Source organism: Pipistrellus kuhlii, unplaced genomic scaffold (assembly GCF_014108245.1).
Source record: "Pipistrellus kuhlii isolate mPipKuh1 unplaced genomic scaffold, mPipKuh1.p scaffold_m20_p_9, whole genome shotgun sequence".
Taxonomy (NCBI): Eukaryota; Metazoa; Chordata; class Mammalia; order Chiroptera; family Vespertilionidae; genus Pipistrellus; species Pipistrellus kuhlii.
The window spans coordinates 9,944,854-10,227,547 of NW_023425595.1; the positions used below are offsets into that span (position 1 = coordinate 9,944,854).

General features: G+C 44.1%; 13 protein-coding genes, 2 long non-coding RNA genes, 1 other non-coding gene and 2 pseudogenes across 53 annotated transcripts in view; 7 read left to right on the forward strand and 11 right to left on the reverse strand.

Moving 5' to 3' along the window:
- The first annotated feature begins 1,996 nt into the window (after positions 1-1,996).
- LOC118712856 lies at positions 1,997-14,996 on the forward strand. The gene is made up of 4 exons (XR_004986145.1): positions 1,997-2,007; positions 3,650-3,656; positions 6,180-6,189; positions 14,332-14,996. It is a non-coding gene; the product is annotated as an uncharacterized LOC118712856 (long non-coding RNA).
- On the forward strand, positions 7,375-14,996 carry SLC39A13 (solute carrier family 39 member 13). Of its 3 annotated transcripts, XM_045577640.1 has the most exons (11): positions 9,032-9,147; positions 9,514-9,706; positions 10,825-10,938; positions 11,184-11,308; positions 11,654-11,764; positions 11,877-11,966; positions 12,057-12,161; positions 12,676-12,726; positions 13,287-13,419; positions 13,590-13,689; positions 13,808-14,996. In XM_045577640.1, the coding sequence occupies exons 2-11, from the start codon at positions 9,541-9,543 to the stop codon at positions 13,881-13,883; spliced, it is 1,071 nt and encodes a 356-aa protein (XP_045433596.1). In that variant the 5' UTR covers positions 9,032-9,147; positions 9,514-9,540; the 3' UTR covers positions 13,884-14,996. The 3 variants fall into 3 exon arrangements, with proteins under 3 accessions (XP_036282955.1, XP_036282960.1, XP_045433596.1); XM_036427062.1 differs by lacking the exons at positions 9,514-9,706; positions 12,057-12,161 and adding an exon at positions 7,375-7,463 and having other exon boundaries at positions 8,839-9,147; XM_036427067.2 differs by lacking the exons at positions 9,514-9,706; positions 12,057-12,161 and adding an exon at positions 7,375-7,463 and having other exon boundaries at positions 8,839-9,147; positions 13,287-13,415.
- A 1,668-nt stretch (positions 14,997-16,664) lies between these two features.
- On the reverse strand, positions 16,665-22,861 carry PSMC3 (proteasome 26S subunit, ATPase 3). 2 transcript variants are annotated; one of them, XM_036427427.2, is made up of 13 exons: positions 22,846-22,861; positions 22,675-22,752; positions 22,350-22,433; positions 21,755-21,880; positions 21,003-21,107; positions 20,848-20,910; positions 20,223-20,360; positions 19,649-19,792; positions 19,384-19,532; positions 18,420-18,516; positions 18,061-18,206; positions 17,017-17,098; positions 16,665-16,847 (listed from the first exon to the last, which is right to left on the reverse strand). In XM_036427427.2, the coding sequence occupies exons 2-13, from the start codon at positions 22,699-22,701 to the stop codon at positions 16,737-16,739; spliced, it is 1,272 nt and encodes a 423-aa protein (XP_036283320.1). In that variant the 5' UTR covers positions 22,702-22,752; positions 22,846-22,861; the 3' UTR covers positions 16,665-16,736. The 2 variants fall into 2 exon arrangements, with proteins under 2 accessions (XP_036283320.1, XP_036283319.1); XM_036427426.2 differs by lacking the exon at positions 22,846-22,861 and having other exon boundaries at positions 22,675-22,823.
- A 1,492-nt stretch (positions 22,862-24,353) lies between these two features.
- Positions 24,354-35,259, reverse strand: RAPSN (receptor associated protein of the synapse). The gene is made up of 8 exons (XM_036426115.2): positions 34,658-35,259; positions 33,840-34,178; positions 27,867-28,025; positions 27,266-27,364; positions 27,069-27,191; positions 26,573-26,626; positions 25,207-25,406; positions 24,354-24,635 (listed from the first exon to the last, which is right to left on the reverse strand). The coding sequence occupies exons 1-8, from the start codon at positions 34,847-34,849 to the stop codon at positions 24,563-24,565; spliced, it is 1,239 nt and encodes a 412-aa protein (XP_036282008.1). The 5' UTR covers positions 34,850-35,259; the 3' UTR covers positions 24,354-24,562.
- A 1,027-nt stretch (positions 35,260-36,286) lies between these two features.
- LOC118712438 lies at positions 36,287-44,207 on the forward strand. Its single transcript, XR_004986042.1, has 3 exons — positions 36,287-36,297; positions 38,139-38,146; positions 44,124-44,207. It is a non-coding gene; the product is annotated as an uncharacterized LOC118712438 (long non-coding RNA).
- Positions 44,208-45,362: 1,155 nt separating this feature from the next.
- On the reverse strand, positions 45,363-115,940 carry CELF1 (CUGBP Elav-like family member 1). 16 transcript variants are annotated; one of them, XR_006740908.1, is made up of 16 exons: positions 115,793-115,931; positions 80,750-80,789; positions 75,224-75,375; positions 67,556-67,743; positions 65,785-65,867; positions 65,382-65,430; positions 62,483-62,617; positions 61,484-61,563; positions 60,925-61,086; positions 57,916-57,991; positions 56,351-56,479; positions 55,838-56,015; positions 53,899-54,084; positions 52,137-52,280; positions 51,541-51,705; positions 45,363-48,293 (listed from the first exon to the last, which is right to left on the reverse strand). XR_006740908.1 is itself a non-coding variant. In XM_045578018.1 (14 exons), exons 1-13 carry the CDS (start codon positions 75,292-75,294, stop codon positions 51,578-51,580), a joined length of 1,527 nt encoding a protein of 508 aa, XP_045433974.1. In that variant the 5' UTR covers positions 75,295-75,375; the 3' UTR covers positions 45,363-48,293; positions 51,541-51,577. The 16 variants fall into 16 exon arrangements, 6 of the variants coding, with proteins under 6 accessions (XP_045433974.1, XP_045433972.1, XP_045433973.1 ...); XR_006740909.1 differs by lacking the exon at positions 115,793-115,931 and adding an exon at positions 93,119-93,136; XR_006740911.1 differs by lacking the exon at positions 75,224-75,375 and having other exon boundaries at positions 115,793-115,930.
- Positions 115,941-124,100: 8,160 nt separating this feature from the next.
- PTPMT1 (protein tyrosine phosphatase mitochondrial 1) lies at positions 124,101-129,185 on the forward strand. The gene is made up of 4 exons (XM_036426118.2): positions 124,101-124,710; positions 124,810-124,890; positions 127,180-127,371; positions 128,852-129,185. The coding sequence occupies exons 1-4, from the start codon at positions 124,174-124,176 to the stop codon at positions 128,999-129,001; spliced, it is 960 nt and encodes a 319-aa protein (XP_036282011.1). The 5' UTR covers positions 124,101-124,173; the 3' UTR covers positions 129,002-129,185.
- Positions 129,186-129,539: 354 nt separating this feature from the next.
- KBTBD4 (kelch repeat and BTB domain containing 4) lies at positions 129,540-134,561 on the reverse strand. 2 transcript variants are annotated; one of them, XM_036426104.2, is made up of 4 exons: positions 134,404-134,561; positions 133,013-133,626; positions 131,824-131,930; positions 129,540-131,130 (listed from the first exon to the last, which is right to left on the reverse strand). In XM_036426104.2, the coding sequence occupies exons 2-4, from the start codon at positions 133,599-133,601 to the stop codon at positions 130,270-130,272; spliced, it is 1,557 nt and encodes a 518-aa protein (XP_036281997.1). In that variant the 5' UTR covers positions 133,602-133,626; positions 134,404-134,561; the 3' UTR covers positions 129,540-130,269. The 2 variants fall into 2 exon arrangements, with proteins under 2 accessions (XP_036281997.1, XP_036281996.1); XM_036426103.2 differs by having other exon boundaries at positions 133,013-133,675; positions 134,404-134,559.
- Positions 134,562-134,578: 17 nt separating this feature from the next.
- Positions 134,579-139,706, forward strand: NDUFS3 (NADH:ubiquinone oxidoreductase core subunit S3). Of its 2 annotated transcripts, none has more exons than XM_036426121.2 (7): positions 134,579-134,734; positions 134,843-134,908; positions 135,992-136,089; positions 136,504-136,653; positions 137,793-137,918; positions 138,054-138,173; positions 139,460-139,706. In XM_036426121.2, exons 1-7 carry the CDS (start codon positions 134,674-134,676, stop codon positions 139,625-139,627), a joined length of 789 nt encoding a protein of 262 aa, XP_036282014.1. In that variant the 5' UTR covers positions 134,579-134,673; the 3' UTR covers positions 139,628-139,706. The 2 variants fall into 2 exon arrangements, with proteins under 2 accessions (XP_036282014.1, XP_045433977.1); XM_045578021.1 differs by having other exon boundaries at positions 134,604-134,734; positions 134,831-134,908.
- A 1,351-nt stretch (positions 139,707-141,057) lies between these two features.
- FAM180B (family with sequence similarity 180 member B) lies at positions 141,058-142,938 on the forward strand. Of its 2 annotated transcripts, none has more exons than XM_036426123.2 (3): positions 141,058-141,447; positions 141,876-141,882; positions 142,515-142,938. In XM_036426123.2, the coding sequence occupies exons 1-3, from the start codon at positions 141,294-141,296 to the stop codon at positions 142,936-142,938; spliced, it is 585 nt and encodes a 194-aa protein (XP_036282016.1). In that variant the 5' UTR covers positions 141,058-141,293. The 2 variants fall into 2 exon arrangements, with proteins under 2 accessions (XP_036282016.1, XP_036282015.1); XM_036426122.2 differs by lacking the exon at positions 141,876-141,882 and adding an exon at positions 142,249-142,319 and having other exon boundaries at positions 142,543-142,938.
- Positions 142,939-144,076: 1,138 nt separating this feature from the next.
- C1QTNF4 (C1q and TNF related 4) lies at positions 144,077-148,784 on the reverse strand. 3 transcript variants are annotated; one of them, XM_045578019.1, is made up of 2 exons: positions 148,667-148,784; positions 144,077-145,258 (listed from the first exon to the last, which is right to left on the reverse strand). In XM_045578019.1, the coding sequence occupies exon 2, from the start codon at positions 145,233-145,235 to the stop codon at positions 144,225-144,227; it is 1,011 nt and encodes a 336-aa protein (XP_045433975.1). In that variant the 5' UTR covers positions 145,236-145,258; positions 148,667-148,784; the 3' UTR covers positions 144,077-144,224. The 3 variants fall into 3 exon arrangements, with proteins under 3 accessions (XP_045433975.1, XP_045433976.1, XP_036282010.1); XM_045578020.1 differs by having other exon boundaries at positions 144,077-145,252; positions 148,648-148,748; XM_036426117.2 differs by having other exon boundaries at positions 144,077-145,265; positions 148,669-148,709.
- A 13,728-nt stretch (positions 148,785-162,512) lies between these two features.
- On the reverse strand, positions 162,513-183,166 carry MTCH2 (mitochondrial carrier 2). The gene is made up of 13 exons (XM_036426120.2): positions 182,983-183,166; positions 179,997-180,081; positions 179,737-179,843; positions 175,911-175,937; positions 175,678-175,740; positions 173,746-173,803; positions 173,440-173,491; positions 172,959-173,018; positions 171,764-171,857; positions 170,321-170,368; positions 169,122-169,189; positions 165,881-165,956; positions 162,513-163,201 (listed from the first exon to the last, which is right to left on the reverse strand). The coding sequence occupies exons 1-13, from the start codon at positions 183,067-183,069 to the stop codon at positions 163,115-163,117; spliced, it is 912 nt and encodes a 303-aa protein (XP_036282013.1). The 5' UTR covers positions 183,070-183,166; the 3' UTR covers positions 162,513-163,114.
- Positions 166,529-167,121, forward strand: LOC118712437 (annotated as a pseudogene).
- A 2,449-nt stretch (positions 183,167-185,615) lies between the features above and the next one.
- AGBL2 (AGBL carboxypeptidase 2) lies at positions 185,616-220,798 on the reverse strand. 11 transcript variants are annotated; one of them, XM_045577953.1, is made up of 18 exons: positions 220,659-220,798; positions 220,339-220,474; positions 220,018-220,081; positions 218,653-218,787; positions 217,594-217,647; positions 215,948-216,133; positions 213,195-213,302; positions 208,101-208,254; positions 205,483-206,265; positions 203,818-203,974; positions 200,442-200,541; positions 199,724-199,824; positions 197,420-197,550; positions 194,970-195,036; positions 191,595-191,720; positions 190,973-191,080; positions 188,121-188,206; positions 185,616-186,334 (listed from the first exon to the last, which is right to left on the reverse strand). In XM_045577953.1, exons 2-18 carry the CDS (start codon positions 220,390-220,392, stop codon positions 186,106-186,108), a joined length of 2,643 nt encoding a protein of 880 aa, XP_045433909.1. In that variant the 5' UTR covers positions 220,393-220,474; positions 220,659-220,798; the 3' UTR covers positions 185,616-186,105. The 11 variants fall into 11 exon arrangements, 10 of the variants coding, with proteins under 10 accessions (XP_045433909.1, XP_045433908.1, XP_036281988.1 ...); XM_045577952.1 differs by having other exon boundaries at positions 200,442-200,568; XM_036426095.2 differs by having other exon boundaries at positions 188,117-188,206; positions 200,442-200,568.
- On the reverse strand, positions 211,617-212,398 carry LOC118712524 (annotated as a pseudogene).
- A 1,147-nt stretch (positions 220,799-221,945) lies between the features above and the next one.
- FNBP4 (formin binding protein 4) lies at positions 221,946-253,700 on the reverse strand. 2 transcript variants are annotated; one of them, XM_036426088.2, is made up of 17 exons: positions 253,401-253,699; positions 251,719-251,811; positions 247,647-247,783; positions 246,891-247,077; positions 245,589-245,736; positions 245,328-245,448; positions 242,333-242,668; positions 241,258-241,468; positions 237,802-237,926; positions 235,051-235,155; positions 234,052-234,185; positions 232,868-233,055; positions 227,655-227,992; positions 227,385-227,529; positions 226,654-226,997; positions 225,585-225,742; positions 221,946-223,009 (listed from the first exon to the last, which is right to left on the reverse strand). In XM_036426088.2, the coding sequence occupies exons 1-17, from the start codon at positions 253,621-253,623 to the stop codon at positions 222,919-222,921; spliced, it is 3,084 nt and encodes a 1,027-aa protein (XP_036281981.1). In that variant the 5' UTR covers positions 253,624-253,699; the 3' UTR covers positions 221,946-222,918. The 2 variants fall into 2 exon arrangements, with proteins under 2 accessions (XP_036281981.1, XP_036281982.1); XM_036426089.2 differs by lacking the exon at positions 235,051-235,155 and having other exon boundaries at positions 253,401-253,700.
- A 1,611-nt stretch (positions 253,701-255,311) lies between these two features.
- Positions 255,312-282,694, reverse strand: part of NUP160 (nucleoporin 160) — a 37,933-nt gene continuing 10,550 nt past the window's right edge. For 2 of the 4 annotated variants that reach the window (XM_036427107.2, XM_036427108.1), the window contains 26 exons: positions 281,876-281,944; positions 279,434-279,517; positions 278,935-279,105; positions 277,994-278,093; positions 277,457-277,622; positions 276,759-276,886; positions 276,502-276,662; positions 273,712-273,845; positions 272,553-272,623; positions 271,724-271,883; positions 270,470-270,539; positions 269,838-269,936; positions 269,026-269,145; positions 268,436-268,531; positions 268,235-268,329; positions 268,044-268,140; positions 267,846-267,951; positions 264,985-265,145; positions 263,937-263,997; positions 263,011-263,121; positions 262,729-262,852; positions 261,890-261,991; positions 260,724-260,865; positions 259,469-259,594; positions 257,209-257,313; positions 255,312-256,270 (listed from right to left, as the gene is read on the reverse strand). In XM_036427107.2, the coding sequence (XP_036283000.1) occupies positions 256,181-256,270; positions 257,209-257,313; positions 259,469-259,594; positions 260,724-260,865; positions 261,890-261,991; positions 262,729-262,852; positions 263,011-263,121; positions 263,937-263,997; positions 264,985-265,145; positions 267,846-267,951; positions 268,044-268,140; positions 268,235-268,329; positions 268,436-268,531; positions 269,026-269,145; positions 269,838-269,936; positions 270,470-270,539; positions 271,724-271,883; positions 272,553-272,623; positions 273,712-273,845; positions 276,502-276,662; positions 276,759-276,886; positions 277,457-277,622; positions 277,994-278,093; positions 278,935-279,105; positions 279,434-279,517; positions 281,876-281,944 (2,949 nt within the window). In that variant the 3' untranslated portion in view covers positions 255,312-256,180. Of the gene's footprint in view, positions 256,271-257,208; positions 257,314-259,468; positions 259,595-260,723; positions 260,866-261,843; positions 261,992-262,728; positions 262,853-263,010; positions 263,122-263,936; positions 263,998-264,984; positions 265,146-267,845; positions 267,952-268,043; positions 268,141-268,234; positions 268,330-268,435; positions 268,532-269,025; positions 269,146-269,837; positions 269,937-270,469; positions 270,540-271,723; positions 271,884-272,552; positions 272,624-273,711; positions 273,846-276,501; positions 276,663-276,758; positions 276,887-277,456; positions 277,623-277,993; positions 278,094-278,934; positions 279,106-279,433; positions 279,518-281,875; positions 281,945-282,694 lie in introns of those variants that run through there. The other 2 variants (XM_045577572.1, XM_045577573.1) reach the window with 2 other exon arrangements.
- On the reverse strand, positions 278,327-278,460 carry LOC118713831. Its single transcript, XR_004986394.1, has one exon. It is a non-coding gene; the product is annotated as a small nucleolar RNA SNORA5 (small nucleolar RNA).

The following is a 282,694-nucleotide window of genomic DNA, read 5'->3' on the forward strand; positions in this document are numbered from 1 at the left end:
AGCAGAAATGTGTTTCTAAGGGCTCCGGCCTTCTTGGTGCATGGTCTCCTTTAAGCCTCATCACAGCTCTGACAAGTAGGGACTCTCATTACTCCCGTTTTATAGAAGAAGCCACGGGTAAAGGAGTCTTTCCAAGGCCAGAAACACACAGCCAGTTCCCTGTGCCTCCAAGTCAGATGCACTTACACTGCTGCCCCAGAGAGGTCCCCCTTTCTTTCTCCCAGAGAGTGCTCCCCACCACCTCCGCCCGCAGGGTCAGAGGCCCTGAGTGGCGAGCGGAACCAGAACCGGTTGGAACTGGGGGGCTTGGCCCTGCCTCGCCCTGGTGCAGCCCCCAAATGCCTGACTGCCCTTCCTCTTGGCTCGGCACACAAGGCACCAGGCGTGGGGACCAGCTGCAGCTGGGCCGCTCCCAGCCGCCCCCACTGTGTTGGCCACCCTACCCTGTAGCCCGGTAACCCCGTAACCCTGGTGGTGTCTGCCCTCTCCCCTAAGAGAGCTGTGAGCCCTCCAAGGGGCCTGTGGGCTGGGGCCCGAACACCAAGACGCTGAACTTGAGCTGCTCCCTTGCTTGGATCCCTCCCAAGGTCCTGGGAGAGAGGCCTCGGGAAGTTTGCATTTGTGATTTTGTCACTTTTTCTTAAAGAGGCCCCCAAATTAAATAGCTCAGTCCCCGGACTGGGGGCAGTGCAGAGAGCCACCCTCCTCCGCCCCGCTCTGTGCTGTCTCTGTGATTTCAGGGGGACCCCCGCCCTCCCACCTATGCAATGGGGGTGATCCCCGGAGGGTCAGGGGGTGCAGCAGGGCAATGAGAGGAGCTCAGGGCCCCCATCTTCCACAAAAGGCCCGAATCCCCAGAGGCCCTTCACCAGCCCCGACTGGTTTCACCTGCAACAGCTTATTCACTGTGGGATAAAGGGGGCCCTACCCCCGTTTCCCAGCTGAGATGACAGCTTTGGGACGGAAGGAGCTGGGAGGAGGGCCGGGCGGACTGGGCTGGGGGGAGCGGCCCGGGTGCGGGGCGGCTCGGCGTGGGGAGGGGAGGCGTCCCGCACAGTCTCACCGCAGAGCAGACCTCGGCCCTTATCTGCTCCGGCAGCTTCCGCCGCCCACCCCACGGGCAGCCCGCCCCCGCCCCAGGCCGGGAGCGCCCTCCCCCGCCGGCCCCCAGGGAGCGCGGCCGGAGCCCAGCGGAGCGGAGAGGCCCGCCCCCCAGGAGGGGCCGGAAGTGATAAATAACTCCGGGGGAAGCGGGGCACCTTGGCCGTGAGGCCTCCCTGCCCCAGCCTGGCCACCCCAATCAGAGGGGCTCCCCCGAACAGGCCGCTCCGGCCAAAGCTGGGAGGGAGACTGGGGGGGGGGGCAAGAGAGGCAGGGGGTCGGTCTCCATGGGGGGAGGGCACAAGACCCCCATCCCTCCTGCACACAGACACACACACACACACACACACACACACACACACACATTCACATACACACACACACACACACACACGCTCTCTTTCTCTCTCACACATACACACACACACACACACACTCACATACACACACACACACACGTTCACATACACACACACACACACACACACGCTCTCTCTTTCTCTCTCACTCATACACACACACACATACACACACACACTCACACGGCACAGAGCCATGGGCGGGCCTGGCACAGGTGTGGGAGGGAAGAGACGGGCAGACAGAGAAAGTGAAAAGCCAGCCACAAACGGGAGGAGGCGTCTGCCTCGGAAGACCTAAAGGATACCCATCAAAAATACATCAAGAACGTGCCAATCCACAGAGGGGGGAAAAACAAGTGACCCCATAGAAAAACAGTGACAAGACACGAGTGGGCATTTTGTCAGAGAAGGAGGCACATTTGTCCCACCCGCCTCTGAAGGATGCTCAAGCCCATTGGAGCCGAGGGAGATGCAAATGAAGGCCACAATGAGGTGCTATTTTACACCCGCCCTCCGGAGGGCAAAAATAACGGGCCCTCAGCACCCAGTCTTGGGGCCACGGAATCGCCAGGGCTTGCAACTGGTATAACCACTGGCCGGAGCAGGCTCACACAATCCAGCCTTATCTCACCACGCGGAGGCCCAGCGAACACCCTTCAGGCATAAAATCTAGAGAAACTCCGGCAAGCGCTCCAGAGACAGGGCCGAGAAAGGTCAACGCTGCCCTGTTCTTAGCAGCAGCGGTCCTGACACAACTGGCGTGCCCATAACCAGAGAACGGCTAAATTAATGACATTGGCTTCCTTCACACAGCGGCACATCACTCAACGGTGAGAGCAAATAAACCAGTTCCCGGCGATATCATGAATGAATCTTAGCACAACGAGGCTGAATGAGAACGCCCAGGAGACAGACACTTCCTGTGAGGTCTCCACAGATAGCCACGATGGCTCCTTTCTCCTAACACCTGTGTGTTCAGGGAGGGCAGGATTGCCCACCCAGAGGGCTCCAGGGCAAGGCTGAGAAAGTAGTATAACCAGGGAGAAAATGCTGTTGGCCCCAGTGCCCTACCAACAAGCACTTCAAAATGTAACCGGAAATATCCTATTCAAAATAGCCGCAAAGATGTAAAATACCTAGAAGTGAACTTATTATGAAGAGGTAAACAGTGGTGCAGGACCTATAGGAACACAATTATAAAAATCACTGAATAATAGAAGAAGAAAAAACACCTTAGAAGAGCTTTTTTTCCCTTATTTAAAAAAAAAAAAAAAAAAAAAAAAAGCCAAGTCAATCAGAATACAGTCTAGGCATATATGTTTGGATGCAGGTAGGTAGATGAATGAAAACTCCATTGAAACTCTATTTTGTGATCAACACAAAACTCAGGTTCCCCCCAGGAGGAGACAGGGAGATGGATGGGGGGGGAGGGGAGGGGAGAAATACCGTGTTTCCCCGAAAATAAAGCATTCTCCAAAAATAAGACCTACTTACAGGTTTCCTTCTAAGTGAAATATAAGGCTTCCCCCGGAAAATAAGGCCCCCCCTAGGCTCTGTCTCAGAATGCTATTGCTAAACATGAGAGATTTGGTCCACTGATTCTGAAAGAAATGGAGTCACGAGAAATTCAACAGGAAATTCAGGAATTGGATTGTTATGATGATGTTCCAGAAGATGATGACAGGATTGTCACTGAATAAATGAGTAAATTCTTGATACTGTAGGAGTCACAATTTGTCTGGTTTGTGTTGACAACTACCGTACTACCGTACCGTATACAGGTAATAAGTTTCCTTTATTTTCATTTAACAATAAATGTGTACCGTATTCTTCTTCATGGAAAAAATAAGACATCCCCTGAAAATAAGACCTAGCGCATCTTTGGGAGCAAAAATTAATATAGAAGACACTGTCTTATTTTCGGGGAAACAGGGTAAGTAAGTGAATGGACCAGGAAACACCAGTGAAGTAAAAGCAGCCCCTGCAAAGGCTCGCGTGCACAGGATTTCGCCCCCCTTTGCCCTTCTGAGGTTGGAGAGAGGAAAAGGAAGACATTAGATCCATTGGGACAGACTTTATGCAGGGTCTAGGCAAGCTTATCTATCTTTTCAGAAGCCCAAGGCTTAGGGTCAGGGGTTCCAGACAGGCAGGTCCAGCGTGGAGAGATGGAGCCTCTGTAGGAGCAGCAGGCCCTGGGTGAGCACCCGACTCTGCCCCTTCCCTTCTGAGTCCATGGGCCGGTGCTCACCGCCCCGAGCCGCATGCCTTTCCCCACGAGGTTGCTGCCTGCGGGCCTGCAGCCCCCGGGAAAGCCCTGAGAAGGGAAAGCCACACGCGGGAAGCAGGAGACGTGTGCATCGTCACCCCAGCCCGGAGCCTCCAGCCCTGCACTGCCTGTCTCCCAGCCACTGCTGGTCAGCAGGCCCGGGCAGGCCCGCCTCCTGGAAACAGAAAGCCGAGGCCGAGTTGGTGAGAAAGGCCCCCCTCAGGGTACCAGAGCCATAGCCATGTGTTAAAGGCAGGCGCCGGGCAGGCCAGCGGAGTCAGAGGAAGACCTCTGCAGTCCCTCAGCCCTGCCTGGCCACTCAGACCCAGGCAGCGCCCAGGCCCTCCTGCCCTGCTGAAGTTTGCCTGTCCCTGAGGCCAGTCAAAAACTCATCCGTGCTCACAAGGAGAGAGGATCCCCCCACCCTGTGTCTTTATCTGTTCTTTTTATTGCTGTGATACCTTTTTTATACCCATGTGTCTATCTACAAACATAAACAATAATAGCTGACCCTTAAACAGAACTCCCATATGCCAGATGTAGTGCTAAGTGCTTTAGACATATTCATTCATTCATATTTTGTTTATTTAAAATGGGATCATGTCTCTCTTTATTCACCCATTTTATTTTATTTAAATATATTTTTATTGAATTCAGAGAGGAAAGGAGAGGAAGAGAGAGCTAAAAACATCAATGATGATAGAGAATCTTGATTGGCTGCCTCTTGCCCGCCCCAACACTAGGGATTGAGCCCACAACCAGGATATGTACCCTTGGCCTGAATCGAACCTGGGTTCCTTCAGCCCGCAGGCCAATGCTCTATCCACTGAGCCAAAACAGTTAGGGTGACATATTCATTCATTTAATCCTCACAACAATCCGATATAGTAATTCATTTTATAGATGAGGAAACTAAGGCATACGGAGTTAAGTAATTTGCCTCAGAAAATCTAATACCAGAATCTGGTTGTCTTAACCTTAACCATCAAACTAGGAGACCATTACAGATGTGTATATATATATATATATATACACACACACACACACACACATATATATATATGCACACACATACAATACACATATATACACACATGTATCTGCACACACACATAAATATATATATGCAGTCATGTGCTGCATAACATTTCAGTCAACAAGGGTTTGTATATATAATAGTGGTATACCACATGCGTGTATTATTAAATTTTATTTATAATTTTTTAAAAATATATTTTATTGATTTTTTACAGAGAGGAAGGGAGAGGGATTGAGAGTCACAAACATCGATGAGAGAGAAACATCGATCAGCTGCCTTCTGCACACCCCCAGCTGGGGATGTGCCCGCAACCAAGGTACATGCCCTTGACCGGAATCGAACCTGAGACCTTTCAGTCCGCAGGCCGACGCACTATCCACTGAGCCAAACCGGTTTCAGCTAAATTTTATTTATAATTTTTAATATAAGTACATGATTATATACATGTCTTAACATGTTTTTAAATTTTCCTTTTTTATATATTTTTTAAAATTTTTAATCCTCACCCAAGGATATGTTTTTTATTTTAGAAAGAGAAGAAGGAAGAGAGAGAGAGAAAGAGAGAGAGAGAGAGAGAGAGAGAGAGAAACATCCAAGTGAGAGAAACATCCATCAGTTGCCTCCTGTACATGCTCTGACTGGGGCACAAACCTGAAACCTAGGGATGTGCCCTGACCAGAAATCAAACCCACAACCCTTTGGCGCACAGGACAACATTCCAACCAACTGAGCCACACTGGCCAGGCCCTCTTATGTTTTTCTTTCCCCAACCATAAAATTTATGTTATCACCCTATTGTGTGATCGTATATATTTTTTATTTACAATTATACATGGACTTTTATATACTGATTCTCATGATCATATATAAGGTTCCTTTTGTCGTTATTTTAAAATAGTGGATTATGTTAAATAAATATTTAATGTCCCTTTTCTTACTTGGTTATACCTGGAAGCCCCCTGCAAGATCTAATTCACTGCTTTTAACATCCCACATTAGTTTACCCACCACATCATTCCACCTGGCCCTCCCGCTTATTGTCATCTTCCAGTCCCATCCCCAATGCCCATGTTGCTTTAATCCGTTAGCAAGTCTGATGGTAGACATTCCAGGCCCGGTGAGAGGAAAGGCCAGTGAGAAGGCAGCAAATGGCAGCTTTGCCCCTCCTCTGGCTGGTGGCCAGCAGCCCTCAGCCCCCAGAGGCAGGAATGCTGACTGCACTATTGTGAAATCATTTGTATATTGTGAAGTGCTTTGCATATGATGGAGTGATTTGCATATGAGGGGGGGCATCTTAGAGATCCCAGACCTTCCTCCCCTTGCAAAGAAACCAACCCAGGGTTTCCACTTCAGAACTCAGGGAGGGGCCCAAGAGGGCACCCTGATCTACCTCTGATCTGCCTGGTGGGGTGAGGCAGCCAGGGGTCTTTCAGAGGAAAGCTGATCCCACCTGGAAGGAGCTGAGAGTCTAGACATTGGAGTGTGAGGTGGTACAGGGCATCGTGTGCCCTCAGAGCCCCCAGGAGAGGAGATGGACTCAGGGCAGATGAAGGGAGCTATCATGGGATGCAGATGAGGGTCCGAGGCTTGGAGAACCCCACCCCATCACCATCTCTGCCCAAGTAAGTACCCACATGCCCCCTCCTGTACAGTCCTGGCTGATTCCCAGAGAAGGTTGCAAAGTGGAAACACCAAGACAGACTCCCACACTCTAGAAATGAGAGGTGCCATTGCATGCTCTGGGCTCAGGGACACCCAGAGGTTTGAATCCTGGCTCTGCCAGCTGTTCCATTGTTTCAACCTTGGCTAATGGTACCCGCCTCCGTGGGATAGAATGAAGATTCCTTAAGAATGCGAGTGGATGGCACATAGCAGGTGTTCAGTACATTGCAGTTATAATAATAATGCTATTGTTTGCTGCCCTCGTCTAACAAGTCAGGCCGTTGTCCGCTAGGTGAGGATGAGCACAGAGCCCTCGCTTTCCTCAGGTTTGGAGCTCAGAGCAGCGGTGTCAAGCCACCGTGCACTGGACCCCAAAGGGTTACAATCTCTGGAGACAAAGGCCTGAGGTTCCCAGTGAAAAACCAAAGCACAAAAATAATTCGATGAGTAAGAATAAAATTCCCTCTTCTGAGGTTCCCGGGGCTAGGCCCCTCCCTGTGGCAGGCACTTCCCCTTTCCCCGTGTTCATGGAGGAGCCAGGCCAGTGACTCAGAACCCAGCGCTGCAGCCACCCTCCCACCAGGGAGCCGGGCCTCCGGCCGCAGGCTGCGAGTCCGGCATGCGAGCACGCCCCCGTGCGGCCGCGCGGGACCGACCCGCCAGCCCGGCCGCTCGCGATCCCCGCGAAGCCACAGCCCCGGCCCTGCCCAGCCCGCTGAGCGCCGTACCCGAGCTTCTCCCACTTCCGCCCGGCCCTCCCCGCCGCCCCTAGTCCGGCCCGAGCGGAAGTGCGCTGGCCGCCCGGATCCCCCATGGCCGCGAGGCGGAAGTGCTCCCGGACAGCCACCCCCCCGCACACGGCGGCGCGCGGCGCCGCGGGTTCCGGACGGTTCCCGAGTGACGTGGCCGCGCGCCGGGGGCGGCTCCGGGCCGGGGGCCGGGCTGCGGGGCCGGGCGGGGCCGGCCCGGGCGGGGCGCCGCGCCGCCGCTAGATGGCCGGGCCCGCCCGGAGCGCTGCCGCCGCCGCCGCAGCCCGGTGAGTGACCGCCCGGCCCCCGGGCCCGCGCCGGGGCGGGATGGACCCGGCGATCCCCCAGCCCGGCCCGGGCCCGGACCTGGGCCCCTCGCCCAAGCCTGGAGTCCAACTTCCCGGGCTCCTCTGCACGTCGCTCCGCATCTCCGCCTTGCTCTCCCCTCCTGTCCCATCCGCTATCTCTGATCTCTTCCTCTCCACTCTCTTGCTTTCTTCTCTCCTTCTCCTCTCAGACTCCGCACCCCCTTCCCTTTTCCAGACCCCATCTCTGCGCGATCCCCTCGTCCCTGCGTGACCCGCCTCGGCCTCCAAGCCCGACCTGGCCCGGGCCTGCCTCTGGTCCCCAGTGGCGCCCCGCGGTGTCATCGGGGTCTCCCGTTCCGGCCTGGAGGTCCCGGGCCGCGCGTGGGCATCGTTTCCAGAGCAGCTGCTTCCCCTCCCTCCCACCTCTGGCAGCAGAGGAGGAAACTGAGGCAGGGACTCTGCAGCCAAGGTCACAGCCACCCCTAGGCAGGGCAGACCGCATGGGCACCTCATGCCTGAGTTTCCAGGCTGAGCCTCTCTCCTGGTTGACTCACATTGGAGTCCTGTGACCCCGGCTGGGTGCAGCCCTGCTGCCCGGTGCTGTGCTTCCTCCCTGCCAGGCACCTTTACCTGCATTATCGAGCTCATCTATGTGCGTGACCATGTGAGGGAGGCAACACTTATCTTCGTCCTATAGACAAGGATACTGAGGCTCAGAGAGGGGGCTCCAGGGACTTGCCCACAAGCAGCTATAAGCTGCCGCTGAGCCCAGCACCAAGTTAACGGCGGTGCTCTGAGCATCTGTGAGGCAGCTCCCGCTGCGGGATCCCTCCTCCTCAGCCCCACCTCCTGCCTGTGTCTGTGCCCCGGGGACACTGAGCCCATTTCCTAGGAAGAAGCTCTAAGGGTCCTGTCCTCGCTCGCTCCGTTGCTTGGTTTCACAACCGGCACTTCCGAAGGTCGCCCCCTCGAGCTAGACAGTGCCAGCCTCAGTCCCTGGGGTGCCCTCGCCAGGGCACATCCCGGTAGCCAAACCTCCCCTGGCAGCCAAAGGCACCCGGCTGGGCCGGGCCTGCCCTGCCCTGCCGGTGGCTGAGGGGAGCCAGCCAGCGCCTCACCCTGTCATTAGGAAAAGTTTAGCCTCGGGCAGACCTGCTGACAGAGTCAGAAGCCGGAAGCCGGCTCAGGAGGAAAAAATGCGGTCCTTGGAGCGTGGAGGAGCGGAGCCCTTTGCTCTGTGCACCCACTCTTCGGAGCCACGGAGGCCCTGGGTCAGGCCAGCGGGAGGGTAAGATGCACACGCAGGTGTTCAGCCACGGTGGCAGCTCATGCGAGTGGCCTCTGTGTTCTCCAGCTCCTGGCATGCCTGGATGTCCCTGCTCTGGCTGCGGCATGGCGGGCCCGAGGCTCCTGCTCTTCGCTGCTGTGGCCCTGCAGCTCCTGGGAGGGGCTGGGGGCTCCCAGCAGGCCCTCCGGAGCCGGGGGGCTGCAGCAGCCTGTCGCCTCGATAACAAGGAGAGTGAGTCGTGGGGAGCCCTGCTGAGCGGGGAGCGGCTGGACACCTGGATCTGCTCCCTCCTGGGCTCCCTGCTGGTGGGACTCAGCGGGGTCTTCCCGCTGCTGGTCATCCCCCTGGAGATGGGAGCCACCCTGCGCTCAGAAGGTGGGTGACCCTCCCCTGGCACTCTCTCTTCCCCGGAGAGCTGGGTCTCACGTCCTGGGTCCCAGTGTCTGAGGTGGAGGGCGAGGACAGAATACAGTGTGTCACCTCGGCCCTGTGAGACCGGGGCTCCCCAGGCTCGTCTGTTCATTCCGTTATGCGTCCTTTTATTCCGAAAGAGCAACCACTAGCGAACAGTCACCAAGCAGCAGTAGAGATAGCGATGGGAAATATGGATATCAGCCGGCCTGGGTTCAAATCTTGGCTCTGCCACTTACCAGCTGGGTACCACTGGGCCAGTTTTACTTCGCCTCCCTCTGCCTCAGGCTCCCAGCCTGAGAAAGGGTGACAGTGGTGTCTACCTCACAGGCGCCATTGTGACAGTTGAAGGAGCGCATGTCCGTAAGGCAGCCTGGTGCAGGGAGAAGGCAGTGTGAGGGACCCGTGCTGGGTGGGCCTTGGCCAGCGAAGCACTGCCTCTCCCTTCAGCCTCTGCTCGTCATGCAGAAGAGCCCTCCGACCCGGAGCCCCTGGGCCAGCCTTCCCCCGGAGCAGGAGGGAGGTTGGTTGCAGGCCTGCCTCTGGGGAGGGGGTCTGGGCGGTGGGGGCCCGGCACAGGTGGAGGCTCCCCTTGGCTGCCCTCCCGTGGGGTGTGCGTGGACTGTCTGTCCACAGCGGCACGTTGTAATGGAAAGTCCATGAGATCGGGCGGGGGGGGGGGGGGGGAAGGTGTCTTGTGCCCCCACCCCAGAGAGGGACACAGGAAGTCTGGGCGAGGGCTCCGGGTGCTGTGCTCCCCTGTTCATTCTGTCCCTGGGCCAGAGGCTGCTGCCGCGGCTGTGGGTGGAGCCCTGCTCTCATGCCTGTTCCTCAGCTCAGTCCCTGCGAGGTCAGGGGAGGGCAAGGTGACCAGACGTCCCGCTTTTGGCGGGACAGTCCTGATTTTTAACCATTTGTCCCATGGATTTTTTTAAAACACCGCGGGACACGGGACAAATGGTTAAACATCGGGACGTCTGGTCACCCTTTAGGGTAGGGGGGACTTGGATTACTAGCTCCACTTTACAAATGGGGACGCACGGGCACAGAGAGGAGGTTCTTGGACCAACCTGAGGCCCCACAGCCTAGAAGCAGCAGCTTCCCCCCCGCCCCCCATCATTGCTACCCCACCCCCAAAGCGCCTCCGCCCTCCGGGCCTCAGTGTCTTCCAAACCGAGGGTTTGGACACGGCCCCCCTCAGGCACCTCCAGCTCTGGATGCTGCAAATCAGCAAAAATCCCCACACACACCTCTGTCACTTCTCTGCGAGTAACAGTGGCTGAGAAAAGAAAATCCCCGTGTAGGGAGTCCTCGCTCAGTGTACTGTTACCGGCTTCCCAGAGGACCCCTATCCGATGGGTACACTTGTCCCCCGTTTACAGGAGGGGAAACTGAGTCCCGGGAGCGGTCTGCCCCGGGCACCAGCCGGTGGGTTGGACAGCTGAGGCCTTAACCAGGAGGCAGTAGCTCTGCAGCCCGTCGTCAGGCTGAGGGCGTTCCTGCTGAGCTGTTCCTTTTAGAGGCTGACGTTCTGGTGGGGACCACAGAGAGCGCCTAGTCACCGGGGTGGGCAGAGGCCGGGTGGGCAGGGTCCCCGGAGGGTCAGCCCCCAGGCCCCGCCTCTCTCTCTCTGCCTTGCAGCGGGGGCCCGGCGCCTGAAGCAGCTGCTCAGCTTCGCGCTGGGCGGCCTCTTGGGCAACGTGTTCCTCCACCTGCTGCCCGAGGCCTGGGCCTACACGTGCAGCTCCAGCCTCGGTGAGTGAGGCCACAGCCCGCAGGCCACAAGCAGGCAGGGGTGGCAGGGGGCCGGTACCCATGCCCAGGCCTGGCAGGGGGATTCTGGGTATCAGGCTGGGAACTTGCCCCGGCCTCTGTGGGAGCCCCCGGGGCCCCGCTGCCCCACCAGCCTCTGTCCCTGCCCTGGACGAGGCCCCCCATTCCACATGGCCCCTCTTCTCTGGCCTTGGCTGGGCCTGGTCTGTCAGTGCTGCCCCCTGCAGGTGGTGAGAGGCAGAGCCTGCAGCAGCAGCAACAGCTGGGGCTGTGGGTCATCGCCGGCTTCCTGACCTTCCTGGCTTTGGAAAAGACGTTCCTGGACAGCAAGGAGCAGGAGGGGACCAGCCAGGTGAGCCCCAAACCCCAGGACCTGGGATCCTCAGTCTGTGCTGCCGTGGTCCCAGGGCCTGGAGGCCCAGGTTCGGAGTTAAACCCTGGGTCAAAGAGGGTCTCTTGGCCTTTTCTTGGGGCCTCTGGGGGCCGGGCCAGCTTGTTTGGGGATCTGGGGAGCGACGGCCGTGCAGGAGGCGGACAGTCCATTGAGTTTGAGGGCACCTGGCGGACCAAGCAGCAGAGAAAAGGGGTGTTCCCTGTCTCTGTTTCTCCATCTCTGCTCCTCTTCTGTGTCCACCCTGGCCAAGCGGGGGGCGGGGGGAGGGCACCTAATGTCACCTCTCCCTCCTTCTGGCCCTAGGCCCCCCGCAAAGACCCTGCTGCTGCCGCCGCTGCCGTGCTCGGTGGAGGCCGCTACGTGGCCCAGCCGGCTGCAGAGCCCGGCCTGAGCGCCGTGGTCCAGAGCATCAGAGTGAGTGGCCCCTGAGGGCCCCCTCCTCCTGCAGCCGCCCCCGCCCCCCGAGCGGCCAGCCCGGCTCGGCCCTGCCCGCCCTGTTCAGCTGGCCCTCCCTCCCCTCCCCCAGGTCCGTGGCTATCTCAACCTGCTGGCCAACACCATCGACAACTTCACTCACGGGCTGGCTGTGGCCGCCAGCTTCCTGGTGAGCAAGAAGGTGAGTGGGGCTTGGGGCCGGCCGGGCGCAGGCAATGCCAGTGGGAAGGATGGTGCTTGTGTTGACCAGTTGGCTCTGCCTCCAAAATAGGTCTCCAGCCCATCACTTCTTGCTCCCTGCATCAGCAACACCCTCCTCCGAGCCCCAGTCCTCCCTGTCGCTCTCCTGGACGTGGTCTTTTGTCCCGAGACACTGGTCTGTTCTCCTGGCTGCAGACACTCCTTTTTGGGACCCCATGCCTCTGCCTGCCCGCTTCCAGATGCTCCCCACCTTCCCCCGCCTGTCTGCCAGCTGTGAACACCGCTTTCCCCTCCTTCACGGCCTCGCCTTACACTGCCCCCTCTGCCTGGACGCTCTCCCCCACCCCCCACGCTGGCTCCTTAGGCCTCGGCTAAAGGGGCTTCCTCAGACAGGCCTCTGCTGCCCCCTGTCCACCTAGGCCCCATGACCCCTGCCCATGGCACCCTCCTCGCCCCCAGCAGCTGTCCGGGAGTGGCACGCAGCTCGTGTGTCTACTCAGTCCTGGCCTCCCTCCTCCAGACTGTGAGCTTCCTGAGGGCAGCTCCTTGTCTGTCTGGGTGGCCGCTGTGTTCCTGGTCTCCGAACAGTGGCCGGGCAGGCGCTCAGAGCAGAGCAGACAGGGTAGGCTGAGTGGACAGAGGGTTCCCCCGCCCTCGGCACAGACCCCCACAGACTCCCCTTCCTGCAGATCGGGCTCCTGACCACCATGGCCATCCTCCTGCATGAGATCCCCCATGAGGTGAGTTCCAGAGGGCCTGGGGGCGCAGCGAGGGGGTGCGGGCTGGGACACGGCGAGGGGGTGCGGGCCGGGGGTGCAGTGAGGGGGTGCGGGCCGGGGGCGCGGCGAGGGGGTGCGGGCCGGGGGCGTGGCGAGGGGGTGCGGACTGGGACACCGCGAGGGGGTGCGGGCCGGGGGTGCAGTAAGGGGGTGCGGGCCGGGGGCAGAGTGAGGGGGTGCAGGCCGGGGGTGCGGTGAGGGGGTGCGGGCCGGGGGCGGAGTGAGGGGGTGCAGGCCGGGGGCGCAGCGAGGGGGTGCGGGCTGGGACACGGCAAGGGGGTGCGGGCCGGGGGCGCAGCGAGGGGGTGCGGGCCGGGGGCGCGGCGAGGGGGTGCGGGCCGGGGGCGCGGCGAGGGGGTGCGGGCCGGGGGCGCGGCGAGGGGGTGCGGGCCGGGGGCGCGGCGAGGGGGTGCGGGCCGGGGGCGCGGCGAGGGGGTGCGGGCCGGGGGTGCGGTGAGGGGGTGCGGGCCGGGGGTCTGGTCCTACCAGGGCCCAGAGTGATCCTCCGGACCTCCCCTCAGGTGGGCGACTTCGCCATCCTGCTGCGGGCCGGCTTTGACCGATGGAGCGCAGCCAAGCTCCAGCTGTCCACGGCGCTGGGGGGCCTGCTGGGCGCCTGCTTCGCCATCTGCACACAGTCCCCCAAGGGCGTAGGTACGGGCGGGTGTGGGGTGGGGGCAGGTGGCCCTCGGCAGCGGGGTCCCAGCCAAGGGCACACCCGATATTGAGACGGGGGGGGGGGGGGGGGGGGGCGGTTCGGACCCCGCTGCGGGAGGGGAGAGGGCCCCGTGGGCTCCCAGCCAGTCGGGCCTTCTCCCCCGCAGAGGAGACTGTGGCCTGGATCCTGCCCTTCACCTCGGGCGGCTTCCTCTACATCGCCCTGGTGAACGTGCTGCCCGACATCCTGGAGGAAGATGACCCGTGGTGAGTGCCGCACGGGACTGCCCCTCCCGGCCCTGAGAGGAGGAGGAGGAGGGCTCTCCTGGCCTCCTCCCGCCCCTCCCCCGCGCCAGCCCCTGAGCCCCCGCCCCTCTCCCCACAGGCAGTCCCTGCAGCAGGTGCTCCTGCTCTGCGCGGGGATCGTGGTGATGGTGCTGTTCTCGCTCCTGGTGGAGTAGCCGTCCCGGCGCCCGCCCGCCCGCCTGCCACCGCAATAAGACACTCGATTTACTCTGTGACCGTGTGTGAGGGCAGAGAGGGCGAGTGTCTGAGCCAGTGAGCCTCCAACCAACCAGAGGATGCTGTGGGCACGTGTGTGTGTGTGTGTGTGTGTGTGTGTCAGAGGTGTGTGAGACCGACACTGTGATCCCTCCTGCCCAGGGCCCAGTGCCCACGCCCGCCCCAGCCACACTGTGGTCCCCTCTCCTGGCCACCCTGCCATCCTGCACCTCCCAGAGAGAGCAGTGAGGAAGCCAGCGCTGGTCCCAAGCAGAGGCCTCTCCCCACGACCCCCAGGAGAGCGAAGGGAAGCCCCAGCAGCCCCTGGTGCAGGGAACCCCAGAGCTGCCCCCCTGGGCCTCACAGGTCCCTGGCCGAGAGAGGGAACCCCTCTGCTCACGCACCGAGGCTGAGGCTGGGGTGAACTCCGCTGCATCCATGGTCGTGGCCCTCCCTTCGCCATCTCTACAGCCAAAGAGAGGAGAGGCAGGTGCTCTTGCAGCCCCCAGCCCCACTCAGCACTGACAGTCCCACCCTCCCAGCCTGAAGCCGCGAGATGCTTCCTCAGACCGGGGCCAGCTCCCCCCCCCATCCCCCCCAGTGAACGCTCCGTGGCAGCACCAGCCGCTCTTGCCACCTCCGGCTGCCAAACAGCAGCCGGCAGTGCAGCCAGCAGCCCTGGGCCAGGGAGACCGCCCGGGCCAGCTCAGGGTAGCTTGCGCCAGCACAGGGGCCAGGCAGACGTCCTGGGGGCAGGAAGAGAGAGTGGTTCGCGGCTGCCCTCCCTGCTCAGGCCCCTGTTAGGTGGGGGTGGCGAGGGCTCCGTGTAGTCAGCACACGGGAATGTGCTCTGGGAGAATGCTGAAGTCATAATCCCCAGCTATTTCCCTTGGCTGGCGCCCAGGTACTCAGCTGGCCCGCTCCGCAGCCAGGCCCAGCCCAGCTGCTCGACCTCGGACATTCTCAGAAGCGGCCATAAGAGGGTCGGAATGGTTTCACGGCAGTTTTGCTGATTCCATTTGTATCTGTAAATACTTGTTCTATATATAAAATGCAAATAAATATTATACACACACTGGCCGCCTCTGTCCTGGGCACCATCCAGCCGAACAGGGTTTTCCCGGCTGGCCGCCCCACGGCCCCGCGCCGGCTGGCCGCCTGCCCGTCTCGCCCCCGCCTCCCACCCTCTGCTCTGTGCTGTCTCTGAACTGTTACCCTGGCAGTGCTTCTCAGAACGGGATAGCATTTCACAGTTTCCTGGCTCGTCCTGTTAGTTTTTTGTCCCCATAAAACAAGCCTGCCACTGTGTTATAGCAGCCCCCCCCCCCCCCCCCCCCGCCCAAGGGTGTTAGCCTTGTACAGACCTGGGAACCGGCGGCTCTTTCCCAGCCTGCCCCTGAGTAATCTAACCCAGGAAGGGAGCTCCATCCATAGGCATCTCAGGTTTAGCCTCAATGAATGTGCTGTGTAAGGACAGGACCAGGCACCGGGGGGCGCTGCTTCCCCACAGTGCTCTCTATCTAAGCCAAGCAGCACAGCCTCAGTAGTTAGCAGAGGGCAGCACGTCTGCACAGCATTGCTGAGTGTGAAGCCCGAAGTGCTGTGCCCAGCCTGGCTCTGAATCACTCCTTTCAGCAAAAAGGGACTCGCTGCTCCTGACGACACCCCGGGACCCAGTGGACCGGCGCCTCATCTGTCAGGGGAGGAGCCCAGGCGCTGGGGCTCCCATGCTGAGCCTCGAGTGCGTGCAGGTTTACCAGGGTGTTGCGGCCGGTGAATGCTCCAGCTGTCAGAAGAGGGGACGGAATGCAGGAGTGGGAGCAGCTGAGCCGGGCAGGGGACAGAACCAGTCCTTCAGAGGCCACGCAGGGGCTCAGCCAGGTGTGGGAAGGCAATGATTAGGTGCATCTCGGGGCACGGTAGCAGGAAGGCGGGCCTGGAGGTGGTGGGACCATAGGGGAAGGGTCAGAGCTGGTTAGGAGCCTAACCTCCAGAAAGGCCCCGTCTGTAGCCCAATGAGGCTTGTTCCTCAGGGGAGGGGACCAGGGACCAGGAGGGTGTAGGGCTTTTGTCAGAGGGCAAGTGAGAGCTGCTGAGTTCTCAGGAGCTTTCAAAGCATAAGGGACCAAGATCCTGCTACGGTTCGTTCTCACCAGAGGAAATGGACCGAAATGGGCCCGACCAGGTGTGGCTCAGTGGTTGTGTGTTGACCAGTGAACCAGATCACGGTTCAGTTCTCAGTCAATGTGCTATGGGAGTGCAGATCCGGGAGGCGAGAGAGGGGTGAGGGGGAGGGCAATGCAGGAGAGGCCAATCAGTGATTCTCTCTAATCATTGATGTTCCTATCTTCTCTCTCCCTTCCTCTCTGAAATAAATTAAGATAAAAAATAATAAACAAACAAATAAAAACAGCTAATGGGGACATGTGGAAAAACAAGCTTGGCGGTCAGGAAACAAAGGTGTTTCAGGGGGGAGACCCAGAGCACCAAAATGTGAACAAAAGGGAGGGAAGGCTGGCTCTATTTAGGGCCTGCATTCACCTAGGGCTTCAGCACAACCTTCAGAGGGCGGGCGGGGAATGGGGAGGGAGGGGTCTGGAGGGCCCATAGGACCGCCCGAGGGCCTCGCCATGACAACTGGATTGAGGCCACAGCTGACTTGAGTTCCAGGCAGGAGCAGGTGGGGAAGGGGTATCGTGCGAGCACACCCCTCCCTCCATTAAGAAGCGAGACGACAGGTGTCAGTGACCTGAAACCACCTTTTATTATGAATTCTAACCAGCAGGAGCGCAGGGGATGGTGTGGTGGACGCTCTAGGCATAGTACTGCAGGTTGGCTTTCTTCTTGGCCTGCACCTCCAGGATGCCCTCCATGTAGTCCTCGTGGGTGAGCTCCGTGGCACCCCTGCGGAGTGCGATCATGCCCTGCACCCAGGACACACAGCCTCAGGGTGCCTCCCCGCACCCTGGCCTGGCGCCCGGGGCCAAAGCCTGCCCAGCCTCTTCCCTGCAGCAGCCCACTGGCCACGTAATGCTGCCCCCTGCAGGGAAGGGGGCGGGAAGCACCCACTCACCCACCTCACCCACCACTCACCGCCTCCACACACACGGCCTTGCATTGGGCCCCGTTGAAGTCATCCGTACAGCGGGCCAGCTCCTCGTAGTTCACATCAGGACTGCGGGAGGAGAGATGCCACTGGCCTCAGTTACTCATGGGGGCGGGGCGGGGGGAGCACAGGTCCCCCACGCTGCCCCATCCATCCAGTCAGCTCACACTGTGCCTCGTTCTCTTCAGCAGGTTAGACAAGGTGATTTCTCTGTCTTGAGCTCCAGCCTTCTAGAAATCTATACTAGAGACCCCAGGGACCTCTGAGGCTGAGGCGGGGGAGCAGGAGGGTGTGGAGACAAGGATGGCCATCTGCCTCTCGTGAGTAGCACAGGCCGTGTGCATGTGCTGCTCCCACTTAAAAAGCTCACATGCCGAGCACTGTGCCTGATGTTGCCACAACCCGCCATTACCCGCCCCCCGACACACAAGTCCCAGATAAGAAAGCTGAGGCTTAGAGAGGTTATGTCACCTGCTGAAGGTCACAGAGATCTGAACCTAGTTCCATCTGGCCCCTGGATGGATCCCCCTGGACCATGTGGGGCTGTGCCCATGTGCTGAGGTCAGGGAGGTGGGGAAACTGAGGCCCAATGGCCTGCAGACCTTCCTATTGTGGGGGAGGAGGAGGCAGGTGGAGCCTAAGGAGTAGAGCAGCGACAATGGGGAGTCTTGGCCCCCGGAAGACTACCTCAGGCACGTGGGAGAAGTGGAGGTTAGAAGATGGTATTCAGCCCCAGCTGCTTTGGCTCTGTGGATGGAGTGTCGGCCTACAGACTGAAGGGTCCCAGGTTTGATTCTGGTCAAGGGCACATGCCCAGGTTGCAGGCTCGAGAGGCAGCCAATCAGTGATTCTCTCTCATCATTGATGTTTCTATTGCTCTCTTCCTCTCCCTTCTTCTCTGAAATCAGCAAAAAATACTTTTTAAAAAAAAGAAAATGGTATTGAAAGGTGCTGTGTGAACGGGCTGCGGGAGGAAGGGGATGGGCGGAGGCCTGGGCGGCTCGGCGCCTGCTCCTGGACAGCGGGCTCACCTGACATTCATCTTTCGGGAGTGGATCTGCATGATTCTGGCCCGGGCCTCCTCGTTGGGCATCGGGAACTCAATCTTCCGGTCCAGGCGGCCAGAGCGGAGCAGGGCAGGGTCCAGGATGTCCACCCTGTTGGTGGCCGCGATTACCTGAACAAAGAAAGCAGCAGCAACTTGAACTGAAAGGAAGGGGTTCAGACCAGCAGCAGTCACGGCCACAACAGGCAGAGACAGCCCAGGGTGCAGGTGAAAGGGCAGGGGACGTTCAAGACAGACCCCAATTCCTGCTATGGCTGCCACAGCGAGGTAACGAGAAGGTCCTGGCCTCTAAACCCCATGTTTTTCACCTTCAACAATACTTACCTTGACCTGGGTGTTGGGCTGAAACCCGTCCAGCTGGTTCAGAAGCTCCAGCATCGTCCTCTGCACCTCCCGGTCCCCGGCCTTCTCGCTGTCAAAGCTGAGGCCCGAAGGAGGCCCAAGACACTGGTGAGGCCGCTGCTTGGGCAGAGCCCTCCCTCCTCTCCCCCCACCAGAAGCCTCGCCCAGCCCATCCAGGGCAGGGGAATGTCTCACTCAGCTTGGGGGCGCCGGCCAGGGACTAGCACGGAAAAGGGGTCAGGAGCGGTGGATGGCAGCATTCAGGGACCAGGGAGGCTCTGGGGCCAGGTGTGGAGCTGAGGATAAAACCACCCAGTGCCTGGGCCAGCGCCTGATGAACATCCACTGCAAGCTGCGCTAAGCTTAGAAGCACAGGGATCCAGCCCAGGCCTGGAGTGTAAGGGGAACCTCAGCCGAGAGCTAAAGGCTGAAAACACATCAGTTGGGCAACCAATCACAGAAGAGGGAAGAAGGTAAAGCACACTCCACAGAGGAAACAGCAGACGCGCAGTCTCTCCCGCTGCAGAGCCAGAGTGGGCCTGCAGCCCGGGCGGGGGGCTGCGGAGAGTCCCGAGGGCGGGGGAGGCAGGGGCAGAACCAGCATGAGGCCGGAGGGGAGCAGGGACAGCCACTGAAGGGGCCCTGCAGGTCATGGCAAGCCCAAGCATTTACCCCAAGGAGCAATGGGGAGGCCCAGGAAGGGTTTTAAGTAGAATCCGTATGTGTGAGGGGCTGTGACTGCATGAGTGACATGACAAGGTTTTTGTAGGGAACACGCAGCCCGCTGTGAAAATGGATGGTCAGGGGGAAAGATAAGCAGCAGGGAAGCTTGATAGAAAAGAATTTAGGAAGAACACAAAGTAAAAATGCCATCACCCCAGGAAAGGGGACAGGGTGGGAGTAGGAATTCAGAACCATCTCCTTGGTGGTACCCAGCACCCCTTACCGCTTGGTGCCGATGGCATCCAGCTCATCAATGAAGATGATGGATGGAGCTTTCTCCTTGGCGAGCGCAAAGGCATCCCGGACCAGCTTGGCACCATCCCCGATGAACATCTGCACCAGCTGAGGGCCGGCCAGCTTCAGGAAGGTGGCCTGGGGGCGGCGGGAATGGGGGTTGACGTAATCAGGCCAGAAGCACCATGACAGGTGCCTTCAGGCTCCGAGTGCCCGGTCCTGCCCATTCCTCCTCGTCTTCCCAAAGCACTCACCTTGGTCTGCGCAGCACAGGCCCGAGCCAGCAGAGTCTTCCCCGTACCTGGGGGCCCGTACATCAGCACCCCCTTTGGAGGCTGGATCCCCAAGTTCTCAAACTTCTCCTTGTGGTTCATGGGCAGGACAATGGCCTCCACCAGCTGCCAGGAAGAAGTCCTAGGTGAGGAGAGTGAAGCCCTGAGGGCTCCTACAGCCCAACCTGTAATGGTTTCAACCCCAATCTGTAACCCTCCTATTCCAATTCAGGGACACTGCCCTCTCCTTCCCCCCATCAAGAGAACGCAGAACCTCACTCCCGTCAAGGCTGACTGTGGTCCCTCCAGGCTCAGCAGCACATGGTGGAAACACTGGGCCTGAGTTCCAGGCCTGGCTCTGGCCTTAGCCTTCCATGACCCTAAGCAAATGGTTCACTCTCTCGGGATCTCAGTCCCTCAAACTGTCACGTGCATCCTCCTTGCCTCCCTAGGACGCCATGGGGATAAGAGGCACATTAGGGGAAGCGCCCTGGTCAACGAGGCAGAGAAACACAGAAGGCTGGCAGGCCGCTAGTAGCTGCCACCCCCCCCTCACCTCCTGAATCTGCTTGTCCAGGCCCCCGATGTCACTGTACTGCTCTGTGGGCCGCTCGTCCACCTCCATGGCCTTCACCCGCGAGTCGTACTCTGTGGGCAGAGTCTCCAGGATCAAATAGGAGTCTTTGTTCACACCCTGGAAACACAACACAGAGCCTTCAGATTTGTCCCAGCTCAAGGCCTAATTAAGTGGCCGGGTGACAGGTATCTGAAGAGTGAAAAGAATGATATGGAGCCCTCGCTGGTTTGGCTCAGTGGATAGAGCACTGGCCTGCAGACTGAAGGGCCCCAGGTTCAATTTAAGTCAAGGGCACATGCCCGGGTTGTGGGCTTGATCCCCAGGAGGGGGTGTGCAGAAGACAGCCGATCAGTGATTCTCATCATTGATGTTTCTGTTTCTCTCTCCTCTCCTTTCCTCTCTGAAATCAATAAAATATATCAATATTTTAAAAAAAAAAAAAAAAAAAAAAGATTCACAGAGTAGGGAGACAGGGTCTGACTCTTCAGGCTGCTCTGCTGAGAGACTTAGGGCCAACAGAGACCTGGGTCTGGATCAGAGCCCAGCTGCTCAGGGGGAGAAATTCACTGGCAAAGCTCTGCCTGGGCTCAGGGACACCACTCACCACCAAGTCTCCAGGCTTCAGTTTCTCAGCATCCACCAACCCAATCACAGGCAGGAAGTAGGTCTGTCAGGAAAGTTCCAGAAGCAGCCTCAGTGACTGCTCTCAGGAAGGCTTCCTCACCCTCCTCCGCTCTCCTTCCGCGGAGCCAGCCTCACCTGCCGTGTGGAGGTTTTGATCACGGCACACTTGCCCTTCCTCTGGGAGTCCAGGTCAATGTTGGCGCCGTCCTCCTCTTGGTCATTGGGGTCCACGTCCAAAAGCTGGGAAGGGGGAGAGCACAGATGAAGAGGCCCTCCTCAAAGCCCCTGGACTCCCCAGAGCCGGGTGCTTCCTGGGCTGGGACAGTCCCAGCGCTGGGGGGGCTGACCATCCCTACCTCGCTCCGCACACTGGCCCTGAGCTCAGCACGTGCGGTTGATAAACCATGGGATTGACAAGATCTCTGTTTAGATTAGGGGTGTCGAACTCAATCAGAGAAGGGGCCAAAATCTAAAATCCAGCCTAAATCGCGGGCCGAATGGTTTACTGAACAGTCATAAACTGTCATTGTGATGGAAACGCAGCAGAGTGCAGTGATGACAGCGCGGTGCGGGCCACATTGCAAGGCCTGGCGGGACGGATTTGGCCCGCGGGCCTGGTGTTTGACACATGTGGTTTAGATGATGCTTCTCTGCACAGACAGAGCTCATCTACCCCCAAGGAAAAATAACCGGTAGAAAGTGAGACTGGTGAGGCTTCTGAGGCCTTTTCCAGCCCTATAGATACACTTAGAAATGCACACTAGGAAGGGGACCCTCCGAAGGGGACCCCAACATGCAACTGGGGCCTCAAAACTTCACCCACTCTTTCCCAATGGCCCATCACAGGCCCCGCGAACCCCTCTCTTCCCCTCCACATACACACACACCTCGATGACGTTGGAGACCAGGTAGGGCAGGGTCTTGTTCACTTTGATCTTCTCACTGTTCTCTTTGATCTTGTCCTTCATGGCTTGGAGCTCGTGGGTAACTCGTAACACTTCGCTCTTCATAATCTGGGATGGAGACAAGGGGAAGCAAATGCTGGGCCTTGGAATGAGTGGAGTCATCACAGGGGGCCCTCCCTTAGGCCTCTGAGAGCCGAGCCCCTCGGACAGCGGCCTGGTGAAGGAGTGGGAGTAGAGAGAAAAGAGTAGGACTTAGGGTCCAATACAAATTTTAGGTTCCGCCTTTTATTAAGGGCTGGGTAGTTCAAAATAAAAACCTTCTGAGCCTCAGTTTCCTCTCTGTAAAATGAAGATTTCCTAAAAGAAGGATTTTTGAGAGGAATACTTAAAAGAGCTCGCTGGGAATGGCAGTCTGATTCCCACTTCCAGGCCTGGTGTCCCAACATCCTGTCCCTCTGCTAGTCCCTCTTAAGGCTTAGTTTTCTTTCCTCTTTTTGTGGCCCAAGGAGGAACCAGCGGTCCCCATGCTCCCCCAGGGAGGCAGCTGGGACCACCCGGGCCGGCCCTGGATGCCCACCTTGATTTCACTGTCCAGCAGCCGTGTGCGCTGGATAATCTCTTCTGTGGACATCTTGAGCACCTCTTCCCCGATTCCATCTTGCTGTTTAAAAAAAAAGAAAAATTTAATTAAGGGCACGTGCCCGCTTTCTCCAAGCCCACTCAGCCTCAGTTTCCCCGTCCATAAGACTAGAATGAAGGAATCAGGATGCTTGCCCACATCCCAAGCGGCCCCGACCCTGGGACCGGGCCAGACCTCGACCCCCGGGCATCTGCTCCCCTCCCGCCAGTGTGGTCTCCCCGCGCGTCCGGCTCTAGGACCCCCGCGCTGCCCCGGAGCGGACCTCAGCCTCGTCCCACACGGTCGCCATCTTCTCCTGCCGAGTCACTGAACTCTCGAGTTCCGGCAGCAGATTCACTTCCTAGAGGGAAAGATCGAAGCTCGGACTGGGCGGGAGCCGTGGCAGAAAATTAGTACTGTCTGTCTTAACACCAGCCCTTGACTGGTAGCAGACCTCTTTCTTCCAAGTCCTGACTCCGGCCGATTTATCTCAGGCCGCGAATCTGCTTCTCCGGTTCCAAAGACCACGCGCGGGCCACAGGGCCCACCCCCGTGTCTCCTGAGAAGTTCCCGCCCACGTCCTGTTGATCCTGTGCTACTGGCCGACGCTCGCAGTGGGCGGGGCCTGGATGTATAAACGGAAGGGGCGGGAGAAAGGGCGGGAGCCGCAAAGCCCCTTGGGAAATGTAGTCTTATGTTGGCCCATAACCGAAAGGGCGTTTTGGAAAGGGGTGCTGCAATCTGAAATGGCCCAGTTAGGAATTAGGGGATTTACACAAGAGCTCTGCCTCCCAAACTACGGTATAAACAACATACGACAGCCGTGTGCAAAGGGGAGGATGGGAGGGATAACACCTCAGGCAGCATTTTTATAATTATTATTTATTAAGGTTGGCCACCAAGGGTTACCTGAGAGAATCCTTAACCAATCTTAAAGAATGATCACTGCTGCTACTAACTTCAGGGCAGGGGCCACAGCACTGCCCCTGTGGGAAGAGCTCAGCTGGCAATGAGCCTCTACAATTAAAAATTTTTAAAAAGCAAACATCACGTCTGTAATCGTTTCTTTTCATCTCACTAAGACAGGACTCTTTGGATCAAATGAGACTCATTTGTTGTACCTGTGTCCTCTGATCTGAGTTAGGGTTTCAACATATAAACTTTGGGGAACACAATTCAGTCCATAACATCTTTCTAACAGTATCTCTCTCTCTTTCTCTCTCTCTCTCTCTCTCTCTCTCTCTCTCTCTCTCTCTCTCTCTCTCTCTCTATATATATATATATATATATATATATATATATATATATATATATATATATTTCAGGGAGGAAAGGGGAGAGAGAGAGATTTCCTCTCTGAAATATATATATATATATATATATATATATATATATATATATATATAGAGAGAGAGAGAGAGAGAGAGAGAGATACACTATTAGAAAGATGGACTTAACTATGTTCAGAGAGAGAGAGAGAGAGAGATTTCAGAGAGGAAAGGAGAGAGAGAGAGAAACATCAATGATGAGAGAGAATCATTGATCAGCTGCCTCCTGCACACCTACACTGGGGATCCAGCCCACGTCCTGTTGATCCTGTGCTACTGGGGAGGGGGCGTGGGGAGGGATAACACCTCAGGCAGCATTTTTATAATTATTATTTATTAAGGTTGTGCCCGATTAGGAATTGAACTGTAACCTCCTGGTTCATAATTTGATGCTCAACCACTGAGCCATGCCAGCTAGGCTCTAACAGACTTCCTATGTTGCTTGTTATCATTACTGTCTATTGCATCCGCCCTGCATGCCAGCAGCTCCTCCGCGCAGAGAGCTTTGTCTCGGGCTCACTGGCACCCCAAGAACCCGGAAGGGCAGCTGGAGACACTCACACATTTGTGCGGAGGGACGGACGCTCGTGTCTGAGGAAGCTCACCCGGGCAGGGAAAGTCAGAATCACTGGGACCACGTACAAACAGTTTATTTTTCTATAAAGAACAAAGTACAAAGAGGTGGGCGGTGGCAGTGGGGCCTTGAGGAGCAGCCGTCGGCAGCCTCAGACCCTGGTGGAGACCCCAGGAGGCCTGGCGGTTGCTCCAGGAGTAAACAGGTGTCCAAAACATGGCCAGTCAGGGGTGGAGGAGCGGGGGGAGGTGGCGTGGGTGCCGACGATGTCACACAAAGCCAGGCTTCATGGAGGAGCGGCGGCAGTTGGGGCAGCTCCGGGTCCCGTTGTTCTGCAGGCACCTTGGGAGGCAAAGGGCTCTGTCCACTCACCACGCCCGTCCTTCCGTTCCAGGCCGGGGCCTGTCTCTCCTCTCCTCTGCAGGGGCTTGGAAGGTGCCAAGGGAAGAGGATGGCCCCCAACTCCCTGCCCGCAGCTCTGCTTGCCCATTGCCCTGGCCTGGCAGGAGTCGCTTCCAGGTGTGTGAATGCCATGGCCTTTCAGAGGCCTCTCAGAATTCTCTTTGGAGAGAATGATCGCAAGAATGACCACCTCGGCCGAAACCGGTTTGGCTCAGTGGATAGAGCGTCGTCAGCCTATGGACTCAAAGGTCCCAGGTTCGATTCCGGTCAAGGGCATGTACCTTGGTTGCGGGCACATTCCCAGTATGGGGTGTGCAGGAGGCAGCTGGTCGATGTTTCTCTCTCAACCGACGTTTCTAGCTCTCTATCCCTCTCCCTTCCTCTCTATGGAAAATCAATAAAATATATTAAATAAATAAATAAAGTCTGCCGTGAGGATTCCGTTGTGATTAGATCCTAGCGCACCCCGAAGGGGCCCACGTGCCCCTCCCCCGGCCCGCGGGAGCCTCACCGGAGGTGGAAGATGTGGGAGCAGGGCAGGGCCTGCAGCCGGCTGTTCCTCTCGCCGATGGACTCCCCGCACAGGCCGCAGTAGAGCTCCGTCTCCTCCACGCACTCGTGGAAGCGCACGACGTGGGCGCGCAGCTCCCGCTGCAGCCCCTTGCCGCGGTAGATGGCCTCGCTCAGACAGTGCAGCTTCAGCTGGCTCAGCTGGGCCCGCGGGGGCGGGCGTGCAGGCGGAGGGGAGAGACCCGGTCAGTGCTGGTGAGCCTCCGCCCGCCTCCCCTTGCCCAGCCCAAGGAGCTGTCCCGGAGGGGTCACTGCAGTCAGGCCGCACAGGGCCCCGTCCTGGGCACCTTCCTGCCTGGCTGATGGACCTGGGAAAAAAACGTCCTGCCCTCTCTGGGCCTCGGTTTCCCCTCGTGCAGAATGAGGGGGTGGTGAGGTCAGGAGTCTTCACCCCTAGAACCTGATGGGACCCCGTGTTTTTGAAGGGTTGTATTGACCAAACCTGTTGCATTGACTCCATAATTGTTTTCCTGGTCTCCTTAATTAAATGTACACAACAACTTTGTTCACATTTCTGATCAGACCAAGATACTCGGGTAAACACGAGTAGCTATAACCAAGCATTTTAGGACTATTACCCAGTCTCAGAGAAATGCACATCTTTCAGAAGATTTTGAGAAACACTGAGCATGTTTTCCCTGTTTAGAGGTTTGGATACAATTTCTGAATTTAGAGAGGCCATGTTACCAGGTCATGGGCTCTGAGCACACCCATGGGCCTTGTCTTTCTCATCTGTAAAATGGGGCTCACGGTACTCAGCTTTGCAGAGAGACAGCGAGGACTGGAAGCAACACCCACAAGAGCCCGTCTCTCAGTGAGTGGAGGCCACTGTTAGGAGTTTTGATGACCACCAAGAAAGCTCTGAGGGCCCTAACGGGTTTGGCTCAGTGGATGGAGCATCGGCCTGTGGACTCAAGGGTCCCAGGTTCGATTCTGGTCAAGGGCATGTACCTTGGTTGCAGGCACATCCCCAGTTGGGTGTGTACAGGAGGCAGCTGATTGATGTTTCTCACTCATCGATGTTTCTGACTCTCTATCCCTCCCCCTTCCTCTCTATAAAAAAATCAATAAAACATATATTTTTAAAAAGCTCTGAGGAATTCTGCTGCCCTCTGAACTGTGAGCCCAGCCCTTTGAAGCACTCTCTGGATGGAAGAGAAACAGCCAGGGTCTGGGGATGGCTGGGGAAACTCCTGAAGATTAGGAAGGGTGCGGGGTGTGAGCAGACTCAGGGGGCCCTCTCCACACCCCCACAATCCCACCTGGGGCTCCTGACTCCAGCCCCAGGGGACGGAAGCAGGTCTGACCTTGTTGCCCACCTCCTCGGCCAGGTCCTGGGCTCTCTCGATGGCATCCAGAGCCTGGAAGGAAAACACTGCTCTGAGGACAGCGTTGTCTCAGAGGCAGGAAGGGGTAGGGAGAGGTGGGCGTGGGGAGGGGGACAGGGCTGGGCAGCCGCCCTGGGGGTGAAGGTGGCAGGAAGAGACTGGGGTGCAGCTGTAAGAGCTGTGTGGTGCCGCCTCCTGCTTCAGTTCCCTCGGGTACAGAAGGGAATATTTCTGTCTGGCGGGGTGTTGTGCAAGCACGGGAAGCAGTTTAAGTATTCTGAATTCAAACCCAGCTCTGGGCCTGTACTAGCTTAGCTGGGTGACTGGGCCATGCATGGGCCTTCTCTGAGCCTGGAAAACGGGGGGGAAGCTGGTGTGAGATAACGTGTGTGAAGTCCTCTGAGGCCCAGACGCACAGGTCGTTGGCCGGGAGCCGGGGAGAGCCGGGGGCTGTAGGACCGGGGCGAAACCTCACCTTGTCCGGTGCCTTCCGGGCCACCCAGCATTTGGCCACACCCAGCAGCACCTGCACCTGCCCCAGGCGATTGCCGATCTCGGTCATGATGCTCATGGCAGAGTCGTACCTGGGGAAGGCTGTCTGCACAGCCGAGCGGGGATGGGGTCAGGCTGGGCCAGGCCTGCAGCCCGGGCCCCGCCTCCCGGCGGCCTCACCTCCAGGTCCCCGCGGCTCCGGTGGATGTCCGCAAAGCAGAGCAGGCAGAGGGCCTGCAGCGGCCGGTCCCCGTGCTGCAGGGCGATCTTCATCGACTCCTGTGAGGGCGGCCGGGCGCTCAGGGCTGCTCGTCCGCCCCCACCACCTACCGGGGCACCCAGGGATCACCCACATCCTCAGAGCCCCACACACCGATCCTGGCTCTCAGGCCCCACACACCCAACCAGTGGGGCCTCACAGCACCCAGCAACGCGGAAACCGAGGCTCAGAGAGCAGAAGGGACTCCATCCGGCCACCTGGCTAGTAAAGGGGCAAAACTGGGATTTGAACCCGCGTCGGTGGAACTTCAGAGATGGCTCTCTTCCAACTTAAAGAAGATGGGAGGATGGGGGGGGGCCACAGGGAAGCCCCCTCCCCTGAGAATAGACTGGAAGGAGTGAGGTTGGGGACGGGAGAAACATGCATCCCTCAGGGCTCAGCTAGAGAAAGGCTGGACCAGGAGCAAGGCATTGTGGGCTGATGTGGAAGGAGGAGACCCGCCCGCTCTGGGCCCCAGACCCTGGCCCGCTCCCCCTCCTGCCTGCCTCCCCGCTGCCCCACCTCACAGCACTCCATGGCGCTGCCCAGGTGGCCCAGCAGGCGGTAGGCCACGGCCATGTGGTACTGGCTCATGGCCCGGTACTTGAGGCTCCAGCCTTTGCCGTAGTCGTTGACGAGCTCGGCAGCCTTGCAGGGGAAGAACAGAGCTTTCTCGTAGTCCTGCAGGGACACAGGGAGGGGTGGGGCAGGGGGGCACGCCGAGTGTCAGAAGCTGCCCCCACGCTGAAGGCTGCAGGCCCTGGCTTCCCTGGGGTGTTCCTTCATCCTTTCTGGAACCCAGGGGACGAGTGACCCAGGCAGGGGCAACCGCCAGGGCGAAGGGGTGGGCTCCATGGACACGGGGATGGGCACCCGGTTTGCTGATGCTGGATTATAACCCACTGCTCGGTTCCTGGCGTTTAGTAGATGCACAATAAATGTCTGTTGAATGGCCCTAGCCGGTTTGGCCCAGTGGATAGAGCATCAAACTATGGACTGAAGGGTCCTGGGTTGGATTCTGGTCAAGGGCACATGCCTGGGTTGCAGGCTCAGTCCCCAGTAGGGGGCGTGTGGAAGGCAGCCAATCAATGATTCTCTCTCGTCATTGATGTTTCCATGTCTCTCTCCCTCTCCCTTCCTCTCTGAAATCAATAAAAATATTTTAAAAATATATAGTTGTTGAATGAATGAATGAATGAGAAGGCAAGAACATACAGCTAGCTTCTCTTCTCACCCAGTCCCTAGTGGCCCCTCCGCTGCAGAGACGCACAGAAGGGTGGGGTGGCCTGGCATCCTCCCACCCCCACCCCTGAGGTTGCCCCCTGGACCCAGCAGCAGCTGCTCCCTGAAGGCTCCGTGACCGACTCACTGAAGAAGGAAACGTCGGGACTGAGGCAATGAAATCGTCCTCTCATTCTTCCCTTTCTCCTCAGACCTCCAAATGGCCTTTTTGCCTGCCCAGGAGGAGCTGACAGCCTCGCCTCCCTCAGTTTGGAAAACAAGAAAAATCAGAGAGGCGCTCCGTTCAGCAGCTTATCCATCAACCCCACCGCGCACTGCTTTGTGCTGTGTGGGCTGGAGCCGATGAGCTGGCGGGTAAGACCGGGCTGCAGCTGTGTGGAGGTCTACTGATCCCCAAAGGCCAGGCCGAGGGGCCCCACCCGTGAACAAATCCATGCACCAGGACTCCATCTGGTGGTCAGTGCGCGTCATAGCTGCCGGTCGGATGGCAGGACGGTCGGACGGTCACTTAGGCTTTTATATACAGATGGTTATAATAAATAAAATTAATGTTATACATATATAAAATAGTGCTATATCTATAACATACAGTACCAGGTAATGCTATGTAATACGGTTGCATCATAATACATTATATTGTATTATACTGCATTAGTATAACTGCAGAGAAAAAAAATTTCAAATGAACTTACAACATATACTTGGACAGTTCATCCATAGTGGGATGTATTATAGAGACAAAAAAAAAAAAAAAAAAAAAAAAGCAGCCGAAGCCGGTTTGGCTCAGTGGATAGAACATCGGTCTGCGGACTGAAAGGTCCCAGGTTGGATTCCGGTCAGGGGCATGTACCTTGGTTTGGGGCACATCCCCAGTAGGGGGTGTGCAAGAGGCAGCTGGTCGGTGTTTCTCATCGACGTTTCTAGCTCTCTATCTCTCTCCCTTCCTCTCTATAAAAAAATCAATAAAATGTATTAAAATAAAAAAGCAAAGAAATCTTAAATTTTCTTCAATTTTTTTAAAGCAATATTGGTACTGTCGTTGAAACTATTTTATATATTTTGTAGGATAAAGTAAATATTTAATTGTGTTGTTAGAAACCAAGATTTTTAGTCTAAGAGCAATGAGAATTGAGTTTAAAACAAGTTAAGGAAAATCCGGAAACATTAGCCTTGGACTGGAAGCATCGCTAGAAGGCACCCTGGCAATGAAAAGCTTTAGCAGCGATGAAGCCCAGGAGCCACGAGCTCCCCGAGAGCCCATGTTTTGGCTTTAAATACCGTTTTCTATTAAAAAGAACCCCAAGAAGTTGGCTGATCCCAGATCTGAGGCAAGGAATATAGAAAAGGAGCCTGGGACCGTTTCCTGTGCCAGAAAGCAAAAACGCTTTCCAAGACTAAACCAACCTCATCCGAGGACACAGGCACTTGCTGACAGGAATTTCTCGGACCAGAGTGAAGGTACCATAATAGGGACGTCAGAAAGAACAATGATTGCAACCGACCGGAGAACCCTGACTCTAAAGAAAATCCACGATTTCATAACGCTGCTCCAAACAGAGGAAGCAAAGCAACCCTGTCAGGGTGACCCCTGAAGGCAGCCCTCCCTCCACTCCTGACTCTGGAAAGTGGGAACTAAAGGAGGAAAAAGTACTCATTCTGCCCTTCCTTCAGGAACTGTGTTTCAAAGTAACCACCTGGTCCCAACAGATGCGGGAAAGGTCTTCCACTTAGAAAATCCTCAGCTAATAATCATAGCAGGAGTAAGAGTGCCGGGAAACGGCCGTTTCATTAGAGTAAAAGTGAACGCGTTGATCTGGGCAGCAAACACCAGCGGATGCTAAAGCCATGACAGGGAATGTGCCGGCAGGACTGAATGTTCCCGGGTGCCACGAAAGGAAAAACATAAGCCCTGAAACGGAGGGATCAGACGGTCACTCTCTCAGCCACCCGATGTGATGTAACAGGAAGAACACGGAGTGGCCCTGACCAGGCTGTCTCTGTGGTAGAGCGTCAGCTTGCGGACTGAAGGGTCCCAGGTTCGATTCCGGTCAAGGGCATGTACCTTGGTTGTGAGCACATCCCCAGTGTGGGGTGTGCAGGAGGCAGCTGAGTCGATGTTTCTAACTCTCTATCCCTCTCCTTCTCCATTCCTCTCTGTAAATATATATATATATATATATATATATATATATATATATATATATATATATATATATATATAATATGTTTTAAAAAAAAGAAAGGAAGAAAAAAAGAACACAGTATGGACGCAAAGGAGCCACATCCTAACCCCCACAAGCGCAGGGGAGGCCTGTGTGGCCTCACAAACTGAGACCTAAAACGCCCCCCGAGGATGGCCTGAAATGAAAGCGTTTAAACTAAATTGTTTCGAGGGGGCAGTCACGTCCTAGGCCAGCATCTTCCCGGACAAAGGTCCATCTTGACCTTACCTGAGCCTGTCTACTGTCTTTTTGCATCTACTATAACGACCATGGAATGTCAGAGGAATCTTTCTTTTCCCGGACCCCTCAAAGCACCCGCACCACTCCGCGGAGACCGCAGCCCCCACCTCATCCTGTCCCATCGAGTACAAGTCTGCAATCTTGCTTTTTACCCGCTTCCCCTCTGCTTCCTCCCGCCTCCCTCACCTGCCACCAGTGGATTCCAGGAGGCCTACATATGTCTCCTCTTTTGACTGTAACGTATAAAATCGGGTGCAAAACGGCCATTCTCCAGAGCATTATCTCAATCCCTGGATGGTTTGCTTCCCGGCGATTGTCAACAGTTTGGCTCAAATAAGCTCACAAAAACTCTCTGTGGCTCTGACGTTTCTGACGTGGCCGAGGGCATTGCTCGTGTGACAGCCTCACCTCGGGCCACCGACCTCTCTCCACACCCTGTTCCAGTCGCGGTTCACAGGGAGGAGAGGATAAGGGAACAATTACACGGCTCCTGGAGGAAGCAACGAGACGGAACATTCTACAAGGCAGACAATCTGGCTTCTTCAATAAATGGTGGGAAATAAAAGGAGAGGGGAAGGATTTTCTACCAAAAGAGACTGAAGAGACACACTAACCACCGCCAGGTGTGGCTCTCCTTTCTATTCCGATTCAAAGGAGCCGCGGGCACAGGCGTCTTTTCGGGGGAAAAGCACAGACATTTAAGATAAATGAAGTTGCTCATGATGGTGTGTGTGGCCGTAGTTTTGTGATTATGCATGAAAGTGTCCTTAGATAAGAAAATGTCCGCCCCAGATGCATACTACACTTCTTTGGGGTAAAAATATCATGATGTCTATAATTTTATATCATGACACTGCAGGGATTAAGAAGTACAAATCAGCAGTTATAAAACACAGGAATGTAAATCACTGACCAGGGAATATAGTCAATAATACTGTAATAACTATATATGGTGCCAGGTGGGTACTAGACTTTTCGGGGGGATCCCTTCGTAAGGTATGTAAATACTGTACACCTGAAACTGATATAATATTAAAGGTCAACTATCATTGAAGTTTTTTAGCCAGCCGGCATGGCTACCCTGTGAACTAGGAGGTCGTGGTTTGATTCCCGGTCAGGGTACGTGACTGGGTGGCATGCTCGATCCCAAGTAGGGGGTGTATAGGAAGCAACCAGTGATTCTCATCATTGATGTTTCTATCTCTTTTTCCCTCTCCCTTCCTCTCTGAAGTCAATTAAAAATATTTTTTAAAATAAACATTTCAAATGAAAATACAAAACATATGTCAATCCAATAAGGCCAAATATTAATAATTGTTAAATCTAAGTGGATATATGGAAATTCATTACATCATTCTCTTGACTTCCCTGTGGAGTTAATTTTCTTCATAATAAAGAAAGGTTTGGAAACACCCTTACTCCTCTCCAATCCTATTGCCCCTCATTGGTTGGCTTCCCTGTCCATCCAGTTGCTGAAAACAAAATCCTCAGTGTCATCCTGGACGACTCTCTTCATTTCCTCACAAGCCAGCTCTGAACTATCCGCACACTCACCGACCCTTTGATTTATTGAGCATCGATATGTGCCAGGCATTAGCATCTGCCCTGGGCCAAGCGCAGCCTGGCTGCCCAGAGAAAGGACAGCTGCTCAGGACCAGAAGCCTGCGGTCACTGGTCCCTTCAGTTCATTCACAGTCTGCCTTCCCGCCTCCCCCCACCCTCTGACCCACCTCCTCTCTCCTTCTCCCCTTCCTGGCCTCCGTCCTGCCTAGAACAGGCCAGGTATGCTCCCCCACTTCGAGGCAGAGCTTTGCCTCAGCTGTTCCACCTTTCTCACTCTCTCCCAGGTTTCTGCATAGCTCACACCCTCATCTCCTTCAAGTCATCAACACCACCTCTGTGAGTCTTGCAACATCCAATTGTTTGAAATTGCAGCATCGCTTACCCCTTTCTCTGCTTTCCTTCGTCCTAAGAAGCTTCCTAGCATGCTGTGCGGTTTACTTACTCATTGTTTTTTTTTGTTTTGTTTTTTTATCTTCTTTCTCCCCCCAACTAGAGGTCAACAAGCTTCATGGGGCCAGGGACCTGGCTATGGCTGTCACTGCTGCTCCACAGGCCAACAGTGCCTGGGATACAGTAAATGCCCAATAAATATATGATGATTGAATCCTTGCTCTCCCTCATTATACAGATACTAGAGGCCCAGTGCACAAAATTCATGCACTGGGGGTGGGGTGCCTCAGCCTGGCCTGTGCCCTCTCGCAGTCCGGGAGCCCTTGGGCGTGTCCAGTCGGCAGTTGGGCATCCTTAGCACTGCATTGGGGGAGGGAGAGGCTCCCACCACCACCCCTGCGCTCATCAGCCATGAGCCAGGCTCAGGGCTTCTGGCTGAGCAGCGCTCCCTCTGTGTGTCTGACCCCTGGTGGTCAGTGCATGTCATAGCGATTTGCATATTAGCCTTTTATTATATAGGATTATATAGGATATCTACCAAGGATCAGAAAGGAGAAGGCCACGCCCAGGCTCACACAGCAAGTGCGTGGCAGGGCCGTTTCATGGCCCCTCCTCACCCAGGAGCCTCCCATTCCCCCAGAGAGTCAGACAGACCAAGGGATGATTTCCGGCTCTGCCCTTCCTGACCCCCGTCTTTCCCTTCCTGGGTAAGGGTCACCCCTCACAGACTCCCGTCCACCTTATCCCTACCTAAATGGGAGGACTGAGCGAGGCAATGCCAGGGGAGCCTGAGCCGGCCGCTGCCCTCCCCCCGGCCCCGGCCCCGGCCCCGGCCCACCTTGACCTGGGCGTAGAAGCTGCCCAGGCTGCAGCAGACGCGGCACTCCAGCATGGTGTCGTCGTTGTTGTGGGCGTAGCGCAGGGCCTTCTCGAAGCTCTCCAGGGCCTTCTGGAAGAGGCTGAGGCCCAGGAAGGCGTTGCCCATGCTCAGGCTGACCTGGCCCCCGAGCTGGGCGCCCGCCCTGGTGCCGGGCAGGCCGAGGCAGGTCTTGCAGTAGGAGATGGTCTTGTGGAACTCGCACAGCTTCTCGTTGCTGCGCGCCAGGTTCAGGTAGCTCTCCAGCAGGAAGTCTGCGTCCTCCAGCTCCCGCGCGGTGTCGATCTGCACCACGGCAAACTGCCACGGGGGTGGCGGGCATTGGCCGTCAGCCTGCGCCCGCCAAGCCTCACAGCCCGAAGCCTCGGAGCCAGAGCTGCCACGCCAGCCTCGGGCACTCTCTGCTCCCCGCCACGGGCCACGGGCCACGGGCAGACCCAGAGCCCCGCCTTTCCTGCCCCAGCCTGGATCTTCAGCCCCACCACCCACCTACTCAGCCCCAGCCTCAAACCTGGAGGAGCCAGCCCCCCACAGACTCAGGCTCAAACCCCAACCAGGAAGGCTGGGACCTAGACTCCCGGCTCGAGAGTCCCAACCCCTGCAGCTCAAAGCCACAGGCCCAGACCCCAAGCCAAGACGCAGCATCTAAGACCCAGGCCTCCGATGTGGGTTCAGAGCCTCCCCCCCATTCCTCGGCGGCTAGCCTGTGGGGCACAGGGGGGCCTGAGGCGCCAGCTCTGCCCACCCTCCTCAGCCCCGCCAGGGCAGGGCGCGCCCACCTTCAGCATCTCCTTGTAGCGGCCCATCTCCGAGTGGGCGGTGACCAGGCAGCCCAGCACACGGAAGCGCCCCACCAGGTCCGAGCTCTTCTCCAGCAGCTTCGTCCACACCTGCAGCGCCTTCTCCGTCTGGTTGGACTGGTACAGCTGGAGCCCCTTCTCGATCTGCTGCTTGGTCTGGTCCTGCCCCATCCCCGGAGCCCCGCGCCCCTCCCGGGCGGACCTCGGCTGCTCCCTGCCTCTAGGCACTCATGGCGGGGGACCCAGCCGCCCACCGTGCCCGCCAGCCGCCCTCCGGGCCCGGCAGGAAAGCCGCTCCAGGCCCGCGGGGCAGGGCCCGATGGAGAACGAACGGTGCCGCTCGCTCTGGGAACAAAGCTGGTCTGGCCCCGTCTGCAGCTGTCGCTGCCAGTTGGGGCCACGTGGCCGCTGAGGAATGTCAGCCGCAAGGTCACGCGGGCCTCGGTGGCCCCCGCCCCCAAGCGGGGAGGTGGCTTCCCAGGGATCCGGGCACCTGCCCCGGGGGCAGCCCCGGGGTGTCTCTCCGGCGCCTCGGACACTGGCCCTGACCTCCCGGCCGGCAGGCCCTCCTGCAGCCTCGCCCGGAGCCGCCTCGGGGAGCGGGGAGGACGCAGGAGTGAGCCTGGGCACAGCCTCCCCCAGGGCTTGCCCCTGTGGTCTCTCCCGGGCACCGAGATCTCATACCCACATGAACCTGCCCACACCACGCCCAACATCTAGCCCCAGCCCAGCCGCCAACCTCTCTGGGCCTCCGTACCCTCCTCTGAGACACGGGGGGAGCCAGAGGCGGTACACCCCCCGCGCACAGGGCTTCCCAGGCAGCAGAGGCGTGGGGGACGGCACGGGCCCTGGAGCCGGCTGCCAGGGTGGATTCTGCCGGCCACTGATGAGCTGTGTGGGCAGCGTGACCCTGGCAGGGGAGATGGCGGCCACGCTGCCGGGCTGTGAGGAGTGAGTGGCGGGCAGGCTGACCAGGACTCAGGACAGTGCCTGCCACGCGGGAAGCGCTCCGGTGTCCACAGGCGAGAGGCCATCCCAGCCGTGTCTGCTCTTCGGCAAACTGCCCTCCAGGCACAGAGCTGACCCGGGGAGGTTTATTTTATTCATTTTTAAAAAAACATATACTTTATTGATTTTTTTTTTTTTTTTTTTTTTTTTACAGAGAGGAAGGAAGAGGGACAGAGAGCTAGAAACATCAATGAGAGAGAATCATTGATCGGCTGCCTCCTGCACACCCCCTACTGGGGATGTGCCCGCAACCAAGGTACATGCTCTTGACCGGAATCAAACCTGGGACCTTTCAGTCCGCAGGCCGACGGTCTATTCACTGAGCCAAACCAGTTAGGGCTGGCTCAACTTTTGAAGAACCACCGACCTGCTTGCCCCAGGCCCTTTGCACCTCTTGATCCCTTTCCTCCTCTCACCCCTGGCAGCCCAGTTAGGGTGAACCAAGTTATTACCCTGTCAGAGAACTATATTCCATTCTGATAAAGAGTTTTCTCTCGTCAAAACCGGTTTGGCTCAGTGGATAGAGCATCGGCCTGCGGACTGAAAGGTTCCGGGTTCGATTCCGGTCAAGGGCATGTGCCTTGGTTGCAGGCATATCCCCAGTAGGGAGTGTGCAAGAGGCAGCTGATCGATGATTCTCTCTCATTGATGTTTCTAACTCTCTATCCCTCTCTCTAAAAAATCAATAAAATATATTTTAAAAAAAAGAAAAAGAAAAATTGGAATGGTATTTGAAACCCTTGTTTAAAAAAAAAAAAGTTATCTCTGTAGTTTTATATTCATCAATGAGGTTATCTGCTTAATGTCTGCTTCCCCCACTCAAATGTGTGGGTAGGAACATCGCCTCGTTCATCACCGACTGCATCCTCTGAGCAAGGCCTGACAGTGGTCAGTCACTCAGTTAACACAGCGAAGGAAGGAATGGTAAGAAGGGAGAGGAATGGGATGTAAAGCAGCTGCTGCAGGCTCGCTTTGCTCCATCCCAGGCAGAGATGACCCCACTTACTGCGAGCACAGTGGGTCCAGAGAGGGGCAGTCTGGGAGCGGGGGCATGGCCAGCTCGGGGCTCCAGGCCGCAGGGCCGCGGCTCAGCAGAGGGCTGGAGCGTGGGCGGAGGAGCAGGCCCAGGGACTGGGCAAGGCCACGGGCACTCTCCAACGGGGAACTGCACTTGACCCCGGCCCACAGGAAGTGGGGGCAGCCGGGAGCCTCTGGCGGGGGAGGTGGCTGGGATCTTCCCCTCATCTGGAAGGGGACCCCTGGGTGGAAGTGAACCCCAGAGGAGAAGCTGGGCCCAGAGGGAAGGGGCTGAAGAGGGAGCAGATCCCCCCACCCCCCTGCCATTTGGTGCTCCAGACGCGAGTGCACCCTGAGCCTTTGGCGGGAAGGAAAGGAGGTGGCAGCCACAGCTGCACCCCAAAGCAGTCAGGGACCCCAGCCTTCCGGGCGCCTGGGAACTCCGATGATTTCAAAACTTGAAAAGTTGACCCTCGAAAGACTTCCTCTGCCCCAGGGTCAGCTTTTTGCTGACGGCTGCGCAGGGGTAGGTCAGGGTCAGGGTCACGCTCCTTGAGAGCCAGGGCTGTGGTTTGCCTTTGCAGCACCAGCCCCCGCACAGCCCCTGGTGGAGAGAGAGGCGGCCGGCGGAGGAATAACTGCTCACTCGCCCTCACCTAAGCTTTTCCTCCAGGTTACAGATCGGGACACGAGGCACAGGCGGTAAGATGACCTGCCCAAGCCCACACTGCCACCCAGCGACAGAGGCCAGACCCCAGGAGGCGTGTCTTTGGAGGTCCCCCTGAACCGTGATGCTGACCCAGAGAGGTGAGGGAGAAGGAGAATGTGAAGGGGAGTTGGACACCATTTCTGGGAATCAGAGATCGTTCCCTGACATGTGAGTCCATGCTCTGGCCGGGGTGGGCCGAAAGTGTGCACACAAAGGCGCTACGGCGAGGTGCCTGCCGACCTGGCCCCCCGGGCCCAGCAGGGAAGGTGGCCAAGAGGCTCCGGAAGTCGAGAGGATGAGCCCCAGGATAACCTGGTTTTCCAGGCCAGGGCGGTGGCACAGCCCAGCGTGGGGGTAGCTGCTGTGTCAGGTACCACTGCCATGCCTCACTCACTTTTTTTTTTAATAAATGAACCTTTTACTTTTTTCTTCTTTTTTTTAATATATTTTATTGATTTTTTTACAGAGAGGAAGGGAGAGGGATAGAGAGTTAGAAACATCGATGAGAGACATCGATCAGCTGCCTCCTGCACACCACCCACTGGGGATGTGCCTGCAACCAAGGTACATGGCCTTGACCGAAATCGAACCTGGGACCCTTCAGTCCGCAGGCCAACACTCTGTCCACTGAGCCAAACCGGTTTCGGCCACACTCACATTTATAATCAAAAGTAGAAAATGAAGTTTGGGCCTGAGCAGGGGTCACAATCCGGCCCGCGAGGGCAGGTTTCTGAGTTGGCCACGTGTGTCTGGGAGATTTGAGAGAGAAATCTGCATTCTCTGCGCCTCTTGGAGACGGAGCTCAAGCAACTGGACTTGTGACTGTGTCCATCAGTCACGTGGTCAGTGACCAAGAATGTCTCACCCATAGCCCCCGCCGCTCCCTCTGCTCACCCTGACACTGAGGCCAGGTGCCCCCATTCTCACCCTGACACTGAGGCCAGGGGTCCCCTCTCCTCACCCTGACACTGAGGCCAGGTGCCCCCATTCTCACCCTGACACTGAGGCCAGGGGTCCCCCATTCTCACCCTGACACTGAGGCCAGGGGTCCCCCATTCTCACCCTGACACTGAGGCCAGGGGTGCCCTATGCTCACCCTGACACTGAGGCCAGGGGTCCCCCATTCTCACCCTGACACTGAGGCCAGGGGTGCCCTATGCTCACCCTGACACTGAGGCTGGTGTCACCTGTCATCTTAGATTGTCCGTTCCCACACCTGCGTCTCCTGCCTGGCCCGCACACTCCTGCATCTGCAGCTCTGCTCCAGAAGCACAGCACATGGGCCCCTCCGCCACAATGGGCAGGATCCTTGGGAAGCCTGTCGCTCTCCACAAATGTGCTTCCCAGTCGAAAAGGGGCATCACCTCTCCGGGAAGGCTTCTGGGAAAAGCAGCAGAAGAGATCGAGTAAGAAGTTGCTTTGAAAACCAGGCATTGAGCCGGGACCGGTTTGGCTCAGTGGATAGAGCGTCGGCTTGAGGACTGAAGGGCCACGGGTTCGATTCCGGTCAAGGGTATGTACCTTGGTTGCGGGCACATCCCCAGTAGGGGGTGTGCAAGAGGCAGCTGGTCGGTGTTTCTCTCTCATCGATGTTTCTAACTCTCTGTCCCTCTCAATTCCTCTCTGTGTAAAATCAATAAAAAAATATATTTAAAAATAAATAAATAAATAAAAATAATGCTTTCTGATAATGGTACTTTAAAAAAAAAAAGAAAGAAAACCAGGCATTGAATCAATGCCCCGATGAGCCGCCTGGACCTCCCTTGGATGGGCCCTGACTGTGTGTAGCTGCGAACACACGGGCACTAGCCAGTCCCATAGGAGCTCGGAGAAGCCGGGGTGCTCCAGCCTCTCCCAGTGGGAGCTGCTGGGGCTGGTGCAGAAACCCAGATGGAAGGGTGCCTGGGACGGAGCAACTGAGAAAACTCAAGCTGCAGAACATTCTGTACGTGATGGCATGATCTCCTTTTCATGAACAAAATCACATATGTACATATTTTTGTATATAGAGAGAAAAATTCTGGAAGCATACCTATTCCATCTGTACGTGATGGCATGATCTCCATCTGTTTATCAATGGGCTGTGGAATGGGAAAACACTTTTTCTTAAAAAAATCCTCACCCAAGTATATGTTTCCAATGCTTTTCAGAGAATGGAAGAGAGGTAGGAAAGAGGGGTGGGGGGAGGAGAGAGAGAGAGAGAGAGAGAGAGAGAGAGAGAGAGAGAGAGAGAGAGAGAGAGAGAAACCATTGATGTGAGACACATGGACTGGTTGCCCCCTGTTCATGCCCTGACCGAAGGCAGGGAGCGAACCTGCAACCCAGGGACCTGCCCTTGACTGGGAATGGAACCCGAGACTCCTGGGTAGGCAGGGGGACACTCTAACCACTGGGCACACCAGCCTGGGTAGGGAAACACTTTTAACTTACATGTGCGTAGGGTTGTTAGCAGCGTGGGTGAGCATTTGTCAAGCGTTTGGGACATTCTCTCCTCTTCCCAACCCCTCTGGCGCAAGTATTTTCACTGCCATTGAGTGAACTGGGATTCTGAGCCGGAGAATCAAAGTCACCTGCCCAAGGTCACATAGCTGGTGTTATACCCGAGACTCCCCACAAGCTTTCCCACCACACCCCAAGGCCGCCCACTCAGAGGTCGCCGCTCAACCCCTGAGCCACACCAGCCGGTTTTGTGTTCTTAAAAGCAGTGTATTGGAATGTTTTGCAATAAAAAAAAAAAATCCTAAAATGACTTTTGAAAAAGGCCGTTGTGTAGAATAAGCCTCAGGCTGGGGGTCCACAGCAGGGATGAGCAGGGCGGGGGCACTCAGGCGGGAGGTAGGCTCTCCCTCCTTCCTCCTCTGCTGGCTGGCAGCAGGGCCCCTGCGGAGCGGGTGCCGGCCCGCCCCACATCCTCAGGAACTGACCCGGGAGGCACTGCCTCAGAGGCTGTGCTCCCAGGATCTCTAAGAGGCCAGCTGCCATCTGTCTCCCGGGCACCGAGCGTCTACGAAGACTCTGGGTACCAGCTGGTGGCTCACCTATAAACCTGGATCGAAAGTAAGCTGTGCCCTTTCTCCTGGAGTGAATGGAGATTTCAAATGAAACTCCAGTGTAGGAGTGCGGGGAGGGAGCACCCTTTGGGGGAAACTCTTGGACAAAAGAGCTGTCATCTCTGATATTTGTCCATTTCCTCACTCACTAGATATTCCTGAACACTTCCTGCCAGCCCTGGGTTCCAGGGGACTGAAACCCATGTGGTCCCTGCCTTCATGAAGCTCATGTGAGCAGTGGAATTTCAACCAGGGCACCCGGGGTCCGTCAGACACTCCCCAAGGAGCATGCTCTATGGGGACTTCCGTCAGGCTGACCTGGTTAAAATGCAACGTAGAACTTGGAGCCGCGTGCCAGAGGAGCTGATTCTCTGTGCTCTGTGCTCGTTCCTACCTTCCCACATTGCTGGTGGGCTAGTACAGTGACTACAATTTTTAAGTGGCAGTTATTGTGTATTCTTTTAAATATATTTTTATTTATTTCAGAGAGGAAGGGAGATATAGAAATATCAATGATGAGAATCATGGACCAGCTGCCTCCTGCAACCCAGGCATGTGCCCTGACCAGAAATCGAACCCGTGACCTCCTGGTTCATAGGTCGACACTCAACCACCGAGTCACACCAGCCGGTTTTGTGTTCCTAAAAGCAGAGTGTCTAGAACAGCGCTGACAGTAACTGCCTGGGATCATGGAAATGCTCTTTGCCCAATATGGCGGCCCATGTGGCTTCGCAGTGAACTGAGGAATGAAACCTATGTAGCAGCGCCAGTGGCTAGGCGGTCATCGCGGTGGACAACGCAGGCAGGTCTAGAACAGCGTTTTTCAACCGCTGTTCCGCGGCACACTATATTGCCTGGTGTGCCGTAGGTGCAGACAAGACAAGAATTTTATAATTTTTCACTATTTTGTTTACTTAATATTTCATAATAAAGTAATTATAAAATACTTTCTTTGTGTTTATTTGATTCCTATTCAAGAGAATTACTTTATATATAGTCAATATAGGCACAGAGTTAAATTTTTTAACATTTTCTAATGGTGGTGTGCCTCGTGATTTTTTTCATGAAACAAGTGTGCCTTTGCCCAAAAAAAGGTTGAAAAACACTGGTCTAGAAGATCCTGGACTAGGGCGCACCAGGTGGTGCAGCTTGTACACAGGGGCTAGGAGATGTGGAAGGGACAGGTGGCTGCAGACACATGGCTGCAGGCCGAGGCGACAGGCTCCGAAGAGCTGGGAATGGCAGGAGCAGGTGGAGCCGGCCACTGCTGTGAGCAGCTTCAAGCAGGGGAGGCACGGACATGCCTCGGAGGCGGGCGAAGTGAAAGCCAGACAGAGGAGACACATGTGGTCTGACTGCGCTGCCACGATCCACCCCGAACAGGCACATCTACGGAGCAGAGAGATCAGGGATTGTGGGGGGGAGGGGAGCGGCTGCTAATGAGAATGGGGTTCTTTGGGAGGTGATGAAATTAGGCTGAGGTGACGGTTGCACAACTAATGACTATGCTTCACGTGGACGAACTGTACTAGTGTGGTGCGTGAATCCCCACCAAGCAGCTTCACAACATGGAAACCTCAGGCCTCCATTTCCCACCGCAGGCTCTGACTTTGATTTAAAACACAAGGGCCCTCCCTGTGGCCGGAGCCTTTCCCAGCGGGAGAAAGTCAATGCACGCACAAGAAACTGGACACTGGCCGGTGGGGGTTTGAAGGGACTCCCGAGACAGAGGGAAAATGCTTAAAAAACAGAAAAGGTCCAAGGAAAAGCCATCTATGATCTCCCCTGAAAGGCTGTTATCACATTCTCACAGGTGAGGGGACAAACCTGGTCTCTCCCTTCCTTCCCGATGGCTCTTCTCCATGAGGGACCAGGATGCTCAGTGGGCACAGCATGTGCAGAACCTGTGCGCGAAGGAAGCCAGGAACCAGGAGGGGGAAAATCTCGGTACTGAGGAGTCTATTCAAAAGTAAAAGGTGATTGTCCGTTTTTAAAACCCGGTTATGAAGATGCACAAGTCTAAGTTTTAAAAGCTTAAAAACAGTACTTTTAGCACAGTCCTTTTTGTGAATTTTGAAGAGAAATCACCCCCTTTACAACTATGTTGTTGAATAAATAATAATAGGAAGCCATTCAAGCTGTACTTAACATTCCGTTTTTCTATCAGGAGTCCTAAGGCAGAGACTTAGATCTAGATCACCTTGATCCTGAGTCAGAGAAAGATCGGCGCTGGCTGGGGATGTACTGAGCAGCCTGAGAACAGTCAACGATGCTGTAATAGCTTCGGTGTGGTGACAGGAGGGAACAGGCTTACCGTGATCACCTCACTATGAATTTAGTATCGAGTCACTGTGTTGTACACCTGAAGCTAACGTAATACTGGAAGCAACTGTACTTCCATTTTAAAAGAAACTCCAAGTCCACCCTCTGATGACAGAGGCAGCAGCTCGGGAAGGAAGCCGGGACGCTCCACCCTGGCCTGTCTCCCACAGTGTGGGACGCAGACCTGCCTCGGCACACAGCGAACTCGTTACCTACGGGTGGCCACACAGCCAAATGTGTGTTTTAAAACACAGCAAGAGGAGATTTTACAAATACTGATGGTCAGAACGAGTTAAAGTGGGAAAAGGTGCATTTCAAGTTGCTTTAAAACATCAGTGGTGACACCTGGCTCAGCGGGTGGACATCATCCGGGGCATCCCAAGTCTGCCGGTCCAGCTCCCAGCCGAGGCACATGCCCGGGGCCTGGGCTCAGTCCGCAGCATGGAGCATGCAGGAGGCAGCTAATCAATGTTTCTCTCTCCCACCTCTAAAAATAAATAAAAAATCTAAAAACAAAACACACACACACACACACACACACACACACACACACACAAACACAACAAAAAACCCACACACACATTAGGTGGTTTGTATTACACTGTGAATGCACTGAATTGTCCACTTAAAGATTGTTAAAGGAGAAGAGTTTATATGTTTTTTTTGCCGTAATAAAAAAAATTAAGATAAACATTAGGTAAACACTTAGGACTGACGTTCCAGTCGTCTCAGGAAACGGCCTCACAGGAGCACACTGACCAACTATTTGGGAACAGACCCAGCCAGCTGCTCTCAGGGGGGCGAACTGTCGGGACTTGCCACCTGAGGGAGCCACAGGAGTGGCAGGGCCCCAAGTTCCTTTCGCCAGAGCCTGGAGGACAGCGTGTGACCCCGTGCGGTGAGATGGCACAGGTTAACTGGAGCACACTCCCTGGCTTTGGACTGACTTCTCTTCAGCAGTGGTTACAAGAAAGGACTTGGAGGCAGGCAGACCTGGTTTTTAAATACGTACGGTATGTACACATATTTTTTTATTGATGTCAGAGAGGGAGAAGAGAAACATTGATGATGAGAATCATTGATTGGCTGCCTCCTGCACACCCCCTACTGGGGATGAGCCCATAACCCCTTGGCTCATAGTTGGATGCTCAACCACTGAGCAACACGGACTGGGCAAACCTGGTTTGATTCCCAGGGCACGCCAAACAACAAGCGGGCAGCTCAACTTCTTCTAACCTCAGTTTGCTCATCTGCAATACGGGGATGAGAACAGCAGCTCCTCTCAGAGATGTGAGAAAGATTGGAACACGAGAGGAGTTTTGTTTTTGTTTTTTTTAAGCACTGTGAAGCCTTTACCTAGCTCGGCCATCACCAGTCAACTAAGTTGAAGTGTATTTTGAATCAAGGACTGTAATGGTTTAAACAGATCTCAGTAAAGGATCTTCTTTGGGGGAGGGGGATCCTAAAACACACAACGTGTATCCGGTGTTTCCCACAGTACTTGGACTGTGTCAATGAACATCAGCTAGAACAATTACTGCCTATTAATACAAAGTACAGACTTGCAGTTAAACACATTTTTGATGAATACGATTGAAAAGGCTCTTTTCCCAAGTTCATTATTCAGAATCCTCACTTCCACCCAACATTTCATAGGTTAGTCTTCAGGGCAACCCCCCCTGGGAAACGCTACCCCAGACAAGCCTCTGACAGAGGGCCTGTGAGGAGGTTGAGGAGGTTGAGGCTTGGCCTCTCACAGGCAGCTGTACCGGCTGCACAAGGACCGGCCTCCGGTGAGTGAGGGTGGCAGTGAAGGAGCAGGTAAGGTAGACTTCAGCCGGAGGACCTGAGCCTCCCGGCCCTGTGGCTGAGCCTGCCATTCAAGCACTGAGGAGGCGCAGGTGTGGGGCCTCACTTGGAGAGAGATCTAAGATTTACAGTAGCCACTGCCGGTTTGTCCAGATGCGGACTGAAGGGTCCTGGATGTGTTGCAGGCTCGATCCCCAGTAGGGAGCGTGCAGGAGGCAGCCAATCAATAATTCCCTCTCATCATTGATGTTTCTGTCTCTCTCCTCCCTTCCCCTCTGAAACCAATAAAAATGTATTTTAAAAGTAAACAAATAGAAACGCCTTCTGTGACCTTGCTGAGGTCAGAATGAGGGGAAAGGAGCCAACCCGCTCTGGGCGCAGCAGTGAAGGCCGAGAGGAAGAGCCACATGCTCGGCCCTCCACACTGGCCCGCCGGCTGCTTCCCCGGGCACAGGACTCCACAGCCCAGGGAAGAGACGCACTCACAGGGGGGGCCCGTTCTGAGGTGGCAGCACTACTGGGAATAGAAAAGCATAAAAACTAAGGATGCCCCAAAATTTTTAAGGCACTTCTCTATCAGCAGGGATGATGCAAAAACAGAGAGGGAGACGGGGAAGGTAGCTCCTCTCAGGAGCTTCTGTGGGTTTGGTTGCAGACAGGAACATCAAAAGGAAACCTTATCAAGGCACCCAACCCTCCCCAGGAATGCCAACAACCCCTCCAGCCCAGCGCCCGTCCCAACCACCAATAACTCTGAAGACAACACCAGTTCTTCTCAAACAGTTTAATAGCAAATAAACAAAGGAAGGTACCACACTTGGCAGATACAAAATGACTTTTTGTCCGTGTGTCTGTGCAATTAAAACAGATTTAGGTTCCCCATTGGGACAAAAGGAAAAACACACAAAAAAAGGAGATTCATTTTAAACACATACTCCCTTGCTCCAAACTTTTAACAATGTTTTTTTCTTTTTTAATCCACTACACAAACTGTGATCAGGTCAGAAAAGCGACAAGGGCTCTTCTTGCCTTTTTTTTTTTTTTTTTTTAAACCATTAAAGTAAAATCCATAATTTTCTACATAGTACAACACAAGTTCACACAAAAAAGACATTTTCTTTTGCAAATCAAAACAGGGAAGAAAGGAAAAGCTCAAACAAGGTAAAGGAAAAGCATTTCTACGGCTGAATCACGACTTTGAGTTGATTGAATCCCGTTGTTGCTGCAGAACAGACTGTGCGTTTGGTCATAGTGGCAATTTTTTCTCTTCACATTGTGAAATCACTTTACATTGTTTTCTAGTAGAAAAGGCAAAAAACTGTACAAAACCCCTAGTGTTAAATACAACGTTTGTACCAATAAAAAACTCACACAGGTTTGTCTCCAAAATGTAAAGATTCTTTTTTTTTTCTTTTTAAATTATTCACAAAAAGCAGCTGGAAATCAGAAAGGCAGCTGCCGCTCCAGGGTCTCAAATCCATTAAAACCACCACAGAACAATTAAAACAATCAGTGAGAAAAAGAAAAGGAAACGTCCAACGTTTGGCATTTGGTTTTATCCACAGGTTTTCCCAGAGCTCCTCTTGGAATTAAAAGCAAAATATATTGGCAAACACGGATCTGAATACACAGGAAGGGGAGCCTCAGCGCCTTCTGCCAACAGAGGCGGCTCTGTGCAGTCAGACTGTAGGGGCACGGCAGTGCTCAGGCTGGGTTCCTGGCCTCCTTCCATCCACTCGCCCTTCCAGGAAGTTAAGCAGTCTGCCGTACACTGGCCTCCACGTGGCCGCCCTTTCCTTCTAGTAAGAATGGCCTCAAGCATAATCCTAGGCAACCCGCTGGGTCCCAGACCTGAAACTGCTGGGGTCCCTTCCTTCACCAACTCCAGCGTGGATGGTGCTAACAGTGCTTCTACCTTCCCCACCCCCTCCCCATCCCTCGGCTACCCCACCCTCTCCACCCTTCCCAGCACTCCTGCTGCCCAGCTCTCCCGCCCACCAGCAGCTTAGTTCTTCTCTGGGTGGGATCTAGCACAAACTCCTCTCTCTGCAACCTCTTACCTCCACAGATCATCCTGTGACCCTCATCTCCCCTGGCTCTTCCTCCGCCATTCACATTCTTACACAAACCCCTAAGACCCTGAGGCTGATGGTGCCACAGAGAGGAGGGCAAGGAGCTGGTTTGCCTGGCACCCAGGGACAGTAGCTAGTTGGCTCTTCACCCAATTTAAAAAAAACAGACCCCTGCCCTTACCCCATCTCACTAGCCAATGAGAGCAGAGCTGCGGTGAAGAGCCAGTGTGGGGTGGCTGGTGGCCAGGGCTGTAAACAGTGTGAAGACTGTAGTATTGTGCTTGTCACCTAGGAAAAGCGCCGGCAGGTGTACTGCCGCTTAGTGCACAGATGGCCGCCTCTGAGTGGTCGAGAGCACCCTCCTTCCTCTGGGCTGAGAGATGCTCGCTACCCCTAATGCACTAAGCCTCCTGCCCACCCGCAGCCACCTTCTGGATCCTGCCTCTGTTCCCGTGCCTCTCAGGCGCCCCCTAACCCATCTCTGAGCAGAGCAGCCAGCCTCCTGGAGGCCCTGCTGAGGCCTGGAGGCCACATGAGGTGACAGTCTAAGTGCACAGGCAAACGCTCTAAGGGCAATAGAGGAGAAAGTTGCCACTTCAAAATAAAACAATACAATCTTGAAAAAAAATAATCAACCCCACAACAACTTAAAACAGCTTCTTTGAAACCCTTTTAAATCGGTCAGTTTTTGCACAAACTATAGAAAACAGAGAGGTGAAGGTGATATATAAGAAGGTGTGAAGAAACAGCAGGAAACATGCAAAACTTGTTTTTTCTGGGCATAATCTTAGTAGGAAAGGAAAAAATTCCAAACAAAAGCACAAAAACAATACAAAAACAAAAACCAAAAAAAAAAAAAAAAAAAAAAAAAAAAATCAAAGCATCACATTTTGCTGTGGAGACTGTGGGAACAAGCATAGAAGGGGCAGCGGCCCGGGCAGGGCCGGGGTCTGAAGGCTCCCTGCAGGCGGCTGCAGGCAGAGCCCCAAAGGAGCAGGGCCGCTGGGGCTGCAGCCCGCTGTCAAAAAGGAAAGGGGTTCGGGTGTTTTCTGCAGTGAGAACTTAGAAAACAAAAATAAACACATGCGGTCTCCTCAAGCCCCACAAACTGTATCAGCAAAATGTGCTCAGGAGCCTCAAAGGTTTCAGTGACATCTTTTATTTCATTGTTTACTTCAAAGTTGTCTTTAAAACTAAGCACACAGAAACAAAGCCTAGAAACGGACTGGCTGTGTGTTCACAGAAATACAAACACTACGCGGTATGTGCTAGTAGGGCTGCTCTGAAGACAATTACAAAGAATTGGAATCACAAAATCAAGTGGTTATCTTATGAAGTTCTAGAAAAATAGATTTTTTTTATATTCAAATGCAAGTTTAAATATTTCCCCTTCAGCAGTCGTTCTAGCAAAACCAATTTGGCAGCACAAAAGAAAAAAAGGAAAGAAAAAAGAAAAAACAAAGAAAAGAAACAAACATAATAAAAATACACATCAGCATCAAAGGTCAAACACAAGGTCAAAGGTGAGAGTTCAAGCATCAGAGAAGCTGAAGAGACAGGGATTTGGACGATGTACTTGACGCCACATCGACATGCTTTAGGCACAACGATGAACAAACGGCAGGAATCTAGAAAAAAAAACAAACCAGAAAGAGGGAGACCCACTGAGTTACACAGAGCAATACATCCAAACAAAGAGAGAGAGAACAGGAACACTCACTGTGTACAGCCCTGAAATGAGGAGGCGGGCGGGGCGGGGGCTGGGCGATGACAGGGAACTTTTGCACATGCTAACAATGGACACAGGGAAAAGTCAAAAGGACATGGAGGACACCAAGAAAACATCCAATTGCCAGAGACAGAAGGGAAACTAAGGCTTGGATTTCCCCCGAAGCATCCAAACACGTCAGATCTCCGGTGGAGCGGAGCCCGGCCTCTCCAGCTCCCTGGGAAAGACCCAGGGAGAAAGAAGCCTGGAGTGGGAGAATTCTTTAGGGGAGCGGGCCAGGATTTCTCCTCAATCCTACAGGGTGGCCTTTGTTCCCAGAAATCCAAGCTCTTAGCTTCCACGCAGGCCCTGGTCACTCCTGAGGGACCCAGGGAACAGTGTCTGGATGTATTCAAGGCAAATCAATTTCATGATGAAACCCAAGTAGGAAACAAAACTACATGATTAGACACATTTATGTAAGTGAATCCCCCACACAACAGCAAAAGACTGCTTAAGACTTGACTGCGAGTCTCCTCTCTGAGCTGAACCCTTTCACCCCGGGAGACTTTAGGGGAGCAGCTTCTTCACAAAACCATCTCTGGCCCGGGGAGAAAACTGTGCTCGGGGGCAGTGCTGCTGCGCTCACTCACTGGCAGGAGAAGAGAACGGACAGAAGTGCCCAGTCTCACCCGCTGGCCCTGAGGCAGCCCAGGACCCTGCTGGGGCAAGCGGTCCTTTTAGAAAAGAACACCCACAGCAGGTCGGAAACCTCAGGGTGTGGTGTCAACGGCAGGCTGATCACACCTTTGCCTTTCATTTGGAAAGGGGTTTCCAACTGTCTCAAGAGCCCAGGACAAATCTGTGGACAATAATGGTGAAATGGGGGGGGAGAGAGGGGAGAAAAAGTGGGGACGGAGTGGACTTCTGGGATTTGGAAAACCCCACGATGGCCAAGGAGGAAGACAGAACAGAAGGTTAGTGATCACAGCACCACAGCACCCCGGAGAGCACAGCTCTCTCCTCCGCCAATTCACAGCATTAACTCCTTCCCCCTCTGGCAGATTAGCTGGGCTGCAAACAGGCTACAGAAAGTCAGTAGTTTCAATCATACACAGCACCCTGTGTGTATAACAATCACATTCTGGATTCTACAAAATCCTGGCCTTTTCCAGAGATATATAATTTAGGTAATAAATATTCTCCACCCCGGAGCTGTATAAAACTTCTATAAAAATAGAAACAACATTCTTAATTCCGGCCGGTTGGGATTCAGAACAGCGCCTCCCCAACCTAGCATTTTTTTTTTTCTTTTTTATTTTATTTTTTGCATTTATTTAAAAAATCCCATCACGACCCTGGAAGCCTTTGGAACAGTTTTATCCTTGAAACACAGGACACATTTCACCCAGTGCGCAGAATTCAAGTTTACGTGGTTCAGCTTAAGAAGTTTTCACGTTTCTTAGAGGACAACAGACCCAATTATCACTATGAGAAGGGAACAGCTGTCCCAGCTTCAGTGGGATAACCCAGACATCTGTACAACAGCAAGATGGCCAATCCCTGTCTGTGACCCAAATGGACAGCATGACAAGGAGAGAGTCCCCACTCAACTTATTAGCAAACCAACCCCTTTGATCTCATCTCTGCTGCTGGGGGTCAGGACTGATGTCTGTGAATTTAAGATCGCAGGGACCCAGTCACTGGCCTGGATTACAAGTCAGGACTACCTGGGTCCAAGTGCATTTCCCAACAGCATGTCCTTCCTGGCTCTCCACTCCCAAGTATTTCTTGGAGCAGAGGCAGAGCCCAGAGGCTGGGGAGATCACAGGCAAGAGCTGGAATAAGACCTGTGGGAGGCAGCAGGGAGCTAACGGTAAGCACATGGACAAAAACGAACATGGTAATACTGAGGTAAATAAATACTAAATCCATATGGAGGCTGTAAACGTCCTGTTGTCCCCTCTGTCCCCAAGAGAAGAAGACAGGGCTGGAGTGCTTAGGAGAGGGGACTGCCTTGATGAAAACACTACATCTGGGACACCTCAACCAAGGAGACAAGCATGGATTTCTCAGTCCTTTTAAGTACCAAGCGTTGGCTGGCCTCTGGCAAATGAAGTACTCTAGCTTGAAGGGACCTTCTGATGCAGATGCACCAAGAAGCAGGCTCCTCTCCCCCCACTAGATGGCTTTTGATCACTCTGCTCAGGAGAAGTGCCCCCTCAGCCAGGTACTGTCAGCCCTTCTTGGTTCTGCCTTCGTGATAAAACAGTAGCTTGGGATGAAATGACACTCCTTGCTGTGGTCAACTACAAAGAAGGAAACCAGTGTGTCTCCCTAGACACTCCATAAGAAAGGGGCCATGGTCTAATGATCTGTTATAATAAACTAAAACTGACCTCTGACCGGCTGCTTCTTTTTAACAGCCACCAGCCTGGCAGGGCCCACCCTACACCAACGGCTGGCTGGAACAGCTGGCAATGGGTGATGTCTCTCTGCTTTTCGCATATGTCAGGTTAACTTAACGGGTATTTTATTTCCAGAGAATTGTTAGCCCCTTCTTGGGAAAGAGGGGCGGAGATCTTGGACAAAACCTGTGCTTCCACAGCAGCAGCTATAGGAGAGTTCCGCCGACACCTCGCAGGGCCGTGGACAGCAAGTCCCTCTCTCTCCTCAAAGCCACCCCCACCAGCTCCACCCTCCCACCCCCAGCTCTTGGACGGCAGCTCTCATTTCATCCACTCTCAAACTCAGGGACATTCTGGGGGTCAGTTTTGGTTTCACTCAGTCCTGTCTCAGGGTAGTTTTGGACAAGTTCTGATCTTCTGTAACGTTTCTCCATTCCCTCTCCTCCCCCAGGGTGGTTTGATGTTGGTCCTTCTCAACATACACTGGTTACAAACACAGCAAACTTTAAATAAAGGGGGGGGGGAAAAAAAAAAAGGAAAAAAAAAAAACACTCAGGATATGGCACCTAAACTCCAAAGTAAAACACTGGAAACCAAAGCACAAACTTGTCCTCTGTACGAAGCGAAACTCCCACAGAAGGCAGTAGCCGAGTCTTCAGGGCAAGCTGTGCCTGCGAGAGTGGCAGGGATCAGGGTCCAGGGCTGTCAACACACAGCCTTAGGGCTTCGAATCATTAAGGGTGCTCCTCCCCAACTTACCAGAAGACCCTCACTCCAGTCTCAGAGGGGAGCACGCTCAGTAGGGCTTGCTGTCATTCTTCGAACGTTTGAGCTGCACTTTAAGCCGCTTCATGCCAATCTGAAAGCCGTTCATGGACTGGATGGCAGCTTGAGCCGAAACAGGATTGTCGTAACTTACAAAACCTGTGTGTCCAAGCAGAAACCTCGGTGAGGGACATAACCAGGCAAGGACATTCCCAGTCCTCCTTATACACTTAGCCTCAAATCCCAATTTTCCTCAGCAGAAAAAAGAATTCTGGAAATTATATCACATAAATTTAAATTAGGTTCCTAAACACTACCACTTTGACAACGACATGATACATTTAAGTATTTTGCTTTATTTTATTCTCTGGAGAGACAATGTGGGCAGAAATCATTGAGCCCATTACAGAAGTGGGGGGGAAACACACACACGCTCAAAAAGAGGTCACGTACTGAAGGCTGAGTTAAACAATAACCCAAACTCCATCCCAGGTTTCTGCTGTCAGCCCCTTCCCTTTCTTTTTCAGTGGTAAAAATTCTTATCACCCCGCAACACACACACACACACACCAAAAGAGAAACCCACATACCAAAACACTTGCTCAGGTTTGTCTGCTTGTCTATAAAAACCTTGGCAGATACAACATTCCCAAAGGGCATGAACATCTGCAGCAGGTCCTGATCGCCAAATTCCTGGGGCAGGTGGTAGATGAACAGGTTGGCTCCCTCTGGACCTTCAAGACATCCATTGATTGAAAGATACCAGTGTGCAGAAAGCTTATCCTCCCTCACCCCGTGAAACCATCCGAACCCCAACAAATAGAGATTCATGAATTCATTTGGAGAACTACACAGACTCTCCAAATACCGAGCATTCACTGAAACAGATCCCTTCTCTCATGTTTAGCTATACTCTGTGTCTTACTGAGGGATGTGAGAATTTGACCTCTCAGGAGGAAGGTGTGCTGAGACAATAAAATAGGCAGACTTGCGTGTGGAGCATAAAACAAGAGACTAGGTGCTGGTAGAAAAATACAGAAAGGGAGGAAGAAAGAGATTATAAACACAACAGGTTTCAAAATTGTGCCTAGAAACTGCAGGGATGGCAAATACATTGAGACAGAAAGCAGGGGCAGGAAGTGACTACAAAGGGACCTGAGGAAATTTCTGGGGGTGACAGCATGTTCTACATCTGTGATGGTGGTTATATGACTGTATGCATTCATCAAAGCTCAGAGAGCTACATAACAAAAAAGGTGAATTTTACCTTATGTCACTTGTGCCTCAGTAAAAAGAATTTTAAACTGATTAGCACTGAGCTCAAAAATAGAATGCTTTCCTCTTCCAACCATGCAACGATTTTCTAACCAAAAGAGTTTCATTACAACCACAGTGCAGCCAATTCCCCACCCTGACCTCCCCTGTGTTGTCAAACACACTAAAGAACCTTGCTGCCTCAGGGCCTTTGCACTTGCGGTTCCTCTGTCCCTATCACTCTGGACAGAAATCACTGAGCTTAAATGGCAACAGAGAACTTCTCTGAACATTCCATATAAAATGCTGTGTTCCCGGCACTCCCCATCCCCTTTTCCATCCATAATTCTACAGAGCATCATTTGGAATACCCTGTGTTTATTGTCTGCCTGCATAGATCCAACAGTTACCCTATTATAACATTCTAGGGCACATAAGCGCCTGATTCAGAGCAGGGGAGGATGCTGTTATGGCAAGAGAGAATACTTGTTTTTCTCCCACATAAGTGCTTCAACCTTGCCAGCTCGTACTTATAATACAAATACAAGCAGAAAGGTGTCAGCAGAGCTTTCTAGTTATATGAACCACCTTAGACCCCTTACTGCCTAGAAAGCCTCTCCTGAACTTAATACCATCAGAACACACACTTCCCACAGCATCAACACGTGGGCCTTAACACTTTGTCCCATCAGTGTTCAGTCTGTCCTCAATTAGGAAAAGCACAGATCAGAAAGTAAGGAAAACACCAAATGCTAAAGCTACAAGGAACACCTACCCAGAAGATATCCTTTGACAGATTTATAACCCAGAGGGAAGGCTTCCTAACTGCCAGTGTGTCAGACACAGGAAGGTGGGTATATATCTTCCATCTAAAAATGGCAGCCCCACCACTGAAGGGTGCACAGAGGCTCTGATCTGAGCCATACCCAGAAAGCATCCCAAAAGCAGGTCACACTTACGAGTTTCAGTCTGTCTTTGACACCATTAAAGGAAAGTGTGGTCTGACCACCTGCAGGACTCAGCCTTCGCCTGCCAGTCAGTTCTGGTGCAGATGGGAGAAACCAACCCCGCCAGACCCCAGCCTCCCTTTGCACTCACCTTCCTTCTGGCTTCCAGCAGCACCAATACTCTGCTGTGTCAACAGATTCTGGTTGTACAGCGTGGGGAGCGCCGCGGCGGCATACTGCTGGATCCCCGAGTAGGCCTGCGTGAGGGCCTCCATGGTGCTCCCAGTGCCATTGGAAAGGCCACTGCTGCCCAGGCCACCATTTAAAGCGGCCATCCCTTGGTTGGGGGAGAGAACAGAATTAGCAGTATTGGAAAGACTCAAATGATGCCAAGGAAAACGTCCCAAGTCCTCCCTTTCATCTTGTTCCTAGTTTCACCCTGAGGAGGAATATCCATGAGTGGTCAGGCTTCAGGACACTCACCAGACCTTGTTGCTAATGGGGGCATTAAAAAACACCACACTTCAGAAGTGGCTCTCCCATTACCTTCTAATCTGTGCAAGAAGTGCCACATTTTATACCTGACTTGCCCCCTTTTCTCTAGCTTTCCTGCCACTTTCTCACACAGAGCTGGAATCTGGTAAATAGGAGTTCCAGGATTGGGAACAAAAGGGGGCACATGTGATCTGTGACAAGATGTAGGTAAACTCTATCATTAATAATAGCAGTAACATTCTGGAACACTAGAGGCCTGGTGCACAGGATTCATGCACTGGTGAGGGTGTGGCCTGAAGAAATCGGCACGCTGTGGGAGCCCGGCTCATCCTGGTCAGCTGAGCGGCTGTGGACCAGCCCTCTGAGCAGCTGCTCCCTAGTCTGGCACCTTCCGTGGAGCTGGAGCATTTGCCTCTCCACAGACTCAGTCGGGGTTAGGCCCCAGGGACAACAGCACTGAGGCAGAATAGGCTTCAGTCCCTCAGCGGCCATGAACCCACCTCCCAGCCTCTGGGGTCAGCTCTGTGCAATCAGTGGCAGCATTGCACAGCCTGCAGGCATCCAGAGGAGGTAGGAGGACCCTGGGGCAAGGAGGCCATGATCACAGCTCAGGTTCCTGCCTGTCAGCCCAGGTTTCGCAGCAGGAGCACCAGCTCATTCCAGTCAGCCGAGCGGCACTCCCACTGTGATAGCGCACTGACCACCAGGGAGCAGCTCCTGCATTGAGCACCTGCCCCCTGTTGGTCAGTGTGCATCATAGCGACTGGTCGACCAGCTGTTCTGTTGTTTGGTTGCTGGGCTTTTATTATATAGGATATTCTATGTGCCACTCTGTACTGAACAATGTGCTTACACTTGTGTTCTCATCTAACTTCTTAATAACCCTCAAAGTGTCCTATTTCCATGTCATAGATAAGAAAATGACCTTGGAGCCTGGCTAGTATGGTTCAGTAGTTGAGTATCAACCCATGCACCAAGAGGTCACCAGTTCAATTCCTGGTCAGGGCACATGCCCAGGTTGTGAGCTCAATCCCCAGTATGGGGCATCCAGGAGGCAGCCAATCAATGTCTCTCTCTCTCTCTCTCTCTCTCTCTCTCTCTCTCTCTCCCCCCCCCCCCCCTCTGAAATCAATAAACATATTAAAAAAAAAAAAGAGAGAAAAGAAAAGAAAAGAAAAGAAAAGAAAAGAAAATGGTCTTGGAAAGGTGGTTGAAAGTTATAGGTGGTTAGTGCTAGAGGAGGGATTTAACTAATGATCATTATTGTCTTTTGAAAGATTTTGAGGAGAGAGTTGCCCTAGCTGGTTTGGCTCAGTGGATAGAGCGTTGGCCTGTGGACTCAAGGGTCCTGGGTTTGATTCTGGTCAGGCATACATGCCTGGGTTGTGGGCTCGGTCCTCACATAGATGTGAGCAATACACTGATCAGCTGCCTCCTACATGCCCATTACAAGGTATTAAACCCACAATCCTGACAGAAGATCAAACCGGCAACTTTTTGGTGCACAGGATGATGCCTGAGCCACACCAGCCAGGGCAATTCATAATTAATTTTTTGGTTCACTGGGCTACTCAATCATACAACAGTACCCTTACCAGGGTTGTTTATAATGTGCTACCTGCACAAAGAAAGGCCTGATGACATCCATGGACTGCCTCTCACCTGCCAATGAGCTGACATTGAGGCCTGCCGTTGCTCCAGCTAATGTCTGCAAGGCTCCAAGGGAGGCGATGGGGTTGACAGAGTTGCTACTGCTGGAGCTCGGTGAAGACCCTGCAACCAGAAATCCATGAGTTAAACTCAAGCCAACATTTGCCTTCTCAGCAGGAATCAAAGCCCAAGAATTATACTACTTAAGTATTCTCTTAGAAAAAAGTTTTCAGTTACTAATTTTAATAACTGCCCCTGTTGGACATAAAAACAAATGATAATTACAATAAATTAAAAATTATGAACTATGTCTAAAGTTAGAAGATGGCATTTGAAAATTTGTTGTTCATAATCTGTCCCCTTTGGAAATGGGTATGAACTGCTCTCAGAATGACATACCCCTCTTGGGATTCTGCCCAAGGCTCACAAGGGCCCACTGGCCCCCGCTACATGCTTACCTGAACTGGTGAGTACGCTGAGGGGACTGCTGGATGTAGTGAGAGCGTTGGTACCACTAGGTGTGCTCTGAGCAGCACTAGCGGCAGCAGCTAGGGCAGCCAAATTCTGTAACTGCATTGCATTTAACCCTGCAACATCCAAAGCAAGAGATCAGCAGGCAGATCAGAGTGCCTCCTTATCCGCTCCGGGAACAACAGCTCACACCAGTGGAAGGCTAATTCCAAAGAGGAAATATTCTAGAGAAGCCTTACAAGCAACTTTTCAGGGCTCCAAAAAGATTCAGATACTCCTCAACTCATTATGAAGTTTGGTATCATTTCCTCAGAGAAGAGGTATCTGATTCAATAGCATACCCCCAACGTGAGCTACTACTAAAAGGATGGGCAATCAGGAAACCAGCAAAGGGGGTCATGGTCTGCCATGGGCTCAGGTGTCCAAGAGGACAACAATGCCCATACCTGTGGCATAGAATGGGACTGCATCCGAGCCCCTCACTCAGACTTCACAGGGGATGTGCTCTTTGAAATGGAGGTGAACAAGCAGAAAATGTAGCAGAGACCCAGAAAGGAAGGAACGATAGGGGAGAATACATGGGAGAATAGCAAGAGGACAAAGAATAAAAAAACAAACAAAAAAACACACCACTTGAATAGCAGATTAGTTATAAGAGAGAAAAACACACCGAGGGAAAAACTTCCAAGTAGAACCTAGGCAACAATAAAAGGAGAAGAAACTTGACAATGTGTTTCAAACCATTTAGTAGATGACAGAAAGGCAGAAGGGTGGAGGGAAGAATTAATGAGAATAAAAACTACAACACAGATTCACAATCTATCAACTTTCTCAGTCCTTGGGGAAAAGTGAATCACTATCAAAATTTTTCATATGATAAATGCAGTTCACCTAAGACCACCCCAATTTCAAATGCACTTGTCTGGCCTTGTCCCACTGCCAAAGGGGCAGGGGGAGCTCCTGTCCCCCACCTCCCCCCCCAAGTATTCTGATGGACCTTGCCTCAGGTTTGTCTGTGGAGCTCCATTTTGTTATAAACTCAGGTATTTGTCAATTAAGTTTTCTATGCACGATAACGGCAACAAAAGATAATTCACCTATGAAATAACATGTATAAAACACAGAGGTAAACTAACTAACTGCCTGGATTCTAGCAACTTCAAGGTAAGCCATTTGTATGAAAGTATTTCTCAGGCTTTTCTTCAGTCACTGAAAAAGTCACGTTTTGGTGGAAATAAAGCATTCCTGCAACTTTTTCCTGATCAAAACAGCATCAGATAGTCTGCAGATGTTAACAACTCTTTTCTATCTTCTTCCTCAACAGACACTTAAAGGAGTGGGGAGCAGTAGACAACTCCAGGACAATCTGGCATAAATGACTAATGACCTTCTAGAGAAAAGGCAGTTGAATCCTGTGATGTTCATTTTATGCCAGGTTTACATGAGTGGAAAATAACTTTTTTCTGCACAAACGGAGCAAACTCTCAGACTGCTGTTAGCTGTGTCTGATGGCCTGGCTGCTGCTGCTCCTCCACAGCAGTGAGACACTTACCTCCCATTGGGTGGAGGCTGCTCAGGGTGTTGAGGTTCCCAGAGGAGGCAGTCTGCTGAAGGAGCTGCAAATAAAGCTAGACATTACACCAAAAAACAGAACAAGAGTGAGAAGTGAGGGCTGGTTCTGCATCTGGGATAACTCTACAGCACAGCAAAGCGAGAGTGCAGAGGCCCCGAGAGAGAAGAATGTTGAAGACAAGAACCCAAGCCAACACAACAGAAACATAAGGCTTATGACAGCACAATGTAATACAACACAGCTAAAGCCCTGGCCCAGAAGACAGTAATGCTCATTGAGTTCCGAGCCAAGCTCAAGTGCTTAGGCAACAGAATGCAGCACAGCAGAGGACAGAAGTAGAGCAGGGAACTAAGCTCAACTCAAGCAGCTCTGTAAACAACCACGGTGAGTGTCTGTGGGTGGATGCCTGCCATTTCTATTTCCTCTATCCCAAGTTCTCCTTAGTTACGTCCACACATCTTATTTTGTAGATTGTTTCCACCTGGATACCCAATTTATATTTAAACAACTATTTTAAATATAACATCTCCCTATTTCGTGGTATTTCTTAGCATCACACTTTACCAGCCACAACAGACCCATGACTAAATCAACCTCTCCCATGCTAAACGTCCATCGAGCCCAGTTATCTACTCCCCTCCAAATTGATCTTCACTGCTGCAGATGGCCGAATGACTGATGAAGTAGTCCTTATCAGTTCAGTGTATGTATTCTTTCAATGGATGTCCATAATAAATGTAAAAAGAGGACCTGTCCATGAGCTTATGGATCCCCATGACCTTGATCTTCTTTTGTATCTTACTAAACCATAATCTTCATCTAACCAACCTGCTGAAAACCTTTGCTCCATTCAAATGCAATATTGTTCATTATGAATAATTGGTAGTCTTGTTTCTAGATCCTTTATTCAACCTGTTGTCCATTCCTACAAGCATCTGACTTGGTTTCTCTATCATAGATCCCTTTAATCCATAGGTCTCAGGAGATCTTCAAACCTCCAGAAACAGGATGAGGAAAAAAAAAAAAAAAAGCACATGTACACGATTTTTATCAGGTTCTAAAAGGGGTCCACAAGACCCAAAAAATTTTAAAGCCACCACTCTGGTCCAATAGAGATCAGGTTCAATCCACATATTCCAGAGGAAAAAAAAAAAAAAAAAACTCATAATGAATGATGATGCACTATCACTTACACAGCCCATTAGCACCCATGCCTTCACTTTTGTCTTCTTAAATCCTTGGGCAACGTGTTCAGTCCCAGCTGGTGGACTGTGCATACTGTATTTGTCCCCTTCATTTCTTCCCTAAATGAGAATAGCTCTTAGGGAGGGGGTCACACCTAAATTAAAGAGACCATAGTTCTCAACATACTTGCTGGATGTGGCAATGAGAACAAGATGGGGACTATCCCCTGAAAAAAGTCTCTATAATGCTCTAAGAAGTAAATGTGTATCATGGAGATAATTTTCAAAGAATTATCATTTTGGCAGAAGACTAAAATCTCTGAATTTTTTAAACTTTTAAGCAATGTACTGGCACTAAGAAACAATCTGAACTATTGAAATAGAACAACCATCTTCACTTTTGGACTTCAGAGAAACTTGGATTTCCTCTAACATATTAGAAGTATGGAGACAGGAGGCATCAAATTAGTTAAAATTTAGTACTGGGAGGGCAGAAATCATTGTCTTTGTTGTTTCCACAGAGAATAATCTTTGAATGGATGACTATTATTATCCTATGTGTATTGACTATTCATATACATCTAGTGGTCTCACTATTTATTTTCCTTCATTGGTAGCTTTACAGATGACCTTTTCGTTCTGATTTACAGATAGCACAGTTTTAATTATGCTGTCCTTTCTAAATCTCTTTAAAGTGTGTTTAAAAAAAATAATATAGCCGAGACCAGTTTGGCTCAGTGGTGGAGCGTCAGTCTGCGGACTGAAAGGTCCCAGGTTCGATTCTGGTCAGGGGCATGTATGTTGCGGGCACATCCCCGGTGGGGGGTGTGCAGGAGGCAGCTGGTCAGTGTTTCTCTCTCATTGACGTTTCTAGCTCTCTATCTCTCTCCCTTCCTCTCTGTAAAAAATCAATAAAATATATTAAAAAATAATAATAATAATAATAATATATATATATATATATATATATATATATATATATATATATTTTATATAAATAAAATTGATTGTTTACAGAGAGGAAGGAAGGGTGAGGGCTAGTGTGAGAAACATTGATCAGCTGCCTCTTGCACACCCCCTACTGGGGATGTGCCCACAACCAAGGTAAAGCCCTTGACTAGAATCAAACCTGAGACCTCTCAGTCCGTAGGCAGACACTATATCCACTAAGCCAAATCGGTTTTGGCTCTTTAAAGTTTTAAGCAATGCAATTCTCCTGTAATACTGTAAACCTAGTAAATCTTAATAATAAAATGAAGCCTGCCCCTCTTTTGGACTATATAACTTAAACTCAACAAGAGATCAAATTAAGAAATCTACTTACAGCATAGCAAACTCAAATATAAAGCTGTAATACTCATTTCATAATGCCCATGCCTCATCTCTCAATCAGCAGAAAGAAACACTTATTGTACTCTTCTGGGAGAATCAACAAAATATTTAATGATGCCTTCTACATTGGGTAGAAAGGTATAGAAATAGGTATTTTGTAGTTAAGATTCCCTCAAGAATTTTTTTTTCCTTGAGGGTAGGATCATAAGATGTTCCTAAAACACTTTTTATCAGAAAATTATGGTTTCACTTTAACTCAAGATATAACCAAAACCTCAAGATATAACCAAAGATGTGTGACCAGATAGAGAAAATAACATGACTTAAAGAACACTTCATTGCCTGAATTTTTGCATAAAATTTCAATGTGCTAAAAGTTGTGAATGCCACTATGTCTGTGTGCTGGGGATAGCAGAAGAAGAAACAGCTGGGAGCTTGCACAGTCTGCAGAAAGCAAACCACAAAGACTCACTGCTAAATACTGGGGTCCAAGAGTATTGAGACCAGCAAGGTTTCCCCACACAGATGCTGCGCTGATTTGCTGCATCTGCTGCTGGAGCTGCTGGGCCATTCTCTTCTGTTCTTTGTCCTTCTGTGTATCAGCAAATTTTACCACCATGGGGGATGAGCAACCCTATGAAAACACCAAAACCAAAGGGTCAAATCCCTCCTTCTAGGTGAAGGAAAAATCCTTGCTAGTGACACACAGGTTGCATTCTAATTTCATTCACTGCCAAATGACTCTCTTCCTAATACATGTAAGTGGCAAAAGACAATTTAAAAGGGCAACTCGTTCCAATATGTTAATTTTAACTTTCATTTAATAACATCCAATATATTAAAGAAACCTTCAGTTTTTAACTTTTTAAAAAAAGTTTTAAGACTTTTTTTGTTTGTTTGTTTTAACTTTTAAGACATTTGGCCTGCTTAACTTTTAGAACCACCAGATGCCGTACATGATGCTGGGCTTGGAAGACCAAAACTCCTAGCACTCTCAGGCTAAGGAATCCCCCTTGCATTCATCTTCCTACCTCCATGGTCTGTGCTTGGTGCATTGCCTTGATAGCTGTCTGTGCCATTGCTCTTGTTGTAAAAGTCACAAATGCACAACCTGGTAAAAGAGGGGTCAATAACTCATTCATTCGCTTACTTATAGACATTAACTGAGCACTTAACTATGAGCAAGTACCATGCTAGCATTAAGTATAGATGATTCCTGCCTTCAGGGTTTCATGATCTATTGGAAGAGAGAGCTATGTTACACCAGAGTGATAAGTGCTCTAATGAAAATGCAGGGAAGCAGAAATAAGAAACAAAGTGCTCAAAAAACAAAGGAAGATTCATAGCCTCAAGTTTCTCCTGTGAAGAAAGTGTTTCCATTTTAACATCAAGAACCTCTCTAAACATAAAAGAGAGAATTTTGATACATGACACCTAAGAACAGAATATAAACTCTTTAAGGATGTTGGGAGAACACAAAAGGGATCAAATTAAGGAAGAGTTGTGACAGGACCTACACATACAACTTCAAGCCCAACTTCTCCATCATGACAGAGCCATATTGGCTAGGGATTACTGGTTTCCACTGGTCAGGTTAAAAACAACTCCAAATTCAAAATAAGCATATAAATTTTATATAGAGAGGGAAACATGGATTTATTGTTCCACTTATTTATGCATTAGTTGGCTGATTCTTGTATGTACCCCAACTGGGGATGAAACCTGCAATCTTAAAAAAAAAAAAGAAACCTGCAATCTTGGCATATTGGGACAATACTCATACCAACTGAGCTACCCAGACCAGGGCAAAATGAGTATCCTTAAAAAAAAAAAAAAAAAAAAAAAAAAATATTGATTTCAGAGAAAGAGAGGCAGAAACATCAATGATGAGAGAGAATCATTGATTGGCTGCCTCCCACACCGACCCCAATTGAACTTGGGAGCCTCCATTTCGTAGGCCAACTTTCTATCCACTGAGCTAACCCACCCAGGACAAGATGAGCATCTTTAAAGTTTAAAAATGTACCCACCTCGGCTCAGTCCATCAGGTCCCCGCAATATCCGACATTCTTCAATCTGTCCAAATGAAGAGAACATGACTCGGATGTCATTTTCAGTGCACTTCTTGGAAATCATACCAATAAACAGCTTCCTGTCTTCCACTGCTAAGAGAGTAAAACACAGAAGGCTTGAACATTATTACTACAAGAGATAGTAGAGCACACACTCTGGGTTTGAGACCTGGCTCTGGTGCTTTTATACCATATTTCACAGATTATATGATGTACCTTTCCCCCCATAAGTGAGTACCTCCTCTTATAAACAATGGTATCTTAACATTATCACTGAAAGCACTTAGAGGAGCCAAAGCCGGTTTGGCTCAGTGGTAGAGTGTCAGTCTGCGGACTGAAAGGTCCCAGGTTCGATTCCGGTCAAGGGCATGTACATTGGTTGCGGGCACATCCCCGGTAGGGGGTGTGCAAGAGGCAGCTGGTCGATGTTTCTCTCTCATCGACGTTTCTAGCTTTCTATCTCTCTCCCTTCCTCTCTGTAAAAATCAATAAAATATATATATTTTTAAAAAGCACTTAAGAGGAAATGAAGTAGTTTTATTAGCTTGTGAAAGTTACTTAACCATTCTGTGCCTGTTTCCTCACCTGACTAGTAGGTAAATATGGTTGACTGCACAGTTCTTAGGCTCTTGCCTACCACTCAGTAATATACTATGACATAAAATGAGTTTGCACATTTAATTAATATGATGAGAGAAACAGGACACACCTTACAGAGAGTTTAACTATATCCTTTCCTTTTCAGACTGTCCTTTTTTAAAAAAATATTCTTTTTTTATTGATTTTTTTACAGAGAGGAAGGGATGAGGATAGAGAGTTAGAAACATCGATCAGCTGCCTCTTGCACACCCCTTACTGGGGATGTGCCTGCAACCAAGGTACATGCCCTTGACAGGAATCGAACCTGGGACCCTTCAGTCTGCAGGCCGACGTTCTATCCACTGAGCCAATCCAGTTAGGGCCTGACTGTTCTTTTGAGGACTAAGTTCTCCTTCCTAACTTGCTCGTTTACTTCTACTCATAAGAAATTATACTGACCAAAGACATTCCAGTTCACTATAAAAAATTCTTGTAATCTTTCCCTATCAACTCTATTTATCTCAGTTATTTGCCATACTTAAAAGAAAAAAATAGACAATTTATTAGATGACATTAGAGCAATGAACCACTATCTTATACAATACACCAAAAATTAACTAAAATTTGGCTCAGCGGATAAAGCATTAGTCTGCATATTGAAGGGTTCTGGGTTCAACTCCAGTCAAGGGCACATGCCTGGATTGCAACCTGAATCACCAGTGTGGAGTGTGCAGGAGCCAGCCAATCACAGATTCTCTCTTATCACTGACATTTCTAGCTTTCTCTCCCTCTCCCTTCTTCTCTGAAATCAATAAAAATATATTTTTAAAAAATTAAATAAATGGATTAAACTTGAATATAAAACCCGAAAACATAAAACTCCTAGAAGAAAACCATACTTGGTAAGTTCCTTAACATCAGTTTTGGCAATGCCTTTTTTGGATCTGACTCCAAAGTAAAGGCAACAAAAGCAAAAATAAACAAGCGGGACTACAAACCAAAAATCTTCTGCACAGCAAAGGAAATCATCAACTAAATGAAAAAGCAACCTATAAAATGAGAGAAAATACTAGTCATCAGAAAAATGCAAATAAAAACCACAGTGAGGTATCACTTCACATCCCTTAGAATGGCTATTATCACAAACTAAGAAAGGGCACTGTCTGGCACAGCTAAGTGGTTGGAGTGTTGTTCTGCAAACCGGAGGGCCGCGGATTCAAGAGCATGTACCTGGATTGCAGGTTTTATCCCCGGCTCCGGTAGGAATGTGTGTGAGGCAACTACTAGATGTGTCTCTCTCACATTGATGTTCGCCCCCCCGCCCTCCCTTGCACTCTAAAGAATTATCAATGGGAATAACATCTTGCGAAAGAATTAACAAAAACAAAGCAAGCCAAAAAAGGAACAAATTTTGGTCAAGATTGGAGAAAAAAGAACCCTGTGCACCGTTAGTGGGAATGTAAATTAGTGAAACCATTATAGAAAACAGTATGGCGGCTACTCAAAAAATTAAAAACAGAACTACCATATGATCCAGCAATTCAACTTACGGGTATTTATCTGACAAAAATGAAATCAATAATTCAAAAAGACACATGCATACTTATTTCCATTACAGCACTATTTACAGCAGCCAAGATACAGAAACAACTAACGTTACAGTGATAAATGAAGAAAATGTGTGTGCGTGGCACATGCACACACACAGAGAAATATTATTCAGTCATAAAAAGGAATAACATTTTGCCATTTGTGACAATGTGGATGAACTTGGGGCATTATGCTAAGTGAAATAAGTCAAACAGGAGAAGACAAATACAGTATGATCTCTCTTCTATGAGGAATCTTAAAAAATAAAATAAAGAAAGAAAAGAAAACCCCAAACTCCTACAGAAAACAGACTGATGGTTGCCAGTGAAGGGGCCCAAAGGGTACAAACTTCCAGTTATGAAGTAAATAAGTCATGAGGATGTAGGGTGTAGCATGGAGACTACAGTTGATGCTATACTACATATTTGAAAGGTGCTGAGAGAGTAGATCTTAAAAGTTCTCATCATAAGAAAAAATTTTTGTGACCATGTATGGTGAAAGATTTTAACTAGCCTGATCATTTCACAATATTTATCAAAACATTATTCTGTACACCTGAAATTAATATAATGCTCTATGTCACTTCTACCTCAAAAAGAAATTACTCAGAGTACAATGCAATCAGATGCCAAGAGAACTACAAACTAGAAAAAAACCTGATAAAGGGAGGGCCTACATGCTTGCTTACCATTGCTCTTCTCACTATCGGCAGGTTTCATCTGTATAGGATGATGCATCTGAAAAGGAGAAGATGTGAATATTACCACTGTACACACTGAAGCAGAAATATAAATGAGGATTCTAAAGGAATACCAAAACTAGAGCCCATGAGAGTTCTATTGAACTCACACTTGCTTCATGACCTTTGTCCCACAAAGTATCAGAATGGATAGAACTCTGAATCAAGAAGTAAAAATTCTCTTGGCTGAGAAAGAACTACTTTCAGCCGATAATCTTTAAAAGTTCCCTTTATATCCATTCTTGTGAAAGTCACCCTTTTCCCAAAATGGTTTTCAATGTGTATCTAATACATGTAAGTATGTTCCATGTGTCAATACCACCACAGTTGCACTTAGTAGGATCTTTCTTACCCCTGGGAGGACCTTCATATTGTGAAGAGCATTCTGTGCTTCTAATGCAGCTTTGCGGGTGTAAAACGTAACAAAACAGCACCCTGCAATAAAGACGATTTCACAAATCAAACCAGTCCTTTGAAAGTAGAGAATTCCTAGAGCACTCAGTACTTCCTGGGCATACAGGGTTTGGGCAAAAGTTTATTCTTGCATCATTAGTATTTATTGCATTATTCCCCAAACTGTAAATCTACTTTAGCTCCACCATATATTAGAACTTAAGAAGAAAAGATAATGTTTATTAAAATTAGAGAGAATACCTAGCAGGGGGGGAAAAAAAACTTTTTTTTCCTATGCATTCTCTTTACTGTTATAGTCTCTCGTTTATATTGATATTAAAATTCTTCTCTAGCTGCTCCTATAACATCTCTGGGAGAGATGACTTCCCTTACAAAGATCACAGTACCAAGTCATTCAACCTACCCTTATCAGGCAGTGTGCGGGGCTAGAACTCAATACAAACAAGACAAAGAGGGGCCTTGAACACTTGCGGCTCTTCGTCTTTCAGAAGCTCTTCATCTTTCAGAAACTTTCTCTTTTAGAATAAACCACTCCTTACATTGTAGCCAATTTCTATCATATGCCTCAAACATAATTATCATTTTAAACTATAAAATTTCTTAGTATCTTTTCTGGGGGACTCTTAGTTCCCATCAAATATTAAGTTTCTAGCATCACATGGTGCTGACTGAGATCTGTAAGTTTTGTGCTTATCTTTGCTGGGGATAGGAGGGAGGAGGTATATTTTGTAAATCTTGGGTCCATAGTCCAAGAGACACAATATAGATGTCTTTAAAAATTACTCTGCAATTAAGATTTAAATTACTGCACATTATATTGCCAGTCATTTTCAGAAAATACAAGACTTTAGAGAAAGAGGGTAAGCAGGTGGGGGGGGGGGGGGAGAAGACCACATCAATTTATTGTTCCACTTATTTATGCATTCATTGGTTGATTCCTGTATGAGCCCTGAACGAGGATCAAACCTGCAACCTTGGCATATTGGGATGACACTCTAACCAACTGAGCTACCCAGCCAGAGCTGAAACTACAATAATTTGTATTTTCGTTAACTATGCCAAAAATAAAAATTAATCCCTCTGCTTCTAGATCCTGTTATTAAACCGGTTTACAAACATGGCAATCATACTTGTTGATATTTGCACTGTAGAACAGCTTTCACTGAAAATTACTCTGAGTCAGTCACTTGGAAAAATAAGAGTATGTCTCTGTGAAGGGGCAAAGATTATGCCTTATCACCATCAGTCCTGTGAAACTTCCACTCTGTGGGATATATCTGGAAGCAGTTCAACCTTTCTTCTCCTGTTCATTTTATAAGCTATAGCAAACAAGTTATCTACAAAAGAGGCTCTCCTAGATGCTAAGCCATCCTGTAAGGCCTTTACACACATTAACAGAAACCCATGAGTTCAGGGACGGTCTTTTCTTTCCATGGCCTTCCCCTCCCGTTAGCATTGCTTGCCAAAGCCAAAACACTAAAGAAAACCCTATGTGATCAGTAGCTTACTAAATGGACTATCCAAATTACAAATCAACCTCATGAAGTCACTTTCATGTTTCCTTTTTAAGTCATTAAATGAGTTTGGCCTGGAATATATAGGGACTGTAAAAGAACATATTCCCCCCTCCCAATATGACCATAGGATCATTCTGACAATGAGACAGTATGTACATGACAAAAAATTGCACATAAAACCCAAATCTTCACCTTTGCTCTGAGGAGGGTTTTGGCTCCTATCTCTTAGAACGTTGATTTCATAGACAGCACCATACTGTTCAAAGAGTTCCCTCAAGTCCTTCTCAGACCAGGTCCTCGGAACCTGGCCCACAAACATCTTGATAGCATCAAGATCCGGTTGGTCTGGGTGGTCCAGGGTGCCGTTCATTTTCTTTGAGCTGCATTAGATAAAATAAAACTACTATTATGCATTCATGTTGCTCTCTAGAGGGAGTTTTGTTTCCTTTAAAGATCTCAACTAGTTCCTGGGAAAATGGGGGAGGGGGGGTCCTACTTCCTTTCATGACTTCTATTCAATTTACCAGGGTTCCCAGGTCCTCCCTCACAACGGTCACCCCTCGCATTAGATTTAGATCCCAAACTAAAGCTGCCACTCTGAGGATATCCTAGGTTGTAATTAAGAAACTGAGTGTCACTTACTCTTTATCTAGCATGAGAATTCTCAGAAGAACTTAATAGGCAGAGTTTCTAAAGCAAATTTTAATGCTTTTAACAAAGGGTTTTTTAAATGTCCATAAAATAAACAAAGAACTATTAATTTTAAGATTTAGGACTCCAATAGTACAATGATACTTTAAAAGTTTTCTTTCAGTAGACATCAGAACAGAAGCACTTGATTTCCAAGGCCTAAGCTATGGACTGATAAAAATGTGGGTCTTTGAATATGTCTCATGTGCTCAATTCTGGTGCCCTGACCAAAACAGTTTTGCGTCTTAAACTCTAACAAGTGATTGTTATATATAATAAAGGTCTAATATGCAAATTGCCCCTGGAACAGTTCAACCAGGGGATGGGGCAGCCAGCCAACCGCCCGAGGCCCCTCCCCCTGGCCAGCCCTGTCCCCAGTTGGGGAGGAGGGTAGCAGCAGGGCCAGCCGGCCAAACACCTGTGCACCCAAACACCTGTGCACCCAAACACCTGTGCACCCAAACACCTGTGTACCCAAACACCCTTGCCCCGGGCTTTTAGTTACATAAACAATGATGTCATCATTCTAGATTTTCATTATTTCTAAGTTATCCAATTTAATGCTACTTTTCCAAGACTTTACCAGTTAGTTCCCTTACCAACTGCAACCATTACAACAAACTCCTCCAATCCTCTCATACCAAACTTGTAATGCTCATACTTTCATTGCTATCCCTGCAATTGCCAAGAACCTCAGGGAATTCTTACACTACAAATATTTCTACCATTCAAAATAAATCAGACCTTCCCTACCATTGTTTTAAGACCAGTAACAACTTAAATTTCAAAAACTTATCACCATATTCAAATTTGCCATGTTTTAATATCTAACCCTAAATAAAGTAATAGTTTTCATTAAAGGAAATGTAAGTTTTTATACCAGTTTTCTTAAATATTATTTGTTTAAAGTATTACATATGTCTTTTTCCCCCATTGTCCTCTCCCCAGCCCTTCCCATCCACCAGCACATGCCCACCCCCTACTGTCTTACGTCCATGGGTTATGCTTTTATGCATGCATACAAGTCCTTTGGTTGTTCTCTTAGCCCGCTCCCCCTTTGCCCTCCAACCCTGCCTTTCCTCTGAGGTTGGACAGTCTGTTCAACACTTCTATGTCTCTGAATCTATTTTTGTTCATGAGTTTATATTGTTCATTATATTCCACAAATGAGATCATGTGATATTCATCTTTCTCAAACTTGCTTATTTCATTTAGCATAATGCTCTCCAGGTCCATCTTATGCTGTTGCAAATAGTAAGAATTCCTTCTTTTTCACAGCAGGGTAGTATTCCATTGTCTAGATGTACCATAGTTTTTTAATCGATTTATCTGCTGATAGGCACTTAGGCTTTTTCCAAATCTTAGCTATTATAAATTGTGCTGCTATGAACACCGCGGTGCATATATCCTTTCTGAATGGTGTTTCTGATTTCTTGGGATATATTCCACTGCTACCTTTGAATAGTATTTGAAGAACATTGAGAATGATGAATCTATGAAAGCAGCTCAACCACGGTCTTTTAATTCTGAAATCTCTTGTAAGTGATCACTCACCAGGGCTATTCTCACATCACCTTTACTGAACCTAGCATTAACATATATATTTATTGATTTCAAAGAGGAAGGGAGAGGGAGAAAGAGATAGAAACATCAATGATGAGAGAGAAGCACAGATAATAATTTAATTTAAAAAAAAATAAGGGGGGAAAAATCCAGTTCCTCAGTCACATTAGCCTCATGTGACTAGAGGCCACTGCATAGGACAGCAGAGATACAGAACATTTTTATTATCACAGAAAGCTCTATCGCACAGCACTGCTCAAAAGAGCCTGGAACTGGTTAACAGAAACAGGCCATTAGTGGTGAAGTCAGAAATGGGAAAGATACAACTAGAGATAGTATGAGTTAAGTTGACAAAAGGGCAGTGGCTAGAGATGACAGGGTCATGCTACAATGTAGATGAAGTTCAGAACATGCTAAATGAAAGAAAACAATCACAAAGGCTACATATTGTATGTCCATTTACATGAAATATCTAGAATAGGCAAATCTATAAAGACAGAAAGTAGACAAGTGGTTCCCTAGGAATGGGAGAAAAGGGTGGGGGGAGAGAGGGAGGGTATGGTTGCTAATAGGTATAGGGTTTGGGTTTAGGGTTAGGTATAGGATAATAAAAATGTTCTGGAATTAGATAGTAGTGATAGTTGCACAACTTTATGGATATTGTAAAAACCAATGACCATATGATTTAAAGAGGTAAATTGTATATTATGTGAATTATATAAAAGTATGTTATATGAATTACATAAAATACAGAGACAGAGAAAAGGAGTGAGGAATCAGAAGACAGGCTGGAAGGGCAGGGACAAGGCAAAGAAAGCCTTGCTGTAACTGAAGTTATAGAGTAGATGAAGAGTAATGGCAGTAGCACATACAGAGAGAGCGCAGAACATTTAGAGAGCATTAATGAGGCATAAAAGATAGTTAACAGGTCTTCCAGCTGCGGAGTTTCCGATTACATTATAGCCCAGCCCACATGTGTTCTTACAAGAAAACCCTCAAATACTACCTTCACATCTGTTTAAAAACTACTTCCAAACACGTTCATTACTCTTTTTATTCACTCTCTCCTTTTTCATTACCTGTTAACCCCATTTATATAAATACTTGTTGCATCCCAGACTCTAGCCACCACCCACTTCTACCAGGTCCCTCTGGCTCACATACTGTACGATGAAAAAACTGGCATAGAAGAACATCATAATAAAAAGGATCCAGAAACAGCAGCTGGTTCTCTAGTGAGAACAAGACAGAACGTGTCTTTGCTGGAAAAAAGTAATTTTCATTTGGATAAAGAGAGCTCTTCCTATGTTAGTTGGGGTAGTAGGTACTAGAAAAGGCTATCAATAAAGGTTTTTTTAAGACATCACTCAACAATAGAACAACTAACAATCTGCTTGTAAAGGTTTTCAATCTTTTCCCTGAGGTATGGAGATTATGTCTGGAGTGCCTATCTCTGAAATCATCTCTAATTATAAAAAAAAACTCACAGGACTTATCGTTCATTCAACCGTGCTCTCAAAGTTCCTACATGTGCCAGATACTACACACTATAAGTACCTATTAAAGTGGACGGAACAATTCCTGTCCTAGAGGAAGGACGCAACTATAATACTCAACAAATGCTTTAGCAAATGAATAAAAGTTCTGTGGGGGGGGGAAGTGGCTAATAACCTGGCCAATGTGGATCAGTGGTTGAGTAGCAATCCATAAACCAGGAGGTCATGGTTAGGGCACATGCCTGGGTTGTGGGCTTGATCCTCAGTAGGAAGTGTGCACAAGGCAGCCAATCCATGAATCCTTCTCATCATTGATGCTTCTATCTCCCTTCCTCTCTCAGAAATCAATAAAAAATATATATATATTTTCTTAAAAAGTGGCTAATAGTTTTATTTTATTTGGAGTGGGAAGTATGTGCAGAAATTAAAGGTGAATGCCCTAAGCAGCTGGAGAAAGTGCTATATAGCACAGAGATATGAAAGCTTAAGGGGTGGTGAAGAAATGGTAAGGACTCAGAAGGAAGAGGAGAGAAGATTGAGATAACATTAGAAAGTTAGAAAAAAGGACTTGAGAAAGTTAGGAGAGAGTATAAAATAATCTAAAATATTAGGGGTTTGGCTCAGTGGATAGTGTGTCAGCCTGCGGACTGAAGGGTCCTGGGTTCGATTCCAGTCAAGGGCATGTACCTTGGTTGCGGGCACATCCCAGTAGGGGGTGTGCAGGAGGCAGCTGATCGATGATTCTCTTTCATCAATGTTCCTAACTATATCCCTCTCTCTTCCTCTCTATAAAAAAATAAAATATTAGGGGGGAAAAGAAAATATTATAAATTAAAATCAGTAAGAATAAAGAAATAGGTTAGAGAGACCAGTGAGGGGCTTTCCTCACTGAAAGAACCGAACTTTAATCCAAGATTTTTAAACAAGGATCACATTTGTCTTTTAAAAGACATCTGGCAATAATCTAGAGTAGTGTTTCCCAAAGTGTGGTACGCGTACCCCCAGGGGTACGGGAAGAGTTTGGTGGGGGTACGCGTTCACCGGAGTTTGGTGGGGATATGCACTGCACCATGCTTAGCTGAGCCTAATTCTATATTCTCATGAGTACGAGGGGTACTCAGTGTTACAAAAATTATAGAAGGGGTACACATATGTCAAAAGTTTGGGAAACACTGATCTAGGGGATGATATAAAGTGAGGAAATATGGAAATCAGAAAGCTCTTGAAAAACCAACTCCTAAAATTAGGAACCAGTCCTAGGCAATGCTGAGAAATTGGGGGGGGGGGGGGGGGGGCCGCGGGAGATACACTAGAACTTGGAGATCACTCCATCAAGGAGACGAGGAAGAGGAAGAAGTTACCAATCACTCTTGGATTCTAGTGCAGACAATATGAGGGATTGTTTTTGCGTGGGGAAGCCTTCAGGTGGAGATATTCGAAGTCACAGAGCTCAGGGGACACTTATGGAATACATATAGAAATCTGAGAATCAGAAAAGCACATTAGTACTCCCTTAAGCAATGGGAGAGCTAAGAGAAAAGACCTAAGATACAACCCTTGAAGAACAACCACATCTTACAGTGCACGCAAAGTAAGAGGAACCAATGGAAGCTGGAGAGCGGTCAAAGCGGAATCAAGGACATTGTTACAAGTGAGAACAGGCACTAGGGGTCAGGTACCAAGGCCCAAAATTTTTATTTTTTATTTTTAAATATATTTTATTGATTTTTTACAGAGAGGAAGGGAGAGAGATAGAGAGCTAGAAATGTCGATGAGAGAGAAACATCAACCAGCTGCCTCCTGTACATCCCCTACCGGGGATGTGCCTGCAACCAATGTACATGCCCTTGACTGGAATCGAACCTGGGACCTTTCAGTCCGCAGACCAACGCTCTACCACTGAGCCAAACCAGCTTCGGCAAGGCCCAAAATTTTTAAAGTAAGATACCGTTACATCGCTAGATCACATTCTCAGGCAATATCTTTTCAGAGGTCAAGCCTCCTGATGAAGAAGTATGAGTGGAAAGGACTTACAATCCAAGAAAGGGGTGGCAAGCACACACCTTTCTCGAGAACTTTCTTCTTCCTGACACTATGGTGTGTGTTTTGGTATATGGTGTCCACTGAGGCCCAAGGACTTGCCAACATGAGAATTGATGGGTAACTTTGCTCAATGACAGCTGAGGCCTGGTCTAAGGGGTAAAAATAAGGATGCATCATTAAAATTGCACTTTAGGCCCAAGCTTAACACCAAGTCTCCTCAGGGAAGCCAGTTTTAGCCCCTCTCAACTGAGTTTCTCATCTGTAAAATATGGGCACTAGTCTATGCCCAATTTACCTCAAAAAGCTTTTGTGAACATACATACAGGACTAAAGCAGATGTGAATGCACTAGGGGAAAAATGATGTAGCAGTCTACTCCCTGATTACCTCTATTCAGAATGGCCTATATTCAGTCCATTACTTCTAAAACTCTGGTGTACATGAAAACTACATGGGACACTGTTAAAATACAGATTCTTAGACCCTACTCCAGCATAAGAATATCTGGGCATGGGTCCAAAAATCTGCAATTTTATGTTCCAGGTAACTTTCATGCAATGTTCCATGGTCCAGCCTTCTTGGGATGCTGAATCAATCCAACCTTTTAAAAGATGAGAAAACAGACTGAGGAAAAATGCTGTTATCTAAGGATTGAATACGAGTAGCAACAAAGCAGAGAGAGACAGTGTTACAATGGAAGATAATTTGAGCCATAAAGTCCTATTACTAGAGGTCATGTATCTGGTATATGGGAATATTTTTATTATATAGTAAGTCTTTATTATGATGCCATTCACTGTGATTTCACCTGTTATCTATTCTCATATAAAGTCCTAAATAACTATTATTTTTGGAGACTACAGGGAAGGCATAGGATCTATTTCAAACAAGCAAGTCAACTAACTTTGAGAATCACTAAACTATCCCATGAAGAGCTATTCTGAATCTATTATCCACATCAGTTACACCCAATCCCAGGGTAGCCCGATTTGCACATTGAGGCCTAAACTTAAAGACTTGCAACTATCCCATTATCTAGAAGATAGACATTTAACATTCTTGGCTTTGAATAACTTAAGACTCATTTATTTGAGGTCCCAGGATACTCTGAAGCCTGGTTAAAGTAGCTGAAATCAGGAGTTAGAAATGTGTCACTTACAAGCCCAGAATTCAGATCCCCTGTAGCTACAACTCAGGGCCAGGTTATCGTGTACAGTGGCAGTGTCACTTCTTGAACAAGTACGGCAAACTAATGAGCTTCTCATTCCCAAATTTTATTTGGGCAAATTGCCAATCAAAATTGATCTAATTGGGAGGGTGGGTGCACCTGATACCTCCCAATTATGTTGTATTTTCGATTAAATTGGGGGGAGGGGGGAGAAATAAAAATCCAAAATTACAGTTTACATGGCAAGACAGCATGCTGCATACACTACTAAATACACCCTTTGTAATGAGTCTAAGAATTTCATCATTAAAAATACCTTCCCAAAAGATTCTTTGAAATTATATACCCAACCTAAAGCAATAAAACTACAGTTTAAAAAACAAACCTCAGAACTTATCATATGGGAAAACATTATAGCTTGGAGGGACAGGAGCCAGCACACTCGCTGGTCATATTCCAAATGTACCCTCTTCTGTATAGAACTTCCTTATAGCTTTGAAGAAATCAGCAGTAATTAGATAGAATCAGACTGTAATAGATAATAATAGTCATAGCTGGTTTGGCTCAGTGGGTAGAGCATCTGGGACTAAAGGGTCCCTGGTTCAACTTCCAGCGAGGGCACATAATCAGGTTGTGGGCTCCGTCCCCAGAAGGGGTTGTGCAGAAGACAGCCGATTAATGATTCTCTTATCATTGATGTTTCTCTCTCTCCCTCTCCCTTCCTCTCTGAAATCAATAAAAATATATTTTTTTAGAAAAAATAAAATAACAATAGCGTGGACTTTAGCTTCCTCATCCAATTGTCTCTACTTTTAAGGAAAAGAACCAGTTACATTAATAACAAAGAAAACAACCCAGTACCTCTGCTTATGATAAAAAATTAGACAACAAAAATACTTACACGGGACTGGAATTCAAAGAGCAATGATCCACCATCATTTCTGGAAGGAAATCCAACTTAAACGCAGCCATCACCTCACTCTCCCCTTCAGAAGCCAATGATATTAACTTGCTGCGCTTGTCTGATCCACAAATACACACAGCTTTAGCTTCCTGGGCCCCACAAAAAACACAAAGTGGAAACAGGAGCTCAGGGAAACCAGCAGTAAGTGCCACAGAAACAGGCAGGACTGGGGAAGGGGAAGGGAGCATTGGATTAAAAGGGGGATGTGACCATGTGAAGGGAGGCTCAGCCCTGCACACAATGAAAGTGCTGATGCACCAGGCTTGTTTTGTGTGATTTTCCCTGGCAAAGCAGTACTAAGTGCACTGTCAGATAAATGGAGTGTCAGATCCATGAAGATAGCAGTGGCTAACAGAGCAGAAGAAACACAAACTTGTTTAATATCTTCCCAACTTCTCTCCCTGCAAATTAGTTTCTGAGGACCCCCAAAACCTGAAACTATCTGGGAGAAAAAAAACACCTCACCTTACATGGTCTGAAAATGTTTTTGGAAACTGGGTTGTTAGCCTTGGGCGAAACTTAGCTTCCATGTGCCAAACAAAGACAGCAGTGAGCACAGTGCTTGGGACCAAGTTTCCTCAGAATGGTCACATACAGAGGACCACTGGTTCAGACCATCAAAAGCACTGAGGAGCAAGCTGGTTGAAGAACTGGACACCAGGAACTTACTGCTCACACAATGGACCTTGCTTACTTGATGGTGTTGACAGCAAAGTGAGCTTCCTCATCAGAGTGAAGGACTTTAAAAATTGCTGCTTCAGTGACGTTCATTAGGTGACACAAGGCAGAACTGCTTTCCTAACTCTGAATCTTAATTTGCCAGAAATTTTAAAAGGCAAAAATGAAAATGGTATTGTAATATTCTGCCTCTTGATAGAGTACTAGAAAATAGTATCTTCTCAGTTGTTTGACTTTCTAAATAATGAAAAAGAAATGGGGCCTGCTAGGAACAAGCACTCAAACATATAAGGAAAGCCTCTTGGTTCTCTGTCATCTTTTAAACCTGCTAAGCCATGATTAATGAATGCAACATAAAAATCCTAATGGGGAGCAGTAGAGGTGGATGTACTTAGCAATAAGGCAGATGTGGTGCTCCCGTTCTCAATTTAGCTCCACATCCCTCCAAACAACAAACGGTGGCATTTCAATATTTAGGCAATGGCTCTAAAACTGTATCTGTGAAGGTTCCCAAATTTCACAGGCCTTCTTTCCATTTTTATCTTTAGAGTTGCCTTACCTCAAAGATTTCACTTCACTCAAGCTCAGTTAACAACACAGAGAACTTTGAAAAAAGAAGTTATATTCAGCCTGTAAAGAGGTAAACGAATGCACTCCTAACTAAATGTGTATAGTTACTTTAAAAATAACACACAGTATAGGACTAACTGTTCTCATCTGTATAGAAATGGCTGACACCTATCCATGTGACTGAGGAACATAGAAACTGTGTCTTCTGTCTAATATCCATATATAACCATCCAAAACTTAAAAGTATAACAGCAGCTAACTACTTTTCTATTTTGTCAGAGACCCTGGCTCATTTGATCTACTGCTTTAGAGACAGAAGAAGCAGGAGCTCTCTTCCATTCCATTGAAGGAGGAAGCAAAAACAAGCTACAGTGAGAGGAGACTGGCACACAATACACAGTTCACCAAGCCCTGGCTGCCAGGCAGAAGATGGGAACCCAAGCTGGACTGGTTAAGTTACTCGTTAGGTATGTCCTAGTTTCTCCTGTGTAAACTGGCGCTGATCCCATGCCTCCTCCTATAGTAAGTTATCTGGACCAATGAGTAAATTTGTGAGATCAGTTAACCAAAGCAGATTTTTTAGTACAAGGATTCCTTTAAAAGGAATCAACGAATTTTAAAAAATCCCACTGGTTATTGTTATGTTTTTATTCTTCAGTAAAAACACATGGCTTGTAAATATATCTCCGTTTCAATCAGAATCACATCTAGAACAAGAGAGGACTTAAATGTGGGAGACTTCACTGAGTAGCCTGCCACTGCTCAGTGCATGAAAGTATGTGCACTCCTTACAGTAATGTTCACCAAGCCAAATGTTGAGAAGCACTGACTGAAGTAATGTTTTAAAATCCACTTTACAATATATAAAGCAACACTGCTTTAAAAATCATACAAGATGGAAATGTTATTACATGAAGGAGAATGCTTCCTTTTAGGCAGGTCACAAGAGTTATCTCCGTATAATTAAATTCAACATGCTTGGGGTCGGGAAGCACAGAAACTAATCACAAATCACTCAATTTTAGAAAAGGGTTACAAAGTTAATTGATGATAAAAACAATTATGGGAATACAAAATGCAAGTATTAAAATTAAAAAGCAGAATCAAGAGTTATTCACACAAAAAATGCTCAGGTTGTTATTAATTTCTAAGTCAGAAACACATTCCAGGCTTTTCCCATGAAGAATGCATTAGAAATAAAGTTAGCAGGAAGAATTATAACCAAGGGTCCACTGAAAAAGAAGGACTTAACTTTCTCTCAGTCCCCTTTTACCGCTTGTCCTCGAATTATGAATTTATATTCATGAGTCCCTTTTCTTTCTTTCTTTGTCTCAGTTTTCTTTGCTTAGAATATTCTCTCTTTTCTAAGGGCGACAATTCAAAGCCTTATTATATGAAGGCAGGGGCAATCGATCTGCTATAGCATTAAGAATCCAAATCATTAAAAATGATGGGTAGAGCCCTGGCCAGTGTGGCCCAATGGACCCAGAGACTTGATCCCCAGTATTCTACGTGCAGGAGGCAGCTGATTAGTGTTCCTCTCTCTCTCTCTCTTAAAACACCCCCACACAAACACACACAAAATAATAATAAAAATATGTATTTTTTAAACTAAAATGATGGGTAGATAAGGGAATCCTCAAAAGAATAGCACAACCTGCACTTAAAATATCCGAGTGGAATGAGCAGTTTAAAAATGGAATTAGAAGAATTGCTAGATATCACAGCCTTTGTTTTGTCAAGAGTGAGAGAACAAAGCATAGGCAAGGGGAAGGGAAAAAAAAAAAAGGAAAAAAACAACACAGGTGGTATATGCAAATGTCAGGCTATCGTGTTGTAACCAGGGAGTTCTATAGCAGGTGAAGGGATTTTATACTTCCACCCTGATCATCTAAATTTGTTTAAAGGGCAAAATGTGAAGTCTAGTTAGATGAGCTTACAGAAAATTAGAGCCTATTGCTAAATTATAAAAAAGAACCTATGTCATTAAAAATCACTATCAGGCCGAAACCAGTTTGGCTCAGTGGCAGAGCGTCGGTCTGTGGACTGAAAGGTCCCAGGTTCGATTCCGGTCAAGGGCATGTACATTGGTTGTGGGCACATCCCCAGTAGGGGATGTGCAGGAGGCAGCTGGTCGATGTTTCTCTCTCATCGACGTTTCTAGCTCTCTCTCTCTCCCTTCCTCTCTCTGTAAAAAAATCAATAAAATATATTTAAAAAAAAAAAAAATCACCGTCAGGCCGAAACCGGTTTGGCTCAGTGGTGGAGTGTCGGTCTGCGGACTGAAAGGTCCCAGGTTTGATTCCGGTCAAGGGCATGTACGTTGGTTGTGGGCACATCCCCAGTAGGGGATGTGCAGGAGGCAGCTGGTCGATGTTTCTCTCTCATCGACGTTTCTAACTCTCCCTCTCCCTTCCTCTCTGTAAAAAATCAATAAAATATATATATTTTTTAAAAATCATCATCAGGCCCAGCCAGCATGGCTCAGTGGTTGAGCGTGGACCTATGACCCAGGAGGTCACGGTTTGATTTCTCCTGGTTGGAGCACATGCCTGGGTTTTGGGGTCCATTCCCGGTGTGGGGTATGCAGGAGGTGGCCAATTAATGATTCTCTCTCATCATTGATGTTTCTAGCTTTCTCCCCCTCTCCCTTCTTCTCTGAAACCAATAAAAAATATTTTTTAAAAATCACCATCAGCATATATACATATACATGTATATGTGTGTATGTGTTATGTAAAAGTAAAAAAATCTAGGGAAGTCTTAACCTTAAACAGTTAAGTGGACTACTCGCCCCCCACAACTTCTGGCAGTTAGATGTAAGGAATGCAGAAAAGAAGCAATTGATACAACTAGAAAATAATCAACCAGGATAACTTAATTTAGCTTAAAACCTTTATGGACTTAAATTTTCACTTCAAAACTTGAGTATTTTTACTATAATCACTGGGATTCCTACAGCTCCCAATCCAGTATCTTGCATATGCAAAAATATACTGACCTAAACTGGTAATGATGTCGTTGGCATTTCACTTTGTGGAAGCTTTTTTTTTTTTTTTTTTGACAAAAAAGTGTGACAGTTAAGTATAATTTAAAACAAGCCAGAAAACTTTGTAAGTTTCAAATAAGAATATAGACAATGAATTTTTCTAAACTTGGGGGAAAGGGAGTTTTAAAGTAACAAATAAAAAAATGTTGTGAATAGCCGAAACCGGTTTGGCTCAGTGGTAGAGCGTCGGTCTGCGGACTGAAAGGTCCCAGGTTCGATTTCGGTCAAGGGCATGTACATTGGTTGCGGGCATATCCCCGGTAGGGGGTGTGGAAGAGGCAGCTGGTCGATGTTTCTCTCATCGACATTTCTAGCTCTCTATCTCTCTCCCTTCCTCCTCTCTGTAAAATATCAAACCTAAAATCACTGTTAAACAAAAAGCACTGACTTTTGTATCCAATGATCCAATTTAATGACTATTGTATCCAAGTTGGTTTGCCTATAAAAAGTACCATATATGGTATATTGAAAGGATGTGGGATGGTGAAAGGGAGAAAAAGTACTACCTTTTTGAAATCTAAAAGGTTTTCCATTGCCTCTCCAAACCTTAATCACTACTGTCTCCTCCCCCAATCGGTGTCAAAGAGAAAGACCTTTTCTCTACTTAGTGCAGTCAGCAAAAATTTGCTCAGAACCTCCCTTAGAGTGTACTGTCAAATTGTGACCACACTTCAAATCTAGTATAATTTTTTATTTAAGGTCCAGTGATGATTAAAAAAATCAGTATGTTGAACCATTTCTGGTTCCAGGAAGGTAACATTTTTTGTATAAAGTCCATTAAATTATGTTCTCATCCTTGTTCTAATTTATTAGGGGGTCTTTCAGTTATGAAATAGAATGGAAAAGAAAGTCAGCTGGGTAGTTGATGAATGGAATATCGTTACCCTCTCTCTCTCCCTTCTCCTCATCTCTCCCAAAGCTACTAGAACTAGGCAACAGGTAGTTCAATTGGGAGATAAACCTGTCTTTTAAAATTTTATCTAAGAGAGTTGGAAAAGGGCTAAAAAATAGTTCTAGTTTCCTAAGAACAGGAAATATTATCCCATAATGTAGGGGAAAAACCATCACCTTTCTGAAGGCAATTTTTTCATATCTGCACAACAGGCCTCATGCAAGAAGGTTAAAAGATGCCCACGGAGCACACCCATCCAGCAGTTAGCCCATACCTGTAGCTTTACACCTCCCTCTCTGGACTATGTCTTCACTCTAAAAAACCAAGGAAAGAAAAATAAGTGGGCCATGCCTACACGTCTCATAATTCCAGATATGTAATGTATCTTCTTTCCAAAGAAAACTCTTGGAACATCATCCCATGCATTAAAAGGTCAAGGGTTTGATTCCAGGTCAGGGCATGTGCCCAGGTAGCGGGTTGTTACCCAGTTGGGGCACATGTGGGATACACCGATCAATGTTTCACTCATATCTCATATCAAAGTTTCTCTCCCCCTTTCTCCTTTTCCCTCCCTCTTCCCCTCTCTCTCTCAAGTCAATTTAAAAAAAGCATGTCCTCTGCCCTAACCAGTTTGGTTCAGTGGATAGAACATTGGCCTTCGGACTCAAGGATCCCAGGTTCAATTCGGTCAAGGGCCTGTGCCTTGGTTGCGAGCACATCCCCAGTGAGGGGTGTGCAGGAGGCAGCTGATTGATGTTTCTCTCTCATCGATGTTTCTCTCTCTTCCTCTCCTTTCCTCTCTGTAAAAAAAAAAAAAAAAAATCAATAAAATATATTAAAAAAATAAAAATAAAAAATCATGTTCTCGGGAGAGGATTAAAACAAAATTTTTAAAAAGGCCAAAACCAGTTTGGCTCAGCGGTAGAGCATCAGTCTGCGGACTGAAAGGTCCCGGGTTCGATTCCGGTCAAGGGCATGAATGTTGGTTGCGGGCACATCCCCGTTAGGGGGTGTGCAAGAGGCAGCTGGTCGATGTTTCTCTCTCATCAACGTTTCTAGCTCTCTATCTCTCTCCCTTCCTCTCTGTAAAAAATCAATAAAGTATATCTTTTTAAAAAAAAGAGTACCCCTCTCTCCCATTTTTAAAATATATTTTTTTATTGATTTCAGAGAAGAGGGAGAGTTGAGAGAGAGAAACATCAGTGATGGAATCGTTGATAGGCTGCCTCCTGCACATCCCCTACTGGGGATCAAGCCTGCATCCTGGACATGTGCCCTGACCAGAAATGAAACTGTGACCTCCTGGTTCTTAGGTTAATGCTCAACCTTTGAACCAAGCTGGCTGGCCCTCTCCCATTTTTAAGTACACAAAACCTTAAAGATTAATTGCATTTAACATCTTTAAAGGAATTTAAAGACACCATCAACTTAAGGCAGGGAATTAAAGTACTAAAAGGCTTAAAAGAGTCTTTCCCCAAAATGTCACACAAATTATAAAACAATGATTAGAATTCATGAGGCTGAATTTCAATATATCTAAGTCACCAAAACAACCATTTTTAACATCTGCTTTTGGATGGGAAAACTACAATAAAGCTGAAGACTGCACAGTTCTTTTCACAATTAAGGATCATCCTATTAGAGAGGCCATGTTATTGGCCTTCCTGAATTAAGTGCCAGGCATAAAATTGTTCAAAGGCAACCAAGTCCCTGCCTATGTAAATGCTTCTCCTGTAAAGCAGGGTAGTGGTGAACCACTGAAACAAAAAAAGTCAGAAGATAAGGAAGTTAATTGAAGGTAAAAGCAAACAGAGAAACCACAAAACCAATTTGTTTTATTTTTAAACATTATCAAACAATCTTGCAAGAAAAGATCAATTCTGTAAAGCTGCCCAAATCCTTACAAACATCATCGACAACTCCTCCAGCTATATACACAGAGAACTGCTCAAAGTCAATAAGGACGAAGTCTACATTGGAAAGTGGAAGAACCCTGAATGTCAAAGCCAGAACCAGAACTGAGAGACACCGCACTCTACCCACCCCCCCAAAGACAAAGATGTTCCTTGACAAGCATAAAGTCAGTGCTGAGGTGGTGTTTTGAACAGCAGAATCGAATAGATTACTACAAACCAAGGAATTACAGATGCCATAGATGATGATAAATGTGTGCATCCTCAAATTAATAAAATATGGCACTTAAAATTTGTAAATCTCATCTGAAAGTAGGGAGAAATGTCTAGACATTTACAAAGTGATAGTAATTATGAGCTTAACATTTTTTTCAACATTTATTATATGCCATGCAGTATCTTGGTGCTTTATACTTAATTCTCATACCTATCTAACTTTATTGACAGATGAGAAAAAATTCAAAGACATTAAGTAGTAACTGTCAAGATCACGTGAATCCAGGCAATGAAGAGATTTGGAATATAAAGCCAGGTACGTTAGCCATGGCCAAGTGATTCGCTTGGTTGGAGCCATCATCCCATATACCAAAACGTTTCGGGTTCAATCCCCTCAGTAACTGATTGTTCCTCTCTCTCTCTCTCTCAAATCAATAAACATACTTGCAGTAAAGATTTTTTTTTTTTAAATGTGTTCAAAGCCAGACACTTGAAACCTTGGATGAAAGGAGAACTCAGGTTAAAAACTGTGTACAAAGAAGATCACATACACAAACCAAGGAAAAGACTGTTTAAATGCTGAGGGCCATAAAGTTGAGTCTGACCTTTCTTCTAAAGACAAATTTTCTTTTATTAATATATTTTATTGATTTTTTACAGAGAGGAAGGGAGAGAGATAGAGAGCTAGAAACGTCGATGAGAGAGAAACATCGACCAGCTGCCTCTTGCACACTCCCTACCGGGGATGTGCCCGCAACCAATGTACATGCCCTTGACCGGAATCAAACCTGGGACCTTTCAGTCCGCAGACCGAGGCTCTACCACTGAGCCAAACTGGCTTTGGCTAAGACAAATTTTCTACGTAGATAAATGTAGAAAGTTTCAGTCATATGAGAGATACAATTTAGGTTAGTGAAAACTTCATGCTATTAGTAGATAAGTGACTCTGAGCAGTTAATTAACATCTCTAAATGTCAGTTTCCTCACCTATAAAAGAAGACTTTACATATATCAAAAGGAACCAAAAGGATGACCAGAATTCAAGCCATTGTACAAATTTCTAACTGGAAGAGGAAAGAATGATAGGAATTACTTGGGAAAACTGTGCTTTAAAAAAAAAATTTTAAAAAAAAATGTCTGTCTGTTACCTGTTAAGACTGCCTGCAATGCCCTTCTTTCTTTTTCGCCTTTTATGTGGCTGGTTCAATAGGAAGGAAGGCTGGGCTTTACTGCTTTGGAAAATTGCATGTCCTCCTGCTCCCATACTCTAGAAATCCAAGTAACCACATAATAGGATCACTGCAAAGCTTTCCATACTTAGCATACTAGCCAGGTTCATCTCTATGCAAAACTCCACCAGGGAATGGTGCTAAAATCCAGTAGAGTTTGACTGGGATAGCCAATCTACTTATCTTCCTTGGGAACCTGTAGCAGGAAAATAATACTTGCCTTCAGATTCCAATCCCAGATCCTGGACACAAACACATCACAACTAATGGGGTAGAATCTACCTCAAAAGACTAGTGCAGCTGAAACTGGTTTGGCTCAGTGGATAGAGCGTCGGCCTGCGCCCCGGGTTCGATTCCGGTCAAGGGCATGTATCTTGGTTGCGGGCACATCCCCAGTAGAGTGTGTGCAGGAAGCAGCTGATGGATGATTCTCTCTTATTGATGTTTCTAACTCTCTATCCCTCTCTCTTTCTCTGTGAAAAATCAATAAAATATATATTTTTTAAAAAGACTAGTGCATTAAATTCAATAAAATGTGGAAAAGCACTAAGCAATAAATAGGTGGACCCAAGACTGAATTTAACTGCTTTGCTAATCTGTAAATGGGGATGAGTAGGTGGGTTAAACAGGTACACTGAAGTAGGAAATAAATTCTTTTCTAGTTCTGTTATTCCCAGAGAATCTCCTTCCACTCTAATAAATTACTCTATGTTAAACAATCTGGGTCTTACCAGGTGTACCGGTTAATAATGTGGATTTTTTTCAAGTTACACATAAATTGACATATATGCAATTTGATATGTATGCTAATTTGTTGTATTGACAGCAAACTTCAAAACCTCCTATGTCAAATTTTCTGAAGGTGTTAACATCATATATTATTTTTATCTTGAAAATGTCAAATTTCGTGCCAAAAAAAGAGCATTTTCAGGAAGTTTTAATTCATTGCTTTATTTTAAAGAAAAGTGCTGCTAAAAGTTATCATATACTTCGGAAAGCTTATGGTGAACATGCTCAACCTCAAGATACTAGTGAGCCGAAACCGGTTTGGCTCAATGGATAGAGCGTCGGCCTGTGGACTGAAAGGTCCCGGGTTCGATTCCGGTCAAGGGCATGTGCCTTGGTTGCGGGCACATCCCCAGTAGGTGGTGTGCAAGAGGCAGCTGATCGATGATTCTCTCTCATCAATGTTTCTAACTCTCTATCTCTCTCTCTCTTCCTCTCTGTGAAAAATCAATAAAATATATTAAAAAAAAAAAAAAGATACTAGTGAATGCTGGTTTAAGTACTTTAAAAGTGATGATTTCAATGTGAAAGACAAAGAATATCCAGGGCAACTGAAAAAGTTTGAAGACCAACAATTACAAGCATTATTGGATGAAGATGTGTGTCAAACTCAAAAACAACTTGCAGAAAGATTAAATGTTGCTCAGCAAACCATTTCCAATGGGAAAGATTTTTAAGGAAGGAAAATGGGTGCCACATCAACTGAACAAAAGACAAATGGAAAACCAAAAAGTCATCAGTAAAATGTTGCTTCAATGGCACGAAAGAAAGTCTTTTTTCCATCAAATTGTGGCTGGCAATGAAAAGTGGATTTATTTTGAGGATCCCAAAGGCACAAAATCATGAGTTGATCCAGGTCAACCATCAACATCAACTGCAAGGTCAAACTGCTTTGAAAAAGAAGACAATGCTGTGTTTGGTGGGATCATGAAGGTGTAATAAATTATGAGTTTCTCAAACCAGGTGAAACCATTAATACAGACCGCTACTGACAACAGATAATCAATTTAAACCACTCTTTGAAAACCAGTTAGAGACACGTTAAAAGATCTTGCCTGGGAAGTATGAATCCAACCGCCACATTCACTAGACCTTGCTCCCTCAGATGACTATTTGTTCCGATAGATGATGGCACACGCACTTTCTGAGCAGCACTTCAAAATGTAAAACATACGAAGAAGTGCATAACTGGGTCTCTGGATAGTTTGCCTCAAAACAAAAAAAGTTCTATTGGGACAGTATCCACAAATTACCTGAAAGATGGAGGAAATGTGTAGCTAGAGATGGACATTACTATGAATAAAGCAATTTTCAGCCCGAGCTGGTGTGGCTCAGTGGAAAGAGTGTCAGTCTGGGGATTGAAGGGTCCCGGGTTCAATTCCCGCCAAGGGCACATGCCTGGGTTTCGGGCTTGATCTCCAGTAGGGGGTGTGCAGGAGGCAGCCAACCAATGATTCTCATCATTGATGTTTCTCTCTCTCTCTCTCTTTCTCCCCCCCCTTTCTCTCTGAAATCAGTAAAAAAAATATTTTTTTTTAAAAAGCACTTTTGATGTTTCTCTTGAAATTATTGGTTTTCTTTGATTACAAAAGCCGTATTAATCAGTACACCTGGTAGTTCTGACTTGTCTTGGTCAACAGGGATGAACTTAACACTTGCTCTGTGGGGTGTGCAAACATCTTTTTTCCCCTTGTGACACTGCTCTGTGACTACTATTTCCATGATTCAGGCTTAAGTTTAGGGCTTCTGACTCTTTACTGAGTCATCTATGTGTGTCCTCTCTCTGACCCTAGTAAAGAGTTTATAAACAGATCCCAATCTCATCTCCTCCATTGGCCAGTATGCTCATCCTTTCTTTAGGGGCAACATTTTTTTCCAGCTTTTAAAAAAAAGCTATGGAAAAATACATACATAAAATTTACCATCTTAACCATTTTTAATATAGTTCAGTATGTCAACATTGTTATGCAATGTTGCAACAATTTTAAGACCTCTCCTTTTTCATCAAGATTCTTAATCTAATAACTTTTTTTTTCTTCCCAGAACTGTGTGAAGATGGACATGGGAGATTTCCTGAAGAGAGAATTCAAAATTTTCATCAGATTCTCTAATCACCTGAGCTTTGATTCTCTCTGCTGCAAAGATACAAAACAGTCTGTTAGACAGAGGCCAGATCTGATGTCATTTGTGTGATCTTGAGTGAGTCACTTTTCCTGGGCTTCAATTTCCTTATCTATAAAACTAGAAGATGGGTCTAGATTAATCCAGATTATCACTAAATCATCTAAAAGCTCAATCCTATTTTCTCCAAATGGATTTTACTTTATTTTTTTAAATATATTTTTATTGATTTTTTTACAGAGAGGAAGAGAGAAGGATAGAGAGTTAGAAACATCGATGAGAGAGAAACATCGATCAGCTGCCTCCTGCACACCCCCTACTGGGGATATGCCCACAACCAAGGTACATGCCTTTGACCAGAATGGAACCGGGACCCTTCAGTCCGCAAACCGATGCTCTATCCACTGAGCCAAACCGGTTTCGGCTCCAAATGGATTTTAAACTATTATTTAAGGTCTAGTTCAATTCCCACACATATGAGATACCTAGGAGAAACTACTATGTATAAATCTCATTTCTAAATTTGTATTATGAAATATATTTCTTTTCTTTTTTTTAAATATATTTTATTGATTTTTTTACAGAGTGAAAGAGAGAGAGATTGAGAGTTAGAAACATTCATGAGAGAGAATCATCGATCAGCTGCCTCCTGCATACCCCCTACTGGGAATGTGCCCGCAACCAATGTACATGCCCTTGACCGGAATCGAACCCGGGACCTTTCAGTCCGCAGGCTGACGCTCTAGCCACTGAGCCAAACCAGTTTTGGCATGAAATATATTTCATATGCTATCATTTTTGTGAACAAATAAGTCCCTCTTCAAAAAACACATAATTATTATCAAATTAAGTATACTCTATATACCATTGTGTAACCTACTTTTTTCACTTACAATTATAAACTTTTAATTGTGAGCAGCCCATATTTAAGAATTAGTCAGAATTGGCATGGTTTTGCCAATAACATCCTTCCTATGTGACACAACCAACCAATAAATATAACACCACCTATTTTACAAAGCCAACATTAATTATCTAGTCCTCTGAAACTGCTAAGAAAAGGGGGGGGGGCAGTAAAGTTGGGTGGGGGGGGGTGAGTTGGCTCTTTGTTCTCCTTCCTTTCCCTATCTGCCATCCCATCTTTTGTATAGTTATGTGATCCTTCCATATGACTACATAGGCACCTAAACAAGCCATCTCACCTAATGGAGATCACTGTTTGGAGGTGTTCAGGTTAAGCAGAGAGGGAATGTAAAATACATAGTTTTTAAACCTCTTTTCCTACTTCCTTCTAAAATGCCTACACTCTCAAAATAATTCTCAAAACTACATAAAGTATTCACTCTCTCCTATACTGTAGCTCTCTATAAGGGGTCGGGGGTGGGGTGTAGGAATCTCATTCTGTTTTAGCTCTTCCTGTTTCCTTGGCAGCACTATCAGAACTGGGCAACATATTGTTGGATGTAGCAGCAATTTACACATAGTAGCTAAGCTAATATGTGGCTTTCTCTGGGGGGAACTGCTAACTTTTTCATGTATCTTTCTAGTTTGAACCCAGTGTTCTGACAATATCAAAGTTAAATATTTGCCACTTTAAGACATGGAACCATGCACAGAAATCACAGGTGGCAAAGACACCACATTATGTGGTAGAAGTGGGGACTCTAAAGACCTCCCTACCTACAGGGACCAAAACAAAGCACCTAATCCAAACTTGAGGGTTCAGTCATTACACTTTCCCATGATATTCTTGTATCACTTGCTTAAATCTGGCCATGTTCTAAGACCACCATTTCCGCCTTAGTTTCACTGCCCTGCCATAAGGCCAAATCCATCTCATCTAGTGAGTCACTACTGTTCCTCTCCAACTGTATTTTGATTTCAGCCCACTTGTGCAGCTCATCAGGGCTGCACCATATGTTAGTACCATGTAGGCAGAATGTGACTAATTTTTCTTCTAAAACATTGTCAAGAGTTACTTCTAAAATTACTTTATAATCTTGATGTCTCCGAAGAGTCATTTTTGTAATACATAACCTCTGGAAATGACTTTATAATTATTTTTCTGAGTGCTCAAAGGAGATTATTTAGCATTTTCACTCCCATTTTCAGATGAGGGAATTAAAATGAAGAGAACAAATTAAGTGACCTAGGTTCTATAACCAGCCAGTGAGAATTGTACTTTCTGGAATCATGGCACTCTGGTAAAGTAAGCACATTTGTAAAATGCTTTTTTAGAGGGGAAGCTCAAAATAGTATGTTGCTTTTATTTTCTGAAATGAATACTGAACTTTAAGTATAATTTCTTGGAATTTAAAGGCTAATTATGATGACTAAATGGTCTCATATCCATCTGAAAGTTTTAAGAGTAAAAGGACGGAATGAGCCAGGTAACATAAATATTTTTCTAATTGATAAAGATCATAAATGGGTGAAACTAACATTGAGAGAGAGAGAAAGAGAGATGACTTGCAGATTCAGCTACCATCACTAATTCCCTTAAAATAAAAACTTTTTTTTTTTTTTTTTAAAGAGGACAGCCCAGCTGGAATGGCTCAGTGGGTTCAATCCCCTACTAAGCATCTATTAAGGGCAGCCATTCAATGTTTGTTTTTCCTCTCTCTAAACATGTCCTCCAGTGAGGATTTAAAGAGAGGGGGGGGGGGGGGGGGGGGGGGCCTGCTCCTGCCTACTTTAGGCAATTTACTTCTGTGGCAATGATGATTGCTAGGCTTGATAATAAAATTTATCTCGCCCGAGCCAGTTGCTCAGTAGTTAGAGCACTGGCCCTCAAACAGAAGGGTGGAGGATTCCATTGCAGTCATACCTCGGTTGCAGCTTGATCCATGGCCCAGGTCAGGGGCGAGTGGGGGAGGTAGCTGATCAATGTGTCTCTCTCACATTGATGTTTATCTCTCTGTCTCTCCCTATCCCTTCCACTCTACCTAAAAGCATGGGAAAAAATATCCATTAAGAAAAAATAAAATTTTTAATTATAAAACTTATATCAAGGTTTCTTAAATCTTCCATTTCAGGTCATATGTTCATTTTAGTAACTCTTTAGGATGCTAGTTTGACTGCCATTGCATTGAGACCTTTTTGACCACTAATAATATTCTTCAGGATAATATCCCTTGCTAAACATTTTTAAAAGATCTTAAGTATTTTATCAATACTGAAAACTGCACATGCCCTTTGAATCCAGCAATTCCAGTTCTAGAAATATACCCCTCTTTGCCGAAACCACTCTGACTCAGTGGATAGAGCTTCGGCCTGCGGACTCAACGGTCCCTGGTTCAATTCAGGTCAAGAGCATGTACCTTGGTTCAATTCGGGTCAAGAGCATGTACCTTTGGGCACATCCCCAGTAGGGGGTATGCAGGAGGTAGCTGATCGATGTTTCTCTCTCATTGATGTTTCTAACTTTCTATCCCTCTCCATTCCTCTCTGAAAAAAATCAATAAAATATATTTTAAATAAATAGAAATATACCCCTCAAATAGTGATGTACATAGAGTATGCAAAGAGTCATTTGTAAGAATACTATTTATAATAGCAAAAACTGGGAACATACATATATGCTCATCATTTGGGTGCTGGTTAAAAAATATATAGTATAATACAACAGAATACTGAAGCTATTAAAGAGAATAAAGAAGGCAGTTCTAACCTCTATTAAGGATTGATCAGAAGGATATATTTATATAATAAGAAAGGAATTGTACATGTTTGTACATAAGCAGAACAACTCTAGACAGATAAAGAAAAAACTGCTAACAAAGTTGCAAATGTGGAATACCGGCTGAATTATTTACAAATTGATGTTACCTATTCTACAGTAAATTTTTATTGTTAATCCTCATCTGAAGTTATTTTCTCATTGATTTTTAGAGAGAGTAGAAGCGAGGGGCAGAGCCATATTGAAACACTGATGTGAGAGATCATATCAATTGGTTCCTTCCCACACAAGCCCCGAACAGGGCTGGGGATCAAACCTGCAAACCGAGGTCTGTGCTTCTGACTAGAATCTAACCCGAGACCCTTTAGTCCGAGGGCTGATGCTCTATCCCTGTGGTCAGCAAACTTATTAATCAACAGAGCCAAATACCGACAGTACGACGACTGAAATTTCTTTTGAGAGCCAAATTTTTAAACTTAAACTTCTAATGTCACTTCTTTAAAACAGACTCACCCAAGCCGTGGTATTTTGTGGAAGAGCCACACTCAAGGGCGAAAGAGCCACATGTGGCTCACAAGCTGCAGTTTGCCAACCACGGCTTTATCCATTAAGACAAATCAGCTAGGGTCATTTTACAGAAAAATTTTAAAAGGAAACTCTTGAAACTATGAGGTACAAAGTAAAGAAAAAGCCTAACTCATGCTGTTCCAAAACAAGCACTTTGTTTTCTGCTTTGACTGAAACTTTTGTGTTGAAATAGCCATCGTCCAGGTGAACCAGCAGTATACACAAGTGAACTGGGTAGTTACACCATTTGAAATTACCCCAGTAACTCAGCTGATATTAAGGCTGGCCTATTTACAAAGTTTGGAGCCATTTTCAATCACTCAGCTGTATATCTATGTGTACATTTTCTTCAATCAACCTTTTCTACCAGGGAAAGTGCACCATTAGCTGAATTGCAGTAAAGGGACAGGGTGAGATAATATGTCAAAACAAATTCTATAAATACAGCTTCTGGCCTAGTATCTCACAAAGGAATCAAAATAGCTTTAAATTTAATAGAAAAATTCTAGTACTGCAATATCTTACTTGAAGGCTCTAGAGAACAGAAGAGGCCAGTGATATGGAATCCTGTTTCTCCCTCTCCCTAATCTCAGAGGAGGTTAAGATAAAATTGTAGATATAATTCCAGGTCAGCATCTCCTCACCTCTTCCCCCCCACACTACCCAATTCATCAATATCCTTCACTGAGCTCACTCAACCTGTTAAGCAGATATGCCCACTACATATAACATATAACCGCCCTTCCACAGTACCTAGCATCTAACTTCTATCACCTCTAAAACCACTGACCAAGTAGCCAAGAACCCTGCCTGTACCATCTGCCCCAACCTCACCCCAAACATTTGAGCACTCAAGCAGGATGCTTCCATATGGCCCTGTCTCAGGAGGTTTTTATCCTGTTTTGTTGACAAGCAGGAAACTTTATTCAATCTTTTGTTTTTAATATCATAATCCTACAAAACTAGAAAAGACTTCTTTCTATGGAAATTATTTCTGGGACTGTTAGGTTATATGCCAAAAAGTACAAAAATTACACTTTTGCTTCAGCCAGAGATTATGTTCAGGCTAGCTCTAGGCAAATTCTAAATACCTTTAATACTATCACTTTTTTTTAAGTTACTTCCATTATTGTGCTTTCAATACTCTCAAATTGTGCTTCTAAAAGCACTTCTGACCTTTAAACACCCATTTATATGATCTGTCAACGCCTTCAAATCACTCCTTTAAAAAAAATAATTGTTCCACAAAATTAAACTTGTGTTTTGATTTCATTTTTATGAAAACAAGCTCTTTAGCCCTACCCACTTTGGTTCAGTGGGTAGAGCACTGGCCTGTGAACCAAAGGATTCTGGGTTCAATTCTGGACAAGGGCACGTACCTCAGTTGCAAGCTCCTCCCCAGCCCAGACCGTGGTCGGGGCTTATGCAGGAGGCAACCAATCGATGTGTTCCTTTCATATTAACATTTCTCTGTCTTTCCCTCTCTCTAAAGATCAATGGAAAAATATCCTCAGGTGAGGATTAAAAAAAGCCCAACTCTTTATAAAATGGGAGCTCTAGCAACCAAAACACATTAAAAGAACATCCACTATAAACCCAGAACTAGGCGGTACAAAAAAAGGCCTGATCCCTGCCTTTAATGAATTTTTAAGTCTTATTCAGAAGACATAACTTACACCACAAACAAAAACATTGCACAGCGTATATCCAAGGGAAAGCATATCTGCCATCAATTTGAGAGACTAAAAAACATCTCAGGAGAACTGGTTCTTGTTCCCTATCTAAATCAAACATTTGTGCTATTCAATCATACTGTCTAAGATAGAAGAACATCATTTTTGCTACCCTCCAATGAAATTACCCAGCCTATCATAATTCTCCCATCATCATTTCTTTGAACAGACCTCCCTGTTATCCTGTTATATTCACACAGATCTAGTAATTGGGTTAGACAAAACTTGCCAATGTTCCTTTCTTATGCTTCTGCTAAGAGGGCTTCTCTTGAGAATGTGTAGTGCAGGGGATAAGAGTTAAGGAAGCTAAAATTCTGCTTTAATATCTTCAGTAGTCTGGCACTAGCAGAGAGAAACTACAATAGTAATTTCAGGAATGCTCATGAACTTGTTATTTGCCATGCAGCTCTTTATCATCAATAAATCAATTTTGTAGCCAAAACCGGTTTAGCTCAGTGGATAGAGCATTGGCCTGCAGACTGAAGGGTCCCAGGTTCGATTCCGACTGCCTTGTTTGTGGGCACATCCCCGGTAAGGAGTGTGCAGGAGGTAGCTGGTCGATGTTTCTCTCTCATCGATGTTTCTAGCTCTCTGTCCCTCTCCCTTCCTCTCTGAAAGGAATCAATAAAATATATTTAAAAAAGAAATGAATTTGTTGACAGTGACCTGCAAAACCAAAGTCATATAGTCATTTTCATAAGGAAATTCTAAAACAAAACTGGGTTAGACTGACTTACAATTCAATAATCCCAAATAATATTCCAAATGTTATGATAAATATATACTGTCAAACTACAATATACCCTACAACTCAGATTCTAGTCACACTGCTTTCTAATCCCAGTTTTGCCGCTTACTACTAGCCAGGTAACTTTAAGTTGTTTAACTTCTTTATACTTGTTTCCTCATCTATAAAGTGTTATAGTATCTACTTTACAGGGTATTTATTAGAATTAAAAGATTTATATAGCATTTAGTCAATACCTGGCACATGAAAGTTCAATAAATGTTTCCTATCATTATTATTCCAGGTTCTAAGGTTGGTGCCTATGGTGAGACAGGTTGAGTCCCAAAAAGTTTTATTCTTTGACTAGATGATTAATAAAGATATTATGCCTTTCTTGGCAACTCTTACTATCTATCTGGCATGGCTCAGTGTGTGAGCATCGGCTGATGAACCAGGAGGTCACGGTTTGATTTCCAGTCAGGGCACATACCAAGGTTGGGGGCTCAATCTCCAGGGTGGTGCGTGCAGAGGGCAGCCAATCAATGATTCTCTCTCATCATTGATGCTTTTCTCTCTCTCTCTCCCCCTCTCCCTTCCTCTCTGAAATCAATAAAATATACACTATTTAAAAAAAATTAAAGGAAATGTGGAATAGAGATGTGATAGCTGCAGTGTTCTTTACTGAGGTTGAGCTTTAATACCAAAGAGTTGTCACTGAGTTTAATCTCCAATGACATCCCCTACAAAGAGTATATAGTGATTCATGGGAAAAATGGGAAAACATTAGTAGGATGGTAAAGTGAGATGGGTCCTAAGAGTTGCCAAGAAGGGGAAGATGAAGCCTATTTAACACCACATTCAACAGAAAGTCATTTAATACACAGGACCCGGGAGAGGCTCAGCACCGGGTCCTAGGCGCTAAACAAATGCATACACCCAAAGCCAACAACAGACAAGTGGCAAAATGTGATTCAGAGTCAGAATACATCAGCAAATAGTAGCATGGAACTCTGCAACCATTCCACACAGCCACAGGAAGGAGCTGCCTCAGTGAATGTGTTTCTAACATTTAAAGTCCTTTTCTCTCCTCACCTGCCACAGTTACAAATATGTGCAGAGAACAGTCTCATCCCTACTCAGCTGACAAATTCTATTCCCAAGTCTGTATGCTTATGACTCATGGGGTTTGGGGGAGGGGATAAAGTATAAAACAAACAAACTTGAATTTAGACTTAAGTTTACTAAGAGTGAGGAATTCAAATCAGAATATCTCACAACAAATTAAGAAAGCAGCCTTTAAAAATATAGTAACAAACTCAAGACGGTTTGGAAATAGCCTGAAATCTGTCTACATGTCACGTCCCCTACTATTCCTTAAATAGACATGACACCAAAACACATTGCAAGCCCTCTGTGTAAGGCCCAACTTTACAAAGCACTCTGCATCAGTACAAACATAGCACAGGCCAAAGCAACAGGGTGCTTCCCACCATTTCTTTCCCAGCAAATGGCCAAGTTAAGCCCCTACTACACAAAATCATTTCTTTTAAAAATATATATATTTTATTGATTTTTTTTTTACAGAGAGGAAAGGAGAGGGATAGTCAGAAACATCGATGAGAGAGAACATTAAAAAGGACTTTAAATGTTAGTGAAACACATTCACTGAGGCTGCCTCCTACACACCCCCACTGGGGATGTACCCAAAACCAAGGCATATGCCCCTGACCAGAATCGAACCCGGGACCCCTCAGTCCGCAGGCCAACGCTCCATCCACTGAACCAAACCAATTTCGGCCACAAAATCATTTCTTAAGGGTGCAGAGGTGTCTCAGCCTTTTCTGCTCAAATCTACATCAGGAAATTTGTATGCCAGGAAAGGAATTCATTTCCATTCCCGAAGAACTGATCTTTGTGATCAGTAGAGAAAAAAAGGAAAAAACACCACACACACTACTATTTTAATGAGATAAGTTTCTAAGAGAGAACCCAAAGACCATTTCTGACCCTGTATTTTACCAATTTTGCATCCTCTCTAAAACATATTTTATTAAGTAATACAAATCTTGCCTCCTCACCCCATCCCAGAAATTCTGGAACATTCTCTATAATTTATATTTGACAAAACAAAACAAAGACAAACCAGTCACCTCTTTAACTTGAAAATCTGAGTCCTCCACAGAAATGTACACAGACAGACAGATGGACACATGCAAGAACACAGACTTTGAGGCCTGGCTGAGTCCAGAGCAGGCCTGAGCCAGTATGGGTGCACAGGGCAGCCACACAGGCCTAGCTAGTGGGCTGTGCCTGCTGTTGCTGTACAAATATAGAAACCTGAAAAGTGGAACAGGAGCTTCAGCAGAACAGATTCTGCTCCGTGCTCAGAGAGGGAGGAGCAGAAGACCAGAACAGCTTTACCCATACATGGTTGCTGAAAGGGGGCCATTGGTGAAAGCCCAATTATCTCACACACGTGCACTCTAATCACATGCTCCAGACAAAAAACAGAACCATGCCGGCTGCTACTTGAAGGAAGGTTTCAGAGACTGCATTTCAATTAAGGATCTTCTCAATAATTTCAGTGACTTACATCAAGAATCCCTCAGCCCAGGGAAACCGAAAACACATTGTGAAAACTTTACTGGGTCAGATTCTCACCAGATCAGCAGTATACATGAGGCTTAATTTATCACTTAAAATCTGAAATTTAACACAAAGAAAAGTTACTTCCCATATTTGTGAATGAACTTCATCTTTATTGACAGTTGCTTTTTTCAGAAAGAAGATCTCACTCCAATTCAGACTATCTTTTAGGGTCTATTTTTTCTGGTAAGAAAAAGTTAAAATAATTTCTGATATATTAAAAAATGCATTTCCCAGGATGCTGGCTTATAAAATCAGAACCCAAAAATGTACTTATATCCCCAAAATTACTTTGCTTAGGACAATTCATTCAGATTTATCTCAATGTGAAATATATGAAAAGCCTAATTTTTGAGCAGAGTGAATGCTCCAAAGATAAAACACATGGTTTTGCTCTGGTTGGTGTGGCTCAGTTGGTTGAGTGTCATCCCATTGCATGTTCGATTCCCAGATTACAGAGTACATGTCCAGTGCGTGAGTTCAATCTCCAGGGCCGGAGGCAGCCAACTGGTGTTTCTCTTTCTCTCCTGCTCTCTTCCTTCCTCTCTCTAAAAATCAATTTTTAAAAAACTGTTTTTAATGCACGACTGAATTCTAGCTGATATGTCTCAATGGCCAGAGTGTTGGCATATGGAATGAAGGGTCCCGGGTTCGATTCCAGTCAAGGGCACATGCCCAGGTTGTGGGCTTGATCCCCAATAGGGGGCATGCAGAAGGCAGCCAATCAATGATTCTCTCTGGTCACTGATGTTTCTATTTCTCTCCCTTTCCCTTCCTCTCTCTGATATCAAATAAAAAAATAAATGCACAGCTGAATGAATCAAATTATTCTATGCTTTAGCTCTTAATGAATCAACCATGTACGTCACACTGTCTATATATTTATTCAGTATTATATGGGCTATAGAACAAATATAAGCCATACTATCACTTAACCCCACTATCTATAACCTAGTTCTTGGATAAGATTAAGGTTACTTAAGTGGCCAGGATTGTGTTGCTCAGTGATTGAGCGTCGACCCTGTGCTAATAAGAGGTTAACAGTTGGATTCCCAGTCAGGGCACATGCCCAGGTTTGTGGTCTAAATCCCCAGTGGGAGAAAATTGCAGGAGGCAGCCGATCGATGTTGATGTTTCTCTCTCATCATTGTTTCTGACTCTCCCTTCCTCTCTCTGAAATCAATAAAAACATATTTTTTAAAATAATAATGTATTCCAGTACTGACCAGTGTGTTAAACGGTTAGTATCTGCCCAAGCACGAAGAGGTTGAGGGTTTAATTCCCAGTCAAGGGCATGTATCTCAGTTGCAGGTTCGATCCCCAGCCCTGGTCAGGGCCCATGTGGGAGGCAACCAATATATAATATACGTCTCTCTTGTATTGATGTTTGTCTATCTACCTACCTACCCATTTATCTATCTCTCCCCCCTTTCCTGCCTCCCTTCCACTCACACTAAAAATCAAAAGAAAGCCGAGACTGGTTTGACTCAATGGATAGAGCGTCGGCTTGGGGACTGAAGGGACCCGGGTTCAATTCCCGTCAGGGGCATGTACCTTGGCTGCAGGCATATCCCCAGTGGGGGGGGTGCGGGAGGCAGCTGATAGATGACTCTCTCTCATCGATGTTTCTAGCTCTCTATCTCTCTCCCTTCCTCTCTGTACAAAATCAATAAAATATATTTTTTTAAAAATCAAAAGAAAAAATATCCTCCAATGGGGATAAAAAATAAAATAAAAAATTATGTATTCCAATTCAAACTAAATCTAAATTTTCTTGTTTTTCAAATATATATATTAAAAATATATTTTTATTGATTTCAGAGAGGAATGATGAGAGAATCATTGATCAGCTGCCTCCTGCTTGCCCCACATGAGGATCAAACCTACAACCTGGGCCTTTGCCCTAAATTGGAATTGAATCATGACCTCCTGGTTCATAGGTCAATGCTCAACCACTGAGCCACGCCAGATGGGATAACCTGAATTGTTTTTGGATGACAAAAATCACAATGCTTTTTTCAAAAAAGTTTTGAAGCAATTTTACCACCACTACAAGCCCTTCTCAGGGGGCTTACAAGAGAGAATTCCTTAGATGTGCTTAGAGATAACCCACTAGATAATCCCTCTCTTTCCAGGCGCACTTTTTTGTTAAAGCTTCCAGTTTCCTACCTCTAATCCTATCCTATAGCAAAGAGAGTAACAGGAGACAGGTACACAGGGAAAAAAACTAGAGCACAGAAGATTAGAATGAAGAAGACTGATAATAGACAAAGAAGCTACCCATCCAGATAGCAAGAGGTAATATATAAAAATGGCCGCTGCCTAATCTCTCAATTTGTAAAAACAAGTACAGCCAAAACTGGTTTGGCTCAGTGGATAAAGAAACTGGTTTGGCTCAGTGGATAGAGCGTCGGCCTGCAGAATGAAGGGTCCTGGGTCCGATTCCCGTCAAGGTCATGTACCTTGGTTGCAGGCACATGGGGGCGTTGTGCAGGAGGCAGCTGATCCATGTTTCTCTCTCATTGATGTTTCTAACTCTCTATTTCTCTCCCTTCCTCTCTGTAAAAAATCAATAAAATATATTTTTTAAAAGTACATTAGATAACAAAAAACTAGCTTTCCTCCAGAGGACAGCGGCTGCCAACCGGTTGGACCACTATGGCCCATGAAATCAGAAAGGTTGGCGACTGCTGCTCTAGGACAACAAAAGGAAAAAAAAAAAGTGTCTGTTACTGAACCATTTAAGCCTAAAACTTTTAAGTTCTCATAGCAACTTAAGTCTCATCACACTGCATACATACTGTATATAAAGCACATATTTAGAGGCTTAACTAGTAAACTCAAAATGTGACATATGTGCAATGTGGGCGACAACATTATTCTGGGAACTTTAACTTTAAAATCTTCCAACTTTTATTTTGCAGCCCCAAAGATGATATAATAGTCAACTATGCAGAAGGTACAAGCTCAAGGAAGAAGAGACACAAAGAACATAAATAGACGCAAAGAGAAGAAAGACAAGAAAATCCAGGCTATCAGAAAAAGTCTCTGAAACCGGCTCTCCTCCAACTGTGAATCAACTTGTAAATGGAGGCTTAAAAACAAGGTTGCTAGTGAGGACATATATCAAGATAACTTTTGGAATGCTCTTCAACGTAGGCTCAGTCAAAAGAGTAAGACCACAGATCAGACCATTTGGTAAATGTGGTACTGACTGCATTTAGCTGAAGAGGTTGATGCTTTATTTTCCTAGGAGCTCAAAGAATATAGCTGTTTAGAAGCAGGATATCAGAGCCAAAAGGATGGCTGTGGGTCATGGGAGTTGAGGAGAGGGAAAGCCAGATTTTAAGAAAAAAGGTTTGTTTATCCATGTGCCTAGTGATGAGTACTTAGGTTGTTTCCAGATTTGGCCTACTACAAATACAGCTAATATGAATGTTTGTATATAAAATTTTGTTTGGACACATACCTTCATTTATCTTGGATGAATATCTGGGTATGGAATGGCTAGATTGTGTAGTAAGTACATGTTTAACTTTTTCAAAAATATATATATATTTTTTACTGATTTCAGAGAGAAAAGGTAAGCATGCAGTCATATCTCTTCCTTCCTCCCTCTCCCCATGGTCTGTCTTTACTTCTCCTGCCCGCAATCAATATGAAGTCTTTTTTTTTTTACCTTTAAATATGTTCTTATTGATTTCAGAAAGGAAAGGAGAGGGAGAGATAAACACATCAATAATGAGAGAAAATCATTGATTGGCTGCCTCCTGCACACTCCTCACTGGGAATTGAGCCTGCAACCTGGGCATGTGCCCTGACCAGGAATTGAACCATGATCTTTTGGTTCATAGGTTGACACTCAACCACTGAACCATGATGGCAGGGCTCTTTTGATACTCTTTAGCTCACAATCATATCATCATATTAAGTTCATTGTAAGGTACTTTAAGCTGAACACAGCATTTATCATCTCTTTCCTCCCACCTGTTAAAGAACTAGTTTACTCCAAATATGGCATTGTCTTCTCGAATTTCTAAGTTAGGTATAGCATAATTCTTTTAATGAATTATCTGTCTTGTCATAGCAGTCACGCATGACTTAAGATGGAGATAAACAGGCTAATGAAAAACATTCAGATCTGATTTTCAACTGGTCTTTATCTAGAAAAACCACCCATATAGCTTTACAATCAAAAATCCATGTAAAACTACGTTCTTTTTAAACTTAGGCAGTGGATTTTTAGGTAGCCCAGCCTGAGGAAAGGGGACGAGGCAGAGGCCACCTATCCAAAATACAGAACAGATTCCTTCCTGGGTAGAAAGTTTCCCTACACAACCTACACAATCTCTAAGGTCTTTCTTAACCTCAGAAAATGAGGCTTTATTTATGAAAAGGTATGGTAAATGCAATGGATGGGTGGGGATAATAGAACAGGTATGCCAGACAGAAAATTAGATGGGCTAGAATCCTGCTTCTGCTTCTCTATGAACCTAAGTAACTCATTTCAGTTCTCTCATTTGCAAAATGAAAATATTAGAGAAAAATCTCTAAAGATTCCAACATTCTGAGGATGGCTTCCTTCTATGCCTACCTCAGCCACCACTTTTCCACAACTGCACCTTACCATAATTAGGCAGCTTTTTAAAACATCTTTAATGGAACATAGAATTAAAACCTTTAACTTTCTATTTCTGGCTCACTGCAAAAGTACAGCATTTTATCAAAAAGTGGTTAATGCCACACAATTCTTGAGATACTGGCTTTTCTTTGAACCTCAGTGACAGTTACACAGTGACAAGTTGTAAGCAAGGAGGTTGTTACCATGGAGACCCACTAGGATTCCTGGGGGTGGATCCAGCAGGCCTTTTCTCCCCCCTTCTTTTTCATGTCAAATCATTATTTTTTTATGTTCTGGATCTGGCAAATTCAGAAAGCCTGATCTGTTTTTTCTTCAGCAAGCTTCCTTCAAGAAATATTACCATGTAATATACAGTTCTGAAGAAATAAAACTGTTTTAGTGACTCTCTTGCAAAAGAGTTAAATATATTCAGGTCTTAATCTTCTCCCTATTCATAAAAACAACTAAATACAAATTCAATGATGTTTCAGTGACCTTTGTATGCTGCCATTTCTTTCTAAACCATCATATTGCAAAAATTATATTATTTAATATCTCATCTATCAAGACTTCCAAGTTCTTCAAAGCAAGTTTCTACTCAGGAAGTTTCAGCTTCCATATATATATATATATATATATATATATATATATATATATGAAATATAACAGACACACAAAATATAATTATAATAAATCAAGATGATTATAAAATAGATCAAGCTGATTAAATGAAAAAAGAAAAGCATACGTTTAAATTCCAAATCTACTCCAAAGTCACTGTGTACGGACTTTATGATTCAAGGATATGAACTGCCAGCTAAATGTGGGCTGCCACTCAGCAATCCCAAGTCACATTCTGTTAGAAAATATCTTAAGAAAACAGATAATTTACAAATCTGATCTGTGCGTTTGGTTTGTTCAGAGAAGTAAACCAGAATTTAAAAGAAAGACTTCAGCCGAAACCAGTTTGGCTCAATAGATAGAGCATTGGCCTGGGGACTGAAAGGTCCCGGGTTCGATTCCGGTCAAGGGCATGTACCTTGGTTGCAGGCATATCCCCAGTAGGGGGTGTGCAGGAGGCAGCTGATCAATGTCTCTCTCATTGATGTTCTAACTCTCTATCTCTCTCCCTTCCTCTCTGTACAAAATCAATAAAATATATTAAAAAAAAAAGAAAAGAAAAGAAAAGAAAGACTTCACTCTGTTCACATTTTTCTAAGTTGTATGCTTCTTGGAACAGAGTAAAGTCTTTTTCTAGGTCTTACTAGTACTTAGCTCAGAGCAAAGTTACACCAGACAGATGATCATTAATATATAAAAGTAGCAATTGATTTCATAGTAATAATTGAGAACTTCAGCTATCCTAGGCCTGATCCACAATAACTTGCAAGCTAAAAAGTACCAGAAACAAAGCTCAAAAAGTGTCCCTGTGCACGCCGGTGTGGCTCAGTGGTTGACCTAAGTGATCACTGACCAGTTTGATTCCTGGTCAGGGCATATGCCTGTGTTTCTGGTGCGATCCCCAATACAGAAGGCAGCCGAGCAACGACTTTCTTTCTTTCTATCCCTGTTCCTTTCTCTAAAAAATAAAATTTTAAAAAGTGCCTCTTAAGTCTTTCCTTAATCTCAAATGAATAATTAAAAGCCTAAATATAAATGTCACTAGGATAAAATGATTTGAAAATCAAATTAGTAATCATATTTTAAAACAGAAACTGAAAATTCACAAGCCCAAAGGGGGAAAATGACCTAAGGAGATAAGATATGCCATCAACTAAAGGTAAGCAACAGGCATCAAGATATGCCATAAAGGGTGAGGGAGGAAAGAGCCCTGGCTATCTTGGCTCAGTGGATAGAGAGAGCATCAGCCTGTGGACTGAGGGGTCCTGGGTTCGATTCTGGTCAAGGGCACATGCCTGGATTTCAGGCTCCATCCCCAGTAGGAGATTAATGATTCTCTTATCATTGATGTTTCTATGTCTCTCTCCTTCTCCCTTCCTCTCTGAAATCAATAAAGAAAATATATATAGCCGAAACCGGTTTGGCTCAGTGGATAGAGCGTCAGCCTGCGAACTGAAAGGTCCCGGGTTCGATTCCGGTCAAGGGCATGTATCTTGGTTGCGGGCACATCCCCAGTAAAGGGTGTGCAAGAGGCAGCTGGTCGATGACTCTCTCTCATCAATGTTTCCAACTCTCTATCCCTCCCGCTTCCTCTCTGAAAAAAAAAAAAAAAAAAAATCAATAAAATATATATATTTAAATATATATATATTTTTTAAAGATATTCCATAGTAATATTGTATCTGGTTTTTATATATTTATTCCTTCACCTAAGCTCTCCTGCAGCAGGTCCAAAAGGGTTATTATTTTTAAATAGTTTCCCAATCCCATTGCCACAATCTATTAATCCAAATTAGTTCAGTAAAGAAGTTTGCAGATGCCAAAACCCGTTTGGCTCAGTGGATAGAGCGTCGCTCTGCAGACTGAAAGGTCCCAGGTTCAATTCCGGTCAAGGGCATGTACCTTGGTTGCGGGCACATCCCTAGTGGGGGATATGCAGGAGGCGGCTGGTTGATGTCTCTCTCTCATCAACATTTCTAGCTCTCTATCCCTCTCCCTTCCTCTCACAAAAAAAAAAAAAAAAAAAAAAAAAAATCAATAACATATAAAAAAAAGAAGTTTGCAGACTTTTTAAATTACACTTGTAAATGTATCCAGAGGCTATTAGACAGAAACATCATGTATTAAAACCAATCATATCCTTTATAATAAAAGACTAATACTGTAAATCTACCAGTGAACAACCGGTGCTATGACACGCACTGACCATCAGGGGGCAGATGCTCAACGCAAGAGCTGCCCCCTGGTGGTCAGTGTACTCCCACAGGGGAAGCGCCCCTCAGCCAGAAGCCACTCTCATGGCTGGCAAGCACAGCGGCTGTGGCAGGAGCGTCTCCCACCTCTGTGGCAGTGCTAAGGATGTCCAACTAATGGCTTAGGCCCACTTAAACCTTCAGTGGGACATCCCCCAAGGGCTCCCAGACTACACGAGGGCACAGGTCGGGCTGAGGGGACAACCCCCCCCCCCCCCCCCCCCCCGCCTCCATGCATGAATTTCATGCACCTGGCTTCTAATAAATATATAATAAACATGTCCAGCTGGAGTGGCTCAGTTCGTTAGAGGGTCATCCTGTGCACTGAAAGGTTGCCAGTTGATTCCTGGTCAGGGCCCTTACAGGGATTACAGGTTCAAACCCTATCAGAGTACCTACAGAAGGCAGCCAATGGATGTTTCCTTCTTTCTTCCTTCCTTCCTCTCTCCCCCTCCCCCTGGCCTTCCCCTCTCTCTAAGGATGTCCTTATGGGTTCTTTCATGATTATTTCCCATACATTTAAAAGGAGAAGAGTGAAGGGTAAGCCCAGAGGACAGTTTTGCCACACTAGTTTAATATCAGAGTCTAAAAACAAAAAAGGAGAGACTCAGGTGACAGGACATGAGAGAAGGCAAACTCCTGGATGCTTTATTCATTTTTACTACTGGTTTACAATTTCCTTGATTTTATTTTTAAATGCATGTCTTGGCCAGAAAAGTAAGACAGCACAGACTGCCAACAATATCAGATTCTCCTTTTCTTATTCTCTGGGGCTACAGAGCAAACAGATTCAGGGTTGTCTAAGAGCCTTCTGATTTTGTTCAAGCAATATACCATATGAAGTTTCAAGATCACAGAACTATACAAAGGCTTTTATAACGCAAATCTTAGCCAACTTAATGTCTTTCAATGGAAAGCTGCTTCCTTCCCCCCCCCCCCCCACCCAGAAAACTCCTTGGTGTTTTAAAGTACTGTATCTTTAAAAAGCAATAATTTGAACAAACAAGAAATTCACAGAATTTCAATTTTAATGTTTTCTTTCTATTCCTAGTCCTTATTATTAACCTATCTCAAAACATAAATGTGCCATTAGACCAAACATATACTATTCAACAGATATTTACTTAGTATCGACTTTATGCAAAGCCCCCGATACAAGTAAGCACTATGGATTGTAAAACTTCTATTCACAGCATTCAGTTCAATACTATACACATACTACATGAAGGCATAACATTGTTTAGGTACATATTTACAACCACTTGGCCTCCAGTGCCAAGTAGTATCTTCAGCTTTTTCTACCCTGAAATACTATTCCTTCTTGGTTACATACAAATCCACATTTCAAAGCTGGCTCTTGTCACTTTTTAATTCTTGCTCATTGATTAATATTACAGGGAAAGTTTACATTTTTCTGGAATAAAATCTTTCAACTTAAAAAACTAAATGATCACAGGAAGAAAACAAAAAATCAAATTAGAAGCATTAAACTGTCTTTCTCAGAGTTTCCCTACCTTCTTCATTAACATTTCTCAAAGAAAAAAAACTCCACTGTGATGCTCCTATTACAGATCATTTGTGAAGTTACTGAGCAGAGACCAGACAGATTCCATCAACTGGGCACACAGCCACTCACCATTACCCTTTGTTTCAAGTCTCCACTGCCATTCAGCCCACATCATTGTATTCCACTCAAGTCCATTAATCTTTTTTTAAGAGAGAACAACCAGGACACTAAATGTATTACTTCCCTAGAAAAGAAAAAGGGAACTCTTATGCCTCACACACAAAAGAATTTTAATGTATTTTTATTGACTTCAGAGAGGAATAGAGAGAAACATCAAAGATGAGCGATAATCATCTATTGGCATCCTGCACGCCCCACACTGGGGATTGTGCCATAACCAGGAATGGAACAGCGACCTTCTGGCTCACAGGTCAACACTCAACCACTGAGTCACGCCTGCTGGGCCTCAAAAAATTCTTTAAAAATAATGGCTTACTTTAAGTTTCCTATTTGAAAAAGCAGTATTATTTTATTATGTCTAAAAGTAGTAGTTATAAACAAATAATCTTTAAAACTTGTTTAAAAAAAAAACCTTCAATGCTGATCTGGCAAAGCATCAGAGAGAAGCACTACACCAAAAGTAACATGAAATTAATATTCTTTATCCTCATTTTTTTAAATATATTTTATTGATTTTGTACAGAGAGGAAGGGAGAGAGATAGAGAGTTAGAGACATCAATGAGAGAGAGTCATTGATCAGCTGCCTCTTGCACACTCCCCACTGGGGATATGGCCGCAACCAAGGTACATGCCCTTGACCGGAATCGAACCTGGGACCCCTCGGTCCCCAAGCCGACGCTCTATCCACTGAGCCAAACCGGTCTCGTCAAAATTAATATTCTTTAAATAAAACTTCAAAAACACGCCGAAACTGGTTTGGCTCAATGGATAGAGCGTCAGCATGGGGACTGAAAGGTCCCGGGTTCGATTCCGGTCAAGGGCATGTACCTTGGTTGCAGGCACATCCCCAGTAGGGGGTGTGCAAGAAGCAGCTGATAGATGACTCTCTCTCAATGATGTTTCTAACTCTCTATCTCTCTCCCTTCCTCTCTGTACAAAATCAATAATATATATATATTTTTTAAAAAACAAACACAAAACTTTAAGAACAACCCTGGCCAATGTGTCTCATTTGCTGGGTATTATCCCACTCACCGAAATGTTGCCGATTCAATTCCTGGAAAGGGCACATGCCCAGGTTGTGGGCTTGATTGCCCATAGAGGGTATGAAAGCAGACAACCCACTGATGTTTCTTTCTCCCTCTCCATTCCCCTCTCTCTAAACAAAAAACCAAACCAAACAAACAAACAAAAACATAATAAGTATGAAGAAGAAAAAATCATCCATGTCCCAATGCCCAGAGGAAATGTTGGTGTTTATCCTTCTTGCTTGAGAAATAAAATTTTTAGGAGAATTAAAGATTTAATTCTTAGCAGGAAAAAAATGTTAAATCAATATGAAGTTTATAATGGATATAAAGCATCCTTGGAAAATATTACAGGTCTGGAACTCAAAGAGGTATAAAATCAACAGGCCCAGCCAGAGTGGCTCAGTTGGTTGATCAACTGAGCGTCATCCATGCATCAACAGGAATCGAATTCAGTCAGGTCAGGGCTTATTTACCTGGGTATGTGTGTGTGTGTGTGTCTGTCTGTCTCCCCCCCTCCCCCCCCCCCTCTCTCTCTCTCTCTCTCTCTCTCAGCATGTCCTCAGGTGAGGATTAAAGATAACAATGAAACAATTCTGTAAGGAAACCCCTACTTTAAAGAGATTCTAATAGCCAATTTCATGGCAAGGATAAAGTTACAATTATAAAGATCTCATCAAGAAAATTGTCTGTAGCAAACTACAAAGCTCAAATAAGGATTGTTGGTACAAGACAGTTTACAAAGCAAATAGCCCAAATTGATTAACTCTTTCCTCTACATTACAAACTTTATTCCTCCCTCCCTCCCTAAAACTGGTTACCTGCTTAGGAAGAGACCCAGGTGTCCCTACTACAAATCCAATTATATACTCATTTGCATTTTCAGTTTTCTACCAATAGACTCTCATAAAGTAGACAGTGAAAATGAATCTAGGAAACCACATTACCCAAGGATTCCAAAGGGAACAATAAGCTAAAAGGTTCTATGGTAAGGATGCCTTGTGCAGCAAAACATCTCAAATGCACAAATTGGACATCAGGAAACAATGTCTCATCCCTTAAGCCACAAAAGACAAAGGAAAATGCAAAACAAAATACACCCAAAAAGGAAAAAACAAAAAGAACACCGAATTAATAGCTACTTTTTATGTATGGCATTTTAAATGTTGTTTTATTTGAACTGCATTACTGACCTATGCAATGAGTAATATATGCCCATGTTCTACACATAAAAAAAGGAAATAGCATTATCAACACCATACCAGGCACTGTTCAGCGCCCAGCGTAAGTTATCTCAATTAACTCTCACATTATCATTTCAGGTTGGTATCTCTATCTTAAAGACAGGAAAACAGACCCAAAAATGTTAAGGCCACACACAGTGATGGCACCAATTTTTAAGCCCACTGGCTTGAGCTGTCACATCTATTCCTCCCAGGCTATACTTACAGGCCCCATTCAAGTCACATCGTTTTTTGAAACCCCAAGTTTTCATTGTAAGAACTCAAAGATCAAATAATCAACTCTCAATTATGGAAAAGACTACTTCTCCAGGTTTTTTCCAAAAATTTGATTCTATTTTACTTGCTGTGTACCACAGCACCTCTAGGATTACATTACTATCAATCAACTTCAGAATTTGTTAGAAGTTCTATTGGGAAAGGCTATAAAGTTAATTCTTGGTTCAAATTATAATTCCTGAAATACTTGAACTTCCATGATAGATTCAATGTCTAACTGTTATAAAAATAAGACTCAAAGAATAGTTTTGAACAAAAAAATGATTCATGCCGAAACCGGTTTGTCTGAGCGTCGGCCTGCAGACTGAAAGGTCCCAGGTTCGATTCCAGCCAAGGGCATGTACCTTGGTTGCGGGCACATCCCGGGGGGGGGGGGGGGGGGGGGGGGGTGGGGGTAACAGGAGGCGGCTGATCGATGTTTCTAACTATCCCTCTCTCTTCCTCTCTGTAAAAAAATCAATAAAATATATTTTAAAATAAATAAATTAGAAGTGGTGCTATTGTTTGTAATTTGGTTTATTGTTATATTTTTTTTAATATATATTTTATTGATTTTTCACAGAGAGAAAGAGAGAGGGATAGAAAGTTAGAAACATCGATGAGAGAGAGTCATCGACCAGCTGCCTCTTGCACACCCCCCACTGGGGATGTGCCCGCAACCAAGGTACATGCCCTTGACCGGAATCGAACCCGGGACCCCTCAGTCTGCAAGCCGACGCTCTATCCACTGAGCCAAACCGGTGCCGGCTATTGTTATGTTCTTTTAAGCACCCTGATATGTTTGATTTTTTAAGAGATTTGAGCTTGGTGGTGGACATACCTGTGTGACAATCCACAGAAAGAGCATGAATTCTAATCAATTCAGCAGCTTTTGTAGAGCTCCAAGAGAGGAAGAACTATCAAGGGACATCACTGTACACAATAATCTCCAAGAAGCAGAGGAAATCAGACACAAAAAGGAATAAAGTCCTGATGCATACATGCTACAACATGGATGAAATGAGTGAAATTTATTGCTAAGTGAAATAAGCCAGATACTAAAGGACAATATTGTAGGGTTCTAGTTACATGAAATACCTAGAAGAGGTAAATTCATACAGACAGTAAGTGGACTAGAGCAGCGGTCACCAACCTGTGGTCTATGGAAAACTGGTGGTCCGTGAGGTACGAAAGGTTGGCGGGGACTGGATTAGAATTTACCAAGGGCTCAGAGGAAGGGAAAATCGGGTGTTTATTATTTAATGGTTAGAAAGTTTCCATTTGGAGTGAAAAAAGATTCTGAAAAATGACAGTGGTGGTCACTGTACAATACTGTGAATATACTTGACCTAAACCTAAAATCTAAAACTATAAAACTCCTAAAAGAAAACAAGGGGAAAGTTTCATGGTTTTGGATTTGGCATGATTTTTCAGGTATAAAACCAAAAGGACAAGCAACAAAATAAAAAACAGACAAATGAGAGGACTTCAAACTTAAAAAAAAAAAAAACACAAAAAAAAATGGTTTTTCAAAAGGTATTTTTTTAATTGATTTCAGAGAGAAGAGAAAGGGAGATAGAAAAATCAATGACAGAGAATTACTGATGGGCTGCCTCCTGCACATCCTCCACTGGGGATTGAGCCCACCACCCAGAATCAAACCATGACCTCCTGGTTCATAGGTCAATGCTGCACCACTGAGAAACACCAGCTGGGCAATATTAAGTTTTTTTAAAGGACACAATCAATAAAGCGAAAAGGCAGCCTACAGAATGGAAGAAAGTATGTTCAAATCATTTATTTAATAAGAGATTAATATTCAGAATATACAAAAAACTGTAATTCTTGCCCTCACTGGTTTGGCTCAGTGGATGGAGCATCTGCCTGCGGACTGAAGAGGCCCGGATTCTATTCCAATCAAGGGCATGTACCTTGGTTGCAGGCACATCCCCAGTCGGGGGCGTGCAGGAGGCAGCTGATCAATGTTTCTCATCGATGTTTCTAACTCTCTATCCCTGTCCCTTCCTGTCAAAAATCAATAAAATATATTTTAAAAAAACAAACTGTAATTCAACAACAAAACAACCTAATTTAAAAATGAGCAAAAAACTTGAAAGCATTGGCCAACAAGCATAATGTTCAACATCATTAATCAGAAAAATGCATATCAAAACCACAATGAAGCCCCGTTGGTGTGGCTGAGCATTGGCCCATGAACCAAGAGGTCACCAGTTCTCGGAGCACATGTCCAGGTTGCAGGCTAGTTCCCCAGTAGGGGGTAAAAGGAGGCAACCAATCATTGTTACTCTCTCATCCATGTTTCTATCCCTCTCCCTTCCTCTTTCTCTAAAAATAAATAAAAACATTTGTTTTAAATTACTCTCAAAACCACAATGAGATATCACCCCCATCAGGATAGCTACACTTTTCTTTAAAGTTTTAAAAACAGGGGTAGCTCAGTTGGTTAGAATGTCATCCCAATGTGACTAGGTTGCAGGTTTGGCCCAGGATCAGGGCACATATAGGATCAACCTGTCAGTGCATGAATAGGTGGAACAAATCGATGTCTGTTTCTCTCTCCCCCTTCCTCTAAATAAATAAATAAATAAATAAATATTTTTAAAGACCACATACAGCCTTAACCGGTTTGGTTCAGTGGATAGAACGTCTGCCTGCAGACTCAAGGGTCCCAGGTTCGATTCTGGTCAAGTGCATGAACCTTGGCTGCAGGCACATACCCAGTAAGGAGTGTGCAGGAGGCAGATGACTGATGATTCTTTCTCATCGATGTTTCTAAATCTCTACCCCTCTCCCTTTCTCTCTGTAAAATATCAATAAAATATATTAAAAAACAAACATACATATAATCCCACCAGTAGCCCTTATGCTATTGATGGGATTATAAACTTTTCAGATTATCAAGACAGAAATTCTGTAGATATTTCCAACAATGTGAATGAATTTAATGTCACAAAACTATACTCAGAAACTGTTAAGATGGCCCTGGCCGGTGGGGCTCAGCTGGGTGGTGACATCTGATGCATTGAGGATTTGCTGGTTCAATTCCGAATCAGAGCACATGCTTGGGTGGTGGCTCTATCCCTCATGGGGAGTGTGCAGGGGACAGATGATCAATGTGTCACTCTCACACTGATGTTTCTCTTTCTTTCTCCCCCTCTCCCTTTCTCTCTAAAAATCAATTTAAAATATTTTTTTAAAAATAGTTAGCAATGAAGAAAAATACCACATGATCTCACTCATTTATGAAAAATAAAGATTATTATAACCTGATGAACAAAAAGAAAGACACAGAGGCAGTAAAGCATCGAATAGACTGTCAAATTACCGCAGGAAGGCTGGGGGGTGTTGGGAGGGAAAGAGATCAACCGAAGGACTTGTATGCATGCATATAAAGCACAACCAATGGACACAAGACACTGGGGGGGTGGGATAAGGACATGCGACAGACTGTTGCATTTCAGAGGGGGGAGGGTGCGAGGGATGAGACCAATCCAAGAACTTATATTCATATGTGCACATCCCATGGACACTGATAATAGCATGTGGTTAAGGCCAGGGTAGAGGGCAGGAACAGGCAGGGTAGAGAGGGTGAATGGGGGGAGGGGGGGGGAACGACACACATCTGTAATACTTTCAAAAATAAAGACACCCTGGCCAACATGGTTCAGTGTTTGAGCCTCAACCCATGAACCAGGAGATCACTGTTTGATTCCTGGGCAGGGTACATGTTCAGGTTGCGGGCTCGATTCCCAGTAGGGGGCATGCAGGAGGCAGCCATTAATGATTCTCATCATTGATGTTTCTCTCTCTCTCCTCCTTCCTACCTGAAAAAATATATATATTTAAATAAATAAATAAATAAATATAAAATTTTATAAAACAAAACAAGGGTGATAAAGTTTATATTAAAAAATGCAAATATAAAAATTGGTTAAAATGGCAAATTTTGTTGTATATATGTCAATTAAAAAATCATTATTTTATCAAGAAACCACTGAATTATGTTATGTGAATTATATCTCAAGAAAGCTGTTAAAAAATAAAAGGCAGAAGAGACAGCCATTTGTTGGTAGTACCCAAAGCAGAGAGGAGCCTAGTGCTCCTATTTCTTCCAAATGTATCCTGGCCTCCAGGTGACAGCTCTTCTCTTCCCCCTTTCCAAAGCTCTTATTAGGTCCAGCCTCCCAGTCAAAGTTAAAGAAGCCGCAGTAGCATTCACAAGAAGGGGTATGGGATTCCGGATTCACACTCCACATTTAGCAGCAGAGCCCAAGTCTTTTTTTACTTTAAAGCGCACCACAGACATACAATAAATGTTAGGTCTGTGCCCTTCCTCTCCTCCTCTTCCAGGTCAGCATATGTTTAAAAGAGCAGCTTCTCTGCTCCTATACTGGGATGTCCACTGACCTACCTCACTGGTGCTGGAGCTGTTAAATACAGAACACTATTTAAAATGTGGTTGTTAAACCATGCCTATCACTTATTATTAAATCTTAAAAACACAACACAAAATTGCTACTAGATAAGCTTCTTTTGGTAAAATAAGCATTTCTATAGCATATCAAAAGGATGATAAGATAAAGATTGAATAACAATAATTATCTGAGAGGAAGGACTAGGGTGAGTTTCTGCCTTTTTTGCTTACCTATATTTTTTATAATGAATCTGTAACTTCTGTAACAATAAACAGAAATTTTATAAAAATAAACTAATCAGCTAACTCAAAAATTCACTGTCTGCCTATTATACCGCGGGCTCTTTCACATGCTAAAGCACTAAAGCTGGATTAGTACCATGTGTGAGGTAGACACATTTTCTCCATTTTGCAAATTAGAATAAAAGGTTCAGAACAATTACTTGATCCAGAATGTATAGATAGTACCTGACAGAGCAAGGATTACAATCCAGGCCTTCTAACTTCAAGCTCAGGGCTCTTTCCATTCCATCATATTTTAAAGAGCAATTTGCATGACACAGTTTTTAAAAATCTGAAGAGACTTGCTATGTAACCTTGGGCAGTCACTTAACCTCTGGAGGCCTTGGTTTCCTCATCTAAAAAGTGAAGAGTTGCCCTAACCCAGTGGTCAGCAAACTCATTAGTCAACAGAGCCAAATATCAACAGTACAACGATAGAAATTTCTTTTGAGAGCCAAATTTTGTAAACTTGAATTTCTTCTAAGCCACTTCTTCAAAACAGACTCGCCCAGGCTGTCGTATTTTGTGGAAGAGCCACACTCAAGGGGCCAAAGAGTTGCATGTGGCTCACACAGTTTGCCGACCAGGGCCCTAACCAGTTTGGCTCAGTGGATAGTCAGCCTGCAGACGGAAGAGTCCCAGGTTCGATTCCCATCAAGGGCATGTACCATCATTTTGGGCATATCCTCAGTCGAGTGTGCAGGAGGTAGCTGAATCGATGTTTCTCATAGATGTTTCTAACTCCCTATCCCTCTCCCTCTCCCTAACTCTGTTTAAAAAAAAAAAAAATCAATAAAACAGTTGAACAGGGAGGGGGTGGTTAGAGAGCGACCAAAGGACTTGTATGCATACATATTAGCATAACCAATGGACACAGACACTGGGGCGGTGTGGCAATGTGGCTTGCCTGGGTGGACTGGCTGGTGGGGAAGGAGGTCAAGCAGAAAAAAGGAGATATATGTAAAACTTTAGACAATAAAAATAGTGAAGAGGAAAATATGTATTCTACCTCTAGGAGCCCCACGTGCTAATGGATTTTTAGTCCAGAGATAGAGATAGTATCTAGAAGAAAATCCCCGTAGGCAGGAATGAATGGTTGGCCCAGTTGGGGTGGTTCAGTGGTTGGGTGTAGACCTATGAACTAGCAGGTCATGGTTCCATTCACAGTCAGAGCACATGCCCAGGTTGTGGGCTCGATTCCCATTAGGGGCATGCAGGCAGCAGCTGATCAATTATTCTCTCATCGTGAAATCAATAAAAAAAAATTTTTTTTTTTTAAAAAGAATGGTTGGGACCTGTGTGCCTACATATGAGCCTAACCAGTGGTCAAGGACAACTGGGGGTTGGGGGCATGAGTGGGGAGGAGTGGGGGATAGGAATGGGGGGATGAAGACAATTATGTGATACCTTAATCAATAATGGGGAAATTAAAATTGAAAAAAAAAAATGGCTGGAGAGAAGTTGGGGCTTATCCTCTTGGCCAACAGTCATTTACTTATTTATTTTGGGAAGGGCGGGGTTAATCAACACCCGAGGATATTTTTCCCATTGATTTTTAGAAAGTGAAAGGGAGGAGAGACAGAGAGAAACATCCATGTGGGAGAGAGAGATATGGACTGGTAGCCTCCTGCACGCGCCCCAAGCCGGGCCAGGCAATGAGCCTGCAACCGAGGTGCATGCCCTTGACCAGAATCAAACCCTGGATCCTTCCGTCCACAGGCAGAGGCTCTATCCACTGAGCCAAACCAGCCAGTGTGACCAACAGTCATTTTTTAATGGAAACAGGTGGCATACATACAGTCAGGAGGAACTTCCCGGTTAAAGCAACAGCTGAAAGGTCCGATTCAATCTTGGCTAGCTCGCGATCAGAAACCACACACTGTCCAGTTAGAAGAATATAAAAACGGACACGGAGGGAGGGGGGGTGACCAAAGCAATAGTTTCTGCATGCTACCGTAACTTCTGTGATTTTCCCACGTGGGCTCATAAAAGGGCAGAAGAAAACAGCAATTTGTTGGGAGTATCCGAAGCCCTGAGTAGGGAGGAGCCTAATGCTAAAACAGAAAGAGCCCCGGGCGACTCTAAGCGGAGAAACACACCTTTTCTTCCTCCCTCACCAAGAATTTCAGAAGAGACCGAAGCGCTACAGAGAACTCTGGGAGACAGACGCCACACTGGTAACCAGTCCACCCAACACTTGTGGAAAAGGTGGAAGAATGCGATAAAAAAATAAAAAAAAAAAAAAGCCTCCCCATTCTTAGAGAATCAAAAGAGTGGGGGGGAAAGGAAAAAAGCCTGTAAAAGGTGAAGTTGCCGTAAAGGAGCCGTTGGCTTTCCGTAACCTCTGACATTCCGCGCGTCTTAAACCTGCGATGCAGCCTTGACTCGAGGGCAAGGCCAAGCACAGCATCAACTCTGCGGGCCGAGAAAAAAAAAAGATTCCATTTTTGCTGAAACAGACTCCCCACCAACTATGAGGATGAGCGGTGGGTGGACCAACGCAAAGTTCCTTTAAAAAAAAAAAAAAAAAAAAAAAAAAAGCTCGTGCATTCGCCTTAGGAGAATTCAAACAGCACCCAGACCCGAGGACCCCAGCCGAGACACCCACCACCGGCTTTGCCACCCGGAGCCCGGCTCCCCGCGCCCCGTGGGGGGGCGAGACCCAGCCCCGCTGCTAGGCCCCGGCTGGGCGCGCACCCGGTGGGGGAGGGGGGCGGGCCGAGGCCCGAGCGGGTCTGGGACGAGCCGCCCCGGGCTCCCGAGGCTCCGGGGGAGACGCGCTGCCACCCGGGGGCGGGGGTCCCGGCCCTCCGGGGGGTGAGCACCCAGAACACGTGGGCCGACAGGAGCGGCGGCAGGGTGTCCCGGGCGGGCGGGCAGGCAGCCTGGGTCTGGCACGGAGGCCGGAAAAAAAAAGAGAGAGAGAGAGGACGGCGCTCCCCCTGGGCACGGAACGCAGCCTCCGGGTCCGGAGGGCGAGGCAAAGGGCGCGGGGAGAGAGCGAGGCCACGAGGGCGGGTCTCCCTGGGCGGCGGGGCACGCGCCGGGCCAGCGCGGCGGCGGCGGCGGCGGCACCCGGGGAGCAAGAGACCCCGACACGCGGGAGGAGATCGCGGACCTGCCCCCCCAAACCCCGGGGCGCGGGGAACCGAGAAGCGGCCGCCGCCGCCCGGACCGGACCCGCCCCGAGGCGCCTCCCTCTGCCTCCTTCCCCTCCCTCCCTCCCTCCCTCCCTCCCACCCGCGGCCCGTTATCCCGCGGCCGCCCCACTCACCAGCGGCTGCACCTGAGCCCGCCGCCGCCTCCGCTGCTGCCTGCGCCTCCTCAGCCGCCGCCGCCGCCCCGCTTCTGAGGCCGAGTCCCCGGGGAGCCTCCGCGTCCCGCCGCCGCCGCCGCTGCCTCCAGAGCAGAACACCCCAAAATGGCGGCACTTCCGGCGCCTACCACCGGCGGGGCGGGCCGAGGGGGCGGCGGCGAGGGGAACGTACCACCGCGGAGCCGCCCACAGCGCGGAGCCGAGGGGAGCGGAGTGAGCGGAGCGGAGGGGAGCGCAGAGCGGCACAGGGGCGGGCCGAGCGCCCGGCGCTGCAGCGCCCCCTCGGGCTGGGGAGTGGAAAGGCAACTGCGCCGTAAGCCCGGGCCGCCGCCGCCGCCGCGGGGAACCCTCCGGTTTGGGAGCTGCAGGGGCAGCATCTCTTTGTCTCCAGGCTCTCCTGGAGGGGAAGGTGGGGATCTCGGCTCTGGGCTCGGCACCCGCAGGAGCTCTGGATGACCTGCTGGGCAAGGACCCCCTGCTGGGCACTATGAGCACAATAAAATATTGGATGGATGGATGGATGGATGGATGGATGGATGGATGGATGGATGGATGGATGAATGAATGAATGAGTTGAATGGAATGTGTGCTTGGCCAGCCTTGGGCACAGGACGAACCCTCATTTCTACCCTAGCAGATGAGCGCGACAGGGTCCCTACCTTCTTCCTCATTTACTGAGCTGTGGAATGTGAATGGATGGCAAGCTTTCAGAATGAGGGGAATGCTTTCTAGCGGGATGATACGCCGTCTGAACCCACAACTTTGCCAAAATCCCTGCAGCGCCAGGAAGCTCATAAGGGTTCTATTAAGAAACCACAGATGACCCAGCCCTAAACTTTCCCTATAAAAAAAAAATTTCTAAACGACTCAGGTTAGGACATTAAAGCTCTCCTTCAGAGTGTCTCAGGAATACCCGGGATCTACAATAAATGAAAAGCAAACAGTGCAATAGTTTTGTGTTTTGTTTTGTTTTTTTTAAGACTAACATCATTTTTTAAAATATATATTTTATTGATTTTTTACAGAGAGGAAGGGAGAGAGATAGAGAGCTAGAAACGTCGATGAGAGAGAAACATCGACCAGCTGCCTCCTGCACCCCCCCACCGGGGATGTGCCCGCAACCAAAGTGCATGCCCTTGGCTGGAATCGAACCCGGGACCTCTCAGTCCACAGGGATTTTCGCTCTACCGCTGAGCGAAACCGGTTTCGGCAAGACTAACATCATCTATTCAGCGGGTTCTACACTTTGTGGGACAGTGAAATACAAATAAAACTTAGCTCTGAGACCTCTTGGCACCAGCAACATGCAAATAACTCATGGGTTTGCAAATGATTTTTTTGTAACATCATCTGGCTCACCAGAACAAATAATTCTTATAGCCACAAAAACTGATTATACCCTACCTTACCACAAAAAAACAAGTGGGCTCCCAAGCAGAAGCCTCAAGGGTTTTCCCATGTGCTGGAAGCACCACTTTTCCTCTTTGGAAGGAAAAAAAAAAAAAAACCTAACAGTTTTCTGGTATCATATGGATCAGAACAATTAGCCTCTAAGTCCTACGCTGTAATATTCCTTAATCATACTCTGTAGTTTATCATTTTATATACATTTATTCTGTCAATATATGATCATAGTAATAGTTTTATGTGTAATTTACTGAAAACATCCAAAAATTAAAAAACCCTTGTGGAACGTTTGTAGCTTGTAGAACGTTTCACATACATTGCCACAATTAATGTCATCATTAAATGTCTGAATTTTCTTTTAATATATTTTTATTGATTTCAGAGGGGAAGGAAGAGGGAGAGAGCGATAGAAACATCAATGATGAGAGAGAACCAGTGATTGGCTGCCTCCTGCAGGCAGTGGGGACCAAACCTGAAACCCGGGCATTGTGCCCTTGACTGAAATCGAACCTGGGACCCTTCAGTCCACAAGTCGACGCCCTATCCACCAAGCCAAACAAGCTAGGGCTGTCTCTTAAGAGTGCATTCATTGCCCTAACAGGTTTGGCTCAGTGGATAGAGGGTCGACCTGCAGACTGAAGGGTCCCAGGTTCAATTCCGGTCAAGGGCATGTGCCTTGGTTGCGGGCACATCATCCCCAGTAGGGGGTGTGCAGGAGGCAGCTGATCGATGTTTCTCTCTCCTCGATGGTTCTGACTCTCTGTCCCTCTCTCTTCCTCTCTGTAAAAAATCAATTATATATATATATATATATATATATATATATATATATAGAGAGAGAGAGAGAGAGAGAGAGAGAGAGAGAGAGAGAGAGAGAGAGAGAGAGAGAGAGAGAGAGAGAGGGAGTGCATTTATTAAAGCTGGGGATAGGGAAACAAGGAAGGGCTTAGGAAAGAAGAAGCAACAAGAGAGGGCTTAGACTGAGCTGTTGTCAGCTCCCTGAAAAGTCAGGAAAAAGGGGTGTTAGAGACGAGTTCAGGGGGGTTAGCCTGAGACGGGCTGCTGCTGTCCACTGTTCCCCAGGTTGCAAGTCCTGTGGGGACCCTTGAGTTTAGGACAGAAAAGCAAAGATGCACGCCTGGGAGGGAAAGTGCTAAACATCTGATTTTTAAATGGATTCTTGGACTTCTTTGAAGTTGGTGCTGTGACCATCACGCTGCATCACTTCTGGGGGCCAGTGAGGTCAGGTTGTCCTGCTTCTATCCCTCGAGATTAATTCATTAGCTCAGGTGGCCTCAGTCTGATCCCTCCATGGGAGTTTCTTATCAGCGTCTCATCTCATGCTTTTATCCACTGATGACCGGTAACTGAATCAGTTTTTTCATCAGCGATTGCAAAATGCTGAGTTTCTAATTCCGTCATTCTTTCCACATTTATTAGCTGGGATGCAAAATACTGATTTTTAATTTTCTTATTTCTTCCACATTTATTAACAGGTAATTTGCTACAGCAGCCCTCCCTGGTGTTGCTCACTGATGTATCCCAAGTGCTGGAATATTGTCTGGAATATACAGGCCACTCGATAAAAAATTGTAAGTTGAATTGAAAGCCGTATATTGGAATAATGTGCAACTCTTTGAAAATGATCAATTAAGTAGTTATCTCTCTATAATGACATGTCATAATACTTATATTGTTGAGTAACAAAAAAGGTAACCGAACAGTAAATAATAGGACGAGTCAACTTTTATAAAAAATGTATATTTTAAATGTATCAAGAATAGGATGGATTGATGGGTAAATATGAAAAAAAGAAACAATTAAATGTTAATTGTAGCATTTAGTTCTCAACCTGTGGGTCGCGACTCCTTTGGGAGGTGAACGACCCACCCTTTCACAGGGGTCGTCTAAGACATCCTGCATATCAGATATTTACATTACAATTCATAACAGTAGCAAAATTAAAGTTATGAAGTAGCAACGAAAATAGTTTTATGGTTGGAGGGTCACCACACATGAGGAGCTGTATGAAAGGGTTGCGGCATTAGAAAGTTTGAGAACCACTGATTTAGGTGGCAGTTAAATGGGTTTTCCCTGTTCAGCTTTCCATTTTTAATTAATTTTATTATGAAAATATTCATAACAAAATGAGGGTAAAAACATATGCATAAAAATCTGCAGTTTGAAGACAGGGCTTTGGGGTAAGAAAGGAACTTTTTAGGTTATGTACTTTATATAAAGCAAAAATTGTAAATGGTTCTTTGACACAGTAATTCCACATTTAGGAACCTATCCTACTATAGTAATTCTAAATATAGGACATGTAGAAATAATATATAGAAAAAAATTGTATAATATATAGAAAGGAGGTGTGGAGGAGAAGTAGGAGAGGGTATAGGGGGATAAATGGTGATGGAAGGAAATCTGACTTGAGTTGGTGAACACACAATACAATATACAGATGACTTATTAAAGAATTGTACACCTAAAACGTATATACCTTTTTAACCAGTCACCCCAATAAATGCAATAAAAAATTTTTCATGCTGGAAATGTTTGGAAACAAAACTTTTTTTTAAATATATTTTTTATTGATTTTTTACAAGAGAGGAAGGGAGAGGGATAGAGAGCTAGAAACATCGACCAGCTGCCTCCTATACACCCCCTACCGGGGATGTGCCCGCAACCACAGTACATGCTCTTGCCCGAAATCGAACCTGGGACCCTTCAGTCTGCAGGCCAACGCTCTATCCACCAAGCCAAACCGGTTTCGGCTGGAAACAAAAACTTTGAAATAGCTTAAATATCTATCGAATAATAGAATAATTACTTTATGGTATAGCAATTAGTTTCATTTTAATGATAAACACAATGTAATAACATGGAAGGTGCTTATAGTATAACATTTAGTGGATAAAGTCATGACAAATTTTTATTAGCATGATTACAATGATTTTTATTTTATTTTATATATTTTATTGAATTTTTACAGAGAGGAAGAGATATATATATATATATATAGTTAGAAACATCAATGCAATAGAATCATCTATAGATCAGCTGCCTCTTGCACACACCCTACTGGGGATGTGCCTGCAACCAAGGTACATGCCCTTGATCAGTATCGACCCTGGGACCTTTCAGTCCGCAGGCCGACGCTCTATCCACTGAGCCAAACCGGTTTCAGCTACAATGCTTTTTTTACAAAATATTTTTATTGATTTCAGAGAGGAAGGGAGAGGGAGATAAAAACATCAATGATGAGCCGAAACTGGTTTGGCTCAGTGGAAAGAGCGTCGGCCTGGGGACTGAAGGGTCCAGGTTTTGATTCCAGTCAAGGGCACATGCTCGGGTTGTGGGCTCGATCCCCGGTAGGGGGTGTGCAGGAGGCAGCCAATCAATGATTCTCATCATTGATGTTTCTATCTCCCTCTCCCTTCTTCTCTGAAATCAATAAAAAATATATTTTAAAAAAAGAAACAGAAAATAAATTAGTGCTTACCTATGGCTGTTGGTTTTGGGGAAAGTGGAGAGTGAATACTAATGGGTATGGGATTTCTTTGAGGAGTGATAAAAACTCTGTGAACACACTAAAACCATTGACCTGTACATCTGTTGGACAAAGGGTTGCCAGTTCAATTCCCAGTCTGGGCACATACCTGGGTTGAAGGTATTCCCCATTAGGGCATATACAGAAAGCAACCTGTTGATATTTCTCTTCCCTTTCTCTCTTTAAGCATGTCCTGAGGTAAGGATTAAGAAAACAAAAAGGCCCTGCCAGTGTTGCTCAGTGGTTGAGCGTTGGCCCATGAACCTGAAGGTCGTGGTTTTATTCCCAGTCAGGGCACATGCCTGGGTTGTAAGTTTGATCCCCAGTAAGGGACATGCAGGAGGCAGCTGATTAATGTTTCTCATAGATGTTTCTATCTCTCTATTCCTCTCCCTTCTTCTCTGAAATATAAATGTAAATATAAATATAAATATACACACTGAGTGGCCAGATTATTATGACCACCCCATCAGTACTTTGTTGGGCCACCTTTTGCCTTCAATACTGCGGCGATTCTTCTTGGCATTGACTCCACGAGATGTTGAAAGGTGATGCGAGGAATCTGACACCATGCCTGATGACTTCCACTGCCCAGTTCTGGGAGGTTTGATGGTTGTGGAACCAGCTGCCTGATGGCTCTTTTAACTTCTTCCCACAAATGCTCGATTGGTTTGAGATATGGTGACTGTGGGGGCCACCTAAGCAAGGTAAAGTCTCGCTCATATTCTTGAAATCACTCCTGCACAATACGAGCAGCATGGCATGGTGCATTGTCTTATTGGAAGAAGCCATCTCCATTGGGATACACCATCAACATGATGGAATGAACTTGATCAGCAATGAATCTTTGGTATGTTATGCTACTCAGACATTATTCCACATGAATTAAAGGGCCCAAATCATGCCAGGAAAACATGCCCCAAACCATAACACTGCCCCCACCAGCTTAAAGGGTTGTACTCATGCATATGGGGTGCATGCTTTCATACTGTTTTGGCCAAATTCTCACTCTGCCATCTGCATGACACAACTAGAAATGTGATTCATCGGACCACATGACTTTTTTCCAATGCTTGACTGTCCAATCCTTGTGTTCCTGTGCAAATTGGAGACGTTTTATCTTGGTAATTGCAGACAGCAAAGGTGTTCGAACAGGCCTTTGGCTTCCATATCCCATACGATGCAGTGTAAGGCTAAGTTGCCTACAAATGTCAGGTGGTCATAATAACCTGGCCACTCAATGTGTGTGTGTGTGTGTGTGTGTGTGTGTGTGTGTGTGTGTGTATTGTTTTTAAAGACTTTTGAGCCAAACTGTCAACAATTGCTGGGAAGCAGAACCTCAAGGAATTGAGATAATGCTCCAGAGCAAGGCGGGTTTTCCTCTATTTTTATACATTACAATCAAAGGAGGAACTTAGGTGGGTTACATGAAATCCATTGATGATAGACTAGAGAGGTGGGAGAAAACAAACAAAGGGGAGGGAAACCTCTGGGATTGGATAAAAAGTAAAATGATAGACAAGTACTTAGGTGGGTACAGGAACAATTAACATGATAATGATGAAGGAATTTGTGGTATCTGTCCTGGCTCCCTGGCACGTTAGGGAGCAGTGCCCTAACTGTGCCCCAGGGGGCCTGGAAAAAGGGAAGTTACAAGTTACCCAGACATTTCAAGGATATGTTATTATATTAGTAGATGCAAAAAGACTGGCTCAGTTTAAGTAAAGGTTGACTTTGTCAGTGAAGATACCAGTCTAGGACGTTAACTACCCACCATAACTACTTTAGTTAAAGTTTAATTTCAGACCAGCCTTTGTGGTTACTTTAGGTCTTGGAGTTTGTGAGGACGTCATGCAGGCCTTCCTTGAGTTTGTCAGGTTAGCAAGTGGCCCCTTTCATCTACATATCCCCTTTTTGGTCATAAATCAATCCAAAGGATGCATTGATGACCAACCTTTTTGTTGGATTATGGAGTCTCATGGTGCTAGGAAGGCTCATTCTTAGGATGTCTCACTGTCAGCATTTGTCTTGCTGAGCAAGTGGACCACTGGGGACGGGATAAGACCATAACCTTAGATGACTTAGATGGCACTTAAGGTCCAATTAATATTATTTTTTAAAAAGGGGCAGGTAAATGGGAGACAGTCAGATCCTATATGTCTTAGCTAAAAAGTATTCTGTCTCATTTCTAATTTTTGAGCCACCATGATCCGAGTCTTTTTGCTGTTGGTCAAGTTTCGTTTTTCTGCATCTAGTATAACATTTACATACCAGGAACAAAAGTATCTGCTATTATTCAAAAGTTCCAAATTTTCTTCTGGGCAGTCAATTTCATCCATTCCTATATTTAGACAATATTCACCTAAAATACTCATTTAAATTAGATCTATAAATAATTCTACCAGGGGAATTATTAGGGAGGTGTTCTTGGAGAGATTTGTCCAAGGTAGGAAACATATTTTTTTTAAACATTTAAAAAATGGGTGAATGATATGGCATGTGAATTATATCTCAATAAAGTTATTGTAAAAATTTTTTAAAAAATATATTTTATTGAATTTTTACAGAGAGGAAGGGAGAGGGATAGAGAGTCACAAACATCGATGAGAGAGAAACATCGATCATCTGCCTCCTGCACACCCCCAGCTGGGGATGTGCCTGCAACCAAGGTACATGCCCTTGACCAGAATCAAACCCGGGACCTTTCAGTCTGCAGGCCGATGCTCTATCCACTGAGCCAAACCGGTTTCTGCAGTTATTGTAAAATTTTTAAATGGTACAAATAAAAAAGAAAATTGGAGAAAAATGTGCTGTGTTTGTGGTGGTAGCATTATAGATGATTGAAGTAAATTTTTATTTATTTTGATGGTATAGCAAAGGTGGAAATTTATTGAAGAACAAATACAGACTCCCACTTGGGGAGGTGAAAAGAGTCCCCAAAAACATGTTTTAAAGGCACTAGATGCATATCCCAGACAACTATTTACAACCATTGCATCTTCGTAGGCTGTGGATATTACACTTAAGCGTATCCTATTTTTCTTAATGGTATATTAATGCATTTTCATAATGCATTATAGATCTCACCTTTTTTCCCCTAACGTGCATTTGGGTCAGGAGGAGGGAGCCATGACTTCAGGCAGATGGGGGGCGGTGGTGGTGGCACAGGCCCTTTGAACCCCGGCTCCCCAGGGAGCGGTCACACCCTCACCTGGGGCCAGAGGCCCCGCCCTCCCGCCGGGATCCGGTGTCCCGGGCGCTCAGGCCATTGGCCCGGACCCGCCTCCCCGCCGGCCGCCGGGGTCACCGTTCCGCACGCGGGGTCAGGCCCTCTCGCCGGGTCACGCCCCCTCCCGCGGGAGGAGGGTCGCCGGCCCCGGGCATGGGTCGCAGTTTGACTCGCCGGCCAGCCACGGGCCTCTGGCCCCGGACGCGCCCGCGCTGGGCCGCGGCCCTGCTGTCCCGCCCCGGGAGCCGCGGCCCCGCCCCCGAGGCCGGCAGCCCCTCCTCCGACTCGGTGCAGCAGGCCTGGGCCGCGCCGGGGGCCATCGCCGAGGCCCCGGGGAGCCGGCCGGAGGGCTCCGCGCTCGAGGGGCCCGCGCCCGCCGCCGCGTCGCCTTCGCCTTCGGAGGCCCCGGCCGACTCGCAGCCGCCGTCCTCGTCCTCCTCCCGGCTCTCCTCGCGGCCGCCCAGCGCGAGCGGCGCGGCGGAGGGGCCGCTGCTGCGCCAGGCCGCGTGGGGCGGGATGGCGGCCGGCACCTTGCTGGAGGCCGGCCTGGCCCGGGTGCTCTTCTACCCGACGCTGCTCTACACCATGGTCCGCGGCCAGGTGCCGGGCCCGGCGCGCCGCGACTGGTACAACCGCATCGACCGCACCGTGCTGCTGGGCGCGCTGCCGCTGCGCAGGATGACGCGCCGGGTGAGCGGGGCCGGGCGGCCGGGCGGCCGGGCGGGAGGGGCGCCCGCTCCGCGCCCCGGGCCGCGGCGCCTGTGCTGAGCCCCCTTTTTACCTCGGCAGCTGGTGGAGGACGAGAACGTGCGCGGAGTGATCACCATGAACGAGGAGTATGAGACCAGGTTCCTGTGCAACTCCGCCAAGGTGAGGGGCCGGGGCTGGGGCCGTGATCGTGACCGTGACCGGGAGCCCGGCCCGGAGACCGGTGCCCAGACCGGTGCCCGGGCCTATTTGCCCCCGTAAAAGGAGGGTCTGGTACTCTAAGCTTAAATGGCTGCGACCGAAGGTAATTGTGAAACAAAAACTGTTTGTGAAAGGCGTTTAAAAGCGGAGTTGACAAAGTCTGGTTCCCCTTTGGTGCACCAATGTGTTTTTAACTTCGGTAATGAAGAATCAGTAGCCAGCCCTGACCGGTTTGGCTCAGTGGATAGAGCGTCAGCCTGCGGACTGAAGGGTCCCAGGTTCGATCCAGTTCAAGGGCATGTACCTTGGTTGCAGGCACATCCCCATAACAAAAGTATGTTTTTAGGCCTGAACTTCGTTATGACAGTACTTTGTAACTCCACTACACCTCTGACATATGAATGAAAATACCCACAAGTCAGAGTCAAATTAACCCGATGCAGTTTTTCAGTGGGTGTTAGGATAAATGTACTCTTCGGGAGTGGGGGTGGCTTTTCTTCTCAAAGTTTGTAGGGCCTATCTCTTGCATGCCGAGGGCAGCGCCTCATCCATACTTAGTGCTCGGGCAAGTGTTGAATGGATGAAATCAGCAAGCCAAAGAAAAGCTGCCTTTCAAATTTGATTACTGATTTTTTTTATTAGTATATTGACTTTTTCAGAGAGGAAGAAAGGGATAGTTAGAAGCATCAGTGAGAGAAACATCAATCAGCTGTCTCCTGCTGAGGAAGGGAGAGGGATAGTCAGAAACATGGATAGGAGAGAAACACAGATCAGCTGTCTCCTGCATACCCCCCACGGGGGACGTGCCCACAAACGCAACCAAGGCACATGCCCCCGACCAGAATCCAACCTGGGACCCCTCAGTCCGAGGCCGACGCTAAATCCACTGAGCCAAACCAGCCAGGGCTATTTTGTTTTTTAGTATATATTTTTATTGATTTCAGAGAGGAAAGGATAGGGAGAGAGAGAAACATCAAAGATGAGAGAATCATTGACTAGCTGCCTCCTGTATGCCCTCCACTGAGGACCAAGCCCCCAGCCTGGGCACCCGTCCTGACTTGGAATTGAATCATGACCTCCTGGTCCATGGGTGGATGTTCAATCACTGAGCCACACCCGATGGGAGCTAACTCTATTTTCTTTTTCTTTTCCCTCTGTCTGACCAACGGCTGATTCTGGCTGATTCTGTGGGCTAACTCTATTTTCTACCACATACCCTCTCAAGAAAAAAGTGGTAAAAAAAGAGACTTATGGACAGAGAAATAAAAAGCACTTGCAAATTATAGTAGCCCAACCCCGAAGCTAGGTTACTGCATAGGCACCAAGATTATGCAAAGAGACAATTTCACTTAAAAAAATTTTTTTTTTTATTTTTTACAGAGAGGAAGGGAAAGAGAGAGAGTCAGAAACATCGAAGAGAGAGAAACACCGATCAGCTGCCTCCTGCACGCCCCCCACTGGGGATGTGCCCTTGACCAGAATCGAACCTGGGGCTCTTCAGTCCAAGCCAGACTGGTTTCGGCAAGTTTCACTTTTGTAGATGAATTTTATGTAGCTAATGTTTTGCAGTTAAAAATTCAAATATCCAACTCTGGTGTTTTACTTTTTGGTTGTATCAAACTTGTTATTAAATATAATCATATACTGTTTTTTAAAAAAAATTCAAATATCCAAAGGGCACTTTAAGAACACTTTAAATCTTGGACATAATTCTAACTCAGCAGCATAGTTATTGTTTGGTGAAAGACCAACCATTTAGATCAGTCATTGCAAAAATATTTCTGGCCCTGGCTGGTGTTGCTCAGTTGGTTGAGTGCCATTCTATGCACCTAAAGGTCCCCAGTTCGATTCCCAGTCAGAGCATATACCCAGATTTGGGGCTCCATCCCCAGTGGGGGTGTATTCATGTGTTCGGGAGACAGTTGATTGATATTTCTCTCCATGATGTTCCTCTCGCCCTCTCTCTAAAAATATCAATAAAAACATACTTTAAAAAAAACACCATACTTTAAAATTTTTTATTCAGTAACATAGTACTCTGAGTTGGGATTTTGGAGACTTCCATTTTGGATGGGTAGGTGCTAGAAAAGGGGAGGACAAAATATTTCGGTAAGAATTTCTTGTTAGAAAACAGTGAACAGTATACTCACAGTGTAGTAAACCCTGTAGCTCTGCTACTTCTCGGGAGCCCATCTTCATGACTAACGTCTGGCTTTCTCATTGCTTTTATGCTGGTGAACCTGCTCACAGGAATGGAGGAAAATAGGAGTTGAGCAGCTGCGACTCAGCACAATAGACATGACTGGGATCCCAACCTTGACTAACCTCCAGAGAGGAGTTCAGTTTGCTCTCAAGTACCAGTCTCTGGGCCATAGTGTCTACGTTCATTGCAAGGCTGGGCGCTCCAGAAGTGCCACTATGGTGGCAGCGTACCTGATCCAGGTAGGAGGGGTCTTTCTGGATTGGTCCCATTTACAGGCGATTTCCAGAACGTCAGTAGCAGGGTCTTGGGCCTTGCTGGAAGGAACCATGTCCCCAATGTCAGACTGTTGGGAGTACCTGAGCTTTGCAAATAGGCTACCTGTTGCTTTGCCACCTGCCAGCTATGTGACCTTCTGCAAAAGTGGCTTCTCTGTCCAATGCCATTTCCTTAAACTAAATGTGTTACGGAGTTTGAATGAGAAAGTATGTCAAGCACTGACTTACAGCAGACACTCAATAAATGGAGTTGCAAAGGATATTAACACCAGCTGAGGGCTAGAAGCACTTGTTAAAAATAGCACGTCTAGTACTGTAAATAGTGCTGATCACTTACAGCTCTGTAGTACTCAGATTTCTTCAAGTGTTTCAGAGTAGAGTTTTGGACATTAGTTTCTAGAAACAGGATCCAATGGAATTTTGCCTATCAATTTGTTACCATCAGCAGGTGGGACACTTAACTAGTAAAAATATTTAGAAGAAAATACTCTTACCATTCCATAGTATGCCCTCCGCTTAGTTCATTTTTGTTACCTGTCTGGCCCCTGCAGAGCATTTCCTAAGTCATGGGGATAGTTTAAGGAAAAAGGAAATGTAAAGATAACCACCTGGCCTTGTTTGTGTTACTGTGGGCTGGTGAGTATATGGTTTAACAATGCTGAAGCTTTGGTCATTAGGACTGTTTGCTGAAAACAGGGTCTCAGGAGGATATTTCAGGCCAAGTGAAAATTGAACCAGCAGCCTAGAATCTATATTTTTTGGTTCTCTTGTGTTCTAAACCAGTACGTTTAGGACCCAAAGATAACCTTACCAGTCAAATTTAAAGTGTTGTTTTTCTAGTTATGGTGACAAGTTGTGTAAAAACATCTACTCTTTCCAGGAAACTTTTACCCACTGGTCCAGCTCAGAAGGACACCTAGTAGCCTTGGCAGGCTTGGATTTAGGATCTGAGCTCCACACATTCAACCTTCTTTTGCCAGAGTTTGCCAGAGCAAGAATTAAGTAGACTGACTTGTCCCTCTGGCCTGTAATTTGAGGCTGGTTAGCTGAGAGTGGTGAAGTGCTTTCCCTGCCCTGACTGGTTTGGCTCAGTGAATAAAGCATTGGGCTGCGGATTCAAGGGTCCCAGGTTTGATTTCGGTCAAGGGCATGTACCTTGGTTGTAGACACATCCCCAGTGGGGGGTGTGCAGGAGGCAGCTAATCCATGTTTCTCTCTCATCGATGTTTCTAACTCTCCCTCTCCCTTCCTGTCTTGTTAGAAATAAATTAAAAAATATAAAAATAAATAAAGTGCTCTCCCTTATGATATATGGAACATGGTTTTTAACACCCCTCTCCCCTGGAGTTTTAATAAAAATGAAATTCTGGGAGTCCATTAGCACCTGTCATTAGGTCAAGACACTTTACACCAGCTTCTTTCATTTTCCACCCCTGAACTTCAGGTGTACAACTGGACCCCAGAGGAAGCTATACAAGCCATTGCCAAGATCCGGTCACACATCTATATCAGACCTGCCCAATTTGACATTCTCAAAGAGTTCCACAGGAAGGTTACTGCCGAGGCAGCAAAGAAGGAGCTGTGTTACACATGAAGTATGTAGATTAGGAAGAACTCAAGACAACCCTGATGGCGATAGAAGGCAAATGTTAAACAGGACCAATGGAGCTTAAGCCCAGGCAACGTAACCGAAGTGTGCTAAGTAATGGGTAATGGTTTTGTTTCTCCCTTTGTCATGGCTTCGTTTTCCTGAAATAACACTGTTGTCTGGCTAGAAAGATTTACCTTGGCTTTTATTTGCAGGGTATGGGATGTGGGGTAGGCTGAGGATGTCTTATTTTTTTTTTTAATAAGGTCAAAGAAATCTATCATGCACCTACTGCTGCACCTGGTGATACTTAGCACCATAACTCAAGGACATTGAACACTAGGAAGAGAAGAAATACTTAGCTCTGGCTCTTTGCCAGTCAGAATCTCAATTCACTGGCCTCTCACTTTTGGAGCCGCAATCCTGTGTATAAAAAAGGAAACATGGTGTTCAATCAGGAGTGTGGCTGACTCAGAATTGTCTGTGCATGTAATTAGTGTCCCTGAGGAAGTCACCCCTTCAGAATTCAAAAAAGACACACATATCCCTCTAGAAACTTTATTTGTATGAACAGTTTCTAGCTCTTGGCTGGACTTAGAACTTTTAAAAGAGTAGAGACCTTATATATTTGAGTTTGAAAATGTTTCAGCTATTAATAAAAAAGAAACCTACCTACTTTTTTTCTGGCTTATCCCTTGGAGTAAGCCAAAAGTCAAATCAAAGTATACATTTCCTGACACACAGATGAGAAAGCAATAGACGCAACGTCCAGAATTTGAGAGTTGACTCTTGCTGGTGAAGGACACCTTCAGTTTTGTCCAATCTCCCAACCAAAGCCTGAAGGAAAACTCGTAACACCTAATTCCTTGTGAAAAAATTACCAGGTAACTTTGCAGACTATAGAAGAAAGATGGGCATTTTTCCTTTTGTCCTGGGGTCAGGGGTGCTTATGTTTAACACTGATCAGGTCAAGAGGGGAGGCTGTACCTACGATCCGAGGAGATGCTTGCTCTGAGTCTGCGTAGGCACAGGATTACCAGGGATGGCAGAGAACAGGCTGACCTGTTCTCATTCAAGCAGCCAGCTGAGTAGCGGCAGTCTAGAGAGCCCCAAAATGGCTACCCCTATGGCTTCAGGGAAGGGCTGAGGGCTGCCTTTTGAACATGTGCCACAAAATAACATAGTACTCTGAATCGGATTTTGGAGGCTTCAGTTTGGATGGGTAGGTGCTGGAAAAGGGGAGGACAAAAGTCAGTCACTCTTCTCCCCACGCCTTATGCCAACACAAACTGCAAATTAGTAAGCAGCACCTTAATGCCTCTGGTGACTGTTATAGTTGAAGTGGCAGGGTCAAGCTTGTAGGTGTTGGCATCCCCCTTTTTATATCGATCCCGAAAAACATAAATGCTCCCATTACAGCTGGCGATCTTCCAGAGGGGTGGGGTCGAGGTCCAGGCCTCAGGAAGGCAAAGCCGGGTAAAGCTGTCTAGCAGGGGATTGTAGCAAACCAGGGAGTCCCCTTCGGCCACGATGAACACCAGATCCTTATGCACAGCTGCATGCATGCGGCCGGCAAAGGGCAGCACATAGGGCTTCATGTAGCACTTGTCTGTCTCTGTATCAAAGCACTGGATGAGCCGGGAAGGTTTGGTAAAGAAGTCTAGGTCATTCTCCTCCCCCCCTAGCAGGTAGATGATCCCGTTGAGATTGGCTCCAGCGGCCCCGGACACAGCCACCTCTAGCTGTGTTGTCTCTATCCAGATGTTATAATCTACCTGGTAATAGATAACTGCGTTGGAGAGGGTATCCTGCAGCGTCTTGCCACCCAGTGAATAGATAGCATCTCTCCCGGGCACGGACACCATGGTGTGCTGGAGCCGGTCCCGGGGTAAGGGCGCACACCACTCCCAGTCCACGGTGGCATTGTTACACTTCCACATGCGCCGTGGGATGGACCCTCCTACCACGTACAGGTCTCCGCCGTGCTTGCAGGCTGCAGTGATCTGGTGGCACAGACTGTTTTGGCCACGTACACTGATGGAGTCATCTTCAGCACAGTGCAAGGACACAGCCAGGGAGTGGGTACGAGATGACTCTTTCCCAATCAGATAAATGTGCACGTTCTCCCCAATTTCCTATTGGAAAAATTAAAATGATCAATGCTATCTACTGATTCCAGGCTAAGGCTCAGCTTAGGCTCAACGCCTTAAGGTCTTAGGCCACACACTTGAATTCTGCTGCAGCCTACTCCCCTCCAGGTTGTGTGTGTCACCCTGACTCTCCTCCAGTCACTGTCTTTCAGATATTTTATGCCGGGGCAGAGAATCTCATCCTTTCAGCTTCTTAAAACTATCATGAGCCAAAACCGGTTTGGCTCAGTGTATAGAGCGTCAGCCTGCGGACTGAAGGGTCCCGGGTTCGATTCTGCTTAAGGGCATGTACCTTGGTTGCGGGCACATCCCCAATAGGGGGCGTGCAAGAGGCAGCTGATCGATGACTCTCATCAGTTTCTAACTCTATCTCTCTCCCTCTCTGTAAAAAATCAATAAAATATATTTTTAAAAAACTATCATTTTTGTTTTTTGTTTTTTTTTAGCAGCACCTTTGTCTGAGCTGGTGACTCAGACAAAGGTGCTTAGGACTGTTTACACAGGGTTGAAAGTAGTTCCCTCAAGGAGCTTTGGAGCTCAGAGGCATACATATCCTTCTCCCCCAGCTTCTATCAACTTCAAGCCAGAGACAATCCCCAGTCATCAAAATGGCCAGCCCAACTGACGGGTGTGACACATGGCTAGTGTAGTGTCCCAATCCAAAGAAATCTGCCTTACCTTCAAGCTACTCTTGAGTGATTCGGCAAAAGACTCTCTTTCCTCTTTATTAAAATTGATCCAGGCTTCTATTGCCTCTGTTGGGTTCTGGGAACATGGAACTCCATCTGTGAGACCCAGAGGAAAGGCATGGTCAATGGCACTCTGACAATCCACAAGGGAGATTTAGAGCCAGGGACTTTAAATATATGAACCTCTTTGTTAGACTGCTACCTTGTATGTATGAATACATGTGTGAGAAAATCTCAAACTGCCTTTTAATCAAAATGGTTGGTTTGATATACTCCCATTTACCACAGAAGCAATCTACTAGGCTGCAGAGCTCACACCTAAAGTATGTTTATGTCTCACTTGCAGTGTCAGGATTGTAACCTAAACTTGGCCCATCACTTAAAATGTTTTTTAGGGCCCAGCCGGCATGGCTCAGTGGTGGTGTGTCAACCTATGAACCAGGATGTCATAGTTTGATTTCTGGTCGGAGCCCATGCCCAGGTTGTAGGCTTGATCCCCGGGGTGGGGGTGGAGCAAGCAGGAGGCACCCAATCAATGATTCTCATCATTGATGTTTCTATCTCTCCCTCTCCCTTCTGCTTTGAAATCAATAAAAATATATTTTTTAAAAAGATTTTTTTTAGGTGTCTTGACTTATCCATCATTCATCATAAATTTACTTAGGTAACAGGTACATGCAGAGTGCAGGGTAGATAAGAACACCTATGTCCCTAGCTGGTTTGGCTCAGTGGATACAGTACTGGCCTGTGGACTGAAGGGTCCCAGGTTCAATTCCAGTCAAGAGCACATGCCTGGGTTTCGGGTTCAGTAGGGGGTGTGCAGGAGGCAGCCTATCAGTGATTCTTATCATAGATGTTTCTACCTCTCCCTTTCCCTTCCTCTCTGAAATCAATAAAAATATACTTAAACAGAAATAGAAAAAAAAAAAAAAAAAAGAACACCTATGCACAGGGGAAGATTATAGTATATATACAAATACTTCCTACCTTCTTTTCCTGGAGTTTTCCTCAAAAGAGGACTCAGTCTCTGACAGCAGCTATATTAATCTCTACTCAGTTTCTTTCAGAGGATACCTAAATTCCCACCAATACTGTAACTAACACCAGGAAGCCTGAGGGTTCCTTTTTCTTGAACCAGAACATACACTGGGTATGATATGCCCCCTCCTTCAGCTTACCAGAGATGATATCAGTGAGTAGGTGGTGGGGCAAATGGAGAAATTCCTCTGTGTCCTGCAGCTGGGCGAGGTGGGCCTTGGCACAGTGCTTGCCAGCAGTGTAGAGCTCAGGGTCACTGTGCCGATCTGCCAGCCACATCACCTGAAGGCAGTTCCCCACCTGCACTGTGCGGGCCAAAAACCGAGAACATTCCTCAAAGAGAGATGTCAGCTGGTACATATCTGACACCTCATAAATTTCCTGCAGCTCATCAGCTCTAAGTTTCACAGTTCCATGGTAGATATAATCAACCAGGAGCTGGAAAACAGACTCACTGACATCCTGCAGCACAATCACCCGGTTGTGGGCCTCCTTCAGGTTGGACGTGAACATGGACCGGAAGAAGCAGCTTTGAGCTGAGAGGACCAGCCGGTGGAGCTGAAACTCCCGGCCTTCCACTGAAATGGTGACGTCAGCAAAGAGCTCTTCCTCCAGACACAGTTTCATGATGCCCTGAGCCACACGGCCCGAGTGTGACCGATCTTTGAAAGTGTAGTTCACAAAGTAGTTTTCATCCATGAATGCTCCAGGCTCCTCTGGTGATTCCATGGTAGCCAACTTCTCTGCCAGTCGTCTGCAAAGTAACACCACCCTCAATAACTTAAGGAATCCACAGCCACAGTCTATGAATCAATGGTGCAATTCAGAGAGGGAGAAGGAAAAAGTGATTGTTAACCAAGTGGGCCCAGGTTGTCCTTAATTCTGGCCTCACCAATAACATCTCTGATGATCCCCTTCAACTACAGCTGGGTTCATTCTGCAATGGCACCCCAAACCTACTGACATTAATACAATTTCTTACTATGGGTATTTCCTTTCCGTGATGTAACAAAAGTCCTGGTATTTTTAGTCAAAGCATGAAAACAAGGGGCTGGAGTAAGCCAATTATCTTAAAAACCTGTGAAAGAGCCTTCAAACTACTGCATATAAAGCTATCGATGTAGAGAGTAGAACCAGGCAGATGTTCTCCCTCCCTGCGCTCGCAGGGAGTCCAGACCTTCTACTGCGAGGCTTGGCGGAGACATCTGTCAGCCCCACATTTGCTCTTTTCTGAGTTTCTCCCTCGCATTTCTCAGCTCAGCCTACTGACACCCCGCCCCCCCCCCCCCCAAGGCTCCGTCCCAGAACGCGAGACACAGCCCAGTCGTCCCAAACCCAGGGCACAAGGAGGCCCATTGCCACGTGCAGTGTCGCCGCCCCACCCGGAGTCAGCCGGGGAAACGGTCGCCGGGGAACCGTTCTCCGCCCAGCCGCCCCCCGGGCCCGCCAGCCCCCGCCAAAAGCTGAGCTAAAACCGGGGAAGGAGAGTGGAATGTGGAACCCAGAAACCCGCCCCTTCCCCTCCTCTCACCGTTCCAGTTCTTTAGGGTCCTCGCCTTCTTTCCAGATTCTGCCACACCAAGCTAGAGCCACGTTCTGCTCACGGTTTTCCGCCGGCTTGCCTTGTTTTCTCACCTGCCTCCCTTCCTATCATTCCGAAGCCCGGATCCCGGAATCTCTGCTTTTGGCCCGGCGACCGCCCGGAAGAAAACATAAAGCACACTTCCGCTTCCGGTCCGTGTCCTTGTGGCTCCGTGTCCTGTAGGTCCTGCCTTTGCTACTTGGTCTGCACCTTGTGATCATGGCGGCCGCCGCTCGGGCCTGGTGTCGGGGGCTCGTGGGGGCCGTGGCGCTGCCCCGGGGTGAGCAGGGGGTGACCGGGCGAGGCTCGGGGCAGGAGCAGCGGCGCTTCCAACGCGGGGAGACCAGGCCTCACCCTGCGCTCCGGTGCCTTTTGTCTCCCCTTGCAGGGGTTGGACGGTCCTCGGCGCTGTTGCTGCCGGTGAGGAGGGAAAGCGCTGCGGCCGACAAGCGCCGTGAGTATGTGCGGGCCCGGCCCTTCTCGGGACTACGGGCGGGGGCTCCTCATTCCCTTCGTCATGTTTGTCCTTGTTCTGGGATGCCCTTCCCTGCGTCTTGGCAAATCTACTTGTCCTTGGAGAGCTGACTGCAACGATCCTCACTCTGCAGGCCGAATCGGGCCCTCCCTGTGCCCTTAGGTCCCTCTGTTCTGTCCATGATTGGCCCCTTTTCCACTTCCGTGATTCTCTTTTTCTCTGATTAAACTGTCAAATGTTTGAGAGCAGGGAACATAATATTTGGGCCTTAGAGCCCAATATAGAGCCTGTTGTCATAGTAGCTCAAGTTAATTGAGTGCTTATTGTTTGCCAGGCATCTGGGAAGTGTTTTTATGAATGGTCTTAAAGTCTTCACAACCTTATGAGGTAGATAGTATTTTTATACTACGGATCGGGCAGGAAACAGTCCAGAGAAATAACTTGCTCAGAGTTACAACATTATTGAGTGGCAGAGCAGGCCTGCTTGCTGCCAGAGACCAAATAACCTTTACCCTGCAGTCTATGCTGTTTGGGTGCTAAGTGATTGAGGTTGCATGAATGAGTGTGTAGAGATACGTTCTAGACAATATAAGCCAATTGGGAGTCAGGAGACCTGGCATTTCCCCCTCTCTGTTGCTTCATCTATGCATAAATAAGGTTTCAACTAGAGAATCTATGAGAGCTCGTAAGCCCTGAAGTTCTTCCTTGAGAGCCGGCTATGAACCAGGTGCTAAGGAGATACACCAAAGCAAATGTTCTGGTTCCCACCTTTATGGAGTCTGGTAAGAGAGAGGAAACATATGTTGCTTTAACAGAAATGCAAGCTTCATGAAGGGAAGAACCATGGAGTAGTTTTGAGAAGAGGCAAACATGCCAGCTTCAATAATGAGAGTCTTTGCGGACTGTGTAGGTGACATTTCCCCTAAAGTTTCATCACTTCCTATTCCCTCCATTCTCACCTTTCTCAAAGTTCTACAGGGAGCCTCTTAGAAGCCCAGACTAGATTGGATGCAGGGCTGGTTGCTGCCTTTGCCATTTGTTAAATATGCCTTCTCCTTTCAGCCACTGTCAGACCACGGAATGATGTGGCCCACAAACAGCTCTCAGCTTTTGGAGAGTATGTGGCTGAAATCCTGCCCAAGTATATCCAACAAGTTCAGGTAATATTCAGTACTGTTGTTTGGCCGGGGTCAAGAAAGAACCATATTCTCAGGTCATGTGGGAGTGGGCAACCTGGGATCAAAAAACCACAGATTCTGCCCAACTAGTGTGGCTCAGTGGTTGAACCAAAAGGTCACTGGTTCAATTCCCGGTCAAGGCATATGCCTGGGTTGTGGGATAGATCCCCAATAGGCCTGTGGAGGAGGCAAACAATTGATATTTCTCTTTATCAATGTTTCTCTCTAAATCCTCTCCCTTCCCCTCTCCAAAATGAAGAAAAACATTTTTTAAAAAGCCCCATAGATTCTCCATCCCAACTCAGGTTTCTTCCTCTGCCTTAAATCAGGAGAATCAGCTCCAGTTAGTTGCTTCCTTGGTAGCTCTTGTCTCTACCTCCTGTCTCATGCCTGCAGGTGTCCTGCTTCAATGAGTTAGAGATCTGTATCCATCCCGATGGAGTCATCCCAGTGCTGACTTTCCTCAGGGACCACACCAATGCACAATTCAGATCCTTGGCTGACTTGACAGCAGTGGACATCCCAACCCGGCAGAACCGTTTTGAGGTTAGTCAGAAGGTTTGAGAGGTTTTGGGGGTAAAGGAAGAAAAGGAACAGAACACTTTTAGGGTAACAGTTGCCAGTAGGAACCATAACCTTCTTAGGTTTAGTTGAGTCAAACAGTTTAACAAAACAGTTAAACTAGGGTCTCAGATTCAGGTAGGCCTTGAGTTTAAATCCTGGCTCTGCCACCTATACACTGTGTGAATATTTTGTTTAATCTTTCTGAGTTTTAATTTTCTTTTGGGCAGAATAAGTATAAAATTGTCCCTAATTCAGAGGGTGGTTGTGAGGATTAAATGAGATAGTACTGGTAGACTGCTCGCACACAAGTTTTTAATATACTTAACTATTGATATTTACTGATAATATACTATTTGCCAGATCCTGGAATAGAGAGAAAAATAACACCCAATAACTGCCTTACAGGAGTCCCTCAAACTCTAGTCAGGGAGGATACATAAACAGCTTATTGTAATAACACATAATATATGTTATGTTAAAGATGTGCTGTAAGAATGCAGGAGGACCACTTAGCCCTGTCCGGGAGGCGTCTTTGAAGGGAGAGAGAATGTTTGTGCTGAGCATTAGTGGGTGACTAGAAGACTAGGGATTAGTCATTGAGGTTTGGGATGGGGGGAGATGTGGTTTGGAGACATCCTAGACAAAGGGAATAGCACGAACGAAGACAAGTCTATGTGTCAAACACAAGGCCCGCGGGCCAAATCCGTCCCGCCAGGCCTTGCAATGTGGCCCGCACCGCGCTGTCATCACTGCACTCCGCTGCGTTTCCATCACAATGACAGTTTATGACTGTTCAGTAAACCATTCGGCCTGCGATTTAGGCTGGATTTTAGATTTTGGCCCCTTCTCTGATTGAGTTCGACACCCCTATCCTAGACAAAGGGAATAGCACGAACGAAGACAAGTTTGCTGACTGCTGAGGAGCTACATGTCAGTGTGGCTTAGGCCTTTGGAAGCAGCTGTAAGTATAGGAGGATCTTGAGGTTTTGAGCTTCAGGATAGAAGGCTGATTTACCTAATTCACCTTGTGTCCTCATCATTGATACTCCCCTCAGGGACTTCAGCCTTAGACCCTTCAGCTTGTGCCCATCTTGGTCCTCCATTTCCTCTGTTCTCCCTAGATTGTTTACAACCTGCTGTCTCTGAGATTCAATTCCCGCATCCGTGTGAAGACCTATACAGATGAGCTGACACCCCTTGAGTCCACTGTCTCTGTGTTTAAGGCAGCAAACTGGTACGAAAGGGAGGTGAGTCACTGCGCATGATGGACTGTGCTTCTGAGCCAGAGTTGCAGAATTGGTTGGAACTACTGTGGGCAGCACAGCCCCTTACCCCCGTGTTGGTCATGATGGACTGGTTGCCTGAGGGCCTCTTTTTTCTAGATCTGGGACATGTTTGGAGTCTTCTTTGCTAACCACCCTGACCTAAGAAGGATCCTGACAGACTATGGCTTCGAGGGACATCCTTTCCGGAAAGACTTCCCCCTGTCTGGCTACGTTGAGGTAGGAGCCTTGGAACTGTGGTAGCAGCCTCAGGGGAAGGTCTGGCAGGGAACTCGGGGCATCCTGGGCATGGCAGGAAATGTGGTTTGTGGATTGTAGTGGTTTAAAAGCATTGGCTCTGGATTCAAATCTTTGCTCCACTTTTATAACTTGGGGCAAGTTACTTCATTTTTCTATGACAGTTTTACTCTTCTCTGAATTGGGAACAATAGCACTTAACCAATAAGATTTGCAGTGTTCTAAATGGTATATGTGTAATACCTGGTGTACTATAAATGCTCGGTTGTGTTAGCCATTATTGTAGTGATCATTTGATGATCAGGGCAGCCTTGAGAACACACTGAGTCTGTCTCCAAGATCTGAAAGTGAATGTCATTTTACCCTGGATCTCTGAGAAGGAAGCTGACAGGGAGGACACTGAATATTCAGCCTTTGAGAATGGCCAGAGGCAGGACCAGTAACTTGTGACTATCAGAGCCTTATAAAGAATTTCAGTGCTATAAAAAAAAAAATAAATAAAAAAAAATAAAAAATTCAGTGCTTTGCTTTACCATCCATTTGCTGCAGGTTGTTTGTCAGCAGGGAGGTAATCTAGTGTGTACATTAACACAGGTGATTTTGTAGCAAAGTAACTTTTTAGAAATACCAAGATAGTGGCAATCCAGCCCTTCTCTGTAGTGCTCAAATGCTCTTGTTTTCTTAGTATTTTGCATGGTACCCCTTTCTTCTCAAGCTACTTCTGATCAGGGTTACTTTCCTCTCTTCCCTTTCATCCCTACTGTCCCCCTAATTTGGATTGCCTCTTAATCCTAGCACTTGTTTTTATCTTGTCCAGCTGATCCTCCTATAACAAGAAAACCCATGCCAGATTTATTGCCTCACATCTTGACACCGATAATGCCAAGGCCCCAGGGCCTGAACTTGAGTGCCTGCCAGTCTAGGTGTACTTTTTTCAGCCACTGACTTGCTCCCTAATCCCAAGATAGGCAAATGCTTATCTTATAAAATGTGTGGATTGGTGAGCAAAATCAGTTCAGCTGGAAAAGAGCTCATAATGGGATGGTGGGAAGGTGAGCCTGACCAGGTGATGGTAGGGCATGAGATAGAGGACATTTTGGACTATGGTTGATAAATAACAGATGTGGATGGAGACTTGAAACAGCTGGGACAGGAATCAAGAATAGAGAAGTAAAGGGGCTGGAGAAATCACCCCTAGTATAGGAAGGTGGGCTGCTTGCTGTAACAAGGTCTTCCTCCGTGCACAAACCTGCCTTTTCCTTCTGCAGTTACGCTATGATGATGAAGTGAAGCGTGTGGTGGCTGAACCGATAGAATTGGCCCAAGAGTTCCGCAAGTTTGACCTGAATAGCCCATGGGAGGCTTTCCCTGCCTACCGCCAGCCCCCTGAGAGTCTCAAGCTGGAAGCCGGAGACAAGAAACCCGAAACCAAGTAGCTCCAGGGAAGGCATCTGGATCCTAGAAAGCGCCTTATCTATAATTGAGTGTCTGTGTAAATAAAATCCTACTTAGACTCATCACTTCCTGTGTGTGCTTATCATCAAGAAGTTTTTACTCTGGCCAAAACCAGTTTGGCTCAGCAGTAGGGCGCCGGTCTGCGGACTGAAGGGTCCCAGGTTCGATTCCAATCAAGGGTGTGTACGTTGGTTGCGGGCACATCTCCAGTAGGGGGTGTGCAAGAGGCAGCTGGTCGATGTTTCTCTCTCATCGACGTTTCTAGCTCTCTATCTCCCTTTCTCTCTGTAAAAAATCAGTAAAATATATTAAAAAAAGAAAAAGAAAAAAGTTTTTACTCTGGAGAGGTGAGATGGCAGGCAGGAGTTATCCCTGCTAATTACCAAACTGGGAGTCTATTTTAATGGGACTAATCAATGCAGTTACAGATGTGGTGACCTGCAGGCCTGGATGTATTTCTTTTTTTTTCTTTTTTCTTTTTTTAAATAAATCTTTATTGTTCAGATTATTACAAATGTGATCCTCTTCCCCCCCTCAATTGCTCCCCTTCACCAGGTTCCCACCTATTTCTGAGGGTGAAATTCAAAGTTTACATAGCACACAGGGCTCAGGGTGGGTGTGGCATGGCCTCTAGCAGGGTCTCAACAACTGCTGGAGAAAGCCCCAGGTCTGGCAGTAGCTTATGTGTTCAGGGGGTTGGGTGGAACAAGGAAACCACTACCCACCCTCATTCCATAAAAATATCCACAGAGTTCCATGAGCCAACAGGAAGAGCTGCAGCCCATTTTTGAATCTTGAACTCTGCAATCTGACAGCCCATCACGCTTGATATAAGGCACATGTGTCAAACACAAGGCCCGCGGGCCAAATCCGTCCCGCCAGGCCTTGCAATGTGGCCCGCACCGCGCTGTCATCACTGCACTCCGCTGCATTTCCATCACAATGACAGTTTATGACTGTTCAGTAAACCATTCGGCCCGCGATTTAGGCTGGATTTTAGATTTTGGCCCCTTCTCTGATTGAGTTCGACACCCCTACTCTAAGGGAATCTTCCTAGACTCTGGCCTGAGCCAAGAATGTTGTCAACAAGCAACGGAGGACCCAAGGCTGAGGCCAATGACATTCAGGAGCTGCAGAGCTTCAGGGGGATAGACTCCCCACCCCAGCTGGTCTGGACTGTGTTCGGCCAGTTTGGCTGAGTGCCTGAGGTGGAAGTGCTTGGCTTTGCCTGTCCATGGCGCTGTCCGGTCAGTCTGTCCTGCATTTGTAGGACTGGGCTTTGCAGCTGATGTTCTTGGCTGTTGAGGGGCTCCCTGGAGGCTGGGCTAGGGACGAGGCGTCAGGAGTGGGGCTCAGCTGCAGGATGTTTTGGGTATGAGGACATAAATAGAAAGATAGTGTTACTGCCTGGGCTCTTCCCTACCTTTTAGGAGGACCAAGCTCAAGCTGTTTGCTACCAAACACCTTTTTTCTATTAACTAAGAACCCAGCCCATCTGGGCAGCAACAGCCTCCTGCCAACAAGGATTTCACATTTCTACGGATGGAAAGATCCCTGGGATGCCAGAGCCAGCTCCTCCCTGTTTTGCTTTGAACTGACACGCAAAGCAGGGAACACTTGAGCAGCCTGCAGTGGAAAGCTGGAGCCATGGTGTGTGGCAGGCGGATGCAGGAGCAGAGAGCACCCAGGGAGAGCAGAACTCGGAGGACGCGGTGGGGCATGGCGGGGAAAATTAAGCTCCTGGCTTGGCTAATAGCCATTTGCCTCCTCCCTGGGTTGACTACAACCCAGCACCATGAAGGTACCAGGGCTTCAGGGTGGGGTGGATGGGAACCAAGGAAGGCTGCTGGCTAACAGCAGTTCTAGTTGGCTCTGTCTGAGCCTAGCAGGGCCTAGGAACTGTGGGCTGACCTGTGCTGCAGAGATTAATGGTGTGGGCCCCTCCCTTAGAACAGAAAAGGTCCAGGTGAAGCGAAGGGAGATAAACGTAGGTGCTGACCCCGGACAGAGTTGGGCCTGGGCTTATTCTGGTTGATGCCTGGAGCAGTTTCCCTTGCTCTGCCCTGGGCCTGGAGCAATCATTTTAAGGGATGGGTGCACCCTGGGGTGGGATGAAGGAAGCTGGGACAGACATCCTGCCTTGCCTGGCCCCCCTGCCTTGCATACCATCATCGAGGAGTAAGGTAGGAGCAGGTTCTTCCCCAAAGGGGTCCTCAATCTTTGGGGAAGGTCACTGGTACTGTTTTAGGTTTCGCTGTCACCAGATGATAGGGAGGGAGGGAAAGTGGGAAGTAAAGTGTCTTGTGACCCGTTACCCTGGAGCTCTTGGCAAAGGGAACTGTGAAGTTCAAGGAGGAGTTCTGGACATTTGCCGAAGTGGTATCTGGGTTTGGGATGATGATCTTGGAAAAAGACCTATGCATCTTGGTTGGCAAATGTCAATGTGCATATGTGTGTAGGGAGTGGGGAGGGGATGGAATGGCATTCCTACTCTTGCAGCTAAAACCTCTAGACACTCTTACAGGCAGCGAAGGGGCACTTCTGGGAAGCTGTTGTTTAGGATGGAGCTTGGCAGGGGCCTGACTTCTCTCTGCTGCCCCAGGGCAGCGCATGGACAACACCAGTGTGGCAGGCGACCTGCAGGAGCCAGAGGCCCCGGAAGTGATGTTTGAGGTCTTTCCTCCAGTTTGGGACATGGGGATTGGGGGGCGGGGGTGGCAGTGTCCAGAGGTTCCTCAACTCAAGCTGGGAAGGGGGAATGTCTCAAGCTGGGCCTATTGGAGGTGGGGGGCAACCCAGCATGGGACCTACTGCCTGCTTATGCCCCCCTGGCCCACTCTAGCTCCCTACCCTGCCCCCCGAGCTCAGCCCCCTCCTTACACAGCTCCCCTTGCAGCTGCTCTGGGCCAGGCTGGAGCTGGATGTCATGGGGCAGCTGCACATCCAGGATGAGGAGCTGGCGTCCACCCGTCCAGGCCACCGACTCGGGCTCCTCCTGCAGCACCACGTGCCCAGTGACCTGGAGGGCGCTGAGCAGCGGCTGCAGCAGTTCCAGGACCGGCGGAAGGGGCCTCCTCTTAGCCCTTGGGATTTTCAACATCTGCTCCTCACCGGCCTGTCCTGTGTCTACCGGCTCCACAAGGCTCTGGAGGATGAGGAGAGGGGTCGCTGGGCCCAGGTCTTTGCCCTCCTGGCACAGGAAACACTCTGGGACCTGTGCAAAGGCTTCTGCCCCGAGGGCAAGCCTCCTTCCTTGGAGCCCTGGTCCTCAATCCTGGACCCTTTCCCCTGACCCTCCCCTTTCACCTATCAGCCCCCTCTTCCCCCCCCCCCCCCAAGCCAGACTCATCCTGGGCAGGGGCTTCCATATGGCACCTGGTTCTCCCCAGGTGATCAGGTCTTTGTGCTTAGAGCAGCACCCTGGACCCATGTTTACCTCTTCCCCATCTTCTTCCCTGGCCCTGACAGGCAAAGAGCCCAGCCTCTGGGTCCCAGGCAGCAGGTGCAATACTAAAGCAGGACTTCCAGGCAGTGTGTGTGTGTGTGTGTGTGTTGGGGTCAGTACTGAGAAGTGTATTTTAAAAGATGCTGAAAGGGAAGCTACCCCTAAGTCAGGGGGTGAGAGCCTCCAGCCCCACCCTGGCAGTCCATGAGGCCCTGGGACTCTAAGGGAGCCTTCTGCACACTCCACACCCCAGCCATGTAGGCACCCCTGTAAGCCCAACCACTGCTCTGGGGCCCCTGAACCTCCACCTTCCCCATTGGGTCTGGGAGAACAGCATGGGCGTCTCTGTTTTGTCTGTTGGAAGAGTGAAGGGAAGCGGGTGGGGAGATGCACATTTTTAGAGTAGGAGGGATTTTTGGGGTCCATCTCAGCAAGGCTCGGATGAACACTTCAGAGGAAGAAGAGAGGCTGGGAGGGGATTGCCAGAAACAGGCTGAGGCTGGCTGGTGGAGCCCCTGATCCTGTGTAGCCCCCCCCCCCCCCCCAAATGTTCTGTTCTGGCCTCCTGGGTCCTTCCATGTCAGAGTAAGCTGTCAGAGTAAGCTGTTTCATCCCTGTCCTGAACAAACCGCCCTCCTAATCCTGGGGCAGGAGGGCGGTAGGAGGTGGGGCGCCCAGGTACCCGCTGCTTTCTATCCCCTTCACACATACTCCCACACGTAGCCGGGTGGGGCCCCTTCAACCATCAGTGGACCCCGAGAATGGAAGGTCAACGGGGAGGAGTTGGACAGGACCTGACCGCAAAGGGACATGAGTGGATGGGAGGCCCACCACGGGTTCCATGTGTCGGGTTCGAATTCTCATCTCACCTTCCCCGGAAGCCTGACTAATCTTGCCCTCTGACCCCCGACCCTCACTCCACACCTGCCATAGTCAATCCCTTCCCTCCCCCCCCAACCCCCCAAGAGACAAAACTGCCGCAGTTAAGACAGAGAACTGGACGGACACGGTCGCCGGCGCAGGCCCGCTTTATTGGCGCCCAGCGGCGCTGGGCGGGCCGCCATGCTCGCCGGCGAGGGAGGGGGGCCGCGCGGCCCGGCATGCTCGATGCCCTCGGCGCCGCCCGCGGGCGCTCAGAGCTCCAGGGGCCCGGCGCCGGGCGGGCTGGCGGCGGCGGCGGCGGGGTCGGGGTCGGGGTCGGGGTACACCAGGAAGCCGGAGAAGGTGATGTACTTGCCGTGGTTGCTGTAGGCCCCGTAGCCGTCGTGGTCGTGGCTGAGCAGCCACACGGCGTCGCCGCGGCGCAGCGCCAGCATCACGCTCTGGCTCTGCATCTCGCGGCGCCGCGACGCGCCGTCGTCGTAGATCATGGCCTGCACCTCGTCGCGGTTCTTCATCAGCTTCACCGACAGCGTCTTCCGCGGCAGCTTGCCCAGCGTGAAGGAGAAGAAGTAGGCGCCGGGCAGGCGGCAGCGGAACACGCCGGCCTCCGCGTCGAAGTCGCCGCCGATGTTGACGAGCTCCGTGTCGAAGGCGACGGGCCGGTGGCGCGGGCCCGCGCCCGCGTCCGAGCCCACCAGGCTGCGCGTGCGCGCCGCCGAGAAGGCCGAGCGCGGCTCGGGGCGCGCGGGCGCGCGGCGGGGCGCGGGCGCGGGCGCGTCGGCGTCGGCGTAGACCAGGTAGCCGCTGAAGGTGGCGCCCGGCGCGCCCAGCGCGTACTGCGGGGCGCCGTGCAGCCGCAGCCACACCACGTCGCCGTAGTCGAGCTGCAGCATGGCGCTCTGGCTGGCGGCGCGCCGCGAGCCGGGCCGCCGCTGCTCGTCGAAGGCCAGCGCCTGCACCTCGTCGCGGTTGCGCACCAGCATCACCGACAGGCTCTTGTGCGGGGCCTTGCCCGCCGTGAACGAGAAGAAGTAGGCGCCCGGCACGCGGCAGCGGAACTGGCCCGTGGCGGCGTCGAAGTCGCCCCCGATGTTGACGTGCACCTTGTCGAAGGTCACCGCCATCTCCATCTCCGAAGTGCCCTCCAGCGGAGTGGTGCGGGCCGCCGAGAAGGCCGAGCGCAGCTCCGTGGAGCCGGGCGCCGCCGGGCCCAGTGCCCAGGAGGCTGCCGGGCCCAGCAGGCCCAGCAGGAGCGGCAGCATGGCGCCTGCAAGGGGGGCAGAGGGAGAAGGAGAGGAGGGTTGGGCGGGGGCACCTCCAAATTCCCGGAGCTCTGGACCTGGAGACCGGTTCTCTTCCCAGCCCTGCCCTTGATGCTTAACCAGGACTTGGTTTCCTATGCACTTGGATTAATCAGTGATCTGCAAACTTCAGCAGTCAGTGTCACCTGTGATAGATCCTCCCTTCCTCCAATTGATGGACAGACATAAACCCCACCTGTGGCCAGACATTCCTGAGCTCTGAACCACCAATCAGCACCTGCCAAATACCCTAAGCCCCCATTCCTAAGTCCCCAGGTTCCCTAATCACCAATCAGCGTGCTGAGTGCCCTAAGCCCAGTCCCCTATCCTTAAAGGTGCTTGTACCCCAGCGCCTGCTCTCTTCCATCCCTCTCTCTGGAAGCAGCCAGCAGGGGTACTCTTCCCTCTAATAAAACCTGTGTGTGTCCTGCCATCCTGGTCTCAGGCTACCTTCTCTATTTAATCTATCAACCTGGAGAGCTTGTTCACACATGCATGGCTGGTCCTCATCTCCAGAGTTTGCATTTAGTAGTTCTAATGAGGCCTGAGGATTTTCATTTTCCAACGAATCCCCAGGTAAAGTAGATGCTCCTGGTGCAGGGACCACTCTTTGGGAACCATTCCATCAGGCCAGTGATTCTTCAAACTTTCATTGTTAAAAGCACCGGAACCCCTTTCTCACGTAAAAGCTGTCATACATATAACGCAGATACAAGCAGAATGCTGTTTGTAGGGGCTTCCCTAACCCCTTTCCCTTGGCACCCAGGGTCCTGGGCACACAAGGGGTGGGCAAGGGGTCTCTGAGTTTCTTTCAGCCTCTGGGTTGCTGCATTTTCCTGTGGCTATTCTGTGGTCTTCGGCTTGCCTTTCACACAGGCATTGGTTTGCTGCACTGATGTCCTCCATGATGGCTACTGTTTCAGCCCATCTTGGCAGGAAAGGAAATAGCTACTCCCTGACCCCTTCTCTGGTCTCTGACCCACTCAAGAGTCAGCTTCCATACTGGGCTTCTGGATTCCTCAGGGGCCCTTCTTGCACTAACGAGGCCAGAACCGTTGGGCTTTGAGGCACTTCCCCCGAGTAAGTGAAAGTGACTCCTTCTCTGAGCTTGGGGGCTGGTCCCAGGGAAAGGAGAGAGCCAGGAGCTGCTGGTAACAGGGAGAGCAACAATTCCAGCAGCCTCTGACATGTAGGGTCAGCAGCGTTGTTCTTCAGTGATGGGGTGGAGGGGACCTGGGCCTGGGGCCTGGCTCTACCTCTTACACGCTGTGAAATCTTAGGCAAGTTCCTTAACTTCTCTGGACAGGGCTTCCCCTGTGTAAAGGGGAGGGAACCTTCACAAGCTGACTGAGAATGTCCTGAGATAACAGGTGTGAACACAGTCTGAGCGGCTGTGTCACCCGGGTGTGTAGATGCTTCTGCTCTTGGCCTTGAGAAAAGCAACCTGATCAAGCTCTTGACATAAGGGGTTAGGGACTCAGTAACTCCTATCCTGGGAGCTTGGTGAAGGCTCTGCTTAACTCAAAGGAGCCACTCTCCGACGCGGGGTTCCATCAGCTTCCTAATAGGCATAGGCTTTGGGAATTGAATATGCAAAGGCCTTGAAGCGGAGACAAAGCAGGACAGAAAGTGAGCGGGCAACAGCCTAGTCTGTGGGTTTCGGTAGGCAATATCCTGGGAGCATGTGTAGCTTTATGTCTCTTGACACACGGGGACCTGCTGTGATGGGTTGCCAGGTGCAGCTGTACAGACGTGCTCTACTTAGCAAGGCATTCGCCTTAGGGAAGGTGGGCACTGAAATCTAGCCCACATTACACTTGCCCAAATGTGTGGGGCTGCTGTTCGTGGAGAAAAGTGTGCCTTTTCCTAATCCTCTTAAGAAAGGCCCCGAGTCCCTAGCCCCGCTGAGCACTCTCCCTCCAGAGAAGGTACCTTTCCTAATTCCTACGAAGGACCTATGGGTTAGCCCAGTGGTTGGCAAACTCATTAGTCAGAGCTAAATATCGACAGTACAATGATTGACATTTCTTTTGAGAGCCAACTTTTTTAAACTTAAACTTCTAACTCCACTTCTTCAAAATAGACTCGCCCAGGCCGTGGTGTTTTGTGGAAGAGCCACGTTCAAGGGGCCAAAGAGCCACATGTGGCTCTCGAGCCGCAGTTTGCCAACCACGAGGTTAGCCAATACCCATGATGCGGGAGATGCATCTGCAGGTGGAGTGGTGAAGACTGCACCTCCGTGCATTCCCCTTTGGCAATGTCTGGGCACATGGCACACCTGGCAGACCAGTGGCTCCTCGCCCACTTTACAGATGAGAAAAGCCTCGGTCCAACAAGAGGAGGTGTTTTGGACCAAGATCACGCATGGAGCACTGAGGCAAGCCTTGAAAAGGGGTTTTTTACTCCAAAATCAGTGTGCCCTCCTCCCCACGGCCTTTCCCTCCTAGACACAGCTATTTCCAGACAACCTGTCCTCGGCCCCAGTTTCCCTTTTTGCACAATTAGGAGGGGAGTTGAGTGGAATGAGTCTTGACATCGGGGGGTGAAGAAAGGAAGCCAAACCAAATAAAACCAACCAACCACAACTCTAGCGTTTTGCCTTCTGAGGGTGTGGGAGCATCTGAGCTCTTCCTGGGGGTCTGCTCTGGGACCCTGCCCATCTGACCCCCAGCCGGCTGGTGACCCACCAGCGCCAGAGGGTCCTCCTGTGTGTCCAGTACCCCACCTGCGCTGCCCCGTTCCCAGATGCCTAGGTCCCCGACCGTCCATCCCTAAACCTCCTTCCCTGAGCTGGGCAGAGGTGGGAGGGGCCCGGTGGGCATCACAACTGCAGGGAAGGAAATGGCTGTTCCTAGCTCTGTCCAGGTGGAGCGCAAAACAGTCATCTTTAAAGAGAAAGAACTGGGACACAGATAAGTGGGCAGAGCCGCGGGAACCCATGGGGGAGGTGTCGCGATGCCAGGCTAAGGGGGTCTCAGAGCCCCTCTCCTCGCCCAACCCTCCTCCCAAACCCTGCCTCTCTCAAGACTCCCCTCCCCGCCTACCTGGAAGGCTCCTCGTGCTCCCAGTAAACCCCCTTCACAGAAGCCAATTAATCATTTCTCGTGGATAAAAAAATCCCCCCAAAAGGGGTACCCCAGGCTCCTCCCCTCAATACCTCCCTTCCCTCCCCCCCCCCCCCCCCCCACCCCGCCAGACCCTCCTTTATTCATCTTCTCCGAGAAAAAGCCCTTGAGCATCCCATGGAAAGCTCCACATCCTCCTTTCGGGGAAGGACCGGTTTCCACGCGCCCTCCCCGCCCCCGCTCCCCATCAGGATGAACCTGGCCGCCCTCCTCCCACCCCCAGCCCCGGCCTCGGGCTGCCCTCACCTGCTGCGGACCGAGGTCGGGTCGGGTCGGGTCGGTCCGCTCCGAGCCTCTCGGGCTCCGGCTCCGGGCCGCGCACAGACGCCGGCGCTGCAGCGGGAGGGGCTGCGGGGCGGCGGGGGCTGGGGCTGCGGGGCCGGGGGCCGGGGCGGCGAGGCGCGAGGGGAAGAGGCCGGCGGGAGAGGGAGCAGAGCGGCGGGCGGGGGAGAGGCGGGGAGGGGGAGCAGAGAGCGAGAGGGAGGGGCGCGCCTCGGCGGGAAGAGGAGCGGCGGACCTAGGGGCTCGGCACCGGCGCCGAGGGCCCCCGTGCAGGCTGCGCGCACCCCGGGCCCTTCCCCGCGCGCGGACTCCCTGGGGCTGGCTTCATCCCTCGGGCTCCAGCGTGCAGGCATCGTGAATCCGAGTTAGCAGAAGGGGAAACTGAGGCCTGCGGCAGGGGCCAGACTGGGGGTGGCCCAGGGCACTCTACAGACCCTCCTCCTCCCTGGTTGGAGGTGGGGGTAGGGGGTGGGGTGGGGGACTGGGGCAGGACACAGAGACCAGCTCGGCCTCTGGGCTGCAAGGACAGTGCAAGGTGAGACTTGGGCTGGGACAGATGTCCAGGTTGAGTGGCCTTGGCGGCGGGGGTCTGAGAGAAGAGAAGGTAAGTGGGTCAATGTCGCCCGGAAAGGAAGGGCTTAAATGGACCTAGTTTTTCTTCCTCACCTCCAAACCCGAAAACAAATGCCCACATTGGTTAGGACAGGAGGAGGAAGACCAAGGACCGGGCCATCACAGGGAGGGGGTGAGGACGGAGCGGGCTCCTTGGGGCAGAACCGAATTTTGGCTGGAAAGGCTGCTTTGGTGCCCGAGAGAAGGGAGAGGGGTGAGAGGGACAAGGAAAGGACGTGAAAGGTCCCTCCCTGTGTGCAGAGGGACCCTGCCAGCCTGCCTAGCTGGGGCCAGGGTAGCAGGATGGGGGTGAGGGGCTGAGAACAGCTGTCTTCCCAGGTAACACTCATCAAAGGCCCTTCCCAAGGCCCCACTCTGAGCTTAGACACTCCCCCCCCCTCAAACCCCCGGAGCTCAGGGAGCTGAGCTCTCTTAATCAGAGTTGCTGTACTCTCCTGCTTTACAGGGACTGACTCAGCTGGGGGGAGGGGGGCACTTTTTTTTGTCTTTCTTCTCCTGGAATGTATACCCGAGGGCTGGAGCTCCATTGCCAGCTAGGGCCAGGAGACAATGGCATGTCAGGTAGAAGCTGAGATGAGTAAGACTGGAGACTCTGTGCTAAAGGAGCTAATCATTTAGTAGGAGTGGCTGCATGTGGACACAGAACTATTATAGGTGAAAAAGAGATCATGGCCCAGCCTGTATTGCTCAGTGGTTGAGCATCAACCCATGAACCAAGTGGTCACTGGTTTGATCCCGGGCCAGGCGCATGCCCAAGTATTGGGTTCAATTCCTACCTAGTAAGGGGCTTGTGGGAGGTAGCCAATTGATGTTTCTCTCTCATCAACGTTTATATCTCTCTATCTCTTTCCCTTCCTCTCTCTCTCTAAGAATCAATCAATTTATCTCTCTCTATATAATAAATATGCTAATTAACCAGGATGCCATAACGGGTTGACCTGATAGGAGGAAGCTGCACGTGCAGCATCAGGGGCCTCCATGTGCCTGTGCTGAGGGAGGGCTGGGGGCTTGATCAGAAGTGGTTGAGGCTGCTTCAAGGGCCAGGGAGGGAGGCAGGGCCGGATAGGCGACTCCAGGGTGAGCGGTGCTGCGAACTGCCTATGAACCAGGAAGGAGGTCACAGTTAGACTATAGGTCAGGGCACATGCCCAGTTTGTGTGCTTGATCCACAATAGGGGGTGTGCAGGAGGCAGCTGATCAATGATTCTCTTTCATCATAGATGTTTTTATTCTTTTTTATCATCATAGATGTTTTTATCTCTCTCTCCCTCTCCCTTTCTCAATAAAAATACTTAAAAAAAAATAATGGTGGGGATCTGACCTAGTGAGATGGATGACCCAGTCAAAGGACAGACTAACTCCAAAGGGGTGCAGGCGGCATAGTGGGGGCTTGGGAACAGCATGCTCAGTTCAGAAGGGAGGGTTTTTCCAGGGATGATGTGGAAGGTAAGGTGTGTGTAGCTTAAATGCTGAGAGAAGGAGCTCAGTTTATCCCACACCAGAGGGGAGAGTGCTGAGAGCGTGTTGTAAGAAGACCATTCTGGCTGCAGAGGGAAGGACTGACAGGACAGAAGAGTGGAGAGGAGGGAGATGCGGGAGAAAGTACTCACTGTTCAGATGGATCCGAACTGCGCAGGGCTGGTAAGATAGGCAAAGGGAAGAGACAGATGGGGGAGAGACTAAGAAGAGAGATGCAGAGATTGACAGGGTGCCGTGCAAACTCACACATTTAAAAAAATATATTTTTATTGATTTCAGAGAGGAAGGGAGGATAGCGAGATAGAAACGTCAATAATGAGAGAGAATTATTGATTGGCTTCCTTCTGCATGCCCCCTACTGGGGATCGTGCCCATAACCTAGGCATATTGGCATGTGCCCTTGCTCGGAATCAAACCTGGGATTCTTCAGTCTGCAGGGTGATGCTCTGTCCACTGCGCCAAAACAGCTAGGGCACAAACTCACAATTTAATTAGCTTCCTGGTTTGCCAGGGGATTACAGGGGAATTAACAGACCTCAGTGGCCAGGGACCGTGCAGGGAGGTGAAGGGAAGTTAATGAGAGAGAGGACAACACGCCCCAAGGGAGAAATGACAGCAGAGAAGTAGTTAGCCAAGCAAAGATGCCAGCAGGAGAAACAGATGTCAGGGCGCTGAGTCTCTGCCTTCCTTGGAGATTTCAGACCTCCAGGGGAGAAAATGGTCAGAGCTCCCAGGTCAGCTGCTGGCCTGAGTACTGGGAGGGGAAAGCTGGGAGTGGCTTCCAGGATCAAGGTCCAAACTCGCCCTTGGCCTTTTCCCAGAAGAGAACAGAACATTCTCCCCCACCCCCACCCCCACCCTTCCGCAGATGGCGAAGCTGAGGCCAGGGATGGGAAGTGACCTGCTCATGACCAGATGTGGCAAACTGCATTTTGCAAGGACAGCTGGGACCAGTCTCTCTCCCCACTTCATACACTGTGACCTTGCTACTCCCTGCTAGGAGGATTTAGGTTCAGTCATAAAAGATGATACTGCGCCTCTTTCTGGAAACTCCCACTCGTAACCCAGCCACCGTGGCTTGAGAAAGCCCAGGCCACCTGGAAATTGTAGGTGCTGTGGCCAACAGCCTCAGTCAGGACCAGCTAGTTAACTGGCAAGATCCAGGGCAGAATGGAAATGCAGGCCTCTTATTCAAAAATTAAGAATTTAAGTGGTGACAACAGGGCATTAAACCTAAGTGTGGGGCCTGGTGCACAAGTGACACCCAAGAACTGTCCCTGACCCCAGCTGTGGTTCCAGCATCAATTGCTCACAATACGGGTGAGGAAGCCTTCAAGATGGCTTGGGGCACAGCCACTGTCTGATTGCAGCTGTACAAGGGACCATGAAGAGGAATCACATAGCTGAACCCAGTGCCTCCAGACTCGTACTGAGAAAAATCAACTGATGATTTGTAAAACATTTCTGAGTGAGGAAGAACTTTGAACCATAGCATATATTCCAGAAGTAAAAAAAAAAAAAAAAAAAAAAAAAAAAAAGATGAATATGTATTTTATTATACAGCTTAAAAGGAAAATAGCCCCCTGACAGTGTGGTTCAATTGGCTGGGTGTCAGCCCATGCACTGAAAGTTTTCTGGTTCAATTCCAGGTCAGGGCACATACCCAAGTTGTGGGCTGGATCCCTGTAGGGAGTGTGCAGGCAGCCAATTGATGTTTCACTCTCACACTGATGTGTCTCTCTTTTCCTCTCTAAAAAATTAAAAAAAAAAAAAAAAAGGAAAACATGGCAGAAGCAAAATAAAAAGACAAACTACAAACTGGAAAACGTATTTGTAACTCACATTACAAAATTTCTTTAATATGCAAAGAGCTCTAAGAAAAAGACCATTTAGTAGAAAAATGGGTTAAGGATATAAACAATAAAAAGGTATTAGAATAAGAAAATTACAGTAAGATGCCATTATTTTTTTTTTTTACCCCTCAGGTTGTCAAAGGGCAATAAAATGTGTAACACAATCTGTTGGTAATGAGGTGGAAAAACTGACATTCATACATTGTTAGTGGTCACAACTGGACAATATCTACCAAAATTAAAGTGTGTATACCCTTTTACTCAGTGATTCCACTTCTCAGACAGCACTTCTTTAGATACATGCCAACACATTTGAAATAAGTTATTTTTATTCACTGAAGCATTGGTTATAATAGCAGAACACTGGAAATGATCTAAAATGATCTATAGGCCCAGCAACTGAGGGCCCATTAAATTCTGGCATATATATATATATATATATATATATATATATATACACACAGAATACTGTACATCCTTTACAAAAGAATGAGGAATTATTTTGAATAATGATATGAAATAATCTCTAAGATTTACTGATCAGTGAAAAACAAGATGTACAGCAGGCTGCCCTTTATGTAAAAATAGAAAAAGAAGGCCTGCACTTGCTTTTATGTGCTTAGAATACATCTCAGAGGATCTACTAGAAACTGTGAACAGCAGGTGCCTCCTGGGGAGAGGAATGGTTATGGGGGAGAGACACTTTTCACTGTTTCACCCTTTGTACCTAAAATAAAAATGGGTGGGGAGAACCACTATCTTTTGAAGCAGCTGCTCCACTCCTATTGGCTTTTATTCAACCTGAGGCCGGCTGAAAGCCCTCAGCCTTTTCCCGTATTCACCGCTGTCAAGCCAAACTTCCTTCCTCCTATGCTTACGCAGCTGGTTAAAAAGAAAAACCTAAATGCAGGTCTTTGCACTTTTTTGGGGGGAACCACGGGAAGCTCAAGAAATGACCAAAGCAGGCCATTTTTATTCTTTTCAAAGAAACAATGAATTTGTGAGAAATTGACAAAAGAAACTAGGTTTTTGTGCTTAATTAGTGAAGAATCTAAGCAGAATTTGAGCTTAGGGTAGCCAACTGTTAAAGAAGTAACAAAGTGCCAAGACTGGTTTGGCTCAATGAATAGAGCATTCGCCTGTGGACTGAAGGGTCCCAGGTTCGATTCAGGTCAGTGGGGGAATGTGCAGGAGGCGGCTGATTGATGTTTCTCTCTCATCAATGTTTCTAGCTCTCTATCCCTCTCTCTTCCTCACTGTAAAAAAATCAATTAAAAATATATATTTTAAAAAGTAACAAGGTTTCTCTATATATCGTCATTGGTCATTTAACAATAGGGATAGTCTGAGAAATATGTCCTTAGGAGATTCTGTCATTGTACAAACAGCATAGAATGTTACATAAACCTAGATGGCATGTATAGCCTATGGCTCTAGGCTACAAACCTGTACAGCATGTTACTGTACTGAATACTGTAGGCGATTATAACACAGTGGCACTTGCTTTCCACTTCTTTTAAATTCACCCTGTTGGTTTCAACCACTGTTTCAAGATGCTTTAGAACGAATATTAGCTTTTGCTCTCGGTAAGTGGTGCCATCTGCAAACAGGCTGAGTGTGGCAGGCACTGATAACTGAGCTGACCACGTGCAGGGCCTACCGAGTCCCAAAGCGTGGAACCTAAGACTTCTCTCCAGATTGCATCACCCGGATAACCAACGGGGGAGAGGGACGAGTCCACCTGACTGGACGCTCCGAGATCAGTTTTCCCAATTGTCTCCTCAATGTCTAACTGGAAACAAGGCACACTGTGTTCAAGGAATTTTCCTAGTGGCCTTCCAAATAAATAGTAATTATGGTTGGCATTAATTTACTGTATCTGTACTTAGTGAAGGTACCAACTATTTTTCTAGGTGTTCTCACTCTGTATAATATTGTATTCTAGAATAAATTTGGGGGGACTTTACCTCAAATGTGCCCCCCTGGAGTTTCCCTGTCTTCTGACTATCAGGACATCGGCAGCCATCCTGCACTGTGCTGCCTTTCCTTTTGCCAGCTTCACTGGCAAGGGTTCCCAGATGTTGCCTGCAAAGGCATTTCGGCATCTTGGGATTTGCATCTCATTTTAAATGGCTAGGTGCTTGGGTTTTTTCCTTCCCTTCTCTTTTGTTTGGAGTTTCCATTTCCTCTCAACCTTGCATTGCTTTACTCATTCCAGTTCAGAAATGCTTTTCCTAAGGGGACAATGAAGAAAATCTGTTTCCAACAAAGGCCAGCCTGACACCCTATCCGAGGGATCCTTTCCTGTTTATTCCTTAGTCTGAATGTAACCGACATTTTCCCTTTCTACATCCTTTCCAAGTCTCAGTTTATCAAGGGCTTCACTGGTTCATCTCCATCCCTGCCTTTTAATTTTCGAGCCTGGCAGGTGCACTCTGCAGAGCCACATTGGTTTCTTTAGTGCTCCCTCTGTCCCAGGTCTTTCTGCTCGCGGGCTGTCCCCACTGCCTATTTTAGAGCTTCCTGTCTCTCTTGTGCCACATTCCCACTTCAAGTCTCTAAGTGTGGGAATCCTAATTTTTCTCTAAATTTTAAAAATTAACCCAGCTGGCCGAACCGTTTGGCTCAATGGATAGAGCGTCGGTCTGCGGACTGAAAGGTCCCGGGTTGGATTCCGGTTAAGGGCATGTACATTGGTTCCGGGGCAAGAGGCAGCTGGTTGATGTTTCTCTCTAATTCACGTTTCTAGCTCTCTATCTCTCTCCTTTCCTCTCTGTGGAAAATCAATTAAAAAAAAAAAAATTAACCCAGCCGGTGCGGCTCAGTGGTTGAGCATCGACCTATGAACCAGGTCATGGTTCAATTCCTTGACAGGGTTGTGGGCTTGATCCCCAGTAGGAGGCAGCTGATTGATGATTCTCTCTCATTGATGTTTCTCTCTCTCTCTCTCTCCCTTCTTGTCTCTGAAATCAATAAAAATATATTTAAAAATTTTGTTTTTCAAATTATTTCCTAGAACGTTTTATTCATCCATCCATTCCATGCCTAACATGCCCTCTTTCTTGATTTGACTTTCTCCTGTGACTCCTGTTACACCCACAGCACCAGGAGGCGATTCTTTCCCATGGTCAGAAGGAAGGTTGTGGCAGCAGCTCCATGGTAGTGTCTTGTTCCCCCCACTGAGAGAGAGCCCTGTCCCTGATGCACGTGAAGGATTTGTCACTCAGCAGGTAGCATGGCCGGGCAGTTGAAGGTGAGCTCCCACAGGGATGCAGCTTCTGTGAGCTCACTGTTCAGTCTCACCAAAGGCTCCGTGTCTGGCCCTCCCAGACAAGCAATGTGCTGCGGTGCAAAGCAGGCAGGATTTGCTGTCAAATACACCCAGGTGTGTCTGAATTCTCGCTCTGCCCCTTACTAACAAATTGTTCGATGAACCATGCCCCTCCAGCTCAAAGTATAAGGTTCCAGTGGGGCTGACACTGGCTCCTGATCCCTTTAGGCTGGGCTGAGACTCAGGTCTAGCCAGTAGAGTTCTCCAGACTCACTGAATGCTTACAGATGGACCTGTGTTTGAGGCCAGAGTCCTCCAGGAGGTATTTGCTTGTTCTCTGAAATTACAAGCTCTAAGAACACAACATGCCATTGGCATGTTCTGCCACATGGAATGAAGATGGGAGTCCTGATGCCTTTGCTCAAACCAGTGGATTAACCACTGGCCATGTCTGCTACCTGAGCCAATAAATTCTTTTTTTTTTTTTTTTTTAGGCCAGTTTGTTGGGTTTCTGACTATGCAACCATAATATACAGGGTTAACCCCTTTTTTTAAAAATGTATTTTTATTGATTTTTTACAGAGAGGAAGAGAGAGGGATAGAGAGTTAGAAACATGGATGAGAAACATCGATCAGCTGCCTCTTGCACACCCTCTAATGGGGATGTGCCTGCAACCAAGGTATATGCCCTTGACTGGAATCGAACCCGGGACCTTTCAGTCTGCAGGCCGATGCTCTATCCACTGAGCCAAACTAGTTTCGGCAGTGTTAACCCTTTTATTGTTATAAAATCATTAGTTTCTGTTCATCAGATTTCAACTCCTTCAATCTGTTCCCCTATTTTAACGAAGAAAAAAAAAGTAGGACTCAATACATGTGCACAGAATATCAGAATTTCCCAGCTTGCAGGCCCAGGTCTGAATCCTGGCTTTGTCATTCACCAGCCTTGGGCAAATCTATCAGTAAAGTAAGGGTGATTATGCTTACCAGTGTATGGCTGTTTTATGGGTTGGAGCTAATGAATATGTGGGCAGGACATGTAGTAGGCTATCAACAAATACTCTATTATTAGGTGGTAAGTAGATTTGTTATTTCAATAGCTTTTACTCTGCACAGTCGTCTATACACGATGAATCCATTTAGTTTTCCCACACTGTCCCGTCACACCTCTTAGCCACCATGGTTTCCAGGTTTATCATGGCCGTAACCAAGGAGAGGGCAGGAATCAAAGACTTTGAGAGCAGATGGAAGATGAAGAGGTGGACAGGCATTTCCAAGCTCAAATGGAGATGGAATTAGCCTTGTTTGACACATTTGCAGAACTTTACACCCACTTTCTATTTATAAATATCTTGCAAGGCTTCAGTGGAAGATAAACAGAGAGCAACTACTGGTTAGGTACAGAGGCGCAGAGCTTGTAGATTTGGGACTGTATGGCTTGGGCTCGGGTGTAAGGGTTTAGGACGCTAGAGCAAAAAGTCTTAAGAGACTCCGGTCAGAAATATTTTACCCCTGGTCGGAAGCGTGCGTAGGCAGGCAGTTGTAGCTGTCCCCAGACCTTGACATCCGGCAGAGCTCCAGCTTATCTACTGCCTACTGTGCCACGTTGATGGCAGGAAGACAAGATAACAGGCTGCTGCAACAGCTGACCAGAGATGATCCACCAAGACAGTGGGGATGGAGGGAAGATGACAAATCCAAAAGGTATTTCTGAGAACCTAGCAGCGACTTCTTAGAAGTAGAGGGAGGGGTGGGAGGACTGTTATCTTCAGGGTTTTTAACTTGGAAAACAGGGTGATAATGAAGTGTTTAATAAAGTTTGTAAATGCAATTACCACTGCAGACTTAGGGAGAGGGTTGAGATATAATCCAATTTCAGGGTCCTGAAGGACATCCATTTATTCACATTTACTGAGTCCTATGTGACAGTTACTGTTTTGGGTGCGAATTATTCAAATGAGCTCCAAATACAGCTTTGAAGAGATGCAATTCCACTCTTCAGCCTCCATCACCTCCATGACTTTGCCCACATCATCTGTACTTGGCAAGTATCCTTTCCTCTTAGATAATAATAGCTGTCACATACCACATTTTTTCTCAGATACTGTATTAAATTCAATAATCCAATAAGTCCTGCTGGTGTGGCTCAATAAGTGAGCATCAACCTATGAACCAGGTCACTACTCGATTCTCAGTCAGGGCACATGCCTGGGTTGTGTGAGCTCAGTCCCTAGTAGGGGGTGTGCAGGAGGTAGCCAATCAATGATTCACTCTCATCGGTGTTTCGCTCTCCCCCTCTCTGAAATCAATAAAAATGTTTTTAAAAAAATACTCCAATATGCCCTGCCCCATTTGGCTCAGTGGATGGAGCTTCAGCCTACGGAATCAGGGGTCCCGGCTTTGGTTCTGGTTGGGGGCATGTACCTTGGTTGTGGGCACATACCCAGTGGGGAGTGTGATTGTTTTTCTCTCATCAATGTTTTTAGCTCTCTATCAGTCTCCCTTCCTCTCTATAAAAAATCAATATATATTTAAAAAAAATACTCCAATATGACAATTGCTCTCATTTAGAGATGAGGAGCTTGCCCGAGGTATCACAGCTACTAAGTGAGAGCTGGAAATGGTTCCGATCTCACCATCCTGCTTCCTAGTTATCCTATCCTTCATAAAGTTGTCCCCAAGTTCTCCCAAAGGGATGTGAGCTTCCCCCCTTGTGGACCCCATGGTGCTTGGTTTCAGCATCTCTGGGCATATATTGCCTTGTACCATAATCACAGCGTGTCTCCGGAACTCAGCTCCTGTCCTTTCTCAGTGTACCAGGCTTTGTTCTACATATGGTTCCGTTTAATCCTCCCACCATTCCTCTTTTTGTTTTTGTCACACTGCATCCCTCCCTCAGTGCACAGGTAAGTGCCAGGGAGAGACTCACTGCTCGCTGTACACTCTCCCCTGACCCTACCACAGGACTTTGCGTAGGCTGCACATTGAATAACTGAGGACTGCGCTTACAAACTCTAAACGTTAGGTCCCTTAGGGGAGCAAAGGCATGAAATACTAAATTCCAAGGCATGAGGTGTGGCTCGGAAATAACATTTCTTCAAAGTGATCTATGTGTCAGTTCCTCGAATGGATTTTTCATGGCACTTGGGAAGGCAGCCTTTATAAAGCCCCTCAACATACAAGGATATTCTAGAAAAATCCATCAGAGGAACTGACACATAGATCACTTTGAAGAAATGCTGTTTCCATTTTCATCTTTTTTCATTTCTAGCCAATGGACATTCTCCCCATTTTTTTTTTTTTTTTAATATATTTTACACAGAGAGGAAAGGAGATAGTTAGAAACATCAATGAGAGAGTCATCGATCAGCTGCCTCTTGCACACCCCCTACTGGGGATATGCCCGCAACCAAGGTACATGTCCCTGACTGGAATCGAACCCGGGACCTTTCAGTGCCCAAGCCGACGCTCTATCTATTGAGCCAAACCGGTTTCGGCTCTCCCCAGTCTTTTTGATGCCAGGGCAGGGCCCCAGACTGGACAGAAAGTGAGTAGGTACAATTGTTTCTTGTCCTTATTTGACCGTTAGTTCCTCATGCTAGTCTGTCTGGAAACAAGCTGCAATACCAAGTAGATTTTCCGTGGAAATGTGGCATGACCAGAGAACATTCTTCTGGCTGCCTTAGTGAGCAGAAATTGGTGTAGAAAGCCTCTCACCCATTGTCACTGTGGAGACTTTGGGAGGGGTGGGGCTTGTTCAGTATTTGCCCTTCCTCTCAGGAAACTGGCGAGTCTTGAATAGCACCTCCACGTCACGTTTCTTTTTCTCAACCTCTTCTCCTTGACGCTCTCTAACGCCCTGTTCTCCAACCATATTTTGGAGGGTGATACCGACCTGAATCTATTTGAAAATACTCTTTTTCAGGGCTGTAGTAAGTTGGATAAATAATTGCGATTTTAATACAAAATTTGTCTAATTGGTCCCACTCCAGCGATTTGGGTCTGGATTGCAGAGGAATGCACTGTGAGAGCAAGGCAAAATGGGCTTTCCAAGATTTCAGCTGGTGGCCATGAATCACAGCAGACTAACAGTGTGTGGGGGCCTCCCCAAGACATCTCTAGGTAGCAGACAGAAGCTGATTCTTAGGGACAAAGTTTGTTGGAAGGAAAACACTCAGTTGCTTTAGAAAATTAATCAGTTACCTTAAACACCAAGATATAAATTATACCACTTGGGAAGGCAGCCTTTATAAAGTCCCCCCAACATACAAGGATATTCTAGAAAAATCCATCAGAGGAACTGACACATAGTAGGTCACTTTGAAGAAATGTTATCCTCCCAACGTGGTAGAAATCCAAATAAAATGGACTGATGGTACTCCTAAAGAGTAAATCCTAATTATACAAGAACTTTATTTTCTAGCTGCATAAACCATCATAACAGCTTAGGTAAGTCATGGCAATCATATATATTTTGTTACTTCCCTTATTTATCATTCTACAGAGGCAAGAACTATGTATTTCCTGATTTAGAACCATTCTGCTCTCTGTCCTAGGGGAGGCCTGGTCTTCAGTTCACTGCTTTCACTAAGAGGCTGAGCTTTTTTCTTCAGAAGGATGCCTTACTTACCATTTTTTTCCCCCTCAGCCTCCATGAAGCAGTAAATATACCTTACAACTTTAAACTCAGGTCTGAATGATTTAATATGAATCTCATTTTCTTTATTTCCACCAAGGATTATGAGATTAAAACTTATGTAACAGGCTTGGCAGTTACTACTTCCCAAAGTCTCTCTTCCTGCTCCCTCACCTTAGACTGATCAACTACATGTACTGCTCCTTGATCAGCTAGTTTTTCTATAAAGCCTAGGGTTTTAGGGGGCCTGTTTTAGAAGGGCTAACTGTAATTATTTTCACAGAATTTCAAATCAGAGAGAAGTGATGCCCTGCTGGGTAGGCCTTACACTTGGTTTTGAATGTAGTTTCCATTTTGTCAGTTCAGTTTATACTGGAATTACGGGACTTGGGGGAGGGGAGTTTGAAGGCAAAGACCTCCTCCTGTTGGGAGAATTATAAGTGAGAGACTTCACAAGGAGATCCCACAAGGACTGATTCTTACTATAGAGGACAAATGTGAATGCGAGAGGGAAAGAAGACATTTCTAAAGTAGGAGATCACAACAAAGCCAATGTATGTTCAGGTAACAGTAAGAAGCATGAATGTAGGGTTATGTTTCAAGTTTATTTCATTGTAAGGTTGCTTTTACAACCACCCAAAAGTTCCAGGAAACCCCTCACTCTTTTCTTTAATCAAGGCTTAAATGACCATCACACTTCCTAGAGGGGTATATTTCCTGGCCCTTTGCTCAGCACTGCCAAAGCAAAGCAATTGCCCAGTTTCATGGGTGCAGTTTACTAGATAATCCTCATCTAAGTCTATATTACACATATAATGAGTCAGTTAATTATTTTTACATATGTATCTTAATAGTACCTTTGAATTTACTAGCCCCTGAATAAAGTTCAGACTTTTTATTCTATGAATAGCCTTTAAACTTAATGAGGAACATAGGAATAGCACCCTTATTGGACCTATTGCTTGGATGTAGTCAGACTGACTAGATTGGTATTTTGAACAATTCCAGGCCTTGTTGCACAGGCCAAACCAGAGTCTTGGCGCCCTCTGGTGGAAGACTGGTCCTTACAGTCAGACTTAACTAGGAATAGGCAGGCGTGTATGAGCACAGAAGCCACAGGATAATAAACATGGCACATTTTCCTAGATCATCTTTACTTGAAGATTTTTTTTGGGGAAAAAAGATGGGTAATGCAAAAACATTTTTATATTAAAACAAATTCATATAATATTGAATAGAATATAAAATTTACATTACTTTTTAAGACAAAGTAAGAGACATCAAAGACATTTCAAGGTAAGCTACTCATGAGCTTCAGGCTGATTCCTAGACCCTGGGGAAGGAGAGACCTGCATGCTCAGTCGGATATCATGGGGGCTGCTGCTTTGAAAGAGAAACTGAGAAGCAGCAAATTAAGAGCTTACTCATTTGGCAACATCCTAGTGGGTTACTTAATTAAGTAAAACAACATGCTTTCTCATCTTGGAGCATTTTAACCTGCTTTTAAAAGTCCTGAGTAAATAGAAGCTTTATGCTTGAGTTGAAATTCATTGCCTCCTAAAATGATTTTTTCCCTTCTATAAATGCTGTTAACATGCCTAACTGAGGGTATGACATGCCAGGTGGTCGATATCCTAAGAACCCTGTGGACTGTATTACCTGATATGAAGTTACAAGTACACTTTCCAAGGGTGTTTTAAGGAATGAAAAACAAACTACTCACCTTCTGCAACAAAAAAGAAACAAAACAAAAACTGAAGAACAGGAGTATATAAAATTAGAACTATGTAATGATGTCATTTAGGGACTGGAAAACACTTAGCTTTTAGAGAAGGGGCTACTGCTGTAGCATTTGCTTTTCATATTTTAAATGATAACGAGAATTTCTTTGGGGGAAAAAAAGCCGGTATGCTTCTTTTCCAAATCTTGCTTATTCTCTGTAATTGTTTTTTTCTTTCTTTTTGTTGACAACAATTTATTACTTTGCAATAACAGACTGAAGGTGTGGATACTTCATGTAGAGATTTTGTAGGGTGATTTAGCAATGGACTGTCCTTTTTATGAAGTATGTGAGACAGGATTAATAAAAACGCCTAGAAGCATATAATGGGAGGCAAATTCTGGTGGATACTGCTGAGCTTTTAGGGTGTACTAAAGAAAGGTCATTCATGACCTTCCATACAGTTTGCCTTACTATTCTTAAGTTTTACAGAATTATTTATCTTTCTTCTTGGGATTGTACTCTTCATTTTACAAAGCCTTGAATTAAGACCAAATCACATGACAATAGTTAGGAAAAATACAACTTTTTTTCCTGTTTAAGTAAAATAAAGAGTCTGGAGCAAAAATGTACAATTTTAGAATAACTAAAGGGGAATATTAGCGGTAAATTATGCTGTGCTGGGAAAAAGAACAAAAAAAGGCAGACACCAAATACCTCCATTTTCCCAAGAGTAAATGATTATTAAAAAAGCGTGCCACACTGTATAGAAATCAACATTCTCTCCCATAATTCTGTGCATCTGGGACTATAGAAATGTCACTGTCCCTGTCCCACATCTTCAAATTAACATTCTCAGGTCACAACAATAAGTCTTCCCAAAGGGGACCTTCCGGAAAAACAAGCTATTTCCTCGGCTCAAATTTCCCTGGAAAACAAATAAATACAAATAAAATCTAGTGTGAAGATGAGATCAGCCAATCCAAATCAGCAGAGATCTTTCTAGACATGTTTCTAGGAGAAAAGTGGCTAGGACAAAACCAATGATCACTAAGAGTAGCAATTTGTACTTTCTGACTCATGCTGAGCTTTTGTAGAAGTAACTCCAATTTTGCCTCATAGATAAGGCAAAACTTTCTTACTTATTTGGACAAAATTCCCAGTTTGGACTATAGCTCTGACATTTGCTGGCTGGGCTATGAAATGAATCATTATTTATAGAGTGCTGAGAACAGTCCTAACGTAAGTGCTGGCTTTTATTTATTTTTTGAAATACATGTCTTGCTGAAACCAGTTTGGCTCAGTGGATAGAGCATCAGCCTGTGGACTAAGTAGTCCCAGGTTCGATTCCGGTCAAGGGCATATACCTTGGTTGTGGGCACATCCCCAGTGGGGGTGTCCAAGAGGCAGCTTATTGATGTTTCTCTCTCATCGATGTTTCTAGCTCTCTATCCTTCTCTCTTCTTCTCTGTGAAAAATCAATAAAATATATATTTTTAAAAATAAAATAAAATACATGTCTTTATTGATTTTTAGATAGAGAGGAAGGGAGAGAGAGATAAAAACATCAATGCTGAGAGAGAATCATTGATTGGCTGCCTCTGTACGGATTCTAGCTGTAAATTTGGCATGTGCCCTATCAGGGAATGAAACTGTTACTTTCTGGTTCAGAGGTCAACACTCAACCACGGAACCACACTGGCCAGGTGCTTCTATTTATTTTTTAATGGAGTTGTCAGGTCTCTAGGAAGAGGTTATACAATCTTATAATTAAAGTAGTAACGTGTGAGTTTAACTGTGAAGTTAGATAGCCTACACATAGATCCCACTCTCCCAAATATAGGCCATGTAACCTTGAGTTACATAATTGGTGTTATTTAACTGTTCAAAATCCCAGTTTTTCCATATGTAAAGTAGGATGATAGAAAATGTCCTATGGTGATTTTGCCCAGCCAGTGTGGCTCACTTGGTTGAGCATCATCCTGTGCACCAAGAGGTCACAGGTCAGGGCACATGCCTGCATTTTGGGCTCTATCCCCAGTAGAGGGCATGCAGGATGCAGATCTATGATACTCTCTCATCATTGATGTTTCTGTCTCCCCACCACCTCTCGGAAATTAATAAAAATAAAATTATATAATAAAAACATAAAGAAAAGAAAGAATTCTAGCCTGGATTCAAGGTGGGGCTTGTTGCATATGCACACTGAGCATAAACAACTACAGTAGTACTGAGCTCTATGAATAAAGGCTTTTCTCACATATATCACTAGTGCAAAAATATAATGAAACAAAGAATTTCTTCATACATATTTTCTTCTACAATCCTAAAAAAAAGTGCTACCCACTCACCCTGGCTGGTATGGCTAAGTGGGTTGGACCATTATCCTGTGCACCGAAAGGCTTCAGGTTCGATTACCAGTGGGGGCACCTATGTGAGGCAACCAATCGATGTTTCTCTCACACATCAATGTCTCTCTCTCTCCCCTCCTCTCTCTCAGTAAAAAACAAACAAACAAAAAAACACACATATTTTTGGGTAAGGATTGAAAAAAAAAAAAAAAAAAGTGCTTTCCACGCAAAAACAAGCTTTAAACTGATGGCAGTTTTAAGGGGTCCTATTAAATTAGCGCACAGCCATCTATTACTTTGGTTCCTAATAAAACTTTGCCTAGAGCGATCAGGAATTTTTGGTTGCAGATGATGTATCTCACAGCAGTAACAAGCAATAAATTAGAGTCAGAACAAAATGATCCACTAACATGTTTAGGAGACATAACTAAACGACTAGAACAAAACCAGAATTAAGACTCTAGCAGCAAGAGACTAGGTCTATCAACATCACTGTGAACAAATAATGACATAAACAACTTCTCATTTTTCCGTTTACTCCTACCACACTGTAATAAAACACTTGAATGCATAAGGAGATTATGAGAAGTTACAAAAAGTAAAGTTGGAAAAAAAAGAAAAAGAAAAAAAAAAGGAAATCAAGGCTATCATTTTCACAACCAGGATAAGCATTTACCCAGAGCCCATTTGTAATTTGAATGTGATCACTCAAAAGGCATCTGGATCACATCCTGCTTCTTCATTACTCCTGCTTTCGTTTTTATAAATTTAAAAAATTTAAAAAAATATACATTTTATTGATTTTTCAGAGAGGAGGAGAGAGGGACAGAGAGCTAGAAACATCGATGAGAAAGAAACATCGATCAGCTGCCTCCTGCACACCCCCCAATGGGGATGCACCCACAACCAAGGCACTTGCCCTCAACCAGAATCGAACCTGGGACCATTCAGTCCACAGGCCGATGCTCTATTCACTGAGCCAAACCCATTTCAGCACCCTTGCTATTTCTAAGCAGCACATTTTACTACCCTGCCAGATGACATATGGAGCATTGTCAAGAGCACAGTAATTAATAGCTAAAAGGTAAGCTATAAGAATTAACCTGGGATCCCAGGAACATTAAGAAAACAAATAAAAATAAAATAAAGTAAAATATATGAAGTGGGGGTGGGGGTGGGGGTGGAGGAGGGTGTCCCGGGGGAGGTGAAAAGGGGAAGGATAGGGCCAAGAGAGGAAGAGAAAATGAGAGAAGTACCTCTTTTTGTAGCATGTTCCAGCAATCTAGCCAAGAAGTATATATTGGGGAGTAAGGAGGGCACCCACCAGCAAGCCTGAAATAGAAATAAAGATGAGCTATTCAAGTTAATATTCATAAAACATTCTCTCAAGAGTCCAGTAAACCTTTGTCAAAATATTCTCTTGCCTCGAAGTTTCTTCTGAGAGACAATTTTAGTTCTAATAAACTTACCTTATATTTATGTTTTGAATCAACGAATAAACACTTCAGTTATGTTCTAAAACATCTAGGTTTTTAATTTGTGTAGATATGAAATTCTAGAACACAGTGCTTTCCACTCAAAATTATATAATTAAGAGTAGGAAAATGGGATTTAAAAACTAGTGTTGCCGTAACCGGTTTGGCTCAGTGGATAGAGCATCGGCCTGCGGACTGAAAGGTCCCATGTTTGATTCCAGTCAAGGGCATGTACATTGGTTGCGGGCAAGTCCCCAGTAAGGGGGTGTGCAAGAGGCAGCTGGTTGATGTTTCTCTCTCATCGATGTTTCTAAGCTCTCTATTCCCCTCTTTTCCTCTCTGTAAAAAATAAATTAAAAAACAAAACACAACCCTCCCCCGCAAAAAACAACAACAACTAAGTGGTGCTTAAAAGCACCTAAAGAGGAAACAGTGCCTCTCTTTTCCTGGCTGCCTGAAGATCAACTTTCATCATGAATGACACAATAACTATATGGACCAGGAAGTTAATGACCAACAGACTACTTCAGTGGAAGCATATGGTCATTGATGTCCTTCACTCTGGGAAGGCAACAGTACCCAAGACAGAAATTTGGGAAAAAACTAGCCAAAATGTATAAGACCACACCTGATGTCATCTTTGTGTTTGGATCAGAATCTACTTTGGTGGTGGTAAGACCATTGGCTTTGGCATGATTTATGATTTCTTGGATTACGCAAAGAAAAATGAACCCAAATATAGACTTGCAAGACATGGCCTATATGAGAAGATGACCTCAAGAAAACAGAGAAAGGAATGCAAGAACAGAATGAAGAAAGTCAAGGGGACTGCAAAAGCTAATGCTGGTGCTGGCAAAAAGGAGTCAAGAATCTTCAGGACTTTATCTGTGGTGATTGTGCAGATTTTTCATGAAAGGATTAATAAACTAAACTTATATGTGAGGGGAAAAAAGGACACCTAAATATGACAACGGATATAACAGTGGTGACTACATGCTTTTACTCAGGTATAATCACTTCCTTTCCAAGAATTGTAAGGCATAAACACACTTAACTCATCCTTCAAGTATACTCTGGGCTAAAATATGGCAGCTACTCTACAAATCACAAAGCAAACAGAATGTAACATGATATGAAATACTAGAGGCCCGATGCATAAAATTCATGCAAGGATAGGCCTTCCTTCCCCAGGCTTCTAGCACTGGCTTCCCTCTGTCTGCTGGTACCTGGGACCTGGGCTTCCCTCTCTGATGGATAGCCCAGCAGAGGGAAGCCCAGCCCACCCACCTCAGCATAGTCCTCCAGGTAGTGTGGGCCTCCCTCTTTGGGGTGATCATGGAGTCACCACTCAATTGATTACCCGCTGGCTGGTGGCCTGGGCCTCCCTCTGCAGGGCGATCGTGGAGCAATGGCGGGGGCCCCCCTGTCCAATCACATTGCATCCGCCTTGGCTATCCTGGCACCAGTGCATGTCACAGTGTGGTTGTCCAGGCAGTGGTTCTGCTGTTTGGCCATTCGGTCGATTTGCTATAATGCTTTAATTTTTATAGATGACAACTGTGCTCCAAACTCCATAAGCTTTCCAGTTGCTATCTTGTTAGAAAACAATGACATGTATGTCTAATGGTATATTGTATCAGGTACTGTATTAGTGCAGAATTCTCCTGAATCAAATCAAGAGGCAAAACCTGCTCCAACTCAGCAGTCACCTGGAATCTAAAAGCTTGAACTCAATGGTATCCAGTACCACACCACACACATCCTTCCTGACCAATACACTGAAAGGTTAAGAAACTTCCCATGAACCAAATTCCCCATTTTTCGTTTTTTAAAACTCACTTTCTCCTAGGAAAAAACAGGTACAGATTGTCATTTAATCCCTGATATACCTGTTGTAATTTCAAGAACAAGTGGGTAAAGATTTAAAATAATGAAAGATGACCGGGACCAGTTTGGCTCAGTGGATAAAGCATAGACCTGCGGACTGAAAGGTCCTGGGTTCGATTCCGGTCAAGGGCATGTACCTTGGTTGCAGGCACATCCCCAGTGGGGGGGAGTGCAGGAGGCAGCTAATTGATGTTTCTCTCTCATCGATGTTTCTGGCTCTCTATCCCTCTCTCTACCTCTCTGTAAAAAATCAATAAAATATATTTTAAAAAAAAAGGTAGCCGAAACCGGTTTGGCTCAGTGGATAGAGCGTCGGCCTGTGGACTGAAAGGTCCCGTGTTCGATTCTGTTCTAGGGCATACACCTTGGTTGCGGGCACATCCCCAGTGGGGGTGTGTGTGTGTGTATGTGTGTGTGCAAGAGGCAGCTGATTGATGATTCTCTCTCATCAATGTTTCTAACTCTCTACCCTTCTCTCTTCCTCTCTGTAAAAAATCAATAAAATATATTTTAAAAAAAGTAAAAAATAAAATAAAATAATGGAAAGACGTAAAAATAAAATAATTTGGTAATTATCTGGTCCTTATAGGACTTATACTGGCAAGTGCATATAATAGTATATAAGTACTTGAGAAATATTATCTATACTTTCCCTTATTCCAAAAAAACATATATGAGGTGGCAACTTATAATATAAACTAGAGGCCGATGCACAAAATTTGTGCAAGAGTAGGCCTTCCTTCCCCTGACTGCTGGCACCAGCTTCCCTCCTGCAGGCACCCTGGACCCAGACCGCTTCCCTCCTCCTTCCACCAGCAGGCACCCGGGGCCCGGGTTGGCTTCCCTCGGGCCGCCCTCAGACACCTGTAACCTGGGCTGACATGTAAGCTTGGCTTCCCTCTGGCCTTGGCTTTATCAGGAAGGTCGTCCAGAATGATATCCAGTTTAATTAGCATAATACCCTTTTATTAATATAGATTAATGCCACTGCTGATACATGGGACACAGAGAAAATATTTTGGAAATCTAATAATAGCATCAACTGTACTTTTTGCCCTGACATTTCCACCAGGACCTCTCTGCTTGTCAAACACACAGCAGCCAACTACCAGGAGAAGAAATGCAAAGCACTTACCCGCAATTGTTGACAGCCATGAGATTAGAGACAAGCACAAAGGGATAGGTCAACATACTGGCAAAAAACTGTAAAACAGTAAAACAACAGCTAAGTTATTAGGTCATCAGTCTCCTTTCTTCTCTTCTTTCTTCTCCTTAAAGTCCTAGTGCCTCTGTGGTCAAATACTCCAATACTTGTTTTGCTTTTTCAGTATTCCAGGAAAGACTAAACGACAAAATTTTCAATCTGAGATGCTTCCTTCCCTTAATATACCATTATAGCTAACATTTTACTAAAGGCCAGAAGAAATCTCTTATTTTGTGGTTGAGTCCTCATTCAAAACTGAACTAATATTTAAGAGAAAAAGCAAATAACACCCCTGAAGAAAATAAGAAAACACTCGCCAGTGTGCTCAGGGGTTGAGCATTGATATATGAACCAGGAGGTAACATTTCATTCCTGGTCAGGGCACATGTCCAAGTTGTGGGCTCAATCCCCATTGTGGGGCATGCAGGAGGCAACTAATAAATGGCTCTTTCTCATCATTCATGTTTTTATCTGGCCCTCTTCCTTCCTCTCTGAAATCAATAAAGATATATTTTTTAAAAAAGGAAAGAAACATGAGTAGCCTTCCAAAAACAATGTAAATGACTTCAGCCCTAACTGGTTTGATTCCAGCCAAGGGCATGTACCTTGGTTGTGGGCACATCCCCAGTAGGAGGTGTGCAAGAGTCAGCTGATTGATGTTTCTCTCTGATGGATATTTCTAGCTCTCTATCCCTCTTCCTTCCTCTCTATAAAAATCAATAAAATATATTTAAAAAGAGAAAAAAGAAAATGATTTCAGACGTCAACTATTGGAAGGCTCCATATGATCAAAGTGGGTGCCTTCTCCACGGTAAGATCAACGGGCTGCGGGGAGAAGCAGCCCTGAGAATCAGGGAAAGCTGTGATGAGAATGCCCACATCCCTCTCCTGAAAGCTGAACACCAAACCATGTGGGCTTGTTTTCACTGGTACTATTATGTAGGAACTCTAGGCTCTTCTTAGCTCTGACAAACATTAACAAATCTGACTTTCCTGGGAAACATCTGGTTGCTTTAAAGCAGTGGTAATACAGACCAAATTAAAACACACACACACACACACACACACACACACACACACACACACACAATTATTAGAAGGCTAAAGGATTTAAAAAAACAGCAACTCACTCCTGTGACAGCTTGGGAATAACTCTTCATTTCATTCATAGTAGAAACCTAAAACAGGAAGGAAGCCTTTATTAGAATGAATAATAAGATGAAGTTGACAGTAACAGCTAGTTTGTCCCCAACCATATCCATCTATTCTATCTCTAAATTATATTTTTACAGCTTGAAAATTAATCTTGAGCATGAAAACATAAAATACTGATTATGAACATAAAGACAGTGGTCAAAATGATGAATCTGATTCAAAATTAACAGATAAATTCACAGTAGATGAATTTATAAGATGGCTTAAGAACAAATGTAACATCCTGAGGATTTCAAAAGAAAATGAGATTGGTAACCTTTTCCCATGTCCTAGAAATTCCTTTTACGGTGTACCTCTATGTGTACCCAGCTGTGTCCTAAATGCTTTGGAGACCAGCCTCTGTACTCAAGAAGCCTACAACATGGATTTAGTCATATCCTTGGGACTATTCTATTTTCCACCATGTTAAGGGGCTGAGTGTGTACAAAGAGGCCCACAACTGCTGAAGTGGATGAAACATTACTTCTAGGAAAGGCCAATTCCCCAAATCTTCCAGACTGACGTTTCTAGAAAGCCCAATACAGGATTACCTTAACATTTCAGATTAGACAAACCACACTGAATAACTATAAAACAGTCCTGTTTCATGGTGGCCTCTACAATTAGCTATCAATAAAGAAGTGATCCTTGTAGCAAATTTTTTGGGCTTACTCTGCTACACATAGGGCTTTTTAGGTACATTTCTCTATGGTAAATACACTGAGTGGCCAGATTATTATGATCTCTGAATGCATAATAATCTGGCCACTCAGAGTATATCCTATATAATAAAAGGCTGGCCGAAACCGGTTTGGCTCAGTGGATAGAGCCTCAGTCTGCGGACTGAAGGGTCTCGGGTTCGATTCCGGTCAAGGGGATGTACTTTGGTTGCGGGCACGTCCCCAGTGCGGGGTGTGCAAGAGACAGCTGATCGATGTTTCTCTCTCATCTATGTTTCTAACTCTCTATCCCTCTCTCTTCCTCTCTGTGGGGAAAAAAAAAAAAAAAAAAAAAAAAAAAGGGCTGATATGCAAATTGTCCCCTCAACCAGGAGTTCGACTAGAAGGTAGGCCGGCCAACTGCCCATGTTCCCTTCCCCTGGTCAGGCTGGCCGGCCCCCACCCATGCACGAATTCAAGCACAGGGTCTCTGAGTGGCTAGATTATTATGCATTCAGAGGTCATAATAATCTGGCCACTCAGTGTATGTAGTATGGGTCATCCCATGAGCCTTTGAAAACTTGACCAATGCTTAGCTACATAATGATGAATCTGGCACATAACAAATTGCTATCTTACTTTTTAAAACTAACCTACCGTAGCTGCCGAGTGAATACAATAAAGTTAGCACTAGCACATCTCATCAAGGTCACAACTTACCCCACTGTCCAGTGCATAGGTATTGACGAGGTAGGCCAGTGAGTTACAGAGCCACAAAGAAATTATGTCACCTAGGAGGCGAGGAATAAGACCCCTACATAGAGAAACAATAAAAATAAGAATCAAGAAGTGTGATCAATAAGAAGATAATCCAAACACTTCCCAAAGAATTAGAGATTTCAAAAAATTCTAGAGAATGGAAAAGACATCGAATACCAGTTGTTCATTCTAGTTAATACAATTGTACTTGAAGCAAATCTCTAATGACTTTCATTCCTCTTTTTAAAATGCAGATCAGCCAAAATTGGTTTGGCTCAGTGGTAGAGCATCGGTCTGCGGACTGAAAGGTCCCAGGTTCGATTCCGGTCAAGGGCATGTACATCAGTTGCGGGCACATCCCCGGTAGGGGGTGTGCAAGAGGCAGCTGGTCGATGTTTCTCTCTCATCGCCGTTTCTAGCTCTCTCTCTCTCTCCCCCTTCCTCTCTGTAAGAAATCAATAAAATATATTAAAAAATAAAAGAATAAAAAATAAAATAAAATGCAGATCAGCCATACTCCTTTAAGCTATGGCCAATGGCTCACCTTACTATTAACAACTACTTTGGAGAAGAGACTTAAATACTGTTTTTGCTAAACTATATTTTATACTCAAAGTTGGCAGGGCAAAAGATGAAAAAAATTACAAAATGAGAATGATCCAAATAGGTAAGAGACATAAAAAACCCCATGTTTTGAGAATCTCAGTGATCTTTGTGGAGGAGTGTGGAATAGAGGAACAAAAATTAGTCTACAGACTGAAGACCAGATTCAAAGGTCACATCTATCACATCAGCTATACAACCAGCATCAAATGAACTTCCCAGAGCATCCATTTAAAAAATATATACCTAAAATGAGAATAACATAGCTGTTCTGCCCATTTCCCAGAGTACTTATGACACATGAATAAAGTCAATTATATAGAAACACTCTGAAAATTAAAAAGGACTATTTACTTAATAATGCAATTTTTACTATTAATTAAAGAAAGAGAAGAGCAACCTTAAATTCAAAGTAAATTCAAGGGAATTGATACACCCTTGCAAAAACATATTCTTTCAGGATACATGTTAGATGATTTCTCTTTTTATCAAAAATTAATTTTCCTTATTTCCACTTACAAAAATCACACACACAAATCAGTGTTTTACTCACGCAAAAAATCCTATCATGCCCTCTTCCCGATAGATGGTTACTATGGATTCACAAAGTCCACTAGATACAGAAGAAAGGTAAAATACATTAAGATTCTTTTAAAGCTATTTTTTAAATATCCCATTATCATTTCTGACAAAGTCAAATTCCCTCCACCCCCACCCCTCACCCTCCTTTCTATTACTCTTATTCTGCAAAGGCGGTTGAATTTGGGCACAGAACTGAAGATATTACTACTACCTAAGGATATTGTCACAGTGCGAATTTTGGCTTCAGTGGCTCTATAACTTCAGTGGCTTTATAACTCCTAAACCTGCCTGGGTCATTTTCTACTACTTTGTGGTTTTTATGCAGATCAAATGATATAAGGTATATAAACTGTTCTATAAACACTAAGGCAACATAACAATTTAAAGCACTATTATTCTAATACATTGGTTTCAACAGATCTCCTTGAATACTTGAAAACAAAAACACTTACCAGTACTTGGATTCTCTGCCAATGAATTGTACCATGGATCTCAGAGTGATCACTACAGAACACAGAAAAAAAATTTTTTTTAGACTTCCGAGATAAATTTTAATAGCCCTGGGGGGAAAAAAAAGGTTTTCCCACCTAAAGCTACTTTGCTTTCTGGATAAATTGGATAAAAGCCAAAACATAAAGCAAACAAAAACATGCAGGCAGGGCACTTTCCTGAAATCCCATGCCAACCATCTAAGCAGTCAGGAGAGATCATGGTATAGAAGAGAAAAGTCAGATTTCAGTTATCAATTGCAAACATACCATGGAAGGGATGTGTGATGAGGGTAGCAGCAGAACGAGCCAGCATCTCTCGTGTTGTCTAGAAACAATAACACACACTCTGAAATCTAAATAAATGACACTCAAATTCCTGTGAGAAGTAATGTGGGTGGATATTATAGAATAAGAAAGTGAGTGACCAGCACCCGTGCCCTGAAGTCAGGAAGAATAAGTAATTTAAACAACTACAATATAACACACCATCACTGTATCATACCTTTCATCCCCAGATTTCAATGTTACAGTTACTGCTTAAATTTTCTCGGCAGAGATTTATTATCTTCTCAATTTTTCATATAAGAAAGACAAAAGTAAAGAAACAGGGAGGGCCTGGCCAGTGTGTCTCAGTGGTGGATCGTCACCTATGAACCAGGAGGTCACGGTTTGATTAGTGATCAGGGCACATGTCCAGGTTGTGGGCTCAATCCCTAGTGTGGGATGTGCAGGAGGCAGCCGATTGATGAGTTTCTCTCATCATTGATGTTTCTATATCTCTCTCCCACTTCCTTCCTCTCTGAAATCAATAAAATAAAAATAAATAAGTAAAAATTTAAGAAGCAAGGAGAGTAATCAGCAGTCGCTGAGCTGGAATAAAAACTATGAGGCCTGTATTCAGATTATTAAGTGGCTCTCTCATTGTGAGTGATTTCAGAGACTCATAACTATGCTAGACAAATGTGAGGCTCAATTTTATCTGTACCAACATTTCTGGGAGAACAAAACTTAAATTTTTTTATTTTTATTTTTATTTATTACCACATCCCATAACCCTGTAGTATCTTAGAACTGCTATATTTATCCTAATTTATCTTTCTTTTTACAGAACTCCATTTAAAGATAGTAAAGAAAGCTAAATTACAATACTTGGAGGCAGTTATAAACAGAGCAGGTTATTCATTTTTGCATGTAAACATTATCTTCAGTCATTAAGACATTTCTCACTCCTATTCTTGCGGTAATACTGAAAAGATCCTATAAGACAGGATGGGCAACTAAAGTTAAGAAAAGACAAAATACCTATCTTAACTTTTAAGGAAATTCATTCCAAAGAAAACCAAGTTGATTCATCTGACGTCTAGACCCACAGTAAGGTTTGTTTTTTGGAATATATATTTTATTATTATTTTTTTTTAAATATATTTTATTGATTTTGTACAGAGAGGAAGAGAGAGAGATAGAGAGTTAGAAACATCGATGAGAGAGAGTCATCGATCAGCTGCCTCTTGCACACCCCCTACTTGGGGATATGCCCGCAACCAAGGTACATGCCCTTGACGGGAACCGAACCTGGGCCCTTCAGTCCCCAAGCTGACGCTCTATCCACTGAGCCAAACCGGTCTCGGCTGGAATATATATTTTAGACGGCAGCATTAACTAGAAAATTGTGACCTTACTAAAGACAATTAGATAATGTAAAGACTAAGAAATAAGAGTAGTTACGAAAGCCATAAATATTAAGTCAGGAATGAAACAGACTCCAATGGCAGAGATTAAGAGTGGGAAGTGGATGATGAGGAATCTTCCAAAGTCAGAATATTGTTGCAAAAGCATTTCTGGATATATAATATCCAACACACAAAGGGCCTGGCCACTATTTTAACAATTCTGTACCAGAGAATTTTAACTCTACTCTTTTAGTAGAAACCTCTTCAATTTTAAAGATGAAACGAGTGGCAAAGTTACGTTTCCTTGAAATGTACATATTCAAAACAGCAAGCAATGCTTTTCTTATTCTTCTTTTTTTTAATGTTTTATATATATATATATATATATTAAAGACCAAATTATACTGAAGGTTTAATTCCATTTCGAACAGACACTGCACAGACAGGCCTGATGATCCTGATCCTACAACCGCCACACTGCAAATCCTCTGATTTAGGGAAATAGCATAGGGCATAACTCATCTCTTACCTCCTTGATAACATGGTCGAAGGAAGATGGGGCTTCTTTCGGTACACTTCCTGGTCCTACCTCCTGGAAATCAAATAAAAGACATATCTTTTAAATAGAACTGTTAAACAGGAGGTCACCCTGTATGCAAACATTCACTGAAATGAAAGGGGGACTGTCTGCTTGCCCCTTCTTCAAAAGAGGACCAAACAAGAAGGGAATAGGCCCATGCATACAAATCAGCTCCAACGTACCTCAACCTTTTCAGTTTCCTGGCAATGCTGCAAAGGAAGAGAAAAGAAAGGATGATAAGGGCTGTCACAATGTCACTGAGAGAGAACATAAAACGAAAACTCTATGGTAGAAAATATAACTTTTTTTTTTTTGGCTGCAAATTTCCCATTAACTTGTAATTTTAAATAGTCAATTATAAGGAAGTAGCTCTAAGACAATTTTGTTTCTAAGTTTAACATATTAGTCAGCTGAAGGGACAAGCAAATGCTCAAGAAAACTCTTATCTAAAAGGAGAAAAAGGAAAACAAAACAAAAATCTAAGAACATCATTTACTAAACATATTTAACAAAAAAGAAATTGGTTAAAAACATAGCCTAGGAATAAGGCAATGGAAAAAACCTCCTGTCTTTCACAGAGAAAAGCAGGACCAATACCAAATTAGGGCAAAACTCTTTTTTTCACTGTACAAAAGAAGAGAGAACTGGTGCTAAGTCTGAATAGCTGAAATCGCCTCACATTGTCTTTTGTATCTCTTTCCAAAACAAGCAAGAGAGACTTTTTTTTTTCTACCAGGGAAGAGAACATGAATACTGATGGAGCTCAGACTATATTGAAAGAGGAAATAGCATTTGTGGGATATTTCAGAAATAAAAGATGGGCTAGGTGAAATGAAAGATTCAGACAATTAAGCTCCCAGTCATACCAGATAGATGGTTACTATGATTAAAAAAAGACAACACTTTATCTTGTAAAAAGAATTATGTTTTTAAAGATCAGAGGCAAGAGAACAAAGATCAAGATTAAACAAAGTAGTGTTTTTGGTCAAATTAGAGGTCTTTGACTAGAATTAATTGTAATAGTTCTGGGCATGTTTAAAAATTTTCACTTATACTTTGCTTTTTATTGCATTAATAAAATTTTGTCATGTCTACATTATTCCAAACAGATTTCAGTTTAACTCTTGTTCAGATACATAGAACTCTTTCTTATAAAGCTTAACAGTTGTATCAACCCTAATTTGGTGTGTCTTCTTGACTGCATAAACTGTTTTTGATACTAAATGTAGTACCAACCCATTTATTTTCATTTGACTACACGTGAAACACATACCGTATTCCAATGGATATTTGGATACCTCAAGTTTGTCCTACTTTCCTTTTTCATAAAGGAATTTGGTTTCAAGCAATAATTTCACTTTGCTCTCAGTCTATACATAAACCTCTTTTGACTATATGACAATTGCCTTTATGTATGTGAATCTCTTTTAAGTAACAGCAACACTTTTAATGAGCCCAGAGAAGGGTGTGACTAGAAAAGAAACAGTAATCACTCCACCAAAAAAACATTAATACTCCATCATTCTGACCCACAGACTACCGGGAACTGGGCTTCTAAATTCAGTCCACAGGCATGACAATAGGAATAATATAAAGAGTCCGGCTGGTATGGCTCAGTGGTTGAGCATAGACCTATGAGAAGGTGACAGTTCAATTCCCAGTCAGGAGGTGACAGTTCAATTCCCATGCCTAGGTTGTGGGCTCAATCCCCAGTAGGGGGCATGCAGGAGGCAGCCAATCAATGATTCTCTCTCATCATTGATGTTTCTTGCTCCTCCTCTCTCTCTCTTCCTTCATCTCTGAAATAAATAAAAATATATATATTAAAAAAATAATAAAAAAGAATAACATAAAGAATACTAAAATAACTGGAGGGTGAAATAATTTCCAGGTGAGAAACTGACTGAAAAACCTCTCCAACTCAAATCAAGGCTGAAAAGCACTTAAAATCTAAACCAACTAGATCATGCAACTATTTGACAAAATCATGATTTGCTGATCAAATGATAAAACATTAGAGCTGGGGCAATGTTAAAGCCTAAAAAATTACAAGGAGGATTATACTGGGATACTATTTAAATAAGCCGTTAGTAAATATTTAGAATTTTGCACATCTGATACATTATAGGTTGAAAGTATTATACCGATTTGGTTAGCATACACTCTATATTTTTTGAGTTATAACACACCCTTGGTGCCAGTAGAAGACAGAATAATTCATTAGGAAAAAAAAAACCATTAATTTTGCATTCTCAATCATACTAATGCTGAATAACCTTCTCATGGACTTTTTAAATGATTCAAAATTTGTACTCGTAACACCTTTATAAATAGGGCAAAGGGCAATGCTGTTTCACCTACATTGTAATGATGCAATTGAGAAACCAGTACAATTAAAATTATATGCTTTAGGCCGGGACCGGTTTGGCTCAGTGGATAGAGTGTCGGCCTGCAGACTGAAAGGTCCCAGGTTCGATTCCAGTCAAGGGCATGTACCTTGGTTGCGGGCACATCCCCAGTAGGGGGTGTGCAAGAGGCAGCTGATGGATGATTCTCTCTCATTGGTGTTTCTAACTCTCTATCCCTCTCTCTTCCTCTTTGTGAAAAATCAATAAAATTTATTTTAAAAAAGACATTATTAAAAAACAAAACAAAACAAAAAAACAAAGGATCACTAAAAAATAAATAAATCTGACTTTGATGTTTTCAAAAACATTATCAAACATCTCATACATACAGAAAAATTAAGAAAACAATTCACCTTTATATCCACCACCAAGGTTAAATAGATGTTAACATTTTGCCCCTTTTGCTTAAGATCTCTTGCTTTCTTAAAATAAAATGCCACAGTTATAGCTAAATTCCACCCTTACCTCTTCTCCCTTCCCAAAAGTAATCACTATCCTGCAGTTGTATACTTTTAAAAATATATATTTTTTATGGAGTTTTTATAGAGGAAGAGATAGGGATAGAAAGCTAGAAACATCGATCAGCTGCATCTTGCACACCCACTACTCGGAATATGCCCGCAACCAAGGTACATGCCCTTAACGGGAATCGAACCTGGGACTTTTCAGTCCACAGGCCAACGCTCTATCCACTGAGCCAAACCGGTTTCGGCTGCAGTGGTATACTTTAGTGAGGTTTTAAAACAAACTTTCAAATTTGTGCAAATATAACACAGATATATAATAGAAACAGGGCACAAAATACAAATGTACAATATAACAAGTAATCAAAAGGCAATATCCATATAGTCATGATCCAGGTCAAGAAAAATCATTTGCATTACCTCAGAACCCTATGCAAGATCCCTCCTCTTCTCTCTCTCCCCACAAATAAGTATTATCCTGATTTTTATGTTGATCTTGTTAAAAAAAATAAAATTGTAACAGAAAGAATTTTACTAGGGATTACTCTAAAAATAAAAGGAAAATAACTTCAGAAAGAGTTATGTTTCAATCAGCTTTCCTTCTTCAAAGAAAGGAAAATCAGCTACAAAGGGAATCAAATAAGCGTATTTAATTTTTGCTTGAACAACAGGTTCAGCCCTAGTCAGTTTGGCTTAGTGGACAGAACATGGTCCAAGGACTGAAGAGTTCCAGGTTCAATTCTGGTCAAGGGCAGACTGCAGACTCGATCCTCAGTCCTGGTTGGGGTGCATGTAGGAGGCAACCAATTGATGGGTCTCTCTCACATCAATGTTTTTCTCTCTCTGTCTCTCCCCGTTCCTTCCACTCTCTAAAAATGAATGGAACAATATCCTCAGGTGAGGAAAAGAACAACAGGTCCAGAGGAAGAAGGTTGTATAAAATAAAGATCAATTACTTCATTTCACCCAAATTCCCTTTGGTTTCCAAGATAGAATTAAGAATGGGTATTTCATGTAAATGTTTTTGAAGAAGAAAAGCCATGGCTTATAAATATATATTTGGAATACATAAGTAGGACAAACTGCATAAAAGATAATCTAAATCTGTAGGAAGATTATCTGAATTTCCTTCTTACCTGTAAAACTTTGCCATGGACCACAGTTCCGAGAACTCCTGAACACAGCCTTGGAGTTAATCCTGTGAACAACCCACGCTTCCCATCGATGCTCGCAATGTGCTGAGCTAAGAACACAAGTCAGAAATTTAAATTCCAGTTGAAGGAAAGGGTTACATAGAAATTTCAAGGAAATATGCTTTTCAACAATTTTTTTCAGTAACTCCTGCCTGTCATGATCCTCAAAGTCATCCAATTCCAAATAAATCAAAGACACTTACCATAACAAAAGAGACCAGGAAGCTGACATACTTGCCGCCCAAAAATGTTTCGTCCAATTGTTGGAGGAAGAGGTTCATATCCCACCTTTCAAAACAAGAGAATGCATATATCACTACTTAGCAATATTCCCCTGAATGCCTTGGTTGAAAGGTCTTGAATTAAGAACAAAATTAAGGCTAATATTTAACACAAGTTAAAATGCAGTGTATGTATTCCAAAGGGATGATAAAGCATCATCCTTGACAGTTTTGTTTTGTCATTTGATAAGACTGGTTTAAGTTTTCTTTTGGCTCAAATTCTATAAGGCAAGCTATTTAGCTGAGATACACTAATATCAAACTGAAAATGGAAAAAGGGAACTTTTGTGCTAGGAAAGCAAATGTTTACCGAGGAGGCTCAAAAATATTTTCTGAAGAAAATCTAACACATTTCATATATTTGGACAAAATGAGAAGACTAAGCTAACAACTTCATATTTGGCTAGCAAGACAAAACACTCAAAACGCAAGTGCAAATATAGCTGGATAATTCACTTGGGGAATAATTACAAGATATGGCCATTTCAGAGTTAATGATTATCATCTTATTTCTAAAATATATTCGTTTTAGTGTTTGAGAGAATGAAACGGCTGTAGGACACGGTTTGGGCTCTACTGCTGTGATCCTTAACCTGCTCAATTAAATAACTCCTGATGGAGCTCCCTGAAAGTGTAACTATGCAACTATTTTTAAAAACTGTGTATGTGGGAATTTTACCATAACCCCTGAGACACTTGGCAACACGTAGATTTTGTGTAATTAGGATTAAAGATATTCAAGTTTTTGAGGCAAAAACTTTGAATTTCACTAGAAAACTACATTCTGGAAAAGTACTGAGCAATGGACTCACACCAGATTTACTGTAAAATGCTATCATCGGAGATACCATCTGGCCACAAACCTGTCAACTCTGGTTTAGATGACAGTATACATTCCAACCCGTCTTTGTTCTTGGTTTAAATAACTTATTTTACAATAGCATTTTAAATATAGAATCTGAATCCAAAGAGGTCAACTCAACAGCACATCATTTGGGTTAGCATTAACTCAAGAATAAGAAATGTGGTCCTTCCTCCCTAGTGTCTTGCATATATTTTTTGTTGTTGTTAATCCTCACCAGAGACTATTTTTCGAGAAAATGGAAGGGAAGGGGAGACAGAAACATACACTGAGTGGACAGATTTATTATTATCTCTGAATGCATAATAATGTGGCCACTCAGTGTATATTAGAGGCCTGGTGCATGAATTTGTGCATATGTGGGGCCGGCCAGCCTGGCCAGAGGGAGGGGACATGGGCAGTTGGACGGCCTGCCTGCTGGTGGAACTCCTGGTCGAGGGGACAATTTGCATATTAGCCTATAATTATATAGAATATACACTGAGTGGCCAGATTATTATGCGTTCAGAGATCATAATAATCTGGCCATTCAGTGTAGATGTGAGAGACACATCAATTGGTTGTCTCCACACTCACCCCAACCAGGGCGGGAGATGGAGCCTGCATCGGAAACACTTGCCCTGGGACAGAATGAACTGGGACCCTTCAGTCCGTGGTCAGATGCTCTATCCACTGAGCCAAACCAGCTAGGGCGTGTCTTGCATATTTCTGACAGAAAGGTAGACTTCTTTTTTAAAAGATAATTGTTTTTTAAAAATATATATATTTTATTGATTTTTCACAGAGAGGGAAGGAAGAGGGATAGAGAGCTAGAAACATGGATGAGAGAGAAACATTGACCAGCTGCCTCCTGCACACCCCCCACCAGGGATGTGCCCGCAACCAAGGTACATGGCCTTGACCAGAATCAAACCTGGGACCTTTCAGTCCGCAGGCCGACGTTCTATCCACTGAGCCAAACCGGCTTCGGCAGATAATTGTTTTTTATTGATTTCAGAGAGGAAGGCAGAGATTGGGAGAGATAAAACATCAATGATGAGAGAGAATCATTGATCCCCTTGCTGTGACCTCCTGGACCAGGGTCACAGGGGGAGGCTCAACCACTGAGCCACACTGGCCAGCACAAAGGGAACTTCTAAAAGCGTCTACTTCCTGGCACAATTCATGATGTAAGTATGTCAACTCTCACCAAAGGCAAGCTCCGTGAGTTCCATCCCATCACAGGGAAATGAAAAAGGCAATGGATAACACTCTCTAACTTTAACCCCAGCTAAAATCTGGCCTACCTGCCTGTGACTATAATTACCCTTTAAGAATTATTTTACAGCACATTGGAAACTAACATGTTTCAACTCCGCTAAAACTCTCTCCGCTGAACTGATTTCCAGCTCGGACAGAAGTGATTTCGGCGTCGGGAGCCACATGAGCGGCGGCGGCCGAGGGCGCTGGGGGACCCTCCCGCAGGTTCCGGGGCCCCCTTCCCTCTCCCCGCTCAAAGGCTCCTGTGTTGGGTTATCTGGGGCTAAAACCTCGGAACAGAAGAGCGGCAGTAACAGTAGTCAAAAAATAAATAAAATAAAATAATGCTAATAAAACGTTCGCTCTCCCCTAATTTCAAATTTTAACAGATTGGCGTGACTTGGGTCTGGGCTGGGAAAGGAGGGAATACTAACTTCAGAGAGGCGAGGGGGTGGGTTGGGGAAGGCCTCGGAGACGAGCGGCCGAGATCCACCTCAGGGGAGAAAACACAAAGTTCAGAGGAGCCACCGGGCAGGGCAGGGCAGGGCCGGGCAGGGCGGCAGTTGGCGGCGGGGACGGAGCGGGCCTCGCCGCCGGGCAGAGCGGCGGAGCCCCCCGAAGGCCCCCAGCAGCGGGAGGGGGCGGGCGGTGGGAGCTGTCCCCGCGGGGAAGGACCGGGCAGCGGAGTAGCATCTCGGGCGGCTGAAGGCCCGGGAAGGCTGGAGCCGGCAGGCCCTCCGTCGCCGGCGGGCAGCGGCAACCGAAGAGGGGAGCCGGGCGGGGATGGGGAATGGCGACGACTCATACCTGGATGAGCACCTTCACGTACATGAGCGGCTGGGACAAGATGGTGAGACCGGAGCCCAGGAGCACCTGACCGGCCGCGTCCGCCATGATGGCACCCGCGGACGGACGGACAGACCAAGCCACCTAGCGACCAAGCCGGCCCCGGATCACTGGCCCGCCCGCGGCGCGCGCGCACGCACACCCAGCGGCGCGCGCCTCTCCCCCAGGCCCCGCCCACCGCGCCGCCCCGAGAAACGGCTGACGCTCGCGCGCTCGCGCAAGGGTCTGGGCGGGGCCTACGGGCCTGATGCGCATGCGTCTTGCCGTGGGGTCCGCGCCCGCCACTAGGAACGGCAGTTTCTCTTGCGCCTGCGCAGACCAGAAGTGCCCGGAAGTAGAAGAATGGGCGTGGCAATAGGGAGTGTGTGACCCTGACAGCTAAGGCAAGGTCAGAAGAAAAATAATGGGAAGGATTCTTCGTTATGACTCGCCTCTGCAATTGGCATTTGGGCATCAGCAACATAAGATCCAAAGGGTTTTCAGCGTTAGAACAATAAAAAACACACTAATGGCCAACAATAACTCGGGTTGCTATTCATGCATTCATTCAATTAATGTTAACTTCTCAGAAATGCTTTCTCTGGCCTTTTTGTAAATTTACTTCCCCCTTGTTTCCTACCACAGCGTCCTGTAGCACATATCGTTGTAATTTATCTGTCTTCTCCATACTACGATGTAAACTCCTGAGTTTGGGAACTGTAAGCCTTTTTTCATTGTTGTATATTGAGCCTGGCACATACCAGGTGCTTATGAATGAACAAATTAAGTGCCCATCAGAGTGCAGGCTTTTAGAAGCAAAAAGAAAAAGGCATTGTCCTTACCCCTTCCGCCCCAACCCACATGTTCTATATCAAACAACATTTAGTGAGACAAAGTGAGGCACAGAGAATGAAATGCCAAGAAGACTTTATTTTCTTTTTCTGGCTTTCTTTAGTATCTAAGTGATTCAGAAGTCATTTTCTCTTCTTTTGTTTTCAGATTTTGTATTGAAATTTAAGAGTAACACTAATAACTACCTCTCAGGATTAATGATCATTAACTGAAATTGTGTACAGGATAAGATCTTTTTAAAACTGTATATTAAAAGACAAAAGTCAGTTTTTATTAATATTGTCCTGTATTCAGCACAGTGCTAGGTGATATGGGGAGGCAGTTTACAGAACAGGAAGGAAGCTTGGTCTTTAAAGTTCAATGGACCTGCCGAAACTGGTTTGGCTCAGTGGATAGAGCCTTGGCCTGCGGACTGAAAGGTCCCAGGTTCGATTCCAGTCAAGGGCATATACCTTGGTTGCAGGCACATCCCCAGTAGGGGATGGGCAAGAGGCAGCTGATCAATGATTCTCTCTCATTGATGTTTCTAACTCTCTATCCCTCTCTCTTCCTCTCTGTAAAAAAAAACAATAAAAATAAATAAAATTTTTTTTTAAAAATAATAAAGTTCAATGGACCTGCTCCAAAGTCATCCTCTACCAGTTAGTAACTGTGTGCCTTTAGGCACATTACAGGGCCTCTTTGAATCTTAGACAAATTAGTATTGTAATGTCTACTTCATACCTCTGTGAGGATTGAATGATATACCCATCCTGGCACACAATAATATATAACTGTAGCTTTTAGAATGGTAAGAAACATAAGTAGCTTCTAACTAAATCCAGAAATTTTTTTTTAGATATCAATACAACTGACAATCTAAACAACAGTGTCTAACCAGGCAATGTCTGAGATCATTTAGCAAGGGTATTTTTAGTCATGAATTTGTATGTTGATGATGCCAACAAAATATCCACTGTCCCTGCCCCACTGATACCTGTGGCCATTGAGAGGTACAGAGCCTCTGGCAAGAGAGGGTGGTTGGTGCAGGGTAGAAGTTGCCCATGTAGTTTGGGGAAGAATCTCAGAGGAAAGGGAGCTGAAGTCAGCAGCATAGATAAGAGAAGTGAAAAAAGGTATAGGGCCCTAGCCGGTTTGGCTCAGTGGATAGAGCATCAGCCTGTGAACTGAGAGGCCCAAGGTTCGATTCCGGTCAAGGGCACAAGCCGGGGTTGTGGGCTCGATCCCCAGTGGAAGGCATCTGATCCATGATTCTCTTATCATGGATGTTTCTTTATATATATATATATATTTTTAATTGATTTTTTACAGAGAGGAAGGGAGAGAGATAGAGAGCTAGAAACGTCGATGAGAGAGAAACATTGACCAGCTGCCTCTTGCACACCCCCTACCGGGGATGTGCCCGCAACCAAGTTACATGCCCTTGACCGGAATCGAACCGGGACCTTTCAGTCTGCAGACCGATGCTCTACCACTGAGCCAAACCGGTTTAGGCTTATCATGGATGTTTCTATCTCTCTCTCTCCCTTCCTTCCTCTCTGAAATAAATTAAAATATATTTTAAAAAAAAGAAAAAGAAAAAATGTTTAGGGCTGCAACCCAATGTGATAGGAAGAAGGTAAGTCAAATGGGAAGCCTGGCAGGACCCGGAGTGACCCTTTCTGAACATGATACTAGCACACTGACAGCACAGGTGCTGTGAGGGATCTAGAATACCTGTTCACAAAAGCTTATGCAGTTAACCAATCAATGGAAACAACTGGTTAGAGAGAAAGAATTTTAATCAATGGGTTTTAAAACTTACATAACTGTGCTGAACATAATATATGTAACATTAAATTTCGGATAATACATGAATTGTTTTCTGTATGTGGCAACACTACATCCTGAGCAAGTCTGAGATACCACAGTTTGACATCACTAGCAAGTTGTGACACATTTTTGACATGGCCCACTCACACAATATGTTTAAAACAGAGTTTGATCACTTAAAAATTGATTTGCACATAATTTTGGACAGGATATCTATTGGTTAAAATGAGGTATTTCTGTGCGGTAGTTCCATGAGAACACACTTGAACTTCTGATAAAGGAAGCTTTTCCAGACATCACAATGAAGCTTCATTTTATAAAATAATTTAATTCATGAGGTGTACATCTTGAAGGCATGCACACAGTGGAAGGTCAGTGCACGTGAATGCACAACACAGTACACCACCAACAAGCTTGGTTACCCACCACACAACTCCCTCATTACAAATGCGTCTCACCCAAAACATGCCAAGGAACCACCGTGTGGTGTGGCCCCAGTGCCCTACGGGTATGTGTATATGTGCAAGGATGGGTACACTTCCATCGTGGTGTGGCCCCTCTTTGTGGCAAGAAACCTGTTCCTGGACCAGTCTGGCTTCGTATCTGGATCTGGTTCTTTGCCGGTGTTTGTGCTTCTCTTTGAAGAGCATGTAAATCCTGGCTTTTCTCTCTGTGCAAACAAGATATAAAAGTTGAACTTGCTTTATGTTGTAATTTGTAAAGTTAAGAGTAAGGATTCGGGTTAGTTTACAAGAAGTTAGTGAGAGGTAGTTGTTACAGGGCAGAGGAAAATCAAGCATTTGCCTTTGTCTCTCAGAGTGCCAGCAGTCTATGGGCAACATTTAAAAAATATATATTGATCAGATGTTCCTCTCCCCCCTCCCCGCCATAGCACCCCTCCACCCAGTTCCTACCCCACCCCACCCCGGGACCTCACCAACCCACTGTCCATGTCCATAGGTATAAGATCTTTGTCCAATCCCTTCACGCACCCCACACCCTTTCCCCCTGAGAATTGTCAGTCCACTCCATTTCCATGCCCCTGATCTATTACATTCACCAGTTTATTCTGTTCATCATATTTTTTATTCATTTGAGTTTTAGATTCAGATTCACTTGTTAATAGATATGTATTTGTTGTCACTTTGTTGTTCATAATTTTTTATCTTTATCTTTTTTTTCTTCTTCCTCTTCTTAAAGAATGCCCTTCAGAATTTCATGTAATACTGGTTTGGTGGTAATGAACTCCTTTAGCTTTTTCTTGTCTGTGAAGCTCTTTATCTGACCTTCAATTCTAAATGATAGCTTTGCTGGGTAGAGTAATCTAGGTTCTTCCTGTTCATCACTTTGAATATTTCTTTTTTTAAACATTGGTTGCGGGCACATCCCCGGTAGGGAGTGTGCAAGAGGCAGCTGGTCAATGTTTTTCTCTCATCGACGTTTCTAGCTCTCTATCCCTCTCTCCTCCTCTCTGTAAAAAATCAATAAAAATAAATAAATAAATATATATATATTTAGCCGGGGCCAGTTTGGCTCAGTGGATAGAGCGTCAGCTTGCGGACTGAGGGGTCCCAGGTTTGATTCCGGTCAAGGGCATGTGCCTTGGTTGCGGGCACATCCCCAGTGGGGAGTGTGCAGGAGGCGGCTGGTTGATGTTTCTCTTTCATCAATGTTTCTAACTCTCTATCCCTCTCCCTTTCTCTCTGAAAAAAAATCAATTATATATATATATTATTGATTGTTTAGCGTCACGCTAACTTATTTTTTTTTAATATATTTTATTGATTTTTTACAGAGAGGAAGGGAGAGAGATAGAGAGCTAGAAACGTCGAGGAGAGAGAAACATCCACCAGCCGCCTCCTGCACACCACCCACTGGGGATGTGCCCACAACTCAGGTACATGCCCTTGACGGGAATCGAACCTGGGACCTTTCAGTCCTCAGGTCGACACTCCACCACTGAGCCAAACCGGTTTCGGCTCATGCTAACTTATTCTTCTAATGAAGCAAACCATTCTCAAACCTCACATTGAAGGATCCTTGTAACACGGTGCGTGGGGCACACGTCATAGCTTAAGGCGGCGCCCCTACCCTATCCCGCTGGCTGCTGATAGCTCCTTGAGGTGAGCAGTGCTGCTTTAGGCTATCTCTGTTTTCCCTGAGACGTTGCCTGGAGTTACCAAATAACAGCTGCTTAACCAATGTTCCTTGGAATAAAGGTAACTTCTCCATGGCAAGCTGTTAGCTCTGGGAGGGCTGTCTGCGTCCTTTAGTACCTTGTGGGCTGTGCCCCCGGGTGGTCAGTGGTTTATAGCCTGAGGGTGCCAATTACCTTGGGCGTTCACCTGAGCAGAACAAATCTGAGAAGGTGAAACCAAATCACATAATACATTTCAAAACCAAATAAAGTAAATCACCAGCATATAGGTATAACATATATTAGGTGAAATACCTGCTTTCTTTCTTTCTTTTTAGTCAGAATCAAGCCAGTTGCCTTTGGTGGGTCCAGGGAGATGCCCTTGTCTCTTCCATTTAACTGTGACTAGAATAAATGAACACATTCTCATTAAAATGTCTACTTGGATCAGTGTATTAGAACATACGTCCTCTGAGTGTTTCTCATGTATGTTGATTCATTATGATACTCTAACACAAAAAGAGAGGCAGGACACAAACAAATAATTCAAAGAAAATAATTCAAATAATTCAATAATATTTATTGAATACCTACCATATGCCAGGCCCTTTACACACAGATTCACATCTAATATTCTCAACCAACCTTACGTTGTTGATATTATTACCATAACTAGAGGCCCGGTGCAGGAATCCATGCCCAGGTGGGGTCGCTCGGCCTGGCTGGTGATTGGTGCCGATTGGGGCCCATCTCGCCCAGTCCTGACCAGGCTGATGGGGGCCGGCCGTAGGAGGATGGCTGTGGGAGCACACTGACCACCAGGAGGAAGCTCCTGCATTGAATGTCTGCCCCAGAGTGGTCAATGCATGTCATAGCGATTGGTTGTCCAGTTGTTATGGTTGTTTAGGCTTTTATATCTATAGATATTTTAGATGCAGAAACGGAGTCCCAGGGTGGTTAAGTATCTCACATTAAATTACATAGGGGGCGGGGGGTGATGTTTGAACACAAGACAGAATTCAGAGCTGTTTCCTTGTCACTATTACACTAGACCCCAGGTGTCCCTCAATACTGAATGGAGATGGCTGTGCCTGTGAGGGTGCCTCAGTGTGACACAGCGGGGCCCCATTATCTCCCTGTTACTCACGGGGTAACATTCTGCCAGAGGAGGGCCAATGTTACACTCCACCCACCAAGAAGCAGCTACGTTGTACCAGAACTTATATTTATTCATAAAAGAACCAGGGACTTGAGAACCGCAAAACTCCAAAGTACCAAAAGCTGGTTAGGTGCTTCTCCGTGATCCCTGCTTCCTATTCTGTTGTCATTTGCTGTTTACTTGTCAGATCCCCAGCCCAGACTCTAAGGTCCCTGAGGCAGGGACAGTGTTTTGTTCAATGTCATATTCGCCACACCCAGGAGAGGGCCTGGCGCATAGTGGTTACACAATACAATTTGTTGAATTAACGGCTGGATGGATGGTAAAACAGCCTGTTCTTATGTTCCGGGTATAAAGTCACACATCGCCAGTATTCGGTGTCGGACCTCAGTGGTGTGTAATCTACTGCACAGCCAGTCTCCCCACCAATGTAAAGTTCCCCTGCTCCCAGTGGCACTGGCAGGCAAGGATGACATGGAGGGCTACTGCGTTCTCCGCCCTGTGGGGAAGACATACTGATTGGAGAAGTCAGAGAATCGGTGTGACAGAGAGTCAAGAATGGACCAGAATATAGAGCCCTGAAATGAATTCATGCATATGGGGGGGTCTTTTAATTTTTTACACAAATGAGTCAAGAATATACAATGGTGTTGCAAAAACTAGATAGTCACATGTAAAAGAATGAAACTGTACCCCTGTCTTACACCATTCACAAAAGTCAACTCAAAATAGATTAAAAACCTACATTTAAGACCTGATTCTCTAAAACTCCTAAAAGAAAACATAGGAAATAAGCTCCTTGACATTGGTCTTGGCAATGATTTTTTGGTTTTGACAACAAAAGCAAAGAAAACAGAAGAAAAAAGAAACAAGTGAAACTACATCAACTAAAAAGCACAGCAAAGAAAATAAAAAAAAAAATGAAAAGGCAATCTATTGAATGAGAAAAAATATGTGCAAACATATGTGATTTGGCCATAATAAAGAAGGGAATTCTGCCATTCGTGACAACATGGATGATCTTGGAGGACATTATGCTAAGTGAAATAAACCACACAGAGAAAGACAAATATTGCACTTATATGTAGAACCTGAAAAAGCCAAACTCATAGAAACAGAGTAGATGGTGGTTGCCAGCGACTGGGAGGTGGGGCAAATAGGGGGAGGATGGTAAAAGGGTACAAACTTTTGGTTATCAGACAAGGTGTGACGATCTGATGTATAACATGATGACTATAGTTAATAATACTGCATTGTGTAATTAAAATTTGCTGAGAGTAGAACTGGACATGTTCTCACCAAAAGAAAAAAGATAACCATGTGAGGTAATGGATGTGTTAGTTAACTCAATGGTGAGAATCATTTCACAATGTATACACATCAAATCATCACGTTGTACACTTTAAAAAATTACAAAAAAAGTTTTAATACATTTTTTTCCATGAATGAATAAAAAAAAAAAGTCAAGCAAAAACATTACCTCATAAGGACATATGCACCCCTATGCTGAAGCACAATATACAATAGCTAAGATTTGGAATCAGACTAAGTGCCCATCAGCAGATGAGTGGATTAAAAAACTTTGGCACATCTACACAATGGAATACTATGCTGCTATAAAAAGGAAGGAACTCCTACCATTTGCAACAGCCTGGATGGAGCTGGAGAGTATTATGCTAAGTGAAATAAGTCAGTCAGAGGAAGATAAATATCGCATGATCTCACTCATTTGTGAATTATAATGAACAACATAAACCGATGAACAAAAACAGATCTAGAGACAGAGAAGCATCCATCAGATGCTCAAACCTCAGAGGGAAGGTAGGAGAGGGTGGGGGTAAAGGGGAGAAGGACTTGTATGCATGCATATAAGCCTAACCAACAACACAGACAACAGGGGGGGGTGAGGGTGAGAGCAGGACTTGGGGGACAGGGGAACATTGGGTAGATAAGGACACATGTGTAATACCTTAATAAAGCAAAAGAAAAACCAACAGACAAAAAAACATTACCTCATTCATCCTTGGTCTTTCATTTTTTACTGTTGAAGAACTGGCATTCTCAGAAATTTTTAAAAAGGTAGGCTGCTTTTGCATCGTGGAAGCAAATCCTGGCATTTTCTAGAAGGATTAGTGTAAAGAGAATGTTTTTCAATTGATCAATTGCAATGAATCTGCTCATAATTGAACCAATTCACCCAACAGTAAAACTCCCACTCCGAAAGCATTTTCACCTTTAGAAAGCAGAGGGAATAATGTAGGTACATCAGCTGGGAGAAAGACAAGGAAGGAGCTATTCAGGGGTCTTAGCCTGGGCCAGGCCTGACCTCTCAGCACCCAGCAACCCTGAGCAGCTTTGGCCACTCCTCTGCCAGCCATTCCACCACTTCCCTCTGGAAACCCAGACGTGGTCAACGCCCAGACTTGCAGCTCCAGAGTGCACAGAGGGCCCGTGGGCCACGGCTGGCAGCTGCTCAGAGATGTCCAGAGGACCATGAGAGAGCTCTGAACTCAAGACAGAAAGCTTTCACCTCTGACCCCCTTCTGATTTAGAGTAAACCTTAGCCCCCAGTCCTGCCGTGAATGGAAGCCTCTTTAACTGGACAGGAGAAGCAGCGCAGCAGAGCTGTCTTACCAGGGCATCTTCTGTTGACTTGAACTCCTGCATCATATTATTTTTCTGATACTGTTCATTTCGTTGTTTCCTCGTCTGAAGGGGCTTCTTCTTTTTCTTCTTGTACACTTTCTTCTTATGATCCAACTATTTTAAAAAGTGCAGAGAAACTAGTCAGTGAGGATTCCAGAGGACTCTCGTCACACAACACTCAAGACATGACGGCTAAGCCAGTGTGTGGCCCTCAGTGTGAAGTTGTTGGCTTGAAGAACAAATAGCTGGTACCTCCTTACCAGAGGCTGCTCCCCATTCAACAACCCCCAAATCCGACTATTATACGTATACTAGAGAAGGGGTCCTACACCAATGACCAAATATTTGTGATTTATAATTTAAAACCAGATTACTTGCCAAAACCTGTTTGGCTCAGTGGATAGAGCATCGGCCTGCGGACTGAAAGGTCCCAGGTTTGATTCCGGTCAAGGGCATGTATCTTGGTTGCGGGCACATTCCCGGTGGGGGGTGTGCAGGAGGCGGCTGGTTGATGTTTCTCTCCCATCCATGTTTCTAACTCTCTATCCTTCCCTCTTCCTCGCTGTAAAAAAATCAATAAAATATATTTAAAAACAAAAAACAAAAACCAGATTACTTATGGCAATAATGTCAGGTACAGACAATACTGATTATTTGATGTGTGGTTAAAAGATTCAGTTTGGGCTCTGGCTGGTTTGGCTCAGTGGATAAAGCGTCAGCCTGCAGCCTGAAGGTCTCAGGTTCAATTCCAGTCAGGGCATGTACCTCAGTTGTAGGTTCAATCCTCTGCCCTGGTTGGGGTGTGAGTGGGAGGCAACCAAATGATGTGTCTCTCTCACATGGATGTTTCTCTCTCTCTGTCTCTCCCCCTTTCTTCCACTCTCTCTAAAAATCAATGGAAAAGAAAAAGGAACCCTCGTGCACTGCTGGTGGGAATGCAGACTGGTGCAACCACTGTGGAGAACAGTGTGGAGTTTCCTCAAAAACTGAAAATGGAACTCCCATTTGACCCAGTAATCCCACTCCTAGGAATATATCCCAAGAAACTAGAATCACCAATCAGAAAGGATATATGCACCCTTTGTTCATAGCAGCACAATCTACAATAGCTAGAATCTGGAAACAGCCTAGGTGCCCGTCAGCAGATGATTGGATAAAAAAACTATGGTACATCTACACAATGGAATACTATGCTGCCATAAAAAAGAAGGAATTCTCATCATTTGCAGCAACCTGGATAGAACTAGAGAACATCATGCGGAGTGAAATAAGCCAGTCAATGAAAGAGAAATACCACATGGCCTCACTCATTTATGGATATTAAAGAACATTATAAACTGACAAACCAAAAGTCAGATATAAAGACAGTAAAGCAACAAGCAGACTGTAAAATTACAGCAGGGAGGGTAGGGAGATCTGGGGGAGATAAGAGATCAACCGAAGGACTTGTATACATGCATATAAGTACAACCAATGGACACAAAACTCTGGGGAGGGAGGGTATGTATGGGGGGGGCAATGTTAAAATATGTACACAGATAATAATTTAATAAAGAAAATGTGCTTAAAAAATAAAAAATAAAAAATAAAAATCAATGGAAAAATATTCTCGGGTGAGGATTAACAACACCACCAAAAAGATTCAATTTGGTTGTTACTTCAAGCAAATGAAGCTCAGGACAAATTTTCTAGGTATCTATGGTGTGGTGAAGCTTAATCTGATGTTGCTGTAAATACAGTTGAAGAAATTGTAAGGCTGAGTATAAATTGGCTGGCTCCTCCAGACAGCCTTAATCTCACTTTATGATGGAGATATTTCTTAATGCAATTAGAAAATCATGTGCATAATAAACAATAAGAAATATTTTATTGTTTGTAAATATCATCTTTTATACCACCTATGTAAGAAAAAGTCTGTGAACAGATGGGGCAAAAAAAGTTACATAATAGCTGAAACTGGTTTGGCTCAGTGGATAGAGCATTGGTCTGCAGACTGAAGGGTCCCAGGTTTGATTCTGGTGAAGGGCATGTACATTGGTTGCGGGCACATCCCGGGTAGTGGGTGTGCAGGAGGCAGCTGGTCAATGTTTCTCTCTCATCGATGTTTTTAACTCTCTATCCCTCTCCCTTCCTCTCTGTAAAAAATCAATAAAATATATATTTTTAATAAGTTACATAATACATGAAAGTATAAAAAACTATCTAAGACTACATGAATAAAGAAACACTTTTTATTCCTGATAAGTAGTTTAGTTGGTTACAACATTGTCCCAACATGCCAAGATTTTGCGTTCAATTCCGTCAGTGCACATACAAGAATCAACTAATGAATGCATACATGAACGGAACAAGTTGATATCTTTCTCTTTCTCTCTTTCTCTCTCTCTCTTCCCTTCTCTCTCTAAAGTCAATCAATAAAAAAAAATGTTTTAAATAAATGCTTTTATTGAATAAAAAAAATTATGGGTCATTTTTTTAAAATAAAAGAACTAAAAACAACTTTAAAATGTCAATTACAATTTACATTCAATATTATTTATTAGTCTCAGGTGTACAGCATAATGGTAGATAATCATATAATTTACATAGTGGTCCCCCAATATTTCCAGTATCCTCCTGGCATTATCCATAGTTATTACAATATTATTGACTCTGTTCCCTATGCTGTACTTTACATCCCCATGACTATTTTGTAACTGCCAATTTGTATTTCTTAAGACCTTCACCTTTTCTTTTTTATATATTTATATTATTGTTTGTTTTTTTTTACAGAGAGGAAGAGAGAGGGACAGAGAGCTAGAAACATTGATGAGAGAGAAACATCAATTAGCTGCCTCCTGCACACTCCCCACTGGGGATGTGCCTGCAACCAAAATACATACCCATGATCAGAGTCAAACCTGGGACCCATCAGTCCACAGGCCGATGCTCTATCCACTGGGCCAAACCCGTCAGGGCAAGACATTCACCTTTTCAACCCTCTTCCCTTCTGGCAACCAAGTATCAGTCATTTTTATAACCCATTTCTTAACATGGTTTTCACTTTTAGTTAAACTTTCTTTTTTCACTTTCAGTTAACTTTGGAATAAATATGGAGTCCTCACACCCTCCCCTCTATATTTTTAAAATGAAAGTTATAACAGACAAAGACTTCATAACCAGTTGGGACACTATTGCTCTATTTTCTGCAGATCTTAGAATAGTTGGGAAATTCCATCACATTATCTAGTGATGTCATGCGCTTTTTTTTAAATTAAATTATTATCTGTGTACATATTTTAACATTGCCCCTCCCCCCCAACCCCCATGTCATGCTTTTTTAAGGCTCCCACTCTTTGGGTATAAGAGTCTATCTAATCTCACCTCATCTGCTATGTTCAGGAGGTGAGCAGGGAGACCGTCTGAGAGGGAACTGTCAGAACCACTGGTGCTGTTTTCAAAAGGAGAGAAAAAGGGAAAAACCGGTTACTGATGTCTGGAAGTATACCATTTACCAGACCATCTGCATGGGGTTAGCATATCTAGTCCACTATTTGCCCACACTGTCTGTGTTTCAATTGCTAAGAATTCTTGACAAGCATATTCATTCATTTATTCTGAATGCCGATTGCATGCCAGGCAATCATCAGGCACAGGAAACAGAAATGGACATGGCAGAGTTCCTGCACCAAGGAGTTTGCAATCTGTGTAGCAAAAAAACACACCCACAAAACAAAACAAAAATAAAAAACATTAACCAGCCCTGGCCAGTGTGGCTTAGTTGGTTGGGCACTGATTGTCCCATGCATCAAAAGGTTGCAGGTTTGATTTCTGGTCAGGGCACATGAGAGGGTTGCTGGTTCAGTTCCGGGTTGGGAACAGCTATCAATTTTGCTCTCACATCTTGGTTCTCTCCCTCTCCTGCTCCTTCTCCCTTCCTCTCTCTAAAAATCAATGTTAAAAATCTTAAAACACACACACACACACACCAAAAACATACTAAACCAGCCAGATGGGCAGAGCTTCTCTCTCATCGACGTTTCTAGCTCTCTATCTCTCTCCCTTCCTCTCTGTGAAAAATCAATTAAAAAAAAAATCTGTTCAATATATAAATAAATACATTTAATATAAAGACTCTATAGGTCAGAGACCAGGAATATTACTCTCATCACCCCAATTCACCTTCCAAAAGTTCTGGGTGCATGTCTAAATTGGTCACAAATCCTCCCCCACAAACTGTCCCGGCTCCCAGTCTTCAAGGCCTAGGATGAATGAGTCCTAGGATAGCGAACCCTTTCTTCCTTTATCGTGTGTCACATGATGTCTTCCCCTTTGCTGGAGTGTGACTGGCGAGAACTGAGAGCTGTGCTCTGCAACATGAGCGCCATATAAAACAAGGTTTTCGTCACAAAACTCAAATCTGGGAAAAGACAGCATTTCAAACCACCCTTTTGCTCAGCCCTTTCACTCTGTTCTTGCTCCCTCTCCCTCCCGCCAGTGTACCAGGAGGAGGAGCCTGACAGGAGACAGCGGGAAGAAAGCCCCCCCCCCCCCCCCCCCCCCCCCATCTAACTCTCAATTCCGGGTTCTCGTGGGGCTTTTCCAGTCTGAGGAGCAGCCTTTGAGGTCACTGACAACAGTGTCTGAGGTGCCTTTCAGAGGCAATGCAGAGCGTTGACCAATGGGATTAGAGCATTAGATGCAGAATGGCCTGGAAATGCTCAAAACCAGTGTGCACACACCCAGACGGAGCAAATGCCAACTGAGCTTGGACACTCAGTCTGTTTTACTGTGAAATGGTGAGAATGGAAAGGGGGTTCCTGATGCAGAGGCTGGCAAGATGGTTTCCATAATTCCTAACCCAATGCGTCCTGCTGAGCCAGCTGGAATGCGGTCTGTTTCTGAGTCAGTCCCCTGGGCTCTGTTTTTTGAGTAGATATGCATAGTTTTTGAGGGTGAAAGTGAAGCGGTGTTGGTGCACTCATCTTGGGGAGTTAGGCAAAGGATTCTGGGAGAATGGAAGAGGAGACCTGGTGAATGGGGCGCTCCACTGGGCCTGATGGTCTGTTTAAGGTGCCTAAGGCAGCACCTAGGAGACTCAGCCAGCAGGGTCAGATGTCGCTGTGCCACAGGGCGTGTGGTAGAGCCATCCGCTTCCCACTGTCCACACAGACTACAGTGCAGCCTCCATGCCCAGCCCAGAAACCTGACTGAGGGCAGCTGGTGCAGGCTCGAGGCACCTTGGCCAGTAAGCAGGAGTAGATGGTGCTCTTGCACACATGTGAGATACCCACCCACCTAAAGAGCTGAGGAGACCATGAGGTGGGGCTGAGATCTACATACTACATTATTTACTGAGCTCTCCCCAGGTGCTGGGTACTGTTGTAGAGATGCATGAGACATAGAAGTGAATAAAATAAAGATCTCTGGCGTTGTGAAACCTACATCCTTGTAGGGGAAGATAACAAACAGGAGACACAATCAAGTTGTAAATGATACAGAATGACAGAGGGGGTAAAATGCTGTAGGTCAGAGATGAGGAATAGTACTTTCCTTGGTGCTCTGAAAAAGTCAGAGGACCTAAGGCGGAGAGGGAACGGCAGGATTACATTGAAGCCTGGCTGGCTGAGCAATGACCTATGAACCAGGAGGTCCCAGTTCGATTCCGGTCAAGACACATGCAGAGTTGTCAAAGGAATGAAGTGTATTTAAGTGTGCCATGATTTATTTAATGTTTTTGCACCCGAGGTTCAAAACCAACAAAAGGGCAGAGCAAACAAAACAATTTTAAAAGTAAAACTTTTCTGATTTTTCTTGGAAATGAAGTTTGTTACCTGGATTCAATGTCAGACAAAGAGATGTCGTTCCATCGACTTTCTACATCCATATCTGATTCAAGTTCATTGAATTTCTTATAAATCTCCTGTTGTAAGAGCTCTTTAAGCTCTACCAGACACTGCATGAACTGCGGGAACGAAAAAGAAACTATCTCTGATTATTTATTTATTTATTTATTTATTCATCTAGTATTTACTGTGTATATGCTAAAAGGCACTTTATTGCTGGGGACGTAAAGATAAATACGAGGGGTGGGAAGGGCTAAGTTGGTTGGAGTGTCGTCCACACACCCAAAGGTTGAGGGTTCAATCCCCAGTGGCAGATTTGGTGTTTTTCTCTGATGTTTTTCTCTCACACTGATCTCTCTCTTTCTCTCTCTCTCCCTCTCTCCCTCTCTCCCTCCCTCTCTCCTCTCCCCCTTCCTTTCTCTTTAAAATCAATAAAAACATATCCTTGAGTGAGGATTAAATTTTTTTAATTAAATAAAAAGGATTGGTAAGTTGTAATGACTGCTACTAAGGACATGTTAACAGATAACTACATGAGCTGTGGGAATACAAAATATTGCCATGTGGCTGTAAAAAAGAAGGAATTCTTACTTTTTGCAACAGCATGGATGGACCTGGAGATTATATATTATACTAAGCAAAATAAGCCACTCAGGGCAGGAAAAATACCACATAATCTCACTTGTAGTGAAAGCCAATGAACAAAATAAACTGATGAATAAAATAGAAACAGGCATGGATACATGGAACAGACTGACAAATGTCAGAGGGGAGGGGAGTGGGGTGGACTGGATGAAAGAGGGTGACGGGATTAGACAAAGAACATACTAGTATATGCATAGGCCATGCACACAGACAACAATGAGGGCCAGAGGGAGGGGAGGGCGGGGTCTGGGTGGAGGTGGGCACAAAGTGGGGAAATCTGTAATAATGTCAACAATAAAAATAAAATATTTTAAAAAAATAAGTGTTTTTGGGGCAGAACACTAATGAACATTGCTTTAGCCACTTTCCCCCCCTGCCCATAGCCAATTATAAACTTCTTAACCCAAAGGTCTGATTAATTTCATTTTATTTTAGAATAGTAAGGAAGGAAGTTAGAATGGGGTTGTTCAGATTTTGGCCAATGGCAACTCTGATTTAACGAGCCACGTTGTGGTCAAATTCTCCTTTAAATATATTTTTAAACAGTTGCATCCAGTCCAGCCAGTGTGGCTCAGTGGTTGAGCATAGACCTATGAACTAGGAGGTTCAATTCCCAATCAGGGCACATGCCTGAGTTATAGGCTCAAGCCCCAGTGGGAGACATGCAGAAGGCAGCTGGTAGATGATTCTCTCTCATCATGGATGTTTCTGTCTCTTCCTCTTCCTTTCTGTCTCTGAAATCAATAAAACATATTTTAAAAAGCCAAAACAGTTGCATCCAGAGTGGTGTATATCAGGTCTTCCCAGAGCCAACGATTCTGATGGGGTCTGAGGGAGGAGTTACAGACCATGAGCACAGATTGCTTTTTGAGAATTTGAGTGATGAAGGGAAATAGAAATAACCTGCAGGAGAAACAAGGCCAAAGGACTGAAGATAAAAGCACCTTGAGAACATTCCAGTTGAGGGGAAGAGGAGGAAAAAACTGAGGATACAGAAAAGAGGGGAGGTTATTAATGAGGCAAGACCTCAGGGAACTTGTAGGAGAGCGAGGCTGGTGCGCAAAGGGCAGTGTGAGTTTTGGGGAAGACAAAGGACAGCAGGTTTTCTGAAACGGGAGAAAGGGAATCAAGAATGGGTGCTCCTTGCCGAAACCGGTTTGGGTCAGTGGTAGAGCGTCGGTCTGCTGACTGAGGGGTCCCAGGTTCGATTCCGGTCAAGGGCATGTATTGGTTGCGGGCACATCCCCGGTAGGGGGTGTGCAGGAGGCAGCTGGTTGATGTTTCTCTCTCATTGACGTTTCTAGCTCTCTGTCCCTCTCCCTTCCTCTCTGTGGAAAATCAATAAAATATATTTAGAAAAAAGAAAGAATGAGTGCTCCCACGGGCACGCCTGGACGTGAGGGGAGACGTGCTGAGGGGAAGCGGGAACAATGGCCTCTATCATCTTCGTCAACTGAGGTCTTACCATTTCCCCAGAGTGTGCCGGCTGGGCCTTTCTTATTGTCTTTGATCATAAAGGCTTCAGAAAAATACCAGAGGAAATAAAGATCACCTGACTGAAATAAAGATCACATGAGCTGACTCTGGACCCACGAGAAACTGGTCACAGCAGTGGCATCACCACACTTCTTGAAGTCCCGTTTTTACCTTGGTGGGGTCAGGATCACAGAAATCCAGGAGGGTGTCGCAGACATGGTAGCCTAGGGACTTGAGATCCTCAGTGGTAAAATGAGTGTCTCTTTTATTGCCTGGAAAAAAAAACCCCATAAACATTTCTTATGAAATCTTAATGAGCAAATAAATGCAGAAGTAACTTGTGAGTAGCTCATTAAAAACACCCCCTCTTATTCTAGAATATTATGCTTCTGGACAGGGTTTCTCTTCTAGTTTTAGGTTGGTTCAGAAGGATCTGTGACAGCGAAAATGTTTACAGTCGTGATGGCTATGATGGTGAAGCGATAGTTACTATTATAACGCTTTGCTCCGTGGCAGGCACTCTGCCCGGTGCTCTCCAGGCACTTGCTCATGAAGCAGTACCCATAACGCAGGAACTGTTCCTGACATTCACAGAGAAGATGAGGTTCAAAGAATGAAGTAACTTACTCAGGACCTCGCAACTCATAAATGGAGCGGAAATTCAAACCCCGATCTGCCTGACTCCAGGCCCTGAGCCACTATACTATATTGCCCCATCAAATGTCGTATTTCACACTCATATTCTGGGGACTCAGATTTGGCACAAGGCGCAGACGAGAAAAGCCTCTATGTCACTTCTCTCCTCAACACGTGTAAGGGCTTCCCCTCCCCTGTGCTCTGCGTGGCTCCCCTGGCCACGCTGGTCCACAGTCTGCGGAAGTGAGCTCACCCAGGGTGGACCCGCCAAAGGTAGACTCCATGGTGTAGCTGTTCAGGATTCCCATCCGCCACATCACGACTCGTCCTGTTCCTTCTTTGCACTTTTGGACCTTAAAATTACAACTGTGAAAAGAGAACTGGAGAGAAATCCAAATCCTCTGTTAAACATAGACTGGCAAATGTAAAATATAGACGATTCATTGATATGGCACAAGAATGTTTCCCTTGGGAATCTATATATTATTTCCTAAAGTGTGTCCTAGGGATGCTAACAGGTGGTGTGGAGGAACACATGAGTTCCATGGTCATGTTCACCAGGGAGGTAAAGAGCTAGCAAAATGGCACGGGCTTCCTCTGCAGCACTTCTCAGACTATTTAACAGGTCACTGTGAACTGTGATCCTCCAAAGGCGAGAGAGTGTGCTGCTTTTCGTTACCCACAAACCCTTCCTTCTCCTCCCCATCTTCTCCAGGGGGCATTCTGCAGGACTTGTGTCTGTTTGGGAATACTGGCTTTCTTTGGCATTCAAAGCTAGTAGCCAACCTTTCTAAGATTTATTTCCTACCCCCTCTCCAATTTGAACCCGTCGATATGGTTGGGTTGATCCTCGATATGTGATTTGTGTATGCCTCAGCCCTATACTACTGTCTCTGCCTGGAATGCTCTTGCTTCCTTATGCCAATGTTCTCAGCTCCAAGTTCAGTTTCCTCCATTGTCTTTCATGGCCACCCCAACGCTCTCTCCTCTCCTGAAGTTTGTAACAAACACTTGGCACCTATCCTGCTGAAAACGCTTTACTGGGAAATATCTCAGTTCCTCGTGGTTTCTAACTTGTGATCTATAGAATCCAGGGGTTCTACTGAGGAGCCGCAGGGCATTCCTGTCCCAGGACTGAGGGACAGATGTTCCAAGCCTTCTATCCCTCCTTCAATAATATAGTTCTGCTTTTAATTGTTTTAGATACTGGGTTCTGGATGTGATTTCATTTGAAGAGATACCTGGCAAAAATAGAAATGTTGAGAAAAAGAAAAAAGGAATGCCCAAGCCTGTTTGCTCAGTGATTAGAACATCAGCCTGCAGATTGAAGGGTGCTGAGTTTGATTTTGGTCAAGGGCACGTACCTCGGTTGCAGGCTCAATCCAGATCCTAGTTGGTGTGCATGCGGGAGGCAATCCATTAATCAACTGATGTGTCTCTCTCATATTGATGTTTTTCTTTCTCTGTCTCTCCCTCTCCCTTCCACTCTCTCTAAAAATCGATGGGGAAAATATCCTTGGGTGAGAATTAACAACAACAATAACAAAAACAAATAAATAAATAAAGAAGAAAGAAAGGAAGGAATGAAGGAAGGGAAAGAGAGAGGAAGAAAAGCTTCCTCTTTTTTTTATTTTTTAAATAGAGCAGTAGGTACAAAATATTTGTCTTAAATATATTTATGTGAGAAAATGTGTACTATAATTTAAATGTTTTCCTGAATCCAATCCAGTTTCTTCATTATAATGACAGTTACATGTTGTGGATGTATTTATGATGCTGAAAACCAACTTTCTAAATCAATGCAGATACTCTGTATATGTCTGACTATCACACTCAGCCAATTATCAAAAGCTTGTTGTTTTCATTAGCCCATTAATATCTTTGTTATTTGTGATCTTGCATTACACAAACTTTTCCTTGGAGGCTCATGTAACATTAGCATTTTGTTTATCCTGCAATCCCTGCTTTCACTGCAAATCACAGGGTTAATGATAGATTACTCTACTACTAAAAGTTTGAACTTGTGCCCAGGCAAAGCAGCCAGAGCAGTTTTAAAAAATCACCTTTATTTGTGCACTCGGGGAGGGTGGGAGGTGTCCCTCAGCCTGGCCTGTGTGCTCTCACAGTCTGCAGCCCAAAAGCCCTGGGTGGGCGGAGAGCACACAGTGGTTAGTGTGCATCACAGTGACCAGGTATTCCACTGTTTGGTCAATTTGCATACTATTGTAGCTTTTTATTATATAGGATAATTCACATACCATAAAATCCACACATTAAAAGTACACAAGTCAATGGTTTAAGTATATTTGCAAAGTTGTAATACAAGTTTAGAACATTTTTAAAAAAATATTTTATTGATTTTTCACAGAGAGGAAGAGAGAGGGATAGAGAGTTAGAAACATTGATGAGAGAGAATCATCGATCAACTGCCTCTTGCACACCCCCTACTGGGGATGTGCCCGCAATCAAGGTACATGCCCTTGACCGGAATCGAACCCGGGGTGCAGGCCGACACTCTATCCACTGAGCCAAACCGGTTCCGGCAGTTTATTTTTTATTTTATTTTATTTTATTTTATTTTATTTTTAAATATATTTTATTGATTTTTGTACAGAGAGGAAGGGAGAGAGATAGAGAGTTAGAAACATCAATGAGAGAGAGTCATTGATCTGCTGCCTCTTGCACACCCCCTACTGGGGATATGCCCACAACCAAGGTACATGCCCTTGACTGGAATCAAACCTGTGGCCCTTCAGTCCCCAAGCCGACGCTCTATCCATTGAGCCAAACCAGTCCTGGCCAGTCCCGGCAGTTTAGAACATTTTTAATACCTTCCTAAAACTCAGTACCCATTTGCAGTCACTCCCTATGCTACTTGTCCCAAGACTGAGGCAATAACTAAACTACATTCTGTCTCTATAGCATTGCATAGAATGGAATCATGCAATATGTGGTGATTTTATTCTTTCATTTTTTTCTTTCGCTTAGCATCGTGATTTCAAGGTACCTCCATGTCCTCGCATATCAGCAATTAATTCTTTTTATTGCAGAACCACATTCCATTCCCTCCACATACTGCGTTTTATTAATCTGCTGGTCAGTTGGTGGACACAGAGTAATTCTTAAAACTATACCTTTCTAAATTATTTTATTGATTTTTTACAGAGAGGAAGGAAGAGGGATAGAGAATTAGAAACATCGATGAGAGAGAAACATTGATCAGCTGCCTCCTGAAAACCTCCTACTGGGGATGATAAAGCCTTCAACCAAGGTACATTCCCTCAATCGGAATTGAACCTGGGACCTTTCAGTCCATGGCTGGACACGCTATTTACTCAGTCAAACCGGTCAGGGCACCGGTCGGCTTTGGGGACTGAAGGGTCCCGGGTTCGATTCCGGTCAAGGGCATGTACCTTGGTTGCGGGCATATCCCTAGTAGGGAGTGTGCAAGAGGCAGCTGATCGATGACTCTCTCATCGATGTTTCTACCTTCCTGTCTGTACAAAATCAATAAAATATATATTTTTAAAAAAGGACAGACAATGGCAAATCAAACACTATTACTGTGTAGGAGAAGCAGAGTCTCCTTCTTCCACAGTCAGCGAGCAGGAAACTACCTGTGTGCTTACCTTGTCTGGTGCATTTTTGCTCAGCATGAAAGGAAAGACTCGCTCGTGAAGCCAGTACTTGCGATCGTTGCTGTTGCAGCCATAGAGGAAGATGTTGTTCTTTCGGCTGTGGCCATGGAAATCACAATACAGGAGAACCTCCCTTTCCTCAAGAAGTCTATGAAGGGGAACAAACAAGGACTCAGTGGACATCCAAATGCATGGATTTTTTTTTTTTTTTGAGTCTCTTCCTAAGTATGATGACACCTTCTCATCTCAGAAAACTTTGACCTTTAATGTCCTTCCGAGGACCCTATCTCTACCCTCAGTCACTGCTGTAAACACGGCATCAGTACTCCTTGCCCCTGCCTGACAGGACTTGAGATGAGCTGACACGGAAAGGGGAGGTGGGTAGGCCTTGTGTAAGTGGACAAGGAAGTGGAGAAAATTTGCTGAAACAAAGCCCACCCAGGTGCAGACCTGTGGAAAGAGGGGAGAGGTAGAGAGGCTGTAATTGCAGGGAGAAAAAAAGAACCAAAGAAAGCCTTGGGTCCTCATTTTCCAGGGCTCATTCCTATAAGACTCAGATCTTCTTGACCTCCTGATCACCCAGGACACCTATTCAACCTTCCAAATGTGGTCAGTGTGATAACAATGCTGCACATTAACAGTGTGCTGGGTACTATGGTAAGTAGATGACATGTTAGCTCACCATTTATATTTTCTTTTTTTTTAAACAGATTTTTATTGATTTCAATAAAAATTGAAGGGAGAGGGAGAGATAGAAAATGTAAATGGTGCCGAAACCGGTTTGGCTCAATGGATAGAGCATCGGCTTGAGGACTGAAAGGTCCCAGGTTCGATTCCGGTCAAGGGTATGTACCTTGGTTGCGGGCATATCCCCAGTAGGGGAGTGTGCAAGAGGCAGCTGATCGATGACTCTCTCTCATCGATGTTTTTAGCTCTTTAGCTCTCTGCCTTCCTCTCTGTACAAAATCAATAAAATATATTAAAAAAAAGAAAAGAAAAAAAAGAAAATGTAAATGGTAAGAGACAGTTTGCATGGCTCAGCGGTTGAGCATTGACCTATGAATCAGAAGGTCATGGTTCAATTTCTGGTCAGGGCACATGCCTGGGTTGTAGGCTTGATCCCCAGTGTGGGGTGTGCAGGAGGCAGCTGGTCAATGATTCTCTCTCATCATTAATGTTTTTATCTCTCTCTCCTCCCTTCCTTTCTGAAATCAATACAAATATATATATATATATATATATATATATATATATATATATATATATATATATATATTTTTAAGACTGTCTCCAAAGACATTTCCAATTCCTACAACATTAGGAGAGACCTCCTCTCTCCCCCTAGTCCCTGCCATTAGATAGTGCTCGCAGTAACCAGGCAAAGTCCAACAGAGGAGGGGACTCACCTCTTTTTAAAATTTTTTATAAATATATTTTATTGATTTTTTTACAGAGAGGAAGAGAGAGGGATAGAGAGTTAGAAACATCGATGAGAGAGAATCATCGATCAGCTGCCTCTTGCACACCCCCTACTGGGGATGTGCCCGCAACCAAGGTACTACATGCCCTTGAGCGGAATGGAACCTGGGACCTGTTTCAGTCCACAGGCCCTCGCTCTATCCACTGAGCCAAACCAGTTTCAGCAGGGGGACTCACCTCTTGATCATGTTCCTGGTGTGCCAGATGCAGGGGAAAGACTCCCTCAGAATGGTTTTATAATGCCTGTTCAAGTCCCTGCCAGCCAACGAACACCGGTAATTCCCCACAATCACTCCGTCCGGATTTAACATGGGGACCACTTTGAAGACAAAGATGTCTCTGAGCAGCTGGGCGTCTGGGGAGCTGCTAAGGATGAAGTCCAAAAAGCCTTTCATGATCCAGGAGCCGTTGCTTTCCCCAGGGTGGACCCTGGCGCTCAGGACCACGGCTTTCTTGGCAGCAGCCTCTTTCGCAGTTTGCGAAGGGTTGGTGATGGTGAGCAGGTAGACGGTGTTTCCCGCGAGGCTCCTGCATAGAGTCCGGAGTTTGCAGAACTGAGACTGGATAGGGTTTTTTGCCACGGACAGGAGGTAGCACTGCAAATCCGTGTATGTGTATGGGTAGAAGTGGGCAAAGAAGCAAGTGTCCTGGTCGTGTGGAAACTGAACGGTCCACGTGAGACAGTAAAAGGACAGCTGCCCGTTCTCCGTGCTGTTCTTGTAGTACTTGATTTCACTTCCTTCCCTCCTCCAGCCAATGCTGCGGGTCTCGGCATCCAGCTGGGAGTACATGAGCGGCTTCATCCCTATGGTGTAAAGGCTCTTGGGTTTTAGCAAGTTGACGATGGTGAAGCGATAGGTGGCATCTTTTCTGGTGTTTTGAACTCGAAAATAAAACCACTGCGTGTGTTTGTTTGTGTAGAGGTCAGTTCGTAAGGTGAGTTCATACTCATAGGTGTCTCTGTGATGAAGAATATAGAATATCTCTGTAATACCTCCCTCAGAAAGTAATCCGGGAAAACACTGTTTCCCCCCCCCCCTGATAAAAATAGATCTTATTACAACAGAAAGGCTGCGACATCAAACGTTTGTTTTCTAATTTACTTGGTTCTCCATCTCATATGTTAGGCTCACAGGGACTTGGGGGAAGAACGTGCATTGGGTGTGGGACAGAAGAGACTCATAATTCACACGTTTCACCGGATGTTTGGGAGCGCTGAGCTTCCTGGTGCCTTTCCGGAGCCTAGAAGGTGGTTTCCAACCACTTCAATCCTTTTCCCCCGAAACGCACTGAACTCAGGGGAGCTGGAGCCCTCTGTGGGCTGTACCTATATCCTGGACTCTCTGGCTTCCTGTGCTATTTTTCTCTCTTATCATCAATTGTCTGAAGATAAGGGGGCTTTGCTGGAATACATGTACCTTGTGGGGGAAAAAACCAGGCCTAATTTGCAGAAGAGGAAATACAAATGCTAAAAACATGAAAAGATATTCATCCGTATGCATCATTAAGGAAATACAGCTTAAAACAGGATGTTGGTCTTTTCCCTCTCCATCTCATCAACATTTCAACACTGGGAAACAGGCCCTCTCGTACACTGTTGATGGTAACTGAAATCATGCTGGAGGGCATTGGGGCAAAAACTAGCAATGCACAGTGTTCAAACCCTTTGACCCGCCAATTTTATATCAGAATTTGTTCCATAACACCACAAATACTAAAAAGTATTTTAGTATTCACAAGGGTGTTAATTCTGTTCATTCTTTTAATAAAAAATTGTAAATGTCTTAATTTCTCATTAGGTGGGAATAGGGCAAATAGGTATGTAACATTCATATAATGAAATAATATGAACTATTAAAAATAAGGACATATGTCTGTGGTATTGTCATAGAAAAACATCTAAAATGTATTAAGTGGAGCCCTATCTGATTTGACTCTGGACAGAGCATGGGGGGTCAGGGTTTGATTCTGGTCAAGGGCCCGTTCCTTGGTTGTAGGTATGTGCGGGAGGCAACCAATTGATGTGTCTCTCTCACATCGATGTTTCTCTTTTGCTCTCCCTCCCTTCCTCTCCCTCTAAAAATCAATGGAAAAATATCCTTAGGTGAAGATTAACAAAAAAGAAATAAAATAAATTGTACTAAGTGGAAAAAAACCAATTTGCAAAAAGTGTCCAAATATATACACCATTACCCTATTTTTAAAAACATGTAATTTTTGTGTATTACACACAGAGAGAAAAAAATTAATGCATAGACATCAAACTGTTATCAATTGTTGTGTCTAGGAGTCATGCTTATAGGATTCAAAATTTTGTTATGTATTTTTATTAATAAAAATGTAAATGAGCACTAATTTCTTTTATAAGCAGAAAAATAATTTAGATAAATTTTTATTCTGGGGGGGGGAGAAATATGAGCTATAATTAGTCCATTTCTTATCATAATCATTTCCCTTCACTTCTTTTTCATAAACACTCCTGGCTCCTATTATGATCCTTTTTGTAAAAAATATATATTTTATTGATTTTTTACAGAGAGGAAGGGAGAGGGAAAGAGAGTCAGATACGTTGATGAGAGAGAAACATCAATCAGCTGCCTCTTGCACACCCACATTGGGGATATGCCCGCAACCAAGGTACATGCCCTTGACCGGAATCGAACCTGAGACCCCTTAGCCTACTGGCTGACGCTCTATCCACTGAACCAAACTGGTTAGGGCGTACTATGATTCCTGAAGACACTTCTCAGTCACTTTAATCACATCCCGCTGTGTAGACCCACTTTGTTACTCACACTTTGACAGCTTTTTGCAGATTCCCACTCTCAAACCTCGATTCAAACAGGAGGGTGCTATCTTCCGGACCTTGCAGTGTGACTGCGAGCTCCTTGATCACGCCCCGCTTGCCTCCCACTCTGGAGCTGGTGAAATAGGAGCCTTTGGTGGGCACTGCAGGGGAGACAGACATGTTTAGCCGCATACCTGTCAGAGCCCATTCATCCAGCAGAATTCTTTGGGCCCCTCTGTCTTCAGCGGCACTGCTCTAGGTTAACAACAACAAATATTCAAACTTTCAGTTGTTCTTGCTGAGGCTTTTCATCCTAAAGTGTATTTCTCTGAAGGACTCTATAGAGCACTTCCTTTTGCTACAGGCTACGCTTGTCAATACAGATACTGCTTGTGCCCATTTGAATACTAATTTAAGATGGAGAATTTTTATACTATTTTTTTTTTTACTGATTAAGGTATTACATATGTGTCCTTATCTCCCCAGTGCCTCCTAATCCCCCCATTCACGCCCTCAACAGCCCCCGCCCCCGCCCCGTGTCTGTGTCCATTGGTTATGCTTATACGCATGCATACAAGTCCTTTGGTTGATCTATCTCCCTTACCCCCACTCTCCCCTGCCTTCCCTCTGAGGTTTGACGGTCTGAAAGATGCTTCTCTGTCTCTGGATCTGTTTTTTGTGCATCAGTTTATGTTGTTCATTATTTTCCATAAATGAGTGAGATCATTTAATATTTATCTTTCTCTGACTGGTTTATTTCGCTTAAAAGGATGTTGGCAAAAGGGAATATTCTAAACGAAGCATCTGAGAACATTTGCAACCTTATTTAAAAACCCAACAAATAGCACCTATTTATTCATTTAAGAAAAAGGGGAAAAACAAAAAAGAGAAAACATAGCAGATGCCATAAATTTTTTTGATACATGTTTCCAGATTTAAATATAACAAAAACAGCAGTTTGAGAAGAACTGGCATGGGTGGATGCCCCTGGGAAAGGAACCGAAATATAGTTCTCAGTGAAAAGAAAGGTTACAATTGAAATTTTAACTTTAAAATGAAATTTTAAAAATGTATGAAATTTATCTTATTTAACAAAATTTAGATTATAACCACAACCTCTTTCTAATATTTGGAATAATAAAGAATCAATTATTATTATTTTTCCTTGGGGTTGTAATTTTTCAGATAAATTCAGTAAGGGTTCCATATGACATCTTTGATTTCTGCCGTTACTTTTGCAAAACTCTCTTAGGACTTCGTAGTTTTCCTAAGGACTTCTCTTTGTACCACAATATTCTCATCCTTGTGTCCAGAAGAACCTATTTTTGTCATCTTTTGTTGATTTTGTCTTTGTCAACTGATAAAAAAATTTCTAGGTTCTCATTTGTTAGTGGCTTTGCAAGTGATTCAAGCAATTCAGCAACACTCATCAACTTCTATTTCATAAAATGCTGCATCTCTTGTTAAAAATCATAATTTCACTTCACAACTGATTTTTATTTGCATTATATTACCAGATGTTAATAATATCCATTCATCAGCAAGTGACTGACACCATCAAAGATGCTGACCATGGAACATATGTGTGGGGCCTGATTACATAAGTGGTCAGATCATTAGTAAATACAGTATTGCTATGAAGACTTTTGCTCCTACGCAACCATGTCACTGGAAAGACTTTATAATAAACACTTAGATAAGAAACGAGAGTGAAGGAGAAATCAAGCATGAAAAGAAGTGGGTGAAAGAAGAAAACAAGCACAAAGGAAGGAACAAAAGCAGAGGCCAAGAGTCCCTGTTATCTAAGTAAAAGCTGGGGCCCCCCCATGGCTCAGTCTCCTCATGAAACCAAAGTACAGCCCAGGGACCAGATGTTATTAATATGGAAATTCCCATGTTTTCTTGAGTCTCTTCGGTAACATTAAAGATCCAGTTCAGAGCTCGTAGTAACATTTCTCAAAAAACAAATCCAATTTCCTTCTTTCCTCCAATATTCTCACAGCATGTAGTTGCTGTGGGGCCCCTCCGATGACAAACTCCCAAATTCCCTCTGGAGCCCCATCTTCTCTTCCCAGTTTTCTGCTTCTTTATTCCTCCACTTTGGTGGGCTCAACTCTCCCTGAATTTGTGGAGCCGAAACCGGTTTGGCTCAGTGGATAGAGCGTTGGCCTATGGACTGAAAGGTCCCGGGTTCGATTCCGGTCAAGGGCATGTACCTTGGTTGTGGGCACATTCCCGGTAGGGGGTGTGCAGGAGGCAGCTCTCTCATCGATGTTTCTAATTCTCTATCCCTCTCTCTTCCTCTCTGTAAAAAATCAATAAAATATATATTTTTTAAAATTTGTGGAATCTTCACCAACCCAGTAAGAATCGTGACATTATTAATTCAAAATTTACTTCCCTTTCCTTGGGAAGGTTCATATTACATTTCTTGGCTCATTGCTCTTTAACATTATCTTTCCTTTCTGTCACAAGTGTTAGTATTTCCACCTGCTCCACATGCTCTCCAGCACTTGTTATTGTCTATATTTTGAAGTTGACCCATTAGCAATTTTGGTGGGTGTGAAGTTGATCCATTCTTTCCATAAATACTATTTATCAAGTTGGTTGAGAGAATTCTCCTCGATTCCTGGCTTTCTGAATGTTCTTATCATGAAAGGCTGAGTTTTGTCAAATGCTTTTTCTGCCCTGAGCTGGCTGTTTCTTTCCACTCTGTTCCACTAATGTGGTTCTGCTTATTTTCTTACAGGGAAGCACCCAGGCACTCCTGGGATGGACCCCCTTTGGTCATGGTGTATAATCCTTTCAATGTGCTGTGGGATTTGGTTTGCTGGTATTTTTTTGAAAAATGTTTCACTTATATGCATAAGGAATATTGATCTATAGTTTGCTTGTGATGTTGTTGTTTGGCTTTATTATGAAGACAATGTTGGCTTCACCAAAGAGAGTTGGCAAATGCTTCCTTCTCTTCTGTTTTCAGAGTTTATAAGGAATTAGTACAATTTCATCTTTAAATGTTTGATACAGTACAAACAAACACCTAGGCCAGGGATTTCTTTACAGGAAGATTTTAAATGACTAATTCAATTTCTTTGTTGTAATCTCTTCAGACTTCTAATTTCTTCCTGAGTCAGTTTTGGTGACTTGTGTCTTTCTAGCAATCATTCCTGTTCACATATGCTGTCTAATTTGTTGGCGTGAAGTTGTTACCAGCATTGTCTTGTAATTCGTTGATTTCTATAGAGTTGATGCTTATGTTCTCTTCCACTGCTGATTTTGATATTTTGTATCTCCTCTCCCTTTTCCTTGGTTGGGCTAGTTTGTCAATCTTTCCAAAGAATCAACTTGGTTTTTCTACCATTTTTTAAAATTTCTATTTCATCTATTTCATTAGCATCTTTATCACTTCCATTCTTCAGCTTGCTTTGACTTTATTTTGCTCTATTTTAATTTATTAAAGTGGAAGCTTGGATAATTGATTTCAGATCTTCCTTCTTTATTTATTTTTCCTTCCTTTTTTTTCACTGTCCTAAATTGTTTATTAGGTAAGGATTTTACAAACATTACTTATGTTGGCGGTAAGGGTGGAGCTGGAGAGTAGTGTGCCTTCTCTAAGCCGCACGGCAAGAATCACCAATAGTGTGGTGGGACTTGTGGCCCTTTCTGAGGCCACGGCTCTTGTGCCTGCAGATGTCAGCCTTCACATCTCCCTGTGCTTACGGACTGGTTTGGTGACCCACTGGGTGTCAGGATTTCTTCTGATAGCCTTATGGAGTGGAGCAGTGAGGAGAACCTCAAAGATTTTGTGTGTGGAATCTTCACCCACCCAGTGAGAATCCAGGACTCTCAGAGGCCCACTGTGGTGCCCAGCTAGCTTCTCAGCAGCATACTGAAGGCTTCTAGCAAACTTGAGCTGGTTAGCACCATGATGGACAGGCTTCCATTGTCTGCACCCTTAGCAACAGGGTGTTTGTGGCTAACACGGCACACAGAGTCCAATGTATGACCTAGTAGCCTTGCTTGGCCTTGTGTTCCAGTCTGCTGTGCTTTATCGGGCTTGGTAGGCAGGGGTCCCAGTGGAGGGCAGAGAGCTGGCGCACTGCCAGCAGCACAGCCTGAAAAGAAAGCACATTGCATTGGCCTGCTTCTCCCTCCATAAGGAAGCCCCCGTCTTTGTTTACCTGGTGGCTGTGGGCAGCTGGAAAGGAAAAGACTTTCTCTCACAAATCCTTTTGGGATCCTCCTCTTCCTTTTAAATATATGTAATATTTAAAGCCATAAATTTACCTTGCAGCTGCATCCCATAAATGTTGATATGTTGTTTTATTTTCATTCCAAAATATTTTTAAACTCTCCTTGTGATATCTTGAACACATGGGTTACTTAGAAATGGGTGTTTCCGTCTTGTTCATCACTGTATCCCTAACATTAAGCACTGTACTTAGCATATGGTAGATGCTCAATTTCCAAATATCTAGAGATTTCCCAAATGTCATTCTGCTGTTGATTTCTAATTTAATTTTGTTGTTATCAGAGGACATGTTTTGTATCATTTCAATCCTTTTACATAAAAAGTATTAAGACCTGCTTTACAAATTAGCATATGGTGTATACTGGAGAATCGATCAGAGACCCTTGAAACAAATGTGTATTTTGTGGCTGTTATTGGGTACAGAGTTCTGCACATTTTTATAAAAGACATGCATTCTATCTTTAGGAGATCTTCTACTTCATGTAGGAAACCACATGGTAAATGACAGTCATATGCACATTCTATAAAGTACTCACCCAGGTACATATAGCAGGTGGAAAAAAGAATGCATTTCCCAAAGATCCAACTCTGAATTTCAGGAAGAGGAATAATGAGGGAGAAGCTATAAAATGGATTTACATTTATTAAGAAAAAGGTACTGTCATTTTAAAAAATGATTGAAATTTTAAAGCTGATTATTCATGAATATCAGGGTTCCTATTCAGATTGGTTTGGAAAAGACAATTTATCACTGAATATGGATTTTTCTAAAATCACATTTATTATAGAAAATATTTATAACCTTGTCATGATTAATTAATTACTCACTGTTCAGCTTAATGACAATACCTGAATCTAATTGGTAGACAACTGTGCCTTTTTCCTCTCCTACAATTTCTGGTACCTTTTCATTTCCTGTAGGTTGATAAAAATATTCTGGTTGAGGTGGAACTCTTTCTGAAAGAAGACATTTAAAAAGTACACAATGAGAAATAATACAGAACCACTCTGTCAGAACCTAAGTTTCTAATTTGTTTACAAGTTGTCTTGCTTCTTTCCATAAAACTATGAGAAGACTTTTAACAAAAACACATAAACTTTAAATAGAAGACTTAAAAAAGTAAGCTGGAAAAGTCAATACAGTTGCTGTACTAAATCTTCAAAATTTGGTCCTGAGCTTCCTTTTAAAACCAGGGAAATATGATCAGCGACATACCTTTTATTAACATAAGTATATCACTTGTTTCAGAAAAAAACAAGGCTTTTTCATCACTCAATTCTAAAAGATTTCTCATATGAAACTTGGGGAACTCCTCCATATCATTTAAAAAATATATATATATTTTATTGATTTTTTACAGAGAGGAAGAGAGACAGACAGAGAGAAACATCAATGAGAGAGAAACATCGATCAGCTGCCTCTTGCACACCCCCTACTGGGGATGTGCCTGCAACCAAGGTACATGCCCTTGATCGGAATCGAACCCGGTACATGCCCTTGACCGGAACCGATGCTCTATCCACTGAGCCAAACCAGTTTCGGCCTCCATATCATTTTAAGTGATGAAAGCGGAGGGCATATAAAGATACAACTCAGTAAAAGACAATGTCCTTTTCTTTAAGGTAATGGGGAGTAATAAGGCTCTGACAATTCAGTTTAAATAGCAGGTACTTGCTATTAGATTTCCTTGAAATTAAAAAAAATTGCTTTAAAAAAAGATTTAATGGTTTAGTGGGTTACATTTTACACTTTTTATTTTTCCTTTTGGAATTATTTCTAAAATTTTCACAGGAATCTCTATCTTATTCTATTTTATATAGAGAACTAGAAAATCCTATTGTCTGGCCTGCTCAACTTGGACTTTTATATAAAAACTAGAGGCCTGATGCATGAAATTCCTGCAAGAGCAGGCCTTCCTTCCCCTGGCTGCCGGTACTGGCTCCCCTCTGGCACCCAGGTCCCAGGCTTCCTTCAACATCTGAAGGTCATCTGGAAGGACATCCAATCTAATTAGCATATTACGCTCTACTATTATAGATTGTACAGGATAGGGACAGATGACCTTAGGACTTCTCAGCTACTGTGCCAACTCTAAATGTGCATTCCCCTCCCCACCCACCACACACACATTTTCAAACACCCAAAGAGCAATTCTGTCCCAGTTAGAACACTAAGCCCATCCCTATATTTCAGTTTCATCTCATCTTTCAGGCCTAATGTTTCATGGTTGCCCAAACATGGCATTCTCTTTTTCTATTTCCTCTAATTGGAATACTTTTTTTTGACTCTCTCAACTGGATTACTTCTAACTTCTTCTTCAGATCCCAGCTGACATTTCAACTCCTTTTGGAAACTCTTACTGATCTTAAATGTTCTCAAGGGATCAAACTCTTTGCAATTGGCTGGTTGTATCTTTAACTTTCCCACTAGTCTATGAGCTCTGGGTATCTCTGTCTTGTTCATCACTGTAAATCTAACACTAAGCATTGTACTTAGCATATAGTAGAAGCTTTATAAATATTTATTAAGTGAATAACAAATGAGGAAAGGGAGAAAATAAGAAACTCCAGTTGTTTATCCAGTAGTCTAAAGCAGAGACATGATGTCTGGTAGATATAAGTTATTCCACCAATTAGAAAATTCCCCATTTCTGAAAATGCTTCATAAAATGAGTGCTGAAGCCGAAACCGGTTTGGCTCAGTGGATAGAGCGTCGGTCTGTGGACTGAAAGGTCCCAGGTTCGATTCCGGTCAAAGGCATGTACATTGGTTGCGGGCACATCCCCAGTGGGGGGTGTGCAGGAGGCAGCTGGCCGATTCTGTCTCATTGACGTTTCTAACTCTCTATCCCTCTCCCTTTCTCTCTGTAAGAAATCAATGAAATATATTTAAAAAAAAATGAGTGCTGAAGATTATATTTGCACCAATAGCTCAAAGATATGACCAGCAATGCCATAAAAAAAATGTCTCTACCACCCAGCTGGTGTGGTTCAGTGGTTATGTGTCAACCCATGTACCAAGAGGTCACAGGTTTTATTCACAGTCAAGGCACATGCCTGGATTTTGGGCTTGATCCTAGGTAGGGAGTGTGCAGGAGGCAGCCAATGGATACATCTTCTATCTCTCTCTCCCTTTCTCCCTCCCTCCCTCTAAAATAAATTTTTTAAAAAGTCTCTACCATTCCCATAAAAACTCCAATAAACTAAAATATAATAAGAAACAGTACAAATTACACTCTGATATATGGTGTGCATTAACTATATATAAGTCCAGTAGAAATACAACTTTTATAAAACTCAACTAAGCACATTAATACTGAGAGGGGAATAATCTAGAAAACAGATTTAAGTAAGAATATATTTTGGCCTCTAATAAGGTATCCTCCATTCTAATGGACTCTGAAACATTCTAATTTACATATTAGTGTAACTTTTGACTTTGGTGAGTGTATTTCAATATCCCAGGGTGAGATAATCATTTTGGGATGAGATGAGAGATGTTGAATCTGTCCTGCCTTGTACTTTAGCACACAGGACTTAAAACTATGAGGTTTTGTAATAAAGTCTACCAGAACAGTAAGACCATGATACATAGTCACATACCAATATGATGAATGCTTTCTTTGATGACCTCGCATTCTATCGGCCACCTGGGAGCCTGCAGTGGCACGGAGCAAGAGTAAAGGTCAAAGAGATCTTGAGGTTCTCGAAGACATGGGCTCACTTCACCAAAATCATCGTGAAGAAAGAGTCTGCTCCTGAGCAGTGATGAACTCAGCATAAAGGAATCTGCCAAAGGGCAAGGGAATGAGTGAATGGCTTCTTTCCTCCTTGGGAACCTTACTGATCAACTAGACCACTAAGTAACTCTAAGCATTACTAAAATATGAGCACAGTCCTAGCTGGTGCTCAGTGGTTAGAGCAGACAGAAGGGTTGCAGGTTCTATTCCCAGTCAAGGTCACCTACTTTTTTTTTTTTTTTTTTTTTTAAATATATTTTATTGATTTTTACAGAGAGGAAGAGGGATAGAGAGTTAGAAACATCAATGAGAGAGAATCATCGATCAGCTGCCTCCTGCACACCCCACTCTGGGGATGTGCCCACAACCAAGGCACATGCCCTTGACCAGAACCGAACCTGGGACCCTCTAGTCTGCAGGCCGATGCTCTATCCACTGAGCCAAACCGGTTTTGGCAAGGGCAACTACTTTGGTTGGAGGCTTGATCCCTGACCCAAGTCAGGGCATGTGCTGAAAGCAACCAAGCCATGTGTCTCTCTTACATTGATGTTTCTTTCTCTTCCCCTCCTCTTGTCCTTTCATTTTCTCTCTCTCTCCCTCAAAAAAAAGCACAGATGTGCAATCCAACCACATATTTTTCCTTCAAAGAGATTTAGTTCAGGATGATGGCATAGAAATGATAAAAATCAAATTTGACACAGTCTATTAAATATTTAAGTGTGAAGTTTTTTGTTTAAAAAATTATATTTTATTTATTTTTTACAGAGAGGAAGGGAGAAGGATAGAGAGTTAGAAACATCGATGGGAGAAAACATCAATCAGCTGCCTCCTGCACACCCCCTACTGGAGATGTGCCCACAACAAGGTACATGTCCTTGACGGAATTGAACCTGGGACCTTTCAGTCCGCAGGCTGATGCTCTATCCACTGAGGCAAACCGGTTTGGCTAAGTGTGAAGTTTTAAGAATAAATTAAAAGAAACATTTTTGTGTTTAAAAAAAAAAAATCTAATGTAGTTAAGACATCTCAACAGTGAGCTGCAAATGAATAAAAAGTTATTTAATGTATTCTATTAGTACTTTTGTTTAGTGGGAGGCAAGAGACGGAACTTTCAACTCACCCATTAGCATTTTAGAAAAATGTACATAAAACTATTAAAAACAATCTGCAAATTAAATTTCAAATTCCAAATATAACCATTCCAAGGACAGCGACTTCGAAACGGGAAGTGGGAGAGTAGTGTGATTGGGCAGGAGAGAGAGAGAGAGAGAGGAGCTCTTGGCAAGTAGAGAATGAGAAAGAAGGGAGGGAAAGAAAGGCTTTCGGGGAGAAAAAAAAAAGAAAAAAAGAAAGGAAATGAGAGGAAGAATGAAAAGACAGAAAATAACGGGGAAGGAACCAGGGCCCCTCAGTGTGCTGGTTCTCAGCTCTGGTGGGGAGAGGAAGGGGGTGAAGACATGTTCCCACAGAGGAGGTTTGAGTTTTCTGGGCTGGAGGGACATGAAATACCTTTGCTCACAGCTTCTGCCTGTTGATGCACAGCTGAGGATAGACAGGTAGAGCCTAAAAAGAGGGAGGAGGAGGCACGGTTTGTCTTTCTTTTCTCTGTCCCTTTCCCTCCTCCCACCCCCACTACGTCTGTATCTAAATCTTTTCCTCACTGTTTAATTGGGGTGGGGAGGGCCCAATAAAGATTTTAAAATATGGTGAAGCTCTTCAATCTCACTCATAAGGAAATGTAAATCAAAATGACAAGGAGACGCCAGTTTTTTACCTAATGGGAAAAACATTTACAGGTTTGCACACTCATCCTGGCAAAGGTGTAAGTAAATAGGTATTCTCAGGCACTGCTGCCAAGAAGCCCAATTGGTTGCAACCATTCTGGAAAGCAGTCTAGCAGTACCTACAAAGTATGATTTAAATTCACACACTCTTTTTTTTTTTTTTTTTTAAACCCTAATCCAGAAACTGGAGAAAAAATTCAAAGGTCATACTAGCATTTATTGAGCACTTACAAATAATTAGAACGTGTAAGAATATCTACATATATTCACTAGTGAGAAATGATGGTAACTTAGGCTGGGGGCAGGGAGGATATGGAGTAAAGAGAAGCAAATTGATCTTTGGTTGAATATGTATTTAAGGGAGAAAAAAATCTATTGAATTCTTGCCCTTGGATTCTAGAAGAAACCTGTGGAATACCTTTACAAATTATTTTTGCTTAAGCTGGAATTGGTTTCCACCACTCTTTCACAAAGAGCCTTAACAAATATATCTATCAAACCTGTGTGAAAAATCAGTGTTCTAACTCTTGACCAGAAAGTTTTAACAAATTTTCCAACAAATCGGAGGAAGGTAATGTGTAGTACAAATCGGAGGAAGGTAATGTGTAGTATTTTCATTTAAACCTACAATACAAAATAGATCTAGAGGGAATATTTTTGAGTGATGGCAGAAACAGTGGCTGCTCCTCTGGCTTCTACAATAGACCATGTTCTCCGGAACCTCTAGAGCAGCTGCTCAGGGCAGCGAGAGCTCTGGGGATCACTCACACTGTGTCTTACTCACATAGAAGGTTCTCCTTTTCCAGGTGGTCTGCTATCAAATCATCTCTTCCCCTAAAGGAGTCACTCAAGACAATTCGGGGATTATTCTTCCGAACATGCTGGTGCGTAGCAGAGCTTGGTACACTGCCTCTTCCAGCTAAGAAAAGGCAGTTTAAATTACAGGCGCTGGAAGGCTAGTTACCACCCCTAACATCCAGGTGCAACCCCGAACCACTACTACCAAACCCCCACTACCACAGGCCTTTACAATGAACGCATCTCATGTTCCAAAGAGTTTTCACATTTCTGCTTACTTGAGTTAAACATCATTTTCTCCGTTTTACAGGGAGGAGGAGACCTGAGAGGCAGCATGATGTAGTGGAAGGAGAAAGGGCTTGGGAGGCAGAAAGACGGGGTAGCGGCTAGTATAAGAGCAGCCAACAGGGCCACAGCCACGTGAAGGCTGGTACTGCAAGTGGCAGTGGAGCTGCTCTGTCCTGAGGGCTCTGCTGAGTCTGGCAAACTGGAAATTCAGTTTTCAACAACTTAGTGATCACTTAAAAAGTGAAATAGTTAATAGGAAAGTTTAGCCGAAACCGGTTTGGCTCAGTGGATAGAGCGTCGGCCTGAAGAATCCCAGGTTCGATTCCAGTCAAAAGCATGTACATTGGTTGTGGGCACATCCCCAGTGGGGGGTGTGCAGGAGGCAGCTGATCGATGTTTCTCTCTCATCGAGGTTTCTGGCTCTCTGTCCCTCTCCCTTCCTCTCTGTAAAAAATCAATAAAATGTTTTTTAAAAATAGAAAAGTTTAACAAGGTTGACAGAAATAAAATCAATATAAAACTTGATTTTATTTCTAAATACTAGGAGCAAAGTTAGAAAAACCAAAATTTACAAAGATACCATTTCAACAGCATAAAAATATGAACATTATGGAAAAACTATACTAGTAAACCTTTATTGGGAGAAATTAAGGAAGACCTAAATAAATGGAGAATTAGACTATATTCAGAGATTGGAGAACCCAATATTGCTAAATTCTCAGTTCTTGTGAAATTAGATTTTATAGACCCAATAATTTTTTTAAAACATCACAAGCCAATTCTAAGACTATATAAAAAGGCAAGAATAAACAAGACACAATACAGCATATTGAAACATTTAAAGCAAAAACAAAAATACTGTCTTACTGCCATATGGTAGAATGAACAAAGAGTGGTATTAGTGTAAGGGTAGACGAACAGATAATGAGGAAAGGGATACTTTTCAGTAATAGTGTTGGAAAAATTCCTCATTAGTTTTATCCTAGCATGACTCTCCCGGTTAATGAAACAATTGCCTTCATGAACCCAGGAAAGGTGGTGCTGGATAAGAACAAGATATTACCTTTGAAGTAGCCATAGTACTGGAGATGATGGTACATAAAGACTTCATAGGGATCAGGAAGAGTCTGTGAAAGGAAAGGCCATCTCAATCAGGAAAGCCCTTTCAAATCGTACTGAACTCTTAGCAAAAGGTAGGCACGCACTGTTGCAGAGGGTAGTATACTTGACTTCTGTAAATAAACCAGGTATGAAGTATTCGTACAAAACATTCTTTCTCGGGAAATCAAGAACTCCAGCTAGAAAAAGGAGCCACCGGAATATACCTTCTGATCTAGTTAGCATTGGATGTCTGTGGAGTTCCCGGAAAGGGGTGTGTACCGACCTTCTGCTTTAGCTCTGCTTCCAGTGCTGGGAACATGTTGCTTCTGTATGACATACGGACCGGCAGTCAGTCACACAGGCATCCAGCCACAGCGCTGGCCGGGGTTCCACAAGGGCAGCTGATTACACAGCAGAAGCTGAAAAACCACAACAGGACGACTGAAACACCTGCCGATGGTCACCATGCCCACCCTTTGCTCCCGCGGCTCCCCCGCGGTTTTAGGAAACCCTGCCCCAGGGCTCCTTTCTTCCTGCCCACTCAGTGTCTGCTCCCACAGGGAGGACCGGCTGGTGGTCCCCATCCTGAGGCCGGAGGCGTACCTGAGAAACGGGGGCGGGCGACGCGACTCCCAGCCTTCTCCCGAGGCCCCCGTGCGCTTGCAGGCCCCATGCTTTCCTCTCCGCAAGCAGAAAGGTGCCGCGAGATAGTGAAACAAGCGAGAAAAAGTGATCTCGGGCTGGATGGAAAAGAAAAGTCAGAGGCCCGAAATTCAGGGGTTCAGGGCTTCCTGGTCCGGGCAAAGGCGTGCGGGGCAGTTTCCCGGAGGGTGGTGGTGCGGGGGAAGGAGGAGGATTCCCGGCTCCGCTGAAGGTCCCCGGCGAGGCGGGAGGCCACGGCGCAGCAGGTACAGATGCCAGCGGTGCACGGGGCAGAGGCAACCTCGCTCACCCGCCACCGCTTTCGGCCAGGACGCCGGTAGCCTAGCAACCACGAAACCAAAGCAGGAGGGCGGGGCGGCCGGGCGCTTCCGGGAGCGAGGCCCCGCCTCCCAAGGGAAAGGTGTCGCGCCCGTCTCTTGGGTAAATCAGTGGTAATTTGGTTGAAATACAAAGCCTGTAGTCATACTCCACACTTCTTTGCTGTCCCATTAGGTAACAAGGAAAGCCAGCTCAACGCCGGAAGTGAGAAATTACTCTCACGGGGCAGGTGTGGCCCAGGAGTTAAGGTTGGATTCCGGGTCAGGGCATCTGCGGGGGTTGCCAGCTCCATCCCCAGGAGGAGGCATGCAGAAGGCAGCGGATTAATGAATCTCTCATCTCTCCCACCCTCTTCCTTTCTCTCTGAAATCAATGAAAACATATAAAAAGTAAAAAATCAATGAAAAATATTTAAAAGAAACTTTCTACAAAAAATAGTTAATTTAAACCCACATATTTTGACTGTCAGATTTTAAAAAATATCAATTTGGTAGGATAGTGACAAGAAATTTAACAGCTAGTTGACAAGCCTCTATTTCTAGAAATTTGCTCTATGCAATTACAAGAAAAAACATTTAGCCTTGGCTGGTTTTTCTCAGCGGCTAGTGTCGGCCCACAAATAGAAGGGTTCCTGGGTTTGATTCATGGTCAGGGGCACTGGATTTTAGTAGGTCAAACATTAGCTATTATAGAGTACAAGCTCCAAAATTGAAGACACACAGCATCTTTTGGTACTAGAAGTGTTTTTCTAATCCTGCCCATCTTCAGATTCAAGATCTTGCTTTTTTAGAGCTGTTCTTTTAATGTTTGCCTCTCTACCATATTTTATTAGAAAAAACTAAGATAGATTGATATCAAATAAGTGTTGGTTACATAATCATGAACAGGTTTACAAGAGCAAAAGGACAATCAGAAGTATAAAAAAAGCTTTATTAGTGTATATATACAAATTTACAAGGTCAGAAACTGGAGAAATACAAAGAGTTTTAAAACACAATTTGCCTTTTCTTCAGTTTAAAGTGACTTTTACCTGATTGTGATACAATAGAAAATACAGAACAGTAAACTGCTTTTTAAATACTGGAATTTTATGGAAAACACGTTCACACATGAAAAGGGAGGTGAATTTTGGAATAAGACAATGGAGACAATATCAACACATACAAGTGGCTTTTGTTCCATTTACTGCTGTAGGGAAATTCTCAAGATCAAAGACCTGAGCTTGCTGCTGCTGCCTGTGCTGAAATTTAAATATTTCATCTGGTATATGAAATGACAGCTTTCAATTCTAGAACGTGTGAGATAGAATAGAGTGTGGCCATCTATCAGCACATGATAACTTGATTTTTCCTAGCACTCCAGGGTGGCAGACTGGAGGAAGAGGTTAGAAAGATCTGATAATCCCAGTTAAGCAAGGTAGAATACAGAGCTTCCTCCTTAATTGCACTTGTTCTGGAGAAGTTAATGAGAGAGAACCATATAGGAACACTTATTGAGCCTCCATTAGGTAGGAAAATTCTTCACTTTCTGTCAGTGTCCTCTAAAAAACTTAACCACTCGTAAGCCACATGATCCAGAGTGATGAGGTTAATATACTTAACAAGCTGAGTTTGTCCGTGTGAACAAACTCAGCCAGGTCAAAGCAGTCACCTTACCCTTCAGCAAAGCAGAAAATTTCATTTCCCAAATGTGAAAACTCTACAGGTGTTATGTTCTTGGCCAGGAAATTCAAAATTCATATGTTCTCCCTCATAACATTTATGGTTTATTGACAACATAAAACAGGTTAAGACTCTGAACTGAACACACACATCCACACACCACACACACACACACATCCATACACGCCCAATAAACATTTGTTTTTTAATTTTAAAAAATATTATGTGTTTGGAGCCATTTTCCTTCGCTTCAGTCTTGCTCGCCAATCTTCAGGAAGGGCTTCAAAATTAGCATTTCTCTCTGCCATGCCACTGTGAAAGCAAAAAACAGAGTACTTCACTGGGAAGAAAAATAATTAATCTGTTTATTACCTAGCAAATAAAAAAAACCCTTTTAACTGAAACTGAAAATCTGACCTATCACATCTATGTTCATGAAAATGCTCTAAGTTTCTTAGCTAAGTACCAGCAAATTCTTTATCAAATTTCTTCTGATGGGGCAACAAAAGACATAAAACTTTTATTTTTATATATCTCCAACAACCATTAAAGTCACACTGAAGGAACAAAACATTCTTATGAAAGTTTCTCTTGGCCACTAGGAGTTATGATTCTTTAAGGAAGATATATTTAACCTTCAATATACCATAAGAGACCTTTGGACCTAATGTTTTAGAAATTCTCTTTTGATCAGTTCTATTTGTAAAGATTGATAACTCATAACTTAGTCATCTAAAAAATAGATTAAAGCTCATATTCTATCTTGCAATGATCAGAATGGGTGCACTGGATGCTTTTATAAATCTAAAATAATTTAGATAAATTACAAGATCATTCTGATTGCCTCCCATCATCTTAAATCGTTTCCTAATTTCATCTTATAGGAATTCATCATTCAATTCCCAGCAATAATAAAAAGGAGTAAAAACAAAAAAAACAAAAAAATAAAAACCCTGAATAGAATCACCTATGAGGATGATGCAAAAGTGAAAGTCACTAAACTAACACCATCCCTCAGTTTTATTATGATGTTGCCAAAAATAGAGCATCACCTCTCAAGAAAGTAAAAAATGAAGTTCGGAGACATTTGCAGTATTTTTTTGCTTTTACAAGTATAAGATGAATGCAAAGAGACAGAGAGCAGCACTAGATTCAATTTCATAATCTAGTATTTTATAATATGAGCCTGGGCCATCTAGATTTCCTAAAAAGATGTAGCAGGAATATTTCCTGTTTTCTGATGCTGCATGCTGAAATTTATTTGATAGGGTTCTCAAGTAGACAAATGCTGAAAGCAAGTGTGCAGTGATTGGAGAGAAGTAGATATTTTAGAAACAAATCCACTGGAATGACCATTCAATTGATATATATTTATCGAAAAAAAAAGTTTTCAATTATGAAGCAATGAATGACTATCTTCTCTCAAAATTTTTTTTAGTGAGTACATAAAGCATGATACTGTTTACTTTGTATATATTTTTTTAACATTACAATTTTATTTCCAAATGTTTTTATATGTACTGTGTTTACGGATGTTGCAAGAGCAAGAACCATAAATAATAATCTAGACCTATCAGAGGTGAATTTGAAATTTGGCATCACTATTTATGAAAGAAGTATGGTCCAGATTATACATGACAATTGAAAAACATTAGGAGAATGTTGCTCATTTCAGTGTACATACCTTTCAAAACCAGGAAAATAAGGAATGCAAATTTGGGTTAACTACCGTGTTTCCCCGAAAATAAGACCTAGTGCATGGAAAGATAAGACATCCCCTGAAAATAAGACCTAGCGCAACTTTGGGAGAAAAAATTAATATAAGACACTGTCTTATTTTTGGGGAAACAGGATATGTGTAAATTATTATTAAAATTTCTGAACCCAGGACCATTCAGTCCATAGGCTGAGGCTCTATCCACTGAGCCAAACTGGCTAGGGCCTTATTAAAATTTCTAATAAAGTGTTCTCCCTTTCCCGTTGTTTTTACCTTGGTAAATTATCCTATATAATAAAAGCCTAATATGCTAAGTGTCCGCTTTGTCCATTCAATTAATCGAAGTGTAATCTATATATAGATAAAAAGCTAGAGTCCGTGATGATCAAGACAACCAAATGACTGGTTACCATGACGTGCATTGAGTACCTGCTGGCCCCGACCCCGTGGCCCACAGGCTCCAATGGCAGCCAGGTGGGCAGCAGGTGAACGGCGCCACAAGCAGTGGCGGGCCAATGCATGCGATTTCGTGCCCTGAGCTTCTAGTGTGTAATATGCTAATTAGATCGGCTGTCCGGAAGCTGGTGCTAGCAGCAGGGGGAAGGAAGGCCTACTCTTGCATGAATTTCATGCATCGGGCCTCTAGTATTGATAATGATTATGCTAAAAGTGCTCAACTGCTCGCTATGATGTGCACTGACCATCAGGGGGCAGATGATCCCACTAGTAGGTTAGCTTGCTGCTGGTGTCCAGCTGATCAGGACTGAGGGAGACTGGCCGGAAACCCCTGGAGCCTTCTTGGATCCCTCCCTGACCCTGATCATGCACTGGTGGGGTCCCTTGGCCTGGCCTGCACCTTCTCCCAATGTAGGCTGAGGGGAGCCCTGTCCCCCCGCATGAATTTTGTGCACTGGACCTCTAGTATATAAAATAAAATGGAAAAAAAAAAATATGTGTAAGGGTCTACTGGATCCGTAAGTAAATGGGAAGGTATGCTCAGTGTTAAAAACCAGTCCTTTGCATAAGATGAGCAATTGATGGGACAAAGTATTACAATTCTGATAGTTCTGATTTTGAAAAAGGCCAAGCCATAATTTTTATAGATAAATGTTTCTCTGAATTAATCACAACCCACCCCACCCCGCCCTCTTTTGGTCTCTTTTCTTTTACCTGACCAACTGCTGCTGTTTCCACTCTTCAATTCGCTTCTGTGTAGTTGATTCCCGGTCCTCTTCACTGGAACTAGAGTTCTCCTCTTCATCTAACTCACGCTGTATGCTCTGCCACTTCTTTACCAGAGATGGCATTTTTGTTTTACTCTTCTTTGCCTATAACAAAGGTTAAAGGTCAGAAGGAATTTAATACATAAAATAAGAAAATGAGTCCTCCATATGACATTAGGACTTTTTCTTAGTGCTAAGGAATAAGTAAACTTGAAAACCAAAAGAACAGAAAAACAAAATAAATACCATTATACAGTTTTGCCACCAAAGATTTCTACCAATTATAAACTTAATGCTTGGTTATAAATCTAAAAACTGTAAATGTAGCTATTTTATGAAATCAGATCAGAAAAATTTCCTTTAGTCTCTTTAATTCTATGGAGTTCAGAACTGTAGCCCTTATCTCATCTCAGAATTATGGTGATCCCCTTTACAAATTTTATTACTATATACTCAAAAGAAATGAAAACAAGTACTCAAATGCACATTTATACCAGTACTATTCATAATAGCTAAAAGGGGGTAAAACAATGTCCATCAATGCATGAATGGATAAGCAATTTGTGATATATACACATAAGAACCCTTACTCAGCTATAAAAGATGAAGTTCTAATACTAATACAAGCTAAGGTTTATACAACATAAATAAACCTCGAAAACATTGTGCTAATAAGTAAAGGAAGCCAGGCATTAAAGGTCACATATTAATGATTTCAGAATAGGTAAATCCACAGAGACAGAAAGCAGACTGGAGGTTCCCAAAGACTTGGGTAAAGAGGTGATGGGGGTTCCCAAAGACTTGGGTAAAGAGGTGATGGGGAATGACTACTTAAAGGGCACAAGGTTTTAAGCTGAGATGATGAAAATGTTTTGTAACTAGAGAGGTGGTCGTTGCACATTGTAAATGTACTAAAAGCTATAGTATTGTATACTTTAAAATGGTTAATTTTATATAAATACCATCTTAATAAGACTTTTTTTTCAAATAAAAACTAAAAGGGAGATTGACTATACCTTATCTTTCTTTCCTTTTTTTGTCTTCTCAGGCGGTGGCACTTTGGGAGCTGGTGGTGGTGGTGTTGATGGAGGAGGCGGAGGCGGAGGCGGTTCTACAACAGCAGTTGTAGGCACAGCACTTCGAGCCGGTACTGGCTGCAATGTGGGAGCAGCCACTGCCATTTGGACAGAACATTCAGCATAATTCATAATTGCAGAAGCTGATGCCAGTCCTAGGTAATTTGACTGCAAGCTTATTGCTCTGGCTTGTTGAGCTATTCCTGTTGCTGGATGGCTAACTGATGATACTGCCTGGTGTCCAATCCCTGCAGATGGTTGTCCAGTCCCTGTAGCCTGATGACCTAACATGAAAAGCATACAATGAAACTTTATGACAAAGGCCAAAAACAAGAAAAAGAAGGAAAAGGAACCAAGAAACTTGTAGATCAACATATCTTTGCATAAACAAACAAACAAACAAGCAAGCTACATTTTCTGGTAGCAAAATATTAATTTCTTAGTACTTTAGCACTAAAGTACTTAAAACAAAAATCAATGTTACGTAAATGCACAGAAAACACTCTGGAAGGACACATACCAAACTGTTAATAGTAACTAAAGTTTTTATCAAGTGAAAAGAAACACTTATAGTCTTTGCAGTGAAAACCCATTAAAATTTCTTTATGACATATAATTCTGGAAACAAAGATATAATACATCGAGGAAAACATTTTAACCATAATGCTTACCTGTAGCTATAGCTGGCTGGCTGTACAGGACTGGAGAACTACCAATGGTAGCTGATCTCTGAACTACTGCAGTACTAATTTCTGTAGCTTTTCTCTTTACAGCCTTAGTGGAAGGAGAACTAGAGGTGGTAGAATCAACTGAACTCTGAAATGCAAAAGATCCTAGTCAGTGCTGCAAAAGGCCCTACACATCCTCTTCTAAAATAGAACACGGTGTCAATTATGCCCCCGCCCCTGGAAACCCTTTAGGATGTCAAACAGTATCCTCACCTGGCTAGTTACAACTGTAGTTTGTGTAGGTTTCAATGGAGCATCCTCCTCTGTTCCTGGGGCAGGAGGCTCCTCATTTCCCTCGTCCTCCATCTCTACCTCCTGGATCTCACTATCTTCTACTGGAGGAGGAGGTGGGGGAGGAGGAGGGGGAGGAGGCGGGGGAGGAGGGGGAGGGGGAGGAGAGTCCGGGGGTGGAGGTGGGGGTGGTGGCATTTCCAAAGGTAAAGGAGGTTGAAGCACAGGCACATTTGACTGAAGGAGGGTCCAGAATGGAGTAAGTGGCATGAGTGATGAAGACGACACTTGACCAGTAAAGGACTCTTTACAAAGAGAACCTAAAAAACCAAACAGGAGTCAGGGAAAAGGCAAGACAAAAATTCCGTATTTATAGAAATGTGCAATTGACTGGTGAGACAAAATCTGACCCACAGACCTATTCTACACTGGTGCCACTGAAATACTAAATAACTCAGTTCAAAATGATTTTCATGGAAAAATAAATTTATAAACACTCACCCTAGCTATGAAATACTAATTTTGTTCTTTGGGTCCAGATTTATGAATAAGTAAGTGAAGCACATCATATCAAGCTAATGAGAAATTCAATCATCTGAACCTACACTAGATTTCAAAATACACAACCTGGCTCGAGTTGGTTAGAGCACTGTCCCATACACCAACATTTCAGGTTGCATCCTCGATGAGGGCCCATGTAAGATTCAAGAAATGAATGCATGAATAAGTGGAACAAAAACAAATGTTCTTCTCTCTTCCTCGCCTTCCTCTTTCTAAAATCATTAAAAAAATCCCCACCAAACCACAACTAGAAGACAACACTCTAGGTTCTTTTTACTTTTAAAGCTAAGGAGCGAGGAGTGATCCCATTTGCAGTACTGATTTCGTGTATTTTTAGTGAGCTAAAAAAATATTTGAGGATAACCCAGAACAGCCACACAAATTCTATCCATTTTAATTAATGTGGGTTACTAAAGTTATAAAAATCCATTTGCAAGGTGCTATTGTCAAACCTATCATTCCTTCACATCTCTGTGTGAACTGTACTCATTTGTTAAATCACAGCAACACAAATCAGGGAGGGTAATTTTATTTCTGTGATGAGAAAAGGGAAATTTAGGGAAGTAAATTCTCAAGGTTTGAAGATGCAGAGAATTTGAAGTTGCTGTTGAAGTCTGAGTTAAATAACAGCTGAAAAGCTATAGGATCAGCTTTCCTCTGTTTTTGCAAAATCCAGTTAACTACCGTCCTTTCTCCTTTCTCTGCTGGGAAATGCTTTAAGGATTAGAGAAAATAGGAGGATATACTTACTTGTAGCCTTCCCCATCCCTCTTTATCGTCAATAGGGAAGTTTCACAATATATGAAACTATTAGATCTATATCCCAGGAATGTTGAAGGGGATTTTCTCCCTAAAAATCATAGAATTTAGGAGTAGAAGAGACATGAGAAATCATCTAGTTCAACCTTCTCTTTTAAAGGTAATGAAACCCAGGAAGGAAAAAATTTGCCCAAGATCATACAGCTCTAAGTGGCTAGTTATTACTCCTAGTCTAGTGCTATTTTTATCAAGATTTCCTGGTGAAATATCAAGAGTCCAAGAGCTTTAGAAATCTCAAATAAATCTCACTTCTCTTGGAATAGAGATCCAGATGCAGGTACCTGTTAAATTTCCTGGTCAAAAGCAGTGGATTAGATATTAGATCTATTATAAAAGGCTCTGGGACAAAGATAAGACATTTTACTGTACTGTGCTCAAAATACACTACAATAGCAATTCAACGAAGTGACCATGAACCATTTGGCTTTTATAATAACTTTACTCTTCATGGATCAGAAAAATGACACTTTAAGAATCTGATTCACATGGTTATTGTAATTAAAGTTGTTTACTAAGGAAAAGAGCACTGAAAAAATTCATCAGAAAACAGAAATGCAGTTTTCTAGCTAAAGACTTCAAGTATGTCATTTAAGACTTCAAAATATATCATTAAACTTGTATTTGATTATTTCTAATATAAACTTATACACTAACTTTTAGACAAAGTCTTGGTAGGACTATATTCTAATAATATATCATAATTACATAAGAACTAAGGTAATAAACATTACTAAACTTCCTTCTATAAACCAACCACAACATATGGTTGGTAAATAAAAATGTCAAATTTTATAGAATGGCAGATTTCTCATCCTAGAAGCATAATGCATTGCCAATACAGTAATGATGGTGATATGCTGCTGTGCAGAGGAACTCAAGAAAACATGGGTTCAAGATTACTAATGTGATTCAGGACTCCCAAAGTTAATCAGAATTAAACTTTGTCAATATAAGACAAACTAATCTTGATAAATTTTGCCGTGAACAAGAGCACTTTTAGAGTTAATATTTGAATCCCAAACTACATTTACTTAAAACAAAAGCTGTGTCTTAACATTCAAGATCTTCTTTAGCTTAAATACAAAGAACTTAAAAAAATCTAGTTTGAATATTCATGGATATATTACATAACGCTTTTCTTCATTTCTAAATGTAAACTAGTTGGTATCTCTTTTGCCATTTAAGAGAACATGTAAGTCTGAAGTCCAAGGAGAGATTAAAATGGTATACACAGCTTTTATTATATGCTAACAGATTAAAAAGCTGTAAGCTTAAAGACAGAATAATGCAGGGGATAGAAATTTTAAATTATTTAAGAACATATCTTTTCTATGCATCTTTATTTTTATTTATGGGCAGGCCTCCTTTGTTTTTCTGTATTTCCCTAAAGATAAAATTTTGCTTAGTATTTTGAGCCAAGAGGCCTACAGTTTAGCAATGTTAAGCATCAAGTTATTATATAAATAACAGGTCCCACAGAGACTTTTTGTTGTTGTTGAAAAAGCAGATATATTTAAACTAAGTGACACAAGTCCAGTAAGACAGACATACTGGGTTATCTTGAAATATTGCTGATCTTTAGTGACATGTTAAATTCAAACACTGACCAACAAACAAGGATTAAAATAAATAGAACTCTGGAACTTCTTTCCTCTATACAGTGTAGTAATTTTTTCTTCTTTAAAAGATGGTTTAACCACTGCTAAACTGATGAAGAGCACATATTAGAAACTTTCTTTATAAGCTTAAAATAGTGATCAGTATTGCTTTTAAAGCCTTAAGGCCTAAATACAAACGTGGATTCTCTTTACATCAAGTTTACCATATGGTTTTAGTGATTCTCTCAATAAAGATGCTGAAGAACATAAGATGGTCTATCTCTGGTTTTTCCTTACAGTTTAACTTAGTTTTATTTTAATCGGATAGAAATGTCTCAAGGTCTTCCAACTAGGTGTGTCATAAAAAGAGAGAGAAAATAACTTATTACCTAACTCTAAGGTGGTCATTTTAGACTATCTAGCTTTGGATCATACAAAAAAGGGACATCAGACAGTAGTCAGGAGTGGAATCACCTTCCCAGAACCATCACTACATCTCATATGTTCACGAATTATAAAAAAAAAAGCAAACAATGAAACCAACTTACTTGTGTGTGTGTCTGTCAGTTTGTCTGTCTGTCTGTCTATCTATCTATCTATCTATCTATCTAAGTATCTATCTATCATCTATCTATCACTGTGACCAAAAGAACAGGAAAAAAATAAAATGGTAAGTAAAACACCCCATAACTTGAGAAAATGTATTTCTGAAAAATAAGGTAGAATAAAACCACCCTTTTACTGTTATAAAATTATCACTGAAGTGATATTGGCTTTTTATTTAGAGTGATCTGATAATTCTTAGACTATTTAAGAAATTAAAATTATGACCAGTTTCATTTGCTACATCATCAGAACTTTTCTACTGAGATTAGGCAATACAAAGCATTATTTTTGATAAGCAGTGGACAAAAGAATTCAGCTCTTTACTCCCTAATTTTCCAACAAATTCCTTATCTTTTTATCTTCCAACGTTTATTACTTTAGAAACCGCTCTTCTCTTTTGCCTTCATAGGCCATCATTTTAACAAATAGCTACCAATTTTTTAGATCAAAAGGTTAATCAATTTTGATTATGTTTCATTATTCACTTATTTTTGTCATTTCAAGATGGACTTTAAGGGAAAAAATATGTATCACCTTCCATAACGTGGAAATCAAGCCACAACTCTTAGAAGAGCTATCAGATTCTCAGAGAGACTGAAGAACTATGGAAGCTCCACTCCCCCTTTCAATGTACAGCAGGTCCTCAAATTACCTCATTTTGTTATAACGTCAATGAGATGATATAAGAAGTTAACCCTTGCTGAATCAATCAGCCTATGGTAAAACTGATTTCATTATACATTGTTTTGCTTAAAGTAACAACTTATCTAAGAGTTAAGTGAGGACTTCTGTACCTAAGTGAAAAGCTCTGACAGTACTTTAAATGGGTTAAGTCATTCTGATTACTTTATAAAAGAATGTTGACTATTTTCAATGATAAATTATTTTGTTTCTCTGGAACAAGTATGGTCCTAATTTCACATCATTTCTTCAAATCATCATGATTTGTAACAACTACCCTTCTTATAGGACTTTAAAAAAATATATATTTTTATTGATTTTTTACAGAGAGGAAGAGAGAGGGATAGAGAGTTAGAAACATCGATGAGAGAGAAACACCAATCAGCTGCCTCTTGCACACCCCCTCTGGGGATGTGCCCACAACCAGGGTACATGCCCTTGACTGGAATCGTACCTGGGACCTTTCAGTCTGCAGGCCGACGCTCTAGCCACTGAGCCAAGCCGGTTTCGGCCTTATAGGATTTTTTTTTAATAAGTGGAGCTTATATACTAGTCTACAGAAAGGTGGAACAAATATCACATTACTCCGAATATTCAACAATCTAGTCCCTTAGCATTAATTAGCATTCCGTTATTGGAAATCCACAGTTTGTCTGTGACATGAGAGAGTGGTTATGGGACAGCATTTTAAAATAAAAATACACTGGCTCATCATTTCATTTTTATCAATGGTATGCTGATTTCCAATCAGTCACTGTCTTTGTTTTCTTCAGTATAACTTCTGCAAATTTTTTTTTTTTTTTAGGTCAAGCCACTAGTTTTGAATTAAAAATTTGTTATGGTTTAAATTATTTCCTATTTTAATGATCTCAATACAAGTCTTTTTCCCCTCTAATTTCTCTCCAATTAGTACAGGGCAAATTGTCCCACCTGTGGAATTCTCAGAGGATTCTGCAGAGTTTGAATCAGTGCCAGTTTTGTCTTTCAAGGTCTGTTTAGGAAGAGTCTCGTCTTTACTTTCTTGTGCTTGGCTTTCTTCCTCCTCCTCCTCACCATCTGGGAACTCCCACTGAGACTCGCCCGAATGTTCGTTTACATAGAAATATCGTCTATGATCCCTAAATTACAAGAAAAAAAAACACACATGTCTTAAGACCCATTCTCCTACAAAGACACTTGCATTTGGTCCTGTCCCAGGACAGCAGTCTGCTCTCACAGGGACGAACCTCTTCTTAATGGACTGCTATTCACAAAGGCAACAAAGAGCTTTGACATTTGTGGATGGAGAACCAAGGAAATTCAAAGCTATTTGCACTGCCAGCAGCTCTGTGAATACAGCCCTGAGCCCTCTCAACTCCAACAGATGACTTAGAAAACACCTCTCATATTCAGTTTTGTTTGTTTGTTTTTGCCAATGCTATTCAGGATTTCAAGTGTCATTAATGGAGGGACTCAGTTTCCTAGAACATTAATTTCCCTTCCAAAGAAGAGAACAACGAAGTTTGCGAAAGGTGACGCTTCCCCTCTTGGACCGTGGAATTCACATTTCATATTCTTGATACCAAACACAGTGAAAGCTACAAAGAGGGAGAGTATCTGGGAGCTGAAAAATAAAAGAGCAAAGATTTCAAATAACGAAAAAAAAAAAAAAATCAAGAAAAGCCAAATATAAAAAGAAATGTTTTCATCTGACCTGCTGGCAGAAGATAGTAATCTTGTTCTTCATTCACATCTTCACCATGAAGCTTTCCTTAACTTCACCGAGGTTAATCAGGAGTAGTTGCTTCCAGAGGTCCTGTAAAGCGCACAGAGCTCTCGCATGCGCTTAACCCCAAGCCCGCCCTACTCCGTGCAACACTCTGGAGAGTAAACCAGCTTTGTCCAATCTTGGAAAAAAATCCGTTACATGGAACACTTTAAACATTGATTTTTGTTTCTCCAACGCGTGGCTGGCGCAAACTCTGTAATCGCTTGTGGTGCTTTGCCTGCCAAGCACCGCTAACTGCAGCTGCTCTCAGTCTCCAGACAGGCTGTCATGTTGTCAGGTGGTGGTGATCACAAATCATGTCTGAGATGTCAAAGGTGAAAGGTGAAAAGGGGAGAAGAGTGCGTACCTGTCCCAGTGGCAGGACCAGCCTTTAGGAGTGGCGTTTATTTCATACTGTTTTAGTTGCTCTGCTGCATCCTGAAGTTTTCGTTTAAGGTAGTTTCCATTAAGAGCCCCTTCCCGCCAGTCTGCAATCCGAGTCTAAAAATCAACCAACAGCAGTAAGTGTTAAAAGACTTATTTTTTTCTGGAGATAGAGATAAGGATAGGAGTCTTCTAGACTGTGACTGTATTACTATACTGTGGCAGGAGTAAACCAAAAATCCATCTTAATTACCTAAAATATCGTTTGTCTGCAGTATCCTGAAAAATGAGATTGGACCCCAGTATGTTTTTACACTGTCAACTCTCCTGTCCTGTGAAAATGAGCGGCAGTTTTGGTTTTCTCCTTTAGATTATATAAAGATTGGTTCTCCAATAATTTTGGATAGATAGATCATTCAGTTTAGCAATGTTATTAACCAAAGTAAAGGTTCAGTTCTTAGGAAAACAAGTCAGCTTCCTAAATGAGTTCATTACCTAATCCTACCCTACCATTTTATATAGTATGCTGGTTACAAATATAACTGATAACTTTTCTTTTTAAATAGATTTTTAATGCTTTAACGTTTATAAAATAATTTCAAAATAATATAACCTTATTGGATCATTATGAAGAATTTTAATTTACTAGAAAGAAATCTGTATTAAAATTTCAGTTTTTATATGCCCTTTCAGGTGTATATCTGAAATGTGTTATGAACCAATGTTATCCCAATACATTAAATAAAACATATATAACTACTGAAGGCAGTGAATATAAGCATCATCATTATATACAAACTCTCAGTATTCATCTTAATAATTATATTTTGCTTTTGCTAATCATAGTTTTATTTCCTGGGTTAGCAGTTAAAATATGCATCAAGGTTAAACATTCAAATTCAGAATTAAAACATATACAAGACAGATTCTTCACTTGTAGCATTTCATTTAAACATTGACTATACCAAAAATTGCTAATTACCTCAGTCTGTAAGAGCAGCATATGAAAGTTGGAGATGGACTGTCTATTAATGCCTAAAAATTCAAATTTACTCATCAGGGTATTTGCTAGTTCTCCAATCTGAAACTGTAATGCAGGAAAGAAAAAAAAGTTAAAATAAAAATGGAATCAGCAGTATTTTCTGTAATAAAATCAAATTTTGTATTTATTATAGACACTAAAAATATGGGTCTGCCTATAAATTATATAGTCTTTCTCAAGTAGCTGCATCCAAATAGTTTTTCAGAAGATAAATTTATAATTTATAGCAAAATAACTCCAATAAAATGAAGAATAGTAACAGAAGGTTTAGAGAAATTAAGTGAGTACCTGCTCTAACACAACATGGAATTCAACAATTGAAAACAGATCTGAAATGATGTAACTCCTGATATTGTTCATACTATCGTTTATCCATTATTGTGTATACTGACCACAAACTGAAAAATATTAATTCTCCCAATCCCTTCTACATGGCAGTACACTAGCTAGGAATTGGATAAACTCTTTCAAGTCAAAAGAATAGGCTAACTAGTTTTCCCAAGAGACCAACTCTAAATAGCCACATACTTAATATAGCCCAATTCTCCTACTAGAAATGACATTGGAAGAAAATTTGCCTTTGTGTAAGGACATGTAGTTCATGTAGAAATTAAATTTATGACTTTCAGTCTCTTTTGTACTTCCAATCTAGAGAAGCCTTTACAATTACAGCCTGGCTGGTGTGGCTCGGGTTGAGCCAGGAGGTCATAGTTAGATTCCCCTTCTGGGCACGTGCCTGGGTTTCAGGCTCAGTCCTCAGTAGGGAGTGTGCAGGAGGCAGCCAATCAATGATTCCCTCTCATCATTGATGTTTCTCTCTCCTTCTCCTTTCCTCTCTAAAATCAATAAAAGTAATTCGGATGTTCTTGGCCAAGTTGTTCACAGAACAAATATCTTGGTTGTTGAACCAAAGTTGTACCTTTCAAGCTGATAACTCGTAGCATGACAAAAAGTATTGCAGACAACCAATAAAAGAGAGAATGCCTTTATGGCTTGCAAATTAACCATTAGCACAATTTTAAAACATAAAGAAGTGCTAATGTTGTTAAGGGTGTGGAAGAAATAATGATCACAGACAATTGAAGAGGTAGAAAAACCGTTGTTGATTTGGATAAAGGAAAAGCAGTTAACCAGTGACAAGCCATTTTGGAGGCAGTGATATATGAGCCAGTTAAAGATGCTGCATGATGACCTGAAAGACATCCCTGGACCAAATGCTAAAAGTGATTTAAGGTGAGTAGGTAGAGGCATCGATACATTTAAGAAAATAAATGTTTGTTTATAGATCAAACAGTACATCAGATATGTACTATATATAAGAAAGGTTAAAACAGAGATTTGGGGGTTTGGAACAGATTAACTCAATGACCCCACAGAGCCATGCCAGTCAGGCTCAATTTATATTATTTCTAATGGAAAAAAAATGATTTGGCTTTCCAACAAATTGCTTCCCGAGATGCCTTCCAGAATGGATTAAGCTCAAGAACCGAGGTTCCCTTCTCGCCGAGCGCCGCCAACATCTCCTTTGGGCCTCATGCGGGGAAGCTGGTTGGGATCGTAGATGTAATCTATCAGAACTGGGCTTTGGTTGATGGACCTTGCACTCAAGTAAGGAGACAGGCTATGCCTTTCAAATGCATGGAGCTCACTGACTTCATCCTAAAGTTCCTACACAGTGCCTGCCAGAAGTATGTCTGACAAGCCTGGGAGAAGGCAGATATCAATACAAAGTGGGCAGCCACAGATGGGCCAAGAAGATCGAAGCCAGAGAAAAGAAAGCCAAGATGACAGATTTTGATCGTTACAAAGTAATGAAGGCAAAGAAAATGAGGAACCGAATAATTAAGCTTGAAGTTAAGAAGCTTCAAAAAGCAGCTCTCCTAAAAACTTCTCCCAAAAAAGCACCTGCTGCTGCTAAAGGTGCAGTTGCAGCTGCTGCAAAAGTTCCAGCAAAAAAAGTGACCGCTGCAGGCAACAAGGCTCCAGCCCAGAAGGTTCCCGCTCAGAAACCAGCAGGCCAGAAGGCAGCGCCTCCAAAAGCTCAAAAGGGTCCGAAAGCCCCAGGCCAGAAAGCACCTGCTGTTCCCAAGGCATCTGGCAAGAAAGCATGAGAACACAAGGGGCTACTATAAATGTATAACAAAGGTTCTTTTTAGCAAAAACAGAACAAAACAAAACAAAAAACTGAGGTTTAACTGTATTTGATAAGCTATTGCTTTCTAAAGGAGGCTTCTTGTAAGAAAGTAATTAAGAATTTATTAGATGCCGAAACCGGTTTGGCTCAGCGGTAGAGCGTCCGTCTGTGGACTGAAAGGTCCCAGGTTCGATTCCAGTCAGGGGCATGTACATTGGTTGCGGGCACATCCCCGGTAGGGGGTGTACAAGAGGCAGCTGGTTGGTGTTTCTCTCTCATCGACGTTTCTAGCTCTCTATCTCTCTCCCTTCCTCTCTGTAAAAAATCAATAAAAAATATATATAAAATAAGAATTTATTAGATAATTTATCTATATAAAGTCAGTCTTATAATTCCTTATTTCAGTCTTAAATATGACCTTTTCACCTGAGTAGATGATTTAGATTTGGAGATAAAGGTTACTTTTACTAGTACTTGCTAATAGAAAGTAATTTAATGGTTAGCCAATTTACCATAAAAATATTTGTCAAGTTACATTAAGAAATATATATACATACTTTTAAGTCCTGTTCTTCTTCTACTTTAGGTGCTGTTTGTACTTTATTTTTCTCTGAAGATTCTTCTACTTCCATTTCTTTGTCTGAATTCTCATCTATTTTTTCTGAATTTTCAGCACCAATTGCTACAAAAAGCAACAACAAAAAAAGACATAAAATTAATCCAAAAGGACAATAGTGGTAGAGCCCCATAAACATTTTCTTATCCCTGTAGAAGAGAGATCTGAAAAAGGGTACAAATTCTCTCTTGCTCGTGTTTCTTACTTGTTAAAGCCCTAATGCCTTGGCCAGTTTGGCTCCGTGCCTGAAGTGTCAGCCATGCACCGAAAGGTGTGGGTTTGATTTTGGGTCAAGGACACATACCTGGGTTGTAGGTCCAATCCCCAGCTCCAGTTGGGGCGAGTGAGGGAGGCAACCAATTGATGTGTCTTTCCTACATCAATGTTTCATTCTCTCCCCCTCCCTTCCACTCTCTCAAAAAAAAAAAAAAAAAAAAAAAAAAAAAAAAAAATCACTAAGAAAAATATCTTTGGGTGAGGATTACAACAAAAAAAGCCCTAATAACTTATAAACTTATTATCTTGATAAAACAAAAAACTTTATCCCTTCTAACCACCTTAAAATGGGCCTATGAATCAAATTTAAGACATTACTATGTAGTTTCTTTCTCCTTCTCCTTTAGTAATCTTTTCTAATCTTCTCTTCCAGAATACCACAAATTCACTTATTTACAAAAGTTATCAAACTCAGAATACCTGAGGGTTCTTTGTCAAGTGAGCTTTGAAAAAAAGACTGTATTTTATTAAAAAAAAAGTTTTATTGACTTTAGAGAGGAAGGGAAACATCAATGAGAGAATCTTTGATTGGCTGCCTCCTGCACGCCCCCTACTGGAGGATGGAGCCTATAACCTGGGCATGCGCCCTGATGGGGAATGAAACTATGACTTCCTGGTTAATAACTAGTGAGCTGCACCTATTGGCCAAAAGGTTTTCAAAATCAGAGCAGCATTGTAAACTACCTAATAACTTCCTTTCTGATCTGGCTAAGACCTGTAAATAATCTGTATTGGACCAATCTACTCTTCTGGTTGGTGCTGATTATGTTAGTAATGGGAATCTTCAAAAGAACAGGTTTACCACCAACTTGTTGTAAAGAATAAGAACTCTAGCCCTGGCCAGGTACATCAGTTGGTTAGAGCATCATCCCAATACACCAAGATTGCGGGTTCAATCCTGGTCAGGGCGCATACAAGGAGCAACTAATGAATGCATAAATAAATGGGTCAACAAATCAATGTTTCTCCCTCTAAAATAAATTTTAAAAAAAATCAGCCCTGGCCAGTATGGTTCACTTGGTTGGAGTGTCACCTATACATCAAAAGATAGCTGGTTCGATTCCCAGTCAGGGCACAAAGGCTGCAGGTTAGATCCCAGGTGGGTGGGTATGGGAGGCAACGTCAATGTTTTTCTCTCCCTCCCTCCCTTGATCTCTGAATATCAATAAAAGACATATCCTTAGGATTAAAAAATAATAACAGATATGTTAGGCTTGCTTCAAAACACCTGCTTAACAACTTATTCCCATATAAAATGTAGTTCTTTCAGTCATGAAAACCACTTTTTAAAATAATCAAATTTGAGCCTGGGAGGTCAGGGCTTGATCCCCGCTGTGGGCACGCAGATCAATGACTGATACTCTCATCAGTGATGTTTCTCTCCCTCTTAATACAAACTTTTAAAAATTGTCCATTTACGGGGGAAGAGTTAAATGTAAATGAAGACATAAAGCTTGGCCCATGTGGCTCAGTGGTTGAACACTGACTTCCAAACCAGATCATAGTCCGATTCCCAGTGAGGGCACATGTCTGGGTTGCAGTCTCATGCAGGAGGCAGCCTATCAACATATCACTGATTCTCTCTCTTCCTCTCTGAAATCAATAAAAGTATATATATATATAAAAAAACCCAGACAGACATCCATACCACTTTGTGGTTAAAAACAATTATTTTCAAGCCATGTTTTAAGTGAAAAATTATGTTGCCTAACTATCTGTAGGGCTAATCTCATCTCATCCATATGGTAATATGTTCATGTATACATAATTTCAAATGTAAAAAAGGTCTAGAATATATATGTAGATAAAGGAATATGAAATGAGAATAGCAAAAAGATGAAAGGGATCTCTTTTAGAATTCTACTTCTTGTTCTTCTATATTGTTGATTGAAAGGAGAAAAATAAAACAAAGATGTTTTCATTTATTATCTGTTTTTTTTAAAAAAATATATTTTATTGATTTTTGTACAGAGAGGAAGGGAGATATAGAGTTAGAAACATCGATGAGAGAGAAACATCGATCAGTTGCCTCTTGCACACCCCCCACTGGGGATATGCCCACAACCAAGGCACATGCCCCTGACCGGAATCGAACTCGGGACCCTTCAGTCCCCAAGCCGACGCTCTATCCATTGAGCCAAACCGGTCTCAGCTATTATCTGTTTTTATTTGTTTTTTTTAAACCATATCCTATAAGGTATCTTCTTCTAGAAATACTCAATTAAGGTTTGATCAAATTTTATTGCTAACTTTCTTCTACAAAATTAGGGCCAAATGGGCATAAAATCATTAGTTCTGATAACAGATTGGAAAATGCAGCCGAATCTCTTCTGCATTACTGTGAATGAAGATAACTTGAGTCCTAATGACAGCATCAAACCTATCTACATAGCCAACCAGGCTGGGAAACTTGCTAGAAGTGGTCAAAGCTTTTCCTGCTCACCAACTGAGAACAGTGAACTAAGTAAGGAGAGCAGACGGTATTATACAGATCAAGAATTATTGTGTCCTTGGCTGGCTTTCTCAGTGGTCAGAGTGTTGGCCTAAAGACTGAAGGGTTGTGGGTTAGATTCCAGTTAAGGGCACATACCTTGGCTTCAGGCTCAATCCCCAGTTCTATTGGGGCGTGTGCTAGGGGGCAACCAATTGGTGTGGTCTCTCTCACATTGATGTTTCTCTCTCTGTGTCGTCCCCTCCCTTCCACTCTCCCTAAATATAAATGGAAAAAATATCATTGGATGAGGACTAACAACAACAACAAACAAAAAGAAATTAGTGTGGCAAGAGAGTAAGAAAGGAGGAAAAGGATCCAACCTTGTTTTTCTGTTTCTGAGGGAGAAGTAACCTTCAGTCAATAGTGAATACCCAACTGAACGGACGCCATCCTTTCAGAATCTTAACTCTTCCATTAGTGGACAGGAAAAGGTTCAGAGGTGAAAGGAAGCTTCCTCCCCAGCATTTCTCTAAAAGGGTAAAATGCTGTCCCCCATTTTTGCAGAAGAGGGAACAAAACAAACAAACAAACAAACAAACAACCCCCCCCCCAACAAAACAACAGTAACAAAAACAAAAAAGGGAAATGAAATCTTTCATCTCTAGTTTAATGTAAAGCACGAATTACCAGTTTCTCCATTTTCTGGAGTCTCCTGTCCAGTTTTGCTAGAACTCCGGCTGGTAGATTCTGGACTGGTAGCTCGAACAAACATCTTCCACTTTCCTTTTTTAGACATAAGTCTTCGCATTCCATCTTGAGATGCTGGCTGGCTGATATCAGAACATGGACTAGACCCTGACACACTACCATCTCCTTCCTCCAAGGCTCGCAATTCTGCCTACAAAGAACATGAAAATAAAGGTATAGTGTCATTAACTGTTAGTAGCGTTAAAATGTCTGCGTGTTTTCCAAATTTAAATCCTTTGAGAACAGGAAGCATTTAGCACATTTTTCCATGATAGCTGAACATTATGCTCCATAATCAACTGTTACTCAATAAATACTGACTCATGATTAGTCAATAAATATGGATTTGAAGGAGATAGGTTCTAGAGATCCTTTGCAATACGTGTACACAATTGACAAAGCTTAACTTTGCTAATCTCTCTACATAATGTCAAGGAGATATTACTGTTATAACACGTTATGATTTTCCTTCACTCAAGGTGGCAGTAGATGAAACTTTTCAAAGAAAATCAGGGCAGAAAATAGGTAAAAGTCAACTTTTCAATCAGGAAAGTTTCCTGTGGACCATATAGTTTTAAAAAATGGTGATTTTTTTCCCTTTTAAAAAAAGCACATAAAATTATGGGTTCCTTATAATTCTGTTCTTACAAAGTCCATTTAACATGCAAACAAGATATGCCATGGCTGATAAGCAGACGTCAACTTGTACTTTGTTTGATTAAAAAAAAAAAAAAAAAAAGTTAATCATAAGAATTTGCAATGCTTATTTGTTAAAAAGCTAAATTAGGACAATGTCAGTCTTTATTGGTTGTCAGCTACCAAAAAAAGTGTCAGGGACCAAAACAACTACAATTCCAATAATTCAGGTTTTTATTGCATAAGCTTAAACATATCTAGATGAAAAGATAAGAAAAACAAAATCCCAGTAAGTGTACTGCAATTTATGCCCAATGACCCCAGAGTATGATAGTACTGAGGGAAGAAAATGCACCTTAGCTAAAATTTCGAAACTTACTTTTTTCCTTTCCAAAACGAGCTCTAGTTCAAGGGTATCTTGTTCCTCCTCCTCACTTTCTCCAGATTGAACAACACTGCAAAGATCCTCCTGAGAAGGGTCTTCCATATTGTCCAATGCAGTTTCCTGTGGCTTTACTATTGTTGCTGTTTCTTCTGCTGTACTTGTTTCTTTCACTTCTGAAACTGGCTCTACTTCTTTACAAATTACTTTTCTTCTCCATCTCTCTTCTTCCTCTTTTATTACCTCAGGCAATAGCGGAGCAAGCAGTGCTGCTGCCACCCCTTTTTTCTCTTCCTCATTATTTGAGAGAGCTTGAATTCCTTCATTTACTTCCTATAAAGAATAAAATAATCTCACTTTTCAAACAAGTCTGACCTGAATAATATAATTATTCATATAAAAAAATGACTGCATTTTCCAGTCACTGAATGTTATTGAAAACCAACTTCCAACAGATGAGTATGCTTGTACCATTTTCCTTACATGTGCATAATGGAAACATTGCTATTTAGAAAGGCAGTCTGAACTAGAACCTAGTTGTGGGCAGATCTCAAAACACATCCTCCCCCCATTCTTCCTATGTCGAAAGACAAACTAATAAGAAGCACAACTAGACTTAAGGAAGGTCAAAGCTTTGTCAGCTCAACACATGACTGTATAATTATTCCCCTTTCTCTTCTGTACGATGAGATAACCTCACATTTTTCCTATAAAGGTGCTTTAAAGGGAAGCAAAATATTTCTAACATGAAATGTGTCTATTTAAAGTATCTATTTCCTCCACTGGGATATTTACTTTATCTCCCTTCTGGAGTTGTAAAGATTAAATTATTCCAAAAGTAATTTTTGGATAACCCCCTACTCTATCATTTAAAAATTCAAGACAAATTAAATTTCAATTCACACACTCTGCAAAACACAAAGTACTTTTCTTATTGACGAGGCTATAAAAATGCTCATTTCACTAAAAGTTTTAATTAAGGTAACTCATTTTTAAAAAATCTTCACAACTGTTTTTTTAAAATCAGAGATTGAAGATGGCTGCTGACAGAAAGGTAGGCTGTAAGATAGTGTGTGAGTGAGAGAATAAAAGGAGAGTGTGGCCAAAACCAGTTTGGCTCAGTGGTAGAGCGTCGGTCTGTGGACTGAAAGGTCCTGGGTTCGATTCCGGTCAGAGGCATGTACATTGGTTGCGGGCACTTCCTCGGTAGGGGGTGTGCAAGAGGCAGCTGGTCGATGTTTCTCATCGACATTTCTAGCTCTCTATCTCTCTCCCTTCCTCTCTGTAAAATATCAATAAAATATATTTTAAAAAAAAATAAAAAAAATAAAAGGAGTGTGCGTGGACATACGGGAGTGTCTATTTGTGAGTGAGGGACAGCTATAATCCAAGGGACTGTTGGGGACTGTGGACCGGGCTCCCCTGTCCAGGCAGCCTCCACTGCTGCTGAAATCTCCTTTGCAGTGACCCGCTCTGCCACAAAGACCGCGCCATCTTCCATGGGAGAGTGGCTGTGGTCAGAAGCCTGGCTTTACTTTCAATCGGGAAGAATCAATACCTCCGGGAGCCTACAACCACAACACCCAGGGTTGAGCTGTAAACCCACAAACACCAGGTCTCAAGCACTGTGAATTTATACCCCAGATGAGCTCTGCACCTTCTCATGGTAAGGTCATATTTCGCCCAGAGAAACGTGAGGTGTGCGATCCAGGATGAAGGGAGAAATGCGTGCAGTGGGATAGAGGTTCAGAGGAAGTCTGCGCCTCACAAAATCATCGGATGTTGGGGCCAGTGTAGTCTGCAAATGTGGAAGGGGTCCACAGGGCTGCTGACAGTAGGGAACTCTAGAAATCAACCCACAGCTGGGCTGGGCAGGGCAGGGCAGGGCAGGATAAAAAAAGGCAGCCTGAAGCTTTACCAGTAAACCGGCTGCACTGTGCCAGGGCAAAAAGACATGCACAGAGACATGAGCAGAGTTGCACACAGTGCTGGGGTGAAAAAGTTGCAAAGTCACACACTTACTCTGGCTCATAAGGTCACTGAAAAGTTTGGAAGACAAATTCAACAATATGTGTAAGAACCAAGAAGAAATGAAAAATGACATCACTGCAATAAAAAACTCAATAGAAAGCATCAATAGTAGACTAGAAGAAGCAGAGGACTGCATCAGTGAGCTAGAAGACAAGGTAGGAAAAAATACACAAGCAGAGCAGCATCTAGGAAAAAAGCATAAAAAACAAAAGGAGAACCTAAGGGAACTTTGGGACAACACGAAACAAAACAACAGCTGCATAATAGAGGTGCCAGAAGGAGAGGAAACTGAGCAAGGAATAGAAAACCTATTTGAAGAATAGAGGTCCCAAATTGCTCTCTTGCAATTATGGACCCCTCAGGGGATGTTGGAGCTGGTTTTGGCCTGATCCCTCAGTAGGCCAGGCCGAGAGACCACACTGGTACATGAATTTGTGCCCTGAGCCCCTAGTGCAGGGGTCCTCAAACTTTTTAAAGTGGGGACCAGATCACGGTCCCTCAGAGAGCTGGAGGGCCGGACTATATGAACTACTAATTCCTACTGTAACACCTCGGCTGCGCTCACTGCCCAAAAAACCTGGCGGGCCGGATCAGACTCCTCTGCGGGCCGCATGTGGCCCGCGGGCCGTAGTATGAAGACGCCTGCCCTAGTGTATGAATATATGTACGATATATATATATCTTCTATACCTGTGCCACAGTAACATTCAATTTCTTTAGATTTGGCCCAGCTAGCATGGCTCAGTGGTTGAGTATCCACCTAGGAACCAAGAGGCCCCTGGTTCCATTCCCAGTCAGGGCACATGCCCATGTAGCAAGCTCGATCTCCAGTAGGGGGCATTCAATGGATGATGTTCTTCTCTCACCAATGTTTCTCTCTATCCCTCTCCCTTCCTCTCTCTCAAATAAAAAATTCTTTAGATTTGAAAATATGTAAATGAGGTTAAGTTGTAACACTGACCTTTTTAACTTCTCGCTTGGCTATGACTGGTCCACTTTTACTATTGGAAACAGAAATATTTTTCTCCTTATTATACATGTCTGTATTCACCACAAAACTAGTTTCAGCACCTGTTACCGAACTTAAAAAAAGAAAAGAAAAAAGAAATGAAAAATCATTATCATTATTAAAAATCATATTTATCATTAAAAATCATATTTATCATTAAAAGATAAAGACTTAAATGTCCTTCTCGGTAATTTCTTTTTCAAGGTTTCCTACCTGGGTTGGTAATGTTGTAATCCCTGTACCTGGGTGGCAAGATACTGGGGTAATTCCCATGTCACTTCATTTGTTTGTGTATTCCAATAATAATAGCATCCTGTGTTCTCATCCCAGACTTCTTGCCAATCTCCCATCTCAATCTCAACTACAAGAAAATAAAACAAATTTTAAGAAGCACAAATTATTCCACAATTTGAATTTATAATCCAAGTCATCTCTAAAGCCATAACAATTTAACACAGCATTTCTCAATCTTAGCACTGGGGCAGGATAGTTCTCTGTTGGTGGATGTGTGGATGTGTGTGTGTGTGTGTGGGGGGGGGGGGGGGGGGGGGAAAGAGGGACACTCCTAGGTAGTGTTTAGCAGCACCCTGACTTCTACCCACCAGACGTAGTAACACCCCCCATCTCCTATTGTGATAACCAAAACTGTCTCTAGACATTGTCAATGTCTCCCAGGAAGCAACTTCCCACACCCCATAATCTTGGCACATATGTTTTAAAAAAGCAGTTTGATAGTGCAAAAACGTATTTTGAACCCCAAAAGACTTTTAAAAATAGCAGCTTCAATCATTCACTTGGCAAAATCTGCTACTTGTTAAAAGGGCAAGCAATTGCCCTAGCTGGTTTGGCTCAATGGATAGAGTGGACTGAAGGATCCCAGGCTTGATTCCAGTCAAGGCACATGTTTCTATCTCTCTCACCCTCTCCCTTCCTCATTGAAATCAATAAAAATACATATTTTTTAAAAAGGGGGCAAGCAATTATTATTATTATTATTATTATTATTTTAAAGTATCCTAGTAATTCACAGAGTTAACTATCCTATCCTACTTATTTTTCAAAATACTGCATTTGAAAGGCAGAATCCTAAAGTCTAGGGCTAAAGCACATGGGTGTTCATCTTTGGAAATCTTACAGCTCAGAATACCTTTAAGGACTACACTTTAAGCTTTAAAAATCAAAGGATTGGTGTGCCCGCCCTAAGCCCTTCCTTGTTCCACTATCCTTAGTTTTAATAAACATACTATCAAAAATAAAGATATATTAATAAAATCAAATCAGGTTGGCTCAGTGGGCAGAGCGTCAGCCTGCAAACTGAAGGATCCCAGGTTAGATTCTGGTCAAGGGCACATGCCTGGGTTGCAGGCTTGATCCCCAAGAGGGCGTGTGCAGAAGGCAGCCAATCAATGATTCTTTCTCATCATTGATGTTTCTCTCTTTCCCTGTCCCTTCCTCTTTGAAAAATCAATAAAGATATATTAATAAATAAATAAAAATAAAAAGGATCAAGCTTACCTCCTGCCAGTGAACACTGAGTGTCATACTGCCACCCTGATGCCTGGGTTGAGTCTGTTCCATTCGAAGTAGTGGAAGAAAGGGCAGATGCTGCTGATTCCTTTGGCTCTGGGCGAGGTGGAGTTGGAGGTGGAGCAGAAGCTCCTGTAGGAGCAGCAGGCTGAGGAGCTGTTATTGCATCAATCTCCTTTAGAAAGAAAATGCATTCATCACATCAAAACCGGAAAATGACAATCACCTTTAAAAAAAAAATTCTACATGCTGTTTCTAGCTTCTCAAATAAAAATCCTCACATTCTAATTAAACAATTTCTCCAAACCTTTCTATTATCCGCTTTTCTTTTTTTTACAACATTAACAAAAAGATAAAATGAAGAGCCCTAGCCAGTTTGGCTCAGTAGACAGAGCATCGGCCTGTGGACCAAAGGGTCTTGGGGTTGATTCTGGTCAAGGGTTTGATTCCTAGGTTGCAGGCTCCTCCTGGTCCAGGCCCTGGTAGGGGCACTGCAAGAGGCAACCAATCGATGTGTTTCTCTCACATCAATGCTTCTCTCTATCTTTCCCTCTTTCTTACATTCTAAAAATCAATGGAAAAATATCCACAGGTGAGGTTTAAAAAAATAAAAAATAAGGGACTAAGGAAGACAGATAAAAGGGGAGAAGAGGGGGACACAGATTGACAAGTACGCTAACCAGTGAGATCTAAGTTACAAAGTGGTTCTAATAACTTAAAAACCCAAGCAAAAACACCACTAACCGCTAGGAAGTTGGCCAAAGTACTATCAATATCAGTTGACTGGTTTCCATTCGCTTCTTTAGACTGTGCTGGTTTTTCCAAAATATCATTCTCTTCATCATCACTATCAGCATATGCACCAAGCAAGCACAAACCTCCTAGAAACAAGAGGTAAAGAACTTTAGTAATATCAATGCTAATATGTCCTAGGTAGCATCCAAGGAAAAATAAAACATGGTTCTTTAAACACTTTACATTTAGTTTACTTACAGGTTAGAACAAACCTAGTTAAAATAAACCATCAATGAACTACCTGAGAGGTAGAAGTTACATTATGCATTTAGAGCTAAGAAAATCAATCTGCATAGCTACTTGATACCCTACTCAAAATACATGCTCAATTATTCAACTTTATACTCTGTCAAAACAGCATACAGTATATCCCGATTTTTATGTATCCATCTCAAACAAGTAAACCAATTAGGATTTAGTAGATGAAACAGAAATTTTCAAAACTAAAAACAAAATTCTGTTCCAATTATTTTTTCAAACAAAACAATTCAAAATGCTAGACCCAAAACAAACAAACAAATAACACTAACACCAATTATCAATGTCTTCCTCAAACTCAAGTCCAGATATGGCCCCTGAAATGCTGCTATGCTATATCCTTTGTATCACCTGTGACTACTTTAATGTCACAAATTAAGTGAGCACAGACAGGGGTGGGCAAAAGTAGGTAAGAACTCTGTGCCAAAGTGAGCTTGAGTATAATAACTAGACTACAGAATGCGTAAATAATTAAGGCTGGTAATTTGTGCACTTGTGAGATTTCTTTGTCATAATTATTTTATAAATAAACTCATGGGTTCAGATAAAAGTAAACACAAATTGTTTCATTTATCATACAAGAAGAGTTCATATTCAATGCTTTAATCACACAAATCTTGTTTTAGTACATAGGTAAATTCTTACACTAAACATTAATTTCCAAAATACTACTATAAACTGCTTAGAATAATGTGAAGGAGACATTTGACAGTGCCACCAAATATTTCATTTTTCATGGTTTTGGGGCACGCCAGTTAATTTTCCGAATTTTCTGAACAAGAGTATGTAATAGCTTTGTAAGGGTACAGCTACAAAAGTAGACATTTCTGTATGGACAAATTCTGCCCTTTAGCATTCAGTGCTGATGGTTTTTTGAAGGAAGGAGGAAAATGGAAAATTTTTACATAAAAACACTTCTTAGTTTAGAAACAATCATAGATCTAATCACCCAGGTCACTGTCTACATATACTCTTTGGTAAAAGGTTCAAAACCAGGTGAGTTGTGTGGAATTTTAATTATGAAATTCCCCAAGCTTGAAATCAATGTGTCTCATAGGCAATAGGTTTCACCAAGGCTCATAGTACATAGGTAAATTCTTACACTATTTATTCCTTTTTTCTTCACCTAAGAACATTCCATAGCATATACATCAAACCTCTTCTAAGCTCCTAATAATATAATTACTATTAAATAGCAAAGTAAATGAAAATTATTAAACTTGATATTTTGGGGAAGAGGCATACTTAATATTGTTAGACACACCATACATTAAAGATTCAATATATTTTAAGAACAATCTGGTAACATGTACCAAAAGCTACTACTTTTAATTATTCTCATCTTTGAGGATATAACCCCAAGAAAGAATTAAAAAAACTTTTTGCAAAGTTTTCTAAAAGCTGTGAACAACTCAAATGTTCTCAAATAGGGGACTAGCAAATCAAACTACAGTACAGTACCAGATGCAATATGATTAATCAGATCATTTTATGATTAATCAGATCATTACACTAATATATGGAACAGTGCTAAGGGGACAAAAAGTAATAGACAGAATAAAAACAAGATAAAACCAAATAATGAAATGTATGTAAATTCAATTACATTTCTGAAAATTTAAACCATACAATGATAAGAACAGGAATAAATTTAGAACACTGAAAAAATGTTCACAATATTCTGCAAAATTATTAATCTCAGAAAAATAAGTCACAGGACCATGTCCTAGAATACGACTGGGATGTTGTTGCTACTTGAAACTAGAGGAAGCAAGGCTATTCTTTGGAGCCATAGTCCTTAGCAGCATTTTTTTGAGAAGGATAATGTGCTTACCTTGAATGTATGGTGTCACACTATACAAATCAACTAACTAAAATAAGTCAGGTAGTAATTTCTTAGATTATATTTATTTTCCCGATAAGCTTCAAACAGTAACTGTGCATTATACTTTTAGTAACTTTATTATAATTTTCTCATCACATTGCTGAGCAGTTGTTTTTAACCCTTTTAGTCACAGAAACTATTAATAATCAAGATGATAAAAGTTACAGACTTCTGAGAAACACACATTTGTGTGTGCAATTTCAGGGAGTCCAGAGACCCGACACTCATTCTGTGGTGGTTGCTATTCCTCACCCGAGGATATTTTACCCATTGCTTTTTCAGAAGGGGAGGAGGGGAAAGAGAAACACTAGTATGAAGAGACACCTTGACTGGTTGCCTCTGCATGACCCCAGACAGGGATGCCGGGAATGAGCCTGCAACGGAGGTATGTGCCCTTGTCCAGCACCCTTCAATCCTGGGGTGTGGACACCTATCCACTGCGCCAAACACACTAGGGGCCTTCCTTTTTTTTTTTTTTTGGCTTGATTAGGCTTTTAATAAAGACTATGAAACAATTTCCATTGAATTCTGGTGCCACCTCATAAGAGGAAGAGATCAAAGACACATTTGTGGCTTAAACTATATGTTATTATTTTGTTTGTTTTAAAATAAAATGGAATGAATAATTTCTTCAATGTGGAATTCTGAAAGCACCACAGGGTACAGCTCATTAAGCTTTGAGTTTTGAGTTTTCCTGAGGTTTACACACTTAGGGGTATATTACATGCATAAATCTAAGGCACCTGGATGAGAGTATACCCTGCAGTCTCGCCATCAATGTTCATGTTTGCCTAGTTCCAGTCTATTATATGAGATGCTCCTGGTAGTTCCTTTGTTTTCTGTTGGACAAACTTTTTCCTATAATTTAAACTAACTGCTATGTTAAGAACTTTAAGAACCGAATAAACTGATATATTATTATCTTGTAGGATGATGTTGGGACAAAATGAAAAAATTTCTGTTCATAAGGCATATAAAGGCCTGAAGTGCTGACATAGCAATCAAGGAAATTTCTCCTAGTAGAAACACTGAAATTCTATCTTACATGATTCTTAAACTTAAATGAATATATGTACTTTACAAATACAAAATAGTATTTTCTAGTTTGGAACTTTCTCTCCGAACCAAGTTTTAGCTTTTCTAACCCACACAGGGTTTTCTTCTTTTTTTTTAAAGTAATAAATGGTAGGATGAGGGAACAAGCATCTATGACGGTATTTCAGGATTTCAAGTATCATATAGTACAAAAATTATACCACACTTAAAAGGATAAAATTATTACCAATTATAGAATACTTAGTATAAAAACCTTTAATCTTTTGATCTATTTATATAAAACTAACATTTTTTTTTATTTCCATGTCCAAACTGCATATAAATTTTTCAATGTAACCATCAAAATAACACAGAGCTTAAGATTCATTTTACTGGTGAAGGAACGAGGTCCGATTTCTCAGAATGAATGCTGAAGATTTGAACTCAAATTTGTCTACAAAACCACCACTGCAAATATTCCTTAATTCAATTTCAGCTCCACAAACATTTGGTAGGTACTAATCAAAGCAATGTGTTAGAAAATAGAAACTGAGGGTGTTCTCTAAAGCCAGAAAACTCATTACAAAATGGCAGCAGAAGAAAAAGTAGTATATTTTGGGTACAGATTAAACAGCAACACATTTTACATTGGCTGAAGTGTTCATATACAAAAAATTATCACAAATATATTTAAAATTCCCATTTTCTTGGGGGGGGGAGAAATAAATTAGCCAACACTGAAGCTGTCAACAAAGCACTCTATAAACAAACCCAACCTGATCTTTATGAAATATATGGTAGAAAAGATGTAAAACAAACAAACAAACAAACAAACTACTATACCTGTTGCTTTAACGGCTGTGAGTCTGGTGGTCATGACTGGTTTTGGAGGATTCTGAACAACTCTGGGAACCTCCACCACCGCTTCCTGTTCATCTGGATTTGGAAAACGAACAAAACTATAGTCACACACGATGGACCAGAAAAAACACTACAGGTGACAAAACCAATCTCTGATTTGACCTTTCAAGTCCAGATTTCATCTTTTTAAAACTGTGTATAATCCATTCCTAACCCAAATAATTTGGGAGGTAATAAACACAGCTAGAATCTTCTTGTCTCCTGACCTCAACATTAAGAGTCTGAACATTATAAAAAAAAGGAAAAAAATCTGAACATTATGAATAAAAATTACACCTCAAATAATCAAACTCTCTCTCAATGTTCTCTCAGCTACTACAAAAGCCTTTACAACAAGCACAGCCATGGCGTTTACTTTCACACGAGCTACTTACTACCCAGCGATCTGAAACGATCGCAACTTCTCAGGAGTCAGTCTGATCCCTGGATTAGAATTATCGAATTACTTTTTTTTAAAATAAAAACAAACACATTTTTTTTAAAAAAATTACAGATTGCATTCCATATTATTTTGTGGTAGTTTCAGGTGTACAGCGTAGTGGTCAGACAAGTACCAGTGCCTGGAGAAACACAAATACTTGGGATACCCAACTAAGGTGACCAGATTTTAACATTGGTAAAGCGGGACACCATTGACGGAGGGGGGTGAGGGGGTTGTGTGTTCTTGATTAAAAATTTGGTCTATATGGAGCAACAAAAATTTTCATAAAATGAAAAAATAGTATTGTAATATATTTTTTAAAAATTTCAAAGTAAGAACAATTTATAAATATAATAAATTAAAAATATGTATAGTATTCTTTTATTCTTTGGCATATTTCTCATTTGAGTGAATCCTAACAACTGATCAACAATGCAAACTTTGATAAGCAGTTCTCGATAATCAGTTCTCAACAATTATTTGTTATTATTAAAGCTTAACGTTATAAAATTAACAAAAATAATATAAAACTCATATCCTGGCTTAATAGCCACATGGTCGCCGAAAACCATATATTCCCTACCCGGTCTCCCCGCCGTTCCCTAGCTTGTCGTGCATTCTTTCCAAAAACCGGGACTTTTTAAAAACGACGCGGGACAAATTGTTAAGAATCGGGACTGTCCCGCCAAAAGCCTCACTTTCAGAAATTTTTGAGTGGGGAATACCTGCCAATGTGGGGGTTACCGAAGCTTGGGCGGACATAATAAAAAGGGTTTGCTCACTTGTAAAGAGTCTTGGGTTCAACGAAAACGAAGGGAGCAGCAGCAGATGACGTGCGGAAAAGGCCAGGTTCCCGGTCAGCCAGCCTCGGACGCGGAAACGCATCCTCCGCCATCCGCCCCGCCCGCTAAGCGATCCATGCACAGGGCGGACGTTGACGGGGCGCAGAGCGCCGCGCCGCCCTCTGCGGCAGCGATGGCGCCTCTGGGATCCCCCCCCGCGCGCCGCCCTGCGGCCCTTCGGTCGTCCTGGGGCCCACAGCCGTGCTCCCCGCAGGCCCCACGCGCAGGCCGCGGACGCGGACGCCGCCCTCCCGGTTTATTTCCGAGGGACTAGGCCGCAAGCCCCGAGCTCGAGTTTCGGATGCCCCACCTAGGGGCCGGGGCCCCTCGCGCGCCCTCACCTTCTGAAGGCGACTCTTCCGGGGCCGCCGCGGCGGCAGTCACCGCGGTCGTTGTGGTCGTCGGCGCCGCCGGGGCAGGCTGGCTAGGCGTCGCCGCCGTCGAGTCCGGCTCGATGTCGGGTTCGGGCTCCGGGTCCCGGCCTGGAGTGCTGCTCCGGGGACCCGGAGGAGAGAGCTGCAGGATAGGCCTTCGGCCGGGTACCACCCGGGACTTCTTCCCCATCGCGAGCCCGAGCGCGAGCTGCGAGCGTCTGGAAGTCGAGAAGGGCGGTGCTCGGCGCGGCGCTGCGTAATCAATATTCATGGTTCCGCTCCTAACGGCGGAGCGCGCGTTGCGCAAGCGCCTTGAGCCGGGTACTTTCTTCTGGCTCCTCCCCTCCAGGGGAGAGGGCGGGCTTTACTCACAGAGCTAAGCTATTGGTCACTTTGGCCTATTGAAGGGTCTTATGGCCAATGGAAAAAGGGAAAACGACTGCGCGTCAAGCCAATTGTACGGAAGGGCCTGAGTTTAGAATGATCTCCCCAGCACTCTGGCCCCACCCATGCGTCTTTGGCGGAGTCTTTTATCCTCTTGTCTTCCATGTTGTGCCAGTTTTCTGCCTACTGTTCGTGACCATTTGTCCTTTAGGAAAGGGGGCTGCTTTCCAGGTTTTCCCCGAAGGTTTTCTCTGATTATTGTGGCTTACTTTGGGTATAGCATTGAACAGTAAATATAGTGGTCTTTTATGCTTTAATTTTTTTTTTCCCCCTTAGGGCATAACGATTAGTGTTGCTTACCAATGAGGGCGGCGGAGGGGAATCACTAGAAGTTATACCTTTAAGGTAAAAGCCTAAATTGTTTTTGGTGAGATACAGGAGCCTTCCCAATCTGGCCCGCTGGTAGCCTTAAACCTGCTTGATTTATCTTCCTTTGCATTTTCCTTTTCTAACCCCCAGCCCTCACCCCTTTTCTGGAGTAAGCCACTAAGAACATTACCTGTCTCACCTTAAGTCCTACACATTATCTGGAATAACTACTGCATCACATGGCGATTTTTATTTTTTAATTCCTCAAGACCCATGCAGGCATTACCTCTGAACCTTCTAGCGTTTATTTATACTGTTAATACTCATTTACTCTTTATACTGTTAATACTCACTTACCCTTTACTTATACTGTTAATACTCATTTACCCTTTCTAAATTGAGCTTAAATCCAGTGGGATATATTTTTATACCCCTGGCTGCTCAGTTCTTACTAAGCATACTAATAATACCTAACACTTATCAAACACTTACTATATGTCAGGTACTGTCTAAGCGCTTTACAAGTAGAATTGCATTTAATTCCCACAACTTTGTGGGGTAGATATCATTATGCCCTACTTATGGATGAACCCTCATATTGGTTGTGGAAGTCCCTGGAAAAGCTGGCCAGTGTCTTATGAACTGCTACCATGGTAACCACTGCTTTGATCAGCAATACAAAGAAAAGGTTTCTCCAGCAGTGCCTACTCAAGCCTCTTGTGCTCTAGAAATGGCAACACTAGGTTTGATGATATTTTTCAGACTATGGGTTATGATCCATTAGTCACTCATGAAAACAGAAAAAGAAGATACATCTTTTCTTGAAACCTTTGTTTTCTTGCTGTAGTTGGAAGCCACAGGTTTAGAATGCTGGGGGCGGGAGGGGGGGGGACGGACGGACAAGGGCTCTCCCAGTCACGAATCGCATTTAACACTTCATATTTATCATGACAAAAGTTACAGTAAAAAAGAACCAGATACCACAATTATCTACCAATAACACCACCACAAGGAAACTTGTTATTTAAAATATATAATGTAAATATGGTGTTGATATTATAAAAAAGGCTTATGAAAACTCAAGAAAGGTCAAAGGGCATACAAGCAAATATATACAGATCGTTCCCTTAAAAGATAATTTTAATATACAGAATAAAATGCAAGATCTTATTTTTCACTTTCCGCAAATTTGTGTGTATGAATGCTTTTAAATCTGACCAGGAAAGTTTATATTTTGGCTCAATACATGATTAGACTAACTGTATGATCAAGTCCGACTTGATTATTATAAATCATAGAATTTAATAGAATTTACTTTGAAAATCTATTATTTTGATAGAGGATGGATTTCTAATTTTTTTCTTAGCTAAGAGTTGATCCAACTTTAGCCTGAAAACCAGATTCAAAATAAGCTATCTTCTTTGACAGCTGGTCTTTGTTTAAGCTTAATCTAGGCAAATTATTTAATACTTTATTGAAGATCATACAAAAATTCCACAATAAATAATGAAAAGAGTACGTAAAATCATAGACTCTGTTTGCAATACAGAAAATACATGTCAGTTCTGGACCAAAATAATCATTGAAATACAAAAAGTGAGAGGGAAAGATGAAAGGATTTGCAGTGTCTGCTTTTGGTGGTCAGCTACAACAAACCAACAACCATCACCCGTTTGGGAAGTGAAGGTGGGTTTAATTTGCAGATAAAGAATGTCTCCGGTAGTTTAAAAAAATATAAACTCTAAAAAAGCTTGTGAATCATATACAAAAGCAGCTGTTTGAGACCAAAGATGAAACTGGAAATTGTATGTTAGCACCGCCAGCAAGCGCAGGGCCTGTGACTCCTCTGTCCAACTCTCTTACGCAGAATGCAGACTTGACTGTTGTACATCATTTACAGGTATAAAAATTGGCCAGAGTACAGGGTTCCTGTAGGTAAAGTCTTAAGCCCTAAGAGGCACCAAGCGGTTACAAAGGCTAAGTGACCATCTGGATCACAAGTTCCGACGATATAATAAATCCCGTGTTGCCTTATCAACTTTTTGCTGGTAGTCCTCCAATTTGTCAAGTATTTTCTGCGACAGCTATTGGAGAAAAGGAGGAAATCATTACAACACATGTCAAGGACTATAAAAGACTAAGCTGTCATTTTGACTTTACAACCTGATTTCCGTAATGAAGATGTTAGCCACTCTGCTTCATTTAATCACTATCCAGTATAGGAATCTGCTTTGGGACTCTACTGATGAAACTGGATTTGTTATACTACTGTGTTTCCCCGAAAATAAGACATCCTCCGAAAATAAGACCTAGCGCATGGAAAAATAAGACATCCCCTGAAAATAAGATATAGCGCATCTTTGGGAGCAAAAATTATTATAAGACACTGTCTTATTTTTGGGGAAACAGGGTAGTATATATAATACTCTAATCCTGCTTGCCTAATGATTTTCCAATTATGCAAATCACACCAAGATCTTCAATAAAAGCATTGCCAGCTCTTTCCCTAGAACTGAGGAAAGGCCACAACTGATTTAACTAGTCATTTTATGAAGGGACAAGAGGCTCGCAGTTTAGGACCCGAAATTCATGCAGCCAAGCCTGCAACCTCTCACAGTCCGGGAGTCCCCTGGGGAGAGGGCCTAAGCTAGCAGTCAGACATTCTTAGCTCTGCCATGGAAGCAGGAGAGGCTCCAGCCATTGCCACTGCGCTCTGCGCTCAATAGCTGTGAGCTCAGCTCAGGGCTTTTGGCTGAGTGGTGCTCCTCCTGTGGGAGTGCATGGACCACCAGGGGGCAGCTCCTGTGTTGAGCATCTGCCCCCTGGTGGTCAGTGTGCATAATAGTGATCAGTCATTCTGCCATTTGGTCAATTTGCATATTAGCCTTTTATCACATAGAATTGAGGCAGCATGTTAGAGGAATACATGGTGCTGCCCTCTCCTTAACTCCTTGAGAACTGGAGAGCCAGCCATAAGGTGTAACAGATAGTGCAGGGGCATAGAGAGGAAAGACTGACTCACTGCAATGTTGTGACTGTTCGCACTGTTCTCTCCCAATACTTGGAGAAGCTGATCAATGGAAGAGTATGGGAGCCACACCATTGGAGCCGTCGCAGACAGGGGAAACTGAAAGAAAAAATATCTATAATTGTTTTTTCCACAATAAGAAATTGCAGGAGTGCGTATGCGCACGCATACACACACACACACACACACACACACACACACACACAAATTGAAACCCCACCTACCTCCTTTCTCTTTTCAATCGGAGAACTTGTCCTTTTCTCAATGAAATTAAATATATTTTTAAATTTATATCATCTCTTATCTTAAAGGAACCTTAAGGCTCCTAAGTTTGGGGATAAACATACTCAACAAAACTTCTCTAAAATTTCAAGGAATGATACTATTTTCAGTCTGAAATTTAGATTTCAATTATCTGGGAAAAAGAGGTTTGGAAAGAAAAGCTTAACTTTGAATGTTCTGAATACTTTCCTGAGAGTTTGGGAGCTTGGCTCCACTATTAACTAGACCTGGATTTTAAACATGGCTCTCCTATTTATCATCTTTGCAAACTTTGGCAACTTCAAGTTAATACCCGAGGCTGTTTCCTCATGGGAAACAGGAAAAACAGCAGATAGGAAAAAGCTAAAGGAATTCATCACCACCAAATCATTCATATTATATGAAATGCTGAAGGATAGTCTTTAAGAAGAGGAAGAATAAAAAGATAAAGATAAAAATTATGAACAACAAAGTGACAACAATTACATATCTATCAACAAGTAAACCTAAAAATCAAGTGAATAAAAAGTCTGATAAACAGAAAAAAAAAAGGGGGGGGGAGGGGGGATTAAAACAATCCCTTATAGGCTGCTGTAAAGATTGAGAAAACATTGTTAGAGACTCAGCATAGTCTTTACACACAAAATGCCATTTAGTTCTTTTTAAAAAAAATATTTTATTGATTCTTTTATAGAGATGGAGATGGACAGAGAGTTAGAAATATCGATGAGAGAGAAACATTGATCAGCTGCCTCCTGCACACCCCAAAATGGGAATGTGCCCACAACCAAGGTACATACCCTTGACTGGAATCGAACCTTGGACCTTTTAGTCCATAGGCCGACGCTCTATCCACTGAGCCAAACTGGTTAGGGCCATTTAGTTCTTATTTATCTCCCTCTTTCAAGTACTAACTAAAGCCACACTCCTTTGATGGAGAAAAATGAAAGTATCCTCATTTTATAAACAGGAAACAGAAGACTCTTAGAGTGCCAGTCCTTAATCTTGGAGAAAACTAGTTGTAAAATTACTAACAATTAAGGTTAAATCTACTACTCTGGAGTCTAATTATTTCAGATCCTGATTTTACTTAGTGTGATAACAGAATAAAATGAAATGTTATGTATACATTAGAGGCGTGGTGCACGACATTGGAGCACTAAGGAGGGGCAGGGGTAGAGAGAAGGGGTCCCTAGGCCCAGCCTATGCCTTCTCGTAGTCCAGGACCCCCCGGGGGATGTCTGCTGGATTAGGCCTGGCTCTCTGCGGGCCCAAGCTGGCAGGTGGACATCCCCTGAGGGGTCCTTAACATTGCCACAGAGGCAAGAAAAGCTCCCACCACTGCTGGCATGCTCGCCAGCCATGAACCAGCTTCTGGCTGAGTGGCGCTCCCGCTATGGGAGTGCCCTGACCCCCCCCCGGGAAGCTCCTGCATTAAGCACCTGCCCCCTGGTGGTGAGTGCGCATCATAGCGACCAATCATTTCACCATTTGGTCAATTTGAATATCAGCCTTTTATTATATGGAACTAGAGGCCCAGTGCACGCGTTCGTGCACCACTGGGGTCCCGCAGCCTGGCCTGTGGAATCGAGCTAAAACTAGCTCTCCAACATCCCCGAGGAGTCCCAGATTGTGAGAGGGCACAGGCCAGGCTGAGGGACCCCACCAGTGCACAATCAGGGCCAGCGGGGGATGCAGAAGGTTGGCCAGCTGGGAGGAACAGCAGGAGGGCTCCAGAGTGTGTTCGGCCCATCTTGTTCAGTCCTGATCGGCTAGACCCCAGCAGCAAACTAACCTACTGGTCAGAGCATCTACCCCCTGGTAGTGAGTGTACATCATAGCAACTGGTTGACTGTCTGCCCCCTGATGGTTATCATAGTGAGTGGTTGAGCAGCCTTAGCATATCATTAGCATATTAGGCTTTTTGATTGAATGGCAGACTCATCAACCAGACACTCAGCATATTAGACTTTTATTATATAAGGATGCCTACCTCAATTCCAAAGTACTGGTGTCCTTTTCCCAGAACAGCATCCACATATTCTGAAACCAATTCCACAGCTTCTTCCAAAAGGTCATAATTTAAGTACAGACGGAGCAACTCAGCGGCATCAACCTTCTGTAAAGAGTTGGCGATTAAAAACATCTGACTGTTTCTATCTTAGGCAATGATCAAAGGATGTTTGAGTGTCTAATTCTCTGGCACTGATACTTCACTTATCTTGGTTTATTTATCTTGGGATAAGGTTTGGATTCCCAACAGCCCAGTTACCCTCTGGCACCTAGTGAGGTCCTATCTGTTAAGTGGCCTTCCTCTCCTGATTTGTGATGTAAGACACATTTTAGTTCTTTTCTACTTGTTTCCACAGTGGTAAACCTTCCCAGCAATGCTGAGTACTCAAGACAACATATTTACATTCTCAGAAATAAAAGAATGTCAAGTACAAAAGAAGTTAAAAGAATCATCAACTTTAAAAGCCTGAATTAAATTCATATTTAATTTAGGGAGTGAGAAAAGTGAATACAGCCTCAGTTTGGAAGGGCTCCACTCACATTAATTAGGATTTCTGTATCCTGATTGGATCACAACCAACCTTTACCATGTAAGCTGCCTTCTCTACTTTTTGACTTAAAAAAATGACTTTCTGGACTTTAAGCTTTACAAACTCTCTTTCCCTATTCTTCCAAGACATTTCAGATCTAATTCTTCTCAAACTTAAGAGTGCATCAAATCAAATTAGGAGCTTGTTAAAATATAGATCCTGCTTCCTAGCTCCAGAAAAGTTGATTTTCTAAGTCTGGAATGGGATGGGGCCCAGGAATATATATTTTGAAGAAGCCCACTATCTAAATAATTCTGAAACAGGCTGTCCAAAAATTCAACTTTGACAAAAATGAAAAGAATGCTGTAGTAATTTAAAACTACTCCACCCACTGCTGTTAATTTTTTGAATAGAGAATAGTAAATATGTGTCATGCATATACTCACTGTGCTAAATATACTAGTACATTCATTGTTCCGTGAGCACACAAGCATTAACTTAATCACTAACCTGCAGAACTTCACGTGGAATAGAAATTAAACTGTTTTGTTTTTAGTTAAGATTAAGAAGCTGCCCAAAGTATATAAGCCAGTATACTTCCATAAATGACTACCCTTTATATTTTTCTTTTTACTTATCTCAGAAGTCATTCAGAATGATAAAGATCAGCTTCTTACTCTCTCTACAAGTGAAGATGCCACTTACCTTATAACTGTTTATAAGCCAATTAGGCAGAGGCACTCCATGAGACAAAAGCTTGTTGATTACACAGTGGTGGTATAAGTTATTCTGGACTTTGTACCTTTCCAGGTATGTTGATAACAGTCGCCATGCTTCATCTGTAGCACTTGATAAAAGAAAGACTAATGAGTTTCAGATTCTTAACAGATATTTACAATACCATGTATTTACAAGGAAAAAAACCTTTGGCCCTGTCTGGCTTGGCTCAATGGATAGAGCGGTGGCCTGTGGACTGAAGGGTCCCAGGTTTGATTCTGATCAAGGGCACATGCATGGGTTGGGGGCTCAGTCCAATATACAGGAAGCAACCAATCAATAATTCCCTCTCATCACTGATGTTTCCATCTCTCCCTTCCTCTCTAAAATCAATTTTAAAAAATCGTTGGAAGCTCACAACTGAATTTATAGCTAAATGACACTTTATATTAGGGGAAACGTACTTGGGGTAGTACTAGAAACTAGATGACTTGAAGTCTTATATTTCCTCTCCCACCAGCCACTTATTTGGTGAGCTATACAATTTACTAAATTTCTTTGTTCCAAATTCCTAAAATATGAGAAATGGCTTAGATTACTGTTTTCAAACCCAATCACACACTATAATCATGTATGGGCCACGAATTTGACATGCTTGATGTACAAGTTCTGATTTAGAAGGCTAGGGTGTTATCTCATAATCTGTATCTTACATTTTTTAAGAGAGAGAGGATGGGAGAGAATGAGAAATATCGATTTGTTGCTTCCTGTATGCACCCCGACCAGGGATCAAATCTGTAACCTGGGTCTGTGCCCTGACCAGAAATTGAACTGGCTGGCAACCTTTCTGTGCATGGGACAACAACTAACTGAGCCACAATGGCCAGGTCTCGTAATCTATATTTTAATAGTGATTCTGGTGTGCTAATTTAGGGGTTAAGAGACGTCCAAACTATAAAATGCTACAATTCTAAAGTGCTATGCTGCATGATACAAATTGTAAATGCAATTCAAGGAAGGAAAGTTTTGAGAATTAGAGTTGTCAGAGAAGCATTCTGAGGAACGGAGATAGTCAGGCAGACACTAATTGGGTGTCCCAGGGAAGTACCTGGAGGGGGAGCCATCGCAGGGTCGGAGGAATACTAGGGCAGTACCTGGACTCCTTTGTGGTGATGACTGAAGAGAGCTGATTGACTGCGAGCCAGGCCCAGGCTTCTGCTTGTGCTGCCTCTCCTCCAAACTGCAACTTGATGCATCTGCAATGAAAATGGTTCCACACACAATAAACCAATTTGCTGAAAAGCACCACCTTACTTTGTTACTAAAAGTAGAGATATGATGACAATTTTAGCTCTAGTCTATTCTGAATTCACTACTGGGATATTGGCTCTTCTCCTTCCGTATAGCCAAAAACTGAATGATGCACAAGCCCAACAATAAAGAAAATTAATGTTGAAAAATTCTGGAAGTTGATATTTCCAATTCACAAAGTTCTTGACCAATATCTAGGTATAAGGTAACTTCAATAAGGAGTACTTTTTAAGAATGCTTCCAGGGACCAGTAGATGTCCTAAAGGGCTGAAAAGAGCATATCTTGGCTAAAATGGACACAAACATTCTTTTTCTTGGTGCCCTTCACCGGAATCAAACCAGGGACCCTTCAGTCCACAGGCCGATGCTCTGTCCACTGAGCCAAACCTCTAGGGCGACACCACTATTATTTTTTTAATTTTAATTTTTGACACCAATATTCTTAATCCAGGATATCTACTGTCCTATAGGAATGAGGTTCAGGAATGTCAGATCTCAAGAGAAGCTATAAATTAATTTAAAAAAATCACAATTGACTAAAAGAAATTAAACAACCCTTGTGTGAACTTAACAAAAACACTGGCTTACAGGATACTGGCTTGTGTGACCCCTGCTTCACGCTAACCAACAGCACTTTTGCATTAGGAAAATTAAAACTAGGGAAAGACAGTGTCATACATACTTGAAAGCAAGGCCCTCGAAGACTGGCGTTAAGGGAAGCTTAAATGTCTGACAAAGTGATATGGCAGTGTCGAAAAGGCCAGCTTGCACCAAGAGAGTAACCATCTCCTCTGCTGATGAGCTTCCTATGAAAATGGAAAAGCACCACTTAGCGCAACCAGAGGTATACGCAAATAAGCCCCAAACTGTTAACAAGTATCTCAGAATAACAACGAAAAGCATGCCAGGTACACTACCTGGCCCTCAAATGTGCTGTTGGTACCGACAGACTAATGCATCTTACCTGCAACAGCAACTGCTGACGGCTCATGCTGAGCCAGCGCGAGGCGCACTCGAGCCAAGGAGCACTCCTTCTCTAGGTCTTCCAGGTCCAGGATTTCAATTTGCCGACTCGCTACCAGCCGAAGACAGACAATTTCAATTCTCAAAGTACAAAAGAAGTGCCTATGAGACTAACCTACCCTGTCAATTTCCACTAAATATTAAGTAACTTTCCATTTAATTTCCAAAGGGAGAAAACGGGAGGCTCCATAAAGGCTAACTTAAAAAAATAAACCAATAGTTGAGTCAAATCAAAGCAGTACTGCAGTGAGGGGTGCTTACAAGGTATTCTACATATAATTCCATTTAAACCTTTTAGCTATAAAGTACTGTCTCTATCAGTAAGAAAGGAACATGCCCCAAATGAGAGGCAGAATTGAAACCGGGTGTCTCACTTTAGAGCCTAGGGTCTCTGAGCAATGTATCATGCCTCCATGATAGTATAAAGGAGCCTGATAAAACAAAAGCTTCCTATGAAGCTGATTTAAATGCAACAAGCAACAAAACATACTTTCAAAGCATTTTCATTTCTCATACAGCCATACCAAGTTTTGAAAGGACCACCAACCAACCAACTTTCAGCAGATTAAAATAACATGATGTTTCTCTCTGTTTCTCCCTCTCCATTCTACTCTAAAAATCAATGGAAAAATATCCTCAGGTGAGGATTAACAACAAAAATATAAAATAATAAAAATACAATAAAAAGGAACTTCACAATCTTTTTACAATATAACTACTAGACATATGTAATATATAGTGTATTACAATATAACTACAGATACTGCAGAAGTATATTAAAACATATATCAACCTAAATATTACTACTATAACAAACAATATAATTAATTACTGTCCAGCAAAGTATCAGTGAGACTACTGACTCACTCGGTGCAGCAGTGCACTCTCCATCATGATTCCTCTTAGGGGATGCACCAGGGCGATCGTACTGAAAAGACAAATTTATTTAACTGAAAAATTACTATTTTAATTTGAATCCAGAATTTTCCTGTTTAAATTCTTTCAACATAAATTATTCAATTAGCACAGCTCCTCTTTTAAAGGCACTGTAACTATCAGACAAAGAAATGGAGTGTTTGCCAGGTTGGTTTACTTAACTCTAACATGTAATTGGACTTGTTACAAGGACATGGATTTTATTTCCGTTGACTTTCCACGGTTGCAGTTATATGCTCCATGTGGAACTCTCGGGAACAGCCTACTAAATGTAGGAACTATACAATAGAAGTAGCTGGGTATATATGACATTAGCATGACAGAAAAAGTCAAAGTACACATCAACATTCTTTAAGACAGTAATTGTAGATTGAATAAAAACAAATGATATCTTTATTGAGCACTTTTTGCAGGCCAGGCACTCACAGTTCTAATACCCTATCAATTCTATAATGTAGACATAACCATTATCATCTTCTCTACTGCACTGGTGGGAGGGCGTGGCCTATAGGGATCAGCCTGCTGTGGTGCTGCAGGAGCGCTGCTCATCACGGTCAGCCGGTCAGCCGAGTGGTGCTCTCGCTGTGGGAACGCACTGACCACCAGGGGGCAGCTCCTGCATTGACTGTCTGCCCATTGGTGGTCAGCATGCATCATAGCAATAGGTTGACCAGTCGTTTTGGTAGTTCCACTGTTAGGCGCTGGGCTTTTATATATATAGATTTTATGCAAAAGGATAAATGGACAACCTAAGATTAATTTGCCTTTAGTTAGTCAGGACTAACTCCAAAAGTGCTCTGCAATACTTCTTCCTGATGATTCTGAACTTGGGAACTGAAGGTGTAGTAATATATAACAACTGAATTGCTGAAAAAATAGATTAAGTTCATAAATATCCCAGAAGAAATTTTAAATGAGGTCATAGTTCTGAAAGGACCAGAAAAATGAAAGTGAATTCCAGGATGAAAAGTTCTCATACCACTGCACCAGAAGCTGGCTGCACAATCCACGCGTATTCTGGACGAATAAGTCGTAAACAATTAATTGCAGCCAAATAACAGTTGCCTTGCTTCTCAAGTCCCCGGAGAGTTCGAACCTCTCTGCCAAGACGCATTCCGTACTCAAACATCACTGTGCCAGCTATAAGGCAATAATAAATTAGACATTAGAATTTCAAAAGTGTCTCTTTAGAAATACAAAGAGAATTTGCTTTACTTATCAAATATTAAAACTTAAAACAAAATTGCATTTATCTTAAAACAGTATGGCAGTTCCTAAAAAAATTAAGACCATAATTACTTTATGATCCAGAAATTCCACTTTTGGGTACATACTCCCCCAAATTGAAAGAAGGGTCTTGGAAGAGATATTGTACACCCTTGTTCATAGCAGCAGTATGAACATAGACAAAGATGGAAGCAATCAAAGTGTCCATTGAGGAATAAATAAAATGTGATATATGGATATAATGTAATATTATTCAATCTTAAAAAAAAAATGAAATCTGACATGCTACCCCATGGATGATCCTTGAAGAAATTATATCCACTAAGTGAAATAAACCTGTCACAAAAAGAAAAATACTGTATGAGCCCAGCCAGTTCAGTGATCAAGCATCAACCTATGAACCAGGAGATCATGGTTTGATTCCTGGTCAGGGTACATGCCGAGTTTGCAGGCTTGGTCCCCAGTGTGGGTTGTGCAGGAGGCAGCTGATAAATAATTCTCTCTCTGAAATCAATTTTAAAAATAAAAAATAAAATAATGTATGATTCCAGTGGCAAATTGACAGAAATAGAAAGTAGAATAATGATAGTTACCAAGAGCCAGAGGGCAATGGGGAGTTGTTTAATGGATAGAGTTTCAGTTTTGCAAGATGAGAGAAGTTTGGGGGATTGGTTGCACAAAAATGTGAATGTAACACTACTGAGGTTACACTTTAAAATGGTAAATGGTATTTTAACACAATAAAAATTATTTATTAATGCTAATTAATTCTTATTTAGAAAAGTAGCATGTTAGTTATTTCAAGTAATAAATTACAACTTAATGTTTTAACACGATTAAAATATCAATTGCAAGTTGTTTAATGAGTATAGAGTTTAAGTTTTGCAAGATGAAAAGAGTTTAGGAGATTGGTTATACAGTAATGTGAATGTATTTAATACCACTGAACAGTTAAAAAGGGTTAAGGCATTAAATTTTGTTACGTGTACTTTACCACAATTGCCATACCCCATCATGTAAAATGTTATTTTTTACTTTTAAATATATTTTATTGACTTTTCACAGAGAGGAAGACAGAGAGATAGAGAGTTAGAAACATCGACGAGAGAGAATCATCGATCAGCTGCCTCTTGCATACCCTCCACTGGGGATATGCCCGCAACCAAGGTACATGCCCTTGCCCGGAATCAAACCCGGGACCTTTCAGTCCACAGGCCAACGCTCTATCCACTGAGCCAAACCAGTCCCGGCTATTTTTTACTTTTAGATACTACATTCCTAGTATCTAGCTTAGAGAGCTAGTCTCAGCCAAATTGTCACCTCTCTCAACCCAGGGTTCTGAGATCAAGAAGTGTTTAGATGGTCTGTTTAAGACATACTCTTATTTTTTTTAATAATACTTTAGAAAGTTGAAGAAGATACTATTTTCCTGAGAGCATGTGACTCTTGTGACCAAATAGCATTCAGTTTTTGAATGAAACTTTTTCATTCCAACATTTTTGAGTGTCTGCAATATGTGAGACATTTTGTTAGAACAGATGTTCAGACCTTGCTCCAGAAAGACCCGAACATTTATCCAGTTAACTGGTCTTAATCAGACTGATGTAAGGGATGTTGCCATAGTGAAAGCAAACAATGGAAGATCTTTAACCAGTATTTCCCCTTCTGTATGATACAAGAAAATAAAGAATATGCAAACATGTTTTGTCATTAGGAATATTAAAAACATGTCTACAAATTACTTCTACTCATTCTTTCCAATGAAAATCAGCAAAAAATCTAATGAAAAATTCTGAGTGAAAATGGTATAAAAATGATAGATGTTCAAAAGAGGAACCATAATGCTTATTTCATTTTAGCTGTTCTGGTAAAGACTTCATCAGTCATCAGACAAACATAAATTAAGATATATTCTACATCAATGACTGGTGTAAACTCTTCAAAACATCAATGTCATCCAAGGCAAAGTAAGGTTAAAAAAAGAGCTTCAGATTAAAGGAGACTGAAGAGGTATGACAGTGCAATACAATATGTGGTCCTAGGTTGAGGGTGAAGACAGCTACAGAATGGAAAGAGTGTGTTATTCAAGAAAATCAGTGACAACTGGCACAGTTAAATATGAGCAGCACATCAGATAACAATTACTACATTTAGATTTAATTCACAAAATTAAATTTGTTATATTTCCTTAATTCAATAATTGTATTGAGGTTATGTAAGAAGATGTCCCTTAGGAGATGCACCTGAAGTATTCATTCACTGAGTCATGATGTTTACAACTTACTCTCAAAAGGATCAGCAGAGGGCCCATGCAAAATGGCACAGGAACTCAATGCCTTTAAGGGAAATTTTGTCTAAAATTAGAAGATTCACACGGAAGGCCAACTTACTGGAAATGCCTCAGGATTGGAGGCATTTAATGCTAACAGGTAATCCTCAAGGAGGTGAAGCTAATTTTGTCCTTAAGCATAATTTCCCCATAAGTTCGTAGAGAGCACTTATCCAATATTAAAAATAAGGTAAAAATTACATAAGTCAAGCATAATATATTTGTAAAATCTGATTAAATTGACAAGGTTGCCTCCTACGAAGACTGCCTACTTCAATGCTCACCCTTTCGGTAATTGTGGCGGTAGACGTGGAAGGCGTAGAGAAGCTCATAGTAATTGTGAGTCATGAGGTCCACAGCTCTGGCACGTGATTCGATGATTCCCACAACCTAAGGAAGGGGAAGCAATCAGACATCAGAGTGAGCAGTCATCGGGACAGCCAACACAGTTACCATCAGTCCTCAGTGGGCACGTAAATTACCTCGTTATGCAGATTCACATAGGGAAACTCTACAAGATCCTGTAGCTGTGAGCGTTCACAAAGAACCACCACCAGCTGCCGTAAACAATCTAACTGCCTAGAAGGAAAGAAAGGCAGACACGGGTAAACTGTCTTCGTGGGTTAAACAGGTTTGGTAAACTACCTTCTTAAAAAAGAGCAAGACTGATTACCTGCTGGAATCGGGAATTTGGGTTAAGGCTTCATATGCTTGGCTATTGTGACCCAAATCCAAATGATGTTTGAAAATGCATGTCCTTAAAGTAGCCTACATATCAAATACAGGGCAAAAAAAGAGTATTAGAAATCAAAACATCACATTCATGACAAATCTCAAGAGAAATAACTAGACAATAGTTATTAATAGTTCTTACCTGACTCTTCCAGTCATCACCTGCTTCAGTTACTGCTGATGTAGCCAACTGAATAACGAGTTCAGGCAAACCAACAACGTCCAGTAGGCGCAAAACCTAAGGAGGAATAAAAGAAACTTGTTTTAAAGTTAATATGCATTTTAAATTGAAACATGACTTTAACTCCATTAGACAACTGGGTAATATAAAGATTAAATCAAAGGTGCTGAGAAAATGAGGATTATTTGGTCAATATTTGAGATTTTCCTTTAGATTCTACTGTTAAATAATAGGCTTGCTATAAAATCATAAGCAAAAGTTAAATATAGCATTGCAAGTTAATTCTTTGAGTTATCAGCCAAACGAATATAAAATAATAAAGATTCTAATGATGACTGAGTTAATAAAATGATATCATTTAAGTTAAAAACATTGATCAAATTTAATTAAAAACGTTTCTTCAATTTCTCTCAGCAAACTTTCTTTACCTGAAAATTTAGGGAATGATTACATTTTTATCTTATTTTTCTCCAAAAATACCAAGGTAATATATTTCAAATAAATTTCTACACAGGGTAGTAAAAAAAGAGCCAAACCATGACATAAGATACCTTATCATAATACTGTAACCTGGGATTGGAAACAATCTCTCCATCCTCTGACCGGATCAAGCGATCCAAGAATTCCTCTTTGCCCACTTCAGATGCTGCCTGACAGAAACATTCCAGAGCCTGGAGAAAGAAAAGAATACGAAGTTATAATGGGTTGTTCCAGTTCTAGGTACCCATTTGCTAAAGTTTGGCTAAACAAAGCAAAAAAAGAAACAAAATTATTTAAGGCTACTGACTACATTCATAATTTCTGCCACTCTAAACTCTATCTGATGAATTATTTAATACCTTTTATTTCACTCTTCTACTGAAATGCTATTAAAAAGTAAACTTTAAATAAGATTATTGATAAATATATAATAAAGGAACTTTAGCAACATGTTAACATTTGTAGAATTTGAGTGGTAAGTATATGACTGTTTATTATAAAAGTCTTTAAACTTTTTTTTATATGCTTGAGAATTTAGATAGTACGATGTCAGGGGGAAAAAATAGAAATGTAAACTACCATACTGGGAAAAGCAGCTGAATTCAAAAAAAGATATAATGAAAACAATGTAATTGAGAAATACACTTTATTTATCAAAATGCATCCCTAAAAAACACCTGTATGGGCTGTTTTCTTATTCATATTTTCTTGTGTCCCAACTAATCTGCAAAGCACCCAAGGATGAATATCCTCCACAGGTATATCATGCCCCTCACTGGCAACTTGGAGGAATCTATTCCTCCCACTCCCTCCAAACTAGTTAGATGGAAACTAAGTGTCCGCCTTGCACTAAAGCTTGTTCATCACTTAAATGCAATCTTACCTTCTGTCCCTCTCCTGTAACCAGGTAACACCTTCCCAGCATAAACCGACAGGAACCAACATTGACTTGACACCAGGGATGCAGCAGATGAATATAGTCCTTAAAGGCAGAAAAGGTGCTTCTGATTAAGAAAATAAATATCATTTCCCAGTTCTTCACCGAGGGAGAGAAGATGCAGTCAATCAACACACATATTTCCTGGTATCTCTGAAGAGTAGAACCTAATTCTGTAAACCGATTCTTAGGTTAGGCTATTAGATACTTTAAGAAAGCCAACAGAACTCCAATAACATAAATACACACACCTTCTTAAATCTTAGCGATTTCCCAACTTTTGTTATTTTCTGGTTCAATGACTAGATCCCAGTAAAAGATTTATTAAAGAGAATGGAATATTTGTTTTACCTAATACAGAGAAAAAAAAGGATTCTAGAAAAAATTATGTTAGGAATGATACTGTCAACAGGCAAGAAGAGAAAATCTGGAGTATGTTTTGGTGTAGCGGAGTATAAATTATTATGGTTCTTATTATCAGCCCAATTAAAATGCAGGTAACATTTACAAAGAAAAATGTTCCAGAAATCCCATTCTTTACAAGGATAATTAAATCTGAAATATTCAATAGTACTCACTTGCAATTGTACATATTGACAGCTTCCCATCAAACATTCTAGAAAGAGGCAACTGGGATTGCTAGGCCATCTAGTTATTGGTTAAGGAGATTTTTTTTTCTTTTTTGGACAAACTTAAACATACACTGGGCAATCAGACTCCATAAAATGGCTTAAAAAAAAAAAAAAAAAGGTAAAGAGAGGTTGGCAGAGCACATGTTCTTTCCATATAACCATATAACTTTAATATTAGACAAATGTAATGAAAAGGTTATATACAAGGAACCTTGTCACAGAACTCAATTAACTATGGGCTAAAGGATGTATTTCAACCTTGTGTGATCATTTCTAACTCTAGCTGATAAATTGTACAAGCACCCAATATAGTGCCTATATAGAACCATTTAATAAATATCTGATAAATGAATGTATAATGCTTTAAAAGAGATCTAGGTATGAAATTTGTTCACACCAATAAAATCTGGCTTAATTCCTATGTAAAAAGCAAACCAAAATAAAATAAAAATTGGGACCATATCTGAAAGTAGGTATTATCATCTCTTGCTGGGGGAATAAGCACCCAACCTCATTAAAAATCTTCATTACAGCCCAACCAGGTGCTTCAGTTAGTTGGAGCATCATCCTGTACAGCAAAATGGTTTAGGGTTTGATTCCTAGTCAGGACATTTACCCAGGATATGGATATATCTGCAGACCAAATGTGTACAGGAGGCAACTGATCAATAATTTTCTCACATCAATCTCTATATATAAAAGCCCAGTGACTTTTATGGCAGAACCACCAGAACGACCAGTTGCTATGATGTGCAATGACCACCAGGGGGCAGATGCTAAATCAGGAGCTGTCCCCTCGTGGTCAGTATGCTCTCACAGTGGGAGTGCCACTCATCCAGAACCCGGACTCCCTGCTGGCAGTTGGCAAGTGCAGTGGTGGTGGCAGGAGCCTCTCTCTCCTCCACAACAGCACTAAGGAACTGCGAGCCAAGCACTAAGGAGAGGGAGCAGGCGGGTGGTTAGGAGTGAGGGGTGCTAGACTGCAAGAGGGCACAGGCCAGGCTGAGGGACACTCCCCTCACCTGCACGAATTTCGCGTATTGGGCCTCTAGTATATATATAAAAAGTCTGTGGCCCTAACGCTGTAAAGACCCAAGTCCAATGCAGGTGGGCGGGGCAGTGAGCAGGAGAGGTGTGCAAGGTTGGGTGGAGCTGTGTGATTTTGTGTGCTACGCTCCTAGTTTTTAAATAAAAGGATACAAGAGCTGCAATAAATAACTGGTAATTGCAGTAATCATCTCAGGCCAATTTAACCCAGTCTGGCTAAGAGGTGCCTTTGGTTGAGAGAAGAGATGAGATATAATATCTTTTCTTGCAACTTCTTGGAAGAACAATTCCACAATTGACTGAGGGCTAGAAACTTAAAAATAAAAAGTAATAATGAGCAACTTATGATACAGTATCAATTTTTAATGAAGAGAGTCTACCAATTCATTTTATGCCCTATAACAAAGAACATTTATTATTTAAAAATATAAAATGTAACATTAATATTATCAATGGCAATATAAATAAAAGCAATTTGTAAACTGTGAAGTATTATACAAAAGCAATAAAAAAGCCACTTAAATTAACATTGTAGTCATTTCTTTTCACTGGTCTCACTAAACCTATGTATGTTCCCTAGAATGTTTATAATAAATGCAGTTCCAATATTCCAAACAACACAAAATAAATTCTTCAGAATAGTTCTCAAGCATGAGAGGGGTTCCTTTTGAATATTTACTCATTAAGACATATTATAAAAGCTACCATGAACTTAGGAAATGTAAAAAAAGAAAAAGATTTTGAGTTAATCACTGGAATATCAATATACAATGAGAGAGCAGCAGTCTGTCTATACATGCATTTTATGCCTGATCTGGGACTATGGTTTCCACAAGACCCCTTGCCACAACTAGAGGACTCAGCTTGCTTGTACCCTCTCAAAGTGAAAGCAGGGCCTAGTCAAACTTGCTAAAGCAAAGGTGGCAAAAGACCACTTTAAATGCTAAATTTAAAATCAAATGCTTATCAGTCCAGTCCTTACCAAACTTATTTGCCACTGAAGCACTTGAGTCAGTTAGTTCCAGTACAGACAAGTGTTGAAGATTAGACTCCCTGTGAGGAAAGGGGGGGAAAACAGCTTAGTAAATTCTATGTATAATACAACTTCCACAGGTTATCCTATCAAGAATGCTGACAATGTAATTAGCAAACTGCGCCTGAAACCTCCATTGAAAGCATGAAAATATCTGGAAAACATGTCACAGTTTAGACACTTGCTCCTGATACACCCAGTGATTCTGCAATGAGACGCCTCAGCAGAAATTGACATCATGAAAAACCTTACTTTGCTAGAGAAAATGGGGTGGTGTATCTTTCAGAAAATGTGAATCTTGTACTTGGATTTTCTTTTTCCTAGGGGTTATAAAGAATCTCAGCCTCCCTTTAAGAATTAGCACAATCTTTCTGTGTGTGGCCTAACTTCCTCTCTGACCTTATCTTATTATTTTGCTTTCAATAGAATTTATCTTTACATTATATACATACACATAAAATATATAATCATAAATATATATTTACTATTTGGGCTTTTTGTTGTTAATCCTCATCCAAGGATAATTTTCCACTTATTTTTTAAAAAGAGTGGAAGGGAGGAGAGAGAGTGAGAGATAAGAGAGGGAGGGAGAGAGGAAAAGAAGGAGGGGGAGAGAGAGAGAGAAAAATTGAAGTGAGACACACATCAATTGGTTGCCTCTTGCATGTGCCCCAACCAGGACCAGGGAAAGAGCCTGTAACCGAGGTATGTGCCCTTGATCGTAATCAAACCCAGGACCCTTCAGTTTGAGGGCTGATGTGCTATTGACTGAGCCAAACTAGCTAGGGCTATTTTCATTCTTGTAAGTAACCTTCAATTTTTAGAAAATGAAGCATCTAAAAGCTCTCTGGCCCTGGCTGGTTGGCTCAGTTGGTTAGATTATTGTCCAGTGCACCAAAGGATTGCAAGTTCAATCCCAGGTCAGGGCACATACAAGAAGCAACCAATGAATGCATAAATAAGTGGAACAAATAAATATTTTTTTCCTTTCTCTCTGAAATCAATAAATAAGAAATTAAAAGCTATCTGAATTTTAAAGGCAAAATACTTTACAGCACAATGTTTACAAATTTCTTCTTAAAGGTAGTGAAAAAATAATTGAACTCACAGTGTGTCAACTGGAACATCAGTTGCCAAGCATTGACATCCCCACTTAATGAGGCGATAAGATAAGAGTAGGGGAGCCGTTCGATGGAGTAAGTCTTGCTGAGCCTGAAAAAGCTGACCGGCTCCCAAAATCACCTGTCCATGAAGGGTAGGGGGTGGGGTAAGATAGTGAACAGCAATTAGTAATGATAACTTTTAAGGTTCAGGTGGAGGTAAAATATAATTAAAACAGTTACAAAGAGCATACAGAAAGTAACATTTAGCCCTGACCAGTTTGGCTCAGTCGATAGAGCGGCCTGTGGACTGAAAGGTCCCAAGTTCAATTCCGGTCAAAAGCATGTCCCTTGGTTGTGGGCACATCCACAGTAGGGGGTGTACAGGAGGCAGCTGATCTATGTTTTCTCTCTTTGATGTTTCTAACTCTTTATCCCTCTCCCTTCTTCTCTCTAAAGAATCAAATAAAATATATTTAAAAAATAAATTTAAACAAAGTAACATTTACACACAAATGAAAGCAACATTATATTTTGGGGTGGCAGATGGCAAAAATATCTACCCAAACACTTAACAATATAAAAATAATAAAGAATAGCTCACCAACTCATGGGAGATGATGGCAAAAAAACAAAACAATAACAAAAAGCTTAACTTTCATTAAATCTGTGGGTTGAGAATTCAAGAGGAGAATCAGGGAAATCTAAGACCTTTGTTATGTTTCTGGTCTTGGGTAAAAATAGGTATGATCATTAGAGAAAAATTTGGCAATTCAACCAAAATTTGGCAATGCAATAAAAATGTATTTAGCCTGCCGAAACCGGTTTGGCTCAGTGGTAGAGCGTTGGTCTGCAGACTGAAAGGTCCCAGGTTCGATTCCGGTCAAGGGCATGTACATTGGTTGCGGGTACATCCCCAGTAGGGGGTGTGCAAGAGGCAGCTGGTCGATAGTTTCTCTCTCATCGATGTTTCTAGCTCTCTATCTCTCTCCCTTCCTCTCTGTAAAAAGTCAATAAAATATACTTTAAAAAAAAAATGTATATAGCCTATGACCAATCAATTCTAGTTCTTACATTTTTTCCTAGAGATATAATTAAAGGTCTACAGAAAGTTACAGCTATAAGAAAACATTGGCAACAATGTAGATAGCTACAAATGGGATTGGTTGAATAAATTAAAATTGTTACTAGATAATCCTATATAATAAAAGGCTATTATGCAAATCGACAAAACGGTGGAATGAGCAGTCGCTATATGCGCACTGACCACCAGGGGGGCGCCTCTCAGCCAGAAGCGGGGCCTATGACTGGCGATTGCAGAGGCAGTGGTGGGAGCCTCTTCCGCTTCTGTGGGAGCACTAAGTATGTCTGACTTCCAAGTAGGGAGCAAGCCTAAGCTGGCAGTCGGACATCTCCCAAAGGCACCTGGACTGCGAGAGGATGCAGGCCGGGCTGAGGAACCCCTCCCTTGCGTGCACAAATTTCATGCACTGGACCTCTAGTTAAAAATAATAAACCAAGAGACAGATATAGAGAAAGTAAAGCAACAGGCAGACTGTCAAATAACAGTGGGGAGGGGAGGAAGATCTGGAGGAGATAATAGATCAACCGAAGGACTTGTATACATGCATATAAGTACAACCAATGGACACAAAACTCTGGGGAGGGAGGGGATGTGTGGGAGGGAGGGAGGGGGGCAAAAAAAATTAATAAAATATGTAAAAATAAATAAAAAAATAATATGATAGAATATTTAATAATGTGAAAATGCTGATGAAATCTGTAAGTAGAAGAATAAAAACTACCAGATTATAAAAAAATAACAGGTAGCATATTCTAATTTTATAAATAAAACAAAAAAATAATTTGCATAGAAAAAGAGTACACCAAAATGTAAATTGTAGTCATCATTGAGTAGAAGGTTACACATGAATCTTTATTTTCTTTTTGTTTACTAGAAAAGGCTTCCATATAAAGGCTCTATAATGAACATCTATTACTTCTGTGTTTATGAAAAACCAACAGAGTTTACAATTTAAAAAAAAAATACCACAAAAAAAACAACAAAAAAAACACAAAAAAATCAAAGCCCCAGAGAAATGGGAAAATCTATAATGATCAGAAAGAACTTAATAAGACCTGCCTTAAGTGACAGACAGAGTCTCTTTCTCCTTGGTGGTCCTAAACAAGTCATCTTCCTAAATGTTTTTCCTCATTTTTACCCAAAACTCTACCACTAGCAATGTATTTGAGTTAATAAATTCTGATTTAAAAAGTGTTAATACTTCTGAAAACACAAGGCCTTTTAATTCTTTACACATTAACATGAATTAGTTAAATCAGACTGCTTCCTGTCAGGCTCATTATAAATGACTGAAGGAGAAACTCTTAATACTGTGCGTGCTTAGGGAAAATCCTGTACTGTAGAAAGAGAAGTTTTTTCTTCTCTTCCTCTCTCCTCCCACTAAATGGAACCCAGTCATCACATCCAAAATTGTACTAATACTACTCAATTTTGGGATAGCCAACCTGAGAAAACTTCCTAGATTGTGCATACAAAGGGAAATGGCAAAACAATGTGCTCCTGTATTTTCTTGATCTGTGATTTTAGATTCCTATGCTTACTCATTCCTAATGCAGCAACTATTTATAGAGGTATACCAAGGCCAAGCATGGGAGAGCAGAGAATAAAGACAAAGTCTGTGTGCTCATAGAGCTGACATACTGCCACGTTCCTGTAGGTCTACAATAGGCTTCAGCGTTTAGATTTTATAAGTTTTCTCTCAAATAGTACTTACTGCATCTCCTAGCCTCATTAATAGTTGTTGTAAGATCAAAAGGTCTCGGCAGATGAGGAAGCGAGTTGTGGCAATTTTATGCACACCTCTGCACATGATATACCCTGCTGTGCTACTACCATAGAGCTGGGAAAGATTCATTCGAACATTCAAAGGCTGAGCTGTAATTAAAAAAAAAAAAAAAAAAAAAAAAAAAAAGCAGTTAAAATCATTTTCTTCTCTAAGTCAAAAAGGCACATTTGCTCTTTTGTCATTACCTGGATCGAATCCCTTTTCCATTTCCACCTCTGTTTCATAATCCATTTCTCGTATAAGAAGCCCAATAGCATGGATTGGGTTCTTAATCTCTTGCAGTTTACTACAAATATCCTCCATCACATTTTCTCTAGAAGAACAATTAGAAAACTTCTATTACTATCAAGGACACAGAAGATAAACTCAGCGAAAATCCTGAAAACTTGAATGTGCTAAAAAATAGGAAATCCAGCCGAAACCGGTTTAGCTCAATGGACAGAGCGTCGGCTTGGGGACTGAAGGGACCCAGGTTCGATTCCGGTCAAGGGCATGTACCTTGGTTGCGGGCATATCCCCAGTAGGGGGTGTGCAAGAGGCAGCTGATCGATGACTCTCGCTAATCGATGTTTCTAGCTCTCTCTCTCCCTTCCTCTCTGTACAAAATCAATAAAAAAAAAAAAAAAAAAAAAGGAAATCCAGCAACACAGTAAAGGAAAGGAGATAATCATTCTGGCACACAAGATACTTTTACTCCATGAAGCAAATTTTCCCTCATTTTTTCCACAAATGACAGACAATATGAGTGTGGGAAGAATATTGAACAGTGAACAGTTTAAGCCACTACTTTTACGTACTTGAATGTACATTAGAAACCTGACTTTGATGCTAAAAATTGCTAAATTTCCATTAGGAAGTGCACTTTACCCTAAATTCTCCTTACACGTCAATAGTGATCAAATCTTCCAGAATCTGTTCTGCAGCCTTTTCTGGAGACTGTAGGTTGAAACAACTCATCTCCATCATTACTGACATATCCATAGTCACAGACTCTCCAATCATCCGAAGGCATTTTATAAGACATATGACATCCCGAGCAACATCCACATCTATTAATAAAGAGAAAGTTAACATTCATGTCTCACACCAATGAAGAGCTACTGAATAATATTATATGAAAACTAAAGGTCCGATGCATGGAATTTGTGCAAAGGGATCGGCTCCCACCCACTGCAGCCTTGGCCTCTGCAGCCCTAGCTTTGTTTGGTCTAAATTAGCATATTATGCTTTTATGATATAGGATATTAATAACTAAACACCAAGAATTTATCTGAGGTCTAGAGTTGTTTAGGACTTTTCAGTTTTCCTTAAAATATTTATAATGTGGTAAAATGACCAGGCAATGTCACAGTGGCTATCGAAACAAAGTATAGGGTTCATGCAGGAAAGGGATTAAGTATAGACATAACATTACTATTACCATCGGATATGGTCGTCTCATCCTCAGTCAAAAGGTTCTCATCAGGCAGGAGGTACAAATGATCCACTAAGGAGGAAGGCATAAGGAAAGACAGGTACCCCTGGAAATACAAACCCAGTGAACATTAATTTCAGTCAATGTTTAAAGGCAGAAAATAATTAAGACCTGAATCTTATCATGAGGAAGCAACCACACAAATCCAAATTGAGGGACACTATAACATAACATGCAAGATCTTGGATTGGAATTCTAGATCAAGAAAAAAACTCATGAGCACAACTAGTAAAATCTGGAACTGTATAATGTATATATATATTATATATTTTTTCTTCTTGATGTCTGTAGCCAAATTTATCCCTGAGGCCCAGGAGAGGGAATCAGGGCCCATGCGCCACAGTGTTTTTGTGGCAGCCTTCTGGGCCAGTGCTTGTCATGGTGGGGCAGGCACCGAATTTGACAAGGCTGCAGAAACTGTATAATATTTCATCAATATCAACTTGCCTGATTTTTAACTTGCGCTGTGGTTTTGAAAGAATACCTTTGACCTTAGATATATGCTAAATTACGTACAGATTATGGGGCATGAAGTCTTCAACTAACTCTCAGGTGGAGCAGAAAAAAAAAATTATAGGAGGAAAAAAAGCAAATGGACGTTAACAAATGGTGAATCTGGGTGAGGGTATACGGTTCTGTGTGCTATCCTTATAATTTTTATATTAAGTTTGAAATCACTTCGTTTATATAAAAGGAAAATACAATAAAATGCAAAGGAGTACAAACAATGCAGAAGACTATCTAAATACAAATGAAATATAATTCTTTTTTTTTGAGGGGGGAGTGAGCAGGGAGTCCTAAAAGCCAACTGCAACATACAGCAGACTAACATTCTGCGACTCACTGACTGTCTAAAGGAGTTCTTCTCTAAGCCTCAGTGCCCTTACTTTTTTCAGTAGGCACACCATGTTTGTGTGTGGATTCAAATGGAGGGCAAGTGGATGAGAGAGGGCTTCTTGATACTGAAGACAGCAGGCATAGAACTTGCACCAGAATTCCTGTTGTAAATTTCGAAACTGCTCCTGGGAAAATTCATATTCTGTTACACTTCCTTGGAGCTGGCAAAGAAAAAAAAAAGAAAGAAACTTTTAATACCATTAGGGATCTTTCTCCCCCCAAACATAACTGTCTAATTATTTTACTAAGCTATAGCCAAATGAATAATCCTTATGGTTTATATGTCATAGTCTATGTGTGCGTAAATATATATATATATATATATATATATATATATATATATATATATATATTTCTCCAATTAAAAGATTTAAACATTTATACTTCCTACTAACAAGGTTTAGTGAACAATTTGAACAGTTCCTCAGTACCAATCTGCCCATATCAATATGGAAGAACAGATTTACGTTTTCTTTACCCAGTCCTCACCTCACTTTCAACAGCTAAAGTAACTTCTTTCTTTAGTTCACTCCAGGAAAGATCTAAATTCCTCTCAGTTCCTCGACAGAAAATCTAAAGTTAAAAGAGACACATGAGAGAGTTATATAATACCTAAAGCTGAGTGAAAAATGCTCTAGTTTAGAAGGCATTGAGGCAATTTATGACAACACACTGAGACTAGACATGACCGGAATATACATTTATTCCTAACATTGTGCAAATAATTTCCGTAACTGAAATCAAGTAAGTTTAGGGTAGTTTATCAGAATAAACTATAGAAATCCATGATTCTGAAAGAGTTATTATAGAGCACATTTGGATCATTACAAAAAGCAAAAGGAAGGAGAACGGCTATTGCTCAGTTGGAAGACATAAGGTGATACTGAATATACACACCGTGAGACGGTATCACACAAAGCTAAGCTAGAGCAGTGACGGGGGTGGCGCACTATTGGGAATGATTCTCATAGAGGAACACATCTGATAAATGCCTCACTGATTATTTAGCACCTCCGTGTGCAAGAGACATTGTGAGAAATAGTATCATACACTTGATTATTGTTAACAAGAAAAAGTGCCAATGAAATGAAAGGAAGAGGAGAAAGTGACCATATCATTCAGAAGTTTTATCAGAGAAAACAGAAACATAGGGTAGCCAGATATTAAAAATGTACCTGGGCCTTATCTGGTTTGAGTCAGTGGACAGAGCGTTGGCCTGCAGACCAAAGGCTCGAGGTTCAATTCCAGGCAATGGCACATGCCCGGATTGCAGGCTCCTTCCTGGCCCGGGCCTTGGTTAGGGCTTGTGCAGGAGGCAACCAATCGATGTGTATCTCTCACATCAATGCTTCTCTCTGTCTTTCCCTCTCTCTAAAAAGCAATGGAAAAAATATCCTCTTGTGAGGATTAAAAACAAACAAACAAAAAAATGTACTGGAAGAAAAGTCAAGGGTCTGGAATATTATTTGTTTTTCCATTGTTTGTTTGTTTGTTTTTAAACCAATTGAGAGAAAGTTAAAGAACTGGCATATTTATTCTGGAGAAAAAGAACATGGAAAAATTCTTAAAATATCTGAAGGCTGCTTTATAGGAGAGACAAGTTCTATGATGTATAAAAGGAAGAAGCCACTAAAAGGATAGAGACTAAATCTGACCCAACACCGGGAAAAACTTTTAAATGACACAGTTCGTGCGCAATCACTAACACAAAGGCCAGCGAACAAGTTGCCACTGGGAGGCAGAGGCAACCAGAAGCCTAGGAGCCGTCCTTCGGAGAAGCCCCGCTTCTGCTGTGGGTGGGAGGTCAGATCAGGAGATTCTAAGGGGCCTTTCCATCCTCTGAGTGATATTCTATCTTAAATTCGCAAAGTATGGCAATTTAAGGAAGCCTAAGTTACTGTAGAGTCCTTCTGTAAAATTTTAAGCATCTCTTAAACCATGTGATTTTGAAGTTTAGATTTTAGATTGAACCTGAACCAAGTCAGACCTTGACTGTACTCACAAAAGGGTAAAAACAGAGTACCACCAAAACCAACCAAGAAAATATTTCATTTATTTTTAACTATGTTTTCATTGGTAAATATTTTAAATTTCTTTCAACTATAGAGATTATGTGTAATGTGGTATGGTTATCCTATCTAATAAAGAGGGGATGTACAAATTGACCATCAAGCTGTAACAAGATGGCTGCTCCCACAAGTGGAGGTAGGAGCCTTAACAAGCAATCAGCAGGGACCTGAGGCTGTCCTCCCAGCCAGGCGGGGCTTGAGGGGGGACCTCAGGGGACTTCAAGGTGTGCCCCCAGCCTGGTCCAGGGGACCTCAGGCTGCACCCCTCGCTCTGGCACTGGGCCAGGCAACCTGAGACCACGTCCCCCACCCGACGGGGCTTGATGGTGGTGGGGCCGGCCAGGTCTGGATCTAGCCCAATGCGGGTGGGGCCAGCCATGTCTGGGTCTCGTGAATTTTGAGACACATGTGGGTGGGCAGGGACTTGACTCTGGTTCCCGTGGTGCACCCCAGACTCTGACAGAAGAAAGATTTTCAAATACATTTTACTAATTTTCTTTCATCTCTGACACTTCTATTACAGAGAAAGGGCAAATAGCAATATTAAAATATTTCCTCTAATGAATTCTAGTATTTTCATAATAGGGCAGGCACTGACATGCTTAATTAGTCACTGGAAAAGTACCTCATCTTACTCCCTGCTGGAGTCTCACCTAATGGAAAGACCATTTTTAAGTTTATAATAGCATTTACAAACCCTTTAAAAGTTATAATAGCATTTACAAACACATTTATAAATAGTACTTAAACACACTCAGTGTTTATAGTATGTGTAAAACAACAAAATTAATAGCAGTCATTAATTATACAATAGTAATAAAACAGATAAACTTCAATAAACATTAAATATTTTCTTACTGACCTGTAAAGCTTTACATAAAGCTGCATTTATGAACCGTCCTGGTGTAAACAGACTCTGTAAATACATCTCCTGTTAGAACATAAAAACAAGAATTAATAGCATTCTAGAAAGTTAAAAATTGGAAAAACTGAAGAATTTAACACATTTGCATCAGAGCTGAGTTTCTATTATAGGAAAATGGAAATCTGGCCCTTGGACATTTGAGCAGTGACAGGTAGTAAGCAGCAGCTCTATATTGGCCCCTGAAAGTGAGCGCTGTGGGGTCTGAATCAACGAGAAGCATTATTCTGGAAACAGTGTGCTCCTCATGAGCCGCCATTGGGTGCCCCTGGAGAACAGTCTATCAAACGCCCAACTTAAAACAAAGAGGCAAATCTCACTTACTGGTGATATGCACTAGTAAGAACAATTAAACTGGTTTCTAGACTACCCACAAAGTACTCATTTTATGGCTTACATATTATAGAAGACCCCTCACAAGAATTGGAGTTATATGTAAAAAACAAACACAAAACTGTAATAAGATAAGTGGGGAAACAACGTAGTGAGAATAAAATGGAAAATCTCACACTACCTAATTACTGTGACCCAATTTCATAAGCCAGCCTTGCCAGAATAATAAGCCTGGCTGACCTTCTTTCAAGTGCTTTCCTTGTACTGGGGTTCTGGGGATGATAAAATGGCCATAATCAGCATCTGATTTTGACATTGAGACAAAAGTCAAGTGCCAATAAACTCTTGGGATTAAAAACATGGCAATATTCAATTTCAGATATTTAAAGTGGGCTTTCCAATCCCAAAATAGTTTCAGAACCATAG

Bases quoted from the DNA above. Each gene is read 5' to 3' on its own strand.
- SLC39A13 (XM_036427062.1), top strand. From the start codon at position 8,847: ATGCCTGGATGTCCCTGCTCTGGCTGCGGCATGGCGGGCCCGAGGCTC. The intron at 10,939-11,183 runs GTGAGTGAGGCC...TGCCCCCTGCAG, and splicing joins CACGTGCAGCTCCAGCCTCG to GTGGTGAGAGGCAGAGCCTG. The intron at 12,727-13,286 runs GTGAGTTCCAGA...ACCTCCCCTCAG, and splicing joins TGCATGAGATCCCCCATGAG to GTGGGCGACTTCGCCATCCT.
- PSMC3 (XM_036427427.2), bottom strand. From the start codon at position 22,701: ATGGCGACCGTGTGGGACGAGGCTGAG. The intron at 20,911-21,002 runs GTGAGGCTGGCT...CTTTCCTGACAG, and splicing joins TCAAAACCTCCACACGGCAG to ACCTACTTCCTGCCTGTGAT. The intron at 18,207-18,419 runs GTAAGTATTGTT...TTCTTTGTTCAG, and splicing joins AGCCCAACACCCAGGTCAAG to GTAATCGCGGCCACCAACAG.
- RAPSN (XM_036426115.2), bottom strand. From the start codon at position 34,849: ATGGGGCAGGACCAGACCAAGCAGCAGATCGAGAAGGGGCTCCAGCTG. The intron at 34,179-34,657 runs GTGGGCGCGCCC...CCCCCGTGGCAG, and splicing joins GCTACAAGGAGATGCTGAAG to TTTGCCGTGGTGCAGATCGA. The intron at 26,627-27,068 runs GTGAGGTTTCGC...TTTTCCTTCCAG, and splicing joins CCCGGAAGGCACCGGACAAG to GCTCTGGATGCCATCGAGAG.
- CELF1 (XM_036426106.2), bottom strand. From the start codon at position 75,294: ATGGCTGCGTTTAAGTTGGATTTCCTTCCAGAAATGATGGTGGATCAT. The intron at 65,431-65,784 runs GTAAGAAAGATC...TCTCCTTTTCAG, and splicing joins ATATGAAGGTCCTCCCAGGG to ATGCATCATCCTATACAGAT. The intron at 56,480-57,915 runs GTAAGTGTCTCA...TGGATGTTGCAG, and splicing joins CAGCCTCCACCCAATGGGAG to GGTTAAATGCAATGCAGTTA.
- PTPMT1 (XM_036426118.2), top strand. From the start codon at position 124,174: ATGGGTCGCAGTTTGACTCGCCGGCCAGCCACGGGCCTCTGGCCCCGG. The intron at 124,891-127,179 runs GTGAGGGGCCGG...ACCTGCTCACAG, and splicing joins TCCTGTGCAACTCCGCCAAG to GAATGGAGGAAAATAGGAGT. The intron at 127,372-128,851 runs GTAGGAGGGGTC...CCTGAACTTCAG, and splicing joins TGGCAGCGTACCTGATCCAG to GTGTACAACTGGACCCCAGA.
- KBTBD4 (XM_036426104.2), bottom strand. From the start codon at position 133,601: ATGGAATCACCAGAGGAGCCTGGAGCATTCATGGATGAAAACTACTTT. The intron at 131,931-133,012 runs GTAAGCTGAAGG...TGGGTCTCACAG, and splicing joins ACTCACTGATATCATCTCTG to ATGGAGTTCCATGTTCCCAG. The intron at 131,131-131,823 runs GTAAGGCAGATT...TTTTTCCAATAG, and splicing joins CACTCAAGAGTAGCTTGAAG to GAAATTGGGGAGAACGTGCA.
- NDUFS3 (XM_045578021.1), top strand. From the start codon at position 134,674: ATGGCGGCCGCCGCTCGGGCCTGGTGTCGGGGGCTCGTGGGGGCCGTG. The intron at 134,909-135,991 runs GTGAGTATGTGC...TTCTCCTTTCAG, and splicing joins CGCTGCGGCCGACAAGCGCC to CCACTGTCAGACCACGGAAT. The intron at 138,174-139,459 runs GTAGGAGCCTTG...TTCCTTCTGCAG, and splicing joins CCCTGTCTGGCTACGTTGAG to TTACGCTATGATGATGAAGT.
- FAM180B (XM_036426122.2), top strand. From the start codon at position 141,294: ATGGTGTGTGGCAGGCGGATGCAGGAGCAGAGAGCACCCAGGGAGAGC. The intron at 141,448-142,248 runs GTACCAGGGCTT...CTGCTGCCCCAG, and splicing joins TACAACCCAGCACCATGAAG to GGCAGCGCATGGACAACACC. The intron at 142,320-142,542 runs GTCTTTCCTCCA...CTCCCCTTGCAG, and splicing joins CCCCGGAAGTGATGTTTGAG to CTGCTCTGGGCCAGGCTGGA.
- C1QTNF4 (XM_045578019.1), bottom strand. From the start codon at position 145,235: ATGCTGCCGCTCCTGCTGGGCCTGCTGGGCCCGGCAGCCTCCTGGGCA.
- MTCH2 (XM_036426120.2), bottom strand. From the start codon at position 183,069: ATGGCGGACGCGGCCGGTCAGGTGCTCCTGGGCTCCGGTCTCACCATC. The intron at 173,492-173,745 runs GTATGTTTGCAA...TGTGTTCTGTAG, and splicing joins CATCACACATCCCTTCCATG to TGATCACTCTGAGATCCATG. The intron at 173,019-173,439 runs GTAAGTGTTTTT...TTCTGTATCTAG, and splicing joins GGCAGAGAATCCAAGTACTG to TGGACTTTGTGAATCCATAG.
- AGBL2 (XM_045577952.1), bottom strand. From the start codon at position 220,392: ATGTCATACAGAAGCAACATGTTCCCAGCACTGGAAGCAGAGCTAAAG. The intron at 217,648-218,652 runs GTGAGTAAGACA...CCCTCTTTTTAG, and splicing joins GGAAAAGGAGAACCTTCTAT to GCTCTACCTGTCTATCCTCA. The intron at 208,255-213,194 runs GTATTGTCATTA...TCTCCCCTGCAG, and splicing joins TGTCTACCAATTAGATTCAG to TGCCCACCAAAGGCTCCTAT.
- FNBP4 (XM_036426088.2), bottom strand. From the start codon at position 253,623: ATGGGGAAGAAGTCCCGGGTGGTACCCGGCCGAAGGCCTATCCTGCAG. The intron at 242,669-245,327 runs GTCAGTGTTACA...TATTCTTTATAG, and splicing joins CCAAGCGAGAAGTTAAAAAG to GAAGTAAATGAAGGAATTCA. The intron at 227,530-227,654 runs GTGAGGATACTG...TTTGCATTTCAG, and splicing joins CTACAGTTGTAACTAGCCAG to AGTTCAGTTGATTCTACCAC.